The sequence below is a fragment of the Ovis canadensis genome, chromosome 26 (genome assembly GCF_042477335.2).
Source record: "Ovis canadensis isolate MfBH-ARS-UI-01 breed Bighorn chromosome 26, ARS-UI_OviCan_v2, whole genome shotgun sequence".
NCBI classification, from domain to species: Eukaryota; Metazoa; Chordata; class Mammalia; order Artiodactyla; family Bovidae; genus Ovis; species Ovis canadensis.
Genome location: NC_091270.1, coordinates 34,546,398 through 34,790,190, shown reverse-complemented (window position 1 = coordinate 34,790,190; position 243,793 = coordinate 34,546,398). Strand labels below are relative to the sequence as shown.

Here is a 243,793-nt window from a genome sequence, read left to right as displayed (position 1 = left end):
ATGTTCTAACTCAGAATCTATTTAGATCGGGGTACCCCCAAGCAAAGCCTGAGAGACAAAGTTTTGTATGCAAGTAGTTTACTTGGGGGATGATTCGAGGAATCATAAGCGAGGGACTAGTCGAGGGAACAGGGAGAAAAGCTAGTAAAGGGTGCCGAGTGAGTGGGGCACAGCCCTAGGCAAATGGGGCTCAAAGTGCTGGACCCTCTTGAGACCCACATCAGAATCTCCCCTCATGTGCCGAGAGACCTGGGGTATATATCCACCCGCTCCAGCCCCTCATTGCTTGAGGGTTGCTTCTGTAGGTACTGGCTCCTCTGTTTTTGTTCTTTCCTTCTATCTAAACTCTGAATCCCAGCCCCTTTCTTCTCCTTATCTTCCTCTTTCTCACTTATAGCATCACTCTCTCTGCCCATATTCTTGTCCCCCTTTCATCCTAAAGACAAGTTCAATTTTTTTAAACCCTAGAAAATGAAAATGTCCCTTATTCCCATCTCTAACTACCCTCTAATTGTTCTCTCTCCTTTCCAACCAAACTTCATAAAAAGGGCACTCTACATTCACTTCACGGCAGATAAATGGGGAAACAATGGAAACAGTGACAGACTTTATTTTCTTAGGCTCTAAAATCTCTGCAGATGGTGGTTGCAGCCATGAAATTAAAAGGCACTTGCTCCTTGGAGGAAAAGCTATGACCAACCTAGCTGCTGCTGCTACTGCTGCTAAGTCGCTTCAGTCGTGTCCGACTCTGTGCGACCCCATAGATGGCAGCCCACCAGGCTCCTCCGTCTCTGGGATTCTCCAGGCAAGAACACTGGAGTGGGTTGCCATTTCCTTTTCCAATGCATGAAAGTGAAAAGTGAAAGTGAAGTTGCTCAGTTGTGTCAGACTCTTAGTGACCTCATGGACTGCAACCTACCAGGCTCCTCCATCTATGGGATTTTCCAGGCAAGAGTACTGGAGTGGGTTGCCGTTGCCTTCTCCAACCTAGGCAGCATATTAAAAAGCTGAGATTACTTTGATAACAAAGGTCTGTATAGTCAAAGCTATGGTTTTTCTAGTAGTCATATATGGATGTGACAGTTGACCATAAAGAAAGCTGAGTGCTGAAGAATTGATGTTTTTGAATTGTGGTATTGGAGAAGACTCTTGAGAGTCCCTTGGACAGCAAGGAGATCAAACCAGTCCATCCTGAAGGAGATCAGGCCTGAATATTCATTGGAAGGACTGATGTTGAAGCTGAAACTTCAATACTTTGGCCACCTGATTGGAAGAACTGATTCATTTGAAAAGACCCTGATGCTGAGAAAGACCAAAGGTGGGAGGAAAAGGGGATAACAGAGGATCAGATGATTGAATGGTATCACTGACTCCACGGACATGAGTTTGAGCAAGTTCCAGGAGTTGGTGACGGACAGCGAACCTGGCATGTTGCAGGCCATGGGGTCGGACACAAAGAGTTGGACACAACTGAGTGACTGAACCAAACTGAACGTTCACTGACTCTGGTCTCACTTCCTATTAATCCCACAACTAAAGCCAGTGACTTCTGATCTTTTCACTTTTCTGCAGCTGCTTACCATGAGATTGCAAGCCTCTTCAGAGCAGTTTATTGATTTCTCAGACTGCTCCTTCTTCTTCAAGACTTACTCTTCAAAGAGTTTTCCTAAAACCCTTCCCTCTTAGCTCTCTGGGTGTCCTCCAGGTTTTTCCTCTTTTCTTTATAGAATAGTTACTCTTCCTCTGCTAGTCCGCTGAAAGTCAGTGTTTACCCACTCCCAAATTTCTAACTCCAGCTTTCATTCCTATCTGTAACTCTAGAAGTGTCTGACCAACAATCAACTCATAGCCTCGTTCTCTTCTGTTCCCCTAAAAGAAAAGTCTTGCCTTTGTGAGAACACAGCGAGTTGGTAAAACTCCTACTTATTTAGTTCAAAAACCTTGGCATTATCAGACATCACTCCTCTCCCTCATCCGTTATTTCCTTAGTAAGTCTTACTGAATCTACCTCCTAAATCTGAATTCTCAGCATCATCCCCTTGGTTACAACCTCATCGCCGCTGCAATCTGAATTTATGTCTTCACCATCTTAGCTTAGTATAATCTGTTGGTAGCTATTCTTTTCTTCAGGGGATCTTCCCAACCCAACAATCAAACCAGGGTCTCCTGCACTGCAGGTGGATTCTCTACCAGCTGAGCTACCAGAGAATCCCATAATCTGTTGGTACCTCCTCTGTGATCAATCTGTTTCTAGTCTCCTTCCCATGGTGAATATTTCCTATGCAGTTAAAATAAAAGTTATCTGTATAAAAACAAATGTGACCACATCACTCCTCTAAGACTCAAGTGGCCCTCCATAATCAACAAGGTAAAATCCAGTTTCTTTTATGTGGTGATTTTGTCTTGGTGTCAGTATCCATTGGTAGTCAAGTAGTCCCTATGGTTAAAGCCATCTGTGACTTAGCCAAACTGGCATACTGTGAATGCTTTGAAACCTCTGCTAAAATGTGATGTAGGAATGGGTCTTGAAAACTTGAGGCCCAAGTCAGTATTGACACAGAGCCTTCTTTGCAAGCTTAATAAGGGTAAACATTTATATCTGTGAGTTGGGTGACGTTTTCTGTGTATTAATTCATTTAATTCTCATAACAGCTCTTTGAGAAATGTATTTCTTATTTTTATTCCCATTTTTTCCAGTGAGGTAACTGAGACATGAAAAAGGGCAAATAACTTGCTAACGGTGGTCACATATACTAGAGTTTGACTTGAAATGGTCTGGACCCAGAAGCATGTTTCTCATCCACTTGCTGAGGCACTCTGCTAGCTTTACACAAAGGCAGTGGGGTCACCCAGCCTTAGAACATCATTGCAGCCTGTCCAGGGATCTATGCTAATCAGAGGCAAAGTGTGGGGGCTTGAGTCAATGGCAGCTGAGTGCAACCTAAACCTGGAGCATAACATTTTAAGGAGAATCCTTGTCTCCACGTTTTCCCAGTGCCCCCAACCTCCCCCTCGCCAGCATTCCATGAAAAGCTCTGAGAGCCCAGAAGTGGAGTCATTGCTGCAGGGGATAATGATGACCACAGATCATATAGGGATGTTTTTAAAGAATGCAAGCTGAGGGCAGTGGAACAAAGAACAAAACGTAGGACCTGTCTGGAAAATCAGGCATAGTCTGCCCTTCTCTCTGGGTTTGGACTAGACTGACTCTTAAGAATCGAGTTAAGCATCCTCCACTCCATTCTTGAATATTAAGGGAGGAGATGTCAGGGAAGTGTTTCAGTTCAGTTCATTCAGTTCAGTTGCTCAGTCATGTCTGACTCTTTGTGACCCCATGGACTGCAGCATGCCAGGCCTTCTCGTCCATCACCAACTCCCAGAGCTTACTCAAACTCATGTTCACTGATTCAGTGATGCCATCCAGCCACCTCATCCTCTGTCATCCCCTTCTCCTCCCGCCTTCAATCTTTCCCAGCATCAGGGTCTTTTCAAATGAGTCAGTTCTTTGTATCAGGTGGCCTAAGTATTGGAGTTTCAGCTTCAACATCAGTCCTTCAAATGAACACCCAGGCCTGATCTCCTTTAGGATGGACTGGTTGGATCTCCTTGCAGTCCAAGGGACTCTCAAGAGTCTTCTCCAACACCGCAGTTCAAACCATCAATTCTTCAGTGCTCAGCTTTCTTTATAGTCCAACTCTCACATCCATACATGACTACTGGAAAAACCATAGCCTTGACCAGATGGAAGTAGTGGGACATGTTTCTTCTTACAGTCTCTGCTAATCAGGATAGTTAAGTCTTAATTTCAGCATTCAAAGAAGACACAACTTTCTTAGAACTTCATGCTGAGGAAATGGGTCACATTAATTCTTGTAGCAGAAGAACATTGTTTATTTTAATGGTAGGTCTAGCTGGAGCAGGCTAGAAGCAAGACCAAGGGAAAAACACTGTTCTGACAACAAGGAATTACTGAAGAATTTGTAGTTTCCATGGGGAACCCAAGAGGAAGAGGGTGAAAAGTGAGGAGTGAGTGAGATAAGAATGGGGAGTAGAATGTGAAGAATTCATCAAGATGACAAAGTTCATGAGCGGCAGCCAGTGAGAAATTCCAGCTATGGCCAAAGATCTTTATAGAAAGGGGTATTGATATCCATTTTTAAGATGTTTGCTGAAGCACGAAGTCTTCTTTCTGTTCACCCCCTTGCACTGCTAGCTTTTCTTCAGTGAAAAGCTACCAGACACAGGTGCCTTGTGTCCATGGTATTTTGAGAAAATAAAGAGGAAGAGGCTGTGTTTGCCTTGGGAATGATGTGGGATGAAGAAAAAGAATAGCCAAAAGAGGCTAGACTTGAGAACTCAGCAGCAGCAAAAAATAATAGAAAAACATAAGCTCCAAGGATTCCAGTAGATGTTGGCAAATGAGACTAGTTTCCTGCTGTATCTGTGACTGCGATGTGGTTACCCCTGCAGCCTCGGGGGCTTGGGATCCTTTAGGTAGCTGACATCTGAACTGTGTAAGTAAAGTGGGTATATTTCTTATGCCACAAACTTACATGAGAAAGATAACTGTAATTCTTATTTTTCCAATTGGATTTCAAGACTATATTCTATGGGCTTGAAGAAACCCAGGCTCACTTGCATTGATTTCTGGGGCTTATGGTAGGTGAGGTCTCATTGGGCAATGAGAACCATCTAGTCCTGTTGCAGACAGCGGCACCTCTGAGTTCTCAGTCATCAGTCCACACAGACTGCTGCTAAACCTTCCTCCCCTTCCTTTTCAGAGATGAAAGGGACGGCATCTAACTCTTTTGACTTCCCATCAGTTCTTCCTCTTTCCACAAATTCTAAGGGGTAGAAACTGCTCTGATCTTTTTTTTTTCTGATAATTTTCTCTCTGTCTCTGACTGTGACCACCCTTCACGGAGGCAATGCATACCTATAACTAACCCAAATGAGGGAAAAGAAAATACATAAGAAAATGAAACAAACTAACACCTACAAATACTGTTCAGTTGCATTTGCTTGATATTCTCCCTTTCTTCATTAGTTCAAAAGATTCCTCGAAAAATGATCACCCTGCAAAGTAGTGAAACTGTACTTTTTTTCCTGTTGCTAACTTCTCCTTTGATCTATCATTAATTATCTAAAAACTTAAAAGTTCAGTACTCTATATCAGGGGTCAGCAAACTATTGCACCTGGGTTAAATTGGGCCCACTGCCTATTTTAATATTTTTAAGTGGTTGGAAAAAAATTAGGTGATTAATATTTTGTGACTTGTGAAAATTATATAAAATTTAAATTTTAGTGTTTTTTAAAAATATTTTCTATAAAACAATATATTTTCAAAATATTGTTATGTTGCAACACAGCCATGCTCATTTATTACATATTGACTGACTGCTTTCACTGCACAATTATTAAGTAATGGGACTGTATGGTCCACAGTACCAAAAATATTTAATATCTAGCCTTTCACAGAAAAAGCTTGTCAACCCCTGCCCTACATCATTCTGTTGCTCCTACTGGCAGGGTTTTATTTTTTCCTTTTCTAGACTGGACTGTCCATCATTCAATATCTTCCAGTTTTTAACTCTGGAAATTTTGTACTCTTCTGCTAAAGAAAAAACATTCTGACTTCTCTTACCTGATTAATCTGAGTTCACATGTTTTGCCAATTCTCCCTGACCTTAGAGTCTTTCTTATGGAAGGAGGAATGCAGTATGGGAAGTATTTTTATGGTAAAAGAGCAGAAATCACAGCAAATATAGATGGAGTCTCTCTAAATAATGGAGTGAATTGAAAATGACTCAATGTAACCCCAATCATGTTGGATACATTATCCCACCCTTAGTTTCATGCATATACCAAATCTAGTTGTCACCTACAATCTCCTTATTTATTGGAGAAAAAAGCACCCAGAGTTCATCTTTTACTGAGTTACTCCAGATTACTCCTTTATGCCCACGGCAATTGTTGAGTTCTTATTTCATGTAATTTTAGTTTTAATAACAGGTTTTTAAAAGTAAAAGCTGAAGATTACTTTTCATAACTTTATAATATTTTTCACATGAATTAGGGCATAAAATCTCTATTAGCCTGTATTTCCATAAGGGGCTTCCTGGGTAGCTCAAATGGTAAAGAATCTGCCTGCAAAGTGGGAGACCTGGGTTTGATCCCTGGGTTGGGAAGATTCCCTGGAGAAAGGAAGGGCACCTCATTCCACTATTCTTGCCTGGCAAATTCCATGGATAGAGGAGGCTGGTGGGCTACAGTCCAAGGGGTTGCAAAGAGTCAGAAACCACTGAGTGACTAACTAACATTTTCACTTTTCACTTTCCATAATTACTACTTAATTACATGATTTAATTATTAACAGCCTACATCTAGTTATTTTTACTACTTTTCTATTGTAGGGTTGGTGGGAAGCTCATAAAAAATATAGATTATTTTCTTTCCAGTTTTTTATTGCTACTCAGAATCTTTTTTTTTTTTTTAATTCTTCATTTTTTGGTCAAGAGCATGGAGGATGCATACAAACATCCTGTGTGACCTTGGGCAAATGATTTAACTTCTCTGTGCTTCCATTTCCCTCTCTTCCCCTCCATCCCTTTTTTGGCCATGCTACTCAGCATGTGGGATCCTAGTTTCTGGACTAGGGGTTGAACCCACATCCTTGCAGTGGCAGTGCAGACTCCTAACCACTGGACCATCAGAAAGTGACAGTGAAGTCGCTCAGTCGTGTCCGACTCTTTGCAACCCCGTGGACTGTAGCCCACCAGGCTTCTCTGTCCATGGGATTCTCCAGGCAAGAATACTGGAGTGGGTTGCCATTTCCTTCTCCAGGGGATCTTCCCGACCCAGGGATCGAACCCAGGTCTCCCGCATTGCGGGCAGACGCTTTAACCTCTGAGCCACCAGGGAAGCCTTTCTTAAATCCCTCTAACTTGATTTTTCCTAGGAAGCAAGCATTGTACACAGGAGTGCATGACTGCAGCTCTGATCAGGTTTACAGTGAATAGAGAAGGAGGGGTAAAAACATACAGACTTGCCAGGAATATATACAAGCAACATAGATGAAGAAGGGTATAGTAATTATAACTCTACATTTGGAAAGCCATGTAAAGATTGATCACCTGCAAATATGTATGGGATTGTTGGAGTCACAAGGATTGCATATATTGAATAAGTGAATTTTGAAAGAAAAGGACCATAAATTGGTTAGGAAGGAAAGAACAGTTTGGATTGATGTAATTGTTATTATTATACATCGGAAGGGGTGATTAGATATTTTGGAATCTAGAAGTTAAAGCGTCTGCCTGCAATGCAGGAGACCTGGGTTCGATCCCTGGATAGGGAAGATCCCCTGGAGAAGTAAATGGCAACCCACTCCAGTATTCTTGCCTGGAAAATCCCATGGATGGAGGAGCCTAGTGGGCCTCAGTCCATGGGCTCCCTAAGAGTCGCACACGGCTGAGCGACTTCACTTTCACTTTCAGTAAAAAGTCTGAGCTAAACAGTAACGAGAGATGTCATGGTAATTAGATATGGGGGAAACAGACGATGGTAAGAAGAGCCTTGAAATATTACTTATGCATGTGGAGTTGATATAGTTATGTGATGTAATTATATAGTAATTAATTGATTTAATTATTTATAGTAATAATTAATATAATTATTTAGTTCAGGTTTTCTGAGCAAAAGAAGTACATAAAAATTATAATTAACACAGTGGTTTCTCATTGCAAACACTAGACAGTGTTTCCCAACTGGGAATGATTTCGCCCTCACCCCCCCACCTCACCCTGACTTTGGAGGGTATTTAGCTATGTCAGAAGACATTTTTGACTGTCACAGCTGGGGAGACAGGGTGCTACAGGCATCTCGTGGGAAGAGGCCAGGGGTCCTGCCATGCCCAGGACAGCCCCCCACAGCAAAGAACATCAGCCCCAAATGTCGATCATGTCAAGATTGAGAAACTCTGGGCTTACTTAAGGCAGAACAGTAAAATGCTCAGATTTAACCAAAAGGTGAAAAAACTAGGTCAGAGGTCTCCAACTAGTATCCTGTGTGACGTGATCAATCTTTTTTTCATCAAAAAGCTATCTTACTCACAAAGCTAAGATAAATAGTAAAGACAAAATCAGTTATATTCAATTGGAGAACTATTAAAAAATTAATTTTACATTCTGCTCTTAATAGATCTTGTGTTTCTACCCATCAACATGGATGAATCTCAGAAATGTTAACAATGAGTCAAAAAGCAAGTCGAGCAAGAAAATAATCAGCATGATATGCATATGAAGGTTGAAAACAAACAAAACTAAAAAACATACTATTTAGGGATATATAAATATAGTTACACAAGGAAAATGAAGGAATTATAACACCAATGTCATTCAAGATAGTATTTATGTCTGCAAAGAAGAGGAACAAGCTTGGCGGAATGCAAAAGAATCCTTAAATATACAGATTATATTCTACATTTTCTGTTAGTAAGTGGGTTCTTCAGTGTTTCTTTTCTTATTGTACTTAATTTCCTTGGGTATATCAAAAATCACATAAAAACAATCTTAAATTCAGTTATAATAGTAGTATACTTTGGCCACCTGATGCGATGAGCTGACTCATTTGAAAAGACCCTGATGCTGGGAAAGATTGAGGGCGGGAGAAGGGGATGACAGAGAATGAGATGGCTGGATGGCATCACCGAGTCAATGGACATGGGTTTGGGTGGACTCCGGGAGTTAGTGATAGACAGGGAGGCCTGGTGTGCTGTAGTCCATGGGGTCGCAAAGAGTCAGACACAACTGAGTGACTGAACTGAACAGTGGTCACTGAAGGGTTTTCCTTTAAGTTCTGTTGCCACCTGCAGGTTATAACTAAGTACTGCAAAAATTGTCTTCAATGAACATCAAAATTAATGAACATAAAAAGGCCTGGTGTGCTGCGATTCATGGGTCGCAAAGAGTCGGACACCACTGAGCGACTGAACTGAACTGAACTGAAAACAAATGAACTTCACAAGGCATATGCTTCACAAAGAAGCATGAAAGGCAGGGTTTCTTCTCAAGCCACACTTAAAATCTATCTGTGGATAAAGAACTTACAGAACACATTAAAGAGATAAATAATATAGCACAAAACATTGCATTTTAAGTGCCCCCTGGTCAGTGTCATACTGAATCTCAGTAACACATTTTGATATTTTACACAGCATGACAACTGATTTAATTAACTATCGGATTCCAACCCCTTGACTTGATTCATTCTGCTACCACCTTAGGCCAGGCCTTAATTACTTCATGCCAGTTACCACCCATTCTTTGTCTCTCCTCTGTCCTCTCCCTAGTCAGCTCTAAACATTACCACTAGATTAAAGTTTTAAAATGACTACTTCGTTATATCATTGCCTCTTCCAAATCCTCATCTGGTTCCACACTACCTATAGAACAAAGCCCAACCTTTTAGATCAACATTTAAGATTGTTTTTTTAGCTTGGCCCTAACCTGTTCATCCATTTTGCTTTCTTCTCCTGTTTCCCCATTCCCCGCCACATGAATTCTCTATTTGACCCTGTCTGTCTTCTGCATTATCTATTGCTTATTTTGGACGTACTATCTACCTTATAGCTCTTTTTCCTTGAACATCATTCTTCCATTTAGGCCTTCACACCCATCTTTAATATACATTAAGTTTTTCTTAAATGTGGAAAACTGAGATGTAGTTTCAACCTGTATCTCTTAGAGGCCACTCATTCCTTATTTACATTTCCACCAGGGTGTTGCCCCTAACTTCACCCTACATAGATATCATAGAACTATCACCATCTTTGAGGCAATGTAGCATACTTAATTCAACAGAGCGTCCCAGTGATAAAGTATCTGTTTTCCAAGGTGGGAGATGCAAGAGATGCGAGTTCAGTCCCTGGGTCTGGAAGATCCCCTGGATGAGGAAATGGCAACCCACTCCAGTATTCTTGCCTGGAAAATCCCATGGACAGAGGAGCCTGGTGGGCTACCACCGGCCCAGAGGGTCACAGAGTCAGACACAACTGAATGGCTAAGCATGCATGCATTTAATAGAACATACTCTTTCTCTGCATTCCTAAAGCACTTACTGTATCATTTATTTGCCATATTCATACACTAACACTACTGATACTAAACTGGTTTATTTGCATCATTGTTTTCTAAATTAGATGTGAAGTTTTTAGAAATTGGGGATAATTTCATCATTTTGGGGTTCTTTCCTCTGTCCACTGCCCATACTTATTTTGAGGTCCCAATTTTAATATAAACATTTCTCAGGCTCCTCCCACCACCAGATATAAGAGTATTAACCTTTTATTAGGGTTCATAAATTTAAAAAAAATATAAAAAATAATGACCACAATTTCAGTAGTGCTTTTGAATTCATTTGAATTGTTTCAATGCCAGTAGCTTCTATCACCATTTTGTTTTATGCATATATGTTATTATAGGTATAAAACAAAATGGTGATGATGACGGCTTTTTTTTTTTTTCCGTGCATTTTCTTAATTAAAAAATTCTTTCAAGGGGACAGTAGACCTCAGTTTAAACCTGGGCTCTCCCATTTGGAGCCGAATTTTGACGATTTATTTAACCTCTCATTAGTAAAATGGAACTGACGAAGAACCAGTTATCTTCATAACAGTTGTGAGAATTGAAAAAATTACAACAGATGAAATGCTGGAACCGCTGTCCAGTACAGAATTAACATTACTTTAAGAAGGGGCGGGGGAAGCCTTCCAAGGTAGGCAACGTTACTAGCTCTTGTCCCTCATTTCATGGATGCGGCAGCTGAAGCTCAGAAAAGTTAACTTGCCCAAGGTTTTAGTGGGCTAGAGTAAATACCTAATCCATTATCCCATCGGTGGTGTGAGTTCTCACAGCACTTTCTTATAAAAAGAATTTATTTACATCATACCTTATTTCTTCATCATTCAATAAAATACCTCTCAAAGGGCAGGGACTAAGTTTTTGTTACCTAAATAATGTACTTAAAAATGTATGACGAAGTGTCAAAGATCACTGCACTGAAATTGAACCTAGATTCAGTTCCAAATTACAGTAGCAGGAAGGGCTTTATTTATCTGAATTATGTATTGACATGCAGTTCTACTAATCTGTTTTGCGAACAATTTTTATTGGTGACTGAGCGCCCAAGAATTGATGCTTTTGAACTGTGGTGTTGGAGAAGACTCTTGAGAGTCCCTTGGACTGCAAGGAGATCCAACCAGTCCATTCTGAAGATCAGCCCTGGGATTTCTTTGGAAGGAATGATGCTAAAGCTGAAACTCCAGTACTTTGGCCACCTCATGCGAAGAGTTGACTCGTTGGAAAAGACTCTGATGTTGGGAGGGATTGGGGGCAGGAGGAGAAGGGGACGACCGAGGATGAGATGGCTGGATGGCATCACTAACTCGATGGACGTGAGTCTGAGTGAACTCCAGGAGTTGGTGATGGACAGGGAGGCCTGGCGTGCTGCGATTCATGGGGTAGCAAAGAGTCGGACGCGACTGAGCGACTGAACTGAACTGAGAACAATTTGCTCTTGGAACTCAGGTGCGTATTCTTCATTCCTCCTACCCTTATCTTGCTTAAAACAAAACTATCCCGCATCTGCAAACTGTCGAAAAATAAAATGCTCTCGTACGCAAGAAAAACTGAGCAATGTTTAAAGCTTTCAGTTAGTCACACCGAAGACCTTAACTATCACTTTACTCATTTTGGGGGGTTTACGAGAGAACCTGTCAATGTATTACTAACCTTAACAGTGTCGCTGGTGAGAGAAGAGAGTATATACACAGGGAATTCAGAGACTATAGTTTCAGATAACATTTCTTGAGATTCAATTTTGATGAAAATCATCTGGCTCTTCTAAGACCAGCAGGGCATGAATTCAAGCTGGCATTAATTACTGACTGATGATGCTCCCACTGACCAAATGGACGATTTCGTCTAATAAACTTGCGTGGGTTTATCTCCTCAGGTGTAAAATTAGGCCCAGATTGTAAAGGCCCTTTTGGTTCCATCCATTCCCGACCCACATATGGGTGGAGAGCGACCCCAGTTTCTGGTCTCTCTCCTTCTTCCGACACTTCCAGGGGCTGACATCTCCCTCCCCATCCCCCGCCCCAAGGAAAACGAGATCGCGCCTCCGCTCCTTTTCCATCTGCCAAGGCCGGTCTCCAACCACTTCCTCAGAGGCCTCGCCCTCCTTGTGGAGGAGCCGGAAGTGCACAGCATGCTGGGATTCGTAGTCACATCCGTCTCGGCGAACGAGCGGGAGCGTGTAACCCGAGATCGAGCTGGCATTCTGGGATATGTAGTTTCTGGTGGTTCGTTTGTAGACTCGACACCGGGCTCCGGAGCGCGAGGTGACACCACCGACTCCAGCGGGTCACATGACTCCGGTCTAGCGTGCGGATCGCACTGCGGCTCCCGCCCGGGCGAGTTTCGCCCCCGTGCGGCCGTTGCCGAGGAGACGGCGCATGTCTCCCGGCGCGTTGCCCCCTCTGCAGTCCCCCCGCCCCTCTTCTCCCACCACAATGAGATCCTAAGATGGCGGTGGCTGCGGCGGTTGGCGCTGAGGAGCTGAGGTAGACGAGGCGGCCATTGGGCCCTTAAGCAGCCAGGGAACTTGGGGCTTCTCCCTGCTGCGGTCTCTAAGGGCGGCCCGCTGCCGGTGGCGGGTCTCGGGGGCGCTGACCGCTACTCTGCCTTTGGCAGGAGCGGCTGCTTCGTTTACAGGTAATGCCTGCGCGTTCCCAGCCCTTGGCAACCGAGGGCAGAGCGGCGCCGGGGCGGGAGAGCAACGGCCCTGGGACACTTGATCCTGGAGAGCCTGGCCTCAGGCCCGCGCCTCTGGTGGGGCTCGTTGCTGCTTGCTTCCCGTCCCCTGGGCGGGCCGATTGCCCCTTCCCCCGGACCGAGCGATGCTGATCTTGGGGTGAGCATCTAGGGACGCGTCGGCGACTGCAGGACCCCCTGGTTGCCTCCCCGCCCCTCTTGCTGGCCCCGGGGAGGAGGCCGCCCTGGGGACTCGGGCGCCCCAGGAATGTCCCTCGCAAGTAGAGGAAGCGGCGTCGGGGTTACGGTTTGGTTGGGAGGGGGCGTCTCGTTTTCCATAGCAAGGAGCCTTAGTGGGCCATAATCTGCGCCTCTTCTACCCTACCCCCCAAATTCCGTTCCGTGGGGCTCTCGAGCTCCAGAATTTGGAGTGGAGAAGAGCGGGTTAGGAGCGATGCGACTTTGGGGTTGGGCCGTGAGCGGCAGGATTGACGCCGTCCCGGGCGTTTTAGAGCAGAAGGGCCCGGGGAGGCGTTCCTGACTTTGGGGTTCCTACTGGCGAGGCGAATGCTAATTTCACCGCGCTTCCCTCCGCCCTCCCGCGGCGCCCCTTCGCCATCCCTTACTGCAGGTCCAGTTTGGATGGGCGAAATACTAAAGGCCAAATGGATTCGAGGAACGTTGCTTGCTCTGCAGAAACGAGTGTTTGGGGATTAGGTCGTAGGCCCCGCTGGGGAGGCGGGCCTCCAAACTTTTAAGCCCCGCGGCTCATTCCTCTAGAGCTCATCCTATCTTGGGGGGGGGGGATATATATATATATATATATGTATATTATATATTTCACCAATTCGAGGTCTGTGGCGGGGGCTCTCCGGGTGACGGATCGTGTTTTGACGCTGGAGGAAGCGGGGTTTCTGGGCGCCCCTTCCACCCCCGCCCCATAACTGCCTTCCAGACTCCGCCTTGTGCTATTCTCTGGTTACTGGAGTGGGTGGTGTGTAAAGCTCTGGGTGCACCTGCTTCTTTCTTTCCCTAACACCTTCCCAGATAGAGCCGCTAGAAACCATTATAATTCTGAGTTTTTGAACTGAAATGTAAACCTTGCGTTTCTGTAGTGACAGTTATTTTTTAACGAAGTTGCTAGCTTTTAAATAAAAAAATGTCCTCATCAACGGGGATGCAAAGTTCTGGAATAGTTTTGCGTGACAGGAAGTTAATGACTGGGTCAATCTGAAAGAGTAATCTTTTGCTTGGATTTTAACATTGATGGAGAAATTTGTATGATGATTGCATTATAGTGTTTTTACATTATAATTTCATTGTATTCCCAAGTAGATATTAAGGTATCACAGTGCTGTTTGGTAGGCTCTTAACAGGTTTGGAGGATTTAAACCTGTTGATTGCCTTGTTTTCCTAAAGAATTAAAGTACGTTGAATTTAAAATATTGATTAATTGGATTTTTCCTTTTCTGTTGATTTTCTGAGCACACTTTAGGTTATAAATACTATTTGGTATTCTGTACATCACAGTGAAATGGGCTAAAATGATTTTCTTTTTTTTTAAATCATAAGCACACAACAGCTTTGAAGTGTGAAGCAGGAAGGGAGCTGTTTCTGAGCTACGAAAACTAGATTTTAAACAGGTAATTTGACATCATTGCATATGTTATTGGCTTTTGTGTTCCATTTGAAGAAGACTTGATGCTGAATACTGTTATAAAATACCAGTGCCTGTAGTAAACCAACGGCCTAGGTTTGCTGCCCTGTTTGGCCTGCTTTTTGGTGTGCCACTTTGGTCTGTCTTCATACTTTCGTTTGAAAAGAGCCATGTCATTCGTAATTACTAAATGCTGCGATAGTTTATGTAACATTTTTAAAAATGTCTTTGTCTTCACAGTTTCTTCATCTGCTCATTTGAGTTTGAATGTTTCCTGTAGCAACTATTTGGATAGCCTCTTGTTCCCAATTCATTTACTCTTAAGTCATCTGGTACAACTTTTCTATTAATTGGCTGTTCTTATTTTTTATTCACAAACTCCTCTACGTTTTGAGCTTATGTATACTGTCGATTGAAGTTTGTTAGTTTCAGTTGTCTAAACTTACTTTAAACTTTAGTTTCTATACACAGGGCATTCTCAAATGCTGGTTACATAAAGATACTCTCTGACCAGCAGAAGAAGTCAAGTTCAGTTCACTGAGGGAAAGTTAAGAAATTGTTAAGGACAATTTAGAAATTAAATGACTAGAGCATGAGGATTAGAAGAAATTTTTGTTAGAACCGTTTTAGCAATAATTACTCTTTTAAAGATTTCAGAAAATTTAGTTCTCCTGTTAAAATTTTGAAGACAGCCTAAGTCTCAAAATATGATGAATATATCCTTGCTTTCTAGGAAGGCAGACAAATCTTCAACACACTTATGCAATAGGTTATCATAAGAATATAGATTGGCCATTGATTTATATCTTAATTGTACTTCTTGGTATCTTTTTCTATTGGTTGAAAGAAAAATAGAACTCAAAGGAAATGTCAGATATGAGTCTGTGTTTTAGAGTCTTTAACACTGGAGTATTTGGTAAAATAAAAAGTTGTAAAATCAGTCACAAATAATTTTCCTTTTAACACTTTAGCGAAGATGGATAAAATAGAATAAAAATACAAAGCAGTTGAGTTAAACTTGCTTTAAAAGACCTTGGTTTTCTTAATAGGAGATTTGGCCATTTGTTGGAAAAGAGGTAAATGTATGAGATTTGGGAAAAATAGAGTGTTCAGAGTAATCACACTAGGGAATTTATTAAGAAGCCAGAAAAGGGTAACATAGCAGTACATTCATCATACAAATTTAACTGAGTGCATACAATGTGTGACTTCATGGCTACAAAGACCTAGAGATAGGGCAGTGAGCAAAACAGGTAAAGTGCCTTGCCTCAAGGAGTAAACCTACATTTTGAAAGTGTCAATGTGTAGTATACCTTAATAGTGGACACAGTCAATGCCATTTTATAATTTGACAGTTTTGAGAGTACAAACAGAAAGAACGAGAAATGAGGTTTATAAAAAATTGAGTTGATAAAATGGGCAAATTGATGAGGAGGCCAAGGATGCTAGCAAGGCATTTTTGGAAGTGGCATTCATGGGTTAAGTAAGAAAGTGAGAAGTGAATGGATTCTTGGAAAGGAAAATGATCAAGGGGCAGGAGGTATTCAGCAGGGCCAAGGGGTAAATTCAGCAGGAATGAGCAGGTGAGACAAAACAGAATGCAAGGACTTAGGTTCAGAAAGAGGTATTTCAGAAGTTTAGGATGTTGAACAAATTATCTGTCCAGAGTAGAAATAGTATTGGAATAGAGCAGATGAGATGGATGTTGTAACTGAGGTCAGAGTCTTAGAAAAATCATTACAAATGCTCGGGTCATGAAAGCAGAGAGTAACGTGGAGAGTGAAAACCACAAGCCAGTTAAAAGTGTAAGACTGTCTTGGGGTGAACAGTAGGAAATGGTACCCAAGATAGGGGGAGTGGTGTTTTTGATGGTTAATTTGTTCAAAAGAGGAAGGCTAAGCATTGTTAAATAAGAATAGTCTGTAAATGATATTCTTTCCCCATGAATCTGAGAGACTAGGAAGAGTAACATCTAGAAAGGATTTCTAAGGAAATAGTGCTTTCAGAGTGGTTTGGGATTTTAATGAAGCCAAAGAAGTAGGAGGAATGTTTGGGAATAGATCAAGGTTGTATAATAGGGAGTGAGTTTGTAGTGGTCCAGTGGAAAGGAATCACAGGAAGAGCTGTTATGAGTGGAGAGTATGGGATGGAATGGCACTGAAGATTGGGATTGGTTATAGCAGGATGTATAGATTTGCCTAGGGAGGTATCAATGACAAGGAAGTGACAGATTTCAAATATAAGCTGCAGAGAGAGAGTTTAACAAGCCGAATTTAGTTGACCTCAGGGTTCTCATTTGCTTTTGTAGTCAGCGAGGATATATTAAATTTTCTTGGTGTGGAAATGTTCTACGCAGAGTAACTGTACCATAAGATAGACCAGTACAGTACATGGTGAGGTCTAATCAAATTTTTGTTGATTCAGATTGAGTGTTGTATGGCAGTCTATTCATCTTCTTCCCCTCAGTACCTAAAGAGCTTTTGTTTTTTTTAAAGAGGGTAATTATAAAGAGACACCTTAAGTTCTAAAAAATTACTGAAATTTTTAATAAGTGTGTCAAACTCAAAGAACTATGCAAAGGATCTGTATGGTTTTTAGGTACAGAGAAGAAGATGAGAAATTCCTCAAATGAAACTAAACAACACATAATGCCAAAAACTTAGACGTTTTCTTCTCAGTTTCCATTAAACGTGCTTAGTGTGGTTGTGCACTATGTTAAGGCTTTCAAAAGAGTATACTGGATATTTCCTTATATAATTAGTAAAAGAAATAGCTCAGCTAATTCAACCTTTAGAAAACTTGTACAGATGATATAAGATACCAGCTCTGGTTATTTTGTGACTCTAAGCAAATGTAAAAAAATATATATATATGTACTTTCTACAGTATTTTATTTGGATGTGCTTAGTTGCGTCCGACTCTTTTCTACCCCATGGATTTAGCCTGCCAGGCTCCTCTATCCATGGGATTCTCTAGGCAAGGATATTGGAGTGGTTTGTCATGCCCTCCTCCAGGGTTACATCCCAACCCAGGGATCAAATATTCATCTCTTGCATTGGCAGGTGAATTCTTTACCCCTGAGCCACCAGGGAAATCCTTTATTTTGGTTTACAACTGTCAGTTGAGATGTAAGATATTTCCAAAGACACTTATGAGTCATTTAATACCATTTGAGAAATAATATTTGAATTTTAAAGATTTTAGGAAAAATAATTTTTTCTTGATAATTTGTATTTTTATTTCAAAGGTAACTTTAATCAGTCATGGGTATTTTCATGGTAATTAATACTGTGATATTCCACTTAGATATCTGTAATACTTATAGTAAGACTTCTACATCAGGATTTTCTTCAGAAAGATAGTCACGGAAAGTAGCTTGTAAATTGCCGTGATATTTTTGCATTTCCTATCCTTGTAAGATGAGGAAACCAAATAAGACTGTCAAAAATAGCAAAATGAAACTTATAAATAATAGTTTCGACTTAACTTTAGTAGGTCATAGGATGGATGAAAGTGCTTGTTTGAAGTAAAAGAATTTTATCTCCATTCTGCTTCACACACGATCATCCAACACTTGTGCTAATTATTTTCCAGTGGCTTCAGCTTTCCCATCTCATTGTTTTTCTATTAAACCTGTCTGGCAAAATCCCAACCTTGGACGGATTCAGTGGAATCCACTACTTTACATGAAGGCTGATGAGCACTTCTGGGGAAAAAAATGGAAACTGCAGATTAGTGTTACATTAGTGCTAACAGTGAATGTTCTCTGCTCTTGTCTGAGACCTTAGTGCTGCTCATTCACTCTCGTCACCCTTCCCCAGCCTCTCAGACACTGTCATCTTACCCTCGCATATTTAACGAGCAATCCGTTTTACTTCACAGCAATTAACAGACTCTTTCAACTTCCTACCACCAAATCTGCTAACTAGCCTGTATCCAGTTCTATCCTTTCTTTCTTTCATTTCAGTGAAAGGGGTGTTCTTTTGCCTGTCTAATGCTAATCGTGTTTCTTAAGCCCTAGATCCCAGTTGGTCCCAATTTTTCAGAGACCACACACAGTTTGCATCTTTGTCTCCCTCTATGAGCACTGTCCTGACAAATTTTAAATGTACTCAAGATACCTCCCTCTTTACCCCCTGGTTAGATATATATTTATCAGTTTTATTAGTATTTTTTTAATTTTATTTTTAATTGGAAGATAATTACAATATTGTGTTGGTTCTGCCATACATCAGTATGAATCAGCCAATGGTATACATATGTCCCCTCCCACCTCTCTAGGTTGTCACAGAGAACCAACTTTGGGTTCCCTGCGTCATGCAGAATGCATTTGAGTCAGTTCTACTGAGGTGGACAAACCTAGAGTCTATTACACAGAGTGAAGTAAGTCAGAAAGAGAAAGACATATATATTAATGCGTATATATGGAATCTAGAAAGATAATACTGATGATCCTATTTGCAGGGAAGTAAAGGAAACACCGACTTTTGGAATACAGTGGGGGAAGGGAGGAGTGTGGGATGACTTGAGAGAGTAGCGTTGAAACATGTGCATTACCATATGTAAGATGCCTCCATTTTAAGGAATCTTTCTACTTGATCTTCTCTGCCTGTTTTCCTTCACAGAATGGTTTTTTGAAAAAATCACCTAATGATTTCCCTTAGTTTTTTTCTCTTCCCCATCAATAAATGCATTTCAGTTATGGAATTGATTTTTACCAAGGTTGTCAGTAACCTCCTTGTTGCTAAATCCAGGTGTACACTTCTCACTAGTTTGTTTACATGGTAAAGTAATACTTGGCATTCTTATCATACCCTCCTTCTTTACACACTTCTCCCTCTTTCTAGCACATTCTTCTGGTTTTGGTTTCCCTCCTGTCTTTCTGTATACCTTCTGAGTGTTCTTTTCCTTTCTTTTTTAAATATCTATGTCCTTCAAGGGTTAGTCTTCTCTTACTCTTTATCTTCTCCATGAGCCTTCTGTTCCACTTTACATTCTTTTATGAATTGACGATTTGCATATCTCTGTAGCCTAGATTTCACTTCTGAGAGATGGCTGTTTGCCTGCTGGACAAATATAATTGGGTATGGAGAAGGCAATGGCACCCCACTCCAGTACTCTTGCCTGGAAAATCCCATGGATGGAGGAGCCTGGAAGGCTGCAGTCCATGGGGTCGCTGAGGGTCGGACATGACTGAGTGACTTCAGTTTCACTTTCACTGTCATGCATTGGAGAAGGAAATGGCAACCCACTCCAGTGTTCTTGCCTAGAGAATCCCAGGGACGGGGGAGCCTGGTGGGCTGCTGTATATGGGGTCGCACAGAGTCGGACACGACTGAAGCGACTTAGCAGTAGCAGTAGCAGTATGCAATAGATATCTCAAACGTCTCTAAAACTGAGCTCATCTTTTTCTCTCATTAACAGAAATGTGTTTCTTTTCAAATTACTTTGAATGTATCATCATATACCCTGTTTTCAAGCTAGAAACCCAGGGGTCACCCGTTAACTCCTTTCTCCCTGCCTCATCTCCCACTTCATTATAATTGCTAAGCCATATTGATTTGGCCATCAAAATGTTCCTTGCATTTCCTCTTCTCTTATACACCTGGTGTTTTGAAAAGTATTAAAAGTCTTTCTATACAAATAATAGTTTATAATAATCATAACATATTCAACAACTATATAAATTATATTAATGTGTTTACAGAATAAAATTTAGAGGATAGATATCAGTAGTTTTAAAGGCTACTTTGAAGAGGTTAAAGAGGTTGACATAAGAAAGAAATGACTTGCCTTTGTTTTCTACCTGTTATAGGGTGAGATAGCTACTCCCATAAAGAAAGCAGCTGAATACAGTGAGAATTGATCCACAGGCAGTAACTTCATTATCTTCATGCTGATAATTTTATTTCTGTAGGAGTATGCCTTCTCAACCATTCGGTATCATTATTACTGAGATATAAATACTCAATATCATCTCACATCAATCACAACTAGACAAAGTTGTCTATAAACTTCGTAGACGTTATTTAGTAAATGGTCTTTAAAAATGATTTTTAAGAAATAGTTGATATATTTTCCCCAGACTAATTTTAATATGTTTTAAATTGTTTTAGAAACTTGTGTTCAAAGTCATTAGCTTATCACTAGATCCTTAGGAAAAGCTCATTTTAGGAAGAATTCATCCTAATAAAAAAATGAGTATAAAACATCTCTGAATATATTTTTAATTTATCTTAAAGTTACTTTATTATTACTCTCCTGATAGAAAATGTAACATACTGTATTTTACCAAAAAATTGGTTAGAGTTTTTACTTAAATATTTTAGTAATTTCTCTTCTAATCTCCACTTTAAGATAAATTGTTTTTTGTAATGTTAGGTATTGTTTTTACCTCTGTTGCTTATGTATTTTTTTGAGCTCCTATTCTTTAATATTACAAATTATATCAGTGCATCTTAGAAAAAGGTAGATGTAAAATGTTTCATTTTAATGAGTCAGTTCACTGGACATACTTCTTTATGAGTATCAGTTATTTTGCAAAGTTCTTAAATATATTTCTAGTATAAGAAATGTTGTAAAATATTGCTGAAAATATATAAGGTGAAGAGCAAAAATCACATTCCTACCCCATAATCAACAACTGCTTTCACACAAGCATTTTTTAATATAGTAAAGATATTAATTATATACTTCATATTTCTTTCAGATTTTTTCCCAGCTTGTCATTTACTATTTATTCTCAGTATATGTAGGATTCACTTGTGCGTGAATAAAATTGGTTGAACATATTCCTTTTTATTTCCACATTCCAAATTAGTAAAAATCTCTATTTTTAAAGTTTGTTCTTTTTTCTTTTATTTTATTTGACTCTTTAATCTTATTCATCTATTTTTAATCTACTGGATAGTATCTTGGTTTATGGTGTAAGGCTGACTTTTTCATCTGAGGGGAATTAAGCTCTAATGCTCTAAGGCATCTGTTGTTTACTATGAATTAATTCTTCTGTGTGTCTGGAATGGTACTGGGTATGTACCATCCTTGGGAGAATTGAGAAAATAGTCACTGAAATCATTTTTCTGTGTTTTGTGTTTAAGATGATGAATCCTAGTTTAGGAAGTCTGTTAAAGCTTTAAATAAACTTTTTTCAACGTTGTTAGCAAATTGTCCCATCAATTGAATAATCTTTTACCACTCAATTATTGCAAAGGTTAAATGGTAAAAATGTTTAGCATTAGCACTTGGCATATAGTGAACAAAATTGATGTTAGCTATAGTTAATTTTTGTCACTAAATTTTTTGATTTGGGTATATTTGAGGATTTGCTTTATGAGTGGTGCTTATTGAACCATGTAGATACTTAATGTGGTTTAATATCTTGGGATTAATTTTCTACTCTCTTGACTACTGCAGCAACTCTTGCTTTTATTTTTCAGGTAATTTTTTTTTTAACTTGTTTGTTCTTCCAGATGGTTTTTAGAATTGTTATGTCAAATTCCAAGAATCCCAGTGGGTATTTAATTAAGTCTATAAATTCAGAAAAAATGGTTAGTTTTCTCATTAAGGAGATAGTATGTTTTTCCACTTATTCACATTTTCTCTTGCATTGTTTTATAGAGTTTAATAGTGCTTCTTGTATGTGTTTAACTGAATCACTTTGCTGTACAGCAGAAATAAGCACAACATTGTAAATCAACTATACTTCAATTTAAAAAACAGTGTGTCTTTACATAGGGCAAAATTATGTTATTTCTGGATAATTTTACTTTTTGTCGCTATTATAAGTGATGTCATTTCCATCCAGTAACTTTTTCCTACCTCTTTACCTTTTTGGTGTCAAATAAATTAAGTAACCTTAAAGGATGCAAGCTTGCAGAAAGAGTGGATATTCCAAGGTTTTTTCCTTCCCCTCCCCATCACTTCAGCTACTTAATGCATGCTAAACATACTATGCCTGTGGCAGCTAAATCATTTTGTGTGTGGTTGACGGTGCCTCTTTTATTTCATAAAATCAACTTTTCTGATACTTGTTTCTATTGCTAAGCTTCATGGAATGATTTAAATATTATAGTTTGTTTTTATATGTTAAAAAGTTAGTCTTCACTTGTTTTACAGAAGATTAATTGTAAAAGCCAGTATGGCCACAGGAGGAGGTCCTTTTGAAGAAGGTGTGAATGAGCAGGATTTACCAAACTGGAGCAATGAGAGTGTTGATGACCGACTTAACAATATGGTAAGGTATCTTCTTATTGATGGTGTGTTGTTGGCTACTGATGTTAAAATGCAACTTTCCCCTGACTTAGCCAAGTCATCCTCACTGAAACTGTGTAGACACAGTTTTTCTTGCTGGCCGATATATTAAATGACCCTGGGCTATTTGGTATATTAGTTGAAGACATTTTTGTTTGCAGGTAACATATCAACTTGAGTTAGCTTAAACTGAAAAGGAAGGAGATTTATTATAAGAGTATAAAGATGTTTTATGGAAAATAGGTTAAAGGAATATAGCTAGGTTTTAGGAAGGGACTAGAAAAAGCAATCAAAAGTTGTCAAGAATTACTTTTTCACTTCACTAACTCTTTGCTTCTGAATGCCTCTACTAAATCCAACTTTATTTTCATAGACCAGTTTTCTCTATCGTCTTGTCCACATGATATCCTGTGGCTGCCCCTTCATTCTACAGTTTTCAGTTATGGCTGCTGTTATAGACTGACTAGTTATCTGTTAGTTTCAATTTGAAATTTTAAAGTATGATTATCCTAACTTGTATTAGACATGCATCTCTTTTCCAGTCACCTGTGGCCAAGATTGGGTGGGGTAAGTAGAATAGAAGGTTGGCAGGAACATTCACATGTGAATTGTGCTGGAGGGACAGTGTATAGAGAAGGAAATTTTATTACAAGAGAGAAAAATATCCCAAAAGGTGTTAGTAAAGTAAAACTAAAACATTCTTCTAATATAGATAAGGTGGGAATTTATAGAACTTTTGAATGTGTTATGTAAGTATAGCTAAGTAAATAAACTTATTTTCTGGTAAAACATTCTGTTCAGTTCAGTCGCTCAGTCTTGTCAGACTTTTTGCGACCCGATGGGCTGCAGCACGCCGGGCCTCCCTGTCCATCACCAACTCCCGGAGTTTACTCAAACTCATGTCCATTGAGTCAGTGATGCCATCCAACCATCTCATCCTCTGTCGTCCCCTTCTCCTCCTACCCTCAATCTTTCCCAGCATCAGGGTCTTTTCAAATGAGTCAGTTCTTCGCATCAGGTGGCCAAAGTATTGGAGTTTCAGCTTTAGCATCGTTCCTTCGAAAGAATACCCAGGGCTGATCTCCTTTAGAATGGACTGGTTGGATCTCCTTGCAGTCCAAGGGACTCTCAAGAGTCTTCTCCAACACCACAGTTCAAAAGCATCAATTCTTTGGTGCTTAGCTTTCTTTATAGTCCAACTCTCACATCCATACATGACCACTGGAAAAACCATAGCCTTGACTAGACAGACCTTTGTTGGCAAAGTAATGTCTCCGCTTTTGAATATGCTATCTAGGTTGGTCATAACTTTTCTTCCAAGGAGCAAGCATCTTTCAATTTCAGGGTTGGCAGTCACCATCTGCAATGGTTTTGGAGCCCCCCAAAATAAAGTTTGTCACCATTTGCACTGTTTCCCCAACTATTTGTCATGAAGGATGGGACCAGATGCCATGATCTTAGTTTTCTGAATGTTGAGCTTTAAACCAACTTTTTCACTCTCCTCTTTCACTTTCATCAAGAGGCTCTTTAGTTTTTCTTCTCTTTCTGCCATATTCTTTTTTATCATTTCATATCAGACCTTATCATGTAGTACATTGTTGTTCCCTATAGAAAATAATAATAGTTAACATCGGTTGCTTACTACATGCTAGGCAATGTGCTGGATGTTTTATATATGTTATTTTAAATTGTGTTTTAAAGGTGACGCTATTTTAGAGATTAGGAAGCAGATTTATGAAGGTGAAATAAATTGCCTAGAGTCACACAGTGGAGCATTTCTTCATATAACAGTAATTGCTTTAGAACGCAGGTTGATTCCTGATCTGTCTATCTATACATGTTGACTTTAAAGGAGACCAGTGAAGATAACTATAATTTTATTACACTAATCAGTTTATAAATAATAAGGAACCATTTTTAAAAATGCTTTGAAAATATTTAGACTGATGCTAGGGTTAGAGGTTGGGTATTTATTAATAATTTGTGATAGGGAAATAGTTATTTTCTGAATAATTACAATAATTTCAGCACAGTTTAAAATTTAGGCTACGTGTAATAGAGGGAAAATGGGCTAATGCAGGTAAGTAATTGCCTCTAAGACTGTGTATTTATGTGAAAAATGTTTTGTCATTTCTAACTTTAAGACCCCAAATTTTACAGCATACCAAAATATTTTCCTGATTTGATAGAGGCCATATTAACACTTGCCTTTACTTTTTTAAAGGATTGGGGCAGCCAGCAGAAGAAGGCAAATAGGTCATCAGAAAAAAATAAGAGAAAATTTGGTGTAGAAAGTGATAAAAGGGTAACTAATGATATTTCTCCGGAGTCATCGCCGGGAGTTGGAAGACGAAGAACAAAGACTTCACTGACGTTTCCACATAGTAGATACATGACTCAGATGTCTGTTCCCGAGCAGGCAGAACTAGAAAAACTCAAACAGCGCATAAACTTCAGTGATTTAGATCAGGTTTGTAAGTTACTTTACAAATCAAGTTATGACTATGGAAAGTATTTTCCATAGATAAATCATTTGTCTTAATGAAATTGAACTGTTTATTTCTTTTTCTTAGTTTCTGTGCATATGGAAAGAATGTTAATCAGTGCTGTGTTCTTTGGAAGGCAACAAAGTCCTTATTTCTAAACTTGCTGAGGACAGGTTTTACAGAACTTTATTATTACAGTGTTTGGCTGACTTAAATGATATCATTTTGAAACTAAAATTTGCATGCTACTAACTGGGTAAGATAGCTATTAAGCAAAAGAGAAGATCCAGTTTAAAATATTTATCATTGGCTAAGTGTGGAATGTGCTGTTATCTCAAGTTTAGAGTAAAACTGTTATTTGTATTTATAATCACCGAAGTCAAGTTTAGAACTAAAAGCAAGTAGAAATGAAAATGAACTTTTCACATTTTATTGTCTGATCTGTATTTGATAAAGTTTCTCTAAATATGCATAAAGATAGATTCTAGTCTGGTATGATGACAGTGATGATCATATATCATTTAGTCACCTTTGTATCAATTATTGAACAGTTACTATATGCCGGGCACTAAGTTGAATAATTTATCAGACAGTGCTTCACGTTGACACATCTTTACGTTAATGTTTGTGTTAATTAACATTGATTCATTAGGTCCAAAGCCTATGTTATATTCTGTGATCAAGTATGACTAGCAATCTGAGTTATAAATATGGTTCATAATAGTTTTGTGGGTCTGAAGCTGCTCTGAATCTTACGACAGATCTTTTATATATACCTCCTGAATCAATATCTGATGATGAAGCTGACTAAGAACATTGGATTTTTTTTTTAATTTTGAAAGATTAATGTTTGTGGGATTTGGTTTTTCTTTCATATATAGAGAAGCATTGGAAGTGATTCTCAAGGTAGAGCAACAGCTGCTAACAACAAACGTCAGCTTAGTGAGAACCGAAAGCCCTTCAACTTTTTGCCTATGCAGATTAATACTAACAAGAGCAAAGATGCCACTATAAGTCCTCAAAAGAGAGAAATGATTGGATCAGCACAGTGTAAAGAGCTGTTTGCTTCTGCTTTAAGTAATGACCTTTTGCAAAACTGTCAAGTCTCTGAAGAAGATGGAAGAGGAGAGCCTGCAATGGAGAGCAGCCAGGTGATATATTTTTTTTACTCTTTGCTTTCATAAACCTCAAAGTAGAAGCATGAAGATTTTAAAAAATACTTATACACATAGAAATTTCAGTTAGGTAGAATTAAAGTACTTCCCAGGTTTCCCATGTGGCACTAGTGGTGAAGAATCCACGTGCCAGTGCAGGAGTCATAAAAGACAAGGGTTTGATCCCTGGGTCGGATAGATGGCCTAGAAGAGGGCATGGCAACCCACTCCAGTGTTCTTGCCTGTAGAATACCCTGGACAAGAGGATCCTGGCGGGCTACAGTCCATAGGGTCGCAAAGACTTGGACACAACTGAAGTGACTTACCTTGCACTCAGAGTACTTCCTTAACTTTTTGCTCATTAATCCTGTCAGGTTTATTCAAAACTGTATAAATTTATTTTTACAAAAATGATTGTAGAAGTGGCATAGTCAGGTAAATTAAGACTTTCTGTTCACCTGTGAAATGCTGTATTGTTAATTTTTAGTAAAGAGAAGTAGGAGTAATGTGATGAATAGATTGTTGTAGAAGTTTCTTTAAATGGTTATATAATTCATTTGAAAAGATAATTCTGTTTTTAAAGTATTTTAACTTTTAAAATTTATAAAGAAATATATAAACACTAGAATTTATATAAATAATAGTTTAATATGCTGTTTTATAAAGTTAAGTGTTCAAGTAATGTAAATTAAAACTAATTTTGAAATTAATGGAAATTGGAGTTTTTAGTATTGCCTATTAAGTTTTGATTCAATTGTAAATTTGGTTCAGATCTTTTGCATGTATGAATTCATGCGATAAACCTAGAAGTATCTTTGGTTATTTGAAATTAAAATCTATAAAGTTGTTGCTGTTCAATAAATTATGCTCATTTTCACATCCTATTTATTTTCATGTCCTCCCCCCACGCCCCTAATATTTCCCCTGCAGATTGTAAGCAGGCTTGTTCAGATTCGTGAGTATATTACTAAAGCTAGTTCCATGAGGGAAGACCTTGTGGAGAAAAATGAAAGATCTGCTAATGTTGAGCGCCTCACTCATCTAATAGATCACCTTAAAGAACAAGAAAAGTCATATATGAAATTTCTCCAGAAAATTCTTGTAAGTTTTGAACCTTTTACATAACATACTGAGTGATTTTTGTAGTACATCAGTGTGTACCTATGGTGATGACATTCTGATTGCCACCCCAGAGGAGTTAATATATTTAAAAATCGTGCCATCCCTTGTAACATTTTATTGCCCTTTTTAATAGTTGTATGATTTATACCACTAAAATATTTCAGGCTAGAGAAAATGAGGAGGAGGATGTTCGGACTATAGATTCAGCTGTGGGATCTGGTTCTGTAGCTGAGAGCACATCGCTAAACATAGATGTGCGGTCTGAGGCTTCAGATGCCACGGTAAGCGGCTTTTTAGTAATTAAAGTGCTGGAAATGAAGATAAAAACTTTCCCCTTATTTTTCACAATAATACTTTTGTAGGCATTCCTTAATGAAAAATTTTATCTCAGGGAAGAAACCCTCAGATTGTTAATGCTGTATATATTCTTTTTGAACACGGAAATTTAAAAGTTTTATTTATTAATATGAAAAGTAGTTTTAATGGTTGATTAATAATTTCTGGTCTTCAGCTTGCAAAAACCTGGGTTTCCTCATTTGTATTATTAAGCACAGCTTTGCTCATTTTAAGAGGCATTGGGAGAGTTAAAATTCTTTGTAGATGTACTAGTTATGAGGACAGTGTCATTGCTTGGCATATTGTCTTTTGGAAAAGCCTCCCAAGTTTCTCTGCCATTGAGGACCCATTTGAAGGCTGTTAGGATTTTCATTTGTAAGGCTAGCCTAGAACTGAAGCCAAAGCAGATGGCTGATAAACTGAGCTGAAAATGGGACAGGTTAGCATTTACTTTGGGATTTATTTAGTGAGAAAAGTATATAAATTTTAACTCTGCAAAATGAGATGTATCAAAGTACTGTCTTTTGGGAAAATCAGAAATTTTCAGAATTTTGAGGCAAGATTTGTAAAACACACTTCGTTAAAGTTAGTATGAAACTAGTATACTTGTAAACATTTTAATTTTAGCAACTGCTCCTATAACCATGCATTAGTAAATTTGAAACCCTGTTGTCAGTAATGCCTTTCTTGTGGAAGGACAGACCATGTGTATTGTTGATTTCTGAGGTATGTTTCCAATTTCTAGTCAGCATTAATCTGAGGGTTTGTTTCCTTTCAGCATCGCCCTGCATAGTTTCTTATCTGCCTCCTTTCTCATCCTGCCCTTCCTGATTCGAAGAGGAAACTTGAATTTTTTTTCCTCCATTATTTTCACCAGGAGGTGCTCAGAGGGCTTGATCCAAACGGTTGTTGAAAAATGCAGTCTACTGTGGGGAAATTGTTTTTCTGTTTACAGTGGTGTGGGGAATAATTTCTTTCTCACATTTCATTCCAGCAGAAATGGAAGGGTGGGGGCATGTGTGTAAAGGAATTGTGTTTGAGAGGGGTGGGAAATGGTATAATTGATTATAATAATTTATCTGTATATCTAGTGTATATAGTGTTCACCACGATGAGATTTTCTTTCATAGCATAAAATCAGGACATTTTGGAAATCAGTAACATATAATAAATGTTAAAATATGCTTCAGTGATTGTTGTATAGCTTGGAGATTGCCTAAGATATGATACTTATTTAGAATAAGCCAATAGTCTAGTCTATGGGAATTTAAAAGTCTAAAATTTTATTGCCACTTGGGGAGAGGGTGGATTAATTTTCTAAATCATGGATTGGTAAATTTTTATATTTATTTACAAGGCTGGCTTGTATGTTAAATAGGAGTTTGTATTAAGAAATTAATATGCTACACTATTTAATAAAGGAGGCATCTTTTAGTCTGAGAATTCGGCCGTGCATTGAGGACAAGCTAGGGAATTCAGCTTCACAAGAACAGGTTTCAGACACTGACGTTACTACAAGTCCAAAGGGGAAAGGTGGCAGACCTCCTCAGCATGGCAGGGAGCTGAGGCCTAATAGGAAATGTAGCCGGAAACGTGGATTTCCCTCAAAGGTATACTTTACAATATTAACTTGGGAACCCTCTAAATGAGCACCTCTTTTGTTCATATTTCCTCTTCCTTATTTGCTTTTCTGTTATTGCTGTAACTTTTAAATTTGTATGTTATTAACATGGTTAGTTGTACAGTAATTTGCATTAGTAAAAATCCTTTAGTGTTTTTCTTCTTTTCTGCTTTCTTATTCTTTTCTTCATGGACTATGTGTGGCAGCTGTTTTTAATTTGCATTAACAAAAGACTTGAAATTTAATCCATTTTCCTTTTTTTTTTTTGCTATTGAGAGCTCAAAATATAACACATTCTTAAACCCTGATCATTAGTTGCCTTTTGTTTCTGATATTTGTGTCGGTGGATTAAAATGGTCCTTTTAAACCTTGTCTTAATTCCTTAGTCACTTATTAAAGAGAAAAAATGGAGCAAGCTGTTAGCTTTCCTTTTTTTAAGAATGAAATATTTTTATAGTGTTTTTGGTTTATATTTTTCCTTCCCATGGAAATCCCTTCCCTTCCTTTTATTTTAGAAAAATATTTTATTAGTCAGTTGACTTGTTTCCTAATGTTTTTGCTCCTTTTTTTTCTCCAGTGTTTGCTCTAAATGTTCTTTCTTTAGAAATTTTCCATGACTTGCATCAAGACATTCAGGAAGGGTTTAAAGACAACTATTTGTGTAGCTCCACTTAAAACAGTTTGATTAAAAAATAGCATTTGTGAAAGTGCTCCTATCCATTTGACAAGAGTACAGTACTATTTTAATAATTGATTATAAATAAGACCAATTTTATATGTTTTATTACTAGCTTATTGCCTAGGATTAGTCTTTATCTTTAGAGAAAGCAATGGCAACCCACTCCAGTACTCTTGCCTGGAAAATCCCATAGACGGAGGAGCCTGGTAGGCTGCAGTCCCTGGGGTCGCTGAGAGTTGGACACGACTCAGTGACTTCACTTTGACTTTTCACTTTCATGCATTGGAGAAGGAAATGGCAACCCATTCCAGTTTTCTTGCCTGGAGAATCCCAGGAACAGAGGAGCCTGGTTGGCTGCCTTCTATGGGGTCGCACAGAGTCGAACACGACTAAAGTGACTTAGCAGCAAAAGTGACCAAAAAAAATTAAAATGGCTGAACTTAACCTCTAGTTATTTTGGTGTCCCACCCCAGCTCCCACAAGGTTTTTAAGATATGGTTTCAAACCAGCTGAGCTTCCCTGGTAGCTCGTAAAGAATGTGCCTGCCAGTGCAGGCAACAGAGGTTTGATCCCTGTATCGGGAAGATCCTCTGGAGAAGGAAATGGTAACCCACTCCAGTATTCTTGCCTGGAGAATCCCATAGACAGAGGAGCCTGGCAGGCTACAGTCCAAGGAGTCGCAAAACAGTTGGACGCGACGTAGCCACTAAACAGCAACAACATAGTGATCTTACTATAAAATGTTAAGTAAAAGGTGTCCCAATTCAACAGAAGAGTAAAGTAGCTGATTATTTTTAAAACTACTAGCCCTGGAGAAGAAAAGGTGAGTGGGGGAAAATAGATATCCTTTAGAACTTAATGTTCCTTTCTTCTGAAGTCTTTGAATAGCAACAAGCAGAACTTGAGTTGACAATTACGGTAGCATAGTATCTGCTAGCTTTTTTCCGTAAGGCATTATGTTTGCTTTTAAAAGCTATTGTTCTGTTTTTAGGTTTCTTTGAATAATGACCTTATAAATGAATATGATTTTCTCTTGAACTTCTGTTTTGGAGTTTAATTTGCTTCTTTTGAATCTTTTGATTCTTAGGGCCTTCCTAGGATAGTTCTGTCAGTACTCTGTTCATAAAGTGATTTCAGTTTCTTAAAAAAAACCCCTAATTCCCACTGACTGTCTTTATCCTTTCTCTGCTATACAGAACCTCTTGTCCTCCCCACCTACCTTCATTCCCTCCTTAACATGTTTGAAAATGTAGTATTCTGTTACAAGATTAGGGAAAAAAGTTGGCATCTTAACCAAGGTTCCAAGCTTAAAGCAACCTTGTGAGTTGCGGCTTAATAGGAAATAATTGATATTCTTGAGTTGCCTATAAGGGCAGAGTCTATTTCTTGAAATAATTTATAGACATGATATCATTGCATAATTTCTTAAAAAAGCCTTCCCAGAATGCTTTCATTGTTTTCCCACACATCCTCCCCCCATACTTAAATCTTACTTCTTAGAGAATTCATAAGCTTTTCAAAATGCTATCTACCCATTTTTTGCCATTAATATTATTTTTTATCATTTCTGATTATTTCATGTGGGCTAGATTTGTCTCCCAAGCCAGATTATGCTTCTTCAGAGATAGTTCTAAGTAAATAAGACATAATCTAAGGATGTAATTTGCGTAAGAAACCATGATATTAAATTGTTTAGTAAATTCTTTAATCTAATTTTGAGAGATGAGGAAATTATGAGTTGGTTGGAGATACTGCATTCTTGGTGGAGAAGGCAGTGTCACCCCACTCTAGTACTCTTGCCTGGAAAATCCCATGGACGGAGGAGCCTGGTGGGCTGCAGTCCATGGGGTCGTTAAGAGTCGGACACGACTGAGCGACTTCACTTTCACTTTTCACTTTTCACTTTCATGCATTGGAGAAGGAAATGGCAGCCCACTCCAGTGTTCTTGCCTGGAGAATCCCAGGGATGGTGGAGCCTGGTGGGCTGCCGTTTATGCGGTCTCACAGAGTCGGACATGACTGAAGCGACTTAGCAGTAGCAGCAGCAGCAGCAGCGCATTCTTGATGGTTTTTTCCCTAGGTGAATTTTTGTTTTAATATGTGTAATGTTTCTTTTCTTAGTTATTTACCGTTGATGCTTTATTGGAGTATTTGATTGATGTCAATCTGGAGATAGTTCTCTGAATCTTTCCAATTGAAATCTGTACCTAATTGGATCTGGTTTATATTTTATCAGTGACTTTGATGAAATTGCTTCCCTTGTGGCTCAGCTGGTAAAGAATCTGCACGCAATGCAGGAGACCTGGGTTTGAGACCTGGGTTTGATCCCTGGGTTGGGAAGATCCCCTGGAGAAGGCAAAGGCTACCCACTCCAGTATTCTGGCCTGGAGAATTCCATGGACTGTATAGACCTTGGTGTTGCAAAGAGTCGGACATGACTGAGCAGCTTTCACTTTTTGATGAAATTAATTTGGATCAAATCTGAGATGACTCGCTATAGCAGATTCATAGTTTTCTCTCACCTTTCAAGTTATTTTATGAGATGTAAACAATCTTAAATTGAGCCAGAACTAAGAAGATGACTTTTTATAGGAATGAGTGTAATGTTAACAGAGTAATTCCACTTGTGTTGGATGGGAGAGAACTGAGTAAATTGTTGTTGATTTGAAAATGGGTTCAGTTTATTGGGAATTTCTCCAGGAAATAGTAGCTTAACCAAGATGTGTTTTATCTCTTCCATGTTCATGATAGATAGAGCACTGACCTGGCTTCTCTGATACGTTCATCAAAAATTCTGACTGCAATCTTCTACATATTATTTGATCTTCATTTCTTTGAGTTCTTAATTCTGAGCCATGTACTTACTTTTATTGCTTGCCAAGTTACACGGTTACTCATTCTTACTCACATTACTGATGAGTTCTGCTTGGGGAGGTAAAGAGAAGAAGTTTTTGCAAAGTATTGGTAAGGAATGTCACCCAGAAGGAAACTTTTCTAGAGCCATTTGTCTTCTCCTTAATTTCTCCTGGAATTACATGTACATAGGGAATACAGATCAGTGCATTTTTATTTTCAAAAGAAATCATTGAACTTCTTTATTTTCCTTGTTAACTTCAGTCAGGGCCAAGGGAGGTCATTCATTTAAAGTCTATAAATAACCCCAACAAAAATTTGATAGCAATGCAAATTTAAAATTGACTATTTCTAAGCTGATAGAAATACTTTATGTAAATATTAGGTAAAATCATTAGACTTTTAAGATATAAAAATTTTAAAAGGCAAATCAGTGATGCAAAATACCATTATGGTATAATTTCGTGTATAATTTGACTTCAAATTTTATTGTTTCCAAGTTGCATTTAAATTTGTCTCTTTGATTACTTGACCATAATGTTTCTGGTTGAGTTACATTTGAATAGGTTGAAGATTAATATTTAAAACTTTATAGTTCTTTATAATTGACACCTATTCAGTCTGTTCCTCTTTTAGGCAAAATGCTATCTTTAGGGGGAATTTCAGAGTAAGTTGTGTTCTTAGACTTATCTAAAGGAGCATCTTTTAAAAGAAAAAATCATTTTTCTTTATTGTTTGCTTGTATAAAGTGATACAAGTAAATTAAAGCCTTTTACATCAGATAATCAAATAAAATGCGTTTTAAAAATCAAATAAAAATTAAAAAGATTTTCATCTGTTGGTTTTGTTGGGTTTAAATATCCCTTCTAGGAATGAGGCAGAACATTTTTTTGGTCTGGGCTTCTTTTTATGGTCTGGGCTTTTTCAGGGCTACTTTTGGGGCATTAGCCTGCTATAATATGCTTCTCCTTTTCTATAAGACCTGTATCTCTCATTCCTGTGTGTGTGTACGTGCACGTGTGCATGTGTCTGTGTTTCTGTGTGTAGCTCCTTTTGCCTTCTTGACCCTTTTATCTTTGTTTTTGTAAGCCTCTTCCTTTATTTTCCTTTTGTTAATTCTTCATGCTAAGTCTGTGCTTATGGTCTTTTACCTTGAAATTACTTAATTACCTAATACTTAACATGACAGGCTGTCTCTGTGTCATCATTTTCTTTTTCTTTCCCTTCAAGTCTGTATCTAGGGTTGTATAATACAAATTTATTATTTATGTTTGTATTTTACCATTGATAGTTGACACATGAGCATAGATTTTAATAGATAAAAGTGTTATTGGTCTTATTTTTCAGGCCAGAGATCCTCAGCAGGAGCCTATGGAAGAGATAGAAAATTTGAAGAAACAACATGATTTATTAAAAAGGATGTTACAGCAGCAGGAGCAGCTGAGAGCTCTGCAGGGACGACAAGCTGCTCTCCTTGCCCTGCAGCATAAAGCCGAGCAAGCTATAGCTGTGATGGATGATTCCGGTATGCTATACTGTCTTAGGATATTGTTCTTATAAGTAACGCCCAGTAAGCAATGATACGATTACAAGGTGGATGCTGGAGGTTATTTAATCAGATTTAGGATTGTTGCCTAGTTTAAAAACCTACATGTAAGGCTTACTCTGTCCTGTGCTTTTCTCTGGTTATGCAGAAAAGGTTGCGGAGACAACTCCTGGTCATCGTACTGTACCAGGTAGACAGCCGGCTCGTTCACCTTTGCATCAGAGAGTACCCGTAAGAGGTAAAGGGACAGGCTGTCATCCTGTTTTTGTACCTCAGATTGATAGGGCTCTTGTTGCTTTTATTTTTGCCTTTTGTACTTATTCAGCTAGGATTGCTATACTTTGCTTGCCTGCCAAGGAAGGGTTAAAACTTCTAAGTGAGGCAGCTTCACTATTGTATCAGTAAGGTACCCAGTTGTATGCACTAGTTTCTTTGAACTAAATTTATATCCTATCCAGTCTCCCTGAGACTCAGAAATGTTCTTTCATTTCTTCCCTCAGAGCTGTGTATCACTTAGATGGAAATAGTATTGAGTTCTTTGGTATTGAATCTAACCTTACAATTCTTCTCATTACCTTCAAACCTAAGTGTTTAATTTCTCAGTAAGTCCAGAACAAATTGTTACCTTTTAGAACTCAGTAAAACTAGGGTCTAATTTGTAGTAGTGTGTCATCCCAATCTAATAATAATTTATCTCCTGTAGGCTCTCCATTTTAGGTTCTTACTGTGGTTACCCTGTTGTTCAGTTTATCATACTATTTACACTGAGCCCATTGGCTCAACCTTCTGATCACTGTTATTTGTAATTTAATTTTCCATTTTCATAGGAAATTTTTATGACTTGTAAGTTAACTTACTTTTTTGTAGTAATTACATATAGCATATACCGTATATATATAGTTGTGTATATATATGGTATAGTATATAATTATAATTATGCAAATCTTCATCCCTACTTTTCCCTTGTAGTAAGCAGGTAGTTCTTTTTTTTATTGTGCTATTATGAATCTGGGACCAAGAGGAGAATGGAGAGGAATTTAAATTTGAATTTATTTTAGTTCAAAAAGAATTTTAGGTTAATGATTGAAGACAATTTCCTCTTGCACTTCCAAGATTTTGTAGGAGAATACTAATGAAAAAACAAACTTAGAGTATTTAATCTTCTGGTCTGTAAGAGAGGCAACATGATTTTCATGGGAAGGAGTTTCCCTTTCATCAGTTAACTAACTTGTGTGTTATCCTAGAGTTTAATTTATTTTTTTCAAATAGTTTGGACTAAATATGTGGGATATTATCCTGCCCTGAAATTCTAATTTCTCATTGAAAAAGCTAATATTTTCTTTCAAAACAGAAATAGTTTATAGTGTCTCTTAGAGCTGGAAAGATAAGCATGGTTGAGTGAGTAGTAGAGCAGTAACTGTTATCAAAATTGTCATCAGAATACTGCCTTGGGAATACAGCCTGATGAAGATAAAACTGTGGTCTTTTAGTATAGCTTGTATCACAAGCAAGTGCTTCAGTAAGTTACCTGTTCTGTTGTGGAACTGGCCTGAAATAAAGTTTCATGGAACATAGCCATGATCATCTGTTTATGTATTATATATAGTTGCTTTTGCCCTGCAAAGGCAGAATTGGGTAGTTGAGACAAGTAATGTATTTCCACAAAGCCTAACATATTTACTATCTGAATCTTTAAGAAAAGTTTGCTGACCCCTGTATAGAGCGTTGGTTTTGTTGGGTGAGGTGGGGATTGAGGCTGGTGAGAATCAGCTGGGCTTTTTCACACTCACCACTTTCCCTGCCACTTTTCCAGCCCAATTTGGTAGATCTGCTTCCACCTCGACTATGTTGAGTCCCTATTATTTTTCCCCTTTTAAAAAAACTTTATTTTTAATTCAAGGATAAATGCTTTACAGCATTGGTTTGATTTCTGCCATACATCAACATGAATTAGCTTTAGGTGTACGTATGTCCCCTGCTTTGAGAACCTCCCTCCCACCTCCCACCTTTTCCTACCCCTCTAGCTTGTTACAGAGCCCCAGCTGGAGTTCCCGAGGCAGACGACACATTTCTGTTGGCCGGCTGGCTGACATATGGTGGTGTATGCGCTTCCATGGTACTTGCTGCGTTCATCTCACCCGCTCCTTCCTTCCCCTCCCCTCCCGCCCTTGTGCATAGGTCTGTTCTCTGTGTCTGCATCTCCACTGTTGCCCTGCAAATAGGTTCATCAGTACCATCTTTCTAGATTCCATGTATATGTGTTAATATATGATATTTGTTTTTCTCTTTCTGACTTACTTCACTCCGTATAATAGGCTCTAGGTTCATCCACCTCATTGGAACTGTGTTGAGTCCTTTGCTTAATTGAGATGTAGCAGTTTCCCTCTTGAGTGTTGGGACAGAAGAAGTTGAACCACAATACTAGAGTTTTATGAGTTTTCCTTTATTTTAGTTTAGATGGAAACATAAAATGATTGGTTTTCAGATAAATCTTAGAGTTAACTAGTTTCAACTTACATTAAGTGACTTTTTAAAATCCGCACCCCTACCCTTCAATTTAGGCTTCCCTGGTTGCTTAGATGGTGAGGAATCTACCTGCAATGCAGGAGACGTGGATTTGATCCCTGGGTCAGGAAGCTGTTGGAGAAGGAAGTGTCAGCCCACTCTAGTATTCTTGCTTGAGAAATCCCATGAACAGAGGAGCCTGGCATGGTACAGTCCATGGAGTCACAAAGAGTCAGACATGACTGAGTGACTGAGCATGCCCCTTCCAATTTATTTTTAGCTTCTCAGAAGTAAAAGTGTTGTTTTTATTTATTTGCTTTAATGAATGGTTGTTAACTTTCTTTCTAATTGTAACAGAAACTACAGGTAGCCTATCTGGAGTCAGTATCACCTCTGAACTAAACGAAGAATTGAATGATCTAATTCAGCATTTTCATAATCAGCTTCGTGATTCTCAGGTATCTGTGATTCTGTATGCCGTGATTCTTATGGCAGCACTTCATTATTTTGGTGTACTGGATTTAAAATCATTAATGAAAGCAGTGCTTCTTAGACTTTAACCAAGCATAATGATGTCACACAGCATGATTGTTAGAAATTGTAGATTTCTTATCAGTGGGAACCTCCACTTCCAAAATTGTTTTGATTCGCACATTTGAGATGGGCATCCTGCCATGCAGTTCCACTGCTGGACATCTTGGGACTGTACTTTGGGAAACACTAAATTAGAGGAAATACCTGCTTTAAACGTAGTGATGAGTAAAACTTCCCCTTCGTATGCTTCTAGATGACACATTTTTATTTCACCTTAAAGATTGTATAGTCACAACTGTTAGGTTATTGTGAGTCTGTGTTTTTGCAGTGTTTTACTAACAAGAAAGTCCTAAAGTTTAATTTCAGAGTTAATAAGTTTGATGACCTTTGTAAATAATGATATAAATGAAAAACTTCAATCTGTGGACTTCGAATAATAAAGGGTGAATTAATCTCTCTCCACTGGAAATGAGTATGGTTGACAATGCATTATCTCCTGTCTGCTGACCGAGTTAAAATGACCCAACTACTTTGGAGAGTTTCAACTACTTTGGAGAGTTATTTAGTAGTATCTAGTACATTTTCTTTCAGAGAAGGCAATGGCAACCCACTCTAGTACTCCGGCCTGGAAAATCCCATGGATGGAGGAGCCTGGTAGGCTGCAGTCCATGGGGTCGCTAAGAGTCGGACACGACTGAGCGACTTCACTTTCACTTTTCACTTTCATGCATTGGAGAAGGACATGGCAACCCATTCCAGTGTTCTTGCCTAGAGAATCCTAGGGACCGGGGGAGCCTGGTGGGCTGCTGTCTGTGGGGTCACACAGAGTTGGACACAACTGAAGCGACTTAGCAGCAGCAGCAGCAGTACATTTTCTTTAGTGACCCTGCAGTGGCCCACCGTGGAAAAACGCAGATATTCAAAAGGAGATACGTACAAGAATGTTCATGGCAGCATTGTATTAATAGCAAAGCAGAAACAATCTAAATGTCCATGAACAGGAAAATGGGTTAATAAATTAAGATATATACACAGAGCAAAATCCCATAGCCAGTTATAGTAAACGAACCAAAGCTAATGAATGAAAATGAAAGTTTAAGAAGGATACCATGTAGCTTATCTTTTAAAATGTGTAATGAGTGTATATTTTTTATGGATACATACATAGGTATTGCAAAATAAAAACATGTATGAGAATGGTAGATGTCAAATTCCAGATTGTGGTTATCTCTTGAGAGAGTAATTGGTTGAGGTTTTATACATATAAAGCTTTAGCTTTAATATTATATCCATAATATTTCTCTAAAAGAATTGATGCGAATGTGGCAAAATATTGAGTTAGCCAAAAAGTTTGTTGGGGTTTTTCCCATAACGTCTTAATATTAAATTTTGAAATTGGACTAAAGTCAGTAGTGGTTATTCATATATGATTCCCTAATCCTTTGTGGATTTATCTTTCATAAATGTTTCATTAATTTTTTTTAATAGGAAAGAAGTGTTAGGAAAAACTGATAGGTTAAGAAGTTTATGATGGTGATTCTAAAAAGATGGCAAGAGAGAGGATGAGATATTTGAAGGTTTATTCTGTATAAAATGTGGCATTTCTAGCACTTAATTTAGATCCAGGTAATAACATCCAATAAATCCCCACTGTGTAGTTATATGTGTCTATAAAACAGTATATATAACGGTATATATAGTGGCGCATCAGAAAACTGTATGTAATTGAGGAAAAGGAAAGACATATGCTTACCCAGCAGTACAACCTACAGATGTTTATCTCTTTTTATGAAGAATCTTTAAAATGAAAATGCAACCTTGAATTGCCTTTCTTTTTCTTTTTTTTTTTTTTATTAAGCCTCCAGCTGTTCCAGACAACAGAAGACAAGCAGAAAGTCTTTCATTAACTAGGGAGATTTCTCAGAGCAGAAATCCATCAGTTTCAGAGCATTTACCTGATGAGAAAGTCCAACTTTTTAGCAAGATGAGAGTGTTACAAGAAAAGAAACAAAAAATGGACAAACTTCTTGGAGAACTTCATACACTTCGAGATCAGCATTTGAACAATTCATCATGTAAGTAAATCTGGCTCAGCAGTCTTAAGTATAGGATACATAAGTATATATGTCAACGTGTAGTAATTACTTTGTAAATATTTTCTGAATGAATGAATGCATAGTTACTCAAGAAAATTAAGATTTTTGTGGTGAAATAGCACTTGCATGTGAAACATTTTTGAGTAGTAAAGCAATGTAATGTAGAGCCAAATAGATGGTAGATATGTTCTCTAAAATTCAGAAAAAAAGATTAATTTGGGCTTAAAAATTGGTAGCATTTTAGAAAGGGAAAAGGATCAAAGCACTTAGATACTTGGACACAGTAATGCTGCACTTTTTAGCATATCCAAAATTTTTCCTTAAAAACTGAACCAGATTAGTACATTTATTTTAAAATTATAAAACAGATTTAGGAAGTATTTATATGAAAAAAACAAGATATGAAAAAATAACTTAGTGCAGAAAGTTCCAAACACCTCATTTTTTGAAATATAGCAATAGTCATCTCAGGCAGGAGTAGAAAAGGCATACAGTTAGCCTAGTTATACTAGTTAAATAATTATACAACCATTTGTTAGTATCCATGGGGATTGGTACCAGTACTCCCACGCATACCCTCTACAGATAACAAAATGTGAGGGTGCTTAAGTCCTTTATCTAAAATGGCATAGAATTTACATATAATCTAAGCACCTCGTCCAGTCCATTTGAAATCATCTCTGGGTTACTTAAAACACATAATACAATGTCAATGCTGTGTAAACAGTTAACTAGCATGCTGCAGATCCATGTTTGTTTTTTTTTTCCTGAATATTTTCTGTCTGCTTTTTGTTAAATCTGCAGATCTCTTGGATATGGAGGGCTGATTGTACTAGTTATTTATATTGATTTACGACTAGTTAGTTATATAAGAAACCAATGGTCATCTCAGTTATACTATAGAAACTGTCTTTTCCGACCTCATGTTTTACTTGCCTTTGTCTAATTGAGATCTAGTTACTTGTCCTCATTTAACCTCATCCTCCAAATCTGGTCGCTGCCTCTTCCTCAAACAGTTGATAAGTAGGAGCTATAGCGTTGGAAATTGGAATTGGCAGGATCAACCCCACTGGTCATTATTCTCTAACATTTCAGCTGCTGTCTTATTAAAGGAAAGACGAGGGATAGAAAACATCTCTGGATCCCTGTTCCTTGTTCTCCAACTTAATTCTCTGCCACCCTCGAAGAAGTGTACTATTTCTGCCCTGAAACATACTCCTTTCTTTCCCCCGACTTCAGCTACTCCTCCCACTCCTCCAGAGTATAATCTAATCCCAGTGCTTATTCTTCCTGAACTGATGATCATAACCAAGAAAAACGTCTTTTAAGTTTTTCGGAAGTTGTACTCAGACCCTTGTGGTCAGTTTTACACATATAAAGAAAAGAGCACTCTGTCTACTGAGACTAAAAAATCATATTTTTCTCTGGGAAAAAGCGTGAAAGCAGCAGCAAAAGGTAGAACAGTCAAGGAATAGAAAGAAAAGACTATTGGAAACCAGCTGTAGTAGGTGGTAATGTGAGCAACAAATGATGGTTGTCATTGTGAGAAAGATAGATGATTATAACTTAGAGTGGTAGGAGAGAAGCATGAAGGTTCTTAGTCTTCATTCATTGTGCTTGAAAGCATAAGATATCTTTGTCTGATCTGTGTGGACAGAAGAGTAATTAAAATGTAGTTCAAGAACTGCAGAGGATTAGCCATCAACCAACTAGAAAATTTTATTGCATTTCATGGTGTAATGTACTGCAGTCACTTTAACAATTTTGCTTTATCTTTTGGAACAAGAAGAGTTCCATCTTGGAGACGTAGTTCAAGAACTGCAGAGGATTAGCCATCAACCAACTAGAAAATTTTATTGCATTTCATGGTGTAATGTACTGCAGTCACTTTAACAATTTTGCTTTATCTTTTGGAACAAGAAGAGTTCCATCTTGGAGACCAGATAGAATCCCTCTGGAGTGGAACATTCTCAGGGACCTGATCAGCTAGGGCTGCCCCATAAATTTGTAGCTCGTAGGCTGTACATCATACACAGTGGCTGTGTTTAACTTAACCCAGAACCAAATTGATCAGAGAAGCACTCTCGTTACTTTTTCAAGGTAGAATATCATAGTTCTTGGTGATTTCCATCTTGTCTTCCTGCTCTTCTTTCCTTTCTGTTTTAACTCTGGTTGGTTGAGGGACTTGTTAATAAACAAGTAGCCTGGATGTTATATGCTTAAGTTTCACATTTTAAAGCTGCAGAATTTAAGATGTTAATGACTTTTAGTTTTCATTTTTCTCTATCCAAGCAAACTGTGAATGTGTTGTTTGATGCTATATTTATGTATGTTACCTGGCTTTTTTTTTTTTTTTTTTTTTTGATAGTTGTGCCTTCTTCAGCCTCTCCACAAAGGAGTGTGGATCAGAGAAGCACAACCACAGCTCCCTCTGCTCCTGTAGTCTTAACACCAGTGGTCAATGGAGAATCCAATAACCTCACGCCATCTGTTCCTTATCCTGCTGCTCCTCTAGTTTCTCAGAATCAGAATGAAAGTGAAGGCCACCTAAATCCAACTGAAAAACTCCAGTAAATCGTTTATACACACATTGTTTACATAGATTATAATTGGATCATAGGGTCAAATTTGGGGGGTTTTTGTTGAAAATTCTGGAAAAACTGAATTTAATATGATAAACATTCTTAAGTGATGTAGTGGAAAAGTAAGTGTGTGTGTATTATACATGCGTTTTTGAGTTATCCTCGAGAAATGTAATTTCTGTGAGCTAATGTATTCCTGGGGTCTTCCCCGGTGGCACAGTGGTAGAGAATCTACCTGCCAGTGCAGGACATGCAAGAGATGCCAGTTTGATCCCTGGGTTGGGAAGATCTCCTGAAAGAGGGCATGGCAACCTGCTCCAGTATTCTTGCCTGGAAAATTCCATGGACAGAGGAGCCTGGTGGGCTATAGTCCATAGTGTCACTAAGAGTCAGACAAGACTGAATGAGCATGGCAGTACATAATATATTCCTATTTTACAAGTAAAGGAACTGCAGTTAAAAGATCTATGTATTTTAGCCCAGACTGTAGAGTCAGAGAGCCTTGAAGTTATATTTCACAAGGCTGTGTGACTATGGACCAATAGCACTCTCACTAAGCCTCTTTCTTCGTCTGGCATAATATATTTGATGATAAAAGTGTTTTAAGTATTAAAAATTATTGGCATTATTCCTGGAATTCAGTAAAAACTCAACAACCTAATTATTTTTGTTAAAATGTGACATACTTTATAGAGCTCTATATATTGTAGACAAATTGAGAATTTGGTAAATGCTCAGTAATCCCTATATGTCGGATTTGCCTGAGAGGTACTATTTAAATGAAATAGTACTTCACATTCTTGATACTTATTAAGAAACCTAGGAATATCTTTGATATTAAGGTTTAAGCTGTTAACATTTGTACCTGTTTAAAGTGAGCACTTTAAGGAGAATTTCTTGTACTTTTGTCTGTAACGTTCAGATATAAGGTGATGAGATTTTGAATAACCTGTACTTGAAATTAAATTCATTGCAGTCTCATACCCTGGGTATTTGACTGAGTTTAACATTTGTATGTGCTGGCTGCTACTGTATGGAAATAGTGTATGCTTTATTTTACTAAAATGGGTGTTAATTTGTATATATTTGTTGTTTATCAGGAAGTTAAATGAAGTTCGAAAGAGGTTGAATGAACTAAGAGAATTAGTTCATTATTATGAGCAAACATCAGATATGATGACAGATGCTGTGAATGAAAACACAAAAGAAGAAGAAACTGAAGAGTCAGAATATGATTCTGAGCACGAAAACTCTGAACCTGTTACTAACATTCGGTGAGAACTTTTTGCAAGTTTGTTTTTCTAACATACTCATTCTAATAGTACTTTTAATATGGAACAGAAAACCCTCAGTAGGGTGCTTACTGTTTGCATTTTACTTAAGCTTTTCTCCTGTAAGTCTGTTGTTTGGTCAGTGTAATCTTAACTTGTCCTGTAAAGAAAAGCAAGTAGGGATGTATTGAGTACAGAAGTTTAGTAAATTTGCTGTTTGTTACATCAAATGTAAGTGAATTATAAGAAGTATATAACTTCTCATTTTCCTGTGTCTTTATTTTTTGGTGTAATTTTAATTTTCTTTGTTGTAATTTTGATTTTTTTAGATATTTTTCTTCTTAAATTTTTGAATAGCTGAAGCCAGTGAAATGCAGGAGCCATTTATTTAAAAGATGAAATTAAATGGGGAAATAGCCAATGATGTTCATAGTTTGGAATTATTTTTATTAGTAGTTCTAAAACTTTGATTTTTTAATATTACATATGTCTTTTTACTTTAAGTAACTTGAGGCTGTTTTCCTTCCTTTCAGAAATCCACAAGTAGCTGCCACCTGGAACGAAGTCAATAGTAATTCTAATGCACAGTGTGTTTCTAACAATAGAGATGGGCGAGCAGTTAATTCTAACTGTGAAATTAACAACAGGTCTGCTGCCAACATAAGGGCTCTAAACGTGCCTCCTTCTTCAGGTATGATTGACTCTATTCAAAGATACTTGTACCATATTCTTGGGAAGTGGATTTTCTTTCTTTAGAGCTCTTAATTAAGTTCATTAAGTTACTGCATTTCAGTGATACATATTTTCAGCAGATTGTCGATACAATAGAGAAGGAGAACAGGAGATGCCTGTTGCACAAGGTCACGATGAGGAGGAGGAGGAGGAAGCAGAAGATGAGGCCCTCAGCGGAGCTTCAGTGTCTAGTCACAGCAGCAGCCTGATCATTGAGACCCCTGAAGATGCTGAATTTGAACATAAGATCCAGAAGCTTATGGCTGCAAAACTGAAACTTAGACACTTACAGAACCTTGTTGCCATGGTGCAGGTAAATACTGCCTTTTTTTTTTTTAATCTATCAAAAAATGTATAGTCTTATAAGGTAAAATGTGTGTATATGTTTGATAATTATGTGGGTATAAGTATACTAGTATATGTTTATTGAATTCTAACTGCATAGTGGTTTATGTGCTTAGCACTTTGCATGCCGTATTACCACAGATCAGCAAACTTTTCCTAAGGGTGAATTAGTAAATATTTTAGGCATTGTGGGCCATACAGTTTCTGTCCAGCACAAAAGCAGCAATAGACAGTAAACAAATGAGCATAGCTGTGTACCAGTATAACTTTATTACAAAAACAAGTTTGTCTTCCTGCCAGAGATTCTAATTGTGTATCATGTAGAACTCAGTAGCATCTCAATTAGGTGGATATGCATACAGATTAGAAATGTTAATTAACCACAGTTGTACTATTGTCAGAGCCAGAGTTGAGACTTCTGGCTGAGATCTTAACTCACTTGATGTAGAAAAACCATATGTTGTCTGAATTTTATTCAGTAAGGCCAAAGAAGTAAAGTTGGACCTATTAGCTGTAAATTTTAAAAAAGCCATTTGTATATGTGAACATAAAATTACATAATTATTAATACACTTCTAGACAGTGTATTTATGGACTGTTATGGTCCAAAGTTATGACTAGCTCTAAACCTTTTTAAAAATGACTAAACTTTTTAAAATCAGTCCTTTTCATCTGTTACATATATATTTCTGTTGTTTTCTCAGCAACATAATCACTGTATAGAAGTATCCTTAAGAGTGTTTCTAAAGTATTCAAATTTATATGATTTTTGAAATCCAGAAATCTTCTGGTAAAATTAGTGATTTGTTTTCATTTAGGTTTGCTTAGCTTATGTTATGTCGAAAAAGTGAAATATATATAACCACACTAATAAAGGTATATAAAAATTTTTTTTGGCAAATAAAAAATTTTAAGTATTATTTACACCCTCTTTTGAAATGCTTATTTTGAATTACTCAAGTGAAAGATGACTGTGTACTTTATTTTAAAATAAAGGAAACATTACTTGTAAACTCCTTCTGAACCTTCATAATCCCATTCTCCTTCACAGAGATTGCTGTGCATTTAAATCAGTTTGCAGTTGTAAACAAAAATTACATAAAAGTTTTGTTTTTTATTTCTTTGTGTTTATATAGATTGTATTATTTTACAACTTGCTTTTTTTCCTACTACACATGTCAGAGATTTCTTCATATCAGTATGTTGTTTTTCAGTCACTAAGTCATGTCCGGATCTTTGTGACCCCACAACTGTAGCATGCCAGGTTTCTCCAACTTCATATCAGTGTATATAAACCTGTCTATGTAATTACATAGATATATAATTATGAAATATAAATAATACCCTATATGTTTATTTATACATATACGTTGTTGTTCTGTTGCTAAATCGTGTCTGACTTTGCAGTCCCATGGACTACAATGCACCAGACTACCCTATCCTTTATTATCTCCTGAAGTTTGTTCAAATTCCTGTCTGTTGAGTTGGTGATTCTGTCTAACCACCTCATCCTCTGCAGCTGCCTTCTTTTTTAACCTTCAGTCTTTCCCAACATAAGGATCATTTCCAGTGAGCCAGGTCTTTGTATTAGATGACCAAAGTACTGGAGTTTCAGCTTCAGCATCAGTCCTTCCAGTGAATATTCAAGGTTGATTTCCTTTAGGATTGACTGATTGGATCTTCTTGCAGGCCAAAGGATTGTCAAGAGTCTTCTCTAGCACCACAATTTGAAGTCATCAGTTCTTCAGTGCTCAGCCTTCTTTATGGTCCAACTCTCACATGTGTACATGACTAATGGAAAAACAATAGCTTTGACTATATGGATCTTTGTTGGCAAAATGATGTCTCTGCTTTTTAATATGCTAAGTTTGTCATGTCTTCCTTCCAAGGAGCAAGCATCTTTTCATTTTGTGGCTGCAGTCACCATCTGTGGTGATTTTGGAGCCCAAGAAGACAAAGTCTGTCACTGTTTCTACTTTTTTCCTTTCTGTTTGCCATGAAGTGATGGGACCAGGTGCCATGATCTTAGTTTTTTTAATGTTGAGTTTCAAGACTGGTTTTTCACTCTCCTGTTTCATTCTCATCAAGAGGCTCTTCAGTGTCTCTTCACTTTCTGCCATTAGAGTGGTATCATCTGCATATCTGACCTTGTTGTTATTTCTCCCAGCAATCCTGATTCCAGCTTGGGAATAATAGATCAGAAATGGTGAATAATTTGTCGGCTTATAGATGAGTCAGCTTAACTTCAGGTTTATGTTGATTGGAGCTCTTTTGTTTTAGGGAAATGACATGTATGAAAAAAAAAGAAACAGCAACCCCAAAGGATTAAGGGCCCTTGTCCTGAGAACTTTTTAAAAAATGATCCAAAACTCCCCAAATTTTTGTATGTTTAAGATTGATAAGTTTTATTTATTTATTATGGGTAGTTTTCTTTTGCTTGTGCCTTTACTTATATCCTTTTTTCCCAAGGGACTCAGGAGAAGTTCGAAACAGTTATACAGTTACCATGATTGTATAAAACTATCGTTATTCCTGATTAGATTAAGTGAGACAGCTTATATGTTCTGTAAAACCTTATGATGTCTTTTAAGTCTCCACACATCCATCTGATGTATTTTAGTTTGTGAAACAATGTGTTAGTGCCCTCCAAGAGTAGAGTCTCTGTTTCCTGTCCTGTGGAAGTTCTGTAATCAAACCCCCCTGGCCTTCAAAGTCAGATTCCCTGGGGATTTCCAGTCCCTTTGCCGGATCCCCAGGCTGGGGAGACTGGTGGGTGGCTTGGAACCTTGACAATACTGCAAGAACTTCTTTGGTAGTATTGTTCTGCAATTTGTGGGTTGCCTACCTGCTGGGTATAGGATTTGATTTTATTATGATTGCAGCCCTCCTACTATCTCATTGCGGCTCCTCCTTTGTCCTTGTATGTGGAGTATCTTTTTTTGGTGGGTTCCAGTGTCCACCTGTTGATGGTGGTTCAACAGCTAGTAGCGATTTTGGTGCTCTCTCAGAAGATGAGCGCTCGTCCTTCTGCTCCGCCATCTTGAACCAATCTCTTGTGATACAACATGCCTTACATCAGTAATTCTGTAGTCAGTTACTTTTAGTGTTGGAGTTTATATTAAGTGTTCAGACACCCTCACATAACAGTCTGAAACTTAAGGGTGTTTTTTTCCTCATACTTTGGTTTTTCCGCTTCTTATTGTGTGAAAATGCCTCATGATCCATCTTTGGTATCCTTGGGTTGCAACTCAGTTCTTTTTAAGCTTACCATTTTAGTAATATATTAGCTTAGCTTTTAGATCTATGAGAAGACCAGAGTAACACCATATCTAGAAGCTTAAAATGGATTAGATAGGTTTGCAATCTAGTCAGCTTTAACTCTTTAAGATTTTACTAGAATTCTATATCCAGCAGTTTAAGTTTCAGTTGATACCTGCAGAAAAAGCATGTATAAAGTGTACAGTATTAAATATTTTTAAGAAAATGTGACAGATGACCTCCAGTCTTAACAGTTTAATAAGTACATTGATTTTGACAGCAGATACGGACCTACTGTTAGGAAGATAAGTAATTTTTTGTTGTTTTTCCAGTGACACATTTGAGACGGTACATTCTCATTAGCTTTTCTGTTGGGAGCCATTGGTACTTGTTTCACAAACTAAATACCAAAGTGAGGAAATGGAAAACTAACTGAGCAAATGATACTAGACATAAATTATTAAACTGTTGATATAAAAGTTATATATCTGAAGAAAAATGATCTCATATCAAGAGTTCCCAGCTTCAGTGATGCAGTTTTTATCTTTTTCATATAAGCTGTTTTTTGATAGTTCACAGTCTGGTCAAGGAAGGAAAAGACAAACTAGTGTTTGCCATTACTGGGTAATTGGCAGCTCAAATTATTAATGTACTATTTTAGTTTTAGTACTTTATTTCCTGTCATTGGTAGAAGATGAACTTCATTATTCTCTAAAAATCATATGCTTTCCCTACTGCTTTCAATTTTATGTGAATTTTACAACTGAGTCATATTTACTAAGGTATGACTTGGATAATGTTTTTACATATCAAGGTGATTTTAATATAATGATGCTATTTTAGGATGATGATGCAGCCAATCAAGGAGTTACTTCTGTGGAGGATTTCTTCCCAGCAGAAGACACCAAACAAAATGCAAATAACACTAGAGGAAATGCCAATAAAACACAGAAAGATGCTGGAGTAAATGAAAAGGCAAGGTATGTTAAGCTTCTGACTTTCATGTCATAGAAATTGAGTGCTTGTTAGAAAGTCTCCATAGGCACTCGACTGCATCGTGTTTAATGCTGTTATCAGATTTACTGGAGTCCACAAATATAATGTCAATTTAATTATAGAGAGAAATTTTATGAGGCTAAACTACAGCAGCAACAGAGAGAACTCAAACAATTGCAGGAAGAAAGAAAGAAACTGATTGAGATTCAAGAGAAAATTCAAGAATTGCAAAAGGCATGTCCTAACCTACAGGTAATTAGGAAATTTCTTTGTTTGTCTGAAGAAACATGTTTAAAGCCTTAATGTCAATTGAAAGTACTCCTTGTCTTTTCTAGTACTAATACAATAGATTTGTAAATCTTTTATGATTAAAGAAATGGAGGGACAAATGAAATGGGTTAGGGATGTACCTTTATACTGTGAAAGATAGCACGTAGGAATTAACTCTGATTATTTACATTCTTTCACTTGTTGGGCTGCCTGGCTAGTGATTCAGAACATGTGTATTCATAACTGTTTATTATATTGAGATATTTTGGGTTGAACTTTGCAGTTAAGGGAGAAGCATTTCCATTTCTTACTGGTCTAAAATTACATGGTAAAGCTGTTAAGCTACCGTGAGTTTTTTGGGAAATTAAAATACTTTATTTGTAGTTTGAATATTACATGTATATATGCTTATTAAATAGTACCCCACGCATGGGTGTTTGAGATTGAGCAGAGAATGTACAATCTTTGTCCATGTCACATAATCAGGAGTAGGGTTAATATGGGAGGGAATGATCCATTCTTTTTGAGGTTTTTCCTACACTTTATTGTTAGGAATAGCTTTGTTTATGAGTCAGGTTTTGTTTTCAAAGAAAAGGAAATGTATCAAGTGATATTTCTAATATTACTTTGTTTTCTAGATATTTATCTTTTATTCTTTGTCTAAGTCTTTTTTCTTGTTCCCAATCTAAATACCAGAGGAATATATGCTAGAGTTGGGTTGAGTATATGACATTTTCCACAGTAATGTTTTATCCCTCATGTCCTGTTGTTCTGGAGGGTTAATAATACTGATCATCTATAGCCTGCATTTTCATCTTTTTTTCTTATGTTGGGTTTTCTATGAATAATGGTGGCAATTGAGGTGTGGCAATAACAAACTAAATATGGTACCAAACCCTAGAGAAATGAAATAATTGCTTTTATGAGAAATTAACATAATTACTTCAATTCTTTATAGTAGTTTTTATTAATTCTTTTTTAGCTGTCAGCTGCTAGTGTGGGTAATTGTCCTACAAAAACACATATGCCAGCTGTTACTTCGTCCCCAACCGTTAATGAAAATGAAGCCAGTACAAGCAAATCTGGTTTTGAGCCTCATGATTCTTCAGTGGTAGATAATGAGGTATTGTATATTGCACTTTGTTCCTGGGTCTTAAGTCATGTCTTAAGGAAGAAAACTGAATATCCATGAAACATGTTTTTAAATGTAGCTTATTATGTGCCTTTAAGTTGTGGGAAGAAATAATTTTTTCCAAAAAGTAATTAAGTTGAGGTACTTCTTAGTATCTTAAGTCTTGCCCTTTATTAACAAATATTTGGCAGACTTGTATGTAAGGAATAGTTACAGTAAGTAGTATTCACTTCAGTTAGAAAAACTTGTCCTTTGGCATTTTATTTATCTGTGATTTATGGAAAACATAGCAACTTTCTCTCAGTTGATGAAGTTACTATGTGTTCAGTTGCTTAGTCATGTCTGACTCTTTTGCAGCCACATGGACTGCGGCCCAGGCTCCTCTGTCCATGGATTTCCCAGACATGAATGGAGTGGGTTGCCATTTCCTCCCCCAGGGGATCTTACTGACCCAGAGATGGAACCCGTGTCTTTCGCGTCTCCTGACTGTATTCATTAAGAATTAATGGTTGCCTAATTTTTTCTAATTTATTACTAAAATAGCATTTTAACCTTCATGGGTGTCTCAGTGTAAAAAGGATAGAGTGAGGATAGAAATTTTTGTTGGTATTAGCAATAGTATTAACCTGTTTTTCTTTAAGGCTGAAACAAATCCAGTATTTACAGTAACTTGACTGTAACTTTTGAAATAACAGGTATGGTCAGATATGCGAAGACATGAAATGTTAAGGGAGGAGCTACGACAGAGAAGAAAGCAGCTGGAAGCTCTGATGGCTGAACATCAGAGGAGGCAAGGTCTGGCTGAAACTGCATCTCCAGTGGCTGTTTCATTGAGAAGTGATGGATCTGAGAACCTGTGTACACCTCAGCAAAGCAGAACAGAAAAGTAAGAGAGGTGTTTGAATCAGTTTAAAAAATGCCACCTATTTGACACTTGTAGGATAGGCAGCCTCATTTTCCCTCTGTATCACAGCACAAGTCTGCTATTACAGTGAGGCTTGGGTGTTAAGCATCACCTTTGTGACTCAATCCAGCTACTTTCTGTTGTAACTGCTCATAGCATCACCTTTCTCTCTTTTAAAATTTTTTTAAAAAATTACTAAGACACTTGACCAGACTGATAGAGATTTTCTTGGGGATTTTGATCTAGAAAACTGTCACTCAAGGAAAAGTTAAAAGTTGAGGGAGGTTTACTTTAGGAATGAGTCCCAGGGGATATGATTACTAGTTTAATTTATTTGAAGAATTGTTTTGTGGAAGGCAGAGTAAACATTTTATATTATAGCAGTTGGAGAGTAATAGCCATCTCATAGTTAATTATGCCTAAATGAAGTTTTATATACGTGTGTGTGTGTGTGTATATATATATAAATATATATAATTTTTTTTAGCGAGGGGTACAGAGTTTGTTTCATAGTAGGAGGTGAAGTAGCTCATCTCCAGAATGATCTGTATTTTGTCTCTTAATCTCCAGAACAATGGCAACTTGGGGAGGTTCTACCCAGTGTGCCCTAGATGAAGAAGGAGATGAAGATGGTTATCTTTCTGAAGGAATTGTTCGGACAGACGAAGAGGAGGAAGAGGAGGAGCAAGATGCCAGTTCCAGTGATAACTTTCATATGTATCCTCCAAACAGTGCAAATCGTAATTCTTACAATGTAAAGGAAACTAAAAATAGGTTAGTTTCAGTATTTTAATTTTTTTGCTTGATTTTAAAGAGTTTCCCATCTTTCTGACACCAAGCAGTTCTTCAGTTATCTGAACCAAGTGCATGTTCCACTATATAATTCCAATACTAACTACCTGGAGTTGGCCAGATTCCACAGGTTAGGAGACTCAGTCCCAAGAAGAGTGCCCTCACTTCAGATGCCACTTTAAAGTCTTGAGTCTTCAGAGCACCTGCACTTCTGTCCGACTTGGCTACAGATTTTGGGGTTTCCATAGCTTTGCTTTGCTGACAAAGGTCTGTATAGTCAAAGCTATGGTTTTTCCATTAGTCATGTATGGATGTGAGAGTTGGACCATAAAGAAGGCTGAGTGCCAAAGAATTAACGCTTTTGAACTGTAATGCTGGGAAGACTCTTGCGAGTCCCTTGCACAGGAAGGAGATCGAACCAGTCAATTCTAAAGGAAATCAGTCCTGAATATTCATTGGAAGGACTGATGCTGAAGCTCCAATACTTTGGCCATCTGATGCTAGGACCTGACTCCTTGGAAAAGACTGATGCTGGGAAAGATTGAAGGTGGGAGGAGAAGGGGGTGACAGAGGATGAGATGGTTGGATGGCATCACTGACTCGATGGACATGAGTTTGAGCAAACTCAGGGAGATAGTGATGGACAGAGAAGCCTGGTGTGTGCAGTTAGGACGTGACTTAGCAGCTGAACAACAGCAACACCTTCTTTCATGTTCCATAATTTGCTAAAACAGCTCATAGAGCTCTGGAAAATACTTAAATTTACTGACTTATGAAAGATATTACTCAGAGAAAGAGATGTGTAAAGCATGGGTGGGTTGGGAAGGAGCAAAGAGCTTTTATGCCCTCTCTGGGCACATCAGCTGCCTAGTACTTCACTGTGTTCAACCCAGAAGCTGTCCTCACCACGTTGTTTAGGAGTTTTTATGGTGATTCTTTACCCAGGCAGAACTGATTAAGTCATTGGCGATTAAGCTCAGTCTGCCTCCCTGGAAGTTTGGGGAATGCTGAAAGTTCAAACCCAACATCTGGTTGGTTTTTCTGGTGACCAGTCTTCATCATGAGGCTAACTAGGGTTTGCCAAAAGGAGTGCATAATGAATAACAGAAGGCAGTCGTCACTCAGGAGATAGTCAGGAGTTAGGAGCTGTGTGCTGAGAACCTGGGACAAAGACCACATAGGGTGTTTACTTCACCACGTAGGGTGTTTACTCTATCACAAGAGTACTGTTGTCAAGATAGATTCCAGCTTGATAGGAGGAAGGTTGATTATCTTTGATCTTCATTCTTGTTTGGGGGAATTAAGCAAAAATAAAAATCATAAATAGTAAAAAAGATGTGTCAACAAAGATGTCTACTGCATTGTTATTTATAACCAAAACACATTTCATGTATAAAAAGATGATTTAAGTAGTTGCACTTGATGGGGTGTTATGTGGCTAAGCTTAAAGGCTTGAAGAGTGGAAAAATGCTTGTGATAAAGTATCCATAATAACTTTTCATTTTGAAGAACACAGAATTATATGGACTCTTCTCTGTAAAACATAAGTGAAAAAAGACTGAAAAGGAATGCAAAGTGATACTGTACAAGACTAGAAATCCAGAATTTTTCTCACTCTATTTTATATACATTTTAAGTCCAGTGAACTTAAAAATGGAATACAGGCGTATGGACCAAGCAGAGTATCAAGGTTTTTTGCCAGATTTAAAATATACATAATTACATAAAATGACAATGCTTTAAATCTTGTGTTAGGTGGAAGAACAATCGCCCTTTTTCAGCAGATGGAAATTATCGTCCTTTAGCCAAGACAAGACAACAGAATATCAGCATGCAGCGTCAGGAAAACCTTCGCTGGGTGTCCGAACTCTCTTACGTAGAAGAGAAAGAACAATGGCAAGAACAAATTAATCAGCTAAAGAAACAACTTGATTTCAGTGTCAATATTTGTCAGACTTTAATGCAAGACCAGCAGGTAAAGTTTACTCTGCAAGTAAATTTTTTTAATCTTGTGTTTGAAGCAGTACACATTTTTTTCAAGTCATCGGTAACTGTTACGGAAAGTTTTTTCTCTCCACAGACTCTATCTTGTCTGCTACAAACTCTTCTCACGAGTCCTTATAGTGTTATGCCCAGCAGTGTTGCATCCCCTCAAGTGCACCTTATAATGCACCAGTTGAACCAGTGCTATACCCAGCTAACGTGGCAACAGAATAATGTACAGAGGTAATTTGCTCCTTAGAAGTAGTGAGAATGTATACTCAATGCTAAAACTCAGTTTTAGCATTGGTTTGCAGTGTAAAAGCAAGGGTTTTACAGTTACCTTCTGGGAGAGAAGGGCTGAACCAAATTGCATTTTTGAATCTTCTCTGATTCCGGAGAGTTTTATAAGCAGTGATTTTGCCTAATGTTTCCTTTTAATTCTGTGGACCAGACTTAAAATAACTATGGTTTTCAACTTTACACTTACCTTAGGTGAAACTGTTGTCATTATGCCTATCTCTGATAGAAGTGCTAAGTGTAGTTCTTGTTCCAAGGGCTAAGTTATTAAGTGTGCAGCACAAGCAAATATTTGTTCTAGTAAACATTGGAGCAGCCAGCTTGTTCCACATACTGTTTTTTGTTTTGTTTTTAATTAACTGTTATTTAACATTGTTATATTTATTATTATAAATATAATATTATAAATATAATAAATATAATTATGGCTGGGTTGGATCTTCATTGCTGTGTGGGTTTTTTCTGTAGTTGCAGTGAACATGGGCTACTCTGTGGTTGGCACAGGCTTCTTATTACAGTGGCTTCTCCTGTTGTGGAGCATGGGCTCTAGGGCACCCAGGCTTCAGTAGTTGCAGTTCTCAGGCTCTCGAGCACAGGCTCAGTAGTTGTGGCATGTGGCATCTTTGCAGAGTAGGGATCGAACTCATGTCTCCTGCATTGGTAGGCGAATTCTTTACCACTGAGCCACCAAAGAACCCTGTGTTCCACATACTGTTGAATCATTTTATATATATACACACACACTTTCTGGATGTACTTGACATAGATGGTAATATAACTAACCTTTAAACTACTGACTCCTTCAACTTTTATAGGTTGAAACAAATGCTCAGTGAACTCATGCGCCAACAAAATCAGCATCCAGAAAAACCTGCAAGCAAGGAAGGAGGCAGTGGTGCGTCACACCCTCCTTCTCCCAGTTTATTTTGTCCTTTCAACTTTCCAACTCAGCCTGTAAATCTGTTTAACCTACCGGGGTTTACTAATTTTTCATCATTTGCACCAAGTAAGTGGCCAGAAACTTAAATGAAAGTAAGTAAATGCAGAGTCCTTGAGAATAACGTTTGTCTAATACATGAATTTTTATCAGTCACTTTTGGAATGGTAGGAAATGTTTGCAAAGAAAAATATAAATTCTTTTCTACTTTAATTCTTTATAGTGAATGTTTAAACTGAGTATGGTTGCTAATGAAATAAAATAAGTTATGAAATGTTTGCTTAGTCTTACACCTTTGAATTATTCCACAACTGTTTATCAAGGAGAAAGAAATGAACCTGTTTACTGACTGCTATACATCAGGTACTGTGTAAGATATTAGGAGAGGAGAGGTGCATAAGACAGCACCCTTCTAGAGGAGTTTTATGTCTTTGTAGGGAGATATACCTCTAGACTAAGGGTGACTGGATCAGGCTCATATTTACTTTTCTTTAGTTCAGACTTTTATTCAGACTTTCTCTGCCTGTCTTGTGCCATACAGTATATAAGTGGCTGGGATTCAAAGATGAGTAAAGCTGATGCTTTAAGGGATTTAAGGGTCTAGTGGAGAAGCTAAAAGTGTCACTAAGTGCTTGGTGCTTTTTCATGGGTGCTGTCAGCTTGGTGCAGGTGGGGTTGAATAGCCTGCTTTTTGCTGGGACAGGATTGTCGGCAAATCTAGAAAGGGATAGTAAAGCTAAAGAACTGATGGAACTTTTTTCCAGGGAGATTAGAAGGGAAAGGACTTTCTGATCAGTGGAACCACTTAGAGTGGCAAAGCAGGGGAACAAGTGTATCATGTAGAGAATTTAGAGGTCATAAAGTGTGGCTGGTGTTTTGGGCCATGGCAGGAGTGGAGTAGTTCATGTGCTGGAACACAGCAGAGGCCTTTGTGCTGGGCAAAGAAGCTTGGACTTTCCATTGCTTACTAGAGGAGCCACTGGCAGACTTTGGGCAGAGGAATGGCATGAAATTTATATTTTAGAATGGTGACACTAGTCATGGTGTTGATTGAGATTGGAGGGACCGAGCTGAGAGTATAGATGGTGAACAAAAGGCTATTGTAGTAATAGCAGGAAGGGGACGATGGTTTGACCTAAGGCATTGGTAGTAGTGGTAAGAAAAAGGAGTAATTTTATTTTATTTTTTTATTTTTATTTTTTATTTTTTTTTAAAGGAGTAATTTTATTTATTTATTTTTTTAAAGGAGTAATTTTAAAGATGTTCTGGAGATAGAATGATCAGTTAGATGGGTCATGAAGAGAGAGGAGTTGAAGGTGTTTGCCAGAGAATATATGAAGAGAAAAAAGGTTGGGAGGGTTTTGTAAATATAAATATTCATATATCACAGTGTATTTTCTTAATGGAATTGTAAAAGTAATGGTGTTAAACAGTTGAACAGGTTTTTTAGTTCTTGAGTGTGGGTTAATACTGGCAGTAAAAGTTTTTTGACTAGGCTGTTTAACAAATATTGTAGGCAATTACACATACTGTTCCTTTTTGATAGAATATGCCTTTTACCCATGGCAGCTCTGTTCAGACACTCTTCATTCTTCATCATCTAGTTCAGTTTCCTGAAACCTTGTTCCCCTTCTCCCCCAAGTTGTTAGTGGCCCTTTTGCAAATACCTCTGATGCAGCACTGTATGTTAAAGTATGTGATTATATTTTACTTCCCAGTTAGAGTGGAAAAAACCTGAGCTTTGAAGTCATGCAGACCTGAGATCTAACTTTCTCTTTCATTTACTAGGCATTTGATCTCTAAGCCTATTTTCTCACTAGTAAAATAAATAGAGTACCTATTTCACAGCATTGTTTTGAGCATTGAAAGAAGTCACACGTAACGTGCCTACAGCAGAGTCTAATGCACCTGCAGTAGAGTCTTGCTTACTTTAATAAATATCATGTATTATTTTTTCTAACTTTTAACTCTTGAGGAGGTAGGGATCGATATTTATCTTTGAATCACCAATGCTGAAAACATAGTAGGACTGAGCTGTAAAACAGTGATTAAATAAATGAGTTATGTTTAGTTGCTAAATCGTGTCCAACTCATTTGCAACCCCGTGGATTGTAGCCCATCAGGCTCCTCTGTCCATGGGATTTCCCCGGCAAGAATACTGAAGTGGGCTGCCATTTCCTTCTGTAGGGGATCTTCCTGACCCAGGGATCAAACCTTCATCTCTTGCATTAGCAGGTGGATTCTTTACCACTGAACCACTCTGTTAGTTTATTTTAATTAGTTTTTTGTTTTGGTGGATTGGAATGGTACATTTAATTAAAACTATCTTTCAATTTTGTTTTAAGGTTAAAGGTGCTTCTGTATCTTACCCATTGTTTTTATTTACTAGGTATGAATTTCAGCCCTTTATTTCCTTCTAATTTTGGAGATTTTTCTCAAAATATTTCTACACCCACTGAACAGCAGCAACCGTTAGCCCAGAATCCTTCGGGGAAAACAGAATACATGGCTTTTCCAAAACCTTTTGAAAGTAGTTCTTCTATTGGAGCAGAAAAACAAAGGTACTTTATTGTAACCATAATCCATTATTTGCTTAAGCATCACTTGGTGATTATATGTATTATATGTCATTTGAAAATGTAATTAGGGAGGATGTTTGTGATTGTTTGGCTTGAGAGTGTTGAGAATGAAGCTTTGACTTCTTACCAGAGGTCTCTCGGGCATCTGCTGCTAACGCTGCTTTAAGAACAGTGCAGAGTTTTGATCAGTGTCCTGTGAGATTCAGTTTGAAAGGATAAGACCTAACCTATAGAGTGTCTTTGGGCTTGATTTCGTATCTTTCTTTAAGATTATAAACAGTTCACTGTTCATTGGTTTAGAACTGGAAACTAACATTAATACTGGAGGATGGTTTTTATAAAGTGATGACTTGTTTGATTCGTAGCCCCTGATTAGAGTATATGCCCAGGGCACATCCAAATGTAATGTCGAGTACTATTAGATTGTAAAAACAAGTTTTGCCAAGAAAATTTTAGTGATACATGTTATTAGTCATAGGCAAGGTTTTCTTTGTTTCTCACACAGTTACTATTTTTCAGTGTGATATTCTTCCCAGTTATAATTTTGACTCAAACAGTGTGAAAGACTTATTGGCCCAGGTTAATCATTCTCTAAGCATTTTTATGGCTCGGTAAATAAGTTTTTTATGATTGTTTTAATCCAGAAAATGATTGTGATAGCCAGCTGGTAAAAATATTATAACTTTTTTATTGTTATTTCCTTCAGAAAAACTTTAAAAGGATGAAAAATTAGAGATTCGTTGAGCCGAATACTTGTTCTGTCAGAACTGTCTGTATGATTTTGTCTTTCCTGTTCCTTTATAAGTGTATGTCACACTACCTTCCTTTCAGTCATGGGTTGGGGCATGTCTCAAGCTGTTAGCATTTTGATAGTTTTAGATCATGAACTTTTTTTTTTTTTTACTTAATAACAAATTCTTAGAATTCGACTTCATGTTTGTCTTGAGGAATCCTGGGATAGACTGCCCTGAACTTGTTGATGCCTTTTCTTAGCTGTACTAACCACTTTTTCCTGTTAAGTCTCATTTTATTCTGTGAAAGTATCCTATTGTCAGAGCCTGAGACTGTGTTTAGTGCTCAGTTGCCATTCAAAAATGATTCAAGCAATGGACATTTATTCAAAGCTTTAGCCTTCCTGTTAAAAGGTCCCTGCTTCAGTATTAACTATATTTTATATGTAATTGGTAGTTAAAAAGTAAAGGATGGGTCGGGATGTTACTGTTTTAAATATTTGACTACTTCTAATTAGACCTCATCTCTTGCTAAAATTTCAGTTGTTACAGGTTCTCTGAATTAAATGGCTGGAGATAACAAAGAGGTCAAATGAAACATTGTAGTCTTGAGCTGGGATTAGAAAACTGTTCCTATAAAGGCCTAGCTAGTAAATATTGCTAGAGATAGAGATAACCATTTGTCTATGCCATTTTTGTATAGAAGCATTCATAAACAGTTATGTAAACATATGAATTGCTGTGTTCCAATAACATTTGATCTATGATCAGTGAAATTTGAATTTTATATGATTTTCATGTGTCACAAGCTATTTTTCTCTTTTTTTCCCCTAACCTTTTAAGAATATAAAGCTCATTCATAGCTCTCAGGCCATACAAAAACAAGCAGCAAGTTGAATTTGGCATGTAAACTGTAGGTCTGCTAGTCTTTATCTTGAGTTACTCCCTGTAGATCAGTGTCTCCCAAATTATATTCTTAGAACACTGTTGCCCATGTCAGGTTCTGTAATATCAGTTTTGTCCATGCTGTTCACTGTGTTCCCTTCTAAGACATTTATTAAAGGTCCTTGGCATATTAAAAGTTCTGAGAAGTGCCTGTTTAACTTTGTTTTGCCCATTTTTTCCCCCAGACTTAGGTAACCATTGAATTCCTGTTAACATATTAAAGGATGTTTAGTAGATAAAATTTGGAAAATGACACTAGACTAATAGAGCTAAACAAGGTTTAATGTGCAGAGAAATAAATTACTAGTCATGTGGCCAGTTGTCTTCACCAAATTCTGGTTATATTTGGACTTCTGTAGGTGACACAGACCCATGCATGTTTCTAGCTATGGTTCTTTTTCAGTTGCTTCTGTGTTTTGTTTTTTCCTTTTATGTCCCATCCTCCCTTGATTTTTCTTTCCCACTCTTTTCCATCTTGAATGTTGGATCTTTGGAACTTTTACTAGTGAAAATGGTTTAGTGAGAAAGGTCCAAAATTAAATTTTAAAGTAATTCAGTAAATTAGTCTGTGTAATGTTTTCATATTTAATGTGTATTTGGTGTGAATATTTTTATAGCCTGTTAATTTTTATTTCTCTGACTCTACTAGTACACTACAAATTAAGTATATCTGGAGTTTTCCACAGACATAGAAATGTACCATTGTAATATATAAAAACTTATTTTCATTGGTAAGGAATCAAAAACAGCCTGAAGAGGAAGTGGAGAACAGTAGGACACCATGGTTTTATGACCAAGAAGGTGAAGTAGAAAAGCCATTTCTCAAGACTGGATTTGCAGTGTCTGTAGAGAAAACAACAAATAGTAATCGCAAAAATCAACTAGATACCAGTAGGAGAAGACGCCAGTTTGATGAAGTGTCCTTAGAAAGCTTTAACAGTATGCTTGACCCAGTAGATCCAACAACAGTAACTAAAACATTCAAGTCAAGAAAAGCATCTGCACAGGCCAGCTTGGCATCTAAAGATAAAACTCCCAAATCAAAGAGTAAGAAGAGGCATTCTACTCAACTGAAAAGCAGAGTGAAAAATATTGGTAAGTACTGAAATTTGTTGACTATTGATAAGCGTAACTATTGGTAACCTTACTCTCACTGTTGTAAATAATTGCAATATGGCTAGATGTGTAGGTGCTATTTAGACCCACTTGAACAAAGTCATTTTTTAGTTACCTTTAAGAACATTTTAAATAAAATGTGTCAAGTAGGATTTAATGTTGTAGATATTTTAAAACATGACATTTATTCTTTTTAGTGCCTTCTTAAAACTTCTTATGTTTCCTATGTATGGTGGTTCCTGTGAGCTTGGAAGTTTTTACTGTTCTATAGTTTAATATTACACGTAACACTTTATACATGATTTCTGGCTAGATCTGTGATGGATTCATGTAAAGAAATGTGGCCCTGTAACTACATTGCAGTCTTTGAATATCATGTAGATGAAATCACTTTTGAAAGAAGTTTGCTCTTAATCCTTCAGGAATTGAACCTTAGCTAGTATGATAAAGCATTAACCCATATTTTATTGAAGCTTGTCATTGAGTATCACATTAAAGTTCTCTTTATAGTGTTCACTGCATGCTATGATTTTTGAAGGATTTACTGAAGTCTACTGCTAGATTAAAAATACATTTATTAGCTAAAATCTGGAACATTGTAGCTAAACAATGCTCCTTCCAATTTGCAAGGGACACTTTTTGACTGTGGCCTTGAAAGGTTGTTCTGTGTTCAAGGATATAGTATCTGGTGCTTGAGAACAAAATATTCTAGGTTTATAATCAGAAAAGTTTGAAAACTTACTGCACCCACTGCCTCCCTCTCTTGGAAGCTACAATACATATAAGTGTAGTAGGAGATCCAACCAATCCGTCCTAAAGGAAATCAGTCCTGAATATTCATTGGAAGGACTGATGCTGAAGCTGAAACTCCAATACTTTGGCTACCTGATGCAAAGAGCTGACTCATTTGAAAAGACCCCAATGCTGGGAAAGATTGAGGGCAGGAGGAGAAGGGGACGACAGAGGATCAGATGGTTGGATGGCATCACCGACTCAATGGACATGGGTTTGGGTGGACTCTGGGAGTTAGTGATGGACAGGGAGGCCTGGCATGCTGCAGTTCATGGGGTCGCAAAGAGTCGGACACAACTGAGCAACTGAACTGAACTGAAGGGACCTAGGGCACTTTGCAGTTAAAAATCCACTTGTGAACTTTGGCAGCATTTATCTCAAGCATTTTTGGATAATGAAACCCTTGAAAAATCTGATGAAAACTATGAACATGAAAAAGAATACATGTACTTTTTTTTTTTTTCCATTTCAATACTTCATGTATCCTAAAGTTCTGGACTCACTCTACTCCCATGTAGAGAATATGATTTGATGGTTAAAAAAGTGGATTTGAACAGGGGCAGAATTTTTCTCAGCATATGCATTATCATTCTTGAAGTGATTTTTCAGTTGTGTAGGTTTGGGAGGAGCTGGTTACTTAGCAGATTAGTTAGTGATCTGAAACCATCCAAATGAATGAAAATACATTTGTGCCTTCTCCATGGTCACTCTTGATGCCACTAGATAATGTTTGAGTAGATAGTGATCACTTAGAGAGAGACTGTCTGGGTAACTCTGAACATCATATTGAAGTATAATACCTGCCCCAGCAAAATAGTTTTTTGTCTTATGAATAAAAGGAAAGAAACTAACATTTGTTATCCCAGCATTCTCTCTTGCAGCTAATTAATTTGTGTGTACTAGGTCAGTGCTTCTTAAATGTTAACATTTCATACAGATCTCCTTGGGAATCTTGTTTAGTGTCAAGAGTTTGATTCAGTCAGTCCCAGAAGGGACCTGATAGTCTTCATTTCTAACAAGCTCCCCAGGATTGTTGACCAGTATTGACATTGTAGTCTGTGGACTACAGTTTGAGTATCAGGGTCTTAGAGACTCTGAACCAACATTTGGCCATGGCTACCTTAACCTAGAAATCCTGGTGAATTTGTATTTTTGAAATTTGTTTGCTGCTACTGCTAAGTTGCTCCAGTCGTGTCCGACTCTTCGTGACCCCGTGGACTGCAGCCTACCAGGCTCCTCCGTCCATGGGATTTTCCAGGCAAGAGTACTGGAGTGGGGTGCCATTGCCTTCTCTGAAGAATTATGGTTCCCGATATACAAGTCAGCTTTTTTTCTACCTTAAGGCAAAGATGGACATTCTAATCTATTTGCTCTCACATTTAAGTATCAAAATGCTTGCCCAGAACACACACATTTGTCAAAGAGGCATTTAAGACCATCTGTCAGTGAGAGTTCCCCTTTAAGGCTCGCACACAAAGATAAAAGACCTAATAAGCTGGAATCAAGATTGCCGGGAGACATTAGTAACCTCAGATATGCAGATGATACCACCCTTATGGCAGAAAGTGAAGACGAACTAAAAAGCCTCTTGATGAAAGTGAAAGAGGAGAGTGAAAAAGTTGACTTAAAGCTCAACATTCAGAAAACGAAGATCATGGCATCCGGTCCCATCACTTCATGGCAAATAGATGGGGAAACAGTGTCAGACTTAATTTTGGGGGGCTCCAAAATCACTGCAGATGGTGACTGCAGCTATGAAATTAAAAGACGCTTACACCTTGGAAGAAAAGTTATGACCAACCTAGATAGGATATTCAAAAGCAGAGACATTACTTTGCCAGCAAAGGTCCATCTAGTCAAGGCTATGGTTTTTCCAGTGGTCATGTGTGGATATGAGAGTTGGTCTGTGAAGAAAGGTTAGTGCCAAAGAATTGCTGCTTTTGAACTGTGGTGATGGAGAAGACTCTTGAGAGTCCCTTGGACTGCAAGAAGATCCAATCAGTCCATTCTGAAGGAGATCAGCCCTGGGATTTCTTTGGAGGGAATGATGCTGAAGCTGAAACTCCAGTACTTTGGCCACCTCATGTGAAGAGTTGACTCATTGGAAAAGACTCTGATGCTGAGAGGGATTGGGAGCAGGAGGAGAAGGGGACGACAGAAGATGAGATGGCTGGATGGCATCACTGACTCAATGGACATGAGTCTGAGTAAACTCCGGGAGTTGGTGATGGACAGGGAGGCCTGGCGTGCTATGATTCATGGGGTCACAAAGAATCGGACACGACTGAGCGACTGAACTGAACTGAACTGAGGAGAACCAAATTAATATATACAGAGTCAAAATAATATGTAGCAAAATCAAATGACCTAAATCCTTGCTGTTTAGAATGTGAACCATGGACAGGCAGCATTTGTATCATCTGGGAGCTTATTAGAATTGGAGACTCTTGGGCCCCATGTTACACTAACATTGCTTTTCATTACACATGTTAGCAAGATTCCAGGTGTTTTAATATGAGTATATGCACATTAAAGACTGAGAAGTGCTGAGCCAGACCACTAACTTATGCTGCTTTTGTTCTCTTTATGGGATAGGAATAGCCATGACTTCTTAGCAAAAAGAATGTTTGCTTTGTCTTAAAGGATTTAGGTATGGAGGTCGATAGAGGGAAGATTGGAAAGCATTCCAAATTGTAGTAACAATAAGAAAAGTAGTACAGAGTCAGGATGAAGCAAGAAGGGAGTTTGAGAGAACTGCGGAAAGAAATAGGATGTGGCAAATAGACCAGCACAGTGGGAGTTAAGTTGCTATCTTGCGAGATAAAGGATAGACATATATACTGTCCCGTATGAACTGTTAATCTGGTTTTTTGCACATGTTGACAGTCTTTCAGAGTTAGTATGCTAAATCTTAATTTAACTTTGTTTCCCATGATGGTAGTATACCAATGACAATAATCTTTAGAAGGTCTTTATGAAGATATGTATTATTGCATGCAAAGTAAGATTTTACTAATTATGTGCTAATCATTTTTCAAACTTCAGTTCAAATTCAGATTTTATGAGTTTAGCATGATTTCTTGGCATTGCTGGATGGGTACTTGAGTTATAACTTGGTTATCAGACCCATAATTTGGCTCCATCTACCAGGCCTGTTTCCTCTTTTGATGTTATTAGAGAAGTAGAAGCACATAGTTGAGATGGTCCTTGTTCTTTTGGGAAATTGGTTGGGACTGTTTGTGTAATGACTTTGGGGTTCTACCCAGCCCTGAATCTTTCCATTTCTGCCCCCACTCTTTGTGCTCACTGATGAAGACTGAGGTTAAATAAATGTCCAGCATCAGGCAAGACAAGTCCCGACAGATGTGGCCCTCTTTAGATCCAGAGAGTTTATAACTCACAAAGTCAGAGAAAGGCCAAAAGTGCCCACTCCCTGTGTCCCTTGTCCCACCACAAAGGTGACACCAAGACGGCGGTTGCATCATGCATGGGACACCCTGTAACTTCAGAGCCAGTGCTGTGCTGTGGCTAAGCTGCAGTACAGAATGGAGGTGTGCCCTCAGTGGTGTGAGCCAAACTTGGTCTTATATTTTATCAGAGCCCAGGAGGAGGTGAGAAATCCTTTCATGAAATCTTTCAGGGGAGAGAGAGAGGGAGGTTCCTGTGTTCCATGTTACAGGGGGACGATAAGGCCTTCTCCCAAGACTTAGATTCATTGACAAGTCAGTCCTTCTCTGTGTGGGTACATGGAAGGTCTAGGCCATGGCCAGGCTGTTTCCCTATAATGGCGACTCTGCTGGCTGTGTCAGCCACTTGTGCTGAGGAAAACAAAAAGGAGGTTGCCGGGGTCCTGCCCCGGTGGATCCAGGGTAATTCGAAGGGGAGGCGGCATAGGCGAGGAAAACTTATTTAGAAGTATAAAAGAGAGATTAGTAAAGAATAGTGTAGTAGGAAAATTTAGTGGAGAAAAGAGGCTGAATAACTTGGTTTACGTGGAAAACCAGTAAAGTTCCAAGACAAGGAATTTGCACCATCTATGTTAGGCCACCAGAGTCCTCTTGAATAGCAGGGGTGCCCCGTCTTGGGCTCCCTCTCGCGTGGATCTTAGAAGCCGGGGCAAGTAAGTAGACATGGTGAGCCTCCACGCCCCAGATGGGAATTCAGCCTGAAAATAGAGTAAGAAAAGAAGACCGGGGGGAAACCAGTCTTTCCAGTGACTGGCCCATCCTCTATTGTTGTAAAGGCTTTTTATACCTTATTTTGTACATAGAGATCAATGGATAATATAAAATTATGCAGCGTCAGCAGCCCTGACTCTTATCGAGACCAGGCTTTCTCTCTACATACTTAGTTGTATACACAAGTTTTAGGTGATTTACATCATCTTCTGGCCAGAAGGCCAGTTAACATTTTACGGCCCTTTTCTGATAAGGGTTTGTCAGCCAGAAGACTTATGTGCCCTAATAGTGTTTTTCTTCCCAAAGTCTGGTGCCACTCTCAGAAAGCACTAAATAAAGTTACATTCTTACATAGCAAAGACACAACAATTTATAACAATGAAAGAAGTACAGTGATTTATAACAAAGAGAAAAGTAACTCAAAAGTCTAGTGTTGCTAATATCAAAACTACTATATTCCTTTTTCTATATCCCAGTTACATTCATTAATATCCTTCAGGTGCCTAAAACCTGCCTAAAAGATAATATGGAGGCCTGGCAGCAGTCATTGACTCAACAGTGAAACCTGTCACCAATATAATTTTTAGCTCTTTAGAAAAGGCTCTGTATCTTTAAGATGCTTTAAGCTTTGTGCCTCTCGTGGTTGGGGGCTGTAAACAATCCACAAGTTGTAAAGACCGGTCAGATAAGTTAGAAAGCCATCAAAGGGGTTTTAAGCCAGAGACATTCTTTTTATATGCAGGAGACTGTTAACTGGAGCTCTGAATTAACTCTTTCCAGAGAAAAGGTGGTAATGTCAGAAGAGTGGAAAGCACAGTACAATAAGGCAGGCAGACTCTGGTTTTTTGGGGGTAGATGTTCAGGAAAACCCAGGGGGAACCCCTGAAGCCAGATCATGCCTTTGCGTTTTGTCGGGCTTCCTTCCTCATGACCTTTGCCACAGGCGGGATTCCTTACGCTGGCTCCCGACATCAGGTAAGGGAAGGAATAATGAAGTAAGACAAGAAATGACCCCCTTATATGAGTAAGGAACATTATAGTTGTTATTGCTGCTGTTATATCAGCTGGCCTGGCAAGTGTCACTCTGAAGTATTACTAACTTTAATTAAATCTCCTGCTTTCCTGGAGAATTACTATTAAAGTGCTCCAAAGAGAAACTAATCAACGGTAGTACCTTAATTTTGGAAATCTAGCCCTTGACATTTTAAATCTGAGACTCATGTAAAACCATGGTTCTCCCCCACCCCCACCCCCCATTTTGGTAGCATCTTAAAAATTATAGCATGTTTCTCTCAACAATTTCAACTCTTTTGGAGGATGACTGAATTTTTTTTTTAACTGTTAGGGAATTAACTGCTTCCTAAAGAGAATTTTGTGTATGCTACATAATATATATTTTAATTTTGATTAGAGTTCATTCAGCACTTTTCACATGATTCAATAATAGCAGTCAGAAACTTAATTTCATTTATATAAATATTCTTGTTAGAATGTGTGCTTAGTCAGTCATGTCTGACTCTTTGTGACCCTATGGACCATAGCCCACGAGGCTCCTCTTGTCTATGGGATTCTCTAGACAAGAATACTGACGTGGGTTGCCATGCCCTCCTCCAGATGATGTTCCTGACCCAGGGATCAAACCCATGTCTCCTGCATTGGTAGGTGGATTCTTTACCACTGCGCTGCTGGGGAAGCTTTTCTTACTAGAATAACATACTACATTTTCTTTGATCTATGTTTGCTATTAAATGAGCAATAGTACTACCATTCATATCATTTTACCTGTTACTTTTGGCAAGCATACCATTTATTGCTGTTTTGTGTAATAGTCCATGGTAACCAAGAGAGCTCTTTTCCTAATAAGCTTCATGCAAAATGAATTAGGGTGGCTTGGGAATCTGGGACACCAACAAAGAAATCAGGAACCTATGTATGAGATGATAAAGTCCTAACTTGAAAGATGGTTTCAGAGAAAGAAAGGGAAGTTGAATCCAGATAGGATACCACAAAAAATAAACTGACAGTATCTTGGGAACTTATTTGTTACTAACAGCAGCTATTGTGATCTGGAGGTAGAAGCAGCACGGCTTTAGGATCTGCTGGCTCTTGCAGAGAATGTCTGGAGCAAAAGTCAGAGATCTGTGGTTCTTGGATGAAACTTGATTGGAGGAAATCCATGCAACCCCTTCTGTGAGAAGGGCACCTCGTTCCCTTCCAAGAGTGGCAGTCTTTTGCCACCTCAAGGTACTAATGGGAAAGGGTGTCATTGGAAAAGGAGGTGACATCCTGCCTACCCTGAACATGGTAGAGCATATACCTTTGCAGCAGATGAGACTGAGGAATCGAGAGACTTCCTTTTATTGTCTTGATGTGCGGCTGACAACTTACTCGCCAGAGCATTGCTTCAGTGTAGTCATGAGACTTCTAGGCACTTATCAGTGTGCTGCCAATAAAGCTCCCCAGCAGTTGGGTCCAGCCCTAAGGGTAGATGAGAGTCATGACTAACCTAGTGACTATAACAGTGTACATAGAAGGGAGCAGCAGTCAGAGAGAAGACACAGAAGCTGACCGCTGGAGCAGGCAAAGTCTAGTAAAAACAGAACTGTTGCAGGAAATACTCACTTGAGTGAAGTCAGAATACTTACGCAGATAGAATTATTTTTAAAAAGCAGGTTGAATTGTAAATTCTTTAGAACTAGAAAAAGTGATTTTACATTTAATGTCTAGATTATTTGGAAAAGAGGATGAATGCTGTTAAGTTCCAAATTACTGGCCTAGAAAATTAAAGGGAAGAACTGTGTCATTGCACAGAGCAGAAAGTGCCACGGCCATGTTTAGTTGCTCAGTCGTGTCTGACTCTTTGCGACACCATGGACTGTACCTGTCAGGCTCCTCTCTCCGTCCATGGGGTTTCTCCAGGCAGGAATACTAGAGTGGGTTGCATGACTTCCTCCAGGGAATCTTCCCAACCCAGGAATCGAACCCACATCTCCTGCATTGCAGGTGGATTCTTTACCATTGGGGCCACCAAGGAAGCCAGAAAGTACTAAGAAATAAAAGAAAGAGGGAAATGACTAGAGGTATAAAGACAAATCTGGGGAGCTGATAACACAAGGAGTTCTAAAGAAGGAAAAAAATAGATGGGAAGGCAATTATTATCTTTAATGAAGGAAGACTTAAGATTGCAGATCAAAATAGTTGACCATTGTCTAGCCAGGAGACACAGAGAGAATGTACATACCCTCAAAAAGCCCTCTTCTCTGACAAAGAGCTCATCTTCACCTGTCAAGATGAAAATGTTGGCATATCCTATCTTTATAGAAACAACGTAGAATGAGATAGGGACCTGTGAAAAGGAGAGGTAACAGCTCAGTAAAGAAAGCAGTAGTTTAATCTCAGTTGTTAATATAAATTCAGAAGTAAAATATTAGCAGATTTGCCAGTCTCTCAAAAGAATATTAGAATGTCAAAATGTAATCATGATTTATTATCAGGAAATCTGTCAGCATAGTTTATTGTATCAAATACATTACAGGACAAATCATGTAGTCATAGCAGTAGATTAGATAAAATTTTACATCATTCCTAATGAAAATGCACCTAAAAAGGAAGGCAGGTGTTTAAATACAATAAAAGCTGTTAGCTGATGCCAGTTACAAGCACTATTGTAATGAAAATACTCCAGAGATAGAAATTAACTGGGATTCCCTCTCTGCCACCATCATTATTAAGCATTTTTTGTAAATTATCTTGACTAGATTAAATGATTGGAATAATGTTTGAAAAGGAGGGAAACAGATTTTTAATTTTTTTCTAAGCTAGCCCAAGAGACACTGGAAAATAGCTACCTAAGTTAACTTAAGTAATTGTGAAATAAGGTTATAAAGTAAGTATATCAATATTTTTCTTTATCATAGTATTAATAATACCCAGTAGAAATGGAAGTGGTGGAGAGTATTTTCTTCATAGTAGTATCCAGAGCTACTGGGACAAAAAATCATAAGGAATAAATTTAGCAAGAAATGTACTAGATCTATAGAAAAACTTTGAAGAACATGAAATAAGATTGAGCAAATATAAAACATACTTGTATTCTTAAGTTAGAATGTGTAAAATTATTTAATGTCAGTTCTCTGCAAATTAACAGATACTTCAAGTGAGATTCCATTTTGAGTCTCCATGGATTGTGTTTTAAACCAGGGGCAAAAGATTTTAAAGCTTATGTGGAAGGACAGATGTCCAAAATTAGCTAAGAAAAGAAGTTAGATAGGACTTGCCTTACCAGATGTTTAAACATACTGTGAAACTTCTGTGGCACTAGAATAAATAAAACAGATGGAATGTCCAGAAATAAAACCCAACAAATAAGATTTAATGTATCGACCAAGCTTGCATTTTAATTCAGTGGGAAAAGTATAGGTATAATCAATCAGCTATTCATGTGGAACAAAATCAAGTTGAATTTCTACCTTGTGCTAGATACCAAAAAGCAAATGTAAAAAAGATTAACAACGAAGCTTGGAAAACTTAATAGAATATATGTATAACCTATGGTTGGGGTAGCACTTCCCTTATAGCTCAGTCGGTAAAGAATCTGCCTGCAATGAAAGAGACCCGGGTTTAATTCCTGGATTGGGAACATCCTCTGGAGAAGGAAATGGCAACCTATTCCAATACTCTTGCCTGGAGAATCCCATGGACAGAGAAGCCTGGCAGGCTGCAGTCCATGGGATCACAAGAGTTGGACACGACTTAGCGACTAAACCACCACCATGGTCGGGAAAGAATTTTTAGACCAAGTCTTATTATTTATAAAAGGTATATAAAAGCAGATGTTTGATTGTTTAATGCCCTTTATTCTTCTGTCTATTATGGACATATATAGACTAGATATGATTCTTACATTTACTAATATGAAAAATTGTTAAGTTGGAGTCTAGTAGAGAATTTGGGTTATGTGAGGTCTACCATGAAGTTTGAGTTGGGGATATATTCACTGAGGTGAATATCAAAGGACAGTGAAGTGTTAGAATTTATTGCTGTTACCCCATGCCTCCAAAGATTGTTACAAAGGTATTTCCAAGACATTTTCTTTACTGTTTTGATTTCTTCTTAAACAAAGCCCTCACAACATTATAAATTGAGTTACTCGTACTATTTCACTATGGAAATCAATTTCCCTTTCAGGTTGAGTTAGTTGCAACTGATAACAGTTGTCAATTTTTTTACTCAAGGGTATGAAAGTGCCAGTATGTCTAGCACATGTGAACCTTGCAAAAGTAGAAACAGACATTCAGCCCAGACTGAAGAGCCTGTTCAAGCAAAAGTTCTCAGCAGCAAGAATCATGAGCAGCTGGAAAAAGTAATAAGATGTAATAGGTCTACAGAAATGTCTTCAGGTATGTTCTGTTTTGGTTTGTTTTAATTTAAGGACTTATTCATCCTAGATTTGAAAAGCTGTATTAAAACTAGCTGAAAATTGATCTATTGCACGTTCCTATCATGTATAAGTTGTTATAGTAGAGTTTAAGTACACAATTCTTGATACCAAAAATGTAAACTGGAAATATTAATATATTTTATTGTTACCGTGATACTGTCTTTGATGCATTTTGATAAAACTCTGAATAAACAAATTAGTTGACATTAATTTGGTTCTCCTAATTTGAAATTCTGATAATATTATCTGAATAAGAATTCCATATAAAATCTTATATTCCCCTGCCTAAGATCTTTGGTCTTCAACCATGCCTATAGAAGAATGTCCTGTTGTCTTAATGCAACATATCTGGCCAGCAGAGATTTGATTCCTTCCTGCCTGCCTCTCCAGATTCCTTTCTCATACCTTCTGCCTTGAACTTGACTCTCTCAGTGGCACTGAACTGACATTTTTTCATAGCCACCGCAAGAGTTGTTTCACCTTGACAGTTGCCTTTTTTGCCTCAAGTCCTTTTCTTTGTAAGCCCTTTTCTCTGCTGGCTCTTAAATAAAATCTTAATTCTGTATATCCATGTCCAAGCAAGGATAGGTTCCCTTTCCTTTTTGTTTTTCTGTCAAAGCCTGTGTAAACCTCTTCTGTTGCCTGTATTACATTATACAGTATTCACCTGTTTAGTGTCTGTATTGCTTTTTTGAGTCCCTTGGCAATAGATAATATTTTCATATTTGTATCTTAAATGTTAGTGTGGTACCTGACGCTAACCTGACACATGGTAGGCACTCAGTGAGTGTTTATTGAATGGATGGAGTCATGTATTTGCCACCATTTTAGTTTAAATACATACTAGTACTTTCCTGATTTATAAAGAATAAGTACATCTCAAAGAAATGTGGAGAAAGAGTCAGCAAATATTGACTCTTAAATTTTTAGTTGTCCGTAAGATCTTCCGTGAAAATGATAATACCAGCTACCATTTATACTATGCTTTACTGTTTACAAATTAAATTACTCATGTCATTTGAACTTCATAATCCTATGAATTTATTTTCATTTTGTAGTTGAGGAAACATTATCTCAGGGGGTACCTATTTTTTCTCAGTCCTCATAAGGGACCAGTAATATAAATTAGTCTGGTTTAACTGGTTCTTGGGAAAAAAGTCATGCCTTTAACTCGGTAATTGTACTTGTAGGCATGCATCCTAAAGGAAACAAAAGTGAAAGAAGAAATTGGGATTTAGGTGTTGACTAAACATTGTGATTCCAACTATTTTAAACAAAAATCTGGATGAAAAAAAAGTGTAAGAACATCAAAGTATTAATAATGGTTTTATTATCTTTAAACTCCTCTATATTTTCTAAAACTTATAATGAGTATTTATTTTTCATATTTTGAAATGACTTCTTCAAGGCCATATTGCTAGCAAATGGTAGAGCTGAAGTTTCAATCCTAGTCTCCTCTTAAGTCCAGGATCCTTTTGTCAGATATATCAATTCTGTTGTTCTGACTCCAGCATTTTATTGAAATTTTGTAGTTTTCATCTCCTTTCTCTATCTTTATAAAAGAGTGATGTTGTCAGACAGTAGACAGTTAGGTGAAGGTTGGGGAAGGGCACTAAATTGATAGGCTTAATAAATTAGTTATCATTACCTAAATAGTTGATAGTTGGTCATAGTACTTCAGATCTTATTACTGTCACTTAGAAACCATCAAATTTTGATGAACTAAAAAAAGTTTGAATAATATAAATATTCCTTTTTTTTAGAAGACTTAATTTTAGTTTTAACCATTACCCTAAAGTTCTTTGTAGCGTGTAATAGTAGTTTTTGTTACATGATCATTTGATTGTAACATCTGAGGCTGCTAGTATTGAACTGTATACAGTTCAGTACAGTCCTCTTGTCCCTCAAGGACTGTGGGAAGTTCCCTTGATGTGTATGCTTCTAAGAGTGAATGATGAAAGTTTACTATATGAGAGTCATATCAGTCATATCAACGCAAGCTTATAGCAGATCATTTGATATTTTCCCCGAAGAGATTATTTTTAAATAGAGCATAAACCATACCTTTGTGATAACATTTCAGTTCAGGCAAACGATTTTAAAGAAATTTGCTTATTTCTTTTTTTTTTCATTCATTTATTCATATTATAGACCCTGTCTTTACTATTCATACACATTTTATGTTCATCCTTATGTCTGCCCTTTCCTACAGCACATGCTAGGAGAATACTACAGCAGTCTAACAGAAATGCATGCAATGAAGCGCCAGGTAACAATCTGCTTAGTTCTGGTGTCCGCTTTTTGTTAATTTTTACCATTGGTCCTAAAAATCCTTAGTTTTATTGTTCTAATTATTTTTAGATTTAGTTTAGTGTGTATATGTTATTTGGCTGGTAAAAGTGGAAGAGAATTCATACCCATTGAATTCTGAAGCTTTTCATTTATAATTCTTAATTGGTAAAATTGCCTGCTTTTCTCTTACTTCCATTTTCTGTTAGTGTATGTAACATAACCAACACATTCATGTAGGTAATAGAAAGCTTTTTTTGTAATTTAGTGTTTTATTTGAACTTATTTATTTTGTATTCTTTAAATGCTTATGAGATTTAATATTTTTGGAAACAAAAATACAGTTGTTTTTATTCTTAGCTCTGATTTACAGTGTTAAGTATTGTGTATGACTTCTGTTTTAGTTCTTATTTTTTTCTTACCATTCCACGTGTAAAAAAATAAACCATTGAACAAAACAACTATGACATGTAAATACCATGATTAATAAAGGTCATGGAAAAATTGCAGAATGCTATTTTTGTCTTTAAACTATGAATATTTATTAGACATGTATGATTTAGAATTGTAAATATTCTTTAATGCCTCCTCTGTACACATGAGTGAAAAAGAAAAGCCTGTTATGAACCTTTAGGGGAATTTAAAGAAAGAAAAAACACAAAACAAAACAAGGATCTATCATAGATGAAGTTAAATATATCAGTGGCACTTCCTAAAGAAAAGAACTCTGAAGAAAGTAGGATAAAAACAAGATGGAGTCATAGAAATCTGGCTGAAGTCAGAGATTTTTCTAGCTTAAACTAGTGCACCTCAGTCCAGAAAGAGGATGGTAAAAACTTTCCACTTCTCTATTGTAGGGATGAAGTATATGTCTGCTATAATTCATTATTTGGAAATAATTTAATCTTTACTGATATATAATTTAGAGTGATCATTTTATCACATACGAAGGTATGAAAGATATCATTAAATATGCTTTGTTCTTATATCTTTAAGATATAAGAAACCATTTAAAAACCATTTTTTAAAACAACTGATCAAACTACAATATAGTGTATGAATTGGGAAAGTTTGTATGCTGTCACATCTTATCTGGATTTTTCCTATAAATAGAAATTTCCTATAGAGATAGTTCCAGTTCCTGCTCATAATAAATATTTTTATAGTAACTGCATCATAGTATATCATTTCATTTTATACTCATAAATGTCTGAGGCACGGTAGGGACATTGTATATTTATTATCCTTATTATTTTATACTTGTAGAAATTGAGGCCTGAGGATGTTAATTTGCTTAGCAAGTTAATGGAAAGTTTTTCATTAAACCACATTTGCTTTGCATTTTAAAAATTTCTTTCTTGGAAAAAGTAAATTAAATCTTAATGATCTTGCAATATTTATTTGAAAGCACAATGTATTAAAACACTTAACATTTCAGATTCCCTGTTGTGAAATTTTAGCACTACTTTTTGTGAACTAAAATGAACTTAAACTTAAGTATTTATCTATTTGTGATTCTACTATTACTCTAGAAAGTTTATAGAGTTTGATAGCTAGAAGAACACTTGGAGATTTTTTTTTTCGTAGAGAACTCAAAATGGGAACAGTTCCTAATTTATGTTTTTAAAAGTAAAGGTATGATTATATACCTTTAAGTGTGATAACTCTTTGTTTATAAATAAATACATGCAGCAGAAATGTTGCTAAATAATAGAGTGATACCTAGATTCTGGGTAACTGAAAAGTTCATTTGGGTCACTGCTTGCTTCAGCTTATACTGAGTGTGTCAGTAAGACACTGCAGTAAAATTGTACCTATTTTGTTACAGTTACAAATTCAGTTTTTCATCAGTACAGCAGGAGAGTAGAGATTTGAGAATCAGTAGATCTAACTAGATAAACCTTAAAGTAGTAGGTCTCCTTGGCAACATTTAGTTTGTTCTCAACATTAACAAAATAAATTTCCTTTTCTGTAAAAAAGTTCATACTAGCAAAAAAAGAAAATGATTTGCAATTCACTTACTTTATTCAAGTGCTGAAAGATTTCCACTGATTATTCCTATGAAACATGTAAAATTTTCCAGATATTTTTCATTGAGAAATAACTTTGGTCTAAGTAATGCTAGATAATGTTATTTCTCTAGTAAGTAGTATGTATCTTGAGATTTTTAGAATTATCTTTATCCTGGTAATTATTAAGATTCTTTTTTACTTTAAAACCTCTGCGATAGAATTGTGTTCTGATTTTTAAGTAATTTAACGTTGAGAGTAATGAGGCAAGTTAATAGAAATAGTCAGGAATATATTTCACCAGTATTAACTTTCTGATCTTTAATATCTTCCAGAAACTGGGAGTGATTTTTCCATGTTCGAAGCTTTGCGGGATACCATTTATTCTGAAGTAGCTACGTTGATTTCTCAAAATGAGTCTCGTCCACATTTTCTTATTGAACTCTTCCATGAGCTTCAGCTACTTAATACAGACTATTTGAGACAGAGGGCTTTATATGCATTGCAGGTATCTTGTACCTAACATTCTCTTTCCTCTGCTTTCTGGTACTGCCAAATTTCCCAGTTCTACCTGTTTACTTTCTTAGATTGAAGTATGTCCTTGTTCCATAAGTATTTCAATCTGTTTCTTTATGTATTTCCATGCCATTTTAATAATCTTCTTTTATAGCTTAAGTGGCTTTAGATAAAAGTCTTTCTCTGACAGTTTTTCATTGTATTGTCCTGTTATATCTTCCTCATAGTTAATCTTTGAGGTTGGGAGGATTGCCTTTGTTCTGCTGTCTGCTTCTACTTCTAATTTTGTGATTAAACAAAATGTTTTTCATAAATAGCTATCTTCTCTCCTTATTTTAGGACATAGTATCCAGGCATATTTCTGAGAACCATGAAAAGGAAGGAGAAAATATAAAGTCAGTGAATTCTGGTACTTGGATAGCATCCAACTCAGAACTTACTCCCAGTGAAAGCCTTGCTACTACTGATGATGTAAGCTGATAATGATTAATGAAATGTAGACATAATTTCAATATGCAGCGAACAAAAGTTAAGTAGTTTGTTAATAAATTGTGATTATACCCTATGTATTTAGTTTTTAGCTTTTTTCAAAAGCTAAGTGTAATGTATTGCTTAATTTTGAGGTGAGGTATAAAATTCATTCAAGATATGACAGCAGTCAAACACCGAAAGTTATATAGAAATGATAGCTTATAAGGTCTAAAATAACTGTATTTATATCTTCTTTGTCCAACATAGGAATTGAGTCAGAATAGTTACTAAAGAATCTGCCTGCAATGTAGGAGACCCTGGTTCGATTCCTGGGTCGGAAAGATCCACTGGAGAAGGGACAGGCTACCCACTCCAGTATTTTTGGGCTTCCCTTGTGGCTCAGCTGGTAAAGAATCCACCTGAAATGCGGGAGACCTGGGTTCAGTCCCTGGATTGGGAAGATCCCCTGGAGAAGGAAAGGCTACCCACTCCAGTATTCTGGCCTAGAAAATTTCATGCACTATATAGTCCATGGGGTCGTAAAAGAGTCAGACACGACTAAGCAACTTTCACTCACTCACTCACACATTTAGTAAAAATTTCTTTGTTCATTCAAGACGTTTGAGTAAATCATACAGCAATTAGAGCACAGAATCCTTGAGTAAATACAAGATAAATTGTGTTTTGGGGTTAAAAGAGAAGCTAGACAAAAAAAGCCTAGAAGAAAATGTAATTTAATGTATTAAAACTGTTGAAGAAAATTTTAAGTAAAGTAAAAAGGGCCTGGAAATGGAAGAGTGATGAGGGAAGTATATATTTTCAATAAACTATATTCTCCAAATAGCACCTACTTTGCACATAGTGGATTGAATGTATGCCAACTGCTAAGAGAGGAGGTAATGAGCTCAGTATTTGGAAATCACCTGTTTAAAGGTTCAGACCCTGATTCTACTTTAAAAGATTGTATGTATGTGGTCCTGGGATAGCAACTATGTTCTTTCTTATACCACCTTCAGCACCTGGACATTCACGGATCAGAGTACCATAATTGATTAGCAAATGTCTGCTATGATTATGGAGTTGGAAGCATATTATTGTGTTTCTTCCCATGGTTAATATGATAACATAAGCTTTTTTCCTGAAAAGATAGTGTTTTCTCCAGAGATCATCTTCTTTTCTTCATGTATAGTAATTTCCTTACAAGGATTGAGGACTTCTAAATTTTTGCTCTATTTTTGCTCTTGTGTTTAAAATGATACTTTCCCAAGTCATCTTTTCTGCTTAAAATTTTTCTTCACCAGGCTCCAGCCCTTAAACTACTACATAAACCTGTGTACGAAAAGTACATGGTTTTGATTGACTTTATTATCAAATAAGTTAATGTAACAGATTGGTACTTGGAATTAATTGTTACTGTAACCAGTTGAAAATTGTGTTCTCTTTTTTGGTGGGAAATGAAGTGTTCCAGCTGTATACGTAAAACATAGGAGGTACTAGCTTATATTATGGAGAAGGCAATGGCACCCACTCCAGTACTCTTGCCTGGAAAATCCCATGGACAGAGGAACCTGGTAGGCTGCAGTCCATGGGGTCGCGAAGAGTTGGACACGACTGAATGACTTCACTTTGACTTTTCACTTTCATGCATTGGAAAAGGAAATGGCAACTCACTCCAGTATTCTTGTCTAGAGAATCCCAGGGACGGGGGAGCCTGGTGGGCTGCCATCTATGGGGTCGCACAGAGTCAGACACGACTGAAGCGACTTAGCAGCAGCAGCAGCAGCTTATATTAAATTTATTAGCCTTGAAATGACTGAGAGAGCATGAAGAATGTCTTTTTTGAAAAATCTTTTTTAGTAATTTTATATCCTTAACTCTAGTGCCTTTCTTTTTATCCAAATTTCATATAGGCAGCATTACTTCCAATTATTTTAAAGGATTTGAGCCCATTTTTTTGCACCATCAACAATAAATTTGGAAAATTGAGCTACAACTTATTATATAATTAACCTGACAAGGTTTTAAAGTTAAATAAGATTTAAAGATGCAGTAATACTTTGTAAGTAGGTGTCTTAGCTTAGGCTGGTTCAGTAAAATACTGGAGACTGGATGGCTTAAACGACAGAGATTTATTTCTCATGATTCTGAAGGCTAGGAAGTCCTGAGACTGTTGGACCAGCAGACTTGGGTCTTGGTGAGGTCCCTCTTCCTGGCTTGCAGATGGCCACCTTCTCCCTGTATCCTTGTGCAGGGAGAGAAAGCTCTGATGTCTCTTCCTTGTCTTAAAAGGGTCATCAAGGGGATTCTACCCTGGTGACTTCATCTAAACCTGTTTACCTCTCAGCCGCCCTACCTCCTAATATCTCCACATTCGGAGTTAAACTTCAATATATAAATTTTGTGGGGGACACAAAAATTCATTCCATTACCATAGGAACTTGGCACAAATAACTATACTTAGAATTACTTTTAAATAAATAAATCAGTTCCTTAATTTTTCATCTAAAACTTAAATTCTTCATATCTGTCATCATCTTCCCTTTATTAATGTCATTTAGTCGGCAGCAGCGCTAGCACAGCGTCCAGTGTTCATAGCCACAGATCCAGGGCAGTGCTAGCCACTAGAATGTTCTCCAGTGATGAAATGTCTTACAGTCTGCATTGCCTAGTACAGTATCTATTAGCACACATGGCTTTCGAGCACTAATGTGGCTAATAGGATTGAGGAACTAAATTTTAAATGTTGTTTAACTAGCTGCGTGGCTAGTGGTTACCATATTGGGTGGATATAGAGTCTCATTCTCCATGTTACTAAGCCAGGATCCTTGGAGTTCCATTTATGGAGGTTTTCAAATATCTTTTATGGCATATAAACATTCCCATGCCATGAAAGAGAGAACTGAAGTGGTTATCTGGAGATTATAAATTAAGGAGGATGAGGAATTGAGGTTTAGGAAGAGGAAGAAACAGTTTCCATCATCGACTCCAGGTGCTGTAAAATGGCAAAGGTACATCGACCTTTGGGTCTTGCTTGAAGGTGTAACAAAATGTTTCCATTTCTTAAACCATGTTCCCTTATGCCAGAATTTCCTTTAATCAGGGACAGACCTTTCATAATTTAAGAGTAACTTTAAAAGATCAATAACTTGGAAAGAAGATAGTTGTGAAATAGTTGCAGTCAAAATATAATTGAGACTCCCTCCTACTCATACTGTACACAAAAATAAATTTGAAACTACTTTATAGTACTAGAAGGAACTTCTCTGGTGGCTCAGTGGTAAAGAATCACCTACCTTCTGATGCAGGAGACACGGGTTCGATTGCTGGGTGAGGAAGATTCCCTGGAGGAGGAAATGGCAACCCACTCCAGTATTCTTGCCTGGGAAATTCCATGGACAGAGGAACCTGGCAGGCTACAGTCCATGGGGTCTCAAAAGACTCAGACACAACTTAGTCACTAAACAAGAAGAGTACTGGAAAAGTTAAAACTATAAAACTTATAAAAGAAAAAAAAAAAACTATGATTTTGACATGAGAGAGATTTTGTGGGACACAGCACTAAATATGAAAGGAAAAAAATAAATTGGACTTCATCAAAATAAAATCCTTCTGCTTTTCAAAAGATACCATTAGGAGCCTTAGTACATATATCTGGCAAATGACTGTATAAAAAGCCTAACTATAGACAGGACTTCTACAACTTAATTGTAAGAAATCAACTCTAGGGAATCCCTGGCAGTCCAGTGGTTATGACTTTGTGCTTCCAGAGGCCTGGGTTCAATCCCCAGTTGGGGAACAAGGATTCCATATGCCATGGGGTGCATCCAGAAAAAAAAAATCAGCTCATAAAAATGGGCAAGAGATTTGAATGTGTGCTTCACAAAAGAAGATATATAAATGGCCAGTGTTCAAGTTAAAACCACATGAGATTCTACCTCTCACCTGCTAGAAAAGCTGACATCTAAAAGATGGACAGTAAGAAGTATTGGTGTGAACTTGAAATGGTTGGAACTTTCATACGGCTTGTAGGATTGTAAAAATTGTAACAACCACTTTGGAAGGCAGTTGGGCAGTTCTTGTAAAGTTAAACATAAACTTGGCATGTGACCCAGCAATTTCTCTTCTAGGTATTCATCCTAGAGAAATGAAAACGTGTCCACAAATACTTGTACACTAATGTTAATAGCATCTTTAGTCATGATAGCCTCAAACGGGAAACATCAACAGATAAATGGATAAACAAACAGTGGTATATCCATATAATGGAATACTATTTCAGCCATTAAAAAAATAATGAACTTCTGAAACACAACGACGTGGATTAATTTCAGAAACATACTGAGTGAAAGAAGCAAGACACTGAAGAGTATATACTGAGTGGTTCCATTTATATAAGGTTCTGTTAACAGCAAAACTAATCTCTGGTGATAGAAATTATGTGAGTGGGAAGTAGAGGATACAAAGGAACTCTCTGGGCTGATGGAAATGGTCTTATCTTTAGGAAAGATGGTTGCCTCACTGCATATATTTTTCAAAACTCATCAAACTGTACACTTAATGGGTGCATTGTTGTATGTAAATTATATCTCAATAAAAATTTTAAAAAATATAAATGGTGCCATCAGTGTTTTTCTTCTGATATGAGACAGCCAGATATCATAGTAAAGTATTAGATATTGTTAAGAGTTTGAAGATAGAATTTCCCCAAGGGTGTAGAAGTAATGTTACCTTTTCCAAGTTAGAATGTAATTAGTAGCTAGCACTATGTATTTTCACCTCCATAATGACAAAGTGTTCTGCAACGTTACTTAATATTTTGATATTCTCTGTGAATCTGTATTCAACCATTTATAACTTTCATTATATCAGTTTTAAGTGTTTTATGCAAATAGTTTCTATGTTAAATTTTTAATATTAATCCATAAAATTTTAAAAGCAATACTAGTAACTTTTATTTGTTTTTTTAAACTACAACTTAGGAAACTTTTGAGAAGAACTTTGAGAGAGAAACACATAAAATAAGTGAGCAAAATGATGCTGATAATGCTAGTGTATCTTCAACTTGTGAGCCTTTTGCAACAGATGTTCTGGGTAAGCAGATTTTTTTGTAATCTTAGGACATGATTTTAATAAAGTCTTTGAATTGTATTGATAAGGAAAGAAACGTTTAGAAAGGGAAGATTGGTAGAAAGAAGGTGAACTTAAAACACTACCCATCCATCAGTCTAAATTCAGCCATCTCTTGACTGTTAACTCTTTGACTTTGGGCCAGTCATCTCACCTTTCTGACTTGCTGTATATACTTAGGAATTGGGGTCTTATTTACTATGCTGTGTTCTTGTGGAAAATAAGCAGTTTTCTAGCATGCATAATAGAAGTTCAGAGGAAAGTCATCCCTTGTCAGTTCTGTGAGAAGAGACTCTGAATGCTTAGTTGCCAGAACAATGACATACGATGTATATTAGGCAATTAATGTTTAATAAATGAATGAAATCATTTTTTACTAAATGTTGGATTTCAAAATAAAAATCATCTAATTCAAAAAAAAGAAAAGGTCATCCTCTAAGATCTTCTAGTTAATCAGTAAGAAGAATTTAGAGGTAGCATTGCCTCATCCAGTCACATCTTCAATAAAAATCTGAACTTTGTAATTTATAGTAAGAACTGAAATTTCTTAGCATATATAATCTATCATTGGAAACCCAGGCAACTTTAAGGCATGACATATTGTATTTTTTCCAACATATTTTTTCCATCAGTAGTAAAACAAAAGCTTAGAGGGTCTCAGATCAGAGAGAAAAAAGCTTCAAGTCCTAAATTTGGAAAGAAAATTAGAGAAAAGAAAGATGTCTAAGTACCTGATTCATTTTCCAGGCTATAGCATATCAAAATGTCCCCAAGTATTCACTCATTTAGACTTCCAGGACACTTAGTTGTTAAAATAATGTCCTGTAACTCTAGTTTTTGTTTATATGATGAAAACAAGATTTAGATGATTTTAAAAGTCTTTTCCATGACAAAAGAAAAGGGTCAAGCCTTGCTGTATTGTTAGGTACCTATCTTTCAGTAAGCAGTAAGTTTTTCTTTTGCCTTACTAAGTATTAATACGAGGACTCTAAACCCTAGCTCTCTCTAGGAGCTCCCATCTATTAAATATTAATACCTATCAAGTCTATACTGAGCTCATGTCATTATAGAGAAAAGGCACTCTATAGCCAGCCTTCTCCTCCAATTTTACCTACTTTCTGAGTTCTCAAGCGATTTTGAATTGTACCCTGTTTAGTTTCAATAGCTATACAGTTCTTCAACATTAGCTTTGTCTGAAGTGAGCAAAAGAGAATTTGGAAATCTCATTCTTAGGTCTTGTCTTTACCTTAATTGCTTTTATTAGGTTGTATTATTTACATCAGAATTTGCATATTTTGAAATTATTTTTAGTTGTACTGTTTATGTGAAATAACATATGGACTTGAGAGTCTGAGAGACCTGGGTTCCAATTCTTGATTCTATATTTAACTGGCTGTGAAACCTTGGGCAGTTGCTTAAGCTCTGTGAAAATGAGGGTACTATCATCTACTGTATAGGGTTATTTTAAGGATTAAGTACATGTGATAATACATGCCAAGTACCCAAATAGTACAGTACATGTGGTAATACATGTCAAGTACCCAAATAGTACAGTATCTGAAACTTGTTAAGTTAGTTTTTCTTCCCTATATTCAGACGTTATGTTTTTATCAGTAAATTTTGTAGGATACATGAAAAAAATTTGCTTTTATATCTTCTAGAAATATTTCTGTTCTGTACACAGGTGACACTGTGATTCACTTAGATCAGGCATTAGCCAGGATGAGAGACTATACGCATATGAAGATGGAGGCTGAAAGCAGTACAGACGTCAGGTGTACCTGCAGGATCATTGAGGATGATGATGGTGCTGCTGACACAACCACGATTAGTAATAATTTGGAAGGTGTGTTCTTGAATTGACTAAAAATCCGTATATAAAGAACTATGAACCCCACCTGATGTATAATGGAAATTTTTGGACCACTTTTCTTTTAATTATCAGTGGTACTAGAACTACATGGATGTTCCTTTGTGTTATTTTAGCATAAAATCATCAATTCAGTGTTCTTTAGAATTTTACATAAGTGTATACATTTCACATCATAGACTTTATTTGCTAATGTAGCATTTTCTCTTTTAAAATAGAAACTCCTGTTATTGAAAATCATAGTTCACAGCAACCTGTGAGTGAAGTTTCTACTGTCCCGTGTCCTAGAATTGATACTCAGCAACTGGACCGGCAAATTAAAGCAATTATGAAAGAAGTCATTCCTTTTTTGAAGGTAAGTAATAATTTTTAAAAATAAGTAAGTGTTCTGTTGTATATTTTAAAATTCATGCCAAAGACTCCATCGTAGTAAATAGATAAATAGATAAAGAAAAAAACTAAAATCACTCATAATTATGTTATCCAGAGATAGCGCCTGTAAATATTTTGTCAACCTTTCTATAATATTTTGCCCACATACATGTGCATTCCACTTTTTTCAAATATTAATGATACCATAAACATCTTTCTAGATCACTGTGTTTTTCTATTGCATATTTTTTAATGGTTATACATATACACATTGATTCATTATTCATTCAGAAATTTTTGTGGAATACCTACTTTATGCCAGGTGTTGGGACATAATAATGAACAAGTCAAGGCCTTTGCTCTCATGAAGTTTACATGCTAGGATGAGAATATGGATTTAAAAAAATAAGTAAATGTAGAACATATAAGTGGATGTATGTCAGGTAGTCCATACTGAGAATTAAAATATGGTGATGTGATGGTTTGTTTTTGACTGGATGGTCAGGTAAGTCTTCTTGAAGCGGGAACATTTACGCAGAGGTGTGAATAAAATTGAGCTAGCTTAAGCTCTAGCTTAAGATCATTCCAGATGGAGAAAGGCCTTGAAGTAGAAGCTTGCTTGGCATGTTGAAGAAACTGGAGTAACAGGTGTATGGCTATAGGAAATTTGTGTGAGGTGATGTTGGAATAGGAGGAAGGGCCAATTATGCAGACTGTCATAGGCATAGGTCAAAGCTTGGATTTTGTTGGAAGTTCGAAGGGAACTTCTAGGAGATTTTAAGTAAGAGAAACAAAATCTGGTGTTTCTGGAGAATTGAGTATAGGGGTCAGAACAACAGTGAGGAGGCGAGAAATGATCATGACTTAGATAAGGGTGTGGTACTAAAGATGGGGCACAGTAGACAAATGGAATATATTCAACAGATCCTACTAATAGTAGATGGGGTCACCTAAAGCACAGCACTAGATAAGAGAAGGGAGCCTAGAAGTAGGGCCCAGGATCAGGTGATCAAACATATAGAGGTTGTGCGAAAGCAGAAGAGCCAGAGTTGACTAAGTAGAACTGCCAGTAGTAAGTTACATGATTGCTACTGTGAGGGTTGAGTATTCATAGAACGGAATTTCCTGTTAATTATTTTATTAGTTCCTGTTGTTAAATGTTTGTGTTTATTCTCTTCTGGTTTATTTTTCACTATCATGAAAAATGCTTAAATTATTTACCTCCATTTAAATATGCATCCCATTTTTTATTTCCTTTGATATAATTCTTAGACATAGAATTTGTAGCTTTAAGGGTATGAATATTTTTAAGGCTTTTGAGACATTATGCTACATTATCCTTCAGAAAGGTTAACAAATTTATATTCCTAGCAACAGTGAAACTATGAGACAAGCAGTACCATTTTGTGTTTAATAACAAGGAAGAGGAGAGAGAAGCAAGCATGCAAAGACAGGACTATTTTCTGAGATGGGACTCTCACATTCTCATTTAATGGAAATTTAAAAAAATAGAGATGAAAAGACAATCTTTTTATTCAGAGTTGTTGTCATTAGGTTCAATGACAAATATGTTGTCATTAGGTTCATTTCTTACAACCTGCTTGTACTTGCCAATGTGTTAGACGCTGACAGCAAAAATTTTTGTTTCCGTACACTTATATTTCTTCCCTTGGTGGAAGTAATTGCTTTCTTTGGAGTATTTTGAGAGAAGAGAGAAGAACAGTTCTAGGAGCTCTTTTCTCCGAAGAGGCTTGATAGCCAAGAGAGGAAAGAGGATCCATCTGTCTACGCCCAAATTATTGCATATAGAAACGAAAAACCTTAGCCTCTTCCTGAGTACCCGCAGCAGCACCAGATGGTTCTGTCTCTGCTTCCTCTTCTAATCATTCAACTCTCCTGCTAGCATTACTGGTGCTTCGAAGGCTTTGACACTTGCTGATACTTCTGTCTAGAATGCTGTTTCTTCACATGCCTGCATGGCTTTTTCCTTTGAACCCTGAAGGCTTTAGTCAAATGTTATTTTTTTTGGTGAACAGATCTCCCCTTTCCTTACCTGCTTTTCTTTATCTTCATAGTGCTTGTCACCTTATAACCTATTTAATATTTGCTCATTGATTTTGTCTGTTTCCCTTGTTACATGTAAACTCCATGAAGTCATGAAGAGTTAGATCAGAGATGTTAATCTGTTTTGGTCACTGTCTTACCAGTGCCAGGAATAATACATGCACGTAGTAGTACTCAGTAAATACTTACTGAATGTTAGTAAGTGAATTGATCTACCAAATCTTGACTGTGGTTTTTAAACTAGTCAAGTATATAGGTTGAAAACTGTTGGCCTACAGGATCCAGATCAGATTCAGCATTGCTCATAAAACTTCTGCAGCCTGATCCCAGCCTCTTAACTATTCCTTCCACATGCCTTGTATCCTGCTTGACAGTGTTCAAAAAGGCACATTGCCCGTGTTAACTTCCTTTACCCAGAATGGCCTTTATCCTTCCTCTGTTGGTCTTCCTTCAGGATTCAGCTGAAATACTTTTGTATATATTTCCTGGCAGAATTTCTCCTTCTTCCCCTTGCTCTTGGGAAACTTGGTACCTGTCTTTATTAGAGCACTTATGACAAAGTGTTGCAATTTTCTGCTCTGTACCCGGCCAGTAGAACAAGATCTTTCCCAATTTCTTAGTTCTTACCCTCAAGAAGGACCTCAGAGACTAGATAAAAGGAATTTGAGGAGATTAAACAAGTACATCAATTTCACCAATTATTTTTGTGCCTTTATTAAAATATATTTTCACCGCCTAAAATATTTAATTATAAGAATTATAAGAATATATACTGTTTTATTCTATTTAGGTTATTGCTTACTTCCATCTTAGCCATAAACACAGTATTGCCTTTTTTATTTTACGTTTTTATGTTCATGTAATGCAATAAATACTTTTAAACGTGTCTTTTTTGTTAAATTAAGTATATTGGTAGTGATATTTATTTGATATGTATAATTATTTTCTATATGTTAAAAAATATAAATAACTTACCTTCATGTGTAGGGAATGAAACCATCTCAGAAAATTTAGTTGCGTTGGCAATTTTGTGTCTGATTCTATTCTTTCATGAGGATTCCCTTGCTAAATTTATCACTTCAGAAAATTTCTGAGGCCAACAAAATTAGCAGAACTAACGATCTGATTTCAACTATTTTATTATGTCTCATTTCACTTCAAATCTTGATTTTTTGGGGGTAGACTTCAGAGGGCTGCTCGACATCTTCTAACCCACAGGATGTCAGCAGTGCCAAGGCTAAGGAAAGTTAGCAGATAACACAGGAAATTTGATGAAAGGTGAAGTACAATTGTGCGAGTAGTTGAACTGAACTGCAAACAGGCATACAGGCGATATGGACACTAATGGCAGGAATAGTTCCTTAAAGTACAGAAAGGAAGTAGTAGAAAATGTTGAATCAGCCAGTTTCTTTTTGGCTATTATCTGCTTCGGTGAATCAAAATTTGCAAACCTTTTAATGTATGTAGTCGGGAGTTGGCTGTTCTTGTGAACAAAGTCTCTAAATGTGCTTCTAAAAGTTGAGGAGCTTACGCAAGAACAATACAATTTCATATATCATGTGGATTAACACTTTTTATACAATAGGTAAGTTATATCTTAACCAACTAGAATTTTTCTCAGGAGCACATGGATGAAGTATGTTCTTCTCAACTTCTAACCTCAGTAAGACGCATGGTTTTGGTCCTTACTCAGCAAAACAATGAGAGCAAAGAGTTTGTAAAGTTCTTTCATAAGCAACTTGGAAGTATACTACAGGTAAGAGTTTGTACTTGTATGACTTACCAGTATGTACCATGTGGTTAGGACTTTTTTCTCTCCATTTTCTGGCATTACACAATTTATTCAAGTAGATGTTCATTCTGGCATCCATTTAGGATGATGCTGTAATACTTTTTAGGTTATTCCTTACTTAATTAAAAAATACTGTATTAGGCCCTGTGTCTTCGTTCAACTTTACCATCTCTAAGGCTTTTCCCAAATCTAATAAAATTTTGTTTTGATTTTTCCTCTACCTAAGAACAACATTTCAAGTTTGAAATGTGTAGAAAGTATTCCTTGGTATTCTCTAAAATAATTTTTCTTTCTTTCTTTTTACCAATCTGGGAAATTGTAGAAGCTGGAAACTATTGATAGTAGAGACTTCCTGGGCTGTAACAGTAACTAAATTATGTAATAGCAGTGGATCGTAACTGCGGGCAGGACTAGCAAGAGTCCTGCTTAGTAATATTCTTAGTAATATTAACCTATCGTTTTTTAGCCTATCTTAGACATTAGTTTTAAGTTTTTCAGTACTAAAAAGTTCTAAAATTGTTTTTCCCTTCATGAGTATTATAATTCAAATTTGTTAATCTGTATTTCTCTGCCCACAGGTAAAGTTTGCTATAATCTTAAAGTGATTTGGTTTATCTTTGAATAGGATTCACTGGCAAAATTTGCTGGCAGAAAACTGAAGGATTGTGGAGAAGATCTTCTTGTAGAGATATCTGAAGTGTTATTTAATGAATTGGCTTTCTTTAAGCTCATGCAAGATTTGGATAATAATAGTGTGACTGTTAAACAGAGATGCAAAAGGAAAATAGAAGCTGCTGGAGTGATACAGTCTTATGCAAAAGAGGTAAATGACATTCATTTTGATATAGAAATAGTTGTAATTAGTGTATAAATGTCCTTGATCTTTATGAGTAAATAAAATAATACTTGACGTCACCAAAGCAGGTTTTTTGTTTTTTTTTTTTTTTGTAAATTGAGTTAATCAGATTATAAGTCAGTACCTAGAACAGCCACTTACTGAATCTCAGTAATAGCAGTGGCTCAAGATCAAGGATGCTCAAGACAGGAACAGGTGGCAGGGGATAGTCAAGTATCTACTTCATGTTATGGCCGCTTATCCAGAAAAGAGAGGACTGGGATATGGCCGTTGGCCAGCTGCCTGCCGTGGCTGTTGTCAATCACAGTAGATGCCCCAGGAGTATTAGCACCCCAGCCAACACACATGCTTGTTAGGACCTTGGTTGCACATCCCTGTAGCTCTTATGCCGTGTTGAATTAGTCTTGATCACATATGAAATTGGATGTTTTTTCCCCTCAGCTGAGGCCTCAGTTCAGTCACTCAGCCATGTCCGACTCTTTGCAGTCCCATGAATCACTGCATGCCAGGCCTCCCTGTCCATCACCAACTCCCGGAGTTCACTCAAACTCACGTCCATTGAGTCGGTGATGCCATCCAGCCATCTCATCCTCTGTCATCCCCTTCTCCTCCTGCCCCCAATCCCTCCCAGCATCAGAGTCTTTTCCAATGAGTCAACTCTTTACATGAGGTGGCCAAAGTATTGAAGTTTCAGCTTTAGCATCAGTCCTTCCAAAGAACACCCAGGACTGATCTCCTTTAGGATGGACTGGTTGGATCTCCTTGCAGTCCAAGGGACGCTCAAGAGTCTTCTCCAACACCACAATTCAAAAGCATCAATTCTTCAGCGTTCAGCTTTCTTCACAGTCCAACTCTCATATCTATCCATGACCACTGGAAAAACCATAGCCCTGACTAGACGGACCTTGGTTGGTGAAGTAATGTCTCTGCTTTTGAATATGCTGTGTAGGTTGGTCATAACTTTCCTTCCAAGGAGTAAGTGTCTTTTAATTTCATGGCAGCAGTCACCATCTGCAGTGATCTTGGAGCCCCAAAAATAAAGTCTGCCATTGTTTCCACTGTTTCCCCATCTATTTCCCATGAAGTGATGGGACCAGGTACCATGATCTTCGTTTTCTGAATGTTGAGCTTTAAGCCAACTTTTTCACTCTCCTCTTTCACTTTCATCAAGAGGCTTTTTAGTTCCTCTCCACTTTCTGCCATAAGGGTGGTGTCATCTGCATATCTGAGGTTATTGATATTTTTCCCGGCAATCTTGATTCCAGCTTGACCTTCTTCCAGCCCAGCGTTTCTCATGATGTACTCTGCATATAAGCTAAATAAGCAGGGTGACAATATACAGCCTTGACATACTCCTTTTCCTATTTGGAACCAGTCTGTTGTTCCATGTCCAGTTCTAACTGTGGCTTCCTGACCTGCATATAGGTTTCTCAAGAGACCTCAAGGTCAGGTGGTCTGGTATGCCCATCTCTTTCAGAATCTTCCACAGTTTATTGTGATCTACACAGTCAAAGGCTTTAGCATAGTCAGTAAAGCAGAAGTAGATGTTTTTTCTGGAACTCTCTTGCTTTTTCCATGTTCCAGCGGATGTTGGCAATTTGATCTCTGGTTCCTCTGCCTTTTCTAAAACCAGCTTGAACATCTGGAAGTTCACAGTTCACATATTGCTGAAGCCTGGCTTGGAGAATTTTGAGCATTACTTTGCTAGCGTGTGAGATGAGTGCAATTGTGTGGTAGTTTGAGCATTCTTTGGCATTGCCTTTCTGTGGGATTGGAATGAAAACTGACCTTTTCCAGTCCTGTGGCCACTGCTGAGTTTTCCAAAGTTGCTGGCATATTGAGTGCAGCACTTTCACAGTATCATCTTTCAGGATTTGAAACAGCTCAACTGGGATTCCATCACCTCTACTAGCTTTGTTCGTAGTGATGCTTTCTAAGGCCCACTTGACTTCACATTCCAGGATGTCTGGCTCTAGGTGAGTGATCACACCATTGTGATTATCTGGGTCGTGAAGCTCTTTTTTGTACAGTTCTGTGTATTCTTGCCACCTCTTCTTAATATCTTCTGCTTCTGTTAGGTCCATACCATTTCTGTCCTTGATCGAGCCCATCTTTGCATGAAATGTTCCCTTGGTATCTCTAGTTTTCTTGAAGAGATCTCTAGTCTTTCCTAGTCTGTTGTTTTCCTCTATTTCTTTGCATTGATCGCTGAGGAAGGCTTTCTTATCTCTCCTTGCTATTCTTTGAAACTCTGCATTCAGATGCTTATATCTTTCCTTTTCTCCTTTGCTTTTCGCCTCTCTTCTTTTCACAGCTATTTGTAAGGCCTCCCCAGACAGCCATTTTGCTTTTTTGCATTTCTTTTCCATGGGGATGGTCTTGACCCGTCTCCTGTAGTGTCACAAACCTCCGCCCATAGTTCATCAGGCACTCTATCAGATCTAGTCCCTTAAATCTATTTCTCACTGCCACTGTATAATCATAAGGGGTTTGATTTAGGTCATACCTGAATGGTCTAGTGGTCTTCCCTACTGTTTTCAGTTTCAGTCTGAATTTGGCAATAAGGAGTTCATGATCTGAGCCACAGTCAGCTCCTGGTCTTGTTTTTGCTGGCTGTATAGAGCTTCTCCATCTTTGGCTGCAAAGAATATAATCAATCTGATTTTGGTTTTGACCATCTGGTGATGTCCATGTGTAGAGTCTTCTCTTGTGTTGTTGGAAGAGAGTGATTTCTGTGACCAATGCTTTCTCTTGGCAAAACTCTATTAGCCTTTGCCCTGCTTCATTCCGTACTCCAAGGCCAAATTTGCCTGTTACTCCAGGTGTTTCTTGACTTCCTACTTGTGCATTCCAGTCCCCTATAATGAAAAGGACATCTTTTTTGGGTGTTAGTTCTACAAGGTCTTGTAGGTCTTCATTGAACTGTTCAACTTCAGCTTCTTCAGTGTTACTGGTTGGAGCATAGACATGGTTTACCATGATATTGAATGGTTTGCGTTGGAAACGAACAGAGATCATTCTGTCGTTTTTGAGATTGAGGCCTACCAGGAGGCTTTTCCCCTAGACACCAGCACCCTTTTCTTGACTCTCTAATCATAAGAGGAAAAACAAGTCAAGACCCAAAACAAAGAGATTACCCTTCTTGCAGAAATCTAAAGTAGATAAAATCAGTCCATCTTTTTCAAGCCTTTCATGTTTTTCTTCTAGAAATAAGTTTCAGATACTTTCAGCCATTACTTAGAGCTTGAAGAAAATAGAACAGGATGATATGATAAAAGTGATAGAGAGGACTGCTTTAGATGGCAGAATCAAGAAGCTTCTTCAGGGGATGAAATGTGAGCTAAGGTATGGAAAGACAAGAGTTTATAATGAAGATGAGAGGAGAGAACTGTTAAGTGTAACAGTTCAGGCAGAGAGAACCATTAAGTGTAAAGACTTTAAAGCAGGATTGAGTGTTTTGGGGAAGAGAGAGAAACCAGGGAGGCAGGAACACTTTAAATGAGGTGAGCCTGTAGGAGATGAAGTCACAGAGGTATATAGGACAAGTTTGTGAAATCTTAGAAACCTTATCTTTTATTTTATTCTAAGCATGATGGAAACTCATAGGAAAGTTTGAGAGAGAGGAGTGTCATAATCTCAGTTTAAGATTTGTCAGGCTTCGTTATTGAGTAGGAATTGTAGGTGAATAGAGAGAAGCAGAGAGACTGCTTGGAAGGTTGTTGCAGTTGTCCACGTAAGAAATGTCTCAGCTCTGGTGAGTAAGAAGTGTCTCAGCTCTGAGTGTGTAACAGCAGATACATTAGGATGATTGAGTCAAATGCAGTGTAGTAGTTCAGATGTGGGTAATAAACATATAGTACAGGCTGATTCTGACTTGTGCATTTCGGTGGATGAAGGGCCATTTACTGAGATTAGGAAGACTGAAGGAAGATGGGGTTTTAGAAGGAAAGGAATCAAGATTTTTGTTTTGGATTTAGTAAGTTTGTGATGTCTCTTAGATATACAAGGAGATGTCAGGTAGACCGTGTTGCTTTTTGTTTTTCTTCATTTAAAAGATTTATTTAATAAGAGTTGAATTTATATTTCTAAGAAAAACAGTAATATCTTTGGATGATGGTTTAAGAATGCAGGATTTGTTAAAGTTTACTGAGTACTTAAGTGTGATAATGAATGATCACCCCTGAATTCTGCCTAACCGATTTGCTTATAGGCCAAAAGGATTCTTGAAGGAGATCACAGTTCACCTGCTGGAGAAATTGATGATGAAGACAAAGTATGTGCTAATTTAGTGGCTTTTGAAACAAAAGATTAAATAATTTTAGTAGCTTTTACCTTAATGGTAGAGAGCAAAGTAGATCATAAAATATCCTTTCTTCTCACAGAGTTTTATTTTCTTTTAAAAACAACTAAATTTAAAATCATTCTTTATATTTTTAATTAGATAATGACTTACTAATTTTTGAGATAGACTTACTATATACCTTTAAAAAATGTACTTTAAGGAATTAATTACTCAAATTTATTTGTGGCTAGGACAAGGATGAGACGGAAACAGTTAAGCAGACTCAAACGTCTGAGGTTTATGATGGTGACGGCCCCAAAAATGTGAGATCTGATGTTTCTGATCAAGAGGAAGATGAAGAAAGTGAAGAATGTCCAGTGTCTATTAGTAAGTCTGAAGGCTCACACATTAGTTCTTTACAGATCACTTAACTGAAACAGTTTGTTGGAATGGAATGAATATAGAATTAGGTATCACACAGCTCTGAATTTCAGTGTGACCCTGTCTAAATTACCTGTCCTTTCAACACGTTTCCTAGTACTTACGGTTTTGAAGACTTCAGATACTGTATGTGAAGCACTTATATAATGTAGGCATGCAATAAATGGTAGCTGTTACTAAGTAAGTGCTGAAATTTTTACTAAAAATTGTGTGTTAATCGACTTAGATTTGTCCAAAGCTGAAACTCAGGCTTTGACTAATTATGGAAGTGGAGAAGATGAGAATGAAGATGAAGAAATAGAAGAATTTGAGGAGGGACCTGTAGATGTGCAGACGTCACTTCAGGCTAACACTGAAGCTGCAGAAGAAAATGAACACGATGGTCAGGTATTCCAGCGCAGACTCGCACTCTCTTCACCAGTCTCCCTGTGACACCTCAAAGCACGTTCTTTTTAAACATGTTAAAGTCAACAGCTTCCCCATTCTCATTTTCATGAATACAGACTTCTTTAATATCCTTATTGAAATCTAAAACAGTTATTATTTTTTTTATTCAGCAATGTTTTTACATTTAAAGCACTTAAAATATTTTAATAACAAGTCCTGGAAACTATGTGATGACTTTAGATTTTTATTTTTAACTTATGTTTTTTCTAGTTATGCATGGAAGTAGTATGTAACAAAATAAAATCATTCCCCTTCCTATCCTCACCTCATCCTGCCCCAGAGGCAGAACTTGGTATGATTTCTTCTGCTGTTTACCCTCTATCTGAATAATATGTGTGTGTATTTATTTATTCATGTATGTGTTAGATATTACCTTTTGAATTCTGTTATAGCAGGTGAAGACTCTCAGGTCACGTATGGTTCCTCATTTAAGCATGTCTTTGATTAAATCTGTATTTAATCAAATATTTAGATTTAAATGAACCATGCAGATATTACTGGCTGTTGAGCTAAGCGAATAGTGTTTATTGCTTAGTCTTGTACGTTTTTTTCACCTGAATTTAATAATTGTCTTAACTTTTTTTTATTTTCTTTAATCACATGCTCAAGTGCTTGCTCTGCCCACCAGTAGCTTAATAAATCTCTCAGAATTTTCTTCATGAACCAGTCAGTCAGTTTTGTCCTTTCCAGAGCTTTCTTCCTTCCTGCTCCATTCTGGGTTTGGCTCTTGTTTAGACCTATGGATAGCTACCAGCTAGGGAATCCCCTCTTTCGTACTTTTAGGTCTCAGTTTCTGGAATCAAATCTTGCCTTTCTCTTCCTTGGTTTATTACCTAATTTTAGTGGAACACATCTTCCAGTCACTCTCTAAGAAAGAGTGCAAAACATATCTTGACTTTTTTTTTCCCCCTGCTCAATGTCTGACTCTTTGAGACCCCATGGACTATAGCCCACCAGCCTCCTTTGTCCATGGAATTCTCCAGGCAGGAATACTAGAGTGGGTAGCCATTCCCTTCTCTAGTTGCCATTTTATATTGTCTAAGAAAACTCAGTATTTCTGTGTTGAAAATCATTTCCGTTCAGGTCTTTGAAGGCCTTTCTTAGTTCTGATTTTTCATATGTGTCCTTTTTTCTTTGTAACTCTAGGTGTTTTTTTCACCTGGAGTTCTGAAATTTTACAGTGATAATATACACTGTTGCAGGTCTTTTTTATTCACTACTCTAGGTTTACTCAGTTAATCTATAGCATGTTTTTCAGGTTTGGTAAATTTTCTTCAATTTCTTCCTTACCATTTTCTCTTCTTTTCTTCTGAAATAAATGTTATCAGATGTTAATTAGCCCTGTTTTCTCCTTTTCATTTTATTGACCCGTTGATCTGTTTTATTACTTGCTGGGAGATTTATTTGACCTTAACTATATGATATTATTTTCAGTTCAACTGTCATAATTTTAATTTCTAAGTACTTTTTTCTGATTGTTACTTCTTTTTAGTACCCTCTTCATGGGAGCAGTATTTTCTCATACCCACACATAGAGGCTTTCTCCAAATATCCACTCTACCTTTGGTGCTTACATTAAAGAATAATACACCAAAAAGCCAGTTGGAATTCTTTTGGGCTTTACTGTGGGCCAGCCAAGTAGATAACGGATAGAAAATCCTAAATGTCAATTCCTATTGGAATAGTTAAATCTCTACAAAGTAGGGAGGGTCTGCCCATCTCCTGCCTGGTAGGAGGTCCCTTTCCTTGGCTATTGGTGTTCTGAACTTGGATGTAGGGTTAGGGCTGAGTCCCACCATTATGCAGCCTTGCACTAGATCATTTTGACACTTTATCCTGTCATTCATGCTTTCCACAGCCTGCCCCTTCCATGGTGGCCCCCTGGTCTGAGACTCACTAGCTCATTTCCTCCAAAATATAATTTGCCATGTTCTGTTGAGCCTGGGGAGGGAATCTTAATGTCCACGTTTTTCTTACGCTTCAAACAGCCGTCAGCACCTCCTGCTTGTCACTGACTCTCTCCCCACCACTATGTCCCTTCCTTCCTAGAGTCTGGGGCATCCAATTATGAGGTGAATCTTCAGTTTTTTCTCCTCCTACAGAAAGCAGTTAGCTTGTTCATCCTTCTCTCCTTCCCTTCAGTTAACATCTACATATAAGCAAGTATCTTTTAGTTTCATTTAATATAGAGTCAGGTCTGAAAAAAAAATAGTAAAATCTGTAATACTCCAGTTCTTCGTGTTGTTCTGAAGTTAAGAATAGTAAACTTTTTAAACCTAGCCATCTTGAAATTGCAACCACAGCCTTCTTGAAACAATTCTAGAAGATTATTTTTAAATTTCCTTGTATGAAGGTCTCAGGTTGGAAATACCATCCATCTCCTGTATAGTGACTATATATTTAGATCCCACTATTAAGACGTTCTTTTTTCCTTCTAGGTTCCACAGCATGATTTTGAAAAATCATCAGAAAGCAAAAATGTCCCATCAGAACAAGAACCCACTACTAGTAAAGGTAAGAAAAGTTTAAAATTTCCATGTTAAAATTATCTGCAGTGTCCTTTATGTGCTTAAAAACAAAGAAATCTAAATTCTTAGCTAATGGAAATTCGAAGGTATTTTGGACCTGATACATGTCTTTTTTCTCTCCCTAAATCGTTTGTAAAAAATGCTAGGGCTTTGTTTCTGCAAACAGCTGTTAAAGAAAAGTTGACAAATATTTAAACACAAATTTTGTAAGGAAAGTAGTCTGATTATACATTTATACATTTTAGTCTTTATTTGGCGCATTAGTAAAACTTAATGATGGTTGCATAACACTAATGTTAAGACTTTCTTTTGATGACAGGTGACCAGGATAGCACTCCTGTGAAGCCCTGTTACCTCAATATCGTGGAAAATGAGCAACCTTTAAATAGCACTGTCCAGAAGGATACTCTTACTACCATCGACTCGTCCAGTCAGCCTAACCCTTTGCCTTTACCTTTAACTGAAATTGAAACCTTGGTGCCTAGAGTCAAAGAAGTGAAATCTGCTCAGGAGACTCCTGAAAGTTCTTTGGCTGGAAGTCCTGATACTGAATCTCCAGTGTTAGTGAATGACTATGTAGGTATCGTGTGCATTTCATTTCTCTGCCCCTTTATTCATTTGCAGGTTAACATTTCTAGTATGTAAACACAACTCCACTTTGTGTTTGGGTTTAGAAACTGTTGGAGCATTCTTATTTCTCATTCAGACTTATTTTAAACTCAAACAGAAGAGTGATAGTGAACCAGTATGACCATTTCAAAACCTATAATTCTACTTTTCATAGTTTTGAGAACCAAAGAGATAAATTGTATGTGGTAACCTTGAGAGTTCATTTGACAGCAGTAGAGTCCCTGTCTATTTATAGTGAATGACAAAAAAGTAAGCTAGCACATTTGCATTTATGATGTAAGTAAGTTAGTTTAGTTTTTCTCCGGATGTTTGTTTCAATTTAATTTTATAGCCAGTACTCTTGCCTGGAAAATCCCCTGGACGGAGGAGCCTGGTAGGCTGCAGTCCATGGGGTCGCACAGAGTCGGACACGACTGAGTGACTTCACTTTCACTTTTCACTTTCATGCATTAGAGAAGGAAATGGCAACCCACTCCAGTGTTCTTGCCTGGAGAATCCCAGGGACAGGGGAGCCTAATGGGCTGCCGTCTATGGGGTCACACAGAGTCGGACACGACTTAGCAGCAGCAGCAGCAGCAGGTTGTTTGTTGGGTCCTTGGGTTGTGTATGTTTTATATACTTTCTCTTGTAGGTAAAAATAAAGGGATTTGTAATAATGTACCTTTAAGTCTAAAGAGCATGTTTCACATATTTTTTAATCAACATCAGTTTTCTTCCAAAAGATATGTTTATAATATAATTTCAAAGCTTCTCAGCAAAAGGAGGCTTATATTTCAGAAATAGTAGAAAGAGTAACTATCTTAATTGTTTTATTTGTTTCACTAACAGTAAAATTTTCCATTGAAAACTGTAAAAGTCACTTATTAGGTTTCTTATTGTTATTATTTGATGAGTGCATAGAATTGCTACAGAAGGCATTTGCTCAAAATTTACTTGAAGTTAGATCATAGAAGGTCCTGAAGGATTTTGGATTTTGGATTTTAGGCAGGGAACACTATTAAAGGTCTTTGTGTAAGAAAGTGAAATGGTCAGAGTCACGGATTTTGAAGATGAATCCGATGACTGTATAAGAAGTGTTGTTGAGGAATCAGAGTTGAGAGTCTCCATTATCATATAAATACAAATTGAGCTGAATGAGAGAGGAATGGGTGAGAAATGTTTCAGGAAAAAGAACTTAAGGTTTCCACTTGGGTAATTGGTAGAATGATGATACTATTAAAAATCAAAGAACTGGGAGAAAACGCTACAGGTTTCAGAAAAACAGTGTGAGGTGATTTTTAATAACTTTTGTGAATTACTAAATTCATACCTCATCTTTCTATTTGAGCTTCCAGAGTTGATATCGAAAGTCTAGGTTTCCTTATATTCTTCTGAGTACGGCTCCAATGCATTCTGTTAACATATCAAGAGATGAGGGTTGTTGTAATTATTTTAGCCCTCAATGTAACTACTACTGTTTCTTCCTTTAACCTGTATGAATGGGCTCTTTGTAAAATGGGTGCCCAGAAGCTTCACTGTGTGCCCACAGTTACAAGTGGGCAACCCTTCATGTTGAACTCTAGATTTCTGTTCTACTCATTGAGCTAAATATAGAAGAAAAGCAAATACGACAGAATTACTGACATCTATACACATGTGAGAATCCACTTTATCTCTTGGCATGGATGACTTTGGTTTAGATCCAGAGATAGAGTGGATTGCCTTCATTAAATATAATTTGTTAATCTTATAGGAAGCAGAGTCTGGTAACATAAGTCAAAAATCTGATGAAGAAGACTTTGTGAAAGTTGAAGATTTACCACTTAAACTGACAATATATTCAGAGGTATTTCGCTCTTTTTAATTACAGTTGTTGTTATCTAGCAGATATTGTTAAGATGAAAAATGATTTTGTATTTTTCATTTTCATTCTACAGGCAGATCTAAGGAAGAAAATGGCAGAAGAAGAACAGAAAAACCACTTATCTGGTGAAATATGTGCAATGCAGACTGAAGAATTAGCTGGGAATTCTCAGACACTAAAAGAACCTGGTGAGAGTTAGCAGTTTTAGTTTTAATCATATCACACTGAAAAGTTACTGAATCTTGATACCCGTCATTTTGTTTTAGTTTTTAAAATGTGCTACTAGTACCTGGAAGATAGAAGCCAAACATTAGAAGCATAATTCTATAAAAATTTTAGTTCTACTGCCCAATTTATAAAATAGTACTATCAGATAATTTTTTCTATTTTTAGTTTTAAAGTGTAATAGATGCACATGGCTTAAGAAAGAAAGGTACAGCGGAGTTAGTGATGATTGGCAAGCGCCCATTGCTTTTAATCATTGGTTTTCAGTTCTTTTGGAAGAGGCCCTTTATATCTCTATATACTATTCTTATAATTTTCCTGAATTTTAAAAATTAGAAAATGTTTCTTCTCTCCCAAATGAAAAGTTATTTAAACCTACCTCTTCTTTCAGTGTTTATGTTATTTTTGGTTTTTCTGTTGCCTTTGTTCTTATAAATATACGCATTTTCTAGTTCTGTCAGTTTGGGTCATTACCCAACTGCTTGCTCCTCCTCTTTTCCTTCTCTGTTTGATTTACTCATTTCATACCTTATTAAACACACTTATATTCTGTTTTTGTAAATATAAGAATGAAATCTTTTATACTTTCCTGAAGATGATTTTTGATTGATTGCAGAGCCAAGTGATAGTCCCAGGAAGTCTGGGAAGATTTCCTTCTTTTTGGGTCTAGTAGCACAACCCAAGGGCCACTCAGAGGAGAACATTTCTTGCATTAAGGTCAAGGATTTTCTGTTTGTTCATCCATAGATTAAACTCAAGATTTTTTGTTTTTTTTAATAAATAGGGTGACTAGAAGAGAAACCATATATCAAACCTTCAGTTAATCTCCCAGTTTTCAGCCCATTCCTGCCTGTTAGGCTGCAGCTGGTACCCTCTCCCCCGCTGCCTGTCTGCGTGTCTGGGCTGTAGCTTCCTCCAGTCCACCCTGCGCCTCCGTCTGTTCTCAGTGTTCTGGAAATTTGTTTTTATCTCCTGTCCTCTGGTTCTCTCACAGCCACCCTTTTTTTGTTGGTCTGGATTTATTCATTTTTATACTTTTTTTTTCCCTAATGGATTTTTTGTTTTGTTCTTTTTTGAGAGCAAGTATATGCTCAGTCTGCCATCTTAAGATGGAAACCCTTACCTATGCCTTTTAAACTGTTGGTGGTGACATCAGGGAATTATTGTAGCAAAGTAAGTTTCTTTTCTAATAACTTTATATTAAAATTGAAAGTTTTAAATGGAAGAGAGCAATATTAAACTAAATTCTATAAGGTCATATTAACTCTGTAAGTAATTTATAAGGCATTAACCATGATTCTGTTTTTCAGAAACAGTGGGAGCCCAAAGTACATGAGATGTCTCCAGAGGCTCATCTAACTCTTTCTTGACATAATTAATACGTATATGAAAATGGCACTAAATAAACATCTGTTTTAATCTGTATAAAATGTAAATCAGTTTGACACTGCATTTTTGGTAGGTGTGCTAATTTCTGCCCATGGCAGTTTAAAACATCAAAAACTGAATTCTGGACAGATTCAAACCTTGATACACTGTGGGGTTTTTTCTTATTCTTTCTTTCATTTTTTTTGGTCCTGATTTTTTTCCCCATTGTGATGTTTAGTAACGTAGAATTTAAAATGTAGTTTTAAATAAAGTTTGGACTTATCTGTAAACTTATCTTTTTTGAAAATTATGTTGAATTCTCGACAGCAAGTCATTGTTCTATATTATTAGGCTGTTCAGAGAAGAGCAACCGTCAAGAGTTAGAGAAATATACTATTTATTATAAAGCCCGGCCTTCAGGCCAGGCTTCCAAATAATGCCAGTGTTGCTGCTATTGAGTCTAATATTCTTTTAGATACCTGCAAGTCTTATTCCTTTGCAAGAATAGGGCAGGTTATAAAGGTATCCAGGATTTCTGAGAAGTTATTATAGAATATAAATATTCTATTCAAATTGGATAATAAGTTTAGAATACTTGTCCTTAGTACCTAGAATTTACATAATTATCTATTAGATAAATATTTTCTAGGATTTCTATTCATATCTGTGTTGCCTCAGTTTAAATGTTAAAAGAGAGAACATTTTCTATAACTAGAGAATATTTCCGCTTAAACAAGGAAAGTAATATTGTGATTACTTTTAAAAGGAAAACCAAGCTCTTAAAAGTAGGGATTAATAGAACTAAATTTATGAACCAGAGCACTAAGGTTCATTTGCTTTTGGACAACCTTGCTTTCTGAGACGATAATTTAGGCCAAAACGTAGCAGTTGTCTCTGTGTGTAGTGAGAGAGAAGCAGGTTTGCAGATGAAGTACTGTATGGAGTAATGGGAATTTACGTGACCTCTTTATCACTAAGCAAATCAGCTTTTCAAAGGAGGTGTACTTTTAGATCCCATCTTGCCGTATACTGAGTTAAAGGCTTCATGAAGCCAGTTAACAAGTCAACTTTACAGATTGTTCCTTGAATAAAATACGAAGCATTATTCCAAATTAGTCTTTTAAATTTGTCAACAGTTTACTGAAATACCCCATGAAAAAAGAATTTGATTGGTATTCCTTCGAAATTCTTGCCTGATACCTCAGTGTAAAACTATAATGTCCAGTCAGGGAATATTAAGTGAGGATTTCCCTCTGAGGACATTGACTATATTGTTCTGTAATTTAAATTATGTGAAACATATATCTCCAACTTTATTAAACTTACTCGGAACACTGTCATTCCAGAAGCAGGAATTATTCAATTGGCTTGACTTCAGGGAAATTGAAGCATAGTAGGTATACATATATATTATATGTATACTTAAGTTCTATATTTGTTTTCTAGACTCTATACAGAAACTTCATTTTGATACACTCAAGCCAAGCCTTACACATTAAATATTAAGACTGTCTCTCTCTCTCTGCATGCAAATTAAAGATGGATACAGTGGAATCATTGTACTTACATCTTAAGTTATTGTAGTATCTGTGAACCTTATCAGATTTGCTTATTTGACTTACAGCTGTTGTAATCTGGTCTTTTGTTTTCTATTATAGTAGATAATTTAGGTTTAAGTGCTTGAGAGCAGATACCTTGCTTAATATGTTTTTCCCTGGTAACTGTTGCTAAAGGGTTAGGCATTCAATATGTAGTTTGTCTTAATTTTTAAGTTAAAAATTTGGTTAGAGGTAAAAGAGGAAGAAAAGGTCAAAATAAGTGACAGAGAAACCTAGGCAGGTTAAAATAATGCCTACAAGATTGAGCTCACCAGACTGTGCAGCAGGTACTCTTTGTATTTTTAACATTCACTTTGGGTAAATGCTTTTTTCACTGTTAATAAATGTGTATCCTGCATACAACCCTGAATTGCATTTTCATTTAAATTAACATACTCATTTATGCTTTAGAATTTATTCCAGAATTTTGGCTTATTTGATGATTTTAAGTGTGTTTAAAAAAAAAAAAACTCTATACAAACTGTTATATATAAAATAGAAAACAATAGGGTCCTACTGTATAGCACAGGAAACTATTCAGTATCCCCTAATAAACTATAACGGGAAAGAATGTGAAAAAGAATATGTGTATATATATATAACTGAATCACTTTGGTGTATGTATACCACACACTAACACTACATTGTAAATCAACTATGCTTCAATTAAAAGAAAAAAAAAAGAAATGAAAGATAATGACATATCAACCAGCCAGAGAGATTTATTAAAGTAGAAACATTTTTCTTACAGTGCATCTGTGCTCCTTTATTTTTTAGTTATATCTGTCTTATATACTGTGTACAGAAAATTCTCATGTTTACTCAAAATTAGATTGGTATATTTCTTGTTCAACTTTCTTTAATATAGAAAACTCATTTTTAAAAAGCTGTCAAAGAAATAATTGGCTCTGAGTTTCACTTGTTTCACTGTACAAATACGGTTGCCCAGTTGCCTTGCCTGGAGGAACCAGCATTTCTTGTTCTTTCTGCACAACTCACTTTTTAATGTTCACTGTCTTTACATGTCTAGTTTTTTCCTCATATTAACTAGTCTCTCTGGCTGACCCACTTTCCATTAAAGGAAAAAGGAACACAGGAAAATTCTATGCCTATAAATGACTGATTCACATATGAACAGAGTTTTAATTATCTTATGAGTTCATTTCATCTGCCCAGACTCATATCCACAACAGAATATCCTTCAGGCCAGCAGTTTATAGAAAGCTATTGATTTATTTTGAAAACTAATCACAGCATGTTTCAGTATAACAGAGTTCTGTTCTCTTGCATACTTAATATTATTATTTCTTGCATTATGACTTTTGCTATGTGTAGTTATCCCCAGTATACATGTCTGGCAAATCACATGTAATTAACTTACTATAAATAGTATAGTTATAAGTATTAATAATATTAATTAGAAATCTTCACCTTTAATGAGCTGAATATCCCAGAGTATAGTTGCATGTTTAAGGCCATTTTGTTAATCAAATGATATCATGAGAAGACTGAAAATTATAAAGTGCTATACCAGCCCACAGTGGTAGCATTCAGCATTGGCATTAAACCTCACTCTTTGTTAGGCTGTGTCCATATATATACATTTCAGGTGTTTTTCCATTTTCATTGCCCTTTCACCTGTTGTCTCACAGTTGATATTCAGTTTATCTTCCTAGAAGAGTATACGTGTAGCCACAGCTTACTCTGACAGATGAAGTAGTGCTTGTGGAAATGCTTTGATGACAAGTGCCATATAAATGACAGGTATCATGTACATATTCATGTTGGAGAAAAGAAAGATCCCCCCCCCAAAAAAAGGGTAAGATTCTCCTCAAGCTTATACAGCTCAATAGTGAGGTTTTTGCTTCCTTTTCGGTGTGCTAACGGACATTATTTAAAATCTATTTCCAAAACAGAGTTTTTAAAACTACTTACCAGAACCTTTTCTGACATGTTCTGGTTATATACTCAAGTAATTTTCCCTCTTTTGGTAAAGAGGCAAAGTCTAAAGAGCCTTCCTTATAATGGATTTTAGATGTGGAGTTTTCCCACAGTGTCACTTTCACCAAGTTATCTTCCTTTTGCTACTTCATTTTATTTACTCTTCTTTTATTCCCTCACTCTTACCATCCCCAAATCACCCACAATGTTTAAGACACAGGAAGACTAATGGAGTTTGTACTACAAAATTAGTATTTCAGATAGCCTTTTGGTTTTTGTGTTTGTTCTTTACTCAAGTGTAGTGAATTTACAGTATTAGCTTCAAGTGTGCAACATGGTGACTCATTGTTTTTATAGATCATACTCCATTTAATATTTTTATAAAATACTGGATCTCTGCCCTGTGCTGTGCAATATGTTCTTGCAGCTTATTTATTTTATAAATAGTAGTTTGTGCCTCTTTATTCCCTACTCTTGGCTTGCATCTCTCCCTTTCCTTCTCCTCCTGGTAACCACTGGTTTATTCTCTATGAGTCTGTTTCTATTTTGTTATACTCATTTCTTGTATATTTTAGATTTTACATATAACTGGTAAGATACAGTATTTGTCTTTCTCTGACTTATTTAGTAGGCATAATATACTCTAGGTTCATCTGTGTTGTTGCAAATGGCAAAATTTCATTCTTTTTCATGGCTGTGTGTAATACTCCATCGTGTGTATGTGGGCATGTGTGTACTGCATTTTCTTTACCCATTCATCTATTGATGAGCATTTGGGTTGCTTCTGTATCTTGGCAATTGTAAATAATGCTGCAGTGAACACTGATGTGCGTGTGTCTTTTCAAATTAGTGTTTTTGTTTTCTTTGGGTATGTACCCAAAAATGAAATTGTTGGTTCATATGGCAGTTCTGTTTTTAGGTTTTTGAAAAATTTCCATACCATTTTCCATAGTGGCTGCAAATGTGCATTCCCACCAACGGTGTACACGATGTTTTCTCCACATCACCAACAACACTTATTTGTTGTTCTTTTTGATACTAGACATTCTGACAGGTGTGAGGTAACACCTCGTTGTGGTTTAGGTTTGCATTTCCCTGATGGTTAATGATGTTGAGCATCTTTTCATGTGCCTCCTGGCCATCTGTATGTCTTTGGAAAAATGTTTATTCAGATTATCTGCCTGTTTTTTAATTGGGTTGTTTGTTTTTCTGTGTTGAGTTGTATGAGTTCATTGTATGTTTTGGATACTAACCCTTTATCAGATAAATCTTTTGCAAGTATCATCTCCCATTCAGCAGGCGGCCTTTTCCCTTTGTCTATAGTTTCCTTTGCTGTGCAAAAACTTTTTAGTTTGATGTGGTTCCATTTGTTTATTTCTGCTTTTGTTTCCCTTGCTTGAGGAGACATATCTAAAAAAAATTTTGAGGGGACTGATGTCAAAGAGTATACCTGCTTTCTATGAGTTTTATGGTTTGTGGTCTTACATTAGGTCCATTTTGAGTTTATTTTTGTATATTGTGTAAGAAAATGTTCTAATTTCATTCTTTTATGTGTAGCTTTCCGGTTTTCCCAGCACCAGTTATTGAAGAGACTGCCCTTTCCCCATTATGTATTCTTGTCTCCTTTGTCATAGATTAATTGGCCATAAGTGTGTGGGTTTATTTCTGGACTCTCTTGACTGGATTATTATGGTTGTTTCTCAGTGGGCCCTACCCCTTCCTTGGCTTTCTGTAACCTAGTCTCATTACAGTAGCAAGAGTGGTTTTTCTATTTCATTTCAAATAAGCGCAAAACAGTCTTTCCGAGGCCCTACAGGATGAGTTCTCAACCTCTACCTGACTTCGCAGTTTCCCCATTATTCACTCAACTTGAGTCACAGACTTTTTGCAGTTTCTCAAACATGTGCTCCAGGGCCCGTTCCACTCCTGGCCCTTTGCATCTGCTGTTCTCTCAACCTAGAATGCTTTTCTCAGCAATTTTAATGACACACATTTAGTGAGATCTGTGTGTATCCAACTTAAACAGATGACTCTCATTCCCTTGCCACTTTTTTTTTTTTTTGGTCTATTATTTAGCAACTAACACTTTTTTACTTATTTATTTTCTGTTTCCTTTTTACCCTGTAATTAAGGGGAAAGGGCAGGAATTTTTCTCTGCTTCGTCTATTGCAGAATAACTGAATTTTAGAGCAGATCTTGGCTTATAGAAAGTGTTTACTGCCTATGAATAAATGATTAAATTCTGTTAGTGTTTCAAAGAGAGGTTCAACTTGTTACATTTTACTAAGTAGGATTGGCTATCTCATTTAATTACGACAGATTCTTTTCTACTTCAACAGTTTTGAAAAGAACAGTATAATAGTCCTATAATAGTGTCTTTCAGACAGAAAAGTTCCAGCTGAGGAAAATACAAATATATTCCTAGCTATTATTTTTCAAATTTGCTAATAGGTAAGTCATATGCCTTGATTGATACGATTAAAATGAATATAGAATTATTTAAAATGAAATGAATTCAGTGATAGGACAGTAGATTTTAAACCAGTCATTGGAAAGCCATTCAAAAAACCAGGTTTTTATTCAGATTTAAGAATATCTACTAAGGGTTTCTGGGAAGGGACTGAGAGACACAGTCGTCCCCCCACCCCAAATCGGTTTTCCTACTAAATGACCCATTTGGTACCACCTGTAAGTTTGGCAATATGCACCAAGGTTTTTTCATATTTATTTATATCCTTTGACAGAGCAATTCAGTTTGTAAAAGTGTATCCTAAAGATAAGTTGTAAGAATTCTTTTTATATTCTCAGTTCTGTTCAGTCACTTGGTTGTGTCCGACTCTTTGCGACCCCACGAACCACAGCACACCAGGCTTCCCTGTCCATCACCAACTCCCAGAGTTTACCCAAACTCATGTCCATTGAGTCCGTGATGCCATCCAGCCATCTCATCCTCGGTCGTCCCCTTCTCCTCCTGCCCCCAATCCCTCCCAGCATCAGAGTCTTTTCCAATGAGTCAACTCTTTACATGAGGTGGCCAAAGTACTGGAGTTTCAGCTTTAGCATCATTCCTTCCAAAGAAATCCCAGGGCTGATCTCCTTTAGAATGGACTGGTTGGATCTCCTTGCAGTCCAAGAGACTCTCAAGAGTCTACTCCAACACCACAGTTCAAAAGCATCAATTCTTTGGCGCTTAGCTTTCTTCACAGTCCAACTCTCACATCTATCCATGACCACTGGAAAAACCAAAGCCTTGACTAATTTAGGATGGACCTTTGTTGGCAAAGTAATGTCTCTGCTTTTTAATATGCTACCTAGGTTGGTCATAACTTTCTTTCCAAGGAAAAATTCTAGATAATAGCTAGTCCTTTGTCTTATATATTTAAATTATTTCCTCCGAGTCGGTGGCTTGTAATTACGATTTTTTTCTTTTTAAATGTTTGGTACTTTGTATCCTAAGGAATATTTATTTGCCTGTGCCAAAGTCATTGAGATTTTTTTCCTACTTCTAAAGGTTTTATAGTTTTAGCTTTTATATGTAGGTGTATTATCCATTTTGAGTAATTTTTTATATTATGTGAGGTAAGGATCAGATTTATTTTTCTCCCATATAAAGATAAATGGGAGCAAACACCATTTGTTGACAAGACTGTCCCTCTCTATTATAAATTATCTTGTCACCTTTATGGAAATCAGTTGGCCATGTGTGGTCTGTGTGTGGAATCTCTGTCCCACTCATATATCTAGTCTTACTAGACATATCCATGTCACTATTGTAGTTTTTTAGAAAGTTTTAAAAGTAGGCAACGTAAGTCTTCTAAGTCCTCTTTTTTCCTCAAGAACTTCTGGCTATTCTGTGTCTGTAATCTTGCATTTCCAATTGTGGAACTGTCTTAGTTTTCATTAAAAACATGCCAGGATTTTAATTGGAATTGCACTGAATAAATAAATCAATTTGAGAAAGTAAGAATGTAAATGATACTATTTTCCAGTCCATGAACACTAGCTTTCCAGTCGTTTGGGTTGTCTTTTGGCTCCATACAGAAATTTAGTTTGATTGTATTTGTCAACTTCGATAACATGCACTACTTAACGTAATAACTCAGCTGACCTATTATTTGCTGGACTTTGGCTACTCAGAATTCTGGCATTGCTGATTTCAGGGTCACCAGTTTGTGAAAAGGGAAGTGGTTAGGTAGACTTTTGAAAGAAACTTTTTGAAGAACAGAGGTAATTATTGTTTCATTACCATGACAGTTTACTGATTGGTGGCTAAATTGTAGGAAACAAGAACAACTTAATGTTAACTCTTCTTCAAAGCAAATGAATTCCATTCTGTCTACCTCTCTATAAATAGAAGGCCAAACATCCCAAGAAAGACTGTTACTGCGGATCCAAGATGTGGGAAGAAAAAAGGACAGGGCCAACCTTATCAATAGTTTCTAACCTTAAAGGCAAACGGAACCTTGCTTGCCTTGTCATCTTCTGTTATTGCCGAGAGTGGCCAAGTAGGCAGAGGAGGAGCGGTAGTGTGTCTCCCATCTCTAGTAATATGCTGGTCATATAGGAGGTCAGAGAACAGGACAATGCAATCACACTACTAAACCACAAACATCTTGTACAGTTTCTCAGCAAAAACAAGGCTATTTCCTACTTGGTATTTTGCAGAGTTCATTTCTTCATGTTTGTTTTTTCTGGGGGGTGGGATGGAGTACCGTGGGGAGTATAGTTATATATATTTATTTTGCACCACCTCTCTTGTGACATTGTGTATGTTGACAGCAAGGTTTAAATGAGACGTCAGTGATTGGTCAGGCCCTCTGAAGGCCATTTCTGCTGAGTAAGGATTTTTTTATAAGAAAAACACCACGAATTCAGCAAAGCATCAGATCCATCAAGGAATATTATATAGATAAGTTTGGGTAGAGGAGATTAATTTGAAGTCTTTTTGTTCTTGTATACAATTACTGATGGTGTTTAGTATTACAGTGGATGCCAGCACATCTGACTAGTTGTTTTTCACTGATATGTTTTAAAATCCACATTTGTCACTGCAAAATGTTATGTCAAGTTTATTTCCCTGCCCTTATCATTACCCTTTCCTCACACTTTAACTACAGTTCAAAGGATGGAGAAAGCATATGTGTGTATACTGTTCAAAACAACGTGTATACTTCACTGTTACAAAAACTTTTTTAATCGAAATATTCATTTACAATATTGTGTTAGTTTCAGGTGTACAGCAAAGTGACTTTTTTATTTGTATATATATATTTATATGTATTATATTATTATATATTTACTATTATATATAATATATATTATATATTCCTTTGTGGCTTCCCTTGTGGCTCAGCTGGTAAAGAATCTGCCTGCAATGCAGGAGACCTGGGTTTAATCCCTGGGTTGAGAGAAGGGAAAGGCTACCCACTCCATATTCTGGCCTGGAGAATTCCATGCACCTCAGTCTATGGGGTCACAAAGAGTCGGACACGACTGAGCAACTTTCACTTTCATATATATTTTAGATTGTTTTCCCTAGTTGTTACAAGGTATTATGGTTCCCTGTGCTATACAGTAAATGTTTGTTACTCATTTGTTTTTATATATAGTAGTTTGTTAATCCCATGCTCCTAATTTATCCCTCCCGCTGTTTTCCTTTTTGGTGACCATAAATTGTTTTCTGTCTGAGGCTGTTTTATACATAGATGCATTTGTACTTTTGGGTTCTACATGTAAGTGATACACTATTTGTCTTTGTCTGACTTATTCACTTACTGTGGCATTCTCTAGGTCCCTCCATGTTGCCGCAGATGGCAGTATTTCTTTTCTTACAGCCAGTACTCCGTGTGTGTGTGTTTGCATACATGTTAAACCAGCCATCTGTTGATGGGCTGTTATAAAGTGTGCTGCAGTGAACATTGGGTGCATGTAGCTTGCTGACTAGTTTTCCTTTTTCCTGGGTGTGTGCCTAAGAGTGGCATTGCTGGATCATACGGTGGCTCTATTGTTTTTCAAGGAAACTGCATACTGTTTTCTGTAGTGGTTGTGCTGAGTTGCATAACCATAGACAGTCAGGAGGGTTCCTTTTTTTCCACATCCTCTTCAGCGTTTATTATTTGTGGGCTTTTTGATAATGGTCATTCTGATCAATGTGAGATGGTACCTCATTGGAGTTTTGACTTGAATTTCTAATAATTAGCAGTGTGCCTATTGCCCATCTGTATGTCATCTTTGGAGAAATGTCTTTTTAGGGTTTTCTAGTCATTTTTTAATTTTTTTTTTTTTTTTATACTGAGTTGTATGGATTGTTGTATATTTTGGAAATTAAGCCCTTGTTGGTCACATCATTTGCAAATATTTTCTCCCAGTCCATATCTTTTCATTTTGTGTATGGTTTCCTTTGCTATGTAAAAAACTTCTATGTTTGACTACGTCCCATTTGTTTATTTTGTGATTTAGTTTTTTAGCTTGGGAGACTGATCTAAGAAAATACTACTACTATCTACATCAGGGAATGTTTTGCCTACGTTCTCTAAGAGTTTTATGGTGTTACGTTTTACATTTAGGTCTTTAAATCATTTTGAGTTATTTTTAGATATCATGTGAGGGAGTATTCTAATTTCATTCATACACATGAAGCTGTCCTACTTTTCCAGCACTGCTTGCTGAAGAGACTGTCTTTTCTCCATTGTATATTCTTGCCTCCTTTGAGGAAAATTAATTAATTATACGGGTGTGGGTTTATTTCTGAGCCCACGATTTTAACCCAGTGCTGGCTTTTCTGATGACAGCTAGACAGCTTTCCTAACAGTACAAAAATAGATGTCACTGTCTCTACAAACAGAGGCCAGAGAATTCTATGCAGTTCCAAATGGCCGCCAAGTCTAGCTTCAGGCTCTAGGATGACTAATTCTAGCAGCCCTTGCCTGAAGCAGTGATCCAGTGAATCCTCTTTGATGTTAACAACTTCCTCCTATGACACTGTAGTCACTGAGAGGAAGTGTGTGTGTGTAACAGGGAGCAGGAGCTGAGCAAGAAAATGGGACAGAGGATTCTTCAGTGTCTTAAGATCTACAAAGACTTTGCCTTTTCTTTTTAGCTCAACATGGTATCCATAATACTTAACAGACCACCCATGTTGTTGGATGTGCTCCCAAGTATATTTAACAACCTTATTTGAGGGATTATTGTGAACTCTGTGCAACTTTCCAAGTTTTTAGCACAATCAAGATGATAAACATATCTGTTGTCCATCAAAGTTTCCTGAGGCCTCTTGGGAATCCTTCCGTCTAGCCTCTGCCCCACTTCACCTCGCCTCCAGGCAACCACTGATTTGCTGACACTATTGATTAGCTTGCATTTTCTAGAAACTTATATAAATACAACTATACTGTATCTAAGTTTGTCTGGCTTTCTTCACTCAGGGTATTAGAGATTCATGTTGTTGTTCAGTTGCTCAGTTGTGTCCAACTCTTTGCAACCCCATGGACTGCAGCACACCAGGCTTCCCTGTCCTTTACTAATCTGCAGCTTGCTCAAACTTCTGTCCATTGAGTTGGTGATGCCATCCAACTATCTCATCTTTTGTTGGCCCCTTCTCCTCCTGCCCTCAATCTTTCCCAGCATCAGGGTGTTTTCCAAAGAGTTGGCTCTGTGCATCAGGTGGCCAAAGTATCGGAGCTTCAGCTTCAGCATCAGTCCTTCCAGTGAATATTCAGGACTGATTTCCTTTAGAATTGACAGGTTTGATGTCTGCACGTGACTACTGGAAAAACGATAGCTTTGATTATACGGACCTTTGTCAGCAAAGTGATGTCTGTTTTTCAATACACTGTCTAGGTTTGACACAGCTTTTCTTCCAAGGAGTAAATGTCTTTTAATTTCATGGCTGCAGTCACCATCTGCAGTGATTTTGGAGCCCAAGAAAATATAGTTTGTCACTGTTTGATTTTTTTCGCCATCTATTTGCCCATGAAGTGATGGGACTAGATGCCATAATCTGTAAGTTTTTTGAATGTTGAATTTTAAGCTACCCTTTTCACTCTCCTCTTTCACCTTCATCAGAAGGCTCTTTAGTTCCTCTTTACTTTCTGCCATTAAAGTGGTGCCATCTGCATGCATATCTAGGTTATTGATACTGAGATTCGTGTAGCATGTATCAATAGTTCATACCTTTGAACTGCTGAATAATACATCGTATGGACAAACTGAAACCACTAGGTAGTGTTTAGGGGTGCTTCGAGGAGCTCTGGTTCTCCAGTGGAGTTTTCTTGTCTGTGCCCAGTCAAGCTGCGACTGTCATGGTGCAGTGGAAATGCACAAAAAGGCAGTAACGTGCTAAAAATGGTAAATCATATCAGGTTCTAGTATAATATAGCCTTTTCCTTATAGTTTTTAGTGTGCACAGAGGAGTTATCCTAAGCACCTACTCAGCTCACTGGGCAGGGACGTGGGTCTTATGCCACGATTGTTTGTTTGGGGGCATGTCCTCTGCTTCTGTTGCATGGTTTTGTTGCTGAGCAAACAGGCTTTCTTGAGTGATCTGGAATTCAATGACTCAATAGCCAAAAGGATTGAATTAGGTAGTTGGTGTTTCCAAAATGACTTAATTTACGAAACGATAATTATAGCACCTTGAATACATCACTAAATGTTGAATTTGTTGTCTTACAATGTGAAGTGAGTTGGTCACAAGCTGTTTATTCTGTGTAGGTGGAAAATACTGTTTTGGCACATCAGCCAGGAGTCCTAATTCTTGATTTCTTCCCACCCTTTCAGATGTTTTAGGTTTAGAGGTCTTCTGTTGGTCTTCCTTCTCCCTTTTTCAGTTGCTCCAACACAGCACCTGTTATCAGTACTCATAGTGGACCCTCGCCAAGTTGGGGAGTTGTAGGCCACCTAACCCCATCTCCCGAGGGATATCTTTGCAGGATGTGCTAGGGATTCTCTGAAAATGAATCTGGTAATAGAAATAGAGGAACTGTAGTCTCACCCTTACAAATATGTTCACAGATGTCATTTAACTACAATTACTGTTTGCGTGTCTCAGGAAGAGCCATTCTCCCCACTGCTGGTGGAAATGCATAAAGATTCAGACATTCTGGAAGGGACTTCAATAGTGTCATACAAAATAAGTGTGCACCTAAACACATCTTTATCTGTTACCTGCTTTATAGGCTTTCATTCCAAGTATGTTCACTATAGCATTACTTATAATTGCAAAGCCATGAAAATGAACTAAATGTCCACAGATTGTATTTTAGAATCCTACAAAGAATTTTAAAATATGATGATTACAGACACGGAAAGAAATTCATGCTGCTAAAGGAACAACAAAAATGAGCATAGGACATAGACATAGCAGTTTGTGTGAGGGGTTACCTCCTGGGAGAGAAGCAGAATTGGAAAGAGTGAAATAAAGAGATTTTTGGTTTTTTTGTTTCACTGAAGAAACGTTTTTACCAAAAGGAATAAATTACTATATTGTTTGTATATTTAGAAAAATAGTAAGATACGTAACCCAATGGCTTCTTGTATAGAAGCCATCAAGTAGTTCAGCGGTGTAACTGAAAAAAGTAGGTCTGACAGAAACTTAATGCAGTATCTGCACACAGAAAACTTTTTATTTTACTACATCTGGGTTCAGTTCAGTTCAGTCGCTCAGTCGTATGTGACTCTTTGTGACCCCATGAATCACAGCACGCCAGGCCTCCCTGGCCATCACCAACTACCAGAGTTCACTCAAATTCACGTCCATCGAGTCGGTGAGGCCATCCAGCCATCTCCTCCTCTGTCGTCCCCTTCTCCTCCTGCCCCGAATCCCTCCCAGCATCAGGGTCTTTTCCAATGAGTCAACTCTTCACATGAGGTGGCCAAAGTATTGGAGTTTCAGCTTTAGCATCATTCCTTCCAATGAACACCCGGGACTGATCTTTAGAATGGACTGGTTGGATCTCCTTGCAGTCCAGGGGACTCTCAAGAGTCTTCTCCAACACCTCAGTTCAGAAGCATCAATTCTTCGGCGTTCAGCTTTCTTCACAGTCCAACTCTCACATCCATACATGACCACAGGAAAAACCATAGCCTTGACTAGACGGACCTTTGTTGGCAAAGTAACGTTTCTGCTTTTTAATATGCTGTCTAGGTTGGTCATAACTTTCCTTCCAAAGAGTAAGTGTCTTTTAATTTCATGGCTGCAGTTACCATCTGCAGTGATTTTGGAGCCCCCCAAAATAAAGTCTGACACTTGTTTCCACTGTTTGCCCATCTGTTTGCCATGAAGTGATGGGACCAGGTACCATGATCTTCGTTTTCTGAATGTTAAGATTTAAGCCAACTTTTTCACTCTCCTCTTTCACTTTCATCAAGAGGCTTTTTAGCTCCTCTTCACTTCCTGCCCTAAGGGTGGTGTCATCTGCCTATCTGAAGTTATTGATATTTCTCCCAGCAATCTTGATTCCAGCTTGTGCTTCATCCAGCCCAGTGTTTCTCATGATGTACTCTGCATATAAGTTAAATAACCAGGGTGACAATATACAGCCTTGACGTACTCCTCTTCCTATTTGGAACCAGTCTGTTGTTCCATGTCCAGTTCTAACTGTTGCTTCCTGACCTGCATACAGATTTCTCAAGAGGCAGGTCAGGTGGTCTGGTATTCCCATCTCGTTCAGAATCTTCCACAGTTTACTGTGATCCACACAGTCAAAGGCTTTGGCATAGTCAATAAAACAGAAATAGATGTTTTTCTGGAACTCTCTTGCTTTTTCGAGGATCCAGCAGATGTTAGCAATTTGATCTCTGGTTCCTCTGCCTTTTCTAAAACCAGCTTGAATATCTGGAAGTTCACGGTTCACGTATTGCTGAAGCCTGGCTTGGAGAATTTTGAGCATTACTTTGCTAGCGTGCGAGATGAGTGCAACTCTGCGGTAGTTTGAGCATTCTTTGGCATTGCCTTTCTGTGGGATTGGAATGAAAACTGACCTTTTCCAGTCCTGTGGCCACTGCTGAGTTTTCCAAAGTTGCAGGCATATTGAGTGCAGCACTTTCACAATATCATCTTACAGGATTTGAAACAGCTCAACTGGAATTCCATCACCTCCTCTAGCTTTGTTCGTAGTGATGCTTTCTAAGGCCCACTTGACTTCACATTCCAGGATGTCTGGCTCTAGGTGAGTGATCACACCATTGTGATTATCTGGGTCGTGAAGCTCTTTTTTGTACAGTTCTGTGTATTCTTGCCACCTCTTCTTAATATCTTTTGCTTCTATTAGGTCCATACCATTTCTGTCCTTGATCGAGCCCATCTTTGCATGAAATGTTCCCTTGGTATCTCTAGTTTTCTTGAAGAGATCTCTAGTCTTTCCCATTCTGTTGTTTTCCTCTATTTCTTTGCATTGATCGCTGAGGAAGGCTTTCTTATCTCTTCTTGCTATATTTTGGAATTCTGCCTTCAGATGCTTATATCTTTCCTTTTCTCCTTTGCTTTTTGCCTCTCTTCTTTTCACAGCTATTTGTAAGGCCTCCCCAGACAGCCATTTTGCTTTTTTGCATTTCTTTTCCATGGGGATGGTCTTGACCCCTGTCTCCTGTACAATGTCACAAACCTCCGTCCATAGTTCATCAGGCACTGTCAGATCTAGTCCCTTAAATCTATTTCTCACTGCCACTGTATAATCATAAGGGATTTGATTTAGGTCATACCTGAATGGTCTAGTGGTCTTCCCTACTTTCTTCAATTTCAGTCTGAATTTGGCAATAAGGAGTTCATGATCTGAGCCACAGTCAGCTCCTGGTCTTGTTTTTGCTGGCTGTATGGAGCTGCTCCATCTTTGGCTGCAAAGAATATAATCAATCTGATTTTGGTGTTGACTATCTGGTGATGTCCATGTGTAGAGTCTTTCCTTGTGTTGTTGGAAGAGGGTGTTTTCTGTGACCAGTGCGTTCTCTTGGCAAAACTCTTATTACTTATTAACCTTTGCCCTGCTTCATTCTGCACTCCAAGGCCAAATTTGCCTGTTACTCCAGGTGTTTCTTGACTTCCTACTTTAGCATTCCAGTCCTCTATAATGAAAAGGACATCTTTTTGGGGTGCTAGTTCTAAAAGGTCTTGTAGGTCTTCATAGAACCGTTCAACTTGAGCTTCTTCAGCGTTACTGGTTGGGACATAGGCTTGGATTACTGTGATATTGAATGGGTTGCCTTGGAAATGAACAGAGATCATTCTGTCGTTTTTGAGATTGCATCCAAGTACTGCATTTCAGACTCTTTTGTTGACCATTATGGCTACTCTATTTCTTCTAAGAGATTCCTTCCCACAGTAGTAGATATAATGGTCATCTGAGTTCACCCATTCCAGTCCATTTTAGTTCTCTGATTCTTAGAATGTCGATGTTCACTCCCCCCATCTCCTGTTTGACCACTTCCAATTTGCCTTGATTCATGGACCTGACATTCCAGGTTCCTATGCAGTATTGCTCTTTACAGCATCGGACCTTGCTTCTATCACCAGTCACATCCACAAGTGGGTATTGTTTTTGCTTTGGCTCCATCCCTTCATTCTTTCTGGAGTTATTTCTCCACTGATCTCCAGTAGCATATTGGGCACCTACTGACCTGGGGAGTTCCTCTTTCAGTATCCTATCATTTTGCCTTTTCATATTGTTCATGGGGTTCTCAAGGCAGGAATACTGACATGGTTTGCCATTCCCTTCTCCAGTGGACCAAATTCTGTCCTATTTTATTAATTTTGTCTTATTTTATTAAGGTTATATCTGGGTTATATAACCTTATTAATAAAATTTTAAAATTACTATTAAATCTTGTGGCCATATCTAAAGCAGAACATGAAAAGAGAAAACATTCTCCCTAAATAAATTTGTTGTTAATGTCAGGATAAAAAATTGCACCTAGTTTTTTAAGCTGAACTTTTAAAATATTAACTCTTTAAAATCTGTTGTTCACAGTGCTACAAATTTTAAATGTGTTTAAGAGGGAAAAAGTAACTATAAATTAATGGAACTGTCAAAAATAAAATTATAAAAAATAGTTTAGTCAAACATACACTTCTGTTTTCTGACTACCTTAGGAAAGCTGCAGTTGGTTTTAAATTTTATTTCATTGTATTTTACACAGAATAATACAACAAAGGATAATTTCTTTGGTTAAAATTATTATAAATCATCTGAAAATTTATTAGCTCTTCTGTTTTTAATGGCAAATTTATCACTAATTAGCTGAGTTTAAAAAAAAAATTAAAAGCACTTCAACTGTTGAAATCTAGGATCTAGCTGGATAGTCTATCAGTTCTATGATTTAAAAAAAGAAAAGGAAATAGGTGGTTATCCACCTACAATTAAAAAAATCCTGGCATATTGAGAGTTTTCAGGAGATGGTAGAAAAATATATTCCATATCAGACTGCTTTGGCCATGGCAGATTTTCTACATGGAAATGATTTGAAAAATAGAAATTTTTACTGGTTTCCAAGATGACAGTCTTGTTCAGTACTTACGGATTTGTTATAGATTCCCTTATTCTTTTGGTTATAAAACAGCCAAACCTCATACCTTGGTCTGTGGTTGCCCTAAAAATGTGGCAAATATCAAAGAGCTTCCATCGGGCCTTGATTTCTTCCTATTTTAAATACAGGGAAAGTAAGTGGCAGAGCGAAGACTAGAACCTGAGTCTCATAATGCCCAGGGGCACCTCTTCCCCTACATGACATCATCACTCACTGGCAATCAGAGTTATTGCCAACTCTCATAGGCAGTAGTTTCAATACTGAAACTATTACATATATAAGAAGAAGTCAGTATCCTTAAAGGCAAACAGCAGTGACAATTTTACTCATTCCATGTAGCAACTGTAAGTTAACAGGAAAAAATATATAATCTATTTTCTGTAGTTCAGACAATAAACTTAATTTTGTACTGATACTGTCAGGGCGAGCCAGTGACTAAGTGTTAGTTATGCAAGGAAATACTTATTCTCAGCAACTGGAACGAAGAGTGTGACTCACTCCATTCGGTGATAGGGTCTGCTGTAGCTTGAGTACATGAGAAACAGAAACTGGTACGAGCATCAAGGTCCTTGCTCCTGCGAGCAGTGAGGTTGCACTTAGCCCACAAACACCTGGGCATACATGGTCTTGGACTTGACTTGTTAGAATTCCTCTCTCTCATCATTAATACTTTGAAATAATGCTGTCAACCCCATTTCATATCTTATCTATATGTGGGAGCTGGAATTATTTAGCCCAGTGGGCTACTGTAGGGCGTAACTTGAATTAACTATGTTTTCCTGAGATTGATAGAGTGTTGATATTGAACTTAGGAGTTACGTGTTTTCAAAACATATTTATCGCCTGTGTGTAAGATATACATGTTATCCAGGTGTTATCTGTGTATAACTATTTGCAACTGACAGGCTGTTTGGAGGCATCTGAGCTACTGCCATAATTGCTTTTAACAATGCACGTTAATTTGCTTCTTGCAAATTGAGTGTCATCATTATTTTGAACTATTTATTAAGAAAATGTTTGATTAGATTCATCCACTTATGTGTGTGAATAAAGAAAACTACAACAGTTCTGACATTTCCAGCAGCACCTGGATATCAACTGCTCCCTAACTGCCTGCTAACGTGAGATGCAATTTAAGTGTGGATTCATAAAGCTAGAAGAAACCTTGGGGGAAAACTGGGTTTAAACCCTCACCTGACAGGGCAGGTCAGAGCGGGCAGAAAGGCGTGGTGGCTTGCCCCAGGCCACACCACTGGGTGATCCAGAGCCAGAGCCAGGCCTCCGAGTTTCCATCCAGAGCTCTGTGATGCTGCTTTCCTGTTTCCTCAGGTCGTGGCACACAGAGAAAATGACATTGTCTTAAGACACGCTGAGGTAAACTGCAGGGGACATGGAACTTCATGAAAAATTCATGACAGTTTCTATTTAAAAAATTATGAAATGTGTAAATTACAGAGGATCTTTAAAAATCAAATCCTGTTTTTAACACACAACCTCTTGTAATTCTCCTTGCTTCATCACTGCAGTGTGGTGGAAGCACCTCCTGTGTTGGGGGAAGCTGCCTTTGGACACCTACACACTAAGTTGATAACCACTGAATTACATTGAGTCATGTAAGACTGTGATCACTTAGTCATAAGTTCAGTAACCCACTTACATAACCCTATAATGTTAAATATACTCAGCTTGGATTTCTCCATAGCTGCCACCCTCAAACCGACACGTACATATACACTGAATCAGTGTACATGACTGCTGACTGATACTTCTTCCAGGGACTACTGAATGTCATGAAGACAGCTGACATTATACAGAAATGAAGTGGCTACAGTCTTGCCCAGCTGGCATACATTTCAGAATTGATTATGAAAATATGAAAGGTTAACAAGTTCTATTAGCACTTATAAATAGATTGATTTCTGTAAAACATTTTTAGGAATTTACATTTAAAAATATACATAGTGAACACAAGGACAAACAAAAAATGTATTCAATTACACTTACGAAGAGTTAAGTAACTATTATCTCCTATTTTCCATTTGTCTTTGACCTGCTTATTTACTGTTGAGTCACAGAACCTGGGACTGTTTTTGAAATTTAATAACTTTCTGGGGTTAGCTGGAGGCTAATTATGAGAAAGGAAACACCTCAATTCTGAGTATAAAAGGCTGCCTTGCATACTGGTTACTTCAAGAACCCCAAAAGGTACTACTTGTGCATGCTAACTAAGTCTCTTCGGTTGTGTCTGACTCTTTGTGACGCTATGGACCATAACCTGCCAGGCTCCTCTGTCCATGGGATTCTCCAGGCAGGAATACTGGAATGGGTTGCCATGCCCTCCTTCAGGGGACCTCCCCAGCCCAGTGATTGAACCCGCATCTCAATGTCTCCTGCATTGGCAGGTGGGTTCTTTACTACTAGTGCCACCTTCTATTCAGAATCAAGGTGATGTCCATGAAGAGGAACGTACAGCTGAATGCCTGTCTCATGCCCATCCCATCAAAGCTAGTGAAATACACAGCTGTCACAGCAGAGACAATGTTGTATTGACTTTAATAGTAGTTAGAGCCAGGAGGAAAAGACAAAAACATACCACAAATACGTAGATAAAAGTGAAAAACTAAGTAATAGGGGCTGTTTAACACTCACATAGAGGTACAGGGTTCAGTGCTCCTGAGAATCTTGGCTTTATTCCATGGAGGGTCCCACCACAGTTTTAGTTGCCTATCCCCGCCCCCAAATGTCAGACCAAAATGAATCACAGTAAACTCTGGATGACTGCTGTACTTCACTGAAAGAAGTTATCTGTTACATAGCAATCACCTACATTATGACAAAAACAGCCTGTGAACTATAAACATACTCAGCAGGACAAGCTCACACCTCAAAGAGAAACTGCCCTGAGTCTCTGGAAGGAGATCGGACACCACTCCACTCAGCCCCACGTGAGCTCCCATCCCGATGTCATAGAGGGTGCATCCTGTAGGCCAGGTGTGTGCTCACCATCCTATGCAGGGGTCTGGGCAGTCCCGCAGGTACGTCTCAAATTGACCTTTGGTAACATCTATCAAGACTGTGTATACCGTCAGCTGAAAGAAAAGTCAACTTTTACTTTAAGCATGTTTTCAGTTCTAAGATGACCCTACTTGTATTAGCATTTTTTATGGAACTGGTTATGAAGTTTTTTAACATTAAATTTGTTGTTGCCCAGTTGCTGAGTTGTGTCCGAAATGTTTGTGACCCCATGGACTGCAGCACGCCAGGCTTCCCATAGTGGATTGTGTGCGTGTGTGTGTGTGTAAAGACACAAAACAAAAGGTCCACATAATAAGTCAATAATAATGAAAACAACTGACTTCAGTAGAACCATTACCATGTCTTAAACAGGTGTGGCAGAGAATGTTCAGTTCTTTACAAGGTCTTAATTCTGTGCTGTATACTGCTTCACAAACAATGCTTTAAGGCTCACTTAACGCTCCTCAATGCATACTTTGCAAAGACCAGTGGTGTACTGTGGAGAATAAAGAGCGTAGCTTTGGCTTTCCTTATCCTGGAAGCATTTCTCAAGCAGTTAGGGAAACTATACAGACATGCAGGTTAGAAGGTACACACCCAACTCACACAAGAATCTGTAAGTAACCCAACTGTGAACTCAAGCAAAGATGGCATGGGCAAAATGAGACGTTGGGGTCAGTGGGCAGAGGGAAAGCTTCCCTTAGGAGCCAGGTTCTCACGGAGGCACACTGATCTTAGGGTTCAGCAAAAGAAGGCAAGGAACAAATGGGAAAAATTAGAGGAATCAGAAACACGCAAGAGGGGGGCTATTAGCAAACTGGATGATCAGAAGACTTTTGCATATTTTAGCTAAAGAGTAGGGGAAAGGCTATAATAACGTTTAAGAAAAAAATCTAATCCACTAAGAAAGCTGTCTGAAAATAGACTTCAGACTTCCTTTTGTCTAGCATTAGGTGTTGCAGCATACAGCATTCAACTCCTCATGGACGGAGAAGTCACTAATAACATGCTAAATTCAATCCAAATGCCATGTAAGTAAAGCTGGAAATAGTTCTCTGACCAAACTGGAGATCAAGCTGCAGTGACCAACTTCTTTGTCACACCCCAAGAGTTACAGTTTTGGTCACACAAAAACATTTTAAAAAGTAGCCTTAAACTGAACATGACTTGGAATTCTAGCTCTGACTGATCCAAGACAAAGGGGAAAGATAAAACATGGGATCAAATTCTTTTCCTAAAATCAAAAGAATATATATACACACACACACATATGTACATATATTAAAAAAAAGATACCTTGTTGAGGACAGGTTTTGTTGACAAGACATCATATATGGTTGCAAATGAGATATTCTAAAACACAAAAATAGTTCCTTTTAGTACATTAAATGCAGATGTTGGCAGCTTTATCCACACAAATGGGTCATTAGACCAAGATATTCTTCAATCAGCCTCCCCTAACCCCCATAAAAGAATTTCCCTCGGGTCACTGTTTAGGTGATGATTCTAATATAGCATGCTTGCTTTCTTTCTCTCCCTCCCTTCTTGAATTCCTGACATTCAACTCCACAGAGTGGTGTCCACCATTAACAAGGGAAAAGTACGGCGAAATTTTGCTCTTTATGTTAAAAACTCAGTGGAAACTGTCCAGAGACTGACTGTTAGGAGGTTTGTAAATTTTTTAAAGGCCAATGAAAAATGTTAGAATGGAGATAATCTTTAGTAGTCACCGTTTCTCTCTCTATATGACACTGGGAACGTACCTCTTGGGTTGTCCGGTTCAGACACATCTTGGCAGGTGTTCTGCGATCATCAAGGAAGAAGGGATTTTTCCATCGGTCATAATTTGTTTGTACCACATACCATCTACCCTGCTTGGGGTCGAGTCTAGATACAAAGAGAGAGATTTCTCTTAGGCTTCACACCTTAAACCCATGCCTGTGTCTGTCTCTGCCTTAGTTTCTGTTTTGCTTGAGCAAATGTACTTACTCATATACATCCAGAGACTGTTTTCTGTCTCGTGTAATCACACAACCCTCCCCAGACTGGTTGCCTCCCACGATAAAGTATGCTGGGGCCAATATCTTGGTGTTGGTCAATATATTCTTGGCTTCTTCATAACTATAAAGAAACATTTAGAACAAAGGAAACACTTTTAGTTAACCTGAAATGGAAACTTTTAGCTGTGGAAACTTAAGGGAAGACATCTGAGGAACATGTTTTTCTAAAAAGAATAGTGAACAATGGCTCAGGGAGAAACAGTCCCTTGTTCCTCACAGTGAAGCTCCTCACAGTGAAACAGTGAGATCTAGTCCCTCGCTCCTCACAGTGAAACAGATCTGAAATGTTCCCTCAAACGTGAAGGACAAATGAAACGATCATCATCTACCCTTACAGTCTATATACCTATCACTCAACAACAGAACTAGGGAAAATAATATAAATTATTTTATTACTTGAAAATCAGAGCTATCAAAAATGGAAATGGATTTTCAATGTATGGGTGGGGGATTGTTTGCATACCAAGAAAACTTCACAGATGCCCTTCACAGATACACCATCCCTAGCACGTTTTAAATAAGTAATTTTCTTGCTATAAACACACACATACACAAACATGCAGAATTCCATGTTAGTGTCAAAGGTTCACCTAAGAAATTCTGAAATAGTTTCTCAATGGAAGATACAGCTCAGTAGTATTTTAATATTAGTAATTTAAAAGAAACTACTTTAAAAGGTTCATGTACCATGATGCAAAGATGGTTTCAACATCCACAAACTAATCAATTTCATACACCCATTAAACAATGAAGGACAGATGAATGGATGAAGAAGTTGTGGTACATATATACAATGGAATATTATTCAGCCATAAAAAAGAATGAATTTGAGTCAGTTATAGTGAAGTGGATGAACCTAGAGCCTGTTATACACAGTGAAGTAGGTCAGAAAGAGAAAAACAAATACTGTATAGTAACACATATATGTGGAACCTAGAAAGATGGCACTGATGAGCCCATCTGCAGGGAGGGAAGGGAGACACAGACACCGAGAATGAACCTGTGGACACAGGGAATGAGAAAGTGGGACAGATGCAGAAACAGCATCAACATGTACACACTACCACCTGTAAAGCAGAAGCTGGTGAGAAGCTGCGGTATAACAGCGAGCCCAGTGTGGTGCTCTCTGATGACTTAGGTGGGGGGAGGAGAGGGAGGTTCAAGAGGGAGATGATATATGTATAATTAAGGCTGAACTACATTGTCATATGGCAGAAAACAACACACTATAAAGCAATTCCAATTAAAGAATTAAAAAAATGAAAGATGAAATATGATCTTAACAGATGCATTTGACAAAATTCAACATCTCAAAAAAGTGTGTGCAGAGGGAACACACCTTAACATAATTAAAGGCCATATAAGAGAAGCCCACCGTTAACATACTCAATAGTGAAAAGTTAAAAAAGTTTTTCCTCTAAGATTAGGAACAAGACAAACTTGTCCACTCTCACCAATTTTATTCAATATAGTATTGGCAGTATTGGCCAGAATAATAAGGCAAGAAAAAGAAATAAACGGTATCCAAATCAGAAAGGAAGAAGTGAAATTGTCACTATTTGCAGATGACATAATACTGTAATAAAGACTCTCCATGAAAAAAAAAATTCAGGAATAATAAATTCAGTAAAGTTTCAGGACATGAAATCAGTATACAACTATCAGTTGTGGTTCCATACACTAGTAACATCAGAAAGAGAAATTAAGAAAATAGTCCCATTTACAATCACATCCAAAAGAATAAAATACATGGGAATAAATTTAACCAAAGAGGTGAAAGACCTGTACACTGAAAACTATAAGACACCGATGAAAGAAGAAGACACAAATAAAGATATTCCATGGTCATGGATTGGAAGAATCAATGTTAAAATGTCCATACTACCCCAAAGAAATCTACACAGATTCACTGCAACCTCTATTAAATTCTAAAGGCATTTTTCACAGAAATAGAACAAACAATCCTAAAATCTGTACGGAATAACAAAGGCCATGAATAGCCAAAGCAATCTTGAAAAAGAAGAACATCTGTATTTCAAACCGTATTACAAAGCTACAGTAATCAAAACCATGCTGCTGGCATAAAAACACGTTGATCAGTGAAGGAGAATAAACAGCCCATAATTTATGAAAAAGGAACCAAGAATATACACTGGGGAAGAACAATCTCTTCAAAAGATGCTGTTTGGGAAACTGGACAGCTACATGCAAAAGGATGAAACCAAACCACTACCTCACACCATAAGCAAAAATCAAAGCGCATCCAAGATTTAACCCTGAGACCTGAAATCGTAAAACGCTTAAAGAAAAACAGGTAATACGCTCCTTGACTCGACTTGGCCATAAGTTTTAGATCTGACACTGAGACAAAGGTAACAAAGACAAACAAATAAGACAATGTCAAACTAAAAAACTTCTAAACAACAAATAAAACCTTCAACAAAATGAAAAGTCAACCTACTGAACTGGATAAAATATCTGTAAATCATAGATCTGATAAGGATTTAACATCCAAAATACATATAGAACTGATACAACTCAATAGCAAAAAACAGACAATCTGATTAAAAAGTGGACAGAGGGTCTGAACAGACATTTTTCCACAGATGAGATACAGGTGGCTAACAGGTGCATGAGAAGGTGGGAAATGCAAACCAAAGCAATGATAAGGACCATCTCACACCTGTCAGACTGGCTATTATTAAAAAGACAAGAGAGAAGTATTGGCCAAGATGTGGAGAAAAGGGAACCCTGGGGCATTTGGTGGAATGTAAATTGGTGCAGTCACTATGGAACCACCAGTATTGAAGGTTCCTCGAAAAACTAAAATTACCACACGACCCAGCAATCCCACTTCTAAGTAATGATCTGAGGACATGAAAACACTAACTCAAAAAGATATTCGTGACCCAGAAAGATGTTATGGGGAGGGAGGTGGGAGGGGGGTTCATGTTTGGGAATGCATGTAAGAATTAAAGATTTTAAAATGTAAAAAATAAAAAACTAAAAAAAAAATAAAATAAAATAAAATAAAAAAAGAAAGTGAAAAAAAAAAAAAAAAAAGATATTCGCACCCCCACATTAACTGCAGCATCATTTACAATAGGCCAAGTTATGGAAACAACCTAAGGAAGGATGAATGGATAAAGAAAACGCAGTATATATACAATAGAATACTATTTAACCATAAAAAAGCATGAAATCTTGCCACTTGTGACAACATGGAGGGGTCTTGAGAGCATTTTGCTAAATTAAATAAATAAGACAAATACCATGTGATCACACTTAGAATCTACAAACAATAAAAAAAATTCACAGGTACAGAGAACAAACTGGTGGCTGACAGAGGTGGGGGCAGGGTGGTGAGAGGTGGGTAAAATGGGTGAAGGGGGTCGAAAGGTACAAAATTCCAGTTATAAAATAAGTCTTGTGGATGTCATGTACATCATAGTGACTATAGTTAATAATACTGTACTGAATATTTGAAAGTTTCATAGTAAAGAAATCTTAAAATTTCTCATCACAAGGAAAAAAATCGTAACTGTGTGGTGACAGATGTTAACTAGACTTACTGTGATCATTATGCTATATATACAAATACCGAAACATTTTGTAGTATGCTTCTTATACTAATATGTCAATTATACCTCAAGGAAAAATTTTAAAAATAAAAAATCTGATAATAAAGCAACCAAACAGATTACCTTGTGCTATTTTCTAGAACTGATCTAAGGATAAACCCTATCCACTGGGCATCTTTCTTTCCCAAAATCCATTCCATGACACCTGGAAGAGATAAAACACACACAGTGTCACAGGACCTAGAAGAGATTAAACTATTAATCAGAAAGCACAGCCTAGCTGTTCTTAAAACAGCTATGAAATTCTCGTTTCATTTAAGAGCTCTCTACTTACCCATAAAACCACCATCTATACTGAAGCGGTCATTGAGCGTAACACTAAACCGTCCCTGGAAAGAAAGCAAAGCAGTGAGGTCAGAAACCCCCAGCAGCCTGTTTAAGGCCCTCTCACTGTGCTCTCTTGTAAACTGTTATATCAGGGCCTGGACTGGGGACTTCGGGGTGTGGGGGGAGAGGAAACAAAGTCAAGGCATGATACTACTTGTAGAAGTTCAAAGCGTTTTTCACATCCAGTGTGTGAGATAAGTAGATGGATGTTATTGGCCACACTTTTCCAACAAGGAAATTCAAGTGCAAGGACTTAATGACTAACGTGCCTGAGGGCCAGAGCCATGGCCAGATTCCAGGGTTTACACTCACAGCCCTAGAGACCTACCATGGGCTTTATCTCCAGAAAAGGCTCAGAAATCTTCACTTCCTCCTACTCTTCTCTACCTTATGAGCTAAAGGTAACAAGAAGTACGATGGGACGAACTGGGGCTTCATATTCTTTTCAGGTTTTCATTTCCTTAGACTCCATCATTCACACAGAAGTGAAGTCGCTCAGTCGTGTCCAACTCTTTGGAACCCGTGGACTGTAGCCTACCAGGTTCCACCATCCATGGGGTTTTCCAGGCAAGGATACTGGAGTGGGTTGCCACTTCCTTCTCCAGGAGATCTTCCCAACCCAGGGATTGAACCCGGGTCTCCCACATGGTAGGCATTGTAGGCAGACGCTTTACCGTCTGAGCCACCTGAGAAGATCAGCATTCATACAAAGCTACCTGTAAAATCTGGTAACAACAGATTCCTTACTGGTCTGAATCCTGTTAACATGCCCACGTAGCCAGCAAAGGTTGTTGCCTTGAAGACAGTTTTATTGTTCCTTTGGAAGTCCAAATTCACTGTTAAAGGTTTTAGTTCCTCAGTTATGACCCAAGTATCATTATTTATATTCCACCTACAAAAGACAAATTTCAGTGACATTTAATAGCAGTGACAATAAGGATGAGTATGATGACGATGGTCAGGCATTACGCTGTGCTGTGTGCTGTGCTTTGTCGCGCAGTCGTATCCAACTCTTTGCAACCCCATGGACTGTAGCCCGCCAGGCTCCTCTGTCCAGGAGAATTCTCCAGGCAAGAATACTGGAGTGGGTTGCCATGCCCTCTTCCAGTGGATCTTCCCAATCCAGGGATTGAACCCAGGTCTCTCACACTGCAGGTGAATTCTTTACTATCTGAGCCACCAGGGAAGCCTGGTCAGATATTATAACAGGTGCCTTATTGACCTAATCCCCAATGATCAATATTCACAAGGATTTTCCAATATAGGTAAGTTTTATCTTCCATTTTCCATCAGAGAAGTAACTCCCCCAACATGACACAGCCTATAAATAGCAAATCCCAGATAATATTTAGGTCTCCAATTACAAAGCACTGTCATATTTTTTTTCAGGAAGGTAAAGAGGACACATGAAATAGAATGCTATTCTTTTACTCTCAGCTGAATAGGAGCATGCTTAATCTGGTCTCAAAACTAAAGAATCTAGGGTCTTCCTTTCTGGTCATAGTCTGGGAACGACTTGGTACTTAACTTTTTCATCAATGTAATACTACCTACTCTTAGGGATTGAGACATACCACATTTTTTTTTTTTACTTACCCAAGAAATAGTCCAAAATCCATGTTTCGCCCATGTAGTAGATGACCTAAATTGAAAGCAAGCAGAAGCAACATGTAACAGCAATTATGATGGGACGATTGATTCTAAACGAAAGCTGGACACTTAATTTTGGTTAAGTGATATTCCTAACTATTCAATTCAACAGTATGAATTAAGTAGCACCTAACATCACAAGCCTTAACAAGATGAAAAGGCTGTCCCTGTCATACTGGCCAGATTCCCCCTCAGTACCTGAGAGCCCAGGGCTCCAGGTAAGATTAGAAGATGGGGAAAAGATCAGTGGCCATGTTTTCTGGTTCACCGTGACACTGTCCTCCTCAGACGAAGCTATCTCAGTCTCACCTAATGTGACTTACCAACACACTTCCCTTCAGGGATTGTCACCTACAGATATACCCAGAGTATAGGTCAAAAAATAACAGTGAATCGGGGTACATCACCCTGGGCCTTGTAATCTAAGGACTTGTCAGGAAAAATGTGGAAAAGTGAAGCTGGTCTACACAGGGTTCCTTGGCTGGAAAATGATGGGAGAAACTCTGTTCTGCCCCTGTGAGTACTTAGATCAAATCACAAATACGGGTATAAGTAGCCTATGAGGGAAAGTAAGAATGTTTTCAGTCCTGAAACAATTTGTGTGAGAGGTCTGCATGCCAAAATTAAACTTTAATAGCCATCACAGTGATTTTAAAATAAGAACAGTTTTCAATTCACTTTCCAAAACTTAATCAAGGTCTATAATACCCTATGCAACATTCACATATATGCATAGCAAGTCTGTATTTTACAAGTTCTGATTTCATTTATTTTAAGATTTTTCTTCTATTTTGTGCTCTGCACCACCCACCCTGCCCCAGCGCACATTCATTTACCTTCTTTGTCTTCTGTTATTATTGAAGTACACACGGTGAAAAGTTCATAGAAAATATTGAATAAAATAATCTCTCCTATGAGAAAAAAAAGGAAAATTTCTGGTCAATATGCAGAACCGTGACATTGTCAGGAAAATTCTTTTCTAAGAAAAAGTGTAACTATCGTCATCATTGAGGTTTTGCTTGGGCAAATGTTAAGTGTCTGCAGATAATCTGAGCCTGCATGGCTGGCGGGGTATGGGTCTCTCCCTCTGTCAAAGGCACTTTTCACTGAGGAAAAGACAACCTTTTTAGTAAACAGTATTGTCAACTGGAAAGAACTTGAACTTTGATCCCTAACCCATACCATATGCAAGTTAATTCAAGATACACCACGGGCCTGTATGTAAAAAGTAAACAAAAGTCACAGAGAAGAAAACACACGAGAATTATGTTTTGGGAGTAGGCAAAGATCACTTATGTTAGTCGCTCAGTCATGTCTGACTCTTTGTGACCCAATGGACTAGAGCCTGCCAAACTCCTCTGTCTATGGAATTCTCCAGGCAAGAATACTGGAGTGGGTAGCTTATCCATTCTCCAGGGGATCTTCCCAACCCAGGGATCAAACCGAGGTCTCATGCATTGCAGGCAGATTCTTTACCAACTGAAACTATGGCTCAGCTGGTAAAGAATCTACCTGCAATGTAGGAGACCTGAGTTTGATCCCTGGGTTGGGAAGATCCCCTGGAGAAGGGAAAGGCTACCCACTCCAGTATTCTTGCCTAGAGAATTTCATGGACTGTATAGTCCACGGGGTCTCAAAGAGTCGGAAACGACTAAGTGACTTTCACTTTCTTTACCAACTGAGCTATCAGGAAAGCCCCAATTAAACCATAAGAGTGAATATAACACACTCAACAAAATGCCCAAATAAAAAAGAGTGACACTATTACATGGAGAATCAGCAAGTGGAGAAAAGGCTTTATCAATACTATGCTGTCAATGGTTACAATCACTCTGAAAAACTGGTTGGCAGAAACTCCGAGACTAAATACTCAGCTAACCTATAACCCAGGTCATATCCCAGAGAAATGAGTGTACATGCCCATCAAAAAACATGAACAAGAATGTTCATAACTCAAATGTGGAAATGACAAATATCCTAGTCATACAATAGCCTACTACCTATAATGGTATGTGCAAAAAACCAGACAACAGTTCATATCGTTGGCTCTATTTGTACAACGTTTAAGAGGCAAAATTAACCTAAGGTGAAGCCTAAATAGTGGTTACCAAGAGGTTCAGAATCGTGCAGAATGGAGCAGGCTGGATTGCTGTATTATCTTGTTCTGAGTTGTGATTCAATGCATATATGCATGGGGAGTCCCAGGTGGTGCAGTGGTAAAGAATCTACCTGCCAATGCAGGAGATATGGGTTTGATCTCTGCGTTAGGAAGCTCCCCTGGAATAGGAAATGGCAACCCATTCCAGTATTCTTACCTGGAAAATGCCAGGGACAGAGGAGCCTGGCAGGCTACAGTTGGACATAACTGAGACACACACACTCCTAGATTTAAAAAATTCTATTGATCTGTATTCCTAAGATCTATGTACTTCACTGTATGCATTACCATACTCCAATAAAAAATTGGGGGTACTTTATTAAATTTCGTAAAACTGCAGTGAACTTTACCTAAAGGGACTTCAGCAACAGCTGCAATCCCCTTCATTTCCTCCTCGAAGGGGCCAGGGAAGTTGCCAAGCAGACCAGGCTGAAAAACAAACACATTAACAATCATTCAACCTGAACTGTGGCTTTGAGATTTGCTTCTTTTACATATACTCTGTACTAGCCGTTGTTGCCACAATAGGTGATCAAAGCTTATTTTTTTTGCCTAAGGGGTTAAAGCCCCTGTGTTTTTAAAAATTGATTAATTTATTTTTGGCTTTGCTGGGTCTTCCTTGCTGCACTCGGGCTTTTCTCTAGTGGCAAGCAGGGCTACTCTCTAGGTGCGGTGCAAGGGTTTCTCCTTGCAGTGGCTTCTCTTGTTGTGCAGCATGGACTCTAGGTGCGAGGGCTAGAGTAGTCGATGGAGCAGGAGGTGGAGCAGCAGCTGGAGCAGCAGCTGGAGTAGGTGTGGCCTGCAGGCTTAGTTGCCCCATGGCATATTCATCCACAAACCATGTCTTTTATAAATACATTAAAGAGCAACTAACTGCCGAAATTTACCATGCTATTTTATGTCTTGTAATATTACCAAGGGCCAGAATTTTAAGTCCCTCTGAGGTTTTAACAGTAGTCTGAAATAAAAGCAAAGTTGTCCAAGTTCCTTAGAAGAGGCTGTCAAATTATGCCTTTAAATAAGTATAGAGCCTTGGCTGAAACGTGTGTATATTTGGCCGTGTGTGTCTTTAACATTTATTGTAGGAAATAATATTTCTTACCAACTTTTGATCCACTAACTGTATAATTCTTCCACTTGGCACAAATGCATTTGTTATATTCTTCACGGAATTTATTATAACTTTCAGCTGAAAAATAAATTTAAAAATTGATTAGAGACATAAGGAAGTGTTGACATTTAACATTAATCTTGATATAGAAAAGTATTTGAAGACCATTTCAGAAAAGGGTTATAATTAATGTACATCCATGTTTACTAAATGATTAGCCCTGTTTTGTAAATCACAGTAATCATAACTGTCATTATGTCATACTGATCTGTATACCTAAGACCTGTGCACTTTACTGTATGTATACCATACCCCAATAAAAATGTTCTGAAAGCCTATAATCTGTATTTTAATCAAGAATCACACAATGAATTATAGAAGGTTTTATTTCGACTGTGTGTGCAATGAATATACATATTAATAAAAAAACTGCTTTTTAACTGTTAAAGATTAATTTTGGTGTAACAAAAAAAGATATAGATTTTTGACTTATCTATATGTAGCTAAATAAAAGAGTACTACTTAAAAACATATGTAAACAAGATATATCTTTAACATGACACATGATTTACTTTAGATGATAATATATGATATGAGATAAAGGCAGAGGCTAGTAAATATCAAGAAGCTACAGAGAAATGACATCCTCTTTTCTCTATCATTTATTATGAATGGCAGAGAACCATGGAAAGCAGATTCTTAAAATACGTGGTACATAGTATCATGATGTGTTCTTTGAAATACAGTTATATTCAATCAAGTCAGAGATAAAAGAATAAGAATAAGAATAAGAATCACACCCTACCGCTGGTGCTTTGACCACCATCAATTCATGCCATCTTTTGTACGGTGGTAAATCGAGATTTATGGTGTACCATGGAACCGGACCCCTGTAACTGCAATGAGAGGTGTATCATCTTGAAATGTTTAAAAGCAGTTTCTTGATGATGGTTAGATAGTTACATCATTATAGGTATATTAGAGACATATTCTTAGTAACAGAGAAATTGGTACTCAAACCAAAATTTGCAAAAAAGCTCATTTTCCACTCAGCGCTTCTGTACTGGATCATTTATACAATGCCATTTTAGAAATCCTAAAATGGAATTACAGCATTATAGGAAGGTTAACGCATAATGGTGATAGATAAAATAATCAATTTTGGCTCAACAGTTGTATGTAACCTGAGTATCACTGCTAGAAAATAAATGCCTTTTTTTCCCATCCTAAATCTCTACAAAGATTTTGTCTAGGCTCTGGGCACTTCTCCAATTGGTTTCCCAGTCTCAGAATTCCCTCTTAGACAGTCTGAACACTGTTGTCAAATCATTGACTCTAGAGCTGGCTTCAGTAAGGTCACTTTTAAGCCCCTAGAATGGCAATATAGTATATGAGCTTCCCAACACTGACTTCAAGAACCTTCACTACTGACTCAGCCATGCTACTCTTCCTACTATGCTGCTAAGTCGCTTCAGTCATGTCCGACTCTGCGCTACCCCATAGACGGCAGCCCACCAGGCTCCCCTGTCCCTGGGATTCTCCAGGCAAGAACACTGGAGTGGGTTGCCATTTCCTTTTCCAATGCGTGAAAGTGAAAAGTGAAAGTGAAGTCGCTTAGTTGTGTCCAACTCTTAGCGACCCCATGGACTACAGCCTACCAGGCCCCTCCGTCCATGGGATTTTCCAGGCTTCCTACTACACATCCTCTCTTCTCCGTTTTTTTTTTTTTTTTTTTTTTGCTATGCTGTGCGGCATATGGGATCTTAATTCCCCAACAAGGGATCAAACCCAGATCCCTGGCATGAAAGCACAGAGTCTTACCACTGGACCACCAGGGAAGCCCCCACATTCTCTCTCCTCATTCTTCTTAGTAAGTCCAAGCCATGTCACTGTTCAATCATATCCAATGCCCAAAGTCCTACTCTTCAATTTACACATAGCCATTTCCACTGTGAGGATAGTAGCAACATCCACTACTGATCAGTGGGGCCAGGGCTGAAATCCTGATGGATGAACTCTGCAACTATTCTCTGTTGCCACAGAAACATGATCTTCTGGCACTTGCTACTGAACTGAAAGAGCCTCTTCAGGGTGTGCCATTCAGTGACTGATAAGCTTAAAGCTGCCTAAAAATAGCCAGCATTTGCTCCATTACTGCCCTGCTCCAGAGAAGCAAAAGGTGCACTCTGGTGGGTGCTACAATGTTACCAGGCTCTTAAATATACAGACATAAATCCAGACTGATTTCTACAGTGGGGGTGGGTTAAGAGGGGATGTGTTAGTTCTGACAAGTCACAGTATTGGGGTCCTATTTATACTTCTGTAGTCACAAATGAGAATAATTCTTTGGTTAAAGCTGTATGTATTCTGTCTTCCTTTCTCTGCAGCAGGCTACTTTCAGTGTAACGGGATAGCAGGGAGAAAACGGTGACCATTCCTGACACCTCTTCCTTCTTTTTCACATTCTGTACTCTCTGGGGTGGTGAGCCATTCTTAGACCTTTCCCTATTTAGCCACATAGGATTTGAAAAGGCCAAAACCCTAAACTAAAAACATTAATGTTCAACACACTAAAACATGATATTGGCCCTTCCTACGTTTTCCAATCCTGTTTTGGCCTCAATAGTTTTGATTATCATGGGCAGGGTTTATTTTTTTGAATGTTTCACGTGAGATCCTGCACTCTTTTGTTTCAGCATGATGGGGTGGTTTATACTCGGGCATCACAGAAAATCACAGGTGACCTCTGCATCTGTCAGCATGAGAAAAATACTTAGGGGTAGATACAAGAATTTAGTGGAGAATGCTAATCCTTTTTTTCTCCCCCTGATTTTGATGGGCTCAAAATGGGACATTTTATCATGGGGTATTTTCACATTTGTTCAAAGTCTTAGCCAAATGCACACCACACAAACCTGAGGGAAACAAAATCATCTCAGGATAGAAGACATGACTTAAGGTTTTATTCAATGTTGTTACTTCTATGAGATCATACTTAACATGGAGAGAAATCTCCAGGAAGGTCAGAGTGAATCCTGCTCGTCTGACGTTTACTCACGTGGGCCCTGAAGGAGGATAAGTTGATTTTCTGCAGTCTTCAGTCCACTAAAAAAACAAAGACAAAAGTTTCAGAAAAACAGAGTAGGCAATCTGCAAAGACAGCTGGTGAAGACAAAATCAAGTATGATTTGTCATTTCAGACCATTTCAATGCCTCTTAAAAGTCTTTTTCTCCCATGAAAACTTCAAAATCTCAAACTTAAGTGCATTTTCAGTCTCTTCAATTTACTAATTTGGCTTTTCGACTGCAAATACAATGAGTTAAGAGGAAATACAAGAATATAGATTCAGACTTCCTTGGTGGTCCAGTATTTAAGACTCTGTGCTTCCAATGCCAGGGGTGTGGGTTCAGTCCCGGGTTGGGGAACTAAGATCCCACATAAATGGATGTAGAGCTGAGTCACTCTGCTACATCTGAAACTAACACAGCATTATAAATCAACCATATTTCAGTTTTTAAAAAATTAAAAAAAAATGTAGATGGAGGGAGTTCCCTGGTGGCCTAGTGGTTAGGATTTTGGGCTTTAAGTGCTATGGCCCAGGTTCAATCCCTGGTGGGGGAACTGAGATCCCAAACGCCCCGTGGTGCAGCCAAAGGAAGAAGAAACTGTAGAAAAACGTTTATGGCAACTAGGTTGATTTTTCACTTGCCAGGATCTGATATACTTATGAGGTAACTCTATTGCAAGAAATCTGCATCCTAAACGAGACTTTCAGGGCACAGGGCTGGGCCCCTTCATACTCTGGCCCTTCATCACCCCAGCCTCCATGTACAGCCACATGTAACCACACGCTGTGCTCTCTCACCGTTCATGCCTGTGCAAGCACCCGCCTTGCCTTCTGCCTACGAGGCCCGCTCTCCACCTTGTACGCTTTTGGCTCCAACTTCTAAGATCCAGCTCAGATGTCTTTTTGGTGATGTCTTCATCTACTTGCCCTGGGAGAACAGCCACCCTCTCCTCTCTACTCCCACAGCCACCCTCTCCTCTCTACTCCCACAGCCACCCTCTCCTCTCTACTCCCACAGCACACCCTCTCCTCTCTCTCTACTCCCACAGCCACCCTCTCCTCTCTACTCCCACAGCACACCCTCTCCTCTCTCTCTACTCCCACAGCACACCCTCTCCTCTCTACTCCCACAGCCACCCTCTCCTCTCTACTCCCACAGCACTCCTACACATCTCCCCTGCTACCCTTCTGATGTGCACTGTAATTCTCTGTGCGTCTCTTCATGACCAGACTGTGTTCTTGAGGCGTGTGCAGAGCCCCCACGGAGGCCACCACTGAGGTAATGAAGGAACAAGACTGTTTTTAGGGAACATGGTTTAGTCTTAGCAGCAAAACAGAAACGGTTCTCAGTATAAATTGCTTTTTAAAAATCTACACTGATTTATCATTCTTTTATTGCTAGTCTCAAAATGCCAAGATGCATTCATCTTCTTTTTGCTGGAGACCCAATATTGCTAGAAAAAAAAATTGTTTTAAAGAAGCATAAATTCACAGTAAAAGGAAGGTGAAGTAGGAAAGGAAACTACTAGCACTGTAGTTTGACCTCAGAAAATATATCTGCAGCAAATTTGTCTGGGAATGGAGATCTTATATCTTGTTTTAACTTTTGATCGCCCGGGAGGTGTATAAGGTAGTCTGACATTACCGGATATTCAAACATTAATTGTCAAAATACCACAGCAGGTTTCTCATATAAGTACCGTTTTGTTTATCATTTTCGGTTGAACTCATGAAAAAACAGCATTAAGTGTAAACTTAAATTTTCAAAGGCTATCATTAGAACTTAAGTTCCATTTCGCATGATTGAAATATAAAATATTAGATATTAAATAGCATCGATTTGACAGTTCAGAATCAAACTAGCACAAGCTAATTTTCAAAGCCAATCAGTGTTCAATAAGACCGACTGAGGGTGGTTCTTCTTATTAAGAAAAATTTCAGTCTCAGTCCTGAGTTCAGAAGTTGTAGTAAAACTGCACTGCTGCCATCAGGGGCAGGGACAGTCAGGATACACAGCATCTATTATAAAATCCACACAAGTGAAAAATCTGTGAGAGCAAAAGTTGTTCATGGTTGAATAACAGCAACATGATAGATTTAAGTATGTTCCACAAAGTACCTGCCAATCAACAATAAAATTAATAACCACAAGCTTTAAACATCTGGCATTTTCAGAAATTTTGTACATTTGTCCAACCAATATTTTTTTCTGCTCTAATCACAGCAGATTCCACTTCAGGTTTTAGGAACTACTAAATTCTCAAGTTCTCTGAAAACACCCTTGGCCTGCTATTGCTTTATGCAGACTATTCATAAAGACTAATTCTTTAGTCTCAAACTTGGCATTGGATGCTCTAATAAATACTGATAAGTGATCAGTGTCAAGAGTCAAGAAGATAACTGGGAATCATTTGCGTTGTTCTCTAGTTGATCTTGGAGAAGGCAATGGCACCCCACTCCAGTACTCTTGCCTGGGAAATCCCATGGATGGGGCAGCCTGGTAGGCTGCAGTCCATGGGGTCGTGAACATTTGGACACGGCTGAGCGACTTCACTTTCACTTTTCACTTGCATGCACTGGAGAAGGAAATGGCAACCCACTCCAGTGTTCTTGCCTGGAGAATCCCAGGGATGGGGAAGCCTGTGGGCTGCCGTCTCTGGGGTCGCACAGAGTCGGACACGACTGATGCGACTTAGCAGTAGCAGCTAGTTGATCTTGACGCTGCTGTTGAAGCCCCAGGCAGCAGCAGTCTTTGGCTGAAGGCTAAAAGAGTGTGAAACAAATTTTCTCAGGACACATTTCTTGTACTTCTGCCATCAAATGTGATTTCATCAACTCACCTTTAGTAAACAGCTTTCCATGCTTTGCTTATAAATAAGCTACCTGGAGATTTACTTTGAGTGTAGCCTCATTTTACTTTTTAAAATTTGTCAATAAATTCTACGGTGATGAGATACTCTACCTGTTGTTTTCTGATCACTTTTTCCCCTAGGAACTGGGAGCACTGTGATGTCTGCGTGGTCTTGCAATGCCAACATACACTGTATTCTTTGGATACAACTCTAGCGTCACTGTGTAATAAACACAATGTTCTGCCAGCTAATTATCAAGAAAATCCCTACTCTGCTTGGCCTCAAGAGCACATCTGAAGTCCATTTTCCTTTTTATGATGTGATAGGCTTAGCCTCGTAGTTTTCTTAAGGATTAAAATAACGTGATGCATCAATTCATGTGACACTTAAATGCAGCTGAGTTGTAACTGCATAAGCGCCATTCGAAACACAGGGAACAGCACTGAAAGCCAGAAGCCCAGCACACTCAGGCTCTTCAGGAACAAGCCAGCTGCTCCTGTGCTGAAGCAGCCACAGCCAAAACGCAAACAAGAGCACCTGTGGGCCAATACAGCTCAGTGTATGGACCCTGACGTGCGAGCTTCATGTAATTTTGACACGTCATAAAATATTAATCTTCTTTTGATTCCCTCACAACATTTTTTCCATTTGTACCCTCTTAAATTTTATTGTTTTTTTAACTTGTTTTATATTGGAATATAGCCGATGAACAACATTGTGATAGTTTCAGGTGGACGGCAAAGGGACTCATCCATACACATACACGTATCCATTCCCCCCTAGAGCTTCCCTGGTGGCTCAGATGGTGAAAAAACCTGCCGGCAATGTAGGAGACCTGGGTTCAATCCCTGGGTCAGGAAGATCCCCTGGAGAACAGAACGGTTACCCACTCCAGTATTCTTGCCTGGAGAATCCCATGGACAGAGGAGCCTGGCGGACTACAGTCCATGGGATTGCAAAGAGTCAGACACGACTGAGTGACTAACACTTGGACTTTCACCCTCCCCCTAGCTTCTGAAGGACATAAAAACTATCCCCAGTTTGCAGACCTTACAAAAACAGGTGCCAGACCAGCACTCAGGGTACTGACATCCAAACAAGCTGCTCTTGCTAGATGATTTCTTCAGTTTCTGTCAAGACAACCCCTCCAAGGTGGTATGAAAGTGTTAGTCACTCAGTTACGTCTGACTCTTTGCAATCCCATGGATTGTAGCTCTACAGGCTCCTCAGTCCATGGAATTCTCCAGACATGAGTACTGGAGTGGGTTGCCAGCCCTTCTCCAGGGGATCTTCCAGACCCAAGGATCAAACCTGGGTCTCCCCCATTGCAGGCTGATGCTTCACAGTCTGAGCCACCAGGGAAGGTGGCATGCATGTGTGAAAGAGAGACAGAAGGTGGAGAGACACTGTACGGGTTTAGTGTTTTGCTCAGCTGCAGTGCCATATGCAAGCCTGGATGCAGAGGTTGGGATGGGGGTTGTCGTCTGTTTACTGGCCCCTCAACTGAACTCTCCTTTCATCTTCATTATTCTTATTCTCTAGAATAAATGCTACTCCAAGCCAGGAACCTCTCTGGGATCTCCTCTGTCCACTTTTTTCATCAGTCAAAACTCCTGCAAGGGTTTTCCCTGGTATATATATATAGAATGGAATACTTACTCAGTCATGAGAATAAACTAGTGGTTTCCAGTGGGGAGAGAAGGCGGGAGGGCAATATAGGGGTAGGAGATTAAGAGTTACAAACTATTAGGCATAAAATAAGCCACGATGATGTACTATACAATATGAGGCAAATAACATTTTATAATAACTATAAATGGAGTATAACCTTTAAAAATGGTAAGTCACGATATTACACACCTATAACTTAAATAATATTGTACATCAACAATACTCCAATAAAATTGTAACTACAGAAATAAAAAGGATAGGAAAATAAAGGTGAGAAACTTTCTCCCAGAATAGAGAGAAAAAATTATATAGAAAACACAGGAGGGAAAAAAAAAAAGAGAGATTTAGAGCATCAATGCATGGAGTCCAACATCTGATTAACCGGATTTCCAGAAAGAGAGCAGAGATAAGAGGGGAAAGTAATGAAAGAGATAATGTAAGAAACATTTCTACAGCTGAAAGGAGATGAGTCCCCAAAATGAGCAGGCTTACTGATTATTTGAAATAATGACTGAATACAAGCGCCTTCAGTGAGACACATCACTGAGTATTTCAAAAGGTAAAGGATATTGGGACTTCCTTGGTGGTCCAATGGTTAAGAATCTACCTTGCAATGCTGGGAACATGGGTTCCATCCCTGGTTGGGGAACTAAGACCCCACAGGCCGAAACTACTGAGCCTGCAAGCTACAACTAAAGAGCCTGTGCACAGCACAGAAGTGTTTGCTTCTGAGATGGAAATTCTAGTTCAAAAAGATACACGCACCTTAAGGTTGACAGCAGCACATTTACAACAGGCAAGACATGGAAGCAACCTAAGTGTCCATTAACAGGAAAATGGGTAAAGAAGATAAGATATGGAATATTACTCAGCTATAAAAAAGAATGAACTTACTTCCATCTGCAGCAACATTGATGGACCCAGAAATAATCATACTACGTGAAGTAAGTCAGAAAGACAAAGACGAATATCATGGTATCACTTATATGTAAAACATAAAAAACAATACAAATGAATCTACTTACAAAACAGAAACAGACTCATAAACATAGAAAACAAATTACAGTTACAAAAGGAAAAAGGGAGGGGGTGTAGGGAAGGATAAGTTAGGAGTACAGGATTAACAGACACAAGCTGCTATATATAAAATAGATAAGCAAGAAGGATTTATTATATAATATAGAGAATTATATTCAATATCTTATAATAACCTATAATGGAAAATAACCTGAAAAAAAATATGTATAACTGAATCACTTTGCTGTACACCTAAAAACACAATAGTGTAAATCAATTACACTCCAAAAAAACAGAAAACACAACAACACAACAAAAAGAGTTTGCTTCCAGAGAATAGGGATGGGGCAGAAGGAAAGAGCCAGAGATGGCTGCTTTTCATCATAAAGCTCTCTGTATTATTCAATTTTTTTAAACTATGTACACTCTGATACACATTTTAAAATATCAAATTAAAAACCTGCATAATTTTAGTTATATTATGTGGAGGATTTTCAGAGACTGATTCCCTGACATGATTTTAAGTATTTTTAACTGTCATTATCTAAAATTATTTTAAAACAGTGACGACTGCAATGGAGGGCAGGGTACTCTAAATCCTTGTTTAGAGAAATGTTAAGTGTCCTTGAAAATGGACACTGAAAAGCAGCACTCTACTTTAAGAACTCAAACTACAAATTTTCCACACATATCACTTAAAAAGAAGGGCAGGTATTAACTTTAGAAATGCAACTCTTAGCTCATCCTAACTTACTCATAAGATTCTTCTAAATATCAGACCTTCAGGTGAGTAAAAAATGTGATCTGATTCACAGAAATCAAATTTATGGCCTTTTACTACATTTCAAGTTTTCAGGAACTTTAGGGTCATGTGCTGGATGTAAGACCCAGCTCCGTCAGGGACTAACAGTCCCAGTGGCAGCCCCAGCCCAGGCTTCCCTGCTTACTCTCCTAGCTTCCCACAGAGCTAAGAATAAAGCCTCAATTTATTTCCTAATAGGGAACAATCTGTATTTCCTTCAGGGCTTTTTCAACTCAGTGAGTAAATGAAATGTAAGGAGGCTCATCTTTCCTAGTAATTTTATCTGCATGACCTGGGTTCCAAAGCCAATAAACGAGAAGGCAATGGTTCTCTGTCAAATATTATGAAAGAGTTCAACCTACTCCAGGGGTAAGAGAGTAAGTAACCCAGTCATCACACATGCAGGAGGCTGATAAGCCACTGTACCATGATAACCCTGGTAGCGATAAACAAACACTGAAATATACAGACATGAAATCTGCACGGAATTTGGCTGTTAAGAGTAAGGGTAAATGTGATTGTAATTTTTAAAGGTAACAGACACCAGATCAGGGTATTTCAGGTGGACATCAAGTGCTGTCACCAAAGTCATTTTTAAATTTTTAATTAATTTTTTTTATTGAAGTACAGTTGATTTTACATTATTATATTAGTTTCAGGTATACAGCATAATGATTCAAATTTTTATTGATTATATTCCATTTAAAGTTATTATAAAATATTCACTTTATTCCTTGAAGTGTACACTATGTCCTTGTAGCTTATTCAATTTACACATAGTAGTTTGTATCTCTTAATCTCCTACCTCCAATTTGCCCACCTCTTTCTTTCTCTCTACTGGCAAACACTAGTTTGCTCTCTGTATCTGTGAGCCTGTTTTTGTTTTGCTATATTCATTTATTTATTTTTTAGATTCTTCATATAAACAATAACCTATGGTATTTCTCTCTCTGACTTATTTCACTAAGCATAATGCCCATGAATAGCAGTCATTTAAAAAAAAAATTAGATTTGGGGTAGAATGAAGACAGTTACATTCTCACTGTCAAGGGAAACTTCTACAAAGAAAGACAGCTTCAAAATCTATGTGTAGACTTGAAATAAAATTACAGTGAGCCCATTTGTTATTTACAGATTCTTACTATCTCCAAATTTAACTATACAAGATTTTAATAACAGATAACTTTAATAAGGTAGGCAAAAACTTAAACAAATGATAGGTAAAGAATGTAACTAGATGATAGGGAGTGTTACTAGGCAGTCTGCGTGGTATACTGTGTTACTTTGTCAAAGGGTTAAAAAACACAACTAATTTAAAACCTCAGTCTCTCTCTGTGTGCTCTCTCTCTCATTTTTGCTTCCTAAAGCCAAAGAAAGTGGTGAAAATGTCTGTAAAATGTTTTGTAAATACTTCCTGGGTCAGCAAATTCTCTTATTATTCTGGTTATTTGATAAGAACTTAAGACTTTTTGAAATTCCTCAGTTGTAATGTCCTCCCCACTCACTAAAAAAAAAAAAACCAACTAACTATAGAGCTACTTACTTACATGACTATATTTAGGAAAATCACATATAAACTGAAAATTCTTCCATTAGTAACCCGATTGCCCCATGCCTAAAAGAAATGACACCTTGTCCAGCTCCCTAAAATATGAGCCCTTCCAGATGAGAACCTCAATGAAACAAGTGCTTCTAAGATTGTACTAAAGAATCCAGAAAGCCCTCAAGTGCTTGTCTTGTTCACATAATCAGAAAAAGGCAATGAAAGAAATTATATAGCGCACACCAGAGTTCTTACCTTAGGAAAAGAAGCTGAACAATTCCAGCAAGGCAATTTCAATTCAATTCTTTAATTCACCAAAAACTAGTTTCTAAATAAGAACTGTGTCTTAAGATGTTCTCTATGTATGACAGTGCAGACACATTCAACACATTCTTGAACAAGAAAAGGCCTGTTTCTTGCATAAATAACAAACTCAAATGAGCATGCAAAAATTTTCACTTGTTTTCTGACCTTTGATGGGATGGTACCTTATTAAACTGTGGATATTTAGACAGAATGGGAACAAACTCTTCCTAAGGGCAGAGACCTCCAGCGTCTGGAACACAATCTGGCACAGAGCAGGTGAGTAGTATCTGTAGACTAAGCAAACAGATGGTACCTGTGTATGTTTTCCTTTAAAGTACTGGGGTAAAGGTGAATGCAGTACAATAAAGCTGTCCGGACCAGAGAGGGTTTATGTGATTTGGGGAGACTCTGCGAATTTGCTAAGAGCGGATTCAGTGGCTAACATTCACAACATGTGTTACTCACTTCAGAAGCTGATGCATAAAAGCAAGCTCGATTCAGCAATTCACTATGGAGCCAGAGTGGATAATTTTCACACAGTTTTAGGAATCTGCTTAGATTTATTACTGCGAACCCATCTGCCAACACAGGAGACATGGGACAAGGGGTTCAATCCCTGGGTCGGGAAGATCCCCTGGAGGAGGGCATGGCAACCCACACTCCAGTATCCCTGCCTGGGGAATCCCATGGAGAGGAACCTGGTGGGCTACAGTCCATGGGGCCGCAGAGTTGGACCCACTGAGGTGACTTAGCACACAGGCACAGTCTGATTCCTTTCCTTCTGATTCCTCCATAGGCTACCGCAATCTATTTTCGGCTCCCAACACTGCTCCGGCCAAGGTGATCAACGACTTCTCAGCGCCAAGCACAACGGACGTTAGACATCCTCCTGGCCTTCAACACAGGCGGTCTGTCCTGCTCTCTCCCCGAGCTCCCCTAACACTTGCACTTCAGTTCTGGCCACTGCTCTCACCCTGCCTGTTCTTCTCTGCCTGACATATACATGTCCCTGGGCCTCTTTTCTTCTCTCCTATCTACTCAATGTTCACCTGCTTCAGTGGGTTTCAAATAATATGCCTACGACTCCCAATACCCTCTCCTGAGCTCCAGTCCCAAATGCCTGCTGGAAAGTTCAGTATCATCTGAAATTTGATGTAACCAGGGTGAAAATGATCTTCATTCTTCCCTTCCCCTGTTCCCACCTAATGATGCCATCATTCACCCAGCTGAGCACCAGAAAGGTGCCTGGCCCTCACCCCATCTGACTCTTCCTTCTGCTCATTCTACCTCCGAATCTTCTCTGGAACCATCCACTTCTTTCTTTTTCCACTGGCACAACCCTCCTGCAAGTCACTCAGTTTTCTCCCTTAGTCTCCTCATAGCTACCTTACTTACGCCCTTCCAATCCAAACTGATCTTTCGAAAGTGAGAAATTTATCACATCTTGTTTAAAACCAGTCAACAGCTTCCTGTGCTTTTTAGGATAAATTGCAAAATCCTTAGTAAGGTCTACAAAGCACTGATGATGTCATCTCCATCTCCCCCTCTAGACTTTTCTTGCACCATTTCTGTCACCAGTATCTTTTAAACTATGTTATAAAATTTTTTATTGAGATAATATTGGTCCATAAAATTATGTAAATTACCAGTGCATAACATTATATATCTACTTCTGAATCTTGCTGTTGTTGAGTCATTAAGTCGTCTCTGACTCTTTGTGACCTTGTGGACTGTAGCCCATCAGGCTCCTCTGTCCATGGAATTTCCCAGGCAAGAATCCTGGAGTGGGTTGCCATTTCCTTTTCTAGGAGATCTTCCTGACCCAGGGATTGAACCCACATCTCTGGCACTGGCAGGCAGATTCTTTACCACTGAGCCACCAGGGAAGCCCCTACTTCTGTATATATCACAAAACTTTGTTTCCATCCATCACCATTGGGTTGATCCCCTTTATCCAGTTCTCCTTCCCTCTGCCCTTTTTCCCCTCTGGTAACCACTACTCTGTTCTCTGCATCTACATGCTTTTGTTTGGTTTGTTCATTTATTTTGTTTTTATATTCCATATGTGAATTAATCATATGGTGTCTGTCCTCTGATTTATTTCATTCAGCATAATACCTTCAAGATTTATACACATTATCATGTGTGGCAAGATTTCATCTTTTTATGGCTAAGTAGTATTCCACTGCATGTGTGTGTGCGTGCACAAGTGTGTGTGTGTGTGTGTGTGAGAGAGAGAGAGAGAGAGAGGGTGAGAGATTTTTATCCATTCATCCATTAATGGGCACTTAGGTTGTTCCTGTATCTTGGCTATTGTAAATAATGCTTCAACGAACATGGGAATGCAGATATCTTTTTGAATTTGTGTTTTCATTTTCTTTGGATAAATACCCATAGATGGGATAGCTTGTCTCCATCATCTTTTTTTTTTTAACTTTTTTGCGACTGTCTTCCTTTTTTTCTTTATTTTTAATTGAAGGATAATTGCAATATTCTGGTTTCTGCCATATATCAACATGGATCAGCCATAGGCATACATACGCCTCCTCCTTCTTGAGCCTCCCTCCCATCTTCCACCCCGTCCCACCCCTCTGGGTTGTCACAGAGCCCAGGTTTGAGTTCCCTGGGTCATACAGCAAATTCTCACCGGCTGTTTCATGTATGTTAGTGTGTATGTTTCCATGCTACTCTCTGCATTCGGCCCACCCTCTCCTTTCCACTCACACCTGCCATGTCTGTAAGTCTGTTCTCTACGTCAGCATCTCCACTGCTGCCCTGCAAATAGGCTCATAGTACCATCTTTCCAGATTCCTTATCCATGTATTAACATATGATAAATGTTTTTCTCTGACTTCCTTCACTCTGTATAGTAGGTTCTAGGTTAACCCACCTCATTAGCACTAACTCAAGTCTGTTTCTTTTTATGGCTGAGTAGTATTTCATTGTATATATGCGCTGCAGCTTCTTTATCCATTCATCTGTCAATGGGCATCTAGGTTGCTTCCATGTCCTAGCTATTGTAAATAGTGCTGCAATGAACACTGGGGTACATGCGTCTTTTTCTATTATGGTTTTCTCAGGCAATAAGCCTGGTACTGGGATTGTTGCATCATATGGTAGTTTTATTTCTAGTTTTTAAAGGAATCTCCATACTGTCTTCCATGGTGGCTGTATCAATTTCCATTCCCACCAATAGCGTAAGATAGTTCCCTCTTCTCCACACCCTCTCCAGCATTAATCATTTGCAGAACTTTTTATGATGGCAATTCTGACTGTTGTGAAGTGATATTTCACTGTAGTTTTGATTTGTATTTCTCTAATAATGAGTGGATTTTGATTTGCATTTCTCTAATAATGGTTTTTTTAGTAGTCATGTATGGATGTGAGAGTTGGACCACAATTAATTAGTAATGCTGAGCATCTTTTCATGTGTTTATTAGACATCTGTATGTCTTCTTTGGAGACATGTCTCCACCTTTTGCCCACCTTTGGATTGGGTTGTTTGTTTTTCTGTTATTGAGATGCATAAGCTGCTTGTATATTATGGAAGTTAATCCTCAGTTGTTTCATTTGCTACTATTTTCTCCATTCTGAGGGTTGTCTTTTCACCTTGTTTATAGTTTCCTTTGCTGTGCAAAAGCTTTTAAGTTTAATTAGGTCCCACTTCTTTATTTTTGCTTTTATTTCCATTATTCTAGGAGGTGGGTCATAGACAATCTCGCTGTGATTTATGTCATACAGTGTTTTGCTTATGTTTTCCTCTACTGTTATCTCTTAATAGAATCAAAGAATAACTCAAGAAGACCTTAAAATACACCGTACTCTGAAAAGCCTCAAAAAAACAGAACAAAATCCACAGATGTTCCAAATCCAATGATTTCTGTTTTGGCTTCTAGCTCCCACTATCATATTTATCAAAAGCAGTTCTGAGATATGTTTTGTAACTCTGTGGCAACAGTTTATCATAGAGTGATTCAAAATGAAAACCTGCTTATTCCTGTCAAAAGATGAGTCACTGAACTTTTGCGAAGTTCCCCAAATCCTCTCAGCCAGTGGCTCCCAGATTTTCCAGATCAGTTAAGAAACTGAGAGGGGCCCAGCACAGAGGAGTCCCAATTTTTTCTCGAAAGTGAAAATATTAAAACAAACCTAAAAAATTCACACACATAAAAGAAAGAACATTTTAACAACAAAAACTGAACACCTGCAATCAGAATAAAAGCTAACATTCTAAGTTAATAATTTTATGGCCTATTTTTTCTCATTTCATTAAAGATTTGTGAAAGCAGTTTTCCAAACTGACACCAGAGGCTGGATTGGACTTTGATAACCCCTGTTTGGTGGTAGTGGTTTGAGATAAAAAATTACTAAGTTCATGGAGCATGTGTGCATGCTCAAACATGTCTGACTCTTCGTAACACTCCACCGACTGTAGCCCGCCACGCTCCTCTGTCCATGGATTTTCTAGGCAAGAATACTGGAGTGGGTTGCCATTTCCTTCTCCAGGGGATCTTCCTGACCCAGGGATCAAACCCACATTTCCTGCATTGGCAGGTGAATTCTTCACTAGTGAGCCACCTGGGAAGCCCAGATTCATGGAGGGGCTACTTATTTTCTTGTTCTAAAAATACCTTTTAAAGTAATTTTGCTTAAGTACTGAGAAAGAAAATAAAAAGCATTCTCTGACATTTGAAACTGTTCTGAGGTTCACACCTAGACCTCTCAGTATTAGCACTTGCTGATCTGACACTCAAAAGCCAGGCCATTTTTGTTCTCCTGTTAGACATAATCGACCTCACAATACCTACCTCAACGAAGGTTAATCTGAGGCATGATAAAATCATACAAAGCAAGCCCACTTCGTGACTCTGTCTAAGCTCAGACAAAAAAGACAAGGGTACCTTGCAACTCACAGAACACGAAAGACCCTCTTCTATTGCTAAACAAATGACGTCCTTCATTCAATCATAGTGTTGCCTCACTTTCTAAAAGCATCTGATCTAGAGCAAATCCCTGATTCCTTAGACCTGACCCTGAAACACACTAAATCCAAATTATAAAACAGGTTTCTCCTAACGCCCTTTTTCTGAGAGACCCCAGAGTTGCCCATGGTGAGCATTTTCATTCACCGTGGAATAATGAAACCAAGGTTTTTCAACTATAGGCGTGTTTCCTGGGGTCTTTGGCTGAAAGCATTGACAGTATCAAAGTATAAAATTCTTTAAAAATTCTCATAATCCCCACCATTTTACAGCAAATTAATCCCCTACCTACATTAAAGCAGACTAATTTTATTTTTCCTTATATCCTTCTAACCCATGCCCACTGTGTATTTTTCTTACTTAAATCACTGTGCATACCTTTTTGTTTTCTGCTTTTACTTGCTTTACCTTGTGTCACTTTTGAATGGCTGAATACTACGTCACTATGATTTTATTCTTAAAGCACTTCTCCGTAGAGAAATAAAAGAATAAAGGAGGCGAATGCACACCTTGCTTGCAATATCAATATCCTACTTGAGCCGTCAAGAGCAGCCTTTTCTAGTCAGTCTTAAGTCAGATGCACCCAAGTTCCTATTTATCTGATCTGTCGCAAAGAAAAATGCAGTCTTACGGTGTTTTGAGAATAGAACTATGCAAAAGCACCAGACTGGGTGTCCAGAGGCTTGAGCTGTCACGCACCCGAAAACAACAGAGTGACCTCTGGCTAGTCACTGACTCACTCGGCGACTACTTCCTCCCTTGCTAAGAATGAAACTGGTCCCACATTTGCTCTTGCAATTATCAAGTCTGTGTTCCTGCTACTTCCCTGAAGGGGAAAGAGCCACAAGTCTGGTGGTCACTTGACTCGGGTTGGCCTGGACTACTCCCATCGCCCTAACCGGGGATGCCTCGTCCTTTCCGAGGGCCCTTCAGATCCTCAGTTACTACCTCTCCTGCAGCACCTCGTCACAAGGCAGAGAAAGCCGAAGTCCTCAAGCAGCTCGTAACTTAATTATGTACACAGATCAGCTGGAACTCTTCCTCCAGTAGTTCTGTAGGCGCGTGGAAAAAGTGCACTCAGTCAAATGCGAGGATGTGCAAACACAACCGCCAGTCTGTAGAGATGACGATTTCCCCTTAAAGTTTCTTTGTTCCAGCTGTACCGAACCGACCAGGGGTGAGGCTCGCCAGCCTCACCTGCACCCACGCCTCTGCTCAGAGAAACACGGATGCCTGTAAAGATGCTGCCAGGGGTCGATCAAGCCCCGCCTGCCCCGCACCTGTGCGTCCCCCCTCCCCCGACGCTCCGGCGCGCCCCTCTCCGTCTCCTCGGCTCCAGCTCACCCACCGGCGGCACCTGCTGCGCCACCAAGCAGGTGACGATCCCGCTCAGCAAGATGAAGGTTAGACGACTCCAGCCTAGCATCCTTCCAGCCACCATCGCGCTGCAAAGGACTCCTGAGGAGGCCCCTCGAGGCACCACCTGAGCGCCGAGCAGGCCACGCCCCCGCTGCCACGTGACCTGACAGCCGGACCACGCCACTAGAGGTGTGGGCGGGGGGAGATGGGCACCGGGGTGAGGGCAGCAAGGAGAGGACCTGGCTTTTCAGTGACGCGGCGGGACTAGGGAGTCTTCCGAGATGAAGAACAAACCCCCAGGATGGAGGGTGAGCGCTCGAGTTAGGACCGTGGTGTTCGTCGCACCCCCCGCCCCGCGGGCAGTGGTTGCGCCCAGCCCAAGCTCCAGCCCTAAGCCCCGCCCGGGCGGGTGCGGCTGTGGAACTTTCCTCCGCTCGCTGTCCCTCACAGAGGGCCGCGCCCTCCTCAGAGCCTGCGGGTGGGGACCACCTCCTCTCTTCCCGCCGGTGCAGCCGCGCACTTTTCCCGTATGGCCCAGGGCGAGGTCTGCACTCGGGCCGCTCGGTACCAAATGTCCATGAGATGGGCACGAGTCACGAGAGTCTCAAAACGCGGCGTAGCCGGCGACAGCGACCGGTCTTTGCCTTCTGAGGAGAGCAGGGCCCGAAGTGAGTGAGGTTATTGGTCCTGACCGTGGGGTCACCCGACGGCTGTCAGGGGCCAGGAGCGGGGCATAGTTAACTCTCACGGATGCTCCAGGCTGTGAATTTACCCACTTAGGCTTTCGCCTCCGAGCTGACAAACCACAGAATTTAGGCTTCAGTTTACTCGCACTGAGACAGCAGGTGGAATGCCCAGGTAGGACCGAAGACCTTCCTTCCGTGGAGTGAAGCACCTGTGTACCTTCACCTGCTGCAGTGAGAGGACGCAGGTTGGCACAGCCCAGGTGGACCTGGGAGGATGGTAGCGGGCAGTCTGTTTTAGCCTGCACCTAGAAAACAGCTTTACAGATGTATTCGCTTGGCATGCGTGCGGTGTTTGGACACTGTTGTCCTAGTCGGATAAAGTGTTAAGTGTTAGTCGCTCAGCCGTGTCCAACTCTTTGCGACCCGGTGGACTGTAGTCTGCGAGGCTCCTCTGTCCGTGGGATTTTCCAGGCAAGAATACTGGAGTGGGTTGTCATGCCCTCCAGGGGATCTTCTCGACCCAGGAAGGGAACCCAGGTCTCCCCCATTGCGGGCAGATTCTTTACCATCTTGGCCATATAAGTTCAATAGGAAATCCTGAGCTCTTGGTTCCACTTTCTGACAACCTTTTTGACTTCCAACTGGCATTTTTTTTTAATGCTTCAGCAAAATCAGAATACTGTCACTAAAATCTTCATATATATATTTTATCTTACGTAAGTTTGAAATTGCAGTTTTACTCATTTGTATTACTTTGTTAGAAAAATCAATGGTTTTGTTGGAGATTGAGAAATGAGAATTTGATATGTGGGAACATTTATTCCAGTTTTTCCTTTTTTTTTTTTTTGGTGGTAGATGACAGGATCCCTCTCTCTGATGAGGGAAGTTTGACTTTTGAAACATATCACATGATTAAAGTAGTTCCTGATTCAACAGTGAGCAAGAAGATCATCAGTTCAGTTCAGTTCAGTTCAGTCGCTCAGTCGTCTCCGACTCTTTGCGACCCCATGAATCGCAGGTCGCCAGGCCTCCCTGTCCATCACCAGCTCCCGGAGTTCACTCAGACTCACGTCCATGGAGTCCCTGATACCATTCAGCCATCTCATCCTCTGTCGTCCCCTTCTCCTCCTGCCCCCAATCCCTCCCAGCATCAAAGTCTTTTCCAATGAGTCAACTCTTCACAACAGGTGGCCAAAGTATTGGAGTTTCAGCTTTAGCATCATTCTTTCCAAAGAACACCCAGGACTGATCTCCTTTAGAATGGACTGGTTGGATCTCCTTGCAGTCCAAGGGACTCTCAAGAGTCTTCTCCAACACCACAGTTCAAAAGCATCAATTCTTCGGCACTCAGCTTTTTTCACAGTCCAGCCTTCACATCCATACATGACTACTGGAAAAACCATAGCCTTGACTAGACGGTCCTTTGTTGGCAAAGTAATGTCTCTGCTTTTGAATATGCTGTCTAGGTTGGTCATAACTTTTCTTCCAAGGAGTAAGCGTCTTTTAATTTCATGGCTGCAGTCACCATCTGCGGTGATTTTGGAGCCCCCCAAAAATAAAGTCTGACAGTGGTCCCGCTGTTTGCCCATGTATTTCCCATGAAGTGATGGGACCAGATGCCATGATCTTTGTTTTCTGAATGTTGAGCTTTAAGCCAACTTTTTCACTCTCTTTCACTTTCTTCAAGAGGCTTTTTAGTTCCTCTTCACTCTCTGCCATAAGGGTGGTGTCATCTGCATATCTGAGATTATTGATATTTCTCCTGGCAATCTTGATTCCAGCTTGTGTTTCTTCCAGCCCAGCGTTTCTCATGATGTACTCTGCATATAAGTTAAATAAGCAGGGTGACAGTATACAGCCTTGACATACTTCTTTTCCTATTTGGAACCAGTCTGTTGTTCCATGTCTAGTTCTAACAGTGATAGAAGCAAGGTCTGATGCTGTAAAGAGCAATATTGCATAGGAACCTGGAATGTTAGGTCCATGAATCAAGGCAAATTGGAAGTGGTCAAACAGGAGATGGCAAGAGTGAATGTCAGCATTCTAGGAAAGAAGATCATAGAAATGTTCATTAATTCAAACAATATTTACTGTCCACCTGCAGTGTGCCAATCATTTCTCCAGACACGGGATAAGCTGAGAACAAAAAAGACATAAGGCTCCTCCCATATAAGGCTTACATTCTAGATGAGAAATGGACAATAAACATCAAACCCAAGGAAATGTACATAGGATGTTGTTTTTGTTCAGTTGCCAAATCATGTCTGACTCTTTGTGACCCTATGGATTATAGCCCATCTGGCTCCTCTGTCCATGGAATTCTCCAGGCAAGAATATTGGAGTGGGTTGCCATTTCCTTCTCCAGGGGATCTACCTGACCCAGGGATTGAACCCACCTCTCCTGCATTGGCAGGTGGATTTTTTTTTACCACTGAGTCACCTGGGAAGTCCCTACATAGGATGTTAGAGGGTAATAAACATTACAGAGAAAAAGCAGAGTGGTGGGGATGGAGTGGGTTGAGAGTAGGAAGAGTCACAATTTAAGTAGAATGGACAGGACAGGGGCTTCCCAGGTGGTGCTAGTGGTAAAGAATCCACCTGCCAATGCAGGAGACCTTAAGGACACAGGTTTGATCCCTGGGTTAGGAAGATCTCTTGGACTAGGAAATTGCAACTGACTACAGTATTCAGGCCTGGAAAATTCCCTGGACATAGGAGCCTGGTGGTCTACAGTCCATAGGGTTGCACAGAGTCTGACAGGACTGAAGTGAGTTAGCATACAGGGACAAGAAAAGCATTATTGAGAAAATGATATTTGAGCAGAGATTTGAAGGAGGTGAGGAGTTAGTTTTGAGATACAAAGGGAACATTTCATGCAAAGATGGGCTCGATAAAGGACAGAAATGGTATGGACCTAACAGAAGCAGAAGATATTAAGAAGAGGTGGCAAGAATACACAGAAGAACTGTACAAAAAAGATCTTCACGACCCAGATAATCATGATGATGTGATCACTCATCTAGAGCCAGACATCCTGGAATGTGAAGTCAAGTGGGCCTTAGAAAGCATCACTATGAACAAAGGTAGTGGAGGTGATGGAATTCCAGTTGAGCTATTTCAAATCCTGAAAGATGATGCTGTGAAAGTGCTGCATTCAGTATGCCAACAAATTGGGAAAAGTCAGCAGTGGCCAAAGGACTGGAAAAGGTCAGTTTTCATTCCAATCCCAAAGAAAGGCAACGCTAAAGAATGCTCAAACTACCGCACAATTGCACTCATCTCACATGCTAGTAAAGTAATGCTCAAAATTCTCCAAGCCAGGCTTCAGCAATACGTGAACCGTGAACTCCCTGATGTTCAAGCTGGTTTTAGAAAAGGCAGAGGAACCAGAGATCAAATTGCCAACATCCGCTGGATCATGGAAAAAGCAAGAGAATTCCAGAAAAACATCTATTTCTGCTTTATTGACCATGCCAAAGCCTTTGACTGTGTGGATCACAATAAACTGTGGAAAATTCTGAAAGAGATGGGAATACCAGACCACCTGACCTGCCTCCTGAGAAATCTGTATGCAGGTCAGGAAGCAACAGTTAGAACTGGACATGGAACAACAGACTGGTTCCAAATAGGAAAAGGTGTGCGTCAAGGCTGTATATTGTCACCCTGCTTATTTAACTTCTATGCAGAGTACATCATGAGAAATGCTGGACTGGAAGAAACACAAGCTGGAATCAAGATTGCCGGGAGAAATATCAATAATCTCAGATATGCAGATGACACCACCCTTAGGGCAGAAAGTGAAGAGGAGCTAAAAAGCCTCTTGATGAAAGGGAAAGAGGAGGGTGAAAAAGTTGGCTTAAAGCTCAACATTCAGAAAACGAAGATCATGGCATCCGGTCCCATCACTTCATGGGAAATAGACGGGGAAACAGTGGAAATAGTGTCAGACTTTATTTTTTGGGGCTCCAAAATCACCGCAGATGGTGACTGCAGCCATGAAATTAAAAGACGCTTACTCCTTGGAAGAAAAGTTATGACCAACCTAGATAGCATATTCAAAAGCAGAGACATTACTTTGCCAACAAAGGTCCGTCTAGTCAGAGCTATGGTTTTTCCAGTGGTCGTGTATGGATGTGAGAGTTGGACTGTGAAGAAGGCTGAGCGCCGAAGAATTGATACTTTTGAACTGTGGTGTTGGAGAAGACTCTTGAGAGTCCCTTGGACTGCAAGGAGATCCAACCAGTCCATTCTGAAGGAGATCAACCCTGGAATTTCTTTGGAGGGAATGATGCTGAAGCTGAAACTCCAGTACTTTGGCCACCTCATGCGAAGAGTTGACTCATTGGAAAAGACTTTGATGCTGGGAGGGATTGGGCCAGTAGGAGAAGGGGACGACTGAGGATGGGATGGCTGTATGGCATCACGGACTCGATGGACATGAGTCTGAGTGAACTCCAGGAGATGGTGATGGACAGGGAGGCCTGGAGTGCTGTGATTCATGAGGTCGCAAAGAGTCGGACACGACTGAGCGACTGAACTGAGGGAAGAGTATTTCAGGCAGAGGGAGCAGCCGGAGCAAAGGGTTAACAGAATGTGCCTGGTATGTTTGGCTATAGCAAGGAAGTCATTGTGGGTGGAGCAGAAGGAAGAGGGGTTAAAAAAGTGGGTGAAGTCTGAGAGGTCTGTGGGGTAGGGCATATTATATAGGTCATAAGGAGCTATTATGAAGACCTGGGCTTCACTCTGTGCAAATGTGTAAATAGGTTGATTTATCTTGGACCTTAGAATAAGTCTATAAAGAAAGAGAAAAAAAGTAGAGGATTCCCATCTTTATATAAGTGGCTATTTGATTTGAAATAATCTTTTTTTGCATTTTACGCAAAAATTCAGGTTTTATTTTTACTTATTCTTGGTGGGAGCTGATGTCAGGAACTCAAAGGCAAGCAGTAGTAACTTTTGTTTTCTACCTTCTAGCCGAATAATAATACACACAATGTGGCATTTTCAGTAGGCAAGACATTTCACATTAGAATACATTACTCTTTTCTTGAATAAAATGACCCAGTTACTAAGGAAACCATCTTTGGAGGAAGTGCTTAACAATCACATTTTATTTAAATCAGGGGCTTACCTTATAGCTCAGTTGGTAAAGAATCTGCCTGTATTGCAGGAGACCTGGGTTCGATTCCTGGGTCAGGAAGACCCTCTGGAGAAGGAAATGGCAACCCACAGGTGTATTCTCACCTGGAGAATCCCATGGACAGAGGAGCCTGGCAGCCTATAGTCCATGGGGTCGCAAGAGTCAGACACAACTTGTTGACTAAACCACTATTTAAATAAATCCTCCAGTAGGAAATAGAGAATTCATTGCCTTTACTTAGAAGAAGGCTGTGTAAGTAGTTACATGTCACGTTTATTTGTGCCGCTCACTGCTCACTGCATTTCCTTATTGGAAACATTTTATTTCCACATCACAGTTTGCAAAAAGACTTTCAGGTTTCAAAATTCTGTATCTCCTTTGGCTTACTTCTCTCTTGATTCCACTGAGGCTTTATTAATGGTTCACTTCATATCATCTCCATCTTTGTAAATTTTCTTTAGAATGTTCATTCATTCCTCACTAGGATCTGTTTCAATGTCATAGGAAGTCTAATCTTTCTCTTTGCGTTTTTTTCAACCTGAGTCAGGTAGTTCCACTGTGTGTTTTCTGCTTTCTTTATGTAGATAAGAACTGTATCTGTCTTGACCTTTTTTGAACTGCCTGCCACAGAGATGGGTTTCAAGAGATTGTTCATAATCATGGAGTAACTCTTCCCATTTAAATTCTTTACCGAAAGATCAAATGACCTCTCTGTGAAATGTACCTGCACGTTCTCAGTGGGCACTTAATGAACTCCAGTGAAGTTAATGTAGATTTTCATACACTTGTCTGACTGATTCCATCCGTAATTACTGAATTTCACTGTATATGTTGTTTTAATAAGAGCAACCACAGCAGCTAGCTTTTCGTTTTCTAAAAGTTTTGCTTACTTCTGTGATTTCTGCTGCATCTTGTTTTTTAGTTCTGTCTCAATCTTGGGTTTTTCAGCTGTGAGGGGATCAGATACTCTTTTTCTGGTGGCCTTTTCCAGCAGCACTTTCAGCTCTTCTAGATCTTTCTGTAGCTCTTCCTAATTGAAGCCATGGTTGGGCTGTGGCAGGCAAGACCCCGGCTGCAGTGGCACAGGGACAAGAACAGGAAATGCCACCCTGAACATGCTCACCCCGAGCACAGACTGCACTGGCCTTGATCATTCATCTTTTTAAAAATTTTTTTATCAAATAAAAGATTCTTTAAATTCTGTGGTGCTTTATAATTTTCAAAAATTACACATACATTGTTTCATATAATTGCATTATTGCCCCTCCCCTTTTACCTCTCCCCAACTGGTAAGCACTAGTTTGTTTTCAATATCTTTGAGTCTACTTCTTTTTTGTTTGTTAACTAGTTTGTTTTATTTTTCAGATTCCACAATATGAGTGATAGTGTACAGTATTTTGTATTTCTCTATATTATTTCACTAAGAATCATGCTTTCCAAGTCCATCCATTTTACTACAAATGGCAAAATTTCCTTCTTTTATATGGCTGAGTAGTAGTCCATTATATATATTTATATACCACTACTTCTTTATCTATTCATCCTGATAGAAGGAAATGGCAATCCACTCCAGTACTATTGCCTGGAAAATCCCATGGACAGAGGAGCCTGGTAGGTGTCAGTCCATGGGGTCGCCAAGAGTCGGACATGACTGAGTGACTTCACTTCACTTCTTTATCTATTCATCCTGATAGACACTTAGGTTTCTTCCATACCTTGGTAAATGATGATGCTATAAAGATAGGAGTGCATGTATCTTTTCCATTTCTGTTTTTTGGATATATAGCCAGAAGTGGAATTTCTAGGTCATATCAGTTCAGTTCAGTCACTCATTTGTGTCTGAATCTTTGCGATCCCATGGACTGTAGCATGCCAGGCCTCCCTGTCCGTCGCCAATTCCCGGAGTTTACTCAGACTCATGTCCATTGAGTTGGTGATGCCACCCAACCATTTCATCTTCTGTCATCCCCTTCTCCTGCCTTCAGTCTTTCCCAGCATCAGGGTCTTTTCAAATGAGTCAGTTCTTCCCATCAGGTGGCCAAAGTATTGGAGTTTCAGCTTCAACATCAGTCCTTCCAATGAATATTGAGGACTAATTTCCTTTAGGATGGACTGGTTGGATCTCCTTGCAGTTCAAGGGACTCTCAAGAGTCTTCTCCAACACCACAGTTCAAAAGCATCGATTCTTAGCCACACAGCTTTCTTTATAGTCCAGCTCTCACATCCATCCATGACCACTGGAAAAACCATAGCTCTGATTAGACGGACCTTTGTTGGCAAAATAATGTCTGCTTTTTAATATGCTGTCTAGGTTGGTTGCAGCTTTTTTTCCAAGGAGCAAGCGTCTTTTAATTTCATGGCTACAGTCACCATCTGCAGTGATTTTGGAGCCTGAGAAAATAAAGTCTGTCAGTGTTTTTCCATCTATCTGCCGTGAAGTGATGGAACCAGATGCCATGATCTTAGTTTTCAGAATGTTGACTATTAAACCAACTTTTTCCCTCTTGTCTTTCACTTTCATCAAGAGGCTCTTTAAAACTAGGTCATATAGTAATGACCTAAAAATAGAACTACTCTAGTTTTAGTTTTTGGAGAAACTGCCATATTGTTTGCCACAGTGGCTTCAACAATTTACATCCCCATGAACAGTGTACGAGGCTTTCCTTTTCTCCACATCCTTCAAGATCATTTGTCTTAAATACTACCGAGAGCACTTTAAACATGTTACCAGGGACTTCCCTGGAGGTCCAGTAGTTAAGAATCTGCCCTGTAATGTGGGGAACTAAGATCCCACATGCCATGAAGCAACTAAGACTGTGTGACAATGAAAGATCTCACATGATGCGACTAAGACCCAGCACAGCCAAATAAATAAATCCTTAAAAAACACATCACCAAGCACATTTCTTTTTTCCTTTCAAGAGGATGTTAACTGCTCATTAGACGGTCTGGCAAAATCAGAATCTTTATGCAGAAAATTTATGTCAATTGGCATAAATTGGCATAATATTCTTAGACAGGATTTTCATATAACTTTGTGTTAAACTCTCAATACTCTATTATATACCTTTACTTCTGTTTTCAGACAAAATTTAAATCAAGTTCCCTAAAATTATGCCGTTTTATGCATTTTTAAAATTATACCTACATCTTTTTTCTTAGCCTACTCGATTTTTCAGTACTAGATACAGAAGGAAGACGAAGGCAAATTGTGCAGCCATATGAAACTTCACTGTGCTTTATGGCACACTGACATATTCATAGAAATGGTATTTAAGTGTACCAATGATTATGTTGGAAAGGGTGGTTCAAATACTATCTACACAGCAAGCATCAAGAATAAGACTTGGATAACCTGTTTAGTATGAAGAGTCAGCATCAGTAATCGAATTGTTTATCAGAATAGCTGAAGTTCTTGGCAAGCTGCGGACTTTTTCTAATCTCCTACCTAACATTCCTGGGTTCCTGAGGTGGAGACTTGATTTAAAATCATTGCAGCTTAACCACCCAATCCTGAATGAAATCTATCACACATATTATCCAGAACAGGTATGACTTGATTTAATAAAGCTGAATATTCAAAGGTTTGCACTAAAAAAGCAAGAAATATGGAAATAATGTTCCATTAAAAAAAAAGCAAAAACATTTTCCAGAAGTATTTACCAATGAGTTGCTTAATTAATTTTTAAAAAGACAGTATATCTAAAATGTAATCTGAGTTTCAAAGCTTTGATTTTTGTTCATATTTTCAGGAAGAAATCTAAAGAAAGATGAAACAGATGGAAATGAGAAGTTGTGCAAAACTGTTACATGATTCCTTCCCTCCAGCAGTTTTCTTTATCACACTAAATAAGATTACATGCTTTATATGTTTTGCTTTTATATAGAAAACATGTCAAATTATTACCTTTGACTCAAAGGTATAATGATATTTTATTCTATTACAAAACTATAAGTGCTCCCATTTAATCTAATTGTCCCCACATATAATGTCAAAGTCAAATAGTTATCTTAATTATCTCTCACTTTGCACTTACCTTTCTGTTTCTCTGTGAAACGTTTTTGGTGTCTTGTTGAGCCCCTGACACCACAGGCATGTGAGAATCTGAAGAGTCACTTTACAAAAAAGTCCTTCTGTCTCTTTCTGCTTTCTTTGATAAGGCATATGGTTCTGACCTGAGAATTATTTTTATAATTTTTAGTTATATATTTGGCTGTGTTGCGTCTTAGATGTGGCACGTGGGATCCTCTAGTTGCAACTTGCATGCTCCAGACCCCACTGGCTCAGTATTTGTGGCTCGTGGGTGTAGTTGCCCCGAGGCATGCAGGATCTTTGCTCCCAGACCAGGGATCCAACCTGCATCCCCTGCACTAGAAGGTGGATTCTTACACCGGGAAAGTCCTTCTGACCTGAAAATTGTCAATTCAGTTCAAATCACTAATCCTTAAATACATCTTTTGTTGTTGTTCTGACTTCGTATTCCTGCATAGTTCCATTTTACATCAGTTCAATTCAGTTCAGTCGCTCAGTTATGTCTGACTCTTTGCCACCCCACGGACTGCAGCACGCCAGGCCTCCCTGTCCATCACCAACTCCCGAGTTCACTCAAACTCATGTCCGTTGAGTCAGTGATGCCATCCAACCATCTCATCCTGTGTTGTCCCCTTCTCCTCCTGTCTTCAATCTTTCCCAGCATCAGGGATTTTTCAAATGAGTCAGTTCTTCACATCAGGTGGCCAAAGTAAACCTTTCTAATTTCCTATTCAATGCTTCCAACCAGTTGTTTCTCAAATTTGTGGTAAATTCATTAATCTCTCAATAAACACTAAGCACTTACTCTACATGCTGGGTGACTAGCAAAAAAATAATTCCTGCCCTGTCTTATGGGAGAGGAATTCAGTCTTATGGGAGAGAAAAAATGAAGATGGAAGGGAAAAGTTAAACAAAGTGACTGTCTTATAAAACAACAATAGATTTTGCTTATTCCATGCTCAACCCTCTGGTTGAATATTGTGGCTGTTTCACCAACCTCAGTTCCACTCCTCCATTATGCAGCAGCCGTGTGGCTTGGATGAGCCATAGCCTCATCCTTAGTCCCATCTCGAGGTAGTCCCTTGTTGGCCTGATATTTTAAGGTTATCGTAGTCCTCTTGCCCCCGTGCTTGGTTTTGGCCTGAGTCACTCGGACTCCTGAATTCAATAGGCCATGGTTTGAATCTCAGAGCTTTTGCTCTATGATTGAGGCAATTGTCTTTTTTCTTCTAACAGGAAAGAGTAAGCTGTTAGTCTCCACTGTTAGTGGCATTCATGCTCTAAACTTGAAGTGAGCCGTTTACGGATGAATAGATACTGTGGACATCAGAGGAGAGATGGAAAGAAACTGGGTCATTATGGCATTGTTAAGCAACTAGATCAACCAACCACAGAGCCTGTCCAACAACTGGACTCTTTGTTACTATGAGCCACTAACTCTTGTTTATCATTTAAGCCAGTTCAGGTTGGTTTGCTTGCAAGTTGAGTTGTTGTACCTGATAGCACCTTAACTGCTATACACATAGAAATAGGTTTGTCTACCTTCTCAAGAGCAGAGGAGAATTTATGAAGCTATATATTTACAAAACTATAACACTTAGGTTTCAAGGTCTCCACTTGCTCAGGCATCTTCCAAACTTTCTACCTAATTTTACACTTGTAATTTTGGATATGTTTCCTTAAAGAGGACCATCCAAATTGTATAAGCTTTAGGCCTTACAAAACCATTAGATGTTTTAGAAGAGAAAATTTTCACCTTTCTCCCCCGTCCCTTTAACATGTTTCCCCAGAGGAAGGGTAACTTATCTAACTGGTAGATAGCTGGATGGGTCACTGCATGTGTGTGGCCTGGCTTCTCTAGCTCTCTCATTCAGATCTGTCTGCCTATAGTGGTCAGCCCTACTGACAAGAGCAGACGGGAAAGTAGTTGCTGCCTTTGACTATGTCTTCCAAAATTGGCACCTATCCAACAAATTTTTAAAAGTATAGTGTTGACACAATGGCTGTGAAGACTCTGAAGAAAGCATCATGAAAGGCTGGCTCTGGGAGACACTAAGAGAAAGTAATTTAAAAATGGAGGCTTTTGTACATACTTGCATCTTCCACCTCCCAACCTAGCCTACCCTGCCCTTGGTTTACTCCCTGTCGTGTTAGAAATCGTGCCCCTAGGAAGCAGTTTGCATTTGTCAAATGACTGAGTGCATAAATTCATTCCAGAAGAGGAGTTGGTGCCTCATCTTGGCCTCAGGTCCCAGCAGTTTTCTCTTTTCCAGCTTAATTAGTAGTAAAGCTGATGTTGATTCTCACCTGATGCCTGTGTGTATTTCTCAATCATTTCCCAACCAGGAAAGGTGAAAAGGATGATTCTCACCCTGAAATGACAACATAAGTCAGCAGTAGCAATTATAGTAACATATGTATAAGAAGTACTAAATGACCTACTAAAAGTACAGAGCAGATCAGTATGAGTCATTAAAGCTATTCATGCACGCAGGGCAGAAATAGAGGCATAGATGTAGAGAATGGACTTGTGCACAGAGGTGGGGGGAAGGAGAGGGTGGGATGAACTGAGAGAGTAGCATCGAAATATATCCATTACCATGTGTAAAATAGATACCTAGAGGGAAGCTGCTGTATAACACAGGGAGCTCAGCCCAGTGCTCTGTGATGACCTAGAGGGATGGGATGGGGGTTGGGGGTGGGAGAGAGGCTCAAGGGGGAAGCGGATATATGTATATTTATGGCTGATTCACGTTGTTGTATGGCAGAAACCAACACAACATTGTAAAGGAATTATCCTCCAATTAAAAGAAAAAGATACACATGCAGTAAAATAGGAATTTCTAATCAAAGGTAGTTCACAACTGAAAAAGAAAATACTACTAACGTAAATAGCTACCATCTTATGAGGTCAACCACAATTCACATATGTATTCTACCATGTATATTATATATATTCAGTTATATTGGATTGAATCATGAAATTGCAGAATTGGCAATTTTATATGGGCTTTCCTGGTGGCTCAGTTGATAAAGAATCTGCCTGCAGTGTTTGTAGGTTAATGAGTAGTTGACTGTCAACACTTTTATATGGTCAGCCTCTTATTACTGACACCCCAAATACTCACAATTATTTGACTTGACTTGGAAGCTGGGGCCATCACTCAAGATCATCTGTAGACCCTGATGGCTCCTGCTTTTCCTCACCCTTTGAAGATTTTCCACATCTGGCTCACTATCACTCTTTCAAATATGATTCCTGTCAATATTCTTACTGATTGCAATGTCCACAGAAACAATTTTTCCAATATCCTGGTTTTTCATGGTTTTTTTGACCTCTTCTCTTTTTTCACCTCAAACGCCCAGTTCCATTGTCATGTCTTCATCATTGGAGCACTTCACTTTGTTTCTGGAATACCAGTCATTTTTGGTTCTTCTATTCCTCACTGGACAAGTGTATTCAGTGTCCTCTGTTGGCTTCTGTTTCTCAACGGACCTCTATCTGTGGGGTGCCCCAGAACCTGGTCTGCAGATTTCTTTTTTTCTTTACCTATGCTCTCGCTTCCCTGCTGAGTATCTTTTCAGTGATTTCTCATTATTCCTACAGTCAAGTCCAGAATTCTCAACCGTCGCTCAGAAGGCTCTGCTTAGAAACCAGATTGCTTCTGATTTTCTCTCTGGAAGGCATTATTGCTTATCACACCCCCTCAATCATTCCCTTTAAAGCAGTTCCTCCACAATGCCCCACTTTTTTTTGCCTCAGTGTTCCTACTCACTGGCTTCCTATACATGGGATGTTCTTTCTCATGCTTGTCCTTGCATATGTAACTCCTGAGAGTTCAGCTTAACTTATGTCCTCTTTAGAGAAGCCTTCTCTGACTTACAACTGTATAAACCAAGTTTGGTCCCTGTTATTCAGTTCTCAGCTATCCTGTACTTCTCCTTGTCAGTTGTTTGTACCTATAATTATTCAGTTATTTATTATTTGTTTGAAGTTTGCCTTCCTTAATCTATAAGTCCTCTCAAGACAGGGGTCATGTCTATGTTGTAATTATTGTATCTGCAATAGCTGGTGCAATGCCTGACATAATGATGGTGTATAATAAATGTATGATGATTAAGTGACTGATTATTTACAGAGCTCAGGATCCCAACTTCTGTAAGTAATGAAACTTTGTGGGGAGCACACTTCAAATTCTAACTGAAGTTCTACAAGCCTGTCCTTTTCTCCTGTTCCCTCAACCAGACTTCTTTCACTCTTTCTGTCTGTGGTATTCGTGGTCTCCAACCTTCTTGTAGAAAGTCTGCAGTTGGTGATGGGCATTGGAAGAAGTGTGAATTCTTGAAGCAAGACTGGATCAAGGACCTGGGGAGATACACCTCGGGTATTGGGCTTTTTCCTCAGAATATCTCTGAAATAAGCTTGCTTTCTGTTCTCCAGACTCTAAAATAAAATTTTAGAGATCCTCTCACACAACCAACCACAATTCTATACTTCATTTTATTAGGATCACATAGGAAAAGATGGGATATATTCCTGGATGTTAATATTGCACCTGTATCTCAAATCTGAAGGAGTGGTATCTGTGAATTGTAGGATATGCATCTATTCAGTCAAAGTGATTAAAACATATAAAGAGATGTGGATTCAATCCCTGGGTAGGGAATGTTCCCTGGAGGAGGAAATGGCAACCTACTCAGTATTCTTGCCTGGAAAATTCCATAGACAGAAAAGCCTGGCGGGCTACACCATCAGTAGAGTTGCAGAGAGCTGGACGTGACTGAGCACACATGGATGCACACACAAGAAACAAAACGCTACTGAAATCTAATAAACAGAGAGGGCTTGGAATTGAGAAGGTATATTTCAAAATGTTTAAAAATGAGAAGTGTTCTTGTTAAAAGAATGAGTGGTAGTGCTCCTGAAGGGTCATTCAATGTTAGAGATAAGGATTTCCAGTCTAGGAAGAAGGTAGCGAAAGCACAATGCTTAACCTCGCTGGCCTGTAGTTAATTTAAGGTGGAGCAAAAGATCAGCTGAGCTTTAAGGCAGCTTTAACTTAGTTAAGCTAAGCTTTAACTGCTTTAAGGGAGTTCATTGAATGGTCAGGATACTATCAGTACTGAAGTTGATGAAACCGAGGATGGGAGGCTCCGTGAAGAGAAATACTGAGAGCTAGGTTCCTGGAGGGTTGAGAATGCCAATGAAGAGCAGTATGGTACTGCAGAGGTAATGGGTGTGGATGGTATGTGCTTCAAGGCCTGAGCTGATGGGTGGGGATAATGAGAATCTTCAAAACTGGTACTTGGGCTGTGGTGCAGGATTCTCTGACTCTGGGTTCACAGGCATGCAAGCTGAATTCAGCTTGAGAAGAGTCAGGAGGGGCATTTTCATGGGAGAGTCAAGAGGAAATTTGTCTATTAGAAATTTTTATTTACACCTCTGCTAAATGCTTAAGTCTTTGTCCGTTTTTCTGTATTATGGAAAGAGCACACCAGTGAGGAATGAAAAAGGCAGTAAAAGGAACATGGAAAAAGAAAAATTGGTAACCACAGGTTGGCAGGTGGGAGAGGCTAAAGAGTCTGTGATGGACATATAGAAGGTCTCCTGGAGAGCAGTTTTGGACTAAAAATGAAAAACACAGGGGCATACAAGAAGCTTTCTGTAGGAACTGGGGAATAAATTATTTTCCCAAACAATAGAAAGAAGTGATACACATGCATAATTCCTGCTGCTTTGCTTTAAAGATGACCTATACTAGGAAATGGCAGCTTTCTCCAGTATTCTTGCCTGGGAAATCCCATGGACAGAGGAGCCTGGTGGGCTACAGTCCATGGGGTCATAAAGAGTCAGACACGACTGAAGCAACTGAGCATGCGCATGTACAACTTAAATTTCCAGGTGGTGCAGTTAGTTAGGGAACTAAGGTTAGAAACCATGACTTGATTCCTTACCTTGGAGTCTACTTTTCTCTAAGTTTCCACCTTTTTAAAGGAGTAAAGAGAGGATCGAGATAAAGATGGCGGAGGAATAGGACAGGAAGACCACTTTCTCCCTCACAAATTCCTCAAAAGAACATTTCAACGCTGAGCAAACTCCACAAAACAACTTCTGTAGGCTGACAGAGGACATCAGGCAACCAGAAAAGCAGATCATTGTCTTCAAAAACAGGTAGGAAAAAATATAAAAGATGAAAAAGGAGACAAAGGAGGTGGGGAGGGAGCTCCGTCCCAGGAAGGGAAGCTCATCCTGGGAAGGGAATTTTAAGAAGAGAGGTTTCCAAACACCAGGAAACACTCTCCCTGCCGAGTCTGTGGCAAGCCTTGGATACACAGAGGGCAACATAACAGGAAGGAAAAAATAAAGAAATAATTGAAACCAACAGATTACAAGCCCAACAGTAACTCCCCCAACGGAAAAGCAGCACAGACGCCTGCATCCGCCACAACCTAGTGGGGGCAGGGCAGGGATGTGTGGGAGGCGCGGGCTGCAGAGCTTTGTAAGAATCAGGCAGGAACGCCCCTCGCGCAACCAGAACGATCTAACCTGGGCTAGCAAACCAGACTGTGGGATAGCTACCGCACGAAAAGCTTGAACATAAGACACCGCCAGGACCCAGAACGAAGGACGGAACGGAATAAGCTGGCTGCCGCTGGGGACAGGCAGCCAGAGCCGTAAGGACTGGAAAGGGGCAATTGCAGACCCGGAGAGACTTTATTTACCTAACTGCAAGCAGGCTCCTTTGCTAAGACTTCTGGGGGTGCTGGACAGTCACCATCTGCCTCCCAAGGGGCGCCAGTGGTCCACCCAGAAAGCTGAGCAGCAGCGGCAGAAAAGGTGACAAGTCGCGACGATCGCGCTCGCCAAACTCCTGAGCTACTCGGACCTGGGAAGGGCACAAAGCGCAGTCCCAGCCAAATCTGTGCCTCTGAGGGCTGCCTGAGCGCCGAACCTGAGCGGCTTGGACCGGGGAAGTGCACGCAGCCTAGGGCCGGCCCCAGACGGTTCCTGGCTGAACATCGTAGAGCCGGAGCGGTTTGTGCGCCGCGAGAAGGGACAGGTCAAGCGGGGCTGAGACACTGTGTGCACACGACAGTGCTATTTGTTTGCAGCATCCCCCCTCCCCACAGCGCAACTGAACTAGTGAGCCTAAAAAACCAGCAAACAGAAGAAGTTAAACAGAGGGAACCACCTTGGAAGTGATCCCACGCGGCCCACAACATCAGAGAAGGGTCAGATATTTTTACTATTTTTAAAATCATTCCTTTTTTTTTTTTTTGCTTTTTTTTTCTAACTTTTTAAAATTGTTAAGTCTTCTATTTCTCCTCTAATTTTTATTTCTATAACCTACTATTACTATTTAAAAAAAAGACTTTTTTTTTTTTTAAGGCAAACACCATATATAGTCTTTGGATGGTTGATGGTGGTTTTTTGGTTTGTTTTAAATAATTCTTGTGTGTTTTTTTTCTTCTCTCTCTCTCTCTTTTTTTTTCCTTTCTTCCTTTTTCCTTCTGCTTCTTTTCTTTAATATTGTATTTCTGAAAATCCAACCTCTACTCTAGATTTTCAATCTTTGCTCTTAGGTTTTTGTTGTCAATTTTGTACATTTAAAAACCCAAACTTCACTACCCAAGTTTACCTGAGAGCGAGATTACTGGCTTGACCACTCTCTCCTCCTTTGGACTCTCCTTTTTCTCCACCAGGTGGCCTCTGTCTCTTTTCTCCCCCATCTCTTCTCTATCCAACTCTGTGAATCTCTATGTGTTCCAGACGGTGGAGAACACCTAAGGAACTGGTTACTGGCAGGATTTGTCTCTCTCCTTCTCATTCCTCTCTCTTATCCTCCTGGCCACCTCTGTCAACTTCCTCCCTCTCCTCTTCCCCGTATAACTCCGTAAATACCTCTGAGTGGTCCAGACTATAGAGCGCACATAAGGAAGTGACTACTGGCTAGCTTGCCCTCTCCTCTTTTGATCTCACCGCATCTCATTCCAGTTACCTCTAACTACCCCCTCCATCTTCTCTTCTCCTTGTAACTCAGTGAACCTCTCTGAGTGTCCCTCAATGTGGAGAAACTTTTCATCTTTAACCTAGATGTTTTATCATTGGTGCTGTATAGATGGAGAAGTCTAGAGGCTACTGTAAAAATAAAACTGAAAGCCAGAAGCAGGAGGCTTAAATCCAAAGCCTGAAAACATTAGAGAACTCTTGAATTCAGGGAACATTAAGCTATAGGAGCTCATCAAATGCCTTCATACCTACACCGAAACCAAGCTCCACCCAAGGGCCAACAAGTTCCAAAACAAGACATACCACACAAATTCTCCAGCAACACAGGAACACTCCCCTGAGCTTCAATATACAGGCAGCTCAAAATTATTCCAAAACCTTTGATGTCTCATAACCCATTACTGGTCACTCCACTGCACTCCAGAGAGAAGAAACCCAGCTCCACCCACCAGAACTCCAACACAAGCCTCCCTAACCAGGAAACCTTGACAAGCCACTGATAGAACCCCACCCACAGTGAGGAAGCTCCATAATAAAGAGAACTCCACAAATTACCAGAATATAAAAAGGCCACCCCAAATGCAGCAATATAACCAAGATGAAGAGACAGAGGAATAATCAGCAGGTAAAGGAACAGGAGAGTTGCCCACCAAACCAAACAAAAGAGGAAGAAGTAGGGAATCTACCTGAGAAGGAATTCCGAATATTGATAGTGAAAATGATCCAAAATCTTGAAATCAAAATGGAATCACAGATAAATAGCCTAGAGACAAGGATTGAGAAGATGCAAGAAAGGTTTAACAAGGACCTAGAAGAAATAAAAAAGAGTCAAAATATAATGAATAACGCAATAAATGAGATCAGAAACACTCTGGAGGCAACAAATAGTAGAATAACGGAGGCAGAAGATAGGATTAGTGAAATAGAAGATAGAATGGTAGAAATAAATGAATCAGAGAGGAAACAAGAAAAGCGAATTAAAAGAAATGAGGACAATCTCAGAGACCTCCAGGACAATATGAAACGCTCCAACGTTCGAATTATAGGAGTCCCAGAAGAAGAAGACAGAAAGAAAGATCATGAGAAAATCCTTGAGGAGATAATAGTTGAAAACTTCCCTAAAATGGGGAAGGAAATAATCACCCAAGTCTAAGAAACACAGAGAGTTCCAAATAGGATAAACCCAAGGCGAAACACCCCAAGACACATATTAATCAAATTAACAAATATCAAACACAAAGAACAAATATTAAAAGCAGCAAGGGAAAAACAACAAATAACACACAAGGGGATTCCCATAAGGATAACAGCTGATCTTTTGATAGAAACTCTTCAGGCCAGGAGGGAATGGCAAGACATACTTAAAGTGATGAAAGACAATAACCTACAGCCCAGATTACTGTACCCAGCAAGGATCTCATTCAAATACGAAGGAGAAATCAAAAGCTTTACAGACAAGCAAAAGCTGAGAGAATTCAGCACCACCAAACCAGCTCTCCAACAAATTCTAAAGGATATTCTCTAGACAGGAAACACGAAAAGGGTGTATAAACCCGAACCCAAAACAATAAAGAAAATGGTAATGGGATCATACTTATCAATAATTACCTTAAACGTAAATGGGTTGAACGCCCCAACCAAAAGGCAAAGACTGGCCGAATGGATACAAAAACAAGACCCCTCTATATGCTGCTTACAAGAGACCCACCTCAAAGCAAGGGACACATACAGACTGAAAGTGAAGGGCTGGAAAAAGATATACCATGCAAATAGAGACCAAAAGAAAGCAGGAGTGGCAATACTCATATCCAATAAAATAGACTTTAAAACAAAGGCTGTGAAAAGAGACAAAGAAGGCCACTACATAATGATCAAAGGATCAATCCAAGAAGAAGATATAACAATTATAAATATATATGCACCCAATATAGGAGCACCGCAATATGTAAGACAAATGCTAACAAGTATGAAAGGGGAAATCAACAATAACACAATAATAGTGGGAGACTTTAATACCCCACTCACACCTATGGACAGATCAACTAAACAGAAAATTAACAAAGAAATGCAAACTTTAAATGATACATTAGATCAGTTAGACCTAATTGATATCTATAGGACATTTCACCCCAAAACAATGAATTTCACCTTTTTTTCAAGTGCTCATGGAACCTTCTCCAGGATAGATCACATCCTGGGCCATAAATCTAAACTTGATAAATTCAAAAAAAATCGAAATCATTCCAAGCATCTTTTCTGACCATAATGCATTAAGATTAGATCTCAATTACAGGAGAAAAACTATTAAAAATTCCAACATATGGAGGTTGAACAACACACTTCTGAATAACCAACAAATCACAGAAGAAATAAAAAAAGAAATCAAAATATGCATAGAAACTAATGAAAATGAAAACACAACAACCCAAAACCTGTGGGACACTATAAAAGCAGTGCTAAGAGGAAAGTTCATAGCAATACAGGCATACCTCGAGAAACAAGAAAAAAGCCAAATAAATAACCTAACTCTACAACTAAAGCAACTAGAAAAGGAAGAATTGGAGAACCCCAGAGTTAGTAGAAGGAAAGAAATCTTAAAAATTAGGGCAGAAATAAATGCAAAAGAAACAAAAGAGACCATAGCAAAAATCAACAAAGCCAAAAGCTGGTTCTTTGAAAGGATAAATAAAATTGACAAACCATTAGCCAGACTCATCAAGAAGCAAAGAGAGAAAAATCAAATCAATAAAATTAGAAATGAAAATGGAGAGATCACAACAGACAACACAGAAATACAAAGGATCATAAGAGACTACTATCAGCAGTTGTATGCTAATAAAATGGACAACGTGGAAGAAATGGACAAATTCTTAGAAAAGTACAATTTTCCAAAACTGAACCAGGAAGAAATAGAAAATCTTAACAGACCCATCACAAGCACAGAAATTGAAACTGTAATCAGAAATCTTCCAGCAAACAAAAGCCCAGGTCCAGACGGCTTCACAGCTGAATTCTACCAAAAATTTCGAGAAGAGCTAACACCTATCCTACTCAAACTCTTCCAGAAAATTGCAGAGGAAGGTAAACTTCCAAACTCATTCTATGAGGCCACCATCACCCTAATACCAAAACCTGACAAAGATGTCACAAAAAAAGAAAACTACAGGCCAATATCACTGATGAACATAGATGCAAAAATCCTCAACAAAATTCTAGCAATCAGAATCCAACAACACATTAAAAAGATCATACACACTGTGACCAAGTGGGCTTCATCCCAGGGATGCAAGGATTCTTCAATATCCACAAATCAATCAATGTAATTCATCACATTAACAATCTGAAAAATAAAAACCATATGATTATCTCAATAGATGCAGAGAAGGCCTTTGACAAAATTCAACATCCATTTATGATAAAAACTCTCCAGAAAGCAGGAATAGAAGGAACATACCTCAACATAATAAAAGCTATCTATGACAAACCCACAGCAAACATTATCCTCAATGGTGAAAAATTGAAAGCATTTCCCCTAAAGTCAGGAACAAGACAAGGGTGCCCACTTTCACCGCTACTATTCAACATAGTTCTGGAAGTTTTGGCCACAGCAATCAGAGCAGAAAAAGAAATAAAAGGAATCCAAATTGGAAAAGAAGAAGTAAAACTTTCACTGTTTGCAGATGACATGATCCTCTACATAGAAAACCCTAAAGACTCCACCAGAAAATTACTAGAGCTCATCAATGAATACAGTAAAGTTGCAGGATATAAAATCAACACACAGAAATCCCTTGCATTCCTATACACTAATAATGAGAAAGTGGAAAAAGAAATTAAGGAAACAATTCCATTCACCATTGCAATGAAAAGAATAAAATACTTAGGAATATATCTACCTAAAGAAACTAAAGACCTATATATAGAAAACTATAAAACACTGATGAAAGAAATCAAAGAGGACCCTAATAGATGGAGGAATATACCATGTTCATGGATCAGAAGAATCAATATAGTGAAAATGAGTATACTACCCAAAGCAATTTACAAATTCAATGCAATCCCTATCAAGCTACCAGCCACATTTTTCACAGAACTAGAACAAATAATTTCAAGATTTGTATGGAAATACAAAAAACCTCGAATTGCCAAAGCAATCTTGAGAAAGAAGAATGGAACTGGAGGAATCAACTTGCCTGACTTCAGGCTCTACTACAAAGCCACAGTCATCAAAACAGTATGGTACTGGCACAAAGACAGACATATAGATCAATGGAACAAAATAGAAAGCCCAGAGATAAATCCACACACATATGGACACCTTATCTTTGACAAAGGAGGCAAGAATATACAATGGAGTAAAGACAATCTCTTTAACAAGTGGTGCTGGGAAAACTGGTTAACCACTTGTAAAAGAATGAAACTAGATCACTTTCTAACACCGCACACAAAAATAAACTCAAAATGGATTAAAGATTTAAATGTAAGACCAGAAACTATAAAACTCCTAGAGGAGAACATAGGCAAAACACTCTCAGACATAAATCACAGCAGGATCCTCTATGATCCACCTCCCAGAATTCTGGAAATAAAAGCAAAAATAAACAAATGGGATCAAATTAAAATTAAAAGCTTCTGCACAACAAAGGAAAATATCAGCAAGGTGAAAAGACAGCCTTCTGAATGGGAGAAAACAATAGCAAATGAAGCAACTGACAAACAACTAATCTAAAAAATATACAAGCAGCTTATGCAGCTCAATTCCAGAAAAATAAATGACCCAATCAAAAAATGGGCCAAAGAACTAAATAGACATTTCTCCAAAGAAGACATACGGATGGCTAACAAACACATGAAAAGATGCTCAACATCACTCATTATCAGAGAAATGCAAATCAAAACCACAATGAGGTACCACTTCACACCGGTCAGAACGGCTGCGATCCAAAAATCTGCATGCAATAAATGCTGGAGAGGGTGTGGAGAAAAGGGAACCCTCCTACACTGCTGGTGGAAATGCAAACTAATACAGCCACTATGGAGAACAGTGTGGAGATTCCTTAAAAAATTGCAAATAGAACTGCCTTATGACCCAGCAATCCCACTTCTGGGCATACACACCGAGGAAACCAGAATTGAAAGAGACACATGTACCCCAATGTTCATCGCAGCACTGTTTATAATAGCCAGGACATGGAAACAACCTAGATGTCCATCAGCAGATGAATGGATAAGAAAGCTATGGTACATATACACAATGGAGTATTACTCAGCCATTAAAAAGAATTCATTTGAATCAGTTCTGATGAGATGGATGAAACTGGAGCCGATTATACAGAGTGAAGTAAGCCAGAAAGAAAAACACCAATACAGTATACTAACACATATATATGGAATTTAGAAAGATGGCAATGACGACCCTGTATGCAAGACAGTAAAAAAGAAACAGATGTGTATAACAGACTTTTGGACTCAGAGGGAGAGGGGGAGGGTGGGATGATTTGGGAGAATGGCATTCTAACATGTATACTATCATGTAAGAAATGAATCGCCAGTCTATGTCTGACGCAGGATACAGCATGCTTGGGGCTGGTGCATGGGGATGACCCAGAGAGATGTTATGGGGAGGGAGGTGGGAGGGGGGTTCATGTTTGGGAACACATGTAAGAATTAAAGATTTTAAAATTAAAGAAAAAAAGAAAAAAAAATAAAGGAGTAAAGAGACATGCTTTATTTTCTGTATTCTCTCCCTTACAATTCCACTTAGTATCTGAGGACCAGGATTAAGAAATAGCATGATGGAAGAATAAACACTGATTAGTAGTGCTACACAATTTTTATCTCTGCAGCACTCAGGACAGGATTGCAAAACCTCATCAGATTTGCAGAACACTGTGAGGATGCCTACAGGTTTTAATTTACAAGTCCTCATTGTACACTCTGAAAAGAAAATCTAGGGATTCCTTTTTTATGCAATACAAAGGCAGGGTTGAAACATGAGTTCAAATGGAAAGAATGCTTATTGTTTTTCCATCATGGAAAATAAGCCTCTGTAATGGATTAAGAGAAGTAGCCCAGTGGCAAAATATTAAACAGAAATAGATCAAATAGTGCCAGAGATTTTCCTAGGGGTGAGGTATTAATACATAGGAAATGTCATAAAATAAAACTTGCCTTAACACCATTTTCCTTATGAAATATGCATAAAAACCACCTGTATCAGATGTTAATATTAGGGGATGTGTAGTGAAGATTATAAAGGAAATCTGTACTATTTTGGGAACTTTTCTGTAAATCTAAAATTATTCAGAGATTTTCTCCACCTCTCTCTCTGGTGTGAGGACACAGCAAGAAGATGACCAGCAAACCATGAAGAGACTCTCACCAGGAACTGAATCAGCCAGTACCTTGTTCTCGGACTTACCAGTCTCTGGAATTGTGATAAATAAATGTCTTTTGTTGAAGTAAAAAAATAAAATCAAAACAAAATAAAAACCAAAACAATATCCACACTAATAGATGGATGAGGAAAAAGAGAAAGTAAAGGCATGAAATTATTCTTTTTCTCATTTTCTTACTAATCTTTTAATTAAATGAAATGGATTTCAAGATGAGTGAGTCTGAAAAAATTATCACAGAGGTTACCTGCATTATACCCCTTAGGCTAATATTGATAATAATAATACCATAGACGAACAATAACTTGAAAAGTCATTTTGATGTTTTTCACCTGTTACGAAAGCTATCATGCCATAATTTAGTTAATAAAATATGTTAAGCTAGCATATTTTAATAATTCTTCTGTGTCATAAGAATTTGGAGCAATTGAGTAAATATAATTCCTGCAAAAAAGAGTTGAAGCTATACACTAGAGTTGACCCAGGAACTCCACAGCATTTGGGTGGGTACTGGGCCATCTGGTACGCTGAGTCCATTTTAGGACTTCAGTCCTATTTTAAGATATTTGAATATTTTAACTATTCTTTCTGTAAGATGTTGAGTTTTGTATCTGTATCTAGGAAAGTCCAGGCAGGTCCTTAATTTGGGGAAGAGTGGGCAGAGAGTAAGAGTTTGAGTAAGTCATGGTAGAGCAGCTGGACTAGACTAACTCTCTCACACGACAGAAATTAAACTTTGGATAAGAGTAACCGAAAGTATGTAGAAACTCGAGAGGAGTTAATTCTAGTAAGAAGGAAATCACATTCTTAATATTTTTTCAACTTAGGGCAGGCCCCAGGCAGTGCCACTAAGAGTCAATACTCAAACAGAAACCTTACTAAAACTTAAATCTTACTTGAGGAATCTGAGGACAGAGCAATAGTCTAGACACAAGGTGAAAATCCTGAGAAAAGGGGAAAGTTACAGAGGGTAGCCACACAGCCCAAATCTCCCACTAATCTCAGAACTCCACATCCTTGAGGCAGACTTCAAGCAGCCCAGCTAAAACTGAAAGAATGGAAGGGAGATTTCAGTTGTGGCCCACTGTGGGGAGACAGAATTTGGAGCTTGAGATCAACCAAATTAAACAATATCAACAATCAACTACTAAATAATATCAACAAAAATTCTTCAGAGGGACAAAACAGAATCCACAGTTTCTACAATGTATTATTCACAACATCCAGGACACAGTCTAATTAAATCAGATATATGAAGAACATAAAAAGGAAAGGCAAGCAGTGGTGACTGACCCAGATATTGGAATTAGTAGACAAGGATTTTTAAGGGAGCTATTATAACTCTGCCTAAAAACAAAAACACCAAAAAAGACTTTTAATGAATGGAGAGGAAATTTCAGCAGAGAAAAAGAAATTTTAACAACAAAGCAAAACCCACAGGAGGATTGGTTTCTAGAAGTGAAGAATAGTGTCTGAGACGAAAGAGTGATGGGTTTAACAGCAGCTTGGAGATGATAAAAGAGTGAGTCTGTGAACATGAAGATAGAAAAATCTTCAAGATGATCTAATGTGAAAATGTGTGAGCAGTCAAAATTGGGTGTGGGGAGCTTTTTATTTGTACTTTTATTGTATATAGCATAACTTTTCATAAGTTTACTAGACTAGTAAGTCAGGGGAATGTTTCATCAGAATGCATCTTTAAAATTTTTATTTGTTTTTGTCTGCACTGGGTCTTCGTTGCTGCGTGCTTTCCTCTAGTTGCAGCAAGCAGGGGCTATTCTAGTTGCTGTGCACTGGCTTCTCATTGTGGTGGCTTCTCTGGTCACAGAGAGCAGGCTCTAGGGCGCGTGGACTCAGCAGTTGCGGCTCCCAGGCTCTAGAGCACAGGCTCAACAGTTGCAGTGCAGTTGCTCTGCCGCATGTGGGATCTTCCTAGGTCAGAGACTTAAACCGTGTCTCCTGCATTGGCAGGTGGATTCTTTACCACTGAGCTACCAGGGAAGCCCAGAACGTATCTTGATTTTGACAGTGCTTTAAACAAAATTTATCCTGATAAGCTTATGTACACGATGGAAAAATGTGGACCACATGGCTCTCTGTACATTCACTCTTGATCTCTGCCACTCTCCGAGACTGACTTCAGTGCTATAATGGGGGTTGTATAAAATGCAATGCTCAAAACCGGGAAGGAACACTCACCTGTTACCTGCGATTTTTTACTTGTTATCCTCCTTCACTAGTATATAAACTCCGTGAAGGCAGGAAATGCCTCTCTGTATCCTCCTAGTTGCTGAGACCTGAAATTAGTCCTGTTCTCTTGAACGGGGACAGACACTGGGTTAATGTGAAGATGAGCATGGTGACAAGAAATCCAGGGATGTATTACATTCAGACATTCCGGTTAACAAGATGTTTGCTCCAGGGAAATCAGTCAGCTGGCAGTGGGGCCCTGGTGCCAAGCTAGTCTTGGAAAGAAGACTTAAGTCTCTTGTGTGCTTAGTTGCTCAGTCATGCCCAACTCTTTGCGACCCCACGGACTGAAGCCTGATAGGCTCCTCTGTCTATGGGATTCTCCAGGCAAGAACACTGGAGTGGGTTGCCATGCCCTCCTCCAGGGCATTTTCCCAACCCAGGGATTGAACCTAGATCTCTCACATTGCAGGTGGATTCTTTACCAGCTGACCCACCAGGGAATCTCAGTCTCTTGAGGGTAGTGTTTCTCCAAGTGTGGTTCAGAGGCCTGCTTCAGAATTACCTGGAGTGCTTGTTAAAAATTGGGGGACTAATCTTAGATTTGTTAAGCCGGCACCTCTAAGGATGGGTCTTGGAGAACTACAGGTATCCTAGACAATTCTTATGTATATACATTTATTTTTAGGGGTTGGGGAGCTGACAAAAGCAAGGAATGGACTAAGTCCTAGGGCAAGTTTCACAATCTTGGCACCACTGGCAATTTGACTGGATAATTCTTTGTTAAATTATTTGGGGGGGGGTGCTGTCCTGTGCATCGGAGGATGTTTAGCAGTATCCCTAGTTTCTAATCCTCTAAATCTCAGATTATCCCCTCCTCTCCCAGTTGTGACAACCAAAAATGTTTCCAGACATTCCAAAATGTCCCCTGTGGGCAAAATTGGCCCTGCTTGAGAACCACTCCTTTGAGGGATCAGAAGGAGGAGAAGGCAACATTGGAGAATGTTCAGCTGTTGGAACTAGGATGCCACGTTAGGGTGAGAGCTACAATAAGAGTTCCTCTACAAGCCTCGTCGTGTTGGTGGCTTAGCAACCTTTTTGTAGAGGGGCCATACGAGTCTAGAGTTGGTGACAGATGGAATATAGAGGCTGAGAACTAGACAGGGTGTCACACCAGGTCTTGGTCATGGCTGAGCACTGGAATCAACATGGAATTGTAAAAACGTAAAAATGCATCAGCCAGCCTTAGCTCTACTGAAGCGGAATTTCCAGTGAATTTCCAGGTACTTGGTACACAAACTGGATTCAGGAACAGTCACAGGGTTAGATGACATCCTGAGTACTGTGTTCAGGAACTCAGAAGGAGACAGTTCAGTTCAGTCGCTCAATCGTGTCTGATCTTTGCAACCCTATCGACTCCAGCACGCCAGGCCTCCCTGTCTATCACCAACTCTCGGAGTTTACCCAAACTCATGTCCATTGAGTCAGTGATGCCATCCAACCATCTCATTCTCTGTTGTCCCCTTCTCCTCCTGCCTTCAATCTTTCCCAGCATCAGGGTCTTTTCCAATGAGTCAGTTCTTTGCATCAGTTGGCCAAATTACTGGAGTTTCAGCTTCAACATCAGTCCTTCCAATTAATATTCAGGACTGATTTCCTTTAGGATGGACTGGTTGGATCTCCTTGCAGTCCAAGGCACTCTCAAGAGTCTTCTCCAACACCACAGTTCAAAAGCATCAATTCTTCAGCACTCAGCTTTCTTCATAGTACAACTCTCACATCCATACATGACTACTGGAAAAACCATAGCTTTGACCTTTGTTGGCAAAGTAATGTCTCTGCTTTTTAATATGCTGTCTAGGTTGGTCATAACTTTTCTCCCAAGGAGTAATTCACAGCTGCAATCACCATCTGCAGTAATTTTGGAGCCCAAAAAACGTCTGTCACTGTTTCCACTGTTTCCCCATCTGTCATGAAGTGAAGGGACCAGATACCATGATCTTAGTTTTCTGAATGTTGAGCTTTAAGCCAACTTTTTCACTCTGCTCTTTCATTTCATCAAGAGGCTCTTTAGTTCTTTGCTTTCTGCCATTAAGGGTGGTGTCATCTGCATATCTGAGGTTACTGATATTTCTCCTGGCAATTTTGATTCCAGCTTGTGCTTCATCCAGCCCATTGTTTCAGTCCAGAAGGAGACAGACTGGGCATAAAACTGCCTGGGCAAAGCAGACCTCAGCAATGCTTAGTGTCTGAACCTCTTTAATAGCTCCCTTTCCATCCCACAAGTGAGAATGAAAGCATTACATCTAGTTATGGCTAGATGATTCTAAGTATGGAATTTCCCCAGTTTTACTCTTAGCCTCTGTTCTGAACCTACTCTCTCTTTTGTGATGTTTCCTGTTTTCACCCCACTGCTTAATGCAATTTCTTTCTCTCTGTTCAGCCCCCTTGTCCTGTTATTTGCTTGGCTTGTGTATGATCTGGGCAGTTTCAGAGGTAGAATCAAAGCCTTGCTGATAGACTGGGAGTTTCTAACTTCCTTTTAAAGGCACTGCTCAGACACCTATTGTATTAAGAAATGGAAAGTTAAGACTGTAAAGCAGTAAGACAGCTTCCACAAACTGCCCAAGAAATATTAGTTTCATACAGTAGACCTTCATCCTTTTGACAGGAAATCCAGAAAAAAAAAAAAAATTCTGTGCCACTTTCCAAGTACCTCCATGGAGAAGCTCAATTAAACTTGATTTCAGTTCAGTTCAGTTCAGTTCAGTTGCTCAGTCGTGTCCGACTCTTTGCGACCCCATGAATCGCAGCATGCCAGGCCACCCTGTCCATCACCAACTCCCAGAGTTCATTCAGACTCGCGTCCATCGAGTCAGTGATGCTATCCAGCCATCTCATCCTCTGTCGTCCCCTTCTTCTCCTGCCCCCAATCCCTCCCAGCATCAGAGTCTTTTCCAATGAGTCAACTCTTCGCATGAGGTGGCCAAAGTACTGGAGTTTCAGCTTCAGCATCATTCCTTCCAAAGAAATCCCAGGGCTGATCTCCTTCAGAATGGACTGGTTGGATCTCCTTACAGTCCAAGGGACTCTCAAGAGTCTTCTCCAACACCACAGTTCAAAAGCATCAATTTTTTGGTGCTCAGCCTTCTTCACAGTCCAACTCTCACATCCATACATGACTACTGGAAAAACCACAGCCTTGACTAGATGGACCTTAGTTGGCAAAGTAATGTCTCTGCTTTTGAATATACTATCTAGGTTGGTCATAACTTTTCTTCCAAGGAGTAAGCGTCTTTTAATTTCATGGCTGCAGTCACCATCTGCAGTGATTTTGGAGCCCCCCAAAATAAAGTCTGACACTGTTTCCACATCTATTTCCCATGAAGTGATGGGACTGGATGCCATGATCTTAGTTTTCTGAATGTTGAGCTTTAAGCCAACTTTTTCACCCTCCTCCTTCACTTTCATCAAGAGGCTTTTTAGTTCCTCTTCACTCTCTGCCATAAGGTGGTGTCATCTGCATATCTGAGGTTATTGATATTTCTCCTGGCAATCTTGATTCCAGCTTGTGTTTCTTCCAGTCCAGCGTTTCTCATGATATACTCTGCATATAAGTTAAATAAGCAGGGTGACAATATACAGCCTTGATGTACACATTTTCCTATTTGGAACCAGTCTGTTGTTTCATGTCCAGTTCTAACTGTTGCTTCCTGACCTGCATACAGATTTCTCAAGAGGCAGGTCAGGTGGTCTGGTATTCCCATCTCTTTCAGAATTTTCCACAGTTTATTGTGATCCACACAGTCAAAGGCTTTGGCATGGTCAATAAAGCAGAAATAGATGTTTTTCTGGAACTTTCTTGCTTTTTTGAGGATCCAGCAGATGTTAGCAATTTGATCTCTGGTTCCTCTGCCTTTTCTAAAACCAGCTTGAATATCAGGAAGTTCACGGTTCAAGTATTGCTGAGGCCTGGCTTGGAGAATTTTGAGCATTACTTTACTAGCGTGTGAGATGACTGCAATTGTGCAGTAGTTTGAGCATTCTTTGGCATTGCCTTTCTTTGGGATTGGAATGAAAACTGACCTTTTCCAGTCCTGTGGCCACTGCTGAGTTTTCCAAAGTTGCTGGCATATGGAGTGCACACTTTCACAGCATCATCTTTCAGGATTTGAAATAGCTCAACTGTAATTCCATCACCTCCACTAGCTTTGTTCATAGTGATGCTTTCTAAGGCCCACTTGACTTCACATGCCAGGATGTCTAATCTTAGTTAAATCTAGCTACTGGTTCAACAATAATTACAAAGCAGCCCAATAATTCTGTAAAAGCATTGGTTTTATTATTAAAAACAAACAAACAAAAGAAGACAGAAACAAAAATCCTGGTTATTTGCAGTATCTATCAGCTTTCAATTTGGCTCTCCTGTTTAAACAAAAAACAAATAAAAAAATTAATCTATTGAAAACATGTCATATAGTGGTCACCTGCTACTAAAATCATAAACTGTGTTCGGCAATTGTGCCCTCAGTTTCAGGTATTATCTTACCACACTGCTTATGGTAAAATATTTTAATTAAAATGTTTACTTCTCAATATTATGTTTCATAATACATGGGATTTTATTCTTACCAAAAACACTTTTCCTAATCTTTAACTCATGTTGCCTAAGGACTTTTAAAATCCATAACAGCAATTTTAATTGCCTCTGAATTTAAGTATTGGCCTAAACTTCTATTTAATAAGGTGGGAATGTTGTATTTTCATAAGTGATAGAGGTTATAGGACACAAACCTTATTCTGTTTCTTTCAATTCCATATCCTGATTACTTTTATTGCCTATTGTTGATTTCCTAGAAATAGGTATGTTAATATGCTCAGCTGGAAATAATCATTACATCATTTCTTGTGTTCATGTAGTCACTTGATCAACTAGTTAACAGGAAATACCTGATAAAGCACTGTTATTATCAAGTAATCTAAAGAAATCTCTTAAAGCTAACTTTGCAACATAAGACTTGAAAAGTGGCAGATTACCAAATTCTCTTCTGATCTGGTGCTTACTTGATTTGTATTTGTAAGCTCACAACTAAGCCTCTCCAACCATTTTACTAATGTTGGAAATCCAGGACACTACTTTCTTAAATAGGAACTAATAAACAAATATTAATAATGTGCTATGTTGAATATCCTGCACATGTATGAATTCAACTTAACAAAGTGCTTCAATTTCATCAATTTTATACTTAGAAATTTTAAAACTGATTTTTATCTCATTTTTGGAAACCTGTAGTACTTTTGACAGAACCCACTGAATTTTAAAATTACTACTTCTCTCTAGCCCTGGTTTTAACATTTACAAAAAAGTCGATGGTAAATGAATTTATGAAGTAGTTTCAGTCAAACCTGAATTGCTTGTAACAAAATATATAAGCCCTTGGAATCTGGCTATTTCCAAATATTTTTTCTTGGTGATCTTTTCCCAGACTTACAATGTCCATTTTAAGGTAATAACCACCACATTCAAAATTTAGAAATAAAGACAAATTTTTAAAATTACAGTAATTAAGAAAAGAACATGAGTTTATACACCACTTCTATTGGACACTGAAAATAGTTGGAAATGAATAAAAGTTTACTTACCTGTCCAGAAGTGTTTCATGCAAGAATCCATCTTTCCGGGCCTTTTTCAGAATTTTACTGTCTTCTTTACTTATTTTAAGCTTGTGGTCTTGGAAGCTCTGGAATTTTTTTCTGTTAAGAAAATGCCTTTCTTGAAAAATGTCTCAAACTTTGATTATACATGTTTACTAACAAGCTTACTAATATTTTAAGTTTTTCATTTACTAAAGAAAAACTGTTCTACTCAAATAATTTACAACTTTTCAACAACAAAAATGACTTTTCTACCTCACCATCAAGAAGGCAGTTGTCTGGGTAGCTCTACAAATTTAATTAACACTTGGGAGTGTTGGCTGGAGTCTCCTGTGTCCGGGCAACGTTTGACAGGCTTTATGTACTGACGGCGACAGCCACTCTACAGAGCAGGACTGTTGTTTATTGCTAAGTCGCATCTGACTCTTTGCGACCCCATGGATGGTAGCCCACCACGCTCCTCTGTCCATGGGATTCTCCAGGCACGAATACTGGAGTGGGTTGTCGTGCCCTCCTCCAGGGGATCTTCCCGACCCAGGGGATGAACCTGCATCTCCTGCTTGGCAGGCGGATTCTTTACCACTGAGCCACTGGGAAGCCTTGAGCAGGGAGAACAGACCAATCCAGGTGACGGGAATGTTGAAACCTGAACTCTTACGAGAGGCGCTCAGCTCAGTGCCCTATCCTAGAGTCTACATTATGTTGTCTGTTCTTGTCTTTCAGGTCTTTTATTTTAGGTGTCTTGAGAAGCATGTCACTGCCAAACCTTTGGTTCTAAAAGAAAAAAAAATACCTACACGTAATTGATTTCACACTGTTTGACATTTCCTTTGTCTTCTTCTGGAATATCATCTTTTTTCTTAGTTTCTCTTTCGGCGCAGGATCTGATCTATATATTGGAGATGAGAACACAGAGGTTACACATTTATCTTCCCCTGACCCACCTTACTTATTACAAAAGAACGTTCTAGATGATTTCTTATACAAAAGAAGAAAACAACTTGGCAGTTAGATTCAGAATAAAACAAGTTCTAGATATGTTTATATATACATGTAACTTACATAAATAATTGCTATTATTTGTTTCCTTAGATCCCTTACATGAGAAAAACTAAAGAGAAAATTACTTGAAAAGCATTTTACAGATCAGATATCACTATCCCAATTAGGCAATAATTTAACTAGTTTAATTTTGGCTCCAAAAGTAAATACAGTAGAATCAAATTATCCTGCTATTTAGTGTGCACTTTATAACACTGAAAGTTTAAGACAGTAGCTGTTTTACTATGCACAGGCTTTTACCAAATGCTTCAAAGCTTTTAACATAACACAATTTGTTTCTACCTAATTGGAATTTATCCCTTTTAAATCCTTTTACCTTCATAAGTTTTGACAGATACTATCACCTGCAATAGATTAACTGACACAGATATAACAATTAAGATCAACTGAGTAGGCCAAAGGGCTTCCCTGGTGGCTTAGATGGAAAAGGCTGCCTGCAATGCAGGAGCCTGGGGTTCGATCCCTGGGTGGGGAAGATCCCCTGGAGAAGGGAATGGCTACCCACTCCAGTATTCTTGCCTGGAGAATGGAGTGGGGCAGGAAGGGGATAGAATTCAGGGCCAAGGAACTGGCAATCTGCAACCCAAAGGACCAACATCTTGAAAGTGATCTCTGTGGCTTAGAGCACATTCCAAGATTGCTTTGAAAGTTGTAGGCAATAATAAGGCATGAGCAATTAATATGTGTGCAACCACTCTGGCTGGAGGAGTCCTCAAAAAACTGTGGAAATTCTATACTGTGACACTATACTGCCCTTGGCAGGAAGGGATATGTTCTGGTAGATAAGGCCAGTCTATGAAGGTGGATGCTGACACAGACAAGCAGAGCCTGCAATGTGGAAGGGAGGGTGGACTGAGTCCTGGATTATCGCTGCTCAGAGGTTCCAGGTACCTGCCCAACCAAACAGACCCAGGGAAACCTGACAGGTACTTCATATAAAAATAGCTGCAATTGTTGATAAATACCGCATACTTTTTTTTTTTCCTTCTGTAGTTGTGCAAAGTACTGCTCATAGAGTTGCACTGTTTGTCTTCAATAATCATACTTTTATAATGCAATCCAAGTAAACAACTTAAAAATGATACAAAAAATTAAATATAATCAAAAATGAAATAAATAGGTGAGTGGGATCTTAGTTCCCTGACCAGGGTAGAACCTGTGTCCCTGCAGTGGAAGCTCGGAGTCTTAACCACCAGACCACCAGAGAATGCCCCGCCAGCATTTTTCTAGTGACTTGCTTTTGGAGAAGCAATGTGCTGTGGAATGTAACTTCTAGGGCCAGTTGGGCCTGGGTATGCATTCTGTCTCCACTTCAGCTGTGAGACTTCGTGCAGTGACTGATCAAAACAGTGAGGATTTAAGGATGGTTAGAGGCTATTCCTCCCGTGGACAGTTAAAAGATAATAGTAACTATCTTATGGGAACACTAAAGACAATCATGCATGTGCCTGGAGCTATTTGCTTTAGTTTTATGTATTGAATAGTTCAAAAATATTATGACTAACACTTTTAAAAATTACAACAAAAGAAAATCTAGGTTTTAGATTTAAATTTTTTGGGATATTTTTAGCAGTGAAAATGGCTTTTGAGAAAACTATGGAAGATATACTAAAACTTCTAATTCCTGAGCTATCTAGAATGGTATTTCTTTCTCCATCAATCAACTCCAAATGATGAAATGAACAGTTACTGGTATTAACATTCTTGTTTCAAAAGATTAACGATATTTTTGAGGTTAAAAAGAGTACTATAAGACTGTAAAACTAAAGATTATGAAAACTGAGAATATTTAAAAAGTAAAATCAAACATATGACACAAATTTAAAACATAATGTATACACATACTTGATAGATGCATTTAAGTTATGCTGATAGTAGAGAAAATGTAACATGGATTTTTATGCTTTATTGATAAGGATTAGGCCACTTTAAAAAAGGCTTTTTTTCCTCATTTCTTTCTGCCTTCCACCATGGCCCTCACTAATGCATTACACACAGTGAGTGTGGATCAGATCGCAACATTTTAAACAGACGTAGTCACATCATGTATGTGACGTGCATTAGTCTATAGAAAATTCTCATGATTACCTTTATCATTTCTTCTTCTCCTGCTGTTTTACTTTTTGCTTCTATATCACCTGCTTCATTGCATCTAATAAAACAGCTATTGGAGGCCAGTAAAGCCATTTTCCCCTAAATGAAACAAAATAAGAAGTAAGTTATAAGAATATCTGCAAAAAGATTCTTAAGTCTTGAGACTGAACTGATTCCTTCCCAAATCTAAAAGGAATCAGGAACAAGAATGTGAAGAAAATCTAGAAAATAAAAAAAAATAGAAAAGCAAATCAGAATCATTTATAATCTTACTACTCAAAGATAATCACATTAAATACTTCTAATATTAGATGAAATACTTTTAATCTGCTATTAGTAGGTTTAGTAGGACTAAATTCTAACTATATGGAATAGAATTATTTCCTTTGGTCTCCAAGATTTACTGGGATATACTTGATTTAGTAAGTTTTTTTAAAAATTAGCTTTAAAGAAAAAAAGATATAATGTATTTTACTCAAATAGTAATATTTTAAGATTTTATTCCATAATTAGAAAATATAAAAATATAAGAGTTGAAGTATAATCAACTATACTTCAATAACATTAAAAAAAAAGAAATGCAGAAAAAAGTAGAAAAGCTAGCCTTTGATGCCTTTGAATTTATTGCTCAGAACTTTTAAGAATCAATGTGTGAGGGACTTTTGGGTGTAGGAAGAATTTAATCATCTGTCATAACCAGTGACCAAATTGCTAATAACATGAATTTGATTTAATTTCTTATTTGAGGGAGTGAGGGCTGAGTTTTCTGTCATCTGCAGGACTCTTGGTGAGCTGGGATGTGGCTGTAATTTAGTCCAAGGTGATTTAAATCTGTGCTGCTGATTTTTCCACTGAGTCCCTTTTCTGTGTTAAAGTTTTACTTGTTATACCAGGGACTTTTAAGTCTTTCTATAAAATTTTAAAACTTAGTGTCTTCCCCCAAAATAAAGTGAAACGAAAATCCCTAAAGTTCTGTATGACTGGTAGTATCTGACTCATCATATTGCCTTATGATATGCTGGCCTCTTCTGTTGATATAATGAGAAATAGCTATTCAGTTTCTTTGCCAATTAAAAAAATTTTTTTTTGTTTTTGCTACTGAATGTTTTTCTAAAAATTCTGAGCTTAAAAAAAAAAAAAAAAAATTCTGAGCTCAGATCAAGTATAGAAACCTTCACAGTTATAAAGGTCCATAGTAATAAAACCTTTCATCATTGCTCAGAACTGATCAGCCTTTCATACACACACACACTCACCCATCAATAAAGTCCTGAGTTATCTACTGTCACCTTCACACACACACACACACACACACACACACACACACATTTTATTTTAAATTCTTTAGCTTCTCAGAACTACAGAGATCATGTATCAGGTAGACTAAAGGTCTTCTGATGCTCAGATTTGGCTGTTTTCATCACTGATCCACTAAGAGCAGATCTCAGAGAACTGAATGAGTATTATCTTATATATTTTGGACATTAACCCTTTAACAGATATCTAGCTTGTAAGTACTTTTCCCCAATCCACAGCATGTCTTTTCACTCTGTTGATTGTTGTGTTTTTTTTTTCCCTGTGTTGCACTATTTTTTGAGATCTTTTGAAGGTTATGAATTCATGTTAGTTTGTAAAAATTTAATGCATATTATTGCACTCTACTTTTTTGTTTTTCCTGAATATATGCTCTCACTGACTGTTAGAGACTTTCTCCTACACTGAGAAGGAACTTGTAAAAAAAACAATAGTACTTACATCTTGAAAGACGGGTTCCCACTGCTCTCTAGGTCCAATTGCATCTGAACGCCCAACAACAAGTCCGTCTGAATTTATACCAAGGTATTTTCCATAGCCAGACTTCAGGGCAATTCTTCAGATTAATAAAATAGTTAAATGTTAAAAACTGAGAGAAAATTAAATGTGGAACATAAAAACGTGTATATAAAATTCAGATTAACCACAGTTCCAATGTCCCAAAGCCATGTATGGCAAGTGGCTACCATACTGGACAATGTGGTTCTGTGTATACAGTTTAATATTCTACTTTTTAAGTACAAGTACTACATAATACCTTATATTATGCAGCAAACATTTTTCCAAATTCATTCTTCTTCAAAAACACCACTTTTAATGGATATATCCTATTATATCATGTTGTATTACAATGTATTAATTATCGTTCAACTCAAGCTTACCTGGAATCAGACAATTTGACAGCTGTAAACTGCTCTGGAGGACTAGGGCCCTCATCAACTGCAAGAGAAAAACATTTTGAAGTAAATATGACATTTCTTATAAATATACATGTAAAAATACTCATTAGCTTAAAAAAAGTAGCTCTTTCTCTTTTGAAACCAAATGTAAGAATATTATATTATGTAATTATAATACAGTATATGGCCTTCCCTGGTGGTTCAGACAGTGAAGAACCCACCTGCCAACACAGCAGACGTGGGTTCAATCCCTGGGTTGGGAAGATCCCTTGGAGTAGGAAAAGGCTACCCACTCTGTATTCTTGCCTGCAGAATTCCACAGACAGAGGAGCCTGGCGGGCTACAGTCCACAGGGTCACAAAGAGTCGGACATGACATAGTATTCATAGTATCAAGAGTTACTTTATCTTCAAATGCAGATAACATTTGATTCTAGATCATCAAGACTCACTTTGGACTTCTGACCTCTACAGTTGTGTGATAATAATAAATTTGTGTTATTTTAAGCCAAAAAAAAAAAGAGAGGGAGAGAATAGTTTATCTTCTATATGTAAAATCAAACTTTAGTTTTGTTAGACAGTCTCTAACAGTCAATGAGAACATGTTAAAAAAAAAACAAAAAAACTAGTTTAGTTTTACATATCTAATGAGATAGGTCAGCATGATGCTTATTTATTTAGTTACTTCCAAGATACTATCTCTTTGTGTTTTAAAATGCAGTCAGCACATAGACAAATAAGCACTTAATGTTTAAAAACCTAAAATGCTTTAATTTATTAAAGGGATGACCATTTGGACAAAAAGCTCTTAGTAATCTTCTAATTACTTCATGTCTCATTAGTGCTTCTTCCCATGCGCTAAATGGAAAGAGAAAACTTCAGATTAATAGTGCCCCGGGTTAGTTGTGGCGAAAGGTCTAAAGAGTAAAGGAATTCAAACTTTTGACTCATCTAGGTTTTCTTTTTCTTTCCTTTTATTATTTCAATTATTCACATTAGTTTTGATTGCCATGGATACCCTTTTGGAACTACACAGAATGTTTTCAAATGCTTACACTGGAAAGAGGGAGTTGCCAACAACGTAAATAGTGAGGAAGGAAGAAAGTGGAAGAAGTCAAATCAATGGATTCACCCCTCTGGCATACATTTGCTACTAGAATTTAAGTGAACGAATGCCATAAAATATTAACTTCAAGTGGCCTTTTCCATCCCATTGCCGCTACCAGACACAAACCTTCTTTATGTGGAGCTCCCAGTGTAAAAAGCCCATTGTCAAGTGCATGTATGTAGGTTCCTTTATCCATTTCAATCGCTATGGTTCCTGAAATCTCACCAAAGTTCGTTACTGTCCACCAGATTCCTAAAAGACAAAACCAGTCATTTAAATTTACATTTTGTATTTGTGATGGAAGGTTCTTACTTGCTGCTGTTGTCATTGTAACTTATTAACTTAAAAAAATTTTTTTTTGCAGTTCTGGAGTAGTTGAATTCAGAGAGATAAAAAACAGGATGGTGGTTGCTCGGGACTAGGGGAGAGTGAGGTATGGGCATTTATAATTTAATGGGTGAACAGTTTCAGCTTTGCAAGAGGAAAAATATTCTTCTTGAATTGAAGATGGCTGGTGGTGACGGCTGCACAGCAGTGGCGATGCACTTAATGACACTGAACTGTACACTGAAAAACGGCTAAAGTGATGGACTTTATGTTAGGTATATTTTACTACAGTTCAGATAATTTAGTGAGAGGTTTGCACAATAATTTGAGCTATTTCTGACTTATAATTTTTCAGTACAAAAAAATGCTTTACTCAGAATCATCATTAACATCCTATGATCATTAATTCTTTCTTAAAAATGTAGTAGTGATATAAAATTATTTGTATATGTTCTGTGCTATACTGAACAAGTACACTTCATGTTGATTCTCTGCACGTGACTTAGATTCTAGATTCAATACAGTCAATTCCATAGTCAATCCAATAGGATTTATTATAGAAAGTAATACATTGATTGTAAAGTTTATATGGAAATACAAAGGCTCTACCAGACTATAAAGAAGTACAGAAGTATAAAGCTGGGAGATTCACACCACCTGATTTTAAGATTTTATGAAATGGCGCAGTAATCAAGACACATACATTAACAGAACAACACACAAACCGCTGGAACAGAGTCCAGAAATAGACTAACACATATAAAGTCAACTGATTTTAGACAAAGACACCAAAGCACTTTAATGAGAAAGAAAGTCTATTCATCAATAGTGCTAGGACAACTGGATATCAATATGATAAAAAGAGAGAAAATAATTTGTAAAATATGGTTAAATGATATTTATGTTTCAGGCCTTTAAAATGATGTATCAGTATCTCTGGGCTACTAAGTAGTCTAACAATGGCACCTATTAAGTCAGAGCCCTAAGTTTCCTCTCTCCTGTGCTTTGTTCTGATGATGAAGAAGAGGCATCAGACATCGACTGTGCTAGAACATAAAAGCAACCTATAAATCTAATATTTGAGCATGTTAAGACAAATGTGACTTGGCCATAAATTCCTTCTACTTTCTTTTACTACTTATCCCTACTAGGAAAATATTTTTAAGGGAATCTCAACCAATGCTAACTTCGCGCAGAATGAAGTAATAGAAAATTGACTCACCAACAATATCAAGCTGAGTTTCTTCATCTTCTTCTCTCTTTCTCTTCTTCTCTTTGCTCTTTTTCTTCTTACTAAAGGAGATAATTTATATAGATGAGTTTAGATATACTGATTTGCATACTAAATGTAAGATAGAATCTTAGAAGACTCTTCTAAGATATACACTAATATATGAATTACTGATCGACAACAACATCCCTTGATATACCCTCTTACTTCTGATACAGAGAAGTCACTTCTGATCCTCTTCATATTGTGTTACAGTTAAAGAGAACAGACTCTGGAGCCAGACTGCCTTTTAGAATCGTGATTCTGTCATTTCTTAGCTCTGTGATTTTTTGGGAAAATTTACTTAATCTGTCAATTTCCCCACCTATACAAATGAGGACAACAATTTAACCCAACCCTTACTGTGAGGATTAGGAATTCAGGCATAATCTTCATACATTACTTGTGAAAATGTGAAATGGTGCAACCAGAAGAGTTTGAAGTTCTTGAAAAGGTAAACATGGAATTAGGTTTATGGAAACCACAGGATCTAACGATTCTCCTCCTAGGTTTACACCCAAGAGAAACGAAAACATAGGTCTGCATAGAAACTTGCATAAGACTATTCATGGCATCATTATTCATTAGAGTCCCCAAAATGGAAACCCAAATGTCCATCAACTAATGAATGGATAAACAAAATGTGTTATATCCATACAATGGAGCTCTGGTGGTAGTTTAGGCACTCAGGCGTGTCTGACTATGTGCAACCCCATGGACTGTGGTCAACCAAGCTACTCTGTCCATGGGATTTCCCAGGAAAAAATACTGGAGTGGGCTGCCATTTCCTTCTCCAGGGGATCTTCCTCACCCAGGGATCAAATCTGCATCTCCTGCATTGGCAGGCAGATTCTTTACCACTGAGCCACCTTCAGTTCAGTTCAGTTCAGTCACTCAGTTGTGTCCAACTCTGTGTGACCCCATGAATCACAGCACACCAGGCCTCCCTGTTCATCACCAACTCCTGGAATTTACCCAAACTCATGTCCATTGATGTGGTGATGCCATCCAATCATCTCATCCTCTGTCGTCCCCTTCTCCTCCTGCCCCCAATCCCTCCCAGCATCAAAGTCTTTTCCAATGAGTCAGCTCTTCGCATGAGGTGGCCAAAATATTGGAGTTTCAGCTTTAGCATCAGTCCTTCCAATGAACACCCAGGACTGATCTCCTTTAGGATGGACTGGCTGGATCTCCTAGCAGTCCAAGGGACCCTCAAGAGTCTTCTCCAACACCACAGTTCAAAAGCATCAATTCTTCAGTGCTCAGCTTTCTTTATAGTTCAACTCTCACACCCATACATGACCACTGGAAAAACCATAGCCTTGACTGGACGGACCTTGGTTGACAAAGTAATGTCTCTGCTTTTGAATATGCTCTCTAGGTTGGTCATTAACTTTCCTTCCAAGGAGTAAAAGTCTTTTAATATCATGGCTGCAGTCACCATCTGCAGTGATTTTGGAGCCCCCCAAAATAAAGTCAGACACTGTCTCCACTGTTTCCCCATCTATTTGCCATGAAGTGATGGGACCGGATGCCATGATCTTCGTTTTCTGAATGTTGAGCTTTAAGCCAACTTTTTCACTCTCCTCTTTCCCTTTTATCAAGAGGCTTTTTAGTTCCTCTTCACTTTCTGCCATAAGGGTGGTGTCATCTGCATATCTGAGGTGATTGATATTTCTCCTGGCAGTCTTGATTCCAGCTTGTGCTTCATCCAGCCCAGCGTTTCTCATGATGTAGTCTGCATTTAAATTAAATAAGCAGGGTGACAATATATAGCCTTGACGTACTCCTTTTCCTATTTGGAACCAGTCTGTTGTTCCATGCCCAGTTCTAACTGTTGCTTCCTGACCTGCACACAGATTTCTCAGGAGGCAGGTCAGGTGGTCTGGTATTCCCATCTCTTTCAGAATTTTCCAGTTTATTGTGATCCACACAGTGAAAGGCTTTGGCATAGTCAATAAAGCAGAAATAGATGTTTTTCTGGAACTCTCTTGCTTTTTTGAGGATCCAGCAGATGTTGGGAATTTGATCTCTGGTTCCTCTGCCTTTTCTAAAACCAGCTTGAACATTGGAAGTTCACAGTTCACGTATTGCTGAAGCCTGGCTTGGAGAATTTTGAGCATTACTTTACTAGCGTGTGAGATGAGTGCAATTGTGTGGTAGTTTGAGCATTCTTTGGCTTTGCCTTTCTGTGGGATTGGAATGAAAAGTGACCTTTTCCAGTCCTTTGGCCACTGCTGAGTTTTCCAAAGTTGCTGGCATACTGAGTGCAGCACTTTCACAGCATCATCTTTCAGGATTTGAAACAGCTCAACTGCAATTCTATCATTTCCACTACCTTTGTTCATAGTGATGCTTCCTAAGGCCCACTTGACTTCACATTCCAGGATGTCTGGCTCTAGGTGAGTGATCACACCATGATGATTATCTGGGTCGTGAAGATCTTTTTTGTATAGTTCTTCTGTGTATTCTTGCCACCTCTTCTTAATATCTTCTGCTTCTGTTAGGTCCATACCATTTCTGTCCTTTATTGAGCCCATCTTCGCATGAAATGCTCCCTTGGTATCTCTAATTTTCTTGAAGAGATCTCTTGTCTTTCCCGACCTGGGAAGCCCTTAATAGAATATTATTCCGCCATAAAAGGAATGAGTACTGATACAACATAGATGAATCTTGAAAATGTTATCCTAAGTAAAAGGAGCCAGACACAAAAGGCTGCATATTGTATCGTTCAGTTGTGTCCAATCCTGCATATTGTATGACTCCATTTATATGGAATGTTTATGAGGCAAACTGATACAGACAAAAGGTGGATTAGTGGTTGCCAGGGATTAGGGGATGAGCAGAACGTGGAGTGACTGCTAATGATGGTAGGGCTTCCTTCTAAGAGGATGAAAATGTTCAGCAACTCAACAGTGCTGAGCTTTGTGAATATACTAAAAACCACTGAATTCTAATTTAAAAGGGCAAATTTTATAGTATATGTAGTATATCTCAACAATAAAAAGCGCAAGAGTGACTTTTAAAAAAGTTAACAGGTATTGCTTAGAACAGTTCTTGGCACATATGAAATGCTACATGTGTGTTAACTATATTGGCAGTTATAATGACTATAAGACACACTTATTTGTATTTTCATCACAAAATAAGCTTTCAGAAGCTAACTCTCTCCTCCCTCCTATGAATTCAGGCAGTAACAGTTTCACATGTATTCAGGATAAATTCTTAATCCCAGACTCCTAGGCAGAGTTCTTAAGAGTCATGGCTTCAGTTTGCTTCTTAACACCTTCTTTCCATCCCATCTAAAAGTACCTAAAACTCTTATCACTGAGACCAGGATGAAATGCTCAGTATTTGCATAAATGATCAGCCCTGACTAGTTGGGTAACTTCTTCTTGCATTTGGCTCTACTTATTTACTGTACACGCCACCTTGTTTAATCCTCAAAACAACCCTTTTGGAGTATCACTAATCCCCTCCCAAGAGGAAGCTCAAAGATACTAACGAACCTGTCACAAGATTAGTAATTGGTGGAGTCCGGATTCGAACCCATAGCCTTTTCAAAATCCGTATCTGCATATTGCATTAAAATTAATTTTTTTAAAGGTGGAAGGGAGGCAATGTTGAAAACAGTTATCCCTAATAAAGGAAGTTACTGTTAAAACCCACACGATCAGACTAACACAGCCCTACCAAGCATAGGTCTGGAGGTGGGGGTTCATCAAGGGAAATCCGACCTTGTGGCTCCTGGTCCCCCAGGTGGGCGCTGACGCCCCAGGACACTCGCCCCAGGGAGGGGAAGGCTGAGCGGCGTCGAGAAAGAGGGCGAGAATCTCCCACGCAAACCCGCGTCCTTACCTCTTGGCCTTGGTTCCCTTGAGCACGAGTTTGGTGGACTTCACATAGGAGTATTCGGCCATGGTCGTGGCAAAACACGTGAACCGGCGCAGGAGCGGGCGACGGAGTCACAGAAGTGGAGACGGGGCCCGAGCTCCCCGAAAACGTACGCTCCACTGGAGTGGCCGCGTCTCCCGCCGGTCCCTGGCTTTTTTTCACCCCAACGTCAAGTTCCAAGTAGAGTTCCACTTCCTGTTTACAGCCTGGGTACGGCATCCGCAGAGGGCCGAAATAGACCCGCGTTTTTTTTTTTTTTGCCTGCGCCCTGAGAACGGGCTGTTCCGAATGCCGAAGCCGGGGAGCCGCGCCCTCTGGTGGACGCGGTGGGTCTCGCAGCCGAGCTGGGGGACTGGAGCCGCTCTGGAGGAAGTCCGCCTGCGAGGTCTTGGGAGGAGGCGGTAATGAGCTCAGGGATGCGATGACTCACATCAACCCTCCCGAAGCCGCCTAGTGGACGGGGTCCTGACTGCGCGCCGCAGCCAAGGGCTGGGCTCCCGTGTGTGGCGGGGGCGTAGAGTAACACAGGGCGCGTTGTTTGGCCTTGGGCGACTTCACAAGCCGTCTCAATTCCGTAAACGTTTATTGTACTGTTCGTACTTACGGAGACTCGAGTAATGCAGAGGAAACAAGGAATAAAATAAAAGACAATTAAGTGCCAGCGTTTGGGCGGAAGATTTCACTAGCGCTGCAGGATTTTGGGTGGAGATGGGCAGGCTGGTGATAGGGAAAGCTAATGCTTTCAGAGAGGTCTTTCTCCGTATAGGGTGGGTCTTAACAGGCTTCCACAGCTTCAGTCCCTGCTCCCATCTCAACAGTTTTATAATCTACTTCCCTGATTCCATCGACTCTCCCTTCCAAACCATCTACTGTAGTGCCGAGTGATCTCTCTAAAGAAACAGCTGATCATTATCCCCCTTGTTTTTGTTGAGTCTCTAAGTCCTATCCCACCCTGTGACCCCCATGTACTGTGGCACCCCAGGCTCCTCTGACCTCCACTATCTCCCGGAGTTTGCTCAGATTCATGTCCACTGAGTCACTGATGCTATCTAACCATCTAATCCTCTGTCATCCCCTTTTCCTCTTGGCCTCAATCTTTTCCAGCATCAGAGTCTTTTCTAGTGAATTGGCTCTTTGCATCAGGTGGCCAAAGTATTGAGGCTTCAGCTTCAGCAACAGTCCTTCCAATGAATATCCAGGGTTGATTTCCTTTAGGATTGACTGGTTTGATCTCCTTGCAGTCCAAGGGACTCTGAAGAGTCTTTTCCAACACCATGGTTTGAAAGCATCAGTTCTTCAGTGTTCAGCCTTCTTTTATGGTCCAACTCTCACATCCATGCGTGACTATTGGAAAACCACAGCTTTGACTATACAGACATTTGTCAGCAAAGTGATATCTCTGCTTTTTTAAATACACTGTCTAGGTTTGTCATAGCTTTTCTTCCAAGGAGCAAGGGTCTTGTAATTTCGTGGCTGCAGCCACCATCTTTAGTGACTTTGGAGCACAAGAAAATAAAATCTATCACTGCTTCCCCCTTTTTTCCACTTCTATTTTGCTCTGGGGAAGGAAATGGCAACCCACTCTGGTATTCTTTCCTGGAGAACCCCATGGACAGCATGAAAAGCCATTATCCCTAAAGTCTATTAAAGGGAGGCCTACTGATTTCGGGAGGAGAATCCTAGTGCACATAGTGAACTGGTGATCTTGGCCTCTTTCCCACCACGGAACCCATGCTGCCTTAACCCCAGCCGCACTGCCTGACTGGAAATGCTTGAAAGCTCTGTCTTCCCGTGTCCTGCCTAGAATGCTGCTCTAGCTGCTTACCTACCCTCTTCGTATGGGCCCTGCCCCCTCCTTTTCGGCCTTTAAAACAAATTCAGGCTTATTTCCTCCAAAAAGCCATCTTTGAATAACTTCCTGGGTTTCCCCAAAGAGCCTTCCTTTCTCATCCTAAAGCTTTACTGTGTGCTTTTTAAAACACAAGAGCCATGTGCTTATTTATTCTTGTCTCATCTACACCCACATCCAATGCCTGCTTCACAATAAACCTTGCCTAAACGTCAGTTAAAATATTAAGATTCCAAAGCCTGGTGTGCGATAATGAAGGGAGTGGAACAGAGTGTGACTTGACTAGGTTGGGTTGTGATAGAAAAACAGAAGTAGACATGTTGGATGGGTAAGGAATAGCAGACCTTTGGACATCAGTTCCGTATCTATTTATCAGCTCTGTCTGCAACTTGCTGTCTCCTACACTACTTAGTGGTAGGAAAATGCAAAAGATGTTTTGACCCAGGGCCTAATCGTAAGGGCCTTTATCTAAGTAAATGATGTGCAGCGAGAGGCGGTATAACGTATAATTAGGAATATAGGGCTTCCCTGGTGGCTCAGTGGTAAAGAATCCACCTGCCAATGCAGGAGACACGGGTTCGATCTCTGGTCTGGGAAAATCCCACGTCTGCGTGCGGAGCAGCTGAGCCATGTGCCACAACTACTGAGCCTGTGCTCTAGATCCCATGTTTTGCAACAAGAGAAGCCACTGCGATAAGAGGCCCATGAACTGCAGCGAAGAGGAGCCGCCACTCGCTCCAACTAGAGAAAGCCTGTGTGCAGCAAGGGAGACCCAGCACAGCTCCCCCTCCACCAAAAAGAGTGTAGCTGCTGGAGACAGACTGCTGTGGCAGGCAAACCCTGCTGTCTTTTGAGTTTGATGACTTTGTAAAGTTATGTGTGTGTGTGTGTGTGTGTGTGTGTGTGTGAGAGTCAGTCGTGCCCGACTCTTTGTGACCCCGTGGACTGTAGCCCTTCAGGCTCCTCTGTCCTTGGAATTCTCCAGGCAAGAATACTGGAGTGGGTTGCCATGCCCTTCTCCAGGGGGTCTTCCCAACCCAGGGATCGAACCCAGGTCTCCTGCATTTGTAAGTTACATAACCTCCACATAGCTGTTTCCTCAGCTGTAAAATGGGATCTCTCCTAGGGTAATGATGAATATTTAGAGTTAATATAGGAAAAGACTTAAAAATTTCTGATAAGTTGTGAATCAAAAATGTTAGCTCTTATTATTAGCTATCAATGTGCCCTGAGAAAGATATAAGTGAAATGTTGTAGCAAGCTATTATCTCTTGCCTTCCTGGTCTGAGGTGATATTTCATTGTGGTTTGATTTGCATTTCCCTAATAATTAGTGACATTGAGTGTTTTTTCATGTACCCGTTGACCTTTGGAAAGATATCTATTCAGTTTCTTTGACCATTTAAAATAGCTTTTTCTATTAAATTTCTTATATATTTTAGATATTAATCCCTTACAGATGTATGATTTGCATATATTTTCTCCATCTCTGCAGACTACCTTTTTATTTTTGATTGTTTTTTCAGACTTCCCTGGTGGCTCAGATGGTAAAGCGTCTGCCTACAATGCAGAAGACCCGGGTTCGATCCTGGGGTCGGGAAGAACCCCTGGAGAAGGAAATGGCACCCCATTCCAGTACTCTTGTCTGGAAAATCCCATGGACGGAGGAGCCTGGTAGGCTGCAGTCCATGGGGTCACTAAGAGTTGGACGCGACTGAGCGACTTCACTATCTTTGCTGTGAGCAACATTTAAAATAGTTTGTTGTAGTCCCAGCCGTCAGCACCACCTTGTGGACTAAGAAAATGGCTACATTTTGCTCAAGCAGCATCAGTTCAGTTCGGTTCAGTCCCTCAATCGTGTCCGACTCTTTGCGACCCCATGGACTGCAGCACGCCAGGCTTTCCTGTCCATCACCAACTCCCGGAGCTTACTCAAACTCATGTTCATCGAGTCGATGATGCCATCCAACCATTTCATCCTCTGTCAGGCAGCCTCAGGTCATGTTAAAAAATATCCAGTCTGAGCTATCAGGAAAGCTTAGTCCCGACCGACAGCACCACCTTGTGGACAACTAAGAAAATGGCTGCATTTTGCTAAAGTAGCTTCTGGTTGTCTTAAAAGTACCCATACCAAAATGAACTTACTTGCAAAACAGAAAGATATTTACAGACTTAGAGAAGGAACTTAAGGTTGCTGGAGGAAAGAGATAGTTAGGGAGTTTGGGATGGACATGTACACACCGCTGTATTTAAAATGGATAACCAGCAAGGACTTACTGTATAGCACATGGAACTCGGCTCAATGTTAAGTGGAGGCCTGGATGGGAGGGGAGTTTGGGGGAGAACAGGTGTGTGTATGAGTATGGCTGAGTCCCTTCACTGTTCACCTGGAACTGTCACAACATCATTTGTTGATTGACTATCAGTTCAGTTCAGTCGCTCAGTCGTGTCCGACTCTTTGCGACCCCATGAATCACAGCACGCCACGCCTCCCTGTCCATCACCAACTCCCGGAGTTCACTCAGACTCATGTCCATCGAGTCGGTGATGCCATCTAGCCATCTCATCCTCTGTCGTCACCTTCTCCTCCTGCCCCCTATCCCTCCCAGCATCAAAGTCTTTTCCAATGAGTCAACTCTTCTCATCAGGTGGCCAAAGTATTGGAGTTTCAGCTTTAGCATCAGTCCTTCCAGTGAACACCCAGGACTGATCTCCTTTAGAATGGACTGGCTGGCTCTCCTTGCAATCCAAGGGACTCTCAAGAGTCTTCTCCAACACCACAGTTCAAAAGCATCAATTCTTTGGCGCTCAGCTTTTTTTCCACAGTCCAACTCTCACATCCCCCTCCAACCACTGGAAAAACCATAGCCTTGACTAGATGGACTTTTGTTGGCAAAGTAATGTCTCTGCTTTTGAATATGCTATCTAGGTTGGTCATAACTTTTCTTCCAAGGAGTAAGCGTCTTTTAATTTCATGGCTGCAGTCACCATCTGCAGTGATTTTGGAGCCCCCAAAATAAAGTCTGACACTGTTTCCACTGTTTCCCCATCTATTTCCCATGAAGTGATGGGACCAGACGCCATGATCTTCGTTTTCTGAATGTTGAGCTTTAAGCCAACTTTTTCACTCTCCTCTTTCCCTTTCATCAAGAGGCTTTTTAGTTCCTCTTCACTTTCTGCCCTAAGGGTGGTGTCATCTGCATATCTGAGGTTATTGATATTTCTCCTGGCAATCTTGATTCCAGCTTGTGCTTCTTCCAGCCCAGCGTTTCTCATGATGTAGTCTGCGTATAAGTTAAATAAGCAGGGTGACAATATACAGCCTTGACACATTCCTGTTCCTATTTGGAACCAGTCTGTTGTTCCATGTCCAGTTCTAACTGTTGCTTCCTGACCTGCATATAGATTTCTCAGGAGGCAGGTCAGGTGGTCCGGTATTCCCATCTCTTTCAGAATTTTCCACAGTTGATTGTGATCCACAAAGTCGAAAGCTTTGGCATAGTCAATAACGCAGAAATAGATGTTTTTTTCTGGAACTCTCTCGCTTTTTCGAGGATCCAGCAGATGTTGGCAATTTGATCTCTGGTTCCTCTGCCTTTTCTAAAACCAGCATGAACATCTGGAAGTTCACAGTTCACGTACTGCTGAAGCCTGGCTTGGAGAATTTTGAGCATTACTTTACTAGTGTGTAAGATGAGTGCAATTGTGCAATAGTTCGAGCATTCTTTGGCATTGCCTTTCTTTGTGATTGGAATGAAAACTGACCTTTTCCGGTCCTGTGGCCACTGCTGACTTTTCCAAATTTGCTGGCATATTGAGTGCAGCACTTTCATAGCACCATCTTTCAGGATTTGAAATAGCTCCACTGGAATTCCATTACCTCCGCTAGCTTTATTCATAGTGATGATTTCTAAGGCCCACTTGACTTCACATTCCAGAATGTCTGGCTCTAGGTGAGTGATCACACCATTGTGGTTATCTGGGTTGTGAAGCTCTTTTTTGTATAGTTCTTCTGTGTATTCTTGCCACTTCTTAATATCTTCTGCTTCTGTTAGGTCCATAGCATTTCCGTCCTTTATCAAGCCCATCTTTGCATGAAATGTTCCCTTGGTATCTCTAATTTTCTTGAAGAGACATCTAGTCTTTCCCATTCTGTTGTTTTCCTCTATTTCTTTGCATTGATCGCTGAGGAAGTCTTTCTTATCTCTCCTTGCTATTCTTTGGAACTCTGCATTCAGATGCTTATATCTTTCCTTTTCTCCTTTGCTTTTCGCGTCTCTTCACAGCTATTTGTGAGGCCTCCTCAGACAGCCATTTTGCTTTTTTGCATTTCTTTTCCACGGGGATGGTCTTGATCCCTGTCTCCTGCAGAATGTCATGAACCTCCATCCATAGTTCATCAGGCACTCTGTCTATCAGATCTAGTCCTTTAAATCTATTTCTCACTTCCACTGTATAATCATAAAGGATTTGATTTAGGTCATACCTGAATGGTCTAGTGGTTTTCCCTACTTTCTTCAATTTAAGTCTGAATTTGTCAATAAGGAGTTCATGATCTGAGCCACAGTCAGCTCCCAGTTTTGTTTTTGCTGACTGTATAGAGCTTCTTTATCTTTGGCTGCAAAGATATAATCAGTCTGATTTCGGTGTTGACCATCTGGTGATGTCCATGTGTAGAGTCTTCTCTTGTGTTTGGAAGAAGGTGTTTGCTATGACCGGTGTGTTCCCTTGGCAGAACTCTGTTAGCATTTGCCCTGCTTCATTCTGTACTCCAAGGCCATATTTGCCTGTTATTCCAGGTGTCTCTTGACTTCCTACTTTTGCATTCTAGTCCTCTATAATGAAAAGGATATCCTTTTGATCGACTATATCTCAGTGCAAAATAAAAAGTGTAAAAAAATGTTAATAGATGTGAAAGCTCTTTGATATCTACTAAATTTGGAGAAGGAAATGGCAACCCACTCCAGTATTCTTGCCTGGAGAATCCCATGGACAGAGGAAACTGATGGGCTGCTGTCAGTGGGGTCGCACAGAGTCAGACACGACTGAAGCGACTTAGCATGCATGCATACATTGGAGAAGGAAATGGCAACCCGCTCCAGTATTCTTGCCTGGAGAATCCCAGGGACAGAGAAGCCTGGTGGGCTGCTGTCTATGGGGTCACACAGGGTCGGACACAACTGAAGCGACTTAACAGCAGCAGCAGCAAATTCAATAGAAGTCTAAAAGATTATTACTACAAAAGGCAGGCATGTGTTGGGCAAATGTGTAATAAAGTTAAGTATTGCTTAAAAAAAGTACCCATAACCAAATTTGGAATTTAGAAATCATCCTTGAAGCTCTATTTAGAGGATATGTTTCCCTAATACACTTTGAAATCACTTATAAATCTCTATAAGCAATACTATGCTGTCCTTTAAATACAAATATGACACTATTTATGTAGAAAGCACTACAGAAACTGAAAAGAACTGGTGGTTTTTTCTTAACGCCATCTGATGCTACTTGAGCAAAATGTAGCCATTTCTTATATGTCCACAAGGTGGTGCTGTTTCCCTACGAATAACACAAGGCAGCCGATCCCAGGAACACAAGGGACTCAATATCACCGTGGGTCCTTTTCCATTATTATTAGGTTTTCAGGGTGCAATTAGGTTTGTCCCATAGAAGAAACGTGCTTCTTATAGAAGCATAATTTATGATTTAGTACAAAATTTGGCATTGTCAGAGTGAAGATTTCTTTTTCCCTTATAATTTCATTTATAATAATTATATTTTTAGTGATACTAACTGCTTCATAAAAACATCATTATATTATACACCCAATGACTGTGAAATCATTTGCCTTGAAGCACAGTGAAATCATCAATCAGCAAACTGGTTCTGAAATGGGCCATTTTAAGAAAGCTATTTACGCTCTAATTTGCAAATTGGGTTTTTTTTTTTTTGAAATTAAAACATTTAAAAAATGTACCAACTACGATTGCTTAACAAAAGTAATGGTTCTTTTTATGGTAAGGAAATAAATTGAACTTCTGTGCTGGAAAGTGCAGAAAACAAATCAGCTTTCTTTATAAATAGATTTTACTACTGGCTTAGAAATTACCTTCTGTGCTTTTCAGATGATGGAAAAATGAAATCAGCTTCTTTTTGCAGTGTGCAGAGAGCATATTTGCTGTGTCCCTTTCAAGAGGATTATGGAATGTTGGGAGGTCAGGATTCTCAAAAACGAGAGTTCTAGGAAGTGGCAAAATGTGGAAAGGAAAATAAAGCAAGCCTGGTTGTTTCGTATATACACTTAGTATATATGCTCATGGATTGGAGGGAAACCCTGGATGGGGAGCCAGCATGTCATCTTGTTCTGACTTGGATGGACTTGGCATGATCTGGTATTCACTGAAGGCCAAGGCTGACCGGGCGTCAGGCTGGCTGGCATTGGAACCGGAAGAGAAGCCACTGGCCAGAGGTTGTGGCCACGTGTTCAGAGTCTGGTGCTCAAAGCGAACTCAGTTCAGTCCCTCAGTCGTGTCCGACTCTTTGCGACCCCATGGACTGCAGCACACCAGGCCTCCCTGTTCATCACCAACTCCCGGAGTTTACTCAAACTCATGTCCATTGAGTCGGTGACACCATCCAACCATCTCATCCTCCGTCGTCCCCTTCTCTTCCCACCTTCAATCTTTCTCAGCATCAGGGTCTTTTCCAAAGAGTCGGTTCTTCTCATCGGGTGGTCAAAGTATTGGAGTTTCAGCTTCAGCATCAGTCCTTCCAACATTCAGGACTGATTTCCTTTAGAATGGACTGGTTGGATCTCCTTGCAGTCCAAGGGACTCTCAAGAGTCTTTGAGTCTTCTCCAACACCACAGTTCAGAAGCATCAATTCTTCGGCGCTCAGCCTTCTTCCCAGTCCAACTCTCACATCCATACACGACTACTGGGAAAACCTCAAAAAAAAAAAAGCTCAAATCTAAGCAGGGCGTTAATGCCAAATCTGACACCAGCATCTAGGTGTCTCAGTTGCAGCTGAGACTCCAGTCTGACTGGAGGATTGAGTCACCTTGGAGATCCAACAGAACCCACAGAAGTGTGCTCCGCAGATGCTGGCTGGCGAGTAGCACGGGGTTGCTTTGTTCCGCTTGGTAGATGCTCTTTGCTGGGCTAAGTTTGATAGAGACATCCTTCAGAAGCAGGGACATACTTTTCAGACGAAGGTAGAGGTTTGGCTCCTTGGAGCGGTAGCCCTAGAGCTCACAGTTCAAGGGAGGAGGGAGGAGACAGCATCTCCCGATGACAGGTGATTGCATCTAAACTGGGTTAGAAGATATCGACCTGTTTATTCTCTATTTTTGGCTGCACTGCGTCTTCCTTGCTGCAGGGCCTTTTCCAGGTGCAGTGAGGGGGGCTGCTCTCTGCTTGTGGTGTGCAGGCTCCTCATTGCAGTGGCTTCTCCTGTTGGAAGCTCGGGCTCCACGGCCCACAGGCTTCCCTAGTTGGTGGTGCGTGGACTTTCTTGCTGCGTGCCATGTGGAATCTTCCCGAACCAGGGATCGCAGCCGTGTACCCCACATTGGCAGGTGGGTTCCTATCCACTATGTCACCGGGGAAGCCCTAAACTGGATTTTTTTTTTTCTTTTAGGAGCATTTTTATGTCTTAGCCTGCTTGGGCTGCCATAACATATAGTAAACACGAAACTGCTTAATTCTCTTGGTTGTAGGGTCTGGGAAGTCCAAGATGAAGGCCAATTCCATGGCTGGTCAGGACCCGCTTTCTGATCTGCAGGTGGCTCCTGTCCTCACATGCTGAGAGATCTCGCTTTCTGTTCTAATAAGAACATGAATTATGAGTTCCTCACCATCATGACTTCACCTAAACTAAACCACCTCCCCAAAGCGAAAGCTTGTAACGCCTTCGCATTGTAGGTAAGAGCTTTAACATAAGAATTTTGAGAAATTACAAACATGTAAACCACACCACATCACCTGATAAGGTCTAGTCCCTAAAAATGATGTAAAATTATGACTTGATTCTTGTCCAAACTGTCTGTCTGGATTTCTTAAAAACAAAGCATACTTGACTATTTCCTCGAAAGATTTATTCATCTATGCCCTGTTGTAGTTAGAGAATTTCTACATAATTACGTCCATGAGACTTCTAATAGCTCAATCGATCATAGGAGGCTTTAAAACATTACAGGTAAAGCATGTGCTTTGAAATCATACATTAGAATTTGTGAACAAATCCACACAAAACCCTCCTGTTGGTTCCTTTTACTGGTCCAGTTTTGCTGAGGAGCTAAATTTGAGAGACTTGCCCAAGATCACACAAGTAATAAGTGGTAGCACTGAAGTCTGTATACTAAAGTCTCTCTGAGTCCAGGACCTATTTACCATTGTCCAACACTGCTTTTTTAAGACCTGGAGAATGCCAACATTCTTCCTTTTGAAATCTCACTTCCTTCTGGGTAGCAACTTAATCAATCTGTGAAGAGGGCACCATAATACAGGCCAAAAAAGTTCTTTGAAATCTAATGTTTGTGGTGAGGAACAGTCCTGTGGTATCGCCAGTGGGTAAGCATCTTTTGAAGGCTCTCTGTGCACCAGTTCAGTAAGAAGCAGAGACGTTCCTGTTGGCCTGTGCAGGACAGAAGGCCCACAGCTTGTACCTTCCCTTCTCTTTTACTTCGTCTCCAAAGGACTTTTTACGGCTGGTCAAGTTTAAGGATCTTTTATGAGCCCCTGGGGAGAGGCAGAACTTTCCTAGATCCCGGTGAAGGTTTTTTTAAAAAAGATTATGTATTGTATTTGGCTGCAGGGTCTTAGTTGTGGCATGTGCGATCTAGTTCCTTGGCCAGGGATTGAACCCACGCCCCTGCACTGGGAGTGCAGATTCCTAGCCATTGGGCCACCTAGGAAGTCCCTCCAGAGACCACGTAAAGATTCATGGGCGAGCAGAAGAGTTAATGTAGCTTGCCACTACGCCTTTTGGGAAAATGTCTAAGCATTTCTTTCTTTGAATCCCCTTCGTTCCCTCAAATGCTGGATAAAACGCATCTGCTTTCTAATCCTTGTCAACAGAGGATATCCGCTCTCTTTCACTGAACTCAGAACAAGAAACAAATAAGAAAGAATAAAGTGAAACCTAGGCAGGCTTCCCAGGCTTCAAGTCCACTCTGTGTCTGGTGGCTGTCCTCGTCCTCCTCTTGACAGATGTTCCACCCCTTTCTCATAAGAGAGTGTCCAGATCTAAGACTTGGGTCTGACTTTTGGGAGAAGCACGCAGGAGGGGTCTCTGACTTGCTTTGGCATCCAACCAAGGGCTTCCCTGGTGGCTCAGATGGTAAAGAATCTGCCTGCAATGTGGGAGACCTGGGTTCTATCCCTGGGTTGGGAAGATCCCCTTCAGAAGGGAATGGCTACCCACTCCAGTATTCTTGCTTGGAGAATCCCATAGACAGAGGAGTCTGGTGGGCTACAGTCCATGGGGTTGCAAAGAGCTGGACATGACTGAGCAGCTAACACACGCACACACACACACACACACACACACACACACAGAGTCCTTCCAGCATTCAACCCAGCTCAGTGGCCTCTCTGTGTTTGGAGAAAATCTCCAGGTAGTAATAAACTGTTATTTTCCCATGGTTTATTGTCATATATGTATACATACACATATATGTACATATATATATATATATATCTTTCTTAGGGACATCGTGTGGAGATTGGTTCCTTGGCCAAATACCATCTTAATCACTGCCATTATGACGAACTGTTCATCCTTGTGGGACTGAAATCTAAATGGAGATTGAGTGAACAAGTAGAGTGAGCCAATTATGTTACGATGTCAATCTTTTCGTGTCTTCTTAGCGATATTGATTGCTTCCCCCCTTGTTCACCAAGTTCTAGGCTTGGTGATAAAAGGGATGTTTTGATCTGCAGCAAACTTCCTGATTGGTTAGCAGCAAACTTGACTGCCTCCCATAAGACTGCTGGGAACCATCTCTTGTCTCAAACAGAAATTCCACTACTTGGAGATGTGTGTGAACTGGGAAGGTTGTAAATATTTATTGATTACCTGCTGTACGCTCAACCCTATGTTAAGCACTGGACGTATTAAATAATTTTGAATATCTTCATATTCAACCCTCACGACAATACTCTGCTGTTTCTCCCCCACGTTGTGGTAAGTGGGGGCGACTTTTCATTGTGGTGCACGGGCTTCTCATTGCGCTGGCTTTTCTCGTTGTGGGGCATGGGCTCCAGGCGTGTGGGCTCAGCACGCGTGTGGGCTCAGCACTCGCAGCTCCCGGGCTCTAGAGCTCAGGCTCAGTAGTGGTTGGCACATGGGCGTGGTTGCTCTTTGGCACGTGGGATCTCCTGGATCTGGGGTTGAACCGTGTCTCCTGCACTGGCAGGTGGATTCATTACCACTGAACTCTATTTTTCTGGGCTCCAAAATCACTGCAGATGGTGACGGCAGCCATGAAATTAAAAGACGCTTACTCCTTGGAAGGAAAGTTATGACCAACCTAGATAGCATATTCAAAAGCAGAGACATTACTTTGCCATCAGAGGACTGTCTAGTCAAGGCTATGGTTTTTCCAGTAGTCATGTATGGATGTGAGAGTTCGACTATAACGAAAGCTGAGCGCTGAAGAATCGATGCTTTTGAACTGTGGTGTTGGAGAAGACTCTTGAGAGTCCCTTGGACTGCAAGGAGATCCAACCAGTCCATCCTTAAGGAAATCAGTCCTGAATATTCACTGGAAGGACTGATGTTGAAGCTGAAACTCCAATGCTTTGGCCACCTGATGCAAAGAATTGACTCATTTGAAAAGACCCTGATGCTGGGAAAGATTGTGGGCAGGAGGAGAAGGGGACGACAGAGGATGAGATGGTTGGATGGCATCACCAACTTGATGGACATGAGTTTGAGTGAACTCCAGGAGTTGGTGGTGGACAGGGAGGCCTGGCGTGCTGCAGTTCATGGGGTCACAAAAGAGTCGGACACAACTGAGTGGCTGAACTGAACTGAATTGAACTGAGCTGCCAGGGAAGCCCCAGCTGCTTGGTTTTGGCAGAGACACAAGACAAATCTGGGGTCAGGGGGCCTGAGCAGGCCACAAGGAAGTGGGCCGGGTCCAGGGAAGGGTGGCGCTGATTGTCTAGGGAGCTGGCCACCTTTGGGCTGGCAGCACATCAGAAAACCCCACTCCACTGCCCTCAGATGCTGCCCAGGTCTGCTGGAGCTAAGAGAGCTCTGAGAAGGACCAGTCCACGGCCTGAGTGTGGGTCTTGGGCTGCCTTGCCTCATCAATATCTTGGCCGATGGCTATGCACGTGGGGGCTATTTGCCTGGCTTTCTCAACCCGTGCCAGAAAACGTGCTTTTGAAGTGGTTTGGAAAGCTCCAAAGGAGACGTGCTTCAGGTATTGGCGTTACTGCCAAAGAGAAAAAGATTCTGCTTTTCATCAGCTGCTTGCTCCAGTGGTCTGTGTCTCTCTGACACCTACTGCTGATGGCCCTGTTGGGCAGATTGTGCAGTGGAGGGTGAACGGCAGCCCAGGGTCTTCCTCCCCATTCCAGGTGGGGTGGCGAGCAGCCTTATGATGCCGGGATGCTCCAGCGCAGGTAGGCTGGAGACCAGTGGCCACTCTTACAGCATGAGGTTGGACACTCTTGATCGTTTCCCCAGACGTGGGAATTGGCAGGACTTGAGAAAGAATCACTGGCAGAAGTTCATTTTCTTTTCCTGCTACCTTCCCCAGCCATAAAACTAAAAGCTTTTAACCTAAATCATGTTTGGGATCTCCTGGGGTTGGAGAGCAGTTCCTCCGGAGTTTTTCCCAATCAGAGTTCAGTCCTAGTGATCTGAGAGTTCGAATAGTCCATTTGAATTTGCAAAAAGCTGTTCTAATTGATGCTTCTCATAGTCTCTCCCTCCTCCAAAAGGCTTCGGATTTGATTTTGTGTCTTTAGGTTTTCCCCACTCCCCCTACCAAATCTCAGATTCCTGAAAGTGAAAGCCTTTCATTTTGAATTTCATCATCTCTCACTTAATTAGAACTTCATTCACCTGTTGTGCCGGGTTTAATTTCATCCCTTCATAATAAGCTTCCCCTGAGTTTTCTCCAACTATCTGACCCAGAGCTATGTAATTCTTAGGGTTTCCCTGGTGGCTCAATGGTACAGAGTCTGCCAGGAGACGCAGGTTCGATCCCTGGTTCAGAAACATCCTCTGGAGGAGGAAATGGCAACCCACTCCAGTATTCTTTTCTGGGAAATCCCATGGACAGAGGAGACTGGTGGGATACAGTCCATGGGGTTGCAAAGAGTCATACATGACTTAACAATGAAACAATAACCTTTTAAAAGGCCTTATCTCCAGATAGTCACATTGTGAGGTCTTGGTGATAGGACTTCAACATGTACATTTTGGATGAACACAGTTGAGACATAACAGTCATCAATAGCCGCCTTATTTTTTAGTCCAGTGGGATCTGAGGAATTTTCAGTATTAAACCTCTTCCTCCTTTCTTGGGGGGGGGGGTTGTGCTCCTTTGATTCTACAATTGGGTGATTCTTTTCCCCTTTCTTTGGCTCAGATCCTGCCCACCCCCCCCCCCCCCCCCCACCAACCCCACCATCTCCTTTCCTTACCTCCAAACTCTAAGTGCTAGAATTCCTCGGGACTTGGTTCTGGGTCCTCTTCTCATCTCACTTGATAAAAACTTTAAGATTTTAATAATTCCTATGCCTTAAATATCATTTGAACATGTATGACTCAAGTCTGTACTACAGACCTTTCTTGCTAAGTGCCAGAACACCATGTCCAACTTTTTTTTTTTCAAGTTTCCACTTGGGTTTTCACAGTCATACCTAAAATCAGAGCTCAGAAAACTTGAGATCTATCCCCAAATGTTATGCCTCTTCCTAAATCTATTCCTTCCTGTTAGTTTGCTTCTTATCCAGCCTGCTTGTTCTTCATAGAAATAACCTTCATTTACCCACTTGCTTCTGCCAGAAATGAGGAGTAATCCTTGATGCTTCTTTCTCTTGTCACATCTCTATAGGGCCACTTGCAATCAAGTTCTGTTACTCTCCTTCAAAAACATGTCCTGATAGCAATCTCCTTCCATCCGCATGAGTACCTCTCACACGGCGAGTAAACAGAACTCCTCCTTCCAACTCTGTGCCCCTCCAGTTCATTCTCTACAGAGCATCCAGGGAGGTCCTTTAAAGATTTCAATTAGATCTTATTTATTCTCTGTTTAAAGATCATTAATGGTTTCCCACCCACAAGATAATTCTGCTAGATTGTAAGCTCTAAGGCTGCTATATTCTTTTGGAGATAGATCTTGCCAAGATATTTTCCATTTGGTTTCATTTAGTAATATTTTTTTTTAATGTAAAATGCTGCTACCTTATCATTGCCAATGAAATTCTGCTTACAGTTGTTAACATGAGTTTAAATTGACATAATGGGCAACTGTCTCTGGCATATATACATGATGGTCCTTTTGTAAGGGTTAGTGTGTGTCAGGTAAAGCAATAGCGTATTTAATCCTAATAACACAAAGACTTATGTTTTACTATTCCATTTTTACAAACAAAAACCCAAATATAGATTAAATAATTTCCCTGAATTGCAAAAAAAAAAAAAAAAGAAAAAAAAGAAAAAAAAAGCTTGCCTTATTTATTTCTGTTTCCCCAGAGCTTAGCCTGGGCTTCCCTGTGGCTCAGTGGTAAAGAATCCACCCGCCAGTACAGGAGATGCAGGAGACATGGGTTTGATTCCTGGGTTGGGAAGATCCCCTGGAGGAGGAAACAGCAACCCACTTCAGTATTTTTGCCTGGAAAATTCCGTGAACAGAGGAGCCTGGTGGGTACAGTCCGTGGAGTCCCAAACGTCAGATATAACCAAGCACAGGCACACAGACGAGCCTAGCCCAGTGCCTCGTGTCAGTACCTAATAGGGCCTGACACAGTGACCCTGCTCTCACCTGCCTTTTCAGCCTCGTCTTTCACTCCAGGACTCATCTGTCCTGGTCACTGCTTTTTCAGATCTGTAGCTGGCCTGGTCCAGGCTGCCTGGGCTGTGAGGTACCCACTCTCCCTTTGGCTGGATTCTCTGGTGGCTTGGCTACACTAAGTGGTGTCCACAGTCAGAAGCCTGGGCATCCTGGAAGCTTGTTAGGACTCAGGCCCCACCCTAGACCTAATGGAGCAGAATCCACACTTTACCAAAGTCCTCAGTGATTCCTGTGCATATGAAAGTGTGGCCTCAACCTACATGTTAGTTCTTTAGAGAGACCTTCCCCAAACGACCAGCATAAGTTCGACCAAGTAGTGGATTCATTAATCCATTGGTGACACCCAGAAGGGAAAGAAAGTGAGACGCAGGGGGAGGAAGGCAGGGGAGGTGAAGCCTGCCAGTCAGAAGCTGTTAAACGTTTAATTAAGTCTGACCTTTCAAAAGTTTCGGATTTACGTCTGTGTCTCGTTTGCTGCCCTGTACGTAGGACTGTTGGTACCATCTTTCTAGATTCCATATATATGTGTTAATATATGGTATTTGTCTTTCTCTTTCTGTCGTATTTCACTCTGTGTAACAGGCTCTAGTTTCCGCCACCTCTTTAGAACTGACTCCAATGTGTTCCTTTTTATAGCTGAGTAATATTCCACTGCCTATGTACCACAACCTCGTTATCCATCCGTCTGCTGCTGGCCATCTGGGTTGCTTCCACGTCCTAGCTATTGTAAATAGTGCTGCAGTGAACATCAGGATACACGTGTCTTGTTCAGTTTCTGGTTTCCTTGGAGGATATGCCCAGTAGTGGGATTGCTGGGTTGTGGCTCAGTGGGAGAGAGAGGCTTGGTTTGAGAGAATAGCCCTGGAACATACACATTACCATATATAAGACAGATAATCAGCGTGCATTCGGTGCATGAGGTAGGGCACCCAAAGCCAGTGTTCCATGACAACCTAAAAGGATAGGGTGAGGAGGGAGGTGGGGGGCAGGTTTCAGGATGGAGGGGACACATGTATATCTATGTGTTGATGTATACCAAATACCATCACAGGATTGTACAGTAATTATCCTCCAATTAAATGAGTTAATTTTAAAAATCCGCAGTGGAAATTGAAATAAAAATTCAACGCAGAAAAAAGTTTTGGATTACACAGAGGAGCCTGTGAAATCTATGAAGAGTATGGATTGATTTGAGCAAACAGAAAGTTGCAAGAAGCTTTGTTTGCATTAACAGAGTTTTGAGTCCACCCTAGAAACCTCTTGATGTAGTTGTTTTGTGTTGATTTGCCACACTGTGACACCATGGGATAAATTCAGAGCAGTGAGTCACAATCACTCTGGGTTTTCCAATATCTCATTGATCCACGGTTGTGCATTGCAGAAAATCTGGCTAGGGCACCTTTTCTTTAATGTAATTGGATTCCAGCTTTGGTGCAAGTCAATTGTTCAGTGTTTTGTTGCAAATACTTTAGACGTTACATTGCTGACCGATTGATTTGTGGTTGCTGGGGCCTTCTGTAGATTCTGTAAGAAGCCCCAAAATAACATTATTGTAGATCTCCAGCACATTAGAAAGGACATGCAATGAGTGTTCAACCAATGAACGAAGCCATAGTTTGTGACTGAGAGACCAATGAAAACACAGTAATTAAAAGTAAGCACCATCGTTACTTACCTCTGAAAACATTTCTATAGTGTCATGCATGTATACTTTACTCGTAAAATATTTTGTTGCTTCTATTGCCAAGTGTTTCAGGATTTTATGGTGCCCAAATGTTTATTAATTTAACTAGACAATTTGTTGGAGTTTTTCAACAAACTAAAAGTGTTGGCAGAGCTGTCATGTTAAAGTACAATCCCACGCAAACTTTCAGCATGACGGCTGCTCCTTGTTTGTTTAGTAATAGAGCTCACGAATGCCTGATTGCAGAGGAAAGTAGGGCGCAGGCGTAGTGCCCTTTAGGGGTGATGGAGGCACATTTGGCGTCTTTTGCGTGATCTATAGATAAAGCCAAGCAGAAGTTATAATCAACCCTCTGTCAAATCTACATAGTTTAAAACGGCACAGAGCTTTTTTGGACATTGAGGGAGGAAGTTTAGTAGAAATCCAAGGAGATGAGAGAGGGACCAACATGTGTTGATTGCCTTCCATGCTGCTACTGCTGCTGGCTGCTAAGTCGCTTCAGTCGTGTCCAACTCTTTGTGACCCCATGGACTATGGCACTTCAGGCTTCTCTGTCCATGGGATTCTCCAGGCAAGAATACTGGAGTGGATTGACGTTTCCTCCTCCAGGGGATCTTCCCCACCCAGGGATCGAACTCAATGTCTCCTGGGGCTTCTGGATTGCAGGTGGATTCTTCACTGCTGAGGTGAAGCCCTGCCCCTCAGGGCTCCCCTTTAAGAGGGGATTCATTTGTTCCATTTTACTCAAGTGAAAAATTGAGCTTCACACACATGCTTTTTTTTTTTTTGACTCCTGATTACACATTAAAATAAAAGGAGTGGCATTAAAAAATGACATTGTACACTTGTTGGGATGGCTATTATTAGAAAGTGGAAAATAACAAGTGTTGGTGAGGATGTGGTGAAGTTGGAGCCCTCATGCACGGCTGGTGGGAATGTAAAGTGGTGCAGCTGCTGTGGGAAATAGTGTGCTGGTTCCTCAGAAATTTAAATGAAATAATCATATGAGCCAGTGATCACATTTACAGTAGTAGTAGGGGACTGAAGCCTACTAGGCTCTTCCGCTACTCTTACCTGGAAAATCCCAAGGGCAGAAGAGCCTAGTAGGCTGCAGTCCATGGGGTCTCGAAGAGTCAGACATGACTGAGTGATTCACTTTCCCTTTTCACTTTCATACATTGGAAAAGGAAATGGCAACCCACTCCAGTGTTCTTGCCTGGAGAATCCCAGGGACGGGGGAGCCTGGTGGGCTGCCGTCTATAGGGTCGCACAGAGTCAGACATGACTGAAGCGACTTAGCAGCAGCAGCAGAAGTAGTACTGTTAGTTGCTCAGTCATGTCTGACTCCTGTAGCCCACCAGGATCCCCTGTCCTTGGAATTCTCCCACTGGAGTGGGTTGCCATTCCCTTCTCCAGGGGATCCTCCTGACCCAGGGACTGAACCTGGGTCTCCTGCATTGCAGGCAGATTCTTTACCATCCGAGCCACCAGGGAAGCCCAATCATATTCATCAGTTCAGTTCATTTCAGTTGCTCAGTCGTGTCTGGCTCTTTGCGACCCCTTGAATCGCAGCACGCCAGGCCTCCCTGTCCATCACCAACTCCTGGAGTTCACTCAGACTCATGTCCATCGAGTCGGTGATGCCATCCAGCCATCTCATCCTCGGTCGTCCCCTTCTCCTCCTGCCCCCAATCCCTCCCAGCATCAGAGTCTTTTCCAATGAGTCAACTCTTCACATGAGGTGGCCAAAGTACTGGAGTTTCAGCTTTAGCATCATTCCTTCCAATAAATCCCAGGGCTGATCTCCTTCAGAAGGGACTGGTTGGATCTCCTTGCAGTCCAAGGGACTCTCAAGAGTCTTCTCCAACATCACAGTTCAAAAGCATCAATTCTTCAGTGCTCAGCCTTCTTCACAGTCCAACTCTCACATCCATACATAACTGCTGGAAAAACCATAGCCTTGACTAGACGGACCTTAGTCAGCAAAGTAATGTCTCTGCTTTTGAATATGCTATTTGGGTTGGTCATAACTTGTCTTCCAAGGGGTAAGCGTCTTTTAATTTCATGGCTGCAGTCACCATCTGCAGTGATTTTGGAGCCCCCCAAAATAAAGTCTGACACTGTTTCCACTGTTTCCCCTCTATTTCCCATGAAGTGATGGGACCGGATGCCATGATCTTCATTTTCTGAATGTTGAGCTTTAAGGCAACTTTTTCACTCTCCACTTTCACTTTCATCAAGAGGCTTTTTAGTTCCTCTTCACTTTCTGCCATAAGGGTAGTGTCATCTGCATATCTGAGGTGATTGATATTTCTCCCGGCAATCTTGATTCCAGCTTGTGTTTCTTCCAGTCCAGCGTTTCTCATGATGTACTCTGCATGTAAGTTAAACAAGCAGGATGACAATATACAGCCTTGACATACTCCTTTCCCTATTTGGAACCGGTCTGTTGTTCTATGTCCAGTTCTAACTGTTGCTTCCTGACCTGCATACAGATTTCTCAAGAGGCAGGTCAGGTGGTCTGGTATTCTCATCTCTTTCAGAATTTTCCATAGATTGGTATATATCCAAAATAACTGAAAGCAGGGCTCAGAGACTTGTATATCCATGTTCATTACTGCATTATTGACAATATCCAAAGGTAGAAATAACCCCAAAGTCCATTTATGGATAAATGAATAAACAAAAGTGGTATATACATATAATGGAATATTATTCAGACATAAAACAAATGAAATTCTGATACTTGCTACAACATGGATATGGAAACATGCCAAATGAAGTAAGCCAGACACAGAAGACAAATATTGTATGATTCCACATACATGAGGTGTCTAGAATAGGTAAATTCATAGACAGTAAGTATAATGAAGGTTACCAGGGGCTGGGGAAATGTGGGGATGGGAAGTTATTGTTTAATGGGATAGGGTTTCTATTTGGGATAATGGAAAAGTTCTGAAGATGGATGGTGGTGATGGTTGCAAAGCATTTGAATGCGCTTAATGCCACTGAATTGTTCACTTACAAGTGGTTAAAATGGTAATTTTTATGCTATTTATGGGCTTCCTCGGTGGCTCAGCAGTAAAGAATGTGCCTGCAAGGCAGGAGATGTGAGTTTGATTCTCAGGAGGATCCTCTGGAGAAGGTTAGGGCAACTCACTGCAGTATTCTTGCCTGGAGAATCCCATGGACAGAGGAGCATGGCAGGCTACAGTTTATGGGGCTGCAAAGAGTTGGACACAGCTGAGCAACGAACAACAACAATAATCTCCAAGATTACTGGTTATTAACCCATAGGACTCCCTAGAGATGAGAGGACCCCTCAAATCTCACCAGTCATCAGGTATTTGTCAGCCAAAAATATCTCTGTGTTTGCTAAAGCTGGGGATGGGAAAAGAGTAAATGAATAGAGCCTGAAGCTACTCCAGAGGCCCTTAACTCCAGGGGCTGGGAGTGGTGAGGGAAATCAATTCTTTACATCCTTTATTGGCCTCTACAACTTTGTTTCTCCCTGTTGCCCCCTGCGGCTTCCCCTGGGGTCCGGGTCCTGAGCCATCCTCAGTCCTAATCATCTCCCTCCACCCCTTTGAGTGAAGGAGCATGGTTTAAAAGGGGCTGCTGAGCTGCATTAAATTGCACCAATTCAGGAATCCCGAGGAGTTCCATACTGGCTTCTAATGACAGAGAAAGAATGTGGATGCTCTTCTCTTTTATGGGGCTGTCACGATGTGCTACCTTGATCATGCGTTTCCTTGCACGTAATATAGACATGATGTCTATCCAAGCCGTCTTGAATTTGGGTCTTATTTCTGGATATACATTTCACTTTCCTCTAGTGACAAGTACAGAGCTGGACTAAACAATTGGCAGAGTTCCTTTTTCTCCTGGTGCCTGCTAAGTCTAGTGTTGTTCTTTGGCTTGGCCAAGCCTGCCTTCTTCTTTTCTTTTTATCTGCTTTTCCCTTCTGATGGATCCAATGTATATTAAAACTTACTTATTTATTTTTTTACCCAATAGATCTTTTATGAGGAGAAGGGGGCGACAGAGGATGAGATGGTTGGATGGTATCACTGACTCAATGGACATGAGTTTGAGCAAACTCCGGGAGATAGTGAAGGACAGGGAAGCCTGGTGTGTTGCAGTCCATGGGGGTCTCAAGGAGTCGGACATGACTGAGCAACTGAACAACAACAGCCCAATAGCTCTTTTTATGAAACTGGTCTCTGATAATGTTTCTGTCAAGGATAATGAAAAATAGGCAAGACTGAATATAGTTCAATATATCTTCCATTTATTTAATTGGAACATTCTGATATGAATGAAAGAGTGCTTCTTTTTAACTCATCCTTTAATACAAGGTTCTTGTCTGGAGAATCCCAGGGACGGGGGAGCCTGGTGGGCTGCCGTCTATGGGGTTGCACAGAGTCAGACACGACTGAAGCAACTTAGCAGCAGCAGCAGCAGACCAGGCAAAGAGAAATTAGATTCCAGAATCCCAAATCTATTAAACGTGGGTATCTTCTGACTGATTTTTATTGAGGGCTTTCTTATATGTTTTGCCACCAGCTAACTGTTAACCCACTTGCTCCAAATGGAATATAGTGTGGAACTGGCAAATGGAGATCACAGTGCCTGCTGGGGCTGATAATGAAACATTCAGGAATTTCTGTGAGTTGGTTATGAGACTCCTGGGAGCTTGAAGTCAACCATGATGGGAGCGTCTACACCAGGCATGCATGCGTGTTTAGTCACTTTCAGTCGTGCCCGCCTCTTTGTGACCCCCTGGACTGTAGCTCACCAGGCGCCTCTGTCCGTGGAAATCAGCAAATGCTACAAACCCAGACTCTCCCCACCCCCACCTACCATGATTTACCAGAACACCACTTCTATTCTCCTCGTAAACGCTCAGAATTCCTGTGAATATTCCTAGCTCTTCCTACGCCGCTGTCTCACTCAGGGTAAGCCAAAGTGTCTACGGTGGCCAGCAAAGGCTAGACGAGCAGATGCACCGCAGGCTCTAACCTGCCTCTTCTGTTCACCCCACTCCCGGGGCTGCTCTGCTTCTCCATCTGGAGAGGCCCTTTTCTCATCAGGGCACTCTCCCCACAGTTTGCCTTTGTTCCTGGAACACCTTTTCCTCGGATACCTGCCTACCTGGCTCCTCAGCTCCTGCAAACCTTTGCTCAACGTCACCTTCTCAGCGCTGTTGTTCAATCGCTCGGTCACGTTCGACTCTTTGTGACGCACGGACTGCAGCATGCCAGGCTTCCATTTTCACCTTCTCAGTGAGATCATCTGTATTAGTTTTTTATTACTGCTGTGGCCAATTAGTACAAATTCAGCGGCTTAAAAGAACACACATTCTCTCCCAGGAAGAATCTGTTTCCTTACTTTTCCCAGCTTCTAGAAGAGGCTCACGTTCTGTGTCTCCTGGCTCCCTTCCAGGCAGCAGCTTATCACTCCAGCCTCTGTCCTTACACCTGCTGCCTCTGTCTCTGCCACCTCCCTCTTTCGCTCGTAAGGACTCTTGTGATCACATTGGGCCCACCTGGATAACACACGCTAATCTCCCCATCCGATGGTCCTTCACTTAATCGCGTCTGCGTAGCCCTTTGGCCCTGTGAGGATGTGGATATGTTTGGGCATCATTATTCTGCTACTGTGCCTTCCTTGTCCATCCTACTTGACTTGTACCTGCTCTTTCCCAGAATTCCTAATCTCTTTTTCTTGTTAAGTTTTCCTTTGAGCGCATTATCATTTGCTAGAACATTATAGACCTTGCATACTTATTTTGCTGATGGTCTGCCTTCACCCACTAGAATGTAATCTGAATGAGGGCAAATATTTTTGTTTTATGTCATTACTACATTTTCACTGCTTATGACAGTGCCAAACTCATAGTGAGTATTTTATACACACACATAGATATATTTGTTTAAATGACATAGGTACAAGACTTTGGGAAAAGAAACTGATGTGACCTGGTGGGGGGTGGTGGGGGACTTCCTCCAGTGATGAAGAAAGTCCACATGGTTGACCTTCTAGAGGAAGCTGAATAGCTCCAGAGACCTCCCAAGTCAGAACTGCCTTGTCTCCATTGAAATACTTGCCCAGGTTCTGGTTTCTCATCTTTTCTCTCACGTTTGTGTTTGCTCTTTCTCTGGAATATTCTCAAATATTTTGTATTAGTTTCAGACTCTAGGTTATAAACACCTGAAGGAAAAAAAAAACAAAACCATTTTCCTCCTTGTTTGTCCTATAATTTTTCTACTCTGTTTGCATAGTGTTAGATATTGGGTGCCTCATATTTCCTTTTCTGATTTTTAACCTTTTGTTTCATATAAATCAGTTTAAAGGGAGAAGAGGACCAATGTCTCAATTATTTGTGGGGTTTTGGAGGGCAGGTGTTGGGGGAGCTGTGAGGTATTTGCTCTTAGAAAAAAACTTTGTGTGGGAAGTATAGCTTCCTAGTTTGAGAACAATGATAAGAAAGTTGGAATTTGAAATCTAGCATATACCTTCAGAAATGGTTTTTCCATATGAGATTTCTCTGGTTGATATGTGTGGAACAATAAGTGTAGATGTCAATAACTAAATCTATCAAGGCCGCAGACTTTAAGCACTACTGTAAACATTCCTGTTAACTCTGGATAAAGGTAGGGTGACGGTGTAAGAGTTAAGTTTTACTTCAAACATTTCAATCTGTCAGTGTGAAGGGTAGAAGGAGTTGCTTTTCAATGATCTATTTTTAAGATGTTGAGATATTTTTCTTGATACTAGTCTTTGTCTGCTTTATTGTTGTTTTAGTTGCTAAATTGTGTCCGACCCTTTTGCAACCCCGTGGACTGTAATCCCATAGCCTCCTCTGTGTATGGCATTTCCCAGGCAAGAATACTGGAGTGGGTTGTCATTTCCTTCTCCAGGGGATCTTCCAGACCCAGGGATCAAACCCGCATCTTCTGCATTGTAGGCAGATTTTTCACCGCTGAACCACCAGGGAAACCTATAGTTTAGCCTATAGTTTAGGCTATAGGCTACTAGAACAAAACTACCATAAATTGAGTGGCTTACAAACAACACATATTTATTTCTCCCATTTCTGGGGGCTGGGAAGTCCGTAATTATGGTGCTGGCAGATTTAGTGTCTGGTGGGGTCCTGCTTCCTCACAGATGGACACCGTAACCTCACGGGGTGGAAGGGCGGAGAGTTCTGTCTGGGGCCTCTTTTATAAAGGCACTCACTCTGTTCATGAGGCTCCACCTTCATGACTTGGTCATCTTGGAAAGGCCCCACCTCAAGGTTCCATGACATTAGGAATCTTTTTTGAAAAAATTTATTTATTTGGCTGTGTCGAGTCTTAGTTACAGTATTTGGACCTTTGTTGTGTCATGTGGGATTTTTTTTGATATGATGCATGGACTCTCTAGTTGTGGCACACAGGCTTAGATGCTACAAGGCATGTGGGATCTTAGTTCCCTGACCCAGGACGGAACCTGCGTTCTCTGCACTATAAGATGGATTCTTTACCACTGAGCCACACAGGGAAATCCGAGGAATTATGTTTTGAATACATAAAGTTTGGTGGAGGGGGCATGAATATTGAGACTGTAACAATACTTATGGAGAAAATAGAATTCTTACTAGTATTTTCAGCTCCAAGTTGAGAACAGATGTTTTGATACTTGTCCTGCTGTGGTCTGAGACTTGGCACCATGGATCTTCCTGCGGTCTACTAACAGTTTAGCCAACACACAAGGATCAGCATGAAATCCTCACTGAGCATTTCTGGTAGTTACATTTTACTTATTCCAGAGCAAGGGCTTCCCTGGTGGCTCAGATAGTAAAGAATCTGCCTGCAATGCAGGAGACCTGGCTTTCATCCCTGGATTGGGAACATCCCTTGGAGAAGGGAATGGCAGCCCACTGCAGTATTCTTGTCTGGAGAATCCTGTGGACAGAGGAACCTGGGAGGCTACAGTCCATGGGGACACAAAGAGTCAGACACGACTGAGCAAATAGCACTTTGACTTTCATTCCAGAGCAAAGTTAATATATGATGAAAAGCAGAGTATTTCCAGTGCTTTTTCAGGTATTATGACAAGAACCTTCCTTCTAGAAAAGCACTGGTGTGTTGTGAGGATGCTGCGTGCTATGACATCCTTTGCCTTCAAGGCATTGTGAACAACTTGAATCAATCGGTAACCTTATTAAACACAAGCAAACAGTAAAATGAAAGCCGTTTATCTGAAACAGCAGGTTGGAGACTTAATTTGTACCTTGATGTTGTGTCACTAACGCTGCCAAAACTTTGCTCCACCAGAGCAGGGCATGAATTTTTCATTGCCCAATAAGCAAAGTCTTTAGAGTTTCATGGTAGTTTCTCTCTAATAGTGCTAATATGTTGAGCATTGTTGACTTTCTGCTTATGGTTGCCAAGGATAACATAAAAAGACTTGCTTTGAATGCTACTATAAAAATATTAAAGAAATAGCTTTGATAGAGGAACTAAAGTTGAATTATGTGCTTGCTATAAAGTCATTTAAGATGGGAGAGGGGAGGGGGACCTTTCAAACTGATTTTAGATAGTAGATACAGACATCTTTATTGGGTTTATCTGGAGAAAAGGAAGAAAAATCCCCAAATTATCGGTCGAGTTGACTTGTATGCGGCTCAGCCTTATTGACCTTCACTCCCACCCACGTTAACCCTTCCCCTTTAGATTCTTTTTCCTTACTCTGACCTCACATTTAGAGAAGAAGCTCAACTGAGTCACAGGTACCAACTGTGCACATTTATCAACTTATTCCCAGGATGCTACCATTGCTCATAAAGCATTTTGAAGATTCTTCTTTTGTCTTGGTCTTCAGAGCTGGTGATAAGATGTGTGATGAAGTCAGTCTTACTGATTTAAGCTGCCTTTTAGGGTCACATACAGTGGAACTAACGTGGACTTTGAAGTCTCATAACTATTCAGAATCCAGGCTCTGTTCTCAGTAGACATGTGAAATCTTAGGCAAATTACTTAAGCTCTTTGAACCTCATTTTCTGGTTGCAGCAACACATACCTTATAGGGTTGGTATGTGGATGAAATGTGGTCACGTGTGTAAATCCACTACAGTGCCTTCTTTCCCTCCTTCTGTTTTCCTTGCCCCTGTTTTTCCATCCAGGCTCACTCTGAGGTTGACTTCTGAGAGGTTAGATACACAATCAAGCTTGGTGCTTGCTAGAGAGTGAGGAGCTAGACTTGGATGTTAGCACACTGGGGAGTGGTATCTGTGATGCTGGAGGGCCCTGTAAGTCCTACAAGGAAAGTGAGGCAGGTCAGGAGAGTGGGAAGTGATGCTCTGAAGGCTTCCTGGGCAGTCTCTGGCATCTCTGGTCAAGGCATTATTAGTGCTGAGTTATTTGAAGCCTGAGGTTGTGGCAGATATTAGAAAGTCTGAGGTCATGTCTCACTCTTTGCGACCCCATGGACTGTAGCCTGCCAGACTCCTCTGTCCATGGAACTCTCCAGGCCACAATAGCGGAGTGAGTAGCGGTTCCCTGAAGTGAGTAGCAGTTCCCTTCAGAGAAGGCAATGGCACCCCACTCCAGTACTCTTGCCTGACAAATCCCATGGACGGAGGAGCCTGGTAGGCTGCAGTCCATGGGGTCGCTAAGAGTCGGACACGACTGAGCGACTTCACTTTCACTTTTCCCTTTCATGCACTGGAGAAGGAAATGGCAACCCACTCCAGTGTTCTTGTCTGGAGAATCCCAGGGATGGGGAGCCTGGTGGGCTGCCATCTATGGGGTCGCACAGAGTCGGACAGACACGACTGAAGTGACTTAGCAGCAGCAGCAGCAGCGGTTCCCTTCTCCAGGGTATCTTCCTAATCCAGGGTTCGAACCCAGGTTTCCCGCATTGCAGGAGGATTCTTTACCATCTGAGCCACCAGGGAAGCTCTGTCATTTGAAGCCTGAGGTCATGGCAGATGTTAGAGATGGATGGTAGTTATTGCCTTGTCAAGAGTCTAGAGGCTTTAAGTCCAGCTTTCTCTTCTGTCCCAGTCAAATTCATGGGCAATTAAATTTCCTCCTACATTTCTGATCAGGTCTCTGTTTCTCCATTATTTCTCATCTTCAAGGGCATCTTCTTAAGGTAAACAGAAAAGTCTTAGTGCACCTGGGGCTAGTAGGGCCTCTATGCTCTTTCTTCTTCATTGTCAAAGCCATGGGTTTCCAAGGTAAGGACAGAGCCTAGTGATAGCAGCATGGCAGTCATATCCCTCATTTTTGAATAAATTAAACCGTATACAATTTCATCTCTTGTTTACTTCACTTACTCACTTGTCCGTTCATTCAACAGATTTCTTCCGGAAGCAGTTGCCCTGGAAAGAAAGGGCCTTTTCTTACCATCAAGGGGGAAAGAAGAGAGGCTGTTCATATAGTTAAGCCTGATTTTGTATGACTTTTGACAGTTTCTAAATTAAAATAAGATTTAACTTGGAAGGGCAAGAGCTGCTATCACTGGAAGTATTAAAACATCTAAAAAAAATCGACCCTGAAAGAACTTGCAAAATGTTTTTAAAAATGATTACCCATGTTGCAATGACCGTGTGGCACTCCAAGCTTTCAAAGCGTGCAATCAACGCTTTAATTAGTATCCTCTGTGGGAGTGGGAGTCACAAAATGAATCGGAAAGTCCTTGACCATAGGCACTCAGCTACCGTCTGAAGGTAGACAACCTCAGAGAACGTACTTCATGCTCTGGGTGAGAGGAAGCAGTCAGCAAGTACATCTTGAGAGAAACAGAGACGCTTTCACGGAGATTGGACTATTTGAGTTAGTCCCGAAGAACGAGTAGGATTTTATGCAACAGATACGAGAGGTATTTTGTTAGTTACATGTCCTACTTTGGTCCCTGTTTGGAATTTCTGTTTCACTGGCTCTTTAGAGAGACAAAACTCACACTTTGTACCTTAAGAGAAGAAGAGAGGACCGATTCTTTGTGTGCAGTACTTTTCACCGAATTTCTTTGTGTTGCCAAGCTTACTTGTAGAGCTGAAGCCGGTCAGAGCTTTAGTTCAAATGTATGATTGAACTAAATTACAACCCTTCACCTCTGCCCCTGGAGCCTTATGCTACCCAAGGCTCCCAGCGGGGATGGTCTGCCTTCTGTGATTTATTTACAGACTGAATGATGAACAATTGCAATTCCTGGGCTTAAACCAATAGCAGGGGTCAGAAATTACTTAAACTTTGTGATTTCCACTTATAAATGCTGTCTTCCAAAACCTGTTATTTTTCTAACATGCATGAATATACCGAGCCGTAGGAATTTTCTTAAATGCAGGGAGGTAATGAAAGTGCTTTGTAAACTGTTAAGTTCTAATATTGTTATTATTAGAGGTAGGTGTTATTAAGATACTGGCTGATTTTAGAAAGTACAAGATCTTTTAATTGTGAAATTATTCTGAAGTATGCAGAAGCATTTTGGAATAATCTTTGCCTTTAGAACACTGTGTCTGGTTTTTAAATTCCCTTGATTTATACTTTTAGCATTGTGTAGATTAGCAATGGAGTGTATTATTGTCCTTGAGATGTAGTAATATTTTTGTATAAATCTTTAATCTATCAAGGAAAAGGCTAGGTAAATAAGTAGGATCACAATTGTCCCATCATTTTGAAGAACAATTTAAGACCATAGGAAATACTGACTTACCTTTTCCAGAGAGGCAACTAATTTTTTTTTGTATTTTTACTTAGAGCCAAATTTATCCTGCCTACCTTTGATTAATTGAAACAGTATGTTATCATAAACCTTAACAGAAAAATTCTTCTTCTTCTGTTTTAACCAGAAGAGAAATGTGAAATGCCTTGCTTTCTTGGACCTGCTTTCTGTGTCTCAACATCATAAAACATTCTTGACACTTCTATAATGTTTAGCTTCAATTATTTTTTTCTTGGCTTAAACGATCAAAATGAATTACTTGAATGTTCTCCTCCTCCTCCTGTACAAAATGGAACCTAATTCATCCTTCTACTCCCAACCCTGGGACCGTTCCTTTTACTTCTGTAGTCTCTATTATTTCCACCTTGTTCAGGTTGGAAAGTTGTAAGTCTCCTTACACCCCACCCCCTCCTGTGTTCTCCCTTCTAGTTTCTGTTTATTCTGCCTTCTAGAAATCGCTTACATCCACTTTATTTCCATTTCCATGGTTGCTCCGTGTTTAGACTCTTTTCATTTATTGTAAGAGATTCCTCCTGCCCCTCCCCAATTTGTATTCTTTCTCAAATGTGATGTGAGGGGATGGTGTTGTCAGTCCCTCATGAAGAAACTTTGCGCGGGTCCCTGACATGAACACCAGCTCTTTAATATGTTTAGACGGTCTTCCGAGTTCTGGCTCTCAGTTATTTTCTGAGCCTCTCATTCTGCAAAGTAATCAAGTAGATTTTGCACCCTCCTGCCTTCTGTTGCAGACCTCCGCCCCTTTCCCTCTCCCTCTTGTTTAAGCTTCGATGGGTTAGCTGGTGACTGACTCTGTCATTGAACACACCCCACCTGTTGTGTGTTCTGGTATTTGTCCACTCCTGGGTTTTTCGACCTGCCTTTGTTCGCCACTTGTATAGTCTCTGGCTTATCTGCCTGATTCTGGTTGATTATGTTCCTTGCAAATTTCATACCTACATGTTCTCTCAATTATATTTTAGCCTCCTTAGACCAAGCTCCTTGTCTTGTATCTATAAACTGCTGTTGGCTTGAGAGTGGCAGTGTATTATTATTTTTTTTGAGAAGAGGAGAAATAATTTTTTAATTGAAAAAATAGTTGATTTACAATGTGTTGATTTCTGATGTACAGCAAAGTGCCTCAGTTATACATATATATATAACATAAATATATGTGTGTATAGATTATACATATATATTATATAGTTGTTTAGTTGCCAAGTCATGTCCAATCCTTTGTGACCCCATGGACTATAGCCTGCCAGGCTCCTCTGTCCATGGGGTTTCCCAGGCAGGAATCCTGGGTGGTTGCCTCTTCCTTCTCCATGGAAGTGTATTTTTAATCAAATTATTTTGTTGCTATAGGTCCATGATAATGGGGCAGTAGATAAAATGGATCTTTGAGTGTATTATGACTTTATCTTGTGATGCATAAATATATATCTGTGTTATTACTCATATTATTTTCTAATGGGAGGGTCAAGGAGGACAGGGTTTTATTTATTTTAATTTAATTTTTTTTAACACCAAAAACATTTTGTATTGTGGTGTAGCCAATTAACAACATTGTGATAGTTTTAGGTAAAAAGTGAAGGGACTCAGCCATACATATACATGAAAGGAAGGCAGGGTTTTGGCCACTGATCTGAGTTTAGACTTTAACTTTTCTTTCCTGTTTGTGATCCCTGCTAGAATTCTGAATTTTCAGTGCCACTTGGTGACCTGATAAACAGGAATTTAGTGTTACTATGAACTGAGCAGCGTTTCAGCATTTGACTGTTGTATCGTTTCTGTAGGTTCAAAATGTAAAAGAAATCTTCATCTTTTATCCCAAGAGTATCTCAGATTTCAGTCCTTAGCCTCTTTCTATCTAGACTTATCCCCAAAGAAGTACAATGGTATTAAATGTCACCTACACGGTGAAGACACACAAATGTGTATCTCTAGTTTCAACTGCATCCTGAGCTCCAGGCTCCTGTCTCTAACTGCCTGCTAATTGTTGCCTCTTGGAAGAGTCATAGACAATTCAAACATTACATATGCACAGAGGGATTCTTGCTCCCTCGCGGGCATCCTTGGGCCCCTGCACCTGCTCTGCCCTCGATCTTCCCCATCTCAGCAAGGGGCCACTCCACGCTACCATCGCTGGGCAAAAAAGCTCACCTTGACTCCTCTTTACTTCGTACACCCCAACCAGCAAACACTGCTGAACTGTATTCGAACCTCACTTTTCTCACCACATCTATTGAGTTCACTCTACTTCCCTCCATACATCATTTTCCTGGGTTATTAAACAGCCTCTTAACTCATTTCTCATATATTCAGTCTTGTCCCCTGCATTTTATTCTTCACTTATCTGCTAGAGTGAGCCTTTTGAAACATGAGACAGATAATATTTTCTTTTTTAAATTTAATTTTTATTTTATTTTTAATACCCAAAGCATTTTTTTTTAAATTGAGGTATAGCTGATTAACAATGTTGTGATAGTTTCAGGTGAACAGTGAAGGGACTCAGCCACACATATACACACATCCATTCTCCCCCAAACTACCCTCCCATCCAGGCTGGCACATAACATTGAGCAGAGTTCCATGTGCTATACAATGGGTCTTTGTTGATTATCCATTTAAAATATAGCAGTGTGTACATGACCTTCCCAAAGTCCTTAACTATTCCTTCCCCCCAGCAACCATGAGTTCTGTTTTCTGAGTCTGTGAGTCTCCTTGTGTTTTGAAAGTAAGTTCATTTGTATGATTTCTTTTTAGATTTCACAATAAGGGATGTCATGTGATATTTCTCTTTCTCTGAAACAGATATATTTTTTTGACAGATAATATTTTCATATGCTTAAAAACTTGCGGTGATTTTTCAGATCAAAGTAAAAGTCACTAACTTGCCACAGTGAACAAGGCTTTGGATCATCTTGTTCCCTGACTCTTCCCTGATCTCAAGTCCAGTCAAGTCCCCCTCTTTTATGATAATCCTCCAAGATGCCAGGCAAACATGCTTCTTCTGCCTCAGGGCCTTTGCCCAGAAGACTCTTCCACCGAGTATCATGCATGGCTCTGGGACTTCCCTGGTGGTCCAGGGGCTAAGACTCTGTGTTCTCATTGCATGGGGTCTGGATTCAGTCCCTGGTCATGGAACTAGATCCCATATGCTGCAGCCAAGAGTTGTGGCTCCCGCATACTGCAACGAAGATTGAAGATCTGTGTGCCAAATAAATTAAAAAAATTCCTTTCCCATAAAGAAGAGCCAAATATCACCAGAGCTCACTTTCTCTCCCTTTATCCAAGCCTCTGCTTAATATTACCCTATCATCGGAGGAGTATTTTCTGACTCCTTCATTTTAAACGGTATCCTCACCATCTCTAGTCCCTTTTTCGTTGTTGTTCAGTTGCTAAGTCGTGTCTGTCTCTTTGTGACTCCATGGACTGTAGCCCGCCAGGCTTCCCTTTCCTACACTGTCTCCCAGAGTTGCTCAAATCATGTCCATTGAATTGGTGATGCCTTCCAACGATCTCATCCTCTGCTGCCCTCTTCTCCTTTTGCCTTCAGTCTTTTCCCAGCTTCAGAGTCTTTTCCAATGAGTCGGCTGTAGTCCCTTATTTTCCTTTATTCTTTTCCATAGCACCTCTTACAACCTGACATGTTTTATATACATTTAAAAAAATGTCTTTCCTGGTAGCTTCCCCCTTCTCTAATGTGATCCTCACGAGATCAGGGACTTAATTTTGTGTTTTGCTGTATCGCCAGTTTTAAAAATAGTACTCGGTATATGGTAGGCATGCAGGTAAGTATTGCAGACATGAATGAGTGTGTTCAAGAGGCACAGTTACATCATTTTAAAGGTTGTCTCAAGCAGCTAAGTGCTGAATATTTATTTGTAGAAAAGACGAACAAGCAAACGACAAAGAGCTCAAATCTTTTCTGAATATTTTCCCTCAATCTTTGGGCTAGTTTAGTACTCCCAAGTCTCGCAGCTTCTTTGCTGCTAATGACTCACTGTGTCTCTGTCCCATCTAGTTGATTGTTTTCTACCTTGTATTGGTGAATTAATTTTACATACATATCCACTCTTTTGAAGAAGACTATAAATTTCTTGAGGGTGGGGACTGGGTCCTAAATTTGAATTAGGTACAAAATGAGATTTTAATATTGAACCTGTTCCATTAGAATTCATTTTAGTTATATTGTCAAATACATACAAAAGATTAAAGCATATTGTACATTGTGTGACTTTGGGTCCAAAGGTTAGGGTGAAATAGAATTCAAAGAAAAAACCCTGGAAAATAGCACCTACTCTCTACCCCTACTCTGACTGTTCTTTGTTCTGTACAGTAAATTCTATATATGACAGAATAACCCCCTAGCTTGTTGGAAGGTGATTGTAGTAATATCAACACCAGCCTTGGTATCAACACTTGAATAGGTCCCAACTGACAAATATTTGGGCAGGAGTGTTGAATATTCCATTGTAAGAGTGTGAATGGAGGTTTAAACATTTTCCACACATTTTCAACACACATTAGGTAACACAGGTGTTTAGTACAAGAAGGATGGGGAAAACATGCCCTCAATTATTTATGCAAAAACAAAGAATATATAATTTTCTTTTGTTCCATAAAATATCCCCCAATCATGTAATGTAAGACTTTTGATTTGGCCCATGGTAGAGTTTGCTTGATGTCTATTGAAAGACCATCACCACATCCAAGTAAGACATTATAATTTTTTCCTCTCAATTTTGTTTTACCTCCTTATTTTCATGTTTTCTGTAGCTTTATATAGATAGTTGTATCTCTCCAAAGTCATTATTTAGGTAAACCATACAGATCTGACCTTTCCAATCTTTTTCACATAAATAATTCACTAAGGTGTTTAACCCTTATTTTCTTTAAATATTTTTTTTTTGATGTGAACCATTTTTAAAGTTTTTATTGCCTTTGTTACAATATTGCTTCAGTTTTATGTTTCGATTTTTGGGCCACAAGGTGTGTGGGATCTTAGGTCCCTATTGGGATCGAACCCATATGCCTGCATTGGAAGGTAAAGCCCCAGCCACTGGACCACCAAGGAAATCCCTGACTCGTGTTATTTTCTATGTCCTAAATTTTCTTTAGTATTCTGTATTTTTCTTACCCAAAGTCCCAGGAGCCAAGCATAACATGGACACTGGTCCACTGGGTCCTTCTCGAGACTCCCGTATCACTTCTCAGATGCCCGTGTTGGTACCACCCACATCTCAGTCACTGGCTGTTTTTTTTCAAGCTGTCATCACTCATAGTAAATCCTGTTTTAGTTTCTTATAACAGTTCTATGTCTCTTCTATTATTATACTTTTACAAGGACCTTCCTTCCATTACAGAAAGGTGTTTTATAACATTCCCTACAGAGATATTACCTTACTAGGCTGGATCTTATTTTTATTGCCTGCCTCCATTTCTAATCTGACTGTATTACTTGGTTTCATTTCTCAGCTCTGAATGTTAACAACACTGCACAGATGGATGTTGTGATTTGCTTGCAGAGGTTATTAAGATGCTATTTGCTTCTCCTCCCCAAAGTCATTAATAAAGATAGGGAAAGTCAGGTAAAAAAAAAAAAATCCCTGTGTTACAGCATTAGAAATTTGCCCCCACCCCCAAACGAATTTAATATGCCATTACTTAACCCTCCCTTTTGTTTTCTTTCAGTCAGTTGATTCCCTTTTGCTGTGCTCATGGCAAAAGAAATGTAGCCCAATTTTGTGAGTTGAATTAGATGAGTCCCTGAACTTTTGTCATTGTTACAGTCGGGATTTAGGACATTTTCTTTTATGAATTAGTATTAACAGCATCAAAAGAGCTTAATGAGATTCACCTGGCATGATTTGTAAGGTGATTATTTTTCAGAATTTACTGAAAAAGAGAAGTCCTTTGATTTGTTATGCTTTCAAGGAGTAGAAAACAGCAGCTGGGAAAGGATATTGAAAAGGGTCAAAGTGTGTTAAGGCACGGCCGAGTTTCTTTCCAACAGATTGGTGGGAGTAATTTTGTGTTCAGCTTATACTGGTGTCAGCAGTCTGAACCAGACAACACACAGAAAGGGCAAACAAAAAATGACTTACGGTCATTCATTTAACAACTGATTACCTACCCCAGCCGCTGGGATGGCAGAGATGAATGAGGGACATATAGGAGGACATGGCAACCCACTCCAGTATTCTTGCCTGGAGAATCCCCGTGGATAGGGGAGCCTGGTGGGCTGCCGTGCGTATGGTCAAGGAGTCAGACATGACTGAAGCAACTTAGCATGTAGCACGCATTCCTTACCTTGGGCTTCCCAGGTGGCTCAGTGGTAAAGAATCTGCCTGCAATGCAGGAGATGCAGGTTGGGTTCCTGGATCAGAAAGATCCCCTGGAGAAGGAAATGGCAACCCACTCCTGTATTCTTGCCTGGGAAATCTCATGACAGAGGAGCTTGTCGGGTTACAGTCAGTGGGGTTGCAAAGAGTCAGATGTGACTGAGTGACTAGACAACAACAACAACAACAACAACAACAATTCATCACTTTGTAGACATGTTATACTGGGGTTAGCGGACAAGTGGAAAGACGATTTTAGGACAGTGCTCTTATCCAGGAAGTTCAAGGTGCTATAGAGATTGATTGGGGGAGAACCTACCCTTTTTAAAACTAATTGAAAATAGAGACACCTCAATTTTGAAGCTGTTAGCAGTTCCAATGGAACTGGAATGGAATAAAAAAGTTGGATGAATCAACATAGAATACTTATTTTTAAAATTTTTTATTTATTTATTTTTGGCTGCACTGGGTCTTTGTTGCTGTGGGAGGACTTTTCTCCAGCTGCGGTGTGCAGGAGTTCAGGTGCGGTGGTTTCTTTCACTGTGGAGCACAGGCTGTAGGGAGTTCAGGCTTTGGTAGTTGTGATGCATGATGTTGGTTGCCCTGCAGCGTGAGGGATCTTCCTGGACCAGAGATCGAACCTGTGTCCTCTGCATTGGCAGGTGGATTCTTAACCACTGGGTCACCAGGGGAGCCCTAGAATACTTATTTATTTAGGTGAGTTAGCATAGACTAACAATTTAATTGTATTAATTAGCATAAAAATAATTTGTAAAGCCAGTGGAGAAAGAGATATGGGTAATTTTAGCAACGCTGTTGAAAACACATATGCTATACTATACAATTCTCATAAAAATGTAATAAGAATATGCATCAGTGCCATGCGATATGAAGAATACTATTGAATGTTATTCACTGATTATTCTTCGAAGCACAACTATTAAGTACTCAGTAGATGTTCATTTAGTTGGTGAATAGAATTAAGGAGATGCAGAGGGGATAAAGAAAGGGAAAGTGAAAGTTACTCACCATGGACTATACAGTCCATGGAATTCTCCAGGCCAGAATACTGGAGTGGGTAGCCGTTCCCTTCTCCAGGGCATCTTCCCATTCTAGGGATCGAACCCAGGCCTCCCAGAGTGGGTTGAATTAGTGGAAACTTCAATTAGGAATGACTACATCAGAGGACACACTTCACCTGGGTGATTTTTAATGACTGAGAGGGAGGAGCTAAGAAGTGGATTGTATCTTGTATGAGATTCGAGTCAGGGAGTCGTCTCTGGTGGAACCAGCCAGCCTGTTCCCTACAGGGATATAGGTATCTCTCTGAAGTGAACTTCAGAAAGTACCTTACATTTTGGTCATTCCCAGGAATAGAGTCTATTATGAAATCCTGAAACACTCAAAGATGGCTTTGCTTCCAGGAAGGGCACCATCTGAGATAAACAAGGTCCTGTGATGTCCTGACATGGCTATCCTGGCCTTGAAAATGTAGAAATGCTCTTGGTGCAAAGAAAACAGTGCAGCCCATTCTCTGAACTCAGCTTTGCCTGTAGGAGTGGAGCCCTCTGCAATGGTCAGCTTGAGAATCTTAGATGTCGTCTCCAACACATGAATGTCTTTATGTTCTTAAATTATATTTTCCATTCCTGTTTGGTTCTGTCCTGTTTTTGCCATGTTCTTCATTTTAAGATTTGCTGCCCTGCCAGAATCTTCCTGGCTGCATGAAGATGGATCACTTGGAGGGCTATTTACAACCCTGCACTTTATCCTCCTGTCTTCTGCTCTTTTTGATTTTACCTGTATCTTCTACTCTGGGCTTCCTTGGTGTCTCAGTGGTAAAGAATCCACCTTCCAATGCAGTAGATGTGGGTTCAGTCCCTGGGTTGGAGAAATCCCCTGGAGAAGCAAATGGCAACCCATTCCAGTATTCTTGCCTGGGAAATCCCATGCACAGAGGAGCCTGGAGGGCTAGACTCCTGCTACTGCTGCTGCTAAGTCGCTTCAGTCGTGTCCGATTCTGTGCGACGCCATAGACGGCAGCCCATCAAGCTCCGCTGTCCCTGGGATTCTCCAGGCGAGGACACTGGAGTGGGTTGCCATTTCTTTCTCCAATGCATGAAATCGAAAAGTGAAAGTGAAGTTGTTCAGTTGTGTCCGACTCTTCGCGACCCCGTGGATTGCAGCCTACCAGGCTTCTCCGCCCATGGGATTTTCCAGGCAAGAGTACTGGAGTGGGGTGCCGTTGCCTTCTCTGGGGCTAGAGTCCATGGGGTTGCAAAAGAGTTGGATACGACTGAGCAGCTAAACAACAACAATCTTCTACTCTGTATCAGTTGCTGGTTTTGACTTCAAATTCTTCTGATATTAGGAGTTCAAAACAGAAAAATTTCCTTTCTTCCACAACTTTCTTTACTTGTCAATATCTCTTTAAAAGTAAGTAAGGATGGGAATAGAATAACACAACTTATGGAAATAGAGGGAGACAGAAGCAGGGCCAAGAGGAAAGGAGCATGTGGGCGGTGGTCATCCACTTTGCTGGGGACTCTAACGTTTATCGGTCTTGGGACTATGATGGCTTTGCCATCTTAAAAGTGTTTCTGTTCTCCGTTTCCTGACAATGTTGTGCAGCAAGTATGGTCTGCTGAAAATAAGACTTGATTTTAAAAAATTGCAGCTGTAATCTGGATCCTGCTGAGATGGCAGATTATGAAAAACAAATTGTGAAAAATCACGTTTGGGTGAAAACCAAATACATGAAAACCAGGCAAGACTTTGGTGACTTTCGTTTACCACAGTGCAGCTGTCTGCCAAGCAAAAAATAATAAATCAACAAGGGATTTTTGTGGCAAGGCAACTATCTAGTACCTTCACTGTGGTGGTAGACACAGAAACCTACTCTGGTGATAAAACTGTACAAAGCCTGATACAGGGGCTTCCCAGGTGGCACTAGTGGGAAAGAACCTGCCTGTCCATGCAGGAGATATAAGACATATGGGTTCGATCCCTGGGTCAGGAAGATCCCTTGGAGAAGGACATGGCAACCCACTCCAGTATTTCTTGCCTGAAGAATCCCATGGACAGAGGAGCCTGTGGGCTACAGTCCATGGGGTTGCAAAGAGACATGACTGAAGCAACTTAGTGTGCACTCAAAACCTAATAAATATGTACTTACACTCAAATGAGGACAAATATAAGAAAATCTGAATAAGATTACTAGATTGTACAAGGTCAATTTTCTGATTGTGATATTGTATTGTAGTTTTGTGAAATGTTACCATTGGGAAATGTTGAATTGGGAAAAGTTTACAGAGGATATCTCTATTATTTCTTATAACTGGTTATGACTTTATAATTATCTTGATAAACATTTTGATTAAAAAAAGACTTGCAGTGAAATATATCTGGTTTCAGCATTATATCATGATGATTTTGCCTCTGAAAAATAAGTCAGAGCAGATTCTTTTAAACATTAGGGTGTAAGGGTATAGTTCCAAAGGAAAACCATTTCTGAAAATTTTAGCTAACTCATTTGCTTAGAAGAAGGATGATATCTTAATCTAACAATTTCTCCAAAGGAGGTAAAGTTTAAAAGTTTCAGAGTCATATAAGCAATTTGGAAATAATGCATAAAGATTCACTTTCAGTGAATTTGTAAATAATGTGATATGCTATTTTCATATGTGAGAATTTAAATTCAGTTAAATATAATTACACAATTATTTAGAGATCAGAGTCTATATTCACTGTTTCCTAATCTGTAAAAGATGAGTTCTTTCCCAGCACATCCAGAATGTAATCTCTACATATCAAATCAAGTAATAAGTAGTAAAACACTAAGTTTACCATTCCAGGTCATTGTTTGCTATTTGAGAGCCTGTGTGTTTATGACCCCAGGAGACCAAATATTTAGTCCAGCTGTTCTCTTACTCAAAACTTTCTCTGAACTTTCTGAAAATGCTTTTGGACTCTATGACACATTAATTTGGATATCATCAGGGGAAGGAGTGTTTGCTTTTCGAGGAGAGTGAAATAGTCAACATCTACCAAGTTAAGTCTGGTAAATAAAGTGGTAGATGAGATTGAATCATATTCTCTTGGGTCAAAAACAAGGAGTTACTATAAAGCAATGCATTTACTTTTCTTGTGTGGTTTATGTATTGGTTCTGAAAAAAGTAAGAAATGTTTAGAGCTCAAAGGGGTAAGCCTTTTGGACATTCGTTTGTGTATGTTTATTATAGAACCAGAGTTTTAAGACTCTGTGGGCAAATCTGATGCATAAAATGATTTGATACTCTGGGTATAGACCAACCAACAAAGACATATTTGCTGAATACCTTTCTATATTCCAAATGATGAAGGAATTGAAAAAAAGAGTACTAGATATATTTTCAACTCCATGAAATAATCCCATTCCATATATTTAATTTAATTCCTATACTTAATGGGCTTCCCAGGTGGCACTAGTGGTAAAGACCCCGTCTGCCAATGGAGGAGTCATAAGAGACGTGAGTTCGATCCCTGGGTCAGGAAGGTCCCTGGGAAGAGGGATTGGCACCCCACTCCAATTTTCCTGCCTAGAGAATCCCATGGACAGAGGAGCCTGTCGGGCTACAGTCTACAGGGTCACTCAGAGGTGGACACGACTGAAGTAATGTTCAGTTCAGTTCAGTTCAGTTCAGTCGCTCAGTCGTGTCCGACTCTTTGCGACCCCGTGAATCGCAGCACGCCAGGCCTCCCTGTCCATCACTAACTCCCAGAGTTCACTCAGACTCACGTCCATTGAGTCAGTGATGCCATCCAGCCAGCTCATCCTCTGTCATCCCCTTCTCCTCCTGCCCCCAACCCCTCCCAGCATCAGAGTCTTTTCCAATGAGTCAACTCTTCACATGAGGTGGCCAGAGTACTGGAGTTTCAGCTTCAGCATCATTCCTTCCAAAGAAATCCCAGGGCTGATCTCCTTTAGGATGGACTGGTTGGATCTCCTTGCAGTCCAAGGGACTCTCAAGAGTCTTCTCCAACACCACAGTTCAAAAGCAGCAATTCTTCGGTGCTCAGCCTTCTTCACAGTCCAGCTCTCACATCCATACGTGACCACAGGAAAAACCATAGCCTTGACCAGATGGACCTTAGTCGGCAAAGTAATGTCTCTGCTTTTGAATATGCTATCTAGGTTGGTCATAACTTTCCTTCCAAGGAGTAAGCGTCTTTTAATTTCGTGGCTGCAGTCACCATCTGCAGTGAAGTGATGTAGCACACATAACTATTCATGGAGAGACCGACCAGCTGTTGCTGCTGCTGCTGCTGCTGCTGCTGCTGCTGCTGCTGCTGCTGCTGCTGCTAAGTCACTTCAGTCGTGTCTGACTCTGTGCGACCCCATAGATGGCAGCCCACCAGGCTCCCCTGTCCCTGGGATTCTCCAGGCAAGAACACTGGAGTGGGTCCAGCTACTGTTGACCAATTTTATTGAGAGGTTAGTGATTACTGCATTCTGTGTACGCAGCATGGAGTACTTAGCAGGTGTGTATGAAACTGGATCCTTGTGGGCCAGAGCTGCTGAGTGGGAGGAATCCTTGTCACTGAGCAGAAGGCATCCTGTGAACTCCTAGGATGAGCTGATATAAAGAACTTGTGAGGACTCTTGCTCTCAACAGTCTGGGGAGATTTCCTTGTTCCCAGAGAGAGCTGAGAAGCTCTTCTTGAGTCCTTTACCCTAGGAAGGTAATGCTCCCCTATTTCTCCTCTGAGGGTGCCCAAGCCAGTGCTGTGTTCCCTGTAGTTGAGTGCAGTTCTGTTCCAAGGTCAAGCAATCAGGGAATTCTCCAGGTGTTAAGTGTTGAGCTTGAGAATGAAACCTGTAGACTCTGTGTAAACAGGAATGAAACCTTCATTACATTGGGGGCTGTGAGTTACTCAAAGGTTCCACTGTAGGCCCACAAATTGTGGACTGTGATCAAGTTATAGAATATCTATGTTGCTCCCCTAGTCAGCCTTGTTTTTGAATGTTGATATCTTTGATAAAGGATGCAAAGTGATTTTAATCTACTTGTTTACCTCTGGAAGAATGACTTATTTGCCATGTCAAGTAGGTCATCCAAAATTTTAATTTAATGACCTATTGCGTTCCACAGACTTTAAAAATAAGTATTATATCAATGTAAAACAATGCATATATAGAAAAATTCCTAACAGAAATATTTGGGTTACAGATATCACAATAGGAAGGTTCACTTTTAGAGCATGAGAATACATAAGGTAGACAGCGTGGTGTGTTAAAAAGGAGAGGGGAATCCAGAAAAAGGAGAATTGGAATAACTTGTATTTTTCATTTTTTTTTGTTTCTTTATCTTAGGTTTTGTGGGATCCAATTCCATGATAAAATTTTCCCTATTATTCTCCTGTTGAGCCTTATCATTAGGAAAAAACTAAAAATGGATCCTGCCTTGCTACGTTTTGGTTTAGTAACCTTAGTTTTGGACTTAGCATGAATACTAATTCACTTCATGGGAAATAGATGAGGAAACAGTGGAAACAGTGTCAGACTTTATTTTTTGGGGCTCCAAAATCACTGCAGATGGTGACTGCAGCCATGAAATTAAAAGACGCTTACTCCTTGGAAGAAAAGTTATGACCAACCTAGACAGCATATTCAAAAGCAGAGACATTACTTTGCCGACTAAGGTCCATCTGGTCAAGGCTATGGTTTTTCCAGTAGTCATGTATGGATGTGAGAGTTGGAGTGTGAAGAAGGCTGAGCGCCAAAGAATTGATGCTTTTGAACTGTGGTGTTGGAGAAGACTCTCCAGGCCATGGAGTTGCAATGTGGTGTTGGGAGGGGGAAAAGTTACACCCTTTACAACAGATAGACTCTCAAGAGTCCCTGCAAGGAGATCCAACCGGTCCATTCTGAAGGAGATCAGCCCTGGGATTTCTTTGGAAGGAATGATGCTAAAGCTGAAACTCCAGTACTTTGGCCACCTCATGAGAAGAGTTGACTCATTGGAAAAGACTCTGATGCTGGGAGAGATTGGGGGCAGGAGGAGAAGGGGACGACAAAGGATGAGATGGCTGGATGGCATCACTGACTCGATGAATGTGAATCTGAGTGAATTCCGGGAGTTGGTGATGGACAGGGAGGCCTGGAGTGCTGCGATTCATGGGGTCACAAAGAGTCAGACAGGACTGAGCAACTCAACTGAACTGAACTGAATACTAATCAAATTAAGTTTATTAAATAAAATACTGTTTCCTTCAAAATTTACCTCTGTAGCCCCCATACCTCATTAAATGTCAAGATTAATTCAGTCATAATGGTTACAAGGGTTATTCTTTACATAAGAAAGAAAGAATTGTTTTCCTATAAGTGAGTAGAAACTGCTGAAAGATGGGGCCCCAGCATCGTGCTTTTATCCCGAGTTCCTGGGGGAGTCAAGGTGCTAAGAGATATTATCCATTGTCCTCCAAGGTATTTTTAAAGATCCTTAGGCCTCCCATGTGCTAGAAGGTGAGAGAGGATTTAAAGTCTTTCTGAGAATGATTCCTCACATTACTGTGGGTTTTTTTTGTTACTAATACAATACTTTCCCAACATCTGTGATAGTTTTTTTTCCCCCCTTCAAGGTAGTGAACACAGCTAACTTCTCTTAAGAAACAGAATAGTTAAGTATAAGTAGCAGATTGTTTATACTTAGCTTCAAGTGGTTCAAATCATTCATCCTCTGAAATACTTTTTTTTCCTAAGAAAAGGACAACTATATGTTTATGAATACTAGAGAAATTCAGCTTTGGAGAGGAAATGTAGCATTTCAGTTGCTGTAAGAAGCTCCAAACTTCTCTCCTGGGTCTATCTGTTGCAAAGGGTGTAACTTTTCCCCCTCCCCCCCCCCCCTGCCCCAGAGTCTACAGAAGTGAATGAATCCCTTTGGCAGTAGAAGTGAAAGCGAAAGTGTTGGTTTCTCAGTCATGTCTGACTTACTCTTGGTGACTGCATGGACTGTAGCCTGCCAGGCTCCTCTGCCTGTGGAATTCTCCAGGCAAGAATACTGGAGGGAGTAGTCAATCCCTTCTCCAGGGGATCTTCCTGACCCAGGGATCAACTTCCAAAATATGGAATGTAGTTTCCATGAGGAAGGAGATTTTTGTCTCTCTTGTTTGATGTTCCATCCTGATAGTTCAAATAGTGCTTGGTATGTAGTGGACCCTCAGTAAATGTTTGTGGAATGGATGAATGAATCCTTAAGAAAACCTGTGCGTTGTGGGTCTGCTGGAGCTTGATTTCCAGGGACCTTCATATGGGGAGAAATATTATCAATGAGTTGCACGAATGTGTTGTTTCTCCTTTATCCTAAGAAAAGCTCACCCCCTTCTTCCAAGTTTGGTACCTGAGGGAGCAGAACTCTGGGCCAAACTCTGCAGCTCTTCAAGGGGCTGTAGTTGAGAATTTGAAAGCCCTCAGAGTGGCTGCATCAATCTTGTAGAGAGATGCCCATCAGCAGAGGGACTGTTCCAGGGCCACATGGCAGGCTGGGCTGGGTGCTGGCTAGGTGTGGAAGCCTTTCTCAGACTCATCAAATGCATGCTGTAGAGCTGGTTAATAAAGTATAAACCAGCAACCAACGATTCTATTTTACAGTTCTTATTTCATCATAAAAAACCCAAAGTATGTGAAGATAGGTTGGAATGTGTAAAGAAAAGCTAAGAAAGCAGATTTCTGATAAGACCAGCATGTGACTTGTATAACAGCTGAATTATAGTCTGAAGGATGGAATGCTGACAGTTCCTTCTTGTGACCGCTAGGATTTTATTCCTCCCTGAAACAGGCCACTTTTGAGCCAATCTTAAGATGAGAAAATACTTTGAAGAATTATGCTTGACATGGAGTATATCTCCCTTGTTATCAGTGGGGGTTCCACTGCTTACAGGGTGGGTGGAGATAATGCCCATGTCTTTGGACATAATGGCTTTTGACAGACAGACCAAAATAATTCCTTTTTAGCCATGCAGTTGTCTGTAAATCTGCTTAGTTGGTCATTCAAAGTGACGACATTCGAGATATAGTTGATGCACTGTTTATCTTAAAGAAACATTTTAAAATTAATTCGTCAGACCTGTGCAATATTTTATCTTTTCAGTTTAATAATATCCAAATGTGCTTTTGGTTGCTTTTGTGAGGCAAAAAAATACATGTGTGTTTCCTCATAAATCAGTCAGTTAGCTTTGAAAATATAGTACATTTCAGATATGTAGCAAAGACCCTCAGAACAGTTATTAAAGCAGCATGAGGAGCTGAGTTTGCTTCAGTTTTGGATTTTTAATAGACTGCACTGTTATGTAGTGAAGACAGAATTGTGCTATAGAGGTCTCTGGTTAAGAGCCAAGACGTTTTCTTTTCTATTATTTTTGAGGCTTTTGTTTCTTTTCGCAGAAGGAAACATATGCATTTATACTGTTGGGTAGAATTTGGCTCAGACAGTAAAGAATCCGCCTGCAATGTGGGAGACCTGGGTTCAATCCCTGGGTTGCGAAGATCCCCTGGAGGAGGGCATGGCAACCCACTCCAGTATTCTTGCCTGGAGAATCCCCAAGGATAGAGGAGCCTGGTAGGCTACGGTCCCCGGGGTTGCAAAGAGTCGGACACGACTGAGCGACTATGTACATTAGAAAAGATAATTCCCATAAACCTACTCTCTTGACTCTTTAGATAAATATGTTGGCACATGAATTCTAAATTTCAAGTTGTGACTTTGTAAGAAATTTCCATGTACTTCCAATGAAGGTATTGCACTGGTATTCTTTGCCTGATTTAACATAAAATTATGTGAGACCTTTATGTTTGTCAAGATATATTTCAATGTAACTTAAAAGTTATTTTAAAATACACATCAAATTCATCACTTTATTCTGTTAGTTGTCTCTAGATAATTCTATTTCCTCATCTGTTTTAATTGTACCTCTTGTCACACCAGTCCAGATCATCATCTCTTTTCATTAAATTATCTACTCGAATAGAATCCTCTCCTAATGTACTGTGATAGTTCATGACACAAGAAACACTTTATGGTTTCTATGTAGAAAAGCAAAGTCTCAATTGAATATTCAAATAAATTGTTGTGGAAACACACCAAAGTGTTAACACATTGATAGAATTAAGATTGTAACTTATTTTTCCCTCATACTTTAAAATATTTTCTAAAAGTTCTACAATAAGCATGAATTACTTTTAAATATTTTAAGATTCATTCTCATTTTAAAAATTTCAAGCAATACAGAAAGGTTAAGATGAGAATATATGGGGCTTCCCAATGGCTCAGTGGGTAAAGAATCTGCTTGCGATACAGGAGACACAGGAGATGTGAGTTTGATCCCTGGGTCAGAAAGATCCCCTGGAGGAGGGCATGGCAACCCACTCCAGTATTCTTGCCTGGAGAATCCCATGGACAGAGAAGCCTGGCAGGCTACAGGCCATGGAGTTGCAAGAGTCGGATGGACTGAGCAACTGAACAGCAGCAGTAAGATGAGAATATATTATCACCTAAAATCTTACGACTTCAAATTAATAGTCAGCAATTAGATGAACACCATGCCAACACTGCTATCTCTCGTTCATGTATATACTCACAGACACACCTACACACACGACATACACACTCAGAGGGCAAAGGACAACTAGCCAACTAGTTCAGTTCAGTTGCTCAGTCGCGTCCGACTCTTTGCGACCCCATGAATCGCAGCACGCCAGGCCTCCCTGTCCATCACCAACTCCCGGAGTTCACTCAGACTCACGTCCATCGAGTAAGTGATGCCATCCAGCCATCTCATCCTCCGTCGTCCCCTTCTCCTCCTGCCCCCAATCCCTCCCAGCATCAGAGTCTTTTCCAATGAGTCAACTGTTCGCATGAGGTGACCAAAGTACTGGAGTTTCAGCTTCAGCATCAGTCCTTCCAAGGAAATCCCAGGGCTGATCTTCAGAATGGACTGGTTGGATCTCCTTGCAGTCCAAGGGCCTCTCAAGTGTCTTCTCCAACACCACAGATCAAAAGCATCAATTCTTTGGCACTCAGCCTTCTTCACAGTCCAACTCTCATACATGACCACAGGAAAAAGCCATAGCCTTGACCAGATGGACCTTAGTCGGCAAAGTAATGTCTCTGCTTTTGAATATGCTATCTAGGTTGGTCATAACTTTTCTTCCAAGGAGTAAGTGTCTTTTAATTTCATGGCTGCAGTCACCATCTGCAGTGATTTTGGAGCCCCCCAAAATAAAGTCCGACACTGTTTCCACTGTTTCCCCATCTATTTCCCATGAAGTGATGGGATCGGATGCCATGATCTTTGTTTTCTGAATGCTGAGCTTTAAGCCAACTTTTTCATTCTCCACTTTCACTTTCATCAAGAGGCTGAGTAAGTTAGAGACAGGCAAAAACCAAAGTTTTATAAATCCAGGGTCAAACTATACATGCTTATTTTAAATAAAGGCTTACATTTTGTATTACCTTAATAATTAAAAAAAGCTCTTAATTTTGTATTGTAGTATAGCCAATTAACAATGTGATAGTTTCAGATGGACAGCAAGAGGACTCAGCCATACATATACATGATATATGTGCATATTACCTTAATAATTTATATCCCCCCAAATTAAGCCTTGTTAAAAATACAGGGTCAAATACTATCAAATACTGGAACAGAAACATCATACGACTATAGTTTTTTCCTTTATGGATTTAGATACAGGATGCATCAAGCTTATTGTTGTTATTTTTCAGTCGGTAAGTCATGTCTGACTCTTTGAGACTCCATGGACTGCAGCATGCCAGGCTCCCCTATCTTTCGCTGTCTCCCAGAGTTTGCTCAAATTCATGTCCATTGAATTGGTGATGCTATCACCCCCTTCTCCTTCTGCCCTCAATCTTTCTCAGCATCAGACTCTTCACATCAGGTAGCCAAAGAATTGGAGCTTTAGCTTCAGCATCAGTCCTTTCAGTGAATATTCAGGGTTGATTTCCCTTACAATTACCTTGTTTGATCTTGCTGTCCAAGGGACTCTCAAGAGTCTTCTCTAACACTATTGTTCAAAAGCATCAGTTCTTTGGCACTCAGCCTTCTCGATGGTCCAACTCTCATATCCGTATATGACTATTGGAAAAACCATAGCTTTGACTATACAGACCTTTGTTGGCAAAGTGATGTCTCTGCTTTTAAATATGTTGTCTAGGTTGGTCATAGCTTTTCTTCCAAGGGGCAAGCATCTTTTAATTTCATGGCCGCAGTCACCATCTGCAGTGATTTGGGAGCCCCCCCCACCACCCCCGCCAAATCTGGCACTATTTCCACTATTTCCATCTATTTGCCATGAAGTGATGGGGCCAGATGTGATAATCTTAGTTTTTTGAATGTTGAGTTTTAAGCCAACTTTTCCACTCTCCTCTTCCACCTTTATCAAGGGGCTTTTTAGTTCCTCTTCAGTTTCTGCCATTAAGGGTGGTACCATCTGTATATCTGAGGTTGTTGATATTTCTCCTGGCGGTCTTGATTATAGCTTGTGATTCATGCAGCTTGGCATTTCACGTGATGTATCTGCATAGAAGTTAAATGCTTTGCCTACTTTCTCATATAAAGCATATAAAGCTCATGCTTCCAGCCCTAGAGGTTGTTGCAAATACCTGATTCCACCTCCCACTGCAGTGACAGCTTACCTCTCTGGATTGAAGTTCTCATTTCATTTTTTGGCCTTTGAAAATTTCTACCCCCTTTAAAGTTAATTATATTATTGTTTCTAGCTCAGCGATATATTTAAAAGAATCTGAAAAATTCTTTAGTATTTCTATGTATCTATATGATGAGAATTTTTCAGAACATTTATTCTACAATATTATTGAAAATGGAGCATACAATACCCTTTTAATTGGTTTTCCCCTTCTGCTTTAGCCTCTTTCCAATCCATTTTCTACATTATAGGCAATGTGATATTAAAATACAAATATGATCATGTCACTTCCATGGTAAAATAGCTTCAGTAGCTTCCTTGTTGTGGGCTGAACCTTTCTGGTATCTGTGACTGTGACCTTATCTGGAAATAGGATCTTTGCAGATGTAATCAATGTAAAATGAGATCATACTGGATTAGTTCAGTTCAGTTCATTTCAGTTCAGTTGCTCAGTAGTGTCCGACTCTTTGCGACCCTATGAATCGCAGCACGCCAGGCCTCCCTGTCCATCACCAACTCCCAGAGTTCACTCAGACTCATGTCCATCGAGTCAGTGATGTTGTTATTTAGTCGCTAAGTGGTGGCCATCTTTTGCAATCCCATGGACCATAGCCTGCCAGGCTTCTCTGTCCATGGGATTCTCCAGGTGAGAATACTGGAGTGGATTGCCATTTCCTTCTCCAGGGGATCTTCCCAACCCAGGGATTGAACCCTTGTCTCCTGTATTGGCAGGCAGATTCTTAACTGAGCCATATACTGGATTAGGGAAGGCCCTAATCCTTGGATTAATGTCTTTAGTAAAAGGGAACTTTGAAGACAGATGAACACCCTGGGAGAGGCCTCGTGGTGCTTGCTGGGAGTTTTGCTGCCACAAGCCAAGGAATGCCAAGGACTGCAGGCAGCCCCCAGAGGCTGGGAAAGGGACTTACAATAGTCTCTCCCTGTGAGCCTCTTTGTAGGAGCCAACCGTGTGATCAACTTGAGTTTGGACTTCTGGCCTCCAGACCTGTGAGAGAAACAAATTCCTGTTGTTTTAAGTTACCCACTCTATGGTAGTTATAGTCACCCCAGGAAGTGAACACACTGGTAAACAGATGGGCCAGTGAGAACAAGGAGAGCAGACCAGAGGAAACTGGACACAAACATGTTCAGAAGTGAAGCCTGGAAACAAGCTGACCAGCACCGCAGAATGAACACTCTTCCTGCGGTAGTTAGTGTGAAATAGAAGAGCCTCAGTGTGCGCTGTTATGCCCTGTTGATCTTTCCTGCCTTAGTTTTCTGCCTTCACCTTGCTTCCGCTGCTCTCACTGGCCTGTTGTGGTTCCTTGAATAAGTCAAGCTCCTGTCTGACTCAAGGATTTTTGTATATGCCTATCTCTCTGCCTAGAAAACTCTTTTCCTGTGTTCTGCTTGGATGACTGTTACTCATCATTTATGTCTGGTAAAATGTCACTCCTCAAAGACCTCTCCCATAATATTTTCCCCCCATTTGAATTAGGTTCCTTAGTTACATCTTCTCATGTACTCCCCACCCCTGCTTCCTAGCATTTATCATGGACTGTGACTAGAATACATATGTTATTTGTATGATTGTTTTTTTAATGTCTGTCTTTCCTGCTAGACTGTATGCTCCATTAGGCAGCAACTGTATCTGTTTTACTCTTCTGTGTTTCCCTAGCTACCAGCATCATGACTGGTATGCAGTAAGTATTTTTGAGTCAATGAAAGCTTATAATTAGATGGAAGGACACAAAGAGAAAAATATCCATTTTTCAAATTTTCTTCATTATGGCCAGAGTATAGTTGAGCCATTTCAATCATTTTTACTTATGTAGCGATTCTGACAGGATAATTATAAATGCCATCATAGTAAAAAGAGCAACTTCTCTTCATTCATCAGAGTCGAATTTTGAAATATATTTGAAATGCCATTTTTAGTATAATTAATATTTTCACTGGTTGCTTATAGTAGATACCATTTAGATACTTAAACTAAGTTGGTTCAGTATTCAAACTCAGTACTCTATACCAAGATAGCAGAAGCCCTCAGTGAGGATAGCGTGAAAGTGTGCTTTCTCTAAAACTTGAGTACTTTCATATAAACTTGTCATTTTGTGCTTAATTACAGGCAATATCTAAGATTACCCAAGGTTTCCTATACAACAGTTCTCAAAATTCTTTCTAGAATGTGGCTCGTGAGGCCCACATGATGGAATTCTCCACCTGCCTTGGTTTGGCAGAAGGCCAGCTCATTGACCCTTACAGCAGGCTGTGAACTCACCTTTAAAATGATGTATGTTTCCTGAGTGTTTTCTCTGTACTTGTGCCCTGAGACAGTTAAATTATGGAGGGCACCGTTCTATAAGTCGAAATATATCACAAATAAGTGTGGCCCAAGGAATTCTGAGAAAATACAACTGGAGGGACAGCTACCATGGCCAGCCCCAGCTACTCCATTAAAAAACAGTCTGCTCTAGCTGGCCTCAGTTAGTAAGTACGGTGTTTTTTTTGAGTTTTTTTTGACGTGTGCACACTGTCTTATTTGTTTGTTTGTTTGTTTTTGGCTGGGTCTCCACTGCTGCCCGGGCTTTTCTCTAGTTGTGGGGAACTGAGGCAGCTCTCTGGTTGTGGTGCACGGACTTGTCATTGCAGTGGCTTCTCTTGTTGCAGAGCACAGGCTCTAGGCACATGGGCTTCAGTAGTTG

At 39.4% G+C, this 243,793-nt stretch overlaps 3 protein-coding genes, 2 long non-coding RNA genes, 2 other non-coding genes and 1 pseudogene across 23 annotated transcripts; 1 reads left to right on the top strand and 7 right to left on the bottom strand.

Annotated features, from left to right (window-relative positions):
* The first annotated feature begins 12,263 nt into the window (after window positions 1-12,263).
* PCM1 (pericentriolar material 1) lies at window positions 12,264-102,023 on the top strand. Of its 16 annotated transcripts, XM_069573299.1 has the most exons (43): window positions 12,283-12,774; window positions 14,386-14,456; window positions 22,586-22,703; window positions 24,945-25,190; window positions 26,088-26,357; window positions 27,291-27,461; window positions 27,647-27,763; window positions 29,240-29,428; window positions 34,319-34,496; window positions 34,666-34,755; window positions 37,380-37,480; window positions 39,415-39,631; window positions 42,021-42,222; window positions 43,335-43,508; window positions 44,039-44,196; window positions 44,318-44,550; window positions 48,684-48,820; window positions 48,959-49,088; window positions 50,089-50,229; window positions 50,934-51,124; window positions 51,713-51,916; window positions 53,690-53,909; window positions 54,015-54,160; window positions 55,030-55,220; window positions 57,541-57,712; window positions 60,143-60,501; window positions 70,727-70,891; window positions 73,145-73,201; window positions 75,566-75,738; window positions 76,086-76,217; window positions 81,197-81,308; window positions 83,029-83,190; window positions 83,433-83,569; window positions 87,272-87,406; window positions 88,068-88,265; window positions 92,509-92,571; window positions 92,832-92,967; window positions 93,248-93,408; window positions 95,907-95,982; window positions 96,316-96,572; window positions 98,359-98,451; window positions 98,543-98,657; window positions 100,005-102,023. In XM_069573299.1, exons 3-43 carry the CDS (start codon window positions 22,608-22,610, stop codon window positions 100,028-100,030), a joined length of 6,531 nt encoding a protein of 2,176 aa, XP_069429400.1. In that variant the 5' UTR covers window positions 12,283-12,774; window positions 14,386-14,456; window positions 22,586-22,607; the 3' UTR covers window positions 100,031-102,023. The 16 variants fall into 16 exon arrangements, with proteins under 16 accessions (XP_069429408.1, XP_069429410.1, XP_069429413.1 ...); XM_069573307.1 differs by lacking the exon at window positions 29,240-29,428 and having other exon boundaries at window positions 12,264-12,774; XM_069573301.1 differs by lacking the exon at window positions 73,145-73,201.
* Window positions 97,877-118,540, bottom strand: LOC138431121 (uncharacterized). The gene is made up of 2 exons (XR_011253539.1): window positions 118,314-118,540; window positions 97,877-98,018 (listed from the first exon to the last, which is right to left on the bottom strand). It is a non-coding gene; the product is annotated as an uncharacterized lncRNA (long non-coding RNA).
* Window positions 109,258-112,246, bottom strand: LOC138431122 (uncharacterized). The gene is made up of 2 exons (XR_011253540.1): window positions 111,360-112,246; window positions 109,258-109,621 (listed from the first exon to the last, which is right to left on the bottom strand). It is a non-coding gene; the product is annotated as an uncharacterized lncRNA (long non-coding RNA).
* A 1,113-nt stretch (window positions 118,541-119,653) lies between the features above and the next one.
* ASAH1 (N-acylsphingosine amidohydrolase 1) lies at window positions 119,654-149,345 on the bottom strand. 2 transcript variants are annotated; one of them, XM_069573331.1, is made up of 14 exons: window positions 148,671-149,345; window positions 134,140-134,186; window positions 131,887-131,977; window positions 131,073-131,159; window positions 130,321-130,399; window positions 128,649-128,723; window positions 127,759-127,804; window positions 126,910-127,054; window positions 126,110-126,164; window positions 125,899-125,980; window positions 122,124-122,255; window positions 121,898-122,021; window positions 121,431-121,487; window positions 119,654-120,208 (listed from the first exon to the last, which is right to left on the bottom strand). In XM_069573331.1, the coding sequence occupies exons 1-14, from the start codon at window positions 148,761-148,763 to the stop codon at window positions 120,119-120,121; spliced, it is 1,203 nt and encodes a 400-aa protein (XP_069429432.1). In that variant the 5' UTR covers window positions 148,764-149,345; the 3' UTR covers window positions 119,654-120,118. The 2 variants fall into 2 exon arrangements, with proteins under 2 accessions (XP_069429432.1, XP_069429433.1); XM_069573332.1 differs by lacking the exon at window positions 148,671-149,345 and adding an exon at window positions 148,271-148,622.
* Window positions 149,346-154,866: 5,521 nt separating this feature from the next.
* Window positions 154,867-155,432, bottom strand: LOC138431029 (calcyclin-binding protein pseudogene; annotated as a pseudogene).
* A 24,024-nt stretch (window positions 155,433-179,456) lies between these two features.
* Window positions 179,457-193,067, bottom strand: FRG1 (FSHD region gene 1). The gene is made up of 9 exons (XM_069573177.1): window positions 192,723-193,067; window positions 188,817-188,887; window positions 187,394-187,519; window positions 186,143-186,200; window positions 185,703-185,817; window positions 183,942-184,046; window positions 181,589-181,680; window positions 180,780-180,890; window positions 179,457-179,561 (listed from the first exon to the last, which is right to left on the bottom strand). Exons 1-9 carry the CDS (start codon window positions 192,782-192,784, stop codon window positions 179,525-179,527), a joined length of 777 nt encoding a protein of 258 aa, XP_069429278.1. The 5' UTR covers window positions 192,785-193,067; the 3' UTR covers window positions 179,457-179,524.
* On the bottom strand, window positions 185,096-185,167 carry LOC138431189 (small nucleolar RNA U2-30). The gene has a single exon (XR_011253590.1). It is a non-coding gene; the product is annotated as a small nucleolar RNA U2-30 (small nucleolar RNA).
* On the bottom strand, window positions 185,298-185,376 carry LOC138431190 (small nucleolar RNA U2-19). Its single transcript, XR_011253591.1, has one exon. It is a non-coding gene; the product is annotated as a small nucleolar RNA U2-19 (small nucleolar RNA).
* Window positions 193,068-243,793: the final 50,726 nt, after the last annotated feature.

Excerpts from the sequence above, each read along its gene's own strand:
- PCM1 (XM_069573299.1), top strand. The coding sequence starts at position 22,608 with ATGGCCACAGGAGGAGGTCCTTTTGAAGAAGGTGTGAATGAGCAGGAT. Across the intron at positions 37,481-39,414 it reads ATCAGCTTCGTGATTCTCAG|CCTCCAGCTGTTCCAGACAA; the intron begins GTATCTGTGATT and ends TTTTTTATTAAG. Across the intron at positions 96,573-98,358 it reads CAGTGTTAGTGAATGACTAT|GAAGCAGAGTCTGGTAACAT; the intron begins GTAGGTATCGTG and ends TTAATCTTATAG.
- ASAH1 (XM_069573331.1), bottom strand. The coding sequence starts at position 148,763 with ATGGTGGCTGGAAGGATGCTAGGCTGGAGTCGTCTAACCTTCATCTTG. Across the intron at positions 122,256-125,898 it reads GTTCTAGAAAATAGCACAAG|TTATGAAGAAGCCAAGAATA; the intron begins GTAATCTGTTTG and ends GTTTCTTTATAG. Across the intron at positions 121,488-121,897 it reads TGAACCGGACAACCCAAGAG|AATATCTCATTTGCAACCAT; the intron begins GTACGTTCCCAG and ends TTTGTGTTTTAG.
- FRG1 (XM_069573177.1), bottom strand. The coding sequence starts at position 192,784 with ATGGCCGAATACTCCTATGTGAAGTCCACCAAACTCGTGCTCAAGGGA. Across the intron at positions 185,818-186,142 it reads GTCAAATTGTCTGATTCCAG|AATTGCCCTGAAGTCTGGCT; the intron begins GTAAGCTTGAGT and ends ATTAATCTGAAG. Across the intron at positions 181,681-183,941 it reads GAGAAGAAGAAATGATAAAG|ATCAGATCCTGCGCCGAAAG; the intron begins GTAATCATGAGA and ends TCCAATATATAG.